General features: G+C 45.4%; 1 protein-coding gene across 1 annotated transcript; it reads right to left on the bottom strand.

Annotated features, from left to right (window-relative positions):
* Positions 1 to 90,008: 90,008 nt before the first annotated feature.
* KCNK13 (potassium two pore domain channel subfamily K member 13) lies at positions 90,009 to 226,314 on the bottom strand. Its single transcript, XM_030215051.1, has 3 exons — positions 225,978 to 226,314; positions 90,525 to 91,427; positions 90,009 to 90,081 (listed from the first exon to the last, which is right to left on the bottom strand). The coding sequence occupies exons 1-2, from the start codon at positions 226,312 to 226,314 to the stop codon at positions 90,535 to 90,537; spliced, it is 1,230 nt and encodes a 409-aa protein (XP_030070911.1). The 3' UTR covers positions 90,009 to 90,081; positions 90,525 to 90,534.
* Positions 226,315 to 288,358: the final 62,044 nt, after the last annotated feature.

The raw sequence follows: 288,358 nt of genomic DNA on the forward strand, positions 1-288,358 counted from the left end.
CTCCATGGTGCGACCGCACCTTGAGTATTGTGTTCAATTCTGGTCGCCGCATCTCAAGAAAGATATAGTAAAATTGGAAAAGGTGCAGCGAAGGGCGACTAAAATGATAGCGGGGATGGGACGACTTCCCTATGAAGAAAGACTAAGGAGGCTAGGGCTATACAGCTTGGAGAAGAGACGGCTGAGGGGAGACATGATAGAGGTATATAAAATAATGAGTGGAGTGGAACAGGTGGATGTGAAGCGTCTGTTCACGCTTTCCAAAAATACTAGGACTAGGGGGCATGCGATGAAACTACAGTGTAGTAAATTTAAAACAAATCGGAGAAAATTTTTCTTCACCCAACGTGTAATTAAACTCTGGAATTCGTAGCCGGAGAAAGTGGTGAAGGCGGTTAGCTTAGCAGAGTTTAAAAAGGGGTTGGATGGTTTCCTAAAGGACAAGTCCATAAACCGCTACTAAACGGACTTGGAAAACTCCAAATTCCAGGAATAACATGTATAGAATGTTTGTACGTTTGGGAAGCTTGCCAGGTGCCCTTGGCCTGGATTGGCCGCTGTCGTGGACAGGATGCTGGGCTCGATGGACCCTTGGTCTTTTCCCAGTATGGCATTACTTATGTACTTATGTACAGGGAAACGTGCCCTTTTAAGTCTGTGTTGGGAGTTTACTTCTGATTAGCTTGTGTTTTAAGTTGGGTGGCTGTCGGAAAGCAAGCACTGGTGGGGATGGGAATATCTCTTTCAGTAATTCATCCTCCTGGAGTAGAGGCTGAAGGTCTTTTATGATTTTTCTTAATTTTTCCAGCTCTGGGTTGTATGTCACTATAAGGGGGATTCTGTCTGTGGCTTTTTTTTTTCTTTGTACTGTAGCAAAAGAAACTGTTTTTCCAGCTACTGATGATTAGGCAAAAGAATATGAAAACAAGTCTGATGCCCAGAGAGATGCCAAGTTCTCCAGTTCCAGGCTGGAGACTTTTTGTCCAGTCCTGGGTTTGAACTTACATCCCAAGTCAGTGTGGGACAGGGGCGGAGTGACAGTGATCTGGGCCCCCAGGTGGTATAGGTGATTGGGCTCCCCACTGCCCTGCCTTCCCACCTGCTGCTGCCTGCCATTCCACCCCCCCTCCTCCGCCACTGCCCTTCCTCCCACTACAGCCCCCCCCCCGTTTGTTTCCAGCCCCCTCCCTCATACAGCCCCCTCCTGCACACTACAGCCCCTCCTTTGTTTCTAGCATCCCCATGCACACTACAGCCCCCCCCCCACCTTTGTTTCCAGCAACTCCCCTGCACACTACAGCCCCCCCAAGCCTCAGTGAGCCCTCCAAGGTCCCACCTTGAAGGGTCCTGATGGTCTAGTGGCTTCTTCAGGGCAGGAAATGACCCCATTGTTTCCTCTCTGCTGCCATGTTTTCAAAATGGCTGTTGAGACTTCCTGTGGTAATCTCATGGTTCTTGGCAGTCTTGAAAATGCTACGGGGCTGGGTAGAGCAGCAGCAGTGGGGGCTGTATGTCTGGGAGGGTAGAGAGCCTCTGGGCCCTCGAGCAATGCCCAGTTGCCCGCACGGTCAGTCTGCCCCTGGTATGGAATTTGTAGTGCCTGACCCTGCCCATTGAAATCAGTGCTGCAATTTCCATTATGCAACAGGATGGGGTGGTCAGAAATCCAGGACTGTCCCAAAATCTCCAGCCTAGAACTGGGAAACTTGGTATCTCTGCTCAAATCTCTTAAGCAGTGCACAAACTGTGTTCTTTTGTTGTGCATCATCTCAGCACAAGGGAATTAGGTTTAAGCAGCTTGCCCCTACAATCTCTTGCACAGGCATGACCCTGGTAAAGTTCACTTGTATAAACCAAACAGCTAGCTTTTCATGATAATAGGTATCTTGTTCAATAAATTCCATTTTATCAATGCTCATGTCAGCAGGGTTGGCATCTCTCTGGGCATCAGACTTGTTTTCAATGCTTGGCTGAATTCTGGTTCCCCTCCACCTAAGACAAGATTTAATCTGCACAGACATCACATGAAGATAGCCGGTGCCAGTCAGGTTCCCACTCCTGTGGGCCAACACTTTACAAGACCAGAACACTGCACCAGTGATTTCATAGTAAGAATCCTGAAAGGTAACTTTAAAACAATACAGGAACGTAAGACCTTTGAAGTCAGAATGATTGAATATTTTGACACCCAACAGACAGGACTTAACAAGGATCTGGGTTTTCTAGCCCATTATAAACCATAAAATTGTATTTCTCTGTTTATCACCCTCCTCTCACCTACCCACATCCATCCTGTTAGAATATCAATGAAATGCTTTGATGTCCCCATGTCCCCTACCCACCCCCAACCTCCCACCCTGTCAGACTGGCAAAGTAATGCTTGGATGTTTCACTTATATATACTATCTGCTACCACATTTGCTTATTTCCGATCTGACGAAGAAGGGCAACCTTCGAAAGCTAATCAAGAAATATATTAAGTTATGTCCAATAAAAAAGGTATCATCTTATTTTCTTTTCCATGTTTTATTTTGTTTGATCTCTATTGATAACCTTTAAGAGTGGACTAACACAGCTACCACACCTCTCTACCTGTATTGTAAATAAACTTCATTTGTACCTGAGAATAAGAATCTAACCCTTATATTCTGAGCACAGTTCCTTAAACATTATACAGTGCATGTTAATACAATTCCCCAAACATATATACCTTTACCCCATTACTTGCCTTCACTCCTTATCATCGGCTTCTTTTACAAAGCCACTCTAGAGATTCCCACACGGCAAATGAGAGGAAGCCCATAGGAATTGAATAAGCTTCCTCTCAATTTGCCGCACCGGGAATCGGTAGCATGGCTTTGTAAAAGAAGCCCCATATGAATAAAGTCTGGTGGTTTAGTAGGTTAAATAGCCAAATTTTATCCATATAATAAGTGAAAATTAATGGATAGGTCATTCATAGGCACCAACATTTCAGAATGATCGGCGGTGCCAAACACAATACAAATTACCTCTCCGTGGACACAGTGAAGGAGATTGCTTATACTTGGGGGTTCTCAGCACCCTCTGGCACCCAGAGAGCTGGCTCCTATAGACAGGTGAGTTATATGACCATCACCTGCTTTGAATATCAGCCCGTGGATTTTTAAATAATCTCGGTCTGAGATGATGCACCTAAACTGAAGCACTGACTGGTTGAGGATGGTTTGACCCCTCCAGGAATTGGTAAGACTCCTTGTTAAGGCATCATTATTTGTGTGCTTGTGTGCGTTGAGGGAGGCAGTTTGCATTTCAGAAATGAGGCATATATGAATATTTTTATTTATTTATTAGGATTTATGCACTGCCTTTTTAAAGGAAATCACTCAAGGCGGTGTACAGTAAGAATAAATCAACGTCCTTCCTTGCCGACTGCCTTGTGTGTGCTTTTTCAGCTCCCGCAGGTACTTTTCTATTGCTGATCCATTTACGTATGTGAGTTGAAGAAGGACTGGACAGATGCCAGAATGTGATGTAAAGAATGCTTCAAAAGGTTTTTAGATCCTGCAGTGTGCTGTCAGTGGATATGCTGATCCTCAGCCTTTTCAGATACCGTATCACTTCCTGCCACAGAAAAAATGTTTTCCTTTTTTTCTGCCACAATTTTTTAGAATAGTTTTTTCCACTGCTTTTGTTCACGCAGACTTCAAAGAGTGCGTGTTATGGATTGCGTGCGCAGGGATCAAACACTGCAGAGGGACAGTGGCAGAGAGGGGGCTGCTTGTGCAGACACTGAGCAAGCCAAAAGGTACGATTGGAAGAACAGAAATCTATGCTTTATTCAGATCACTTACTGATCAGCTCAGCTGGATTCCCCAAAGGTACTAACAACAAGCTCGGAAAGCACTAGAAAGCCCAGCTGTTTCCTGCATGTGGACATCAAATTGCCACTTACTTCCACTCCAGTAATTTCTGCAGAGCTAGTTTTCCTCAGTAGGTAAAACAGTAGCATAGCTACGGGTGGGCCTGGGTGGGCACAGGCCCACCCATTTTTGCCTCAGGCCTACCCAGTCTAGTGGCCCTCAAAGCACCTCATTGGCGGTACCTCACACCTCTCTCTCTCTCTCACCCTCATGGCAGCTGCCCATTTCTCTCTAAATTTCCCACCCCCGCCCCATCTACCTTTGAGCTATCGCCGGCAGCGATTCCTGTAATCAACCTGCGTCAGTTTTGCAGGCTTCCCTCTACCGCGTCCCGCCCTCAATGATATAATTTCCTGTTTCTTCACTGGCGGGAACATAGTAGAGGGAAGCCTGCAGGGCTGGTGCAGGCTGCTTACTGGAATCGCTGCCGGAGACGGCTTGGAAGTAGACCGGAGAGGGAGAGAGGAGCAGATGTCAGCTAGGGGAGGGGGAAGGAAAGAGAGGAATGGATGCTGGGGGAGGGGAAAGAGGACCGGATGCCGGTGGGGGAGAGAGGAACGGATGCCGGCCGGGGGAGGAAGAGGAACGGATTCCAGGGGGAGGGGGAAGAAGAGCAGATGCTAAGTGGGGGCAGGAGAAGCATGATGATAGCAGGGGCAGAGGGAAAGTTTAACAAAAAAAAATGGGTGGGGATGGGGGTAGGAAGGGCCCACCCGGGTTAACTCGGGGCCCACCCAAAATAACAGGTCTGGCTACGCTCCTGAGTAAAGCAGCACTAAGTATAGCCAATGGAAATTTTAAGGAACATGCCTGCCTCCTCTGTTCACTGTGCCTTTTGACATGTGCTTACTGGCAGAGACAGATCACAGGTTGGTGGGCCCCTGGGCAACTAACACATAGGGTCCCCCCTCCCACTTTCTGTCCGCAGCTGCCAAGTACATAGTTTTATTATCCATTACACAAAGAACACAACATACATTCAACAGTGTAAGTGTTTTAAATTTATCCAAGTACTTGTATAACATCAAGTTACTGTTAGTGTTATGGAATGCTGACATTAATAATTGGTAAACAGCAGGATTTCAGCAGAGTTTATAAATAGATTTATCAAGTTCCTGAAAAGCACAACCACTGGACTGTAAACATAGTAAACATAGTAGATGACGGCAGAAAAAGACCTGCACGGTCCATCCAGTCTGCCCAAGAAGATAAATTCATATGTGCTACTTTTTTATTTGTACTGTCCTCTTCAGTGCACAGACCGTATAAGTCTGGCCAGCCCTATCCCCGCCTCCCAACCACCAACCCCGCCTCCCAACCACCAGCTCTGACACAGACCGTATAAGTCTGCCCAGCACTATCCTCGCCTCCCAACTACCAGTCCTGCCTCCCACCACCAGCTCTGGCACAGACCCTATAAGTCTGCCCAGCACTATCCCTGCCTCCCAACTACCAGTCCCGCCTCCCACCACCAGCTCTGGCACAGTCCGTATAAGTCTGCCCAGCACTATCCCCGCCACCCAACCACCAGCCCCGGCACAGACCGTATAAGTCTGCCCAGCACTAGTCCCGCCTCCCAACCACCAGCCCCAGCACAGACCGTATAAGTCTGCCCAGCACTATCCCTGCCACCCAACCACCAGCCCCGGCACAGACCGTATAAGTCTGCCCAGCACTAGCCCCGCCTCCCAACCACCAGCTCTGCCACCCATTCTAGGCTAAGCTCCTGAGGATCCCTTCCTTCTGCACAGGATTCCTTTATGTTTATCCCATGCATGTTTGAATTCCGTTACCGTTTTCATCTCCACCACATCCCGCGGGAGGGCATTCCAAGTATCCACCACCCTCTCCGTGAAAAAATACTTCCTGACATTCTTCTTTGGCTGCTACCCAAAGCCCGTCTTGATATTGAGAAGGGCCTCCTCCCCAGACCTTTGAATCCCTAGGCTTGTGCAGGGATCTGTTTCTGCTCACTGGTACAGAGTTAGTGGTTAAGTATATCTTGAGAGCAGTGTTGTATAGTAACTAGTTACTGTACTTAAGTAAATGTTTTGTCATTTTTACTTGTAAAGAAGTACAGGAAACATTTTTTACTTTTACCAAAGTAATAATGTCACCGATTTTTATTACTTTTACTCAGTTACATCTGATGCTTGCAGTTAAAGTAAAAAACTAAAAGTGGAAACAAAGCGTAAATGATTGACTATGTTTTGGCGATGCCACATCCTATATAATAAAACTCACCCTCAATGTTCTGAGGACACTGACATCACTGTCAGTTCCTCCGGGCACTTCCTTCCGGTTTGAAGGGTTCGTGGTGGTGAAGCCACCGAAATCACTGTGTTGGGGCCCCACCCTCGCGTCAAACGTGATGACGCCGAGGGCGGAGCAATGGCGTCAGTGGCTTCACAACCAACGACTCAGCACATTGAAGGTGGCGTTGGCATGCGTTGACGAGGTCCGCAACAATGGCGGTCAGTGCCTTCACAACGCCGAAGGGGTGAGCAGGGAGGGGGGGTTCGGGAGGAAAACCTTGCTAGCGCCCGTTTCATTTGCGCCTGAAACAGGCAAGTTTTACTAGTAATATAGAAGTAATTTGTGGTCAGAGGCCATCTTTCCAGAAAAGGTCTTTTGGGTACCATAAGCACAATTTTAAACAGATTTTACTAGCGGGTTCACACACTCTGTCAGATTCCACTCTACTGATCCCTTGCTTTTTTTTTTTCAATGCTAGGGCTGTTTATTTATTTATTAGGATTTATTTACTGCCTTTTTGAAGGAATTCACTCAAGGCGGTGTACAGTAAGAATAGATCAAACATGAGCAGTAGGCAATTAGAGCAGTAAAAATATTCGAACAACAATACAAAGAACGGCAGAGTAACATGTTTGCAACAAGAGTGACCTACTTAGGAAATTTATTGGGGATTCTGACCCGGGTTTTAGCTTTTATCATAGAAACCTGGCTGACTGAGCACTCTACCCCTATAATTAAGAACTTGTGTCCTCCTGGTTATTCTAGTCTTTATTCTTCATGAGAGTCAAAGTGAGGGGAGGGTTGGCTGTTATTTTCAATCAATATCAGTTGTCAACACCTATATGTCTTCTGGGCTGGAACTTATGAATTGAGGTTGAAAGGGGGCAGACTCAGGAATAATGTCAAGAAGTGTTTTTTCACAGAGAGGGTGGTAGATACCTGGAATGCCCTCCCATGTGAGGTGGTGGAGATGAAAACCGAAATGGAATTCCAAAAAGCCTGGGATAAACATAAAGGAATCCTGTTTAGAAGGAATGGATCCAAAGAAGCTTAGCGGAGATCAGGAAGCAAAACTGGTAATTGGGAAGCAAAGCTAGTACTGGGCAGACTTCTACGGTCTGTGCTCTGATCGTGGTTAGACAGATTCAGCTTCAGAAGTTGGAGAACAAGGAAAGTGCTGGGAAGACTTCTACGGTCTATCAGGGGTGTAGCCAGACAACAGATTCTGGGTGGGCCTAGACAAGAAGTGGGTGGGCACCAAGTGTTCTTCACCACCACCACCACCATCACCCAAAAAATATCTCAGCTGGCGAGAAAACGCTTCTTTCCACCTTGGCTTCCCATCAAAGGGAAGTCTTCAGCTGATAGAGATTGGGATCTCCACCAGCTATCACTAAACGTATGCTACTGTTTGGTGGGCCTGAACCCTAAGTGGGTGGGCCCTGGCCCACCCAGGCCCACCTGTGGTTATGCCACTGCGGTCTATGCCCTGAAAATGGCAAGGACAAATCAAGACCAAGCATAACTATGAAGTATCAGATACCATATGTAATGAGTTTATCTTGTTGGGCAGACTGGATGGACCGTACAGGTCTTTGTCTGCCATCATCTACTATGCTACTATGTTATGCTTTGTCAATTGGCTACTTCCAACCCTGCAGACTCATTAGGATTTTTGCTAGTCCAGAGGATGCCAGGGGCCTGGTCTTCAGTCTCATCCATTTTGTATGAGCAGATCTTTGATGCCAAGGCTAGGTTCTCTAGGTTGATAATTTTAGGTGATTTTAACTTGCATTTTAATAACACTAACGATAGCTTTGTAAGTGATTTTTAAATCTTTTATTTGTTTGTTTGTTGCATTTGTATCCCATATTTTCCCACCTATCTGCAGGCTCAATGTGGCTTACATTATGCCGTAATGGCGATCGCCATTATCGGAATGAGAACTACAGAGTGGTATTGCATTAAAGTTCATAAGTGACAGAGTACTTTAAGCAGTCAGGTATAGAAAGTTCATTTCTGGAATGAGAAAGAAAGTGGTATTGCGTTAAAGTTCAATGGTGACAGAGTAAATTAAGCAATCGAGTATCGAGGGTTCAGTTTTGTCCAGTTCTGGTATAAGTTTCGTTATCTGGAATTTAGGATCGATCATTGTGGTATGCCTTTTTGAACAGATTGGTTTTTAGTGATCAGACTGTTATGACTGTTGGAAGGGGTTGGGGGAATGGGCAGGGGATAGGGAAGCCTTGTGGGGCCCTTTTCCAAGTATGCGCAGCTCCTTGAAGTCACCTAGCCAGCTTATAATCGAAACTTTTCGCCGGCGATCTTCCGACACAAATCGGGAGATCGCCGGCGATTTCACAAAAGCGGCTAAAAGCGTATAATCGAAAGCTGGCTTTTTAACAGCATTGCCGCTTTCCCATTGCCTCGCCGGCAAAAGTTCAAGGGGGCGTGTCACCGGTGAAGTGAAGGCGGGGCATGTGCGGACATGGGCGTGGCTACCAGATGGCCGGCTTTCGGTGATAATGGAAAAAAAAAAGTGGCGTTAAGTGGTATTTGGCCGGGTTTACTTGGTCCTTTTATTTTCACGATTAAGTCTCAAAAAGGTGCCCCAACTGACCAGATGACCACCGGACGGAATGGGGGATGACCTCCCCTTACTCCCCCAGTGGTCACCAACCCCCTCCCATACTACAAAAGTTAAAATGAAAACCTTTTTTGCCAGCCTGTATGCCAGCCTCAAATCCCGTACCCACCTCCATGACAGCAGAATGTGTTGTATCGTCTGACAGCCTTTCCCTGGTTGCGATGTGGCTCTTGGTTGAGTGTGACACCTTTTCTGTTAGGTGCCCTGCAGAGTCACATTAGCAATGCATTGTGGTGGGTGTAGAGTACTGGGCTCTACTCCCATGGTGCTTTTCCTCCCTGCTAACTGGGTCAGAGTGTGCCCTGTTTTGTTTCCAGTAGTCCATGAGGTAGTGGCCATTTTTGTAAGCCAGTTTTAGATCCCTTTCATGTGTTACCCACATTAGAAAACGTTATTACCTTGAATGTTGCTGAAAGAGGGCATTGTACAGCATTCTGCCAGCTCTGACCTACTGCTAATCTCAGTATCAGGGAGACTCTTTTGCCAGTGGGGCACAGCCTCTGATCTGCAGTTAACTGTGAGTAAACGTGCTTATTCAAATAAAGGACTTTTTCAAAGAGATTAGTCTTCAGGTGTCAACTGCTGTGCCAAGGTTATACAGCAGCAACAAGTCCTAGAGGCCTGAGTGTGTGCAGGTCCCTGGAGCACTTTTAGTGGGTACACATTTGTGGGTAGGGGGTTTGGGGGAGGGGGCTCAGCACCCACAGTAAGGGAGCTATGCATGTGGGAGCTGTTTCTGAAGTCCACCACACTGACCCCTAGGGTGCCCAGTTGGTGTCCTGGCATGTAAGTGCACTACAAATGCTGGCTCCTCCCACGACCAAATGCCTTGGATGTCGCCGGGTTGGAGATGGCCAGCATTTTTTTCCATTATCGCTGAAAAACAAAACTGGCCATCTCAAACCCGGCGACATCCAAGGCATTTGGCCGGTCTAAACCGTATTATCGAAAAACAAAAAGATGGCCGGCCATCTTTTTGATAATACGGTTCCGGCCAGCTGATGCGCCACCACCAAAATAGATCGCCGGCGAAATGTTCGATTATTCCCCTCCACGTGCACCAAAATTCAGCGACAGTATCCAAATAACTAAGCAGACATAGTTAAAACTACATTTTATGTGGTCCTTCTTGCCCAGCTGGTTATCTGGGTACCAGCATTAAACGTTTTATGGGTCATTTGCAATTTAGTATTCATCCGACAGTGCCTACTCATGAAAAAGACCATATACTTGATTTATTGATTGCCAATGATCCTTTACCACTGACTTTCTATAAATGGGAATCTGTAATATGGACAGATCATTACTGCTGTACTTTCACTTTGAATTTTGCCTCGTCCCAGTTAAAGCAAACTCCTTTTCAGGCCCGTGCCAAGGGTCTATGCCGCCCCCCCCCGCAGACGACCTGTTGGCGCCCCCCCCCACAGAAGAACAGTTGGCGCCCCCCCGCAGAAGAACAGTTGGTGCGCGTGCGCCCCTCTCCCCCCCCCGTGAAGATGATCGCTGCGCGTCCTGGGGGCCTTTAAATCTTTTACTTGCAGTCGCAGCAGCGTCTGTGAAAGCGGAGCGCTGCCGACGTCTCCCTTCCCTTCGCGCTCTTGGTTTCCTCAGTGTCCGCCTTCTTCTGACGTCAGAAGAAGGCGGGACACTGAGGGAACCAACGAGTGCAAGGGAAGGGAGACGTCGGCAGCGCTCCGTTTTCACAGACGCTGCTGCGACTGCAAGTAAAAGATTTAAAGGCCTCGGCGGCGCGGGGCGAGGGTAAGCACTGCGGCGGCGCCCTCCAGAGGTGGGCGTCCTCCTGCGGTGCTTACCTCGCTTACCGCATCGGCACGGCCCTGCTCCTTTTCACGGTACCAAGGCTGGGACAGGAAAAAATCGATAGTCTCCTACTGGTCCTTGGTTATTCCGTTATTGGATGTAACTGAAGTTGATCCAGGTCCCCTCTCTCTAACTGGAAGTTTTCTACTTTGAAAGGTTTAGATGCTGTTGCTCTTGAATGGATGATTAAATCGAACAAACATATAAACTTTCCATGGTTCTCTGCAGAGCTATTGGAGGCTAAGAGATGTTGTCGCTGATTAGAACATTGCTGGCATAAATCTAAAGAAAAGTCAGTTAGGAACAACTGGATATTGATGATACTTTGCTTCTAAAGTAAGTACTATTTACCGCTCATTTGATGGTAATTTGGTGACTATAATCATTTTGGTTGCATGATGGTTTTTGATAATATTTCAGCTGACAGAATATGGGCTACATTTAATCCTGTTCCTGCATCTACTTTGCTTCCTCTGATAAACAGATGATCTTGCTCAAAATGTCCTTTAGATAGAGTGCCCTTCTTTTTCTTGAAAGATCCTTGAGAACTATTGAATTGGTTGGTTTCCTTTGTTAATATTACGTTCGCTTTGGGCTGGTTCTCTCAGGCTATGGGCATCTTACATAAGTACATAAGTAATGCCATACTGGGAAAAGACCAAGGGTCCATCGAGCCCAGCATCCTGTCCACGACAGCGGCCAATCCAGGCCAAGGGCACCTGGCAAGCTTCCCAAATGTACAAACATTCTATACATGTTATTCCTGGAATTTTGGATTTTTCCAAGTCCATTTAGTAGCGGTTTATGGACTTGTCCTTTAGGAATCCGTCCAACCCCTTTTTAAACTCTGCTAAGCTAACCGCCTTCACCACTTTCTCCGGCAACGAATTCCAGAGTTTAATTACACGTTGGGTGAAGAAAATTTTCTCCGATTTGTTTTAAATTTACTATACTGTAGTTTCATCGCATGCCCCCTAGTCCTAGTATTTTTGGAAAGCGTGAACAGACGCTTCACATCCACCTGTTCCACTCCACTCATTATTTTATATACCTCTATCATGTCTCCCCTCAGCCGTCTCTTCTCCAAGCTGTATAGCCCTAGCCTCCTTAGTCTTTCTTCATAGGGAAGTCGTCCCATCCCTGCTATCATTTTAGTCGCCCTTCGCTGCACCTTTTCCAATTCTACTATATCTTTCTTGAGATGCGGCGACCAGAATTGAACACAATACTCAAGGTGCGGTCGCACCATGGAGCGATACAACGGCATTATAACATCCTCACACCTGTTTTCCATACCTTTCCTAATAATACCCAACATTCTATTTGCTTTCTTAGCCGCAGCAGCACACTGAGCAGAAGGTTTCAGTGTGTTAACGACGACGACACCCAGATCCCTTTCTTGGTCCGTAACTCCTAACGTGGAACCTTGCATGACGTAGCTATAATTCGGGTTCTTTTTTCCCACATGCATCACCTTGCACTTGCTCACATTAAACATCATCTGCCATTTAGCCGCCCAGTCTCCCAGTCTCGTAAGGTCCTCTTGTAATTTTTCACAATCCTGTCGCGATTTAACGACTTTGAATAACTTTGTGTCTTGTATTGACTCCAACCCCCAAACAGGTGGATGGTGGTTTGTTCCAGGTTTCTAAATTTACAGCTATTGCAAATATCCAGTTTCTTACTAAAGTGGTTGAATTTGTGGTTGGTTCGCAGTTTTCAGATTATATTGACAGATTTCATTTTCTTCATGGATCTCAACATGGGTTCCAGCCTTTCCACAGTACAGTATGTCAGGATGTCAGGAATCAGGACTCACAGAAACAGATCAGCGAATGTGCTGGAGACCGGCAAAGGTACCTGGCAGTGGCGGGGGAGGGTCGTCGTCGGTGGGTCGAAAGTGGTGGGGGGGGGGGGGGCTAAAATTTGCTCCCTCACCTTGGGCTCTGGTCCCCCCTCCCGCTGAGGTCTGGCTTTGCCCCTGCTATAATGGACGCTCATCTTTTGAGTACCCATTATAGAATAGCATTGAACACCAACATTTTTCAGTTCTAATTTTGGAGCACTATTTACTGACTCTGGAGCAAAGCGAGTCTCTTGTCCTGGGTAACACTGAGTGCCTCTTTCTCTTTCTTAGTCCCACTGCTTTCTTACTGGCCTGTTTGTTGCACCAGAGACAGTGGCGTAGCTAGGACGGAATAGGCCCTGGGTAGAAAAATTAAGATGAGCCCCTGTAACATTATCTCTCCCAAGGAAGCGGGGACTGGAGGGGGACCGTCAGAGCTCCCATAATAACCCAACCCAGCAAAACAACCATTCCAGAGCTATCTAGAAAACCTGTTGTAATAAAGCAGCACTAAAACTCAAGACACAAATTATAACAACTTCACTTTTAAAACGCAGCAGCCTAGAATACTGATATACTTCCTACAGGGCAAAAAACGAGACACACCCAATACTTAAAACCATTTAACCAGCCAGGAATGGCTTTGATTTCCAATTAAGAGAAACAATAGACTGGGGATCAGTGGGAGAGAGAAGACCAGAATCTGGATTTCATCAGCAAACGCAAACACAGTGAATGCAAAAGATTGTCTGAAAGAAAGTAGTGGGGGGCTAAAAAAACATTAAAGAGAAGGCCTAGATGGTCATAAGCCCTGTGCTGTTCCAAACAACACTCTAAAAAGAGCGCTGGAACACCACCAGGCTTTACCGCCCCTATGGAGCTAATAGCATGCAGATTTAAGCCAGTAGCGTAGCCAGCAATTCATTTTTGGGTGGGCCTGGAGGTGGACTGGGTGGGCACAGACCTCTTTCCTCTCCACCGTCCACCCCCCGCCTGCCCGCCGCCGCTACCACATTTTGTGTCCACCCGTGACCGCCCCGCCCACGACAGCCCCCTGCACTGACCTGAAGCGCGTTCTCCCTCCAATCCAGCACCGGCGATCATAGCCAGCCTTCAACCACGTCCAGCGCGCGTCGTCGGAGCTTCTTCTCAGGCGCATCCCGCCTACTCTGCAACTTCCTGCTGGATGTGGTAGAAGGCTGGCTATGATCGCCGGTGCTGGATTGGAGGGAGAACGCGCTTCAGGTCAATGCAGGGGGCTGTCGCGGGTGGGGCGGGCCTGTAGCAAAAGTGGGTGGGCCTGGGCCCATCCAGGCCCACCCGTGGCTACGCCCCTGATTTAAGCATGCTATTATCTCTGATCATAGGGTAAAAGTATGGGAGGAGTTTGCCTGAGCATGTATTCAGGACCAATCCTCTCACACTGTCAAAAGCCCGGACCTGTCAAACACAGGGGTTGGAGGTCTGTGGGACCCCCAGACCCCCCTCCATCTGCAGGCCCTGGTGGCCTAGTATCCCCGACCCCCTACCCCCACTCTAAGCCCCTTATATGGTAGTGAAGCCCTGCCAAGTGCATCCCAGGATGCACTGGGCAGGGCTGGGTGCACCATTTTCAAGGCGGTGCTGAAAGAGGAGGGAGTGTGCTACTTCTTCATCCACTGTTAAGGTACAAGGGGGCCGCTAGACCACCATGTGGGGGAGGGCTTGCGTTTGTGGCCCACTGGTCCACCAGGGCTTTTTTTTTTTTATGCAAAGGGGGGTTGGGAGGCTGGATCTTCAGCCTCCTGTGTCACTGGCTTGGAGTGGGGGGGGGGGGGGGTCGGGGTTCCTGCGGGGGGGGGGGGGGGGGGGTTGCTAGCATTCTCCCCCATTCCGCCCCAATGTTCCGCAAACCCTAACACCAGCTGTGAGCTGGCATAGGATCTGCCATGGGCATTGGTGCGCTGCCCACCGAGCAATGGTGAGGAATAATGAAATACCTGTTTAACATGCATTTGCATGTTATTTGCAGTCAGAGCCTACGAGCACGTTGCTTCACATGCTCGGGGGCTGTGATCATGGGGAGGTAGCAAAACATGGGTGCTAGAATGACGCTAATAACCTCTAGCGCCATTGTTTGCTTCTGATCATTGGCCCAAGGGAGGCTAACACAGAACCTTGAGGAACACTGCAACACGTGAATATTTGGCAGAGAAGGGCGACGAAAATGATAGAGAGGATGGGACGACTTCCCTGTGAGGAAAGGCTAAAGCGGCTAGGGCTCTTCAGCTTGGAGAAAAGGCGGCTGAGGGGAGATATGATAGAGGTCTATAAAATAACGGGTGGAGTGGAACGGGTAGATGTGAAGCGTCTGTTTACGCTTTCCAAAAATACTAGGACTAGGGGGCATGCGATGAAGCTACAATGTAGTAAATTTAAAACGAATCAGAGAAAATGTTTCTTCACTCAACGTGTAATTAAACTCTGGAATGCATTGCCAGAGAATGTGGTAAAGGCGGATAGCTTAGCGGAGTTTTAAAAAGGTTTGGACGGCTTCCTAAAGGAAAAGTCCGTAGACCATTATTAAATTGGACTTGGGGAAAATATTTCTGGGATAAGCAGCATACAATGTTTTATACTTTTGGGGGGATCTTGCCAGGTACTTGTGACCTGGGTTGGCCACTGTTGGAAACAGGATGCTAGGCTCGATGGACCTTTGGTCTGTCCCAGTGTGGCAATACTTATGTACTTATGGAAGGCGGAGGCTGTGTTCACGTCCGGCTCCTACAATTCAGGCTAAATAATACACTACTTGTTTATTTACTGCTCAAATGTTTGCATACTTCAGCTCAGTCTATGTTGGGGTAGTAGTCCTGAGTTTATTTTGAGTTTTCCTCCCTTCACTTAGTTAAATACTAGGACTAGGGGGCATGCGATGAAACTACAGTGTAGTAAATTTAAAACAAATCAGAGAAACTTTTTCTTCACCCAACGTGTAATTAAACTCTGGAATTCGTTGCCGGAGAAAGTGGTGAAGGCAGTTAGCTTAGCAGAGTTTAAAAAGGGGTTGGACGGTTTCCTAAAGGACAAGTCCATAAACCGCTACTAACGGACTTGAAAAACTCCAAAATTCCAGGAATAACATGTATAGAATGTTTGTACGTTTGGGAAGCTTGCCAGGTGCCCTTGGCCTGGATTGGCCGCTGTCGTGGACAAGATGCTGGGCTCGATGGACCCTTGGTCTTTTCCCAGTGTGGCATTACTTATGTACTTATGTCCTCTACTTGGCTCACTTTTATTACATAGAGCAGTGATTTATCCTATTGTGATGTCATAGTGGCTCATTCCACCAATAAGAGCCAACCTCATTAGTGATGTCACAATGGCTTGATTGTATAGAATGTTTGTACGTTTGGGAAGCTTGCCAGGTGCCCTTGGCCTGGATTGGCCGCTGTCGTGGACAGGATGCTGGGCTCGATGGACCCTTGGTCTTTTCCCAGTATGGCATTACTTATGTACTTATGTACTTATTGTTTTGTCTGGATAAAAGAAACTTTTTATTTCCCTGCACTTTACAAACAAGCAACTGTTCTCTTTCCTAGTGATCTGAGCTGGATCTACAAAAAAAAAAAAAAAAAAAAAGCTTCCAGTGATCTGCACCAATTGGATCATCGAACAACATCAGGATCAAAAACTGCAAAATGATGAAACCATAACTGCAGTTCCATGAGTTGAAGTTCATATTGTTAACTTATCTCATCTCTAAATGTCTGATATCCTGCTGAATCTCTCTCTGCATTAAACTTCCAAATAATTTCACAGGAGTGAAATACAGTCATTTGATCCATGTCTCTAGCGAACAAAAGTGCCTGTTAGATATTAGATCCTGGACTTTAAAAACTATTTTACCTTGTTTCAAGATTTAAAAGTACAAAATATAAATAGAATAGGCAGTTTCACTGTCTGACGACATATCAATCAGAAAATCTAAACTTTTCTAGGAAACAAACACTTCAAAGAGACTTTGACCCTGTCAAGCACTGTCTGCGTAATTAACACTCAACTGTTAATTGCTGCTTTTTATTATACTGAATATCTAGAGAGCTCTGTAAGCTTACTTACTGGCCTAGGCCTAGATGCACAAAACTCTAACCACCCTTTAATGACCCTCTAACGACAAAATTTGCGACCGTTGCATGCATTATAGGCCTTTTTCTGAAGCCGCTAGCAGATAACGAAAACGGAATGCAAACCAGAAACTACCATTGAAATGTGGACAATTCGCTATGCACTAACCATACCGACGATTCTAACGAATCATTTAACGTGACAAATTTAGCGAGCTCTCAGACCTGTCGTTCAGGCCTCAGCTGTCATCTCCCCGCTCCCTCCTGCACCTTAAAAATGCAAGCTGGCATGTAAAAAAAAAAAAGTTATATAAAAACGCAAACTGGTAGCTCCCCACTTCCCCCTGCACTAACCAAAACAAAAAAAAAAATTGAATAGATCGGGAGGGGGCAAAGGCGCTCGTCAGGAGCGTCCTGTATGGGCGCCCTTCCCCCCCCCTGAGATCGCCGCTGCTCCCCGCTTCAGCCGGTTTTAATAAAAACAAATCTCCAAATTTTCTCATCCCCGGTCCCCCTCCCTTCCTGTGTTTCTTGTCCCTTGCTCCAGGGCTCCACCTCCCACCATCCTCCGCCTCCGCCCCCATGCCCTGCCCCCCTTGGATCGTTGCTGCCGCTCCCACCCTCCACCGGACCCCCCCTCCGCATTACCATCCCACGCAGCGCCTGTCACCTGTATGTGGAGGCACTGCACAGGATAAAACATCTGATCGACAATTGCTTCTCCCTTCTCCGACGTCAGTCTGTTGTTCCTGGGCCCACCCTCCATTGACGTAAGTTACCTACGGAGGGCGGGCCCAGGAACAACAGACTGACGTCGGAGGAGGTAGAAGCAATTGGCGATCAGATGTTTTATCCTGTGCAGTGCCTCCACATACAGGTGACAGGCGCTGCGCAGGACGGTAATGTGGAGGGGGGGTCCGGTGGAGGGTGGGAGCGGTGGAGACTATCCCAGGGGGCGGGGCACGGGGGCGGAGGCGGAGGATGGCGGGAGGTGGAGCCCTGGAGCAAAGGACAGGAGACACAGGAAGGGAGGGGGAGCGGGGATGAGAAAATTTGGAGATTTGTTTTTATTAAAACCAGCTGAAGCGGGGAACAGCGGCGATCTCGGGAGGGGGGGGGGCAAGGGCGCCCATACAGGATGCTCCTGACTAGCGCCTTTGCCCCCTCCCGATCTATATGGATTTTTTTATGTTTTGGTTAGTGCAGGGGGAAGTGGGGAGCCACGTGTTTGTGTTGTGGTTTTTTTTGGACGTTTGTGGCATGCGCAGAGCAGCCAGCATAACACTTGACTGCTCTGCGCATGATTTAGGGGCCGATTAACGACGGGGTTACGATTCATTGATACATTGTACTTCTCGATGCCGCAACGAACATGTTTGACCTGTTTTTTTGGTGCATGCTTCGGTTTTTCAAAATCGTTAAAGACTTTAATGATTTAGATTTTTTTTTACGTTTGTTTGATGCATCTGGGCCCTAGTAAACCAAAGATCATCTGGGGAAGAAGAAACAAGAGACTCCCCCATCCACCTAGAGGACACAAACTCAACATTCAAAACTCTTTTCTACTTATACCCACACGAATACCTGCCTACCACCATCAAGTTGTTCTGTCCTCCGACAGCCTCGCACTAGTTTATAACGTGATCCTAAAATGTGTGTAATGCCTTTACTGTTATTCTCAGTCCCAAGGACTATCATTGCTGCAGTTTCCCACTGGAAAAATACATGAGCAATGCACTGTGGGTAATGTAGTTCACAGGCAGTGCAACCACACTTGTTTGGCTGTGTAAGAACTGCTATCACTGGTTGTGAGGCTGCTCAGACCTTCTCTCTCTCTCTCTCTGCCAAGCTTGGCTCTTTTGTCTTCCTGTTCAGTCTTACTATCTGTCCTCAGAGGTCAGCCAGGTATGACCTTTCCCTCCTATCTCTAGGAATACCCCTTGCTATCCGATAGCAGGCTCTGTCCCCATTGGTCTCTATCTGCTCCTCCCTGTGAGAAGCCCCACCACTTCTTTGTCCTTTCAGCCACGTGGGGCTTCTTCCTCCATTACAGCCAGGGACATGGAGCCAACACCATCTCGCTCCAGACAGCTCTGTCCTGCTGAAAATCCCTGTAACGAACCTGGATTTTTTACCCTGTAAATATCTTCTTCCAAATGAGATATCGCACATTGCAGTCACCCAGCTTTGGACTATTTCTACCTGTTCAACTACCTTCCCCTCCCCCTGCAATACAACTACCTCTCTTCAGATCTCCACCTCCCACAGCCTCCAGATTAAGAAGTCTCTGTATCCTGAACGTCTATCTGTGAGTAAATTATCTGTGATTTATTCAATAAAAGAGACTTTATAAAATAATAGAGACTTCAGGTGATTGCTACGCCAGGGTTATGCTCCATGATATTGGGGCTTCTAATTACCAAGCTCCAAGAGTCATGACACAAGTAACCCCTAAAATTACAACTACAACCACAACTAACAGACCAGTACTTGGGAACTTGGGCCTAGTAAATGCCAAATCAGCCCACAAAAAATTTCCTATGATCCATTCTGTCATCAGTGAATACCACTTAGACATCTTGGGAATAGCTGAGACTTGGCTGCATGAAAATGGACTTGGCTGAGCTATGCCCCACAGGATTCACTATCCTGCACCAACTAAGAGAAGGGAAGCGGGGTGGAGGGGGTGCGCAGCGGCGATCCGCCCAGGGTGGCAGTCGACCTAGGATCGCCACTGTGCACTTACACTATCGCAAGCCATTTTTCAGTGCACCTTAGTAAAAAGACCCCTATATATTTATTATTATTATTTATTGCACTTGTATCCCATATTTCCCCACCTATTTGCAGGCTCAATGTGGCTTACAAAGACCTGTTATGGCATCGCCATTCCAGGGTAAAAGATACAGTTGGTGTTACAAAGAGATCAAGGATAGCAGAGAAGAACTAAGCAGACAGTTATCCTAGGAAACACATTTAAGAACCCTTTTGGTTCTTTCTCACTTCACATTCACTTTCTCTGCCCCTTCCCCTTGCGTGCCGGCCAAAAATGGCCGTGTGGCAAAATAAAAATTGGCACACATCCATTTTGGGCCTGAGACCTTACCGGCACCCATTGACTTAGCGCTCAGGTCTCACGTGTTAACCGGGCGGTAATCGTCAGCGCACATACACCGCCGATGATCGCCCGGTTAGCGCCACGCGATAGGAAATAAAAAAAAATATATTTTCTGCCATACGTATTGGATGTGCATAAAAATTAGAATTATCACCTGGGGCATGCGATAGCTGGGCAGTAGTTCCAATTTCACGCACATTTTACGCGTTTAGGCCCCTACACATCTTAGTAAAAAGGGCCCGTAACCATCTATTGCTTCAGGTAAAACTCAGATTGTGAGCTCTGCAGAGACACAAAAATGCCTGCAATATCTGAATGTACACTGGGTTGATAGCCTTTGGGCAAAATATAAGAAATTAAATACATTTACTGCATGCAGGTAGTTGACAGAAAAATCTTTCCCAGGCGGAATTTTGATAAGTTGGCTGCCAGGCTGAAGGGCTGGATGTTGAATGACCGGAGAGAAGGTTTATAAATTACTGAAGAGCTGGACGTTAAGCTTCCATGAGATTAGGATGTCTGCCTGTTTGACTGGATGGGTGCAGGTTTTAGTGAGAGAAGGATGTTGGACAATGTGCATTAGATAAAAAGAGGATGCAATTTCCAGAGGGTAGAGAGGGAAAGAGAGACTGTGGACTGCTCTCCAGGTCCAATATGGAGGCTTCCTCCCTGCAGAGAGGGGGCAAGGAATACCCAAAAGGCTAGGGCATTGCGCAATTGACCACTAGGGTCAGATCACATCAGGGGCGTAGCCAGACTTTGGCAGGAGGGGGGTCCAGAGCCCCCAGAGGTCAGGGAGCACATTTTAGCTCCCCTGCCATTGCTGACCCCCCCCCCCGCCGCTGCCACCACCACCACCACCACCAACAACAACTTTGACCCCCCCCAGTCGACGACCCTCTCGACCCCCCCTCCCACCGCCAATTCTCCCCCGCGTTCACCTACCTTTGCTGGCGGGGGACCCCAACCCCCGCCAGCTGAGGTCCTCTTCTTCCTTCGTTCTGTTTCTGAGTCTGACATCCTGCAGGGGAGTCGAGGGCCAAATCTATGGGGGTCCAGGCCCCCGTGGCCCCACGTAGCTACACCCCTGAAGCACATACCTTGGGCTGAAGCCTGAATCCGTCAGGTCTCCAAGGGGCCCTTTTACTAAGCCACTTAGCCACCTACATGCACCTAACATGCCAATTTGCAGTTACCACCCGGCTACCGTGTGGCGATTGCAGTAATTTTATTTTTGGCGCGCTTCCGCTAAGCACGTCTGAAAAATAATTTTTATTTTCTGACACGCGTCAGCTACATGTGTCAAGTGGCCAGGGCCGCCGAGAGGGGGGGGGCAGGGGGGGACAAAATTCCCCAGGCCCGGGCCTCCAGAGGTGGCTCCGCGCTGGGGTCAGGCCGCCGGCGCTGCAGTCCCCAGTCATATGTGCCTGCCTTCGGCTCCATCCACCACCAGACCCCCTGCATTAAGATCGGCAGTGCCTCAGCTCCGTTTGGAAAGGCAGATCGCCTCCCTTTGGGCCCTCCCTGTGTCCCGCCCTCGTCTGATATAACTTCCGTTTTTCCGCGAGGGCGGGACACAGGGAGGGCCTGAAGGGAGGCGATCTGCCTTTCCAAACGGAGCTGAGGCGCTGCCGATCTTAATGCAGGGGGCCCGGTGGCGGACGGAGCTGAAGGCAGGCACGTGAGACCGGGGACTGCAGCGGAGGCGGGGGGGGGGGGGGGGCGGCGGCCTTGCCCCGGTCCCAGCTTAGTCTCTCGGCGGCCCTGCAAGTAACACTTGATGTACGTAGGTCATTACCGCCTGGTTAACGCGTGAGACCTTACTGCTAAGTCAATGGCTGGCGGTACGGTCTCCGACCCACAATGGATGCACGACAATTTTTATTTTGCTGCACGTTCATTTTCGGCAAAATTTTTTAAAAAAAGGCCTTTTATATTGCTGCGCTGAAAAATGGATCTGTGTCTACACTACCACAGGCCACTTTTCAGCACACCTTAGTAAAAGGACCCCCCCCCCCCCCCCCCCAGGGACTAGAGGAATTGAGCCACATGCAAAGTTTGATCTATGAGAACAGAGATTGCAAGCTGTAGGTGGAAGTTATTGCAAGCTTGACTTACGTGCTGCAACTCCAGATAGAAAATAAATAAAAACAACTTGCATACGCACCACGGGGGGCAGAACAATTACAGTTCAGACTATACACTGCAGTGTAAACCAAGGCTAGTAAGTCAGGGTTCTAGAAAATGCACAACTTAATAGAGCTAACTCTATAAATTCAGTCATCAAGATGAGCAAATCTGTGTGATTTATCTGCAGGCCTACAATTTCATCCTGAAGTGTTTGCCTGTGGAGAGGAATACGAATGGCCGATTTAATGAGATACAAAATGATGGCACTTTTTAGACTCATTTTTTGTAATTGCTTGAGTCGGACTGCTCTCCGATAACTGGAAAACCCATTGTGTTTATTTTCTTTCCTCAGATGTTAGTGCTTCTTGTGTTTTGAGAAATATTCAGCAAGGCCACTTCAGCCTGATGAGGTCTGGGGGACTTTATTATCGGCAGGTACAGCTGCTGCACACTCTGTGAACTGAAATTGAAGGTTGGCTTGATGGGCGGTGGGGCACACTGCTTTATTGGCTGGAAAAGAAAGCTGCTAGTCTGTTTAGAAGGACGGGAGCAGCTGCAGATCACATCTTGGTTTCTTCTCTGCTCATCCCTGGATTAAGGGGTGCTTTTACTAAGCTACAGCAAAAAGTGGCCCTTATCGCATCCTTGTGTAGATTTTTCTTACCCGTTGAGGCCATTTTTACTGCAGCAGTACATAAGTACATAAGCACTGCCACGCTGGGAAAAGACCAAAGGTCCATCAAGCCCAGCACTCTTGTCTCTGACAACGGCCAATCCAGGCCCCAAGAACATGGCAAAAACCCAAAATTTAATAACGATCCCCTTTAAACTCAGCAAGGCCAGCTGCCATCACTACCTTCTCCGGCAATGAGTTCCAGAGTCTAACTACGCGCTGAGTAAAGAAAAACTTTCTCCGGTTTGTTTTAAACCTACCACATTCTAATTTCATCTTGTGTCCCCTGGTTCTATTATTGTTAGAAAGCGTAAACAAACGCTTCACATCCGTCCGCTCTACCCCCACTCATTATTTTGTAGACCTCTATCATATCACCCCTCAGCCGCCTTTTCTCCAGGCTAAAGAGTCCTAGCAGTCTTAACCTCTCCTCATAGGGTCGTCATCCCATCCCTTTTATCATTTTCGTCGCCCTTCTCTGCACCTTCTCCAATTCCTTTATATCTTTTTTGATTTTCTAGTTTTCGCATTAGTGGCCATGTGCTAATGATAACACTTTATATGCAAGAATTAATTTGGGGGCCCTTTTATTAAGGCACGTTGGAAAATGGCCTGTGCTGGTGTAGGTCCATTTTTCTGCACGCCTGCAAAAAAGCTACGTCATGCAAGGTTTAGCGTTAGGAGTCACGGAATGAGAAAGGGACCTGGGAGTCATCATTGATGATACGTTGAAATCTTCTGCTCAGTGTCCTGCTGCGGCTAAGAAAGCAAATAGAATGTTAGGTATTATTAGGAAAGGGATGGAAAACAAAAATGAGGATATTATAATGCCACCGTATCGGTTCATGGTGCGACCGCACCTAGAGTATTGTGTTCAATTCTTGTCGCCGCACCTCAAAAAAGATATAGTGGAATTAGAAAAGGTGCAGAGAAGGGCGACAAAGATGATTAAGGGGATGGGATGACTTTCCTATGAGGAAAGGCTAAAGCGGCTGGGGCTCTTCACCTTGGAGAAAAGGCAGCTGATATGATAGAGGTATATAAAATAATGAGTGGAGTGGAAAAGATAGATATGGAGCGTCTGTTTACGCTTTCCAAAAATACTAGGACAAGGGGGCATGTGATGAAGCTGGAGTGCAGTAAGTTTAAAACAAATACGAGAACATTTTTCTTTAGTCAGCGCGTAATTCGACTCTGGAATTCGTTGCCGGAGAATGTGGTTAAGGCGGTGAGCTTAGCAGAGTTTAAGAAAGGTTTGGACAGCTTCCTGAAGGAAAAGGCCATAGAATGTTATTAAATGGACGTAGGGAAAAAATCCACTATTCCTGGGACAAGCAGTACAAAATGCTTTGCTCCGTGGATCTTGTCAGGTGATTGTGACCTAGATTGGCCACTGTCGGAGACAGGGTGCTGGGCAAGATGGACCTTTGGTCTGTCCCAGTTTGGCGATGCTTATGTCTTATGACTAAAGGCCTTTTTTTTTGTGGTTGAAAACGGATGGGCAGCAAAATTAAAATGAGTTAGCGTCCATTTTTGGCCTGAGAGCTTACCGCCACCCATTGACTTAGCAGTAAGGTCTCAAACGTTAACCGGGCGGTAATCGTCAGCGCGCGTACACTGCCGATTACCACCGGGTAAGCGCCACGCAGTAGAAACTTTCTACCACTTGTTTTGGACGCACATCAAAAATAGAATTAACCACCCAGGGTACATGGTAGCTGGGCAGTAGTTCCAATTTGACGCACGTTGGACCCGTGTAGGCGCCTATCGCGCCTTAGTAAAAGGGTCCCTGAATTGGTTATATGTAAGACAAATTTAAGGAGGAAAAAGACCTCAGATGCTCAATAAATGCTATGTTTAACTTGCAATATGTGAAATATTGCTTTTCCAATTGAGTGTCCTCTTCAATGCCTCCTATTTGTTAAACTTTTATTTTTGTATTATTTTTTTTTTCAATTTTTTAAATGTGTCATATTTCTTATCTTTCAAATGATCATGGTATTAGCCACACGTGTTATTTCTGCTGCTTTTCAGCAATACAGATTTCTCTACTTTTTTTCTTTTTAGAAATTAGGACTAAAATTCAACACTACTACTTATCATTTCTAAAGCGCTACTAGACATATGCAACGCTGTACACTTGAAAATGAAGAGACAGTCCCTGCTCGACAGAGCTTACAATCTAATTAGGACAGACAAACAGGACAAATAAGGGATAAGGACAAAGAGTAGCAAGATTCCGTGCAGAATCTCAAAGAGTAGCAAGATTCCGGAATCCCACTGTAGCAACATTCTGTGCAGAATCCCAAAGAGCAGCAAGATTCCGGAATCCCAAAGACTACTACTACTACTTATCATTTCTAAAGCGCTACTAGATGTACGCAGTGCTGTACACTTGAACATGAACAGGCAGTCCCTGCTCGACAGAGCTTACAATCTAATTAGGACAGACAAACAGGACAAATAAGGGATAAGGACAAAGAGTAGCAAGATTCTGTGCAGAATCCCAAAGAGCAGCAAGATTCCGGAATCCCAAAGACTACTATTACTACTTATTTCTAAAGCGCTACTAGACGTACGCAGCGCTGTACACTTGAACATGAAGAGACAGTCCCTGCTCGACAGAGCTTACAATCTAATTAGGACAGACAACAGGACAAATAAGGGATAAGGGAATATTAAGGTGAGGATGATAAAATAAGGGTTAGGAGTTAAAAGCAGCATCAAAAAGGTGGGCTTTTAGCTTAGATTTGAAGACGGCCAGAGATGGAGCTTGGCGTACAGGCTATGGAAGTCTATTCCAGGCATATGGTGCAGCAAGATAAAAGGAACGGAGTCTGGAGTTAGCGGTGGAGGAGAAGGTTGCAGATAAGAGAGATTTACCCAGTGAACGGAGTTCCCGGGGAGGAATGTAGGGAGAGATGAGAGTGGAGAGGTACTGAGGAGCTGCAGAGTGAATTCACTTATAGGTCTATAAGAGGAGTTTGAACTGTATGCATGTAAGTCACTTAACTGGCATATTGATTTTGCTTATTCGCTCAACAGAGTGCTGCTGTTTCGCAAGGGCTTTTTCAAGAGCGATGATCATATCTTTACCAGTTAGTCCTAAAAACAGATATCACATTATAAAGCACCAACAGCGGCCATTAAAAATAATTAGCACGTGCGCACTTATCTATGTTGTAGGCAGTAAGGGCTCATGTGGAGGGGCATAATCGAATGGGGCGCCCAAGTTTTCCTGAGGACGTCCTCGCAGGACGTCCCAGCGAAGGGGCGGGGAAACCCGTATTATCGAAACAAGATGGACACCCATCTTTCGTGTCGATAATACGGTCGGGGACGCCCAAATCGCGAAATTTAGGTCGACCTTAGAGATGGTTGTCCTTAGAGATGGTCGTCCCCGATTTTCGGAGATAATGGAAACTGAGGACGCCCATCTCAGAAACAACCAAATCCAAGACCTTTGGACATGGGAGGAGCCATCATTTGTAGTGCACTGGTCCCCCTGACATGCCAAGACACCAACTGGGCACCCTAGGGGGCACTCCAGTGGACTTCAGAAATTGCTCCCAGGTGCATAGCTCCCTTGCCTTGGGTGCTGAGCCCCCCAAACCCACTCCCCACAACTGTACACCACTACCATAGCCCTAAGGGGTGAAGGGGGGCACCTACATGTGAGTACAGTGGGTTTCTGGTGGGTTTTGAAGGGCTCACATTTACCACCACAAGTATAACAGGTGGGGGGGGGATGGGCCTGGGTCCACCTGACTGAAGTGCACTGCACCCACTAAAACTACTCCAGGGACCTGCATACTGCTGTCATGGAGCCAGCTGGGTATGACATTTGAGGCTGGCAAAAAATATTTTAAAAGTTTTTTTTAGGGTGGGAGGGGGTTGGTGACAACTGGGGGAGTAAGGGGAAGTCATCCTCGATTCCCTCCGGTGGTCATCTGGTCAGTTCGGGCACCTTTTTGAGGCTTGGTCGTAAGAAAAAAATAGACAAAGTAAAGTCGGCCAAGTGCTCGTCAGGGACGCCCTTCTTTTTTCCATTATCGGTCGAGGATGCCCATGTGTTAGGCACGCCCCAGTCCCGCCTTCACTACGCTTTCAACAAGCCCCCGTGAACTTTGGTCGTCCCTGCGACGGAAAGCAGTTGAGGGCACCCAAAATCAGCTTTCGATTATGCGATTTGGGCGACCCTGGGAGAAGGATGCCTATCTCCCGAATTGTGTCGAAAGATGGGCGCCCTTCTCTTTCGAAAATAAGCCAGATAGTAATCTTGTGCTAATGAGCGGTAATGTAGCTGCATTGAGTAACGCTGAAATGCCCACTATCCACCCCTAGACACGCCTCCTCCAACAAAAATTCAAAAATATTTTTTAGCGTAAGGTTAGCAAGCACCGTTCAAATGCAGATTTAGCCACTTTTTGGATGTTTTACTCTTTTGAAAATGAGCTCCCTTGTAAACTAGGGATAGGCTGTCATTTACAACAACCTAAGAAATGTCGACGCTATACACTCCATGCCATTTTGGAAATAGTACACACTATTTCAGAAGTATATGTACTGTTTCCTGATACTGGAACCAATATACATTTGCAAACTATTGCATATCCGCAAACTTGTACATCAATGCACAACCTATTTGGAAAAGGATGCACCCTCAGAAGCATAGCCAGGTTGAGGTGTTGGGGGGAATGGACTGCTGATAGCGCCTAAGGCACCGGTGTCTACTTTCTACACAACAGATCACATGAAAAATAGATGTCGTCACCATCGGAAATCTGCCTCTGTGCTCCCTCATTCTGAAACAGTGCACACTATTATTGGAAACTGAAAAAAAATGACAAGAAAAACTCAAATAAAATGAAAATTCTTATAAACAACATGAGAAACAACACAGAACAAACATTTTCTGGCTGCCCATCCCTTATATATTCTACGTTTGAGGAAAAGCATGAGCAGGATAAGAACATAAGAATAGCCATGCTGGGAATGGTCCATCTAGTCCAGTATCCTGCTTCCAGCAGTGGCCAGTCCAGGTCACAAGTACCTGGCAGAAACCCAATTACTTTATAACACCAAGGAAAATCAAAACGTATCAACATCCCATGTTACCACTCCCGGGGCAAGCAGTGGCTTCCCAATGTCTGGCTCAATAGCAGACTATGGGCTTTTCCTGCAGGAGCTTGTCCAAATCTTTTTTAAACCTGGATACGCTAACCGCTGTTACCTCATCCTCCGGCAACAAGTTCCAGAGCTTAACTATTCGTTGAATGAAAAAATATTTCCTCCGATTTGTTTTAAAAGTATTTTCATGTAACTTCATTGAGTATCCTCTAGTATTTCTACTTTGTGATTACCTGTTCTACATCACTCAGGATTTTGTAGACATCAATCATTTATTTTATTTATACTTTGCTCACACCTCTTTCAGTAGTAGCTCAAGGTGAGTTGCATTCAGGTACACTGGATATTTCTCTGTTCTAGGAGGGCTCACAATCTAAGTTTGTACCTGAGGCAATGGAGGGTTAAGTGACTTGCCCAAGATCACAAGGAGCAGCAGTGAAATTTGAACTTGCCACCTCTGGATATCAAGACCAGTGCTCTAACCACTAGGCCACTCCTCCACTCTTCTAAGAGCTACCCTCTGCCCTCATTTGTCAGGGCACGCCCCCCCCCCCCCCAAGGGCTCTTTTAAGAGCCACTCTGGGATCTGGTCCTTGTTGGGGCGTGACTCGTCTTCCACCAGCCAGGACCCACCTAGCCTTCAGGTTGCATAGGCAGTGTAAACCTTTTTGACTTTTGACTTGCTTTTGCCTGCTTTTAAATGCCTGTATGTATTTTTTATTTGGGGGGGGGGGGGATCACCAAATAAAGGTTGTTTTTTATTTAAATACTAGGAAAAAATGCCCGTTTCTGAGCGGAATGAAACAGGCACTAGCAAGGGGCCCCCTCCCTCCGTCCCTCGAAGCTACTTGCCTTGTTCGCTGTGGTCCGTTTCGGCCCTGGAGTGTCAATAGCTCCGCCCTCGACGTCATGACGATTTGACGCGTCATGACGTTTTGACGCGAGGGCGGTGCAGACACTCCAGGGCACACCGGATATCTCGGGCGCCTCAACTTCCGTGGAGGCTTCAGAACGTTTGGGTTGCCTTTTATATATATAGATATCTAATGGTCTACACATGCCTTTTTATTTCATATCCCCCTTCAGCTGTCTCTTTTCCAAGCTGCAGAGCCCTAACATGAGAGGAGTTCCATCCTTTATGTTGAATGTTTGTCCCGTGTGGATAACTATGGGGTTCTGTGATATATACTGGCTCAGTTTGCAGTTTGATATATTGCAAGGACTTGTGTCATTCTCTTCTTTTTTAGCTTCTGTTGGAAGCTTGCTTTTTCGATTCAGATTTGGTGGTTATTGGAAGGCCAGCATCGGTGGAACTGGGAATATCTTTTTCAGTAATCCATCTTCCTGGAGTAGTTGCTGTAGGTTTTTTTTAATGATTTTTCTCTGATTTTCCAACTCTGGATTATATGTCACTACAAGGAGGACTTTCTGGGAGATTTTCTCTGGGTGTGTTAACAGAAGAGGCAACCTTCCTGGAGATCATTTTGGGGTTGTAGCCTATTTGATGGATTCAGTAAGACTTTTGAGGTATTTATCTCTGTCTCTTGGGTCAGAGCACATACGACGGTATCATGTGGCTTGGTTGTATATAATGGACATATTTTTGTATCTGAAGGGTGGAAGCTGCATCTTATTATTATTATTATTAGCATTTGTATAGCGCTACCAGACGCACGCAGCACTGAACACCTGATACAAAGAGACAGTCCCTGCTCAAAAGAGCTTACAATCTTAATAATACAGACAGACGAGACAGTTACGGGTGAGGGAAGTAATGGGAGCTAAAAAGCAGCAGTGAAAAGGTGGGTTTTCAGCATAGATTTGAAAACAGGTAGAGATGGAGCTAGACGTACAGGCTCAGGAAGTCTATTCCAGGCGTAAGGTGCCGCGAGAGAAAGGGAGCGAAGGCTGGAGTTAGCGGTGGAGGAGAAGGGGGACGACAAGAGAGATTTGTCCAGTGAGCGGAGTTCACGGGGATGAATGTAGGGAGAGATGAGAGTGGAGAGGTAATGGGGGGCTGCAGAGTGGATGCATTTAAAGGTCAATACGAGAAGTTTAAATTGAATGCATCTGTCAGCAGGTTTCCTGTACCTAACTGTTCCAACTTCCAACCCCCACCCCAAATCACATCTTGTTTAAAATGCATACATTTCTCATCACCTGCATGATAAAGTGAATCATAAGTACTGCCTATGTATTTTTTTTTACCTATGTCATCATTTACATGTCGTTTGTACCTGATTTTTTTCTGCATCATTAAATTCCTCCTTGTTAACCTACATTTTTGCATATTTGCTGTTCAATGTTATGTGTTTTTTTTTTCTTTTTAGTATACTGTTATAATAAAACTCGGTAAAGATGATTTGAACTACAAAATTGCATAAATTCCAGCCATTCGGTGATTTGAACGACCAGCACTTCTGTGATTGCCATCTGCTGCAGACGGTATAAATGTTTTGGCATATCACCCCACAAGTGTCATCACACATTCCGTATTGAACATTCACAAATTTCAATAGAGGTGATGATCACTTTAATCTATAGTGAGAAATATGAGAGAAATAATTCAAAAGCAGAAGAATATGCTAATTTCACTTCTCCCAATGAATCATTTCAGAACCTTTATCCAGGATCTGGGCCATGACAGAGACCTGAACATCCTTTCTGTATCAATAATTCTTCTTCCAACTTAGCTCTTCTTGTTATAAATTAACCAGGGGGGAGATGAATGAATAAATCTGTCTAGCCACATATAAACCTAAGCACTGGAGTGGCTCTGAAGGCAAAACCCAATTGAAATGCCCTTTTTAAAGTTGGGAATTTGCTCCAAAAATTGGTATCAGTTGCTGGAACGCATTATGTTTGAAAGCTGATTTTGCTGTCCCAGGGCTGTACTTAACTGTGCTTAGGCGCTCGCTATGCAGAGTAAAAGCTCATATGTAGAAACAGGTCATGTTAGAAGGGACAATCTGAAAAAAACCGTTAATGTACTGCATTAACACAGGGCCGCCGAGAGACTGAGCTAGGCCCGGGGCAAGGCCTCCCCCCGACGGCGCCGCAGTCCCCGGTCTCACCCGCCCACCCCCGGCTGTGTCGACAGCCCCTCTCCGTCTGCCACTGGGCCCCCTGAAATTCAAATCGATTCGGTAGTGCCTCACCTCTGTGTGAAAGCGCAGTGGCAGATCACCTCCCTTTGGGCCTTCCCTCCTTGTGTCCCGCCCTAGCGGAAACAGGAAGTTACATCAGACGAGGATGGGACACAGGGAGTGAAGGCCCAAAGGGAGGTGATCTGCCGCTACGCTTTCACATGGAGGTGAGGCGCTGCCAAATCGATTTGAATGCAGGGGGCCCAGTGGCGGATGGAGAGGGGCTGTCGACAGAGCTTCGGGCGGGTGAGACCGGGGAGTGCAGCGCCAGGCCCCCCCTTGGAGGCCCGGGGAATTTTGTCCCCCCTGCCCCTCCTCTTGGCGGCCCTGCATTAACAGCTAATATTCCCTCTAAATTGCGTGGAATCCCTCATCCACATTGCCGCCACTGGTGGTGGGGGGTGGTGACTCAGTATTGGGTTTACAACGGGGTGCTGGCTCAGTATCATAGGTGTCTGTCTCTCATTGTTGAAACTGCAATGTTAAAGCCCCTCCCTACCAATATGAACATGAGCAGAGGACTCCAATGCACCAACAGCACGCATTAACACCTTAATTCTATATATGGCGCTCAAAATTGCATATGCAACTTTGGGCGTGCACCCAATTTGCACGTGCAATTTTAATTGATCAATGAGCCAATTAATGCCGATAATTGGGCGCTAATAATCATTGATCACTGCTAATTGGCATTGATTTAAATGTGCACACACATCTTTAAACACTGGAATCTGCAAATAAATTATACGCGTGGATCAGGAAAGGGGGCACAGCCATGGGAGGCGGCATGGGCAGATCAGGAGTATTCCTGGAACTTGTGCACAGTGTTACAAAATAAGGGAGATCTGCACCTAATTTAGGTGTGATAATTTACACTATCTGGTAAGCATGCGCCATTGAAAATCACATGTAAATTATAGGATTAAAAGGACCTCATATCTGTGGTGAACTATTTATTTATTTATTTATTACATTTGTATACCACGCTTTCCCGCTCAAAGCAGGTTCAATGTGGCTTACATAGTAATAGGGAATACAGCATATTATTAAAGAAAGTGTAAGTTAAGTATAGCAGAATAATAAAAGAGATGTGGGCAGAGATAGGCAACGGAGAAGAGAGTAAGGTGGGAGATATAGTCTGGGTCAATGTTGTTTTCGTTTGTATATGTGTTGGGTGAATGGGTTCAAGATCATAAGATTAGTCTGGGTCATTTGGATAGACTTGCTTGAATAGATGGGTTTTTAGTGCTTTCCGGAAGGGTAGATAGTCGCAGATTGATCGGATAGATCTGGGGAGGGCATTCCAGAGTTGGCTACCTAAGAAGGAGAAGTTGGATCCATAATAGGTTTTGTACTTGAGTCCTTTGCAATTGGGGTAATGTAGATTGAGGTAAGTTCGTGAAGCTTCAGACATGTTTCTGGTTGGAAGGTCAATCAGATTGAGCATATAGCCCGGCGATTCACCGTGGATAATCTTGTGGATTACTGTATGGACCTTGAAGTTAATTCGCTCTTTGATAGGGAGCCAGTGGAGTTTTTCACGAACAGGTGTTGCGCACTCAAAACGTGATTTGCCAACTATGATGGCAGCTTCAGAGGTTGGGAAGTAAGACCGACATCCAGGCAGCAATGTCAGATAAGCAGGCTGATACCTTAGCCTGGGTCTCAGCGGTGATGTCTGGTGTGGAGAGATACAACTGGGTGTCATCAGCATAGAGATGATACTGGAAACCGTGAGATGAGATCAGGGAGCCCAGGGAAGAGGTGTAGATTGAGAAGAGAAGGGGTCCAAGGACAGATCCCTGGGGAACACCAACAGATAGCGGGATGGGGGTGGAGGAGGATCCATGAGAGTGAACGCTGAAGGTGCGGTGGGAGAGATAGGAGGAGAACCAGGAGAGGACAGAGCCCTGGAACCCAAATGAGGATAGTGTGGCAAGAAGTAAATCATGATTGACAGTGTCAAAAGCGGCGGATAGATCGAGGAGGATGAGGATGGAGTAGTGGCCTCTGGATTTGGCAAGGAACAGGTCATTACAGACTTTAGAGAGTGCTTTTTCTGTCGAGTGTAGAGGGCGAAAACCAGATTGAAGTGGATCGAGGATTCAGATTCAACTCTGGCCACCTTGTTGGGCAGATTGGATGGACCGTGCAGGTCTTTATCTGCCTACATCTACTATGATACTATGACTATGATTTATGTGCAATCTATAACAATCTAGGCGCAAGCGTCTACACCAACTCAGATAACTGTTCACACCTAGATCACAGGCACCTAGTTGACCTGTTGAGCTAGAATTCTATAAAGAAATGTAGGCAGCTCCTTTTCTTATAGAATAGGCTTTAGATAGGTACATTCTTGGTACCTAAAAATACCCATTTATAGAATTACCTTCTTAATGTAGACATTCGTATTAGAAGGTCGGAACTGCACCTTATAACTAATGCAGATGTTGTTACTACAAAACAGCTTTTAATATAGCAGATAACTTGGAAAAGTTAACTATATATTCTATATATGGATTCTATATATGGCACTCAAAGTTGTATGTGCACGTGTCTAATTTCCACATGCAATTTAATTGAGTAATGAGGGAAAGGGAAAAGGGAAATGGGACTTGATATACCGCCTTTCTGAGGTTTTTGCAACTACATTCAAAGTGGTTTACATATATTCAGGTACTATTTGTACCAGGGGCAATGGAGGGTTAAGTGACTTGCCCAGAGTCACAAGGAGCTGCAGTGGGAACTGAACACAGTTCCCCAGGATCAAAGTTCATTGCACTAACCACTAGGCTACTCCTCCACCAATAAGAGCCAACCTCATCAGTGATGTCACAATGGCTTGATTGCCCGATACTTGGCTCACTTCTGATATTGTGATGTCATAAGGGAAAGGGGGAAAAGGAAACGGGACTTGATATACTGTCTTTCTGAGGTTTTTGCAACTACATTCAAAGCGGTTTACATATATTCAAGTACTTATTTTGTACCTGGGGCAATGGAGGGTTAAGTGACTTGCCCAGAGTCACAAGGAGCTGCAGTGGGAATTGAACCCAGTTCCCCAGGATCAAGGTGGTCCACTGCACTAACCACTAGGCTACTCCTCCACTAGCAACATTCCATGTAAAATCTTCAAATAGTAGCAACCACTAGGCTACTCCTCCACTCCTTTGGGATTCCGTTTTCTTGCTATTCTTTGGGGTTTTACACAGAATGTTGCTACTCTTTGAGATTGTGCATGGAAGGAATCTTGTTAATGGCACTTGATATACTGCCTTTCTGAGTTTTTTTGCAACTACATTCAAAGGGGTTTACATATATTCAGGTACTTATTTTGTACCTGGGGCAATGGAGGGTTAAGTGACTTGCCCAGAGTCACAGGGAGCTGCAGTGGGAATTGAACCCAGTTCCCCAGGATCAAAGTGCACTGCACTAACCACTAGGCTACTGAGCCAATTAGCATCAATAATTGGGCACTAGCAATCAATTATTGGCAATAATTGGCAACAATTTGGATTTACGCACATCTTGCTATTAAGATGCACATGTAAATCTTTTAGCACGCAGCAAAAAAAGGGAGCATAGTTTACCAGCGGTGGTCCTGCCCTGAGCGCATGCCATTTCTGGGTGAAAAAGAAACCCCCCCTGAAATGGTTAGTGTGGTGATAACCTGGCGGTAATTGGGCATCACCGTGCACTGCCCGGTTACCGCCAGGTTAGCATGGGAGCCCCTATCGTCATCCCAGTGGGTGGTGATAAGGGCCCCCTCGTCGCAAGGACACTTAGTTATTAATTTATTTATTAGGATTTATTTACCGCCTTTTTGAAGGAATTCAGTCAAGATGGTGTACAGTAAGACTAAATCAAACATGAGCAATAGCCAATTACAGCAGTAAAAATATTCAAATAATACAAAGTAGGGCTTGGTATACTACTTACAACGTCAACACAATACGTAACAGAACATTTTAATTGACAGTGTAGGGTATAAGCAAAGATGGAACATATAGATAGGTCAGAGAGTAGGAAGAGTTAGAAAGTAAGGTGACTAATTTAAAGAAAGGTGCACATGAGGTCAGAGAGATGGTTAAATATTATCTCAGCTAGGGTAGGAGTGGATAAACATGTCCTGTTGCAGTATGTGCCGTATATTCTTTTAACGCATGGCCATGTGTGTTGGGGACTTTTTTGCCCACTGTGGTAAAAAGGGCCCTGGTGCATGGGAAAAATGGACCCCGCTGCCAGGGCAGGGCCCTTTTCCCCACAGCTTGGTAAAAGAGTCTCAAAGCTTGCAGTTGTCTTTGGTAATGCATTTGTAACTATATGCAAAGACTGAGGCATGCTACCCCTTTCCGTCCCATAATCCTCTGGAATTCGTTGCCAGAGAATGTGGTAAAGGCGGTTAGCTTAGCGGAGTTTAAAAAAGGTTTGGACGGCTTCCTAAAGGAAAAGTCCATAGACCGTTATTAAATGGACTTGGGGAAAATCCACTATTTCTGGGATAAGCAGTATAAAATGTTTTGTACTTTTTTGGGATCTTGCCAGGTATTTGTGACCTGGATTGGCCACTGTTGGAAACAGGATGCTGGGCTTGATGGACCTTTGGTCTTTCCCAGTATGACAATACTTATGCACTTATGTCTTCGTACTTTTAAAATGCTGGCAGTAGAAGATGTATGTAACTCGTGATCATTAGACATTAATTTTAAAATATTTAATACTGTCTTGTATTTCAAATGCAAAGAGAACAAAATCAAGCTTTTTTTTTAAAAAATTTTTGCAAGTGGCAAGTGTTTCATTTGTCTTGGAAATTTTATTTAATGGCCTCTCAGAATACTGACGTACAGCAATCAGGAGAAGATGGAACCTGCAATCATCTCAATTTCAATCAGACATTTTCGTATTGGCGCAAGGCAGGCATTGAAAACTCATTTCTGCTGGCCATCATTTGATAATTTGCCTCTAAAGGTCACATCTCCAACAGGCAGGCAAAGACTACTGAAGTCCAAAGCAATGCATTCATAACCTTCCAGTGTGTCTTAAGTGGCAAATTTCACAGACATCTAATCCATAAACATCCATCAATTTGCCCGTGCTCTTTGAAAAGAAGAAATGTTTTCCGGTGTCTAGGACCAGAAGTCCAGAATGAAGGAGCCTTTCCAATTATCCTTCTCATTACGGAATAAGTGGCCTTGAATGGTCACGACTTCCAATGATAACGAACTAGACTAGAGCGCCTGAAACCGTGAGTCACCCGGTGACGAGCGATCTCTTGAAAAAGAGAAGAAAAAAGGTGAACAAAGAAAAACAAAATGGAAAAAAGGGCCTTAAGCAAGACATGGGACCCTGTTAGCTTAGGTACAAGAATCTAATTGATGAAATTGGTACCCTGTCAGCTGAGACTGGACTGCCAAAGTCAGTGTTTTAGATAGAGCAAAAAGCAGTGATTGTTCAAATGTGATTTATGTGACTTACTAAGCTGTCTATATTTGGTGAGAAATTATTCTTTTTTGTCTTCAACAAACCATTCATCGCTGCTCAAAAATTTGTGTGTAATAAGCACCCCTAGAAAAATCTAGATTTTGGCATGCATAGGCTTCTGCAAAGGGAGTGCTGTCATTTTTGTCATGATAATTTTTTTAGGGGGTGGGGTGGGATTTAGCTTACAGTTTATTAAATTGTAGATCCATTCGTTCAGGTACACTGTCCCCAGAAGACTTAGGGGTATGTTTACTAAGGCGTGTTAGCATTTTTAACGTGTCTATACAGTTAAGGCGCGTTAAATGCTAATGCGCCAATAATTCCTATAGGTGCATTAGCGAAACAACAACGTGCCTGTAGCGCGCCTTTGTAAACACAGGCGTGTTAGTATCTAAGGGCCGTTTTACTAAGCTGGGTTAGGCACTAATAAAGACGCACACAAACCGTGCACAAAAGAATTTTTACATTTTTTTTCCGTGGATGGTGAATGTCAGGGTTGGAGAGTGGGCATTTCTGGACTAATCCATTAGGGGTCCTTTTAATAGTGGCAAAAAGGGCCCTGTGCACGCTGAGACCCTTTTTATAACAACGGGTACAAAGGCCGAGAAATGAAAAGGCCACGTGGTAAGATTGAACTTACCGCGTGGCCGTTGAGGTAGCAGGAAGGGTTCCCAAGCCAGGGGTGTAGCCAGACTTCGGCAGGAGGGGAGTCCAGAGCCTGAGGTGAGGGGCCACATTTTAGCCCCCCCCCATGGTGCCGCCGACTCCCCCGCCATTGCCGACCCCCCCCTGCTGCCACCACCAATTTTGACGACCCCCTCCCACCGATGACCCTCTCGACCCCCCTCCCGCCACCAACCCTCCCCTGCCACCGATGCCGTTGTCATCTACCTTTGCTGGCGGGGACCCCAATCCCGCCAGACGAGGTCCTTCCCGCGCAAGGCTTCGTTCTATTTCTGACATTGTGCAGGACGTCAGATTCACAGAAACAGAACGAAGCCTTGCAGATCAGCCAGCGAGGTCCTCTTCTTCCGGCGCAAGGCTTTCTTCTGTTTCTGACGTTCTGCACGTTGTACATGCAGGACGTCAGACTCACAGAACAGAACGAAGCCTTGCAGAAACAGAACGAAGCCTTGCGCGGGAAGAAGAGGACCTCGGCTGGCGGGGATTGGGGTCCCCCGCCAGCAAAGGTAGCCCACGGCGACAGCGGGGGAGGGTTGGCGGCGGAAAGGGGGTCAAGAGGGTCGTTGGCAGGGGGTCCAGGGCCAAATCTATGGGGGCCCAGGCCCCCCTTGGCCCCACGTAGCTACGCCACTGTCCCACGCTAACCCAGAGGTAACCAAGCAGTGCACAACGCTGCCCGATTACCTCTGGGTAATGGCACACGTTGGGGATGGAAACTACCACCGGTGCCCGCATTGGACTGGTGATAGTTCCGGAATGGTGAGCTTGATTAGTAAAAGGTCCTCGTAGTGCATCTACGTTAGCGCATGCTAACTGATTAGTGCAGGATTAACGTATGAACCCTTACTACCTACAAAATGGTGGTGGTACGTGCTCGTGCCCTAATTTTTATTAATTAGTCAGAACGTTAGCGCATTGTCATTAATTGAGAAACTAGAAAGTCAGCCATTTTCCAGCTGCAGGACAAATGTCTTTAGCGAATGGGAAAAATCTGTGTAAGGGCAAGCTAAGGTCAACTTTTCCCTCATCTTGGTAAAAAAAACCCCTAAGTTTGTACCTGAGGCAATGAAGAGTTAAGGGACCCTTTTACTAAAGGGTTGGCACATGGTAGGGTTACCATATTTTGTCCTCTCAAAAAGAGGACACATGTCCTGCCCCCTGCCCCGCCCACCCCCGCCCCTTTCGCATCCTCGTACCGCCCCCTGTCACATATTCCCCTGCCTCCCGTCACCTCCCCTCCCCCGGCTCCCCTCCCCTCCCCTTATTTACTATCTACTGCCCTGGTGGTCTAGTGACCTCTCCGGGGCAGGAAAGAGCCCCCTCTTTGCTGCCCGGAGCTCTGTCCTTGCCCTGCATCCTGTTGCTGTGACAGTTTCGGGATTCAAAATGGCCGCCGAGAGATGAAGTCTAGGGGAGGCTAGGATAGGCCCGCCGCCCACCCACCCATTTGTCCAGAAATCCGGACAAACGGGCAGACTGGCAAAACTCGTCCGGACACATGTCCTCAAAAAGAGGACCTGTCCTGGTAAATCCGGACATATGATGGTAACCCTAACACATGGCCAACCCAGAACTACTGAAGAAAGCAAAAAGTGGGAGAGCGACCAAGGATGCCAGAATCTGGAGGATGTTCGTTAATAAAGAATTTTATTAAAAGTTTTGAAGACTCGACACAACGTTGTGTTTCGGCCGTCAGGCCTGCATCAGGAGTCTATAAAAACATACATTTATATATAATAAAAAGACAAAAAAAACAAATATAAATGCATACAAATAGTTTAAAAACAAATCAACTTGTGAACGCTAAAATATATATAGAGAGTAATTCTATAAAATGGTCTAAACATAATAGTAAAACACGCATACAATAAACATGACAAAAACTAAATAAAAAGTATATGGATATATAAAATGATAATACAATAATATAGTTTGCTAGAGAAAGCAAAAGCTCGTGCATATATGGATAAAAATTATAAATAAGCAATTGTGTCTACACATGTAAATTTAAACAATAAAAGCAGAGAAATATAAATATAAAAATATATAAAATGCACATGCATATAGGCAGTAGACAATAACCATTTGAGAATACAAATTATAAAGGGACAGAAGAAAGAAATCAAAAATTATGATAATATAGATAAATAATCTGGTGCTATAGTATATATACGCTATATACATACAACACCATGTGCATATACACAGTGATGTAATACATGCTGACGTATATAACCTGATATAGAAATATAAAAAATGTTTGAGTTCTCCGCTTGTCGGCGGATCTCCTCCCATATCAACCCAGAACTACTGCCAGGCTACCGCAACAGCCCGGCGGTACTTCCCACCCCCAGTGCACGAAACATTTCCAGCGCTACAAAAGTATTTTGTATTTTTGTAGTGCCAGGTTAGCGCAGGAGCCCTTGACATCACTTAAATAGAAATGGCCACTTGGCAAGTGGTTCACTTACCGCACAGCCACTTCTTTTCAGAACCCCCCCCCCCAGCCTTTTACCTGCTGTGGTAAAAGGGGGCCCCGGCACATGTCAAAAACACACACCAAACACCATCACAGGCTCCCTTATACCACATTTTGGTAAAAGGGGCCCAAAGATCATAGGGTCCCAAATTCGAGAAAGATTCAAGCAACAGATGAAACCATTGTGACTTTTTGACAAAAAGAAACTGATCTAAAAGTATTTGTTAAATGTTGCATTTTTTTCCCCATGAAATTTTATTGATTTTGCAAAAAGGAGAACAAACCAGAGCATTAGAAGTCAATACTGACAATATTAAAAAAAATTTGATGCTTACATGCGCAGGAGAATATATGCAGAACAATACATGTAGATGAACTTTAAAAAAGATATAAAAAAAATAAAAATGTGGGGTGAAAAATGTAGAGAAGCTTTCCCAACAAGAAAAAGATCACATGAGAGTCCACAAAATTAGTTAACGGAGACCAAATTTTACTCTTCTTAATTATAGGCCCTATGAGTTCGGCTGAAGCATGTTCATATTTATGGGGAAGCAAAACAAAAGTGGCAATTTTAACACTATGACAAGAGAGGTAAACAAGCATCATTTGTGGATATCTGAGATGTTTCCCATCACAAGCAGCAAAAATCAGGAAACCTGATGTTTATTGCTGTGTGCTGTGGAGCAGAGAATGAAGCAAACAGTGGTGGAGCAGATCCCATGCCGCTTACCATAATAACAAGACTTCTTTCATTATTACAGGTGGAAAATTGCCAGCCAAAGATGTGGCTGCTTTTAGTGCAGGCAGCTTTTTAAAGGCAAAAGTAAGTGCATAGTTTTGATTATTTAACACGTATGCATGCGCTTTCCTCCTCCAACCTAACCTTACTCCCGGATTGCCTCCTGAGCATAGAAAAATGTCTGAAAAATAGGTTTTGAAAAAACTGTGGAATGAAGAGCAGCTGGGAGGGGGCAGGGTAGAAGAACCTATGGATTGGCAATCAGGGAACGAGAGGGAGAAAGAGAGAGAGGAGAACCTGGAAGTGGAACCCATGGATATCTCAGCTCTTGCCAAAGATAAAGGTAGAGAGTTAAGAGGGCGGATGGCAGCCTGGTTCTCTGGCTTGATGCAGGGAGGCAAAAAGGTGGCTGCGTCTGAGGTGGGATTAAGGAAGGAATGTTTCAACCTGGGTCAAGTGGGAGGTTGTCAGGAGTTGGTGCTGACAGTGAAAGGGTGGGACCCTTACATTCCCCTGGCCTGGTAATAGGTGGATAGGGGAAGATAAGGTTGAAGCAAAGAGGGAACTGTTTAAATTGGGGTTTGTGCTGCAACACTGACTCGCTCCCTAATCAGGACAGTGGAAGGAACCTGAGGGAAAAAGGGGGGGGGGGGAGGGAGAAGGGAGCACACAGAGACTCTCCTTCCCTTCTGTAGGAAAGGGGAAGGGAGAGAGAGGGATTGTTTCAGAGGGAGTTTGGAGCTGAGTGGAGGAATTGGTGGTGGAATCCGGGAAGCGCTGAGGGGCCACACCCACCTAGGAGCCGTGGTCCCAAGCAGGGGACAACTAAGGGGGAAAACCTCCAGAATGTAAAGGCGAAGAGCTTGAGCGAGATAGCCCTGACTGTGGATTACCATATAGCAGGGGCATAGCCACGGGTGGGCCTGGATGGGCCCAGGCCCACCCACTTTTGCTACAGGCCGACCCCACCCGCGACAGTCCCCTGCACTGACCTGAAGCGCGTTCTCCCTCCAATCCAGCACCGGCGATCATAGCCAGCCTTCTACCACGTCCAGCAGGAAGTTGCAGAGTAGGCGCGGGACGCGCCTGAGAAGAAGCTCCGATGACGCGCGCTGGACGTGGCTGGCTATGATCGCCGGTGCCGGATTGGAGGGAGAACGCGCTTCAGGTCAGTGCAGGGGGCTGTCGCGGGTGGGGTGGTTGCGGGTGGACACAAAATGTGGTGGTGGCGGCGGCGGGCGGTGGCGGGCGGGGGGTGGACGGTGGAGAGGAAAGAGGTCTGTGCCCACCCAGTCCACCTCCAGGCCCACCCAAAAATTAATCGCTGGCTACGCTACTGCCATATAGCTCTCCCTGTGGGCCGGTGGGTTGCAAAGGACCTTGTGGAATTCCAAACCCCAGAACGCAGAGGGTAAAAAGAAAACTTCCAGACTGTAAAAGTTCAGAGATCGAGCAGGGCAGGACACAGGCTGTGGGGGCCTATCACGCTCCTCCGTGCCTGGGAGCTTTACAGCGTGCAGGAAGGACCTGTGTAAGGGCAGCTTAATAAAAGGACCCCTATGGGAGTCAGTCATGTGGGAGCTTTAAAAATGGCCGCTCTATCCCCCTTGTGGCGTCAGGTGGCTAGGATCAGGCTGAGAGCAAATCAAGTTTCTCTTTTACATTTTGAGCTTTGACTGGTATTATTCTGGCATTTGTAATTCCTTTTTAGTCCCCTCAAATCCACTCCTCTAAGCTGAGCGGGAGTCCTCCAACTGCATTGCTGCCACGTGTGTGTGTGTGGGGGGGGGGGGGGGGGGGGGGGGGGGGGGGGGAGGGGGGATAGTGCTTCAATATTGTGCTTTCAATCACTAGAGAAAGGCAGACTCCGTGGAGTCTTGCAGAGCCTGCCTGTCCATCGCCAGTTAAGAAAGTCTACCTTCTATATTTACCCAACTATCCTGATCCACCTAACTCTTTTCTTTTCTCCCCTTATCTAATCTTTGTACATCACCTACTGTATCTGATATCCTGTAATGACAATGCCATAACAGGACTTTTGTAAGCCACATTGAGCCTGCAGATAGGTGGGAAAACGTGGGATACAAATACAATAAATAACTATTATGGTTTACTACAGTGAAACAGCACCCCCCACTGGCAGGATTGTTAAGTGGAGGACTCCCACTCAGCTTAGAAGGAGCAGTGCTCACAGCCTCTGTCCAAGAAAGAAGGACTAAATCTCAGCAAGTCTTAACCTGGGAGTATTTGGGCATCAGAGATACAGGCTTGAAAATAAATCGGTTTTCACGAATACAGTAGAGCGGAGAGCAGCAGACCAAGAACCAGGGGACCCCAGTCAAATCCCACTACAGTTCCTTGGGATCTTGGGCAAGACACTTAGCCCTTCATTGCCTCAGGGACTGGGTAATAGCTGCTCCACCTGAATAAACACCGCTTTGATAGTTATTAAAATTCCAGGCTTAGGTTTCGCAGAGCAGCTTGTTTGGGAAATTTTGTGCTTGAGCCTGACTTCTTATTCAGCAGTTTGCATGTGCTCTGAAAGGTTTTTCAAACATTAGAGAAAACAGCTTCTTGTTGAACAACACTCTTGATACAGGTTGCCTGCCCTTAAACCATCATAATGCAAATTCCGCCATGTGATCTTACAGCAACAGTGTGAAATGTATTGTACTGGGACATTTGAGTTGTCAATTAAAACAAAATAATTATAATCTTCCTTTTTCATTCTGAATTGCAATTTATTCTTGGGTTATCTGCTTCTGTCATGAATCTATTTAAACTGAGGTGTTGCTCTGCTGTTTCTTATCCTGTTGTCATCTCACAGCTGCCTGAAAAAAGTGTGACTATTACACGCAGAGTTTAACACAGATGAAGAATTTTTAAAAGGGAGTAGAACATGGGGGAAAAAAAAAGTAGGCATTGGTCAAAACAGCGTAAAAATGAGAAGAATAAAATCTACTAGGAAAAGCAGGACAATTCTCCACGAGTAGCTCCGGAGAATTGAGCGGTTCAACCCTTCTCTTCGAGGTTTTTTTTTTTCCTCAGTAAACATTTCTTTTTTGAAATTAATATGCCGCATACGAAGAGGAAGGGTTTGGTTAGAGCCAAGACCCAACCAGCACTAACTTCGACACCGAACCAGCCCACTCTGGAGACCTACCTCATGCGCTCCTCACTTACAGCGGCAGGAGGTCCCACTGAGTTTCCGGATCAGGAAGAGTCTGAACTCTTGGGACAGGACGTTTCATTGTCCCCTCCACCGCATTACCTTCCGCCGCAGCCAGCAGAACCAGACAGCGGGGGTGCTTCTAATCCTCGCGAGAGCGAAGGAAGAAACACACGTGTGGGGCCTGCAGTCGGGACTTCTGCTGAGGTCCCTTTTTCATCTGGGACTTTTCATTCAACAATGCAGAACCCATGTAAGGGTTCCACTGCGTCGGTTACCCTTGAGGCAATTTGGGAGACGCTACAGTCTGTCCAGGCATCGACGGGCAAGATTGAAGGTTTGGTGAGCAATGTTCAGGATTTAACTGTTTCATTTGTATCGGTGAAAGGCGAATTAACTGATAAGATTAACCATTTAACAGCAGAAAATGCAAAATTGAAAGAAATTTCTACTAAGCTGATAAAAGATACAAATGCTATAAATAATAAATTGGAGAACTTTGAAAATTATAATAGGAGGTTAAACCTTCGTTTACTGAACTTTCCCTATACACCAGTGTACTCTCCATTGGAGATATTTAAGAAATACTTGGTGGAAAATTTGAAATTTTCTTCTGATAATATACCTCCTGTGAACAAAATCTATTACCTACCTACAAAAAAGAATACTGATATTCAACCACAAGGAGATCTGAATGTAACAGACTTACTAGATTCTTGTATTACATCGACAACGGAGAGAAAAACATTATTGGTATCTTTTATATTCCAACAAGATTTGGACTTGGTGAGAAAGATGGCCTTAAGAAACTTACAGACTCCCTTTTATGGAGGGAAAATCTGGGTATTTCCAGACGTAACAAAACAAACACAGGCCAGAAGAAAGGACTTTCTTGCAATGAGAGCTGATGTTTTGGCATTAGGCGCTGTCTTTAATTTAAACTACCCATGCAAATGTAATATAAAATATTTGGGTGTAAAATATGTTTTCTTTTTTCCTGAGCATCTAAAACAATTTATAGATCAAAAAAAGATATTGTAATGCCGGTTTATGTCATACAGACTGAGCACTTCTGAATGGGTAATTTATAGAATAGGCAAGTATGGAGTATAATTAGCTAAGTCTTTCTTTAAATAATATGTAAGAATCTTATCTTCCAAGTTAACAACGGCTCATGTCCCCCTAATTTGGTGGTCTAATTTAAGTCATTTATTTTACCTTTAAACTATTCTACTTTAAGAATTTCTGACTGTTTTTTTTTCTTACTCAAGTAGTAATTGCTTGTAAATTTTTGAAAATTGATAAATAAAAAATTTTAAAAAAGGAAAAGCAGAAACAAGCCAGCCGATATTCAAAGCTCCTGCCCACCTAAGTGATCAAATTCAGTAGTACTTAACCGGACAGTGCCACTGAATATCACCATAGACTGCCCAATAAAATAGTGTGGTCAGGGGCGGCACTGGGGTGGGGGTGGCATCAGGGGGAAGCCAGGGGTTATATGACTGCCACCAATATTTAGTGCCGGGACCCACAGAGCTAAACAGGTTAATTTAGAACAGCTCGAAGTGGTTATGATAATAGACCAGAAATTTTGAATAATAAAATGAATATTATTATAGATGATTAATATCGAGATTATTGTTTTTCCCAGACTCCTAAAGTTTTCCTCAGAAATATTTCCTCAATTATTACTTTAAAAGGAGTGAAGCCTGCGAAAACTGGGATTACTTTAATCAGTGGGATTTGAATTAGAGACTTAAGTATATGTATTGTCAAATAACTTCTGGTTTTTTTGAAAGAGAAAGAATGTGGTTAGATGTATTATTTCTAGCTAATGTTGGACAATAAGTATGTTTTCAATGAAATGATTTGACTATACACCGTATTGGCATTGAAGAAGCCAACCAGATGATCAATGTGGAATAATGAATTAGACGGGTAATATCTGGGGATAATCAGGTTAATACCACAATTTTTTTTTCTGTTTACTGTTTAATTGATCTCCTTATCTTGTTTCACTCTCCCTATTTAGTGGTCTAAAGAAGAGAATAGAATTACCTGACTGAAATAATTCCTACATATTACTTTCTCTGTATTTCCAGCAAGTTGTTTTATCGCTTGTAAAAATTTAAATGGTTATAAATAAAAAATTTAAAAAAAAAGAACAGCTCAAAAGTATAACTCTCTTTTACTTTTTAAAGTTCCCCTGATCCCCTCCTACTGCCTCCTCACAGCAGGCAGGCATCAAAGGTCTCCCCCCGCCCACAGGTAGGATCCTCTGGGCCTACCTGATGTCCAACATCTCACAGCAGCTCGTGGTACTGCACAAAGTCCCGTGAGCTACCGAGAAAGGTCATGGCAGCCGTTTTCAAAGGCTAGTCGCAAGGGGCAGGAGCAAGAGGGCTTCATTCTTGCCCCCAATGACTCCCACGGACCACCATGGACATCAGGTAGGTCTGAGAGGCCTACCTAGATCTCGGGGGTGTTGAGGTAGGGGTAGCTTGTCCAGGGGAGGAGGGGAGGGCCTTTGATGCCTGCAGGATGAGAAGAGGGGGTAAGAGAGAGAGGGGGCTATTTTGGAGGCCTGGGAGGGCTTTAAAGGCAAAAGAAAGTTGTGCATGTCATGGCTAATATTCAGCTTGTTTACTCTTTCCAAAAATACTAGGACTAGGGGGCACGCAATGAAACTACAAAGTAGTAAATTTAAAACGAATCGGAGAAAATACTTCTTCACTCAACGTGTAATTAAACTCTGGAATTCGTTGCCAGACAATGTGGTAAAAGCTGTTAGCTTAGCGGGGTTTTAAAAACGTTTGGCTAGCTTCCTAAAAGAAAAGTCCATAAGCCATTATTAAAATGGACTTGGAAAAATCTACTGCCTATTTCTGGGATAAGCAGCATAAAGTGTGTTGTACTGTTTTGGGATCTTGCCAGGTACTTGTAACCTGGATTGGCCACTGTTGGGAAACAGGATACTGGGCTTGATAGCCCCAGTATGGCAACACTTATGTACTTATGCACATAACTGTCTTATGCATGCCCCAGCTGAATATCGGCCAGGACCTGCAAAGGTTCCAGCAGCCATCCCCATCACATTTAGCCCCCAGTATTCAATGCTGGTGCCTGGACATGGTCCAGCACTGAATATGGGGGATAATTTAGCTAGCAATAATCAGTGTTAAAAAAACCGTTGACCGCCACTGGAAGATATAAATAAGAAGTGAAGTTATCAATGTGGGCTACCATTAACGACATGTTATTTTACTGTTAACCCCAGTTATTACTAAATAGATCTCATTGCATAAAATGGGACCTGTTCTAAAACAACACGAGTTAGTGGTTAAATAACATTTCGTAATGGTAACCCACATTGATAACTTTCCCTCTTAGTGTGAACAGTTTCAGTCTCTGCTAACCAGAGCTGCTATTGTGATGTCATAATGCCTCATTCCACCAATGCCTAAGAGCCAACCTCATCAATGATGTCACAATGGCTTGATTGTCCTATACTTGGCTCACTTTTATTACATATAGCAATGATTTCCATTTCTAAAGACATTTCTTTTTTCTTTAATTAAGGGGGGAAGTTATCAATGTGGGCTGCTGTTAAGATAATATTATCTTAATGTTTACCTCAGTAACTAGGTCTCATTGTATGAAATGAGATCTCTGCCAAAACAGCATGAGTTAGTGATAAAATAACACATTTTAATGGTAGCCCACATTGATAACTCCTCCCCCCTCCCTTAGTGTGAAGAGTTTCAGTCTCTGGTAACCAGAGATACTATTGTGATGTCATAGTGCCTCATTCCACCAATGCCTAACAGCCAACCTCATCAGTGATGTCACAATGGCTCGATTGTCCTATACTTGTCTCACTTTTAGTACATATCGCAGTGATTTCGATTTCTAAAGACATTTCTTTTTTCCTTAAGGGAGGAAGTTATCTACATGGGCTATCGTTAAGATAGGTAATTTTCCTTAACTCGGGTTATGTTAGTAACTAGGTCTCATTACATTAAATGGGACCTATGCTAAAATAGCATGAGTTAGTGGTAAAATAGCAAGTCTTAACAGTAGCCCATGTTATTGTAAGCCTATTTCATATGTATGATGTTTCACTATCATATTTCCTGTTAACTTGGGTTATATTAATAACCAGGGGCCATGTTTACTAAGGCGCATTAGTGTTTTTAACGCACCTACAATTAACGCGCGTGCTAACCGGGTAGGCGCCTTTAGGGATATTCTAGATTCTAGATGCGTACACGGTTAACGCGCGTTAAAAACGCTAACATGCCTATAACGTGGCTTAATAAACAGGGCCATAGGTATCATTGCATTAAATTGGACCTGTGCTAAATTAGCATGTTAGTGTTAAAATAACAAGTCTTAATGGTAGCCCATGTTGATAATTCCCCCCCCCCCTCCCCAAAAGATGGCTATGGCTATTGTAAGTCTATGATATAGATATATAGATTTACATACATACTAGTAAAAAAGGCTCGTTTCTCACACAAATGAAACGGGCGCTAGGAAGGTTATCATGTAATGGCGATTATGTTTTTAAGGGAACTGTTAGGAGAAATGTTCTGTCATGATAAGTAATAATTGGGAAGGGTGTATAATGAGTAATATGCTCCAGGGGCACGAGATACGGATTGTTTTATCTATGATTTTTTTTGTTTTAATCTTTCTTTATTTGTGATTTTTATTTATAGTATTTTTTAAAAGATAAAGAGTACGCAGACTCCATCCATGTCCAGCATTTCTCCTCTCTTCCCTCCCCTCCATCCAGGTGCATCTCCTTCCTGACTTCCCTCCCCTCCATCCATCCATGTCCAGCAACTCTCCATTCTCCCCTGCCCTCTTCTCCATCCACCCATATCCAGCAAATTTCCTCTCTCCCCTGCCCCCTCCACTCATCCATCCATGTTCAGCAATTCTCCTCTCTCCCCTCTCCTCCCCTCCATCCATGTCCAGGAATCTCCATTCTCCCCTGCCCTCTCCTCCATCCACCCATATCCAGCAAATTTCCTCTCTTCCCTGCCCCCATTCATCCATCCATGTCCAGAAATTTTCCTCTCTCCCCTGCCCTCCCCTCCATCCATCCATGTCCAGCAACTCTTCATTCTCCCCTGCCCTCTTCTCCATCCATCCATCCATATCCAGCAAATTTGCTCTCTCACCTGCCCACTCCATCCATCCATGTCCAGCAATTTTCCTCTCTCCCCTGCCCTTCTCTCCAATTCCAGCCATCTCGTCTCTCCCCCTGCCCTCCCATCCATGTCCAGCGATTCTCCCTGCCCCCCACGCGTTTAACCCTTTTACTTTCAGGCGCAGTGATGGCAGTGAAGAGGACAACACAGCTTCTCCCTTCCCTCACACAGTGTCCCGCCCTCGTGGAAACAGGAAATGCATCATTGCAGAAGGCGGGACACTGTGTGAGGGAAGAGAGAAGCTGGAGGCGAGCCCGCTGTGTTGTCCTGTTCACTGCTGTCGCTGCGCCTGAAAGTAAAAGGGTTAAACACGCGCAAGGGGGAGAGGAACGGAGAGGAGGGCTGTTGATCGGGGAGTGGAGGGACCATCTGAGAGCTGCCTGGCTGCAGCACCAGGCAGCCCTGCGTTTGGGGGGGGGGCAGCAGCCAGGCGAAGTTCACGATTGGGCTAGCCTCTTATAGGGGGCGCCTATGACTGTCCTCCCATCCCAATCATGTCCATCAATTCTCCTCTGCCCTGCCCTTCCTCCCTCCATCCCCTCAATGTCCCGCGTTTCTCTCCTGACATCATCTCGCCTCCAGCGCTCCCTTCCCCCTCATTGTTCCGCCCTCTGATGTCATTACATTTTGATGTGAGGGCGGGGCAATGAGTGGGAATGGATGTTATGAACCCAGGCATCCAGACGTAGAATGTTGGAGGTGCAAATTATTATATAGGATATATACTGTATATTGTAGAAGGCTAGTAGATTTTATTCTTAGCATTTTTACGCTGTTTTGACTAATTCTACTTTTTTTTTCATGCTCTACTCACTTTTAAAAATTCTTCATCCGAGTTAAATTCTGTGTGCATATAATAGGCTCCCAGCACTATTGCAATTCCATCTCAACTCAGTCCGAACTGCTATAATTAGATTGAGTAAAATAGGTGCATTTTTTCCATGCACCTGCTGTTTATGTGTTTACGCAGTTCTGAGATTTCACAAAGTTCCTTTTCTTTGAGTAAACAGGTTATATAGATGGAACAGTTTTATAAAATCACTCTGTAAGACAGCAATTTTTCAAGACCTTCTTACTGTGTGTAAATAAGGTTTTTACGCAGACAAAATGACTTGACTGAAAATTGCCCTCTTGAAATATGTTAGGAGAAGATATTCCCTAATAGCACAGATAACTGTGGGGTGCTGGACTCTCTCTTCCATATCTGATGGCCCTGTCTGCGAGTTCAGTCTTATTGGAAGAAGATACAAAAAGGGATCTGGAAAATAGCAGGAAAATTGTGCCTTTAGATCCCAGGCTTTATTTGCATGGCTTAGCGTGATAGACAGGTTACAAATGAAATGAAATGAATTGAAGCAAACCTACAATACCGTAACAATAAGTATCAGGACGCAATACCTATTGTACCTGAATGTACATCACTTTGATAGATATTAGGCATGCAGGTGGTATATAAGGAATGAAATAAATGAAATAAAATGGGAAAAGGATGAAGGTGCAGTCCTGACATTAATCAAGCAGCTTATAGAAGCAGCTAGATGGGAATTGGCTTTAGCCTGGAAACATAGCGAGGATCCCAGGAAGTCAGAGTGGCTGGTTAGGCTGGGAAATGTATATTTGATGAGAGCACTCACTGTCATGAGAAACGAGCAGTTTGGAAATGTGAAACCATGTGGACACCTTACAAGGAAAGAAAAGGAGAGTGGAAGATCTATGACAATTTAATATAATAGTAGTGGGGGGGGGGGGGGGTAGTGGGAGGAGGAGTAGGTGGATGAGTTCGATTCCCACTTCAGGCACAGGCAGCTCCTTGTGACTCTGGGCAAGTCACTTAACCCTCCATTGCCCCATGTAAGCCGCATTGAGCCTGCCATGAGTGGGAAAGCGCGGGGTACAAATGTAACAAAAATAAAATAGATACTATTGGAGATTCTACATGGAATGTTGCTACTATTGGAGATCCTAGATGGAATGTTGCTACTATTGAGATTCTGTTGCTACTATTGGAGATTCTACATGGAATGTTGCTATTCCACTAGCAACATTCCATGTAGAAGGCTGCGCAGGCTTCTGTTTCTGTGAGTCTCACGTCCTGCACGAACGTGCAGGATGTCAGACTCACAGAAGCAGAAGCCTGCGCAGCCACATTGGTGATCTGCAAGGGCCGACTTCTACATGGAATGTTGCTAGTGGAATAGCAACATTCCATGTAGAATCTCAAATAGTAGCAACAGTGGAGGAGTGGCCTAGTGGTTAGGGTGGTGGACTTTGGTCCTGGGGAACTGGGTTTGATTCCCACTTCAGGCACAGGCAGCTCCTTGTGACTCTGGGCAAGTCACTTAACCCTCCATTGCCCCATGTAAGCCAAATTGAGCCTGCCATGAGTGGGAAAGTGCAGGGTACAAATGTAACAAAAAAAAAAAAGTGTTGGGGTGGAGGAAGATGGAAGCATCATTGGTTAAATCACAGTAGGCCGGAGGGTATTCTCACCCTGGGAGATGCAAAAGTCCACTTTTCTCAAATAACGACCAGCAGTCACAGTAGGTAAACTTCAAACTTTCTTTTACTGGATCGCCTACAAACTAACAACAGTTCATAAACCAACCCTCATGTCTTCATTTTAAGTGTATAAGAGGCCAAAGTCACATCCAATCAATGTCCGTGATATGGCTCTCCCATCCTGGATTAGGGATCCTCTGGCTGGCAGGCAATGCCTAGCGGGAGTGGAACTCCTCCACACCCATGTCCCTCCTGCCTGGAGTGCCTTTTTCCACCAGGCACTCCTTCTTTCTCTCAATTCCCCTCGATGGGGACCCTCCCTGCAGAGGTTTCCAGCAACCAGCTACTCCAGAGTCTTCCTGTTCGGCTTCAGGACTCCCCAATGAGACTAAGGGTCTCAGCAGGGGTAAGGCAACCAAAGACCTGGATCCACTTTTCACAATCCCCTTCATCACTTCCCCACCTCGCCTCTGGAGGCTGGGCTCCCTCCATTTCCACCCACTGGGCCAACTTTACCAGCCCCCGTTGCCTTGTAGTGACCCACAGAAAATCCTCCCACATTCTGCCTGCAGCAGAGCCACTTTTCAGGGGGGGGGCCACATATACAAAAGACATATGCTCAAGCCTACTATATTGAAGAATGCAAGCTGTAGTGTGGCCACTAGATGGCAGTGTTCTGTTATAAAGCTTAACAAATTGGTGATTTTAGGAGGGTCAAACATGATTTACATGTGTAAACTTTTACATTGTTTAATTGTACTTTTCTGTACTGTAGTCTCCCCTACGGTTCTATGTAAGCCACATTGAGCCTACAACTAGTGGGAAAATGTGGGGTATAAATGTATTAAATAAATAAATAAATTATTTCTAGGCTTTAAGATTGAAATGGAGGAGTGGCCTAGTGGTTAGGGTGGTGGACTTTGGTCCTGAGGAACTGAGTTCAATTCCCATCACAGGCAGCTCCTTGTGACTCTGGGCAAGTCACTTAACCCTCCATTGCCTGCCGCATTGAGCCTGCCATGAGTGGGAAAGTGCAGGGTACAAAAATAACCAACTTTTGTAAATCTCTGAAGACATATCTTTTCAACAAGGCCTACAAAGAAAACCCATAATCTTCTGAACACTTCGCCAACCCAACCAATTAAGACAATTTACCTTCAATACTCACCCACCTTACTCTCTTCTATACCCTCACATTTCTTTACCCTCACTTAATACATCACTAATGATATCTAATATCCTGTAATGTTAATGTCATAACAAGACTATGTAAGCCACATTGAGCCTGCAAATAGGTGGGAAAATGTGGGATACAAATGCAATAAATAAATAAACACCTGATTTACATCTATAAATTTCCTTACATGTAAAAGTGATAATTTATTATTCCACCACTTAAATGTATATGACTACAGCATATTCAGTTTTGAAGGAAGCATACGTTGGGGATGTTTTGAACTGTTCTTCAAAATGTACATTAATTCCATATTTCAGAACACAATACACATGTATTTTGCAAAATATCTTAATTGAAATATACACCTGATTGGAGTCACAGGTTACTATTGGCTAACCTCATTTAGCCTGAGCATGACAAGAGAGTTTAAGGGGACTATGGTGCTCACCTCATAAGTACATAAGTATTGCCATACTGGGACAGGCGTAAGGTCCATCAAGCCCAGCATCCTGTTTCCAACAGTGGCCAATCCAGGTCACAAATACCTGGCAAGATCCCAAAAAAGCTCAATACATTTTATGCTGCTTATCCCAGAAATAAGCAGTGGATTTTCCACAAGTCAATTTAATAATGGTCTATGGACTTTTCCTTTAGGAAGCCGTCCAGACCTTTTTTAAACCCCGCTAAGCTAACTGCCTTTTTTTTTTAAAGTTTAAAGTAATTTTATTGATAACTCAAAGTTAAGCAACACAACACACAACATACTCAATAGCAAGCTGCTTTTCCTAGTGTACAAAGGTAATCGCGTAGTCTGTGGGCTGCCAAAAAGTTGTGGATTACTGGTACTGTTGGACTTCCTTGAATTAACATGGATAGCAACAGGAAGGTTCCTGAGACTTTGGAAATTGAGTGGTACAGGGGTTGGGATGGAGTGGATGGGAAGGGGAGGGGTGGGGGGGGGGGGGAAAGGGCGGTTTACAAGCTGTATGGTTCATGCATAGTATCTTATTGTTTGTAAGCTAACTGCCTTTATTACAGAGTTTTGTATCCTCCGCAAAGAGGCAAATCTTACCCAACAGCCCTTCCACAATATCACTCACAAAGATGTTAAAATGAGCCAGGTCAAGGACTGATCCCTGCAGTACACTACTGGTAACATCCTTTTCCTCTGAGTGAACTTCATTTACCACCACCCTCTGTCTTCTTCCACTTAACCAGTTTCTAACCTAGTTAGTGACTTGTTGGTCCAGACCAAGGACACTCAGTTAATCAGCTGCTTATGCAGAACTGTGTCAAAGGCTATACTGAATCTAGCACTCCCCCTAAATCCAACTGTTTGGTCTCCCAGTCAAAGAATGCTGCCTTGGGTCCTGCAATTCGTTTGATTCTAGAAGCCTATGTACCCTCAGTTTTAGAAGTGTTTCCATTAATTTACTCACCACAAAGGTAAGACTAACCGGCCCATAGTACCCAACCTGCTCCTTACTTCCGCTTTTGTGGAAAGGGACCATATCTGCCCTTCTCCAGTCTTCTGTGACCACTCCCAACTCTAGAGAAGCATTGAAAAGGTTAGACAACAGAGTCGCCAGAAATTCCCTAGTTTCCTTCAGTATCCTCAGATGTATCCCATCCGGCCCCATTGCTTTGTCTACCTTTAGTATAGGTAGCTCCTCACAAACACAGTCTTGAAATTTGGTCGAGGTCTGTCACACATCCTTTCTCATTAGCATTTGTCTTCTACTGTCTTACTCCTGGCCCTTCATTTGTGAACATTTGCCATTGGGGTCCGAAAAAGAAGGCACCCATATAGAATTGCTCTCGTGGATGGGCATAACCGAACGTCGTCGGCGATCTATTTTGGCAGCGGCGCAACAGCTGGCCGGAACCGTATTTTCGAAAAAGATGGCTGGCCATCTTTTTTTTCGATAATACGGTTTAGCCCGGCCAAATGCTAGAGTTCGCCGGGTTTGAGATTGTCAGTTTTGTTTTTCAGCGATAATGGAAAAAAATGCCGGCCATCTCAAACCCGGTGAACTCAAAGGCATTTGGTCATTGGAGAAGCCAGCATTTGTAGTGCACTGGCCCCCCTGACATGTCAGGACACCAACTGGGCACTCTAGGGGGCACTTCTAAAAATGTTTAAAAAATACAGAAATAGCTCCCAGGTGCATAGCTCCCTTACCTTGGGTGCTGAGCCCCCCCAAATCCCCTCCAAACCCACTCCCCACAACTCTACACCACTACCATAGCCCTTATGGGTGAAGGGGGGCACCTACATGTGGGTACAGTGGGTTTTGGGCGGGTTTGGAGGGCTCAACACTTAGCACCACATGTGTAACAGGTGGGGTGGGGGGGGGGGATGAACCTGGGTCTGCCTGCCTGGAGTGCACTGCACCCATTAAAAACTGCTCCAGGGACTTGCATACTGCTGTCAGGCAGCTGGGTATGACATTTGAGGCTGGCATAGAGGCTGGCAAAAAAAGTGTTTTATTTTAATTTTTTTCGTGTGGGAGGGGGTTGGTGACCACTGGGGGAGTATGGGGAGGTCATCCCCCATTCCCTCCGGTGGTCATCTGGTCAATTGGGGCACCTTTTTGAGGCTTGGTCATGAAAATTAAAGAACCAAGTAAACCCGGCGAAATACTGATGAACGCCGCTTTTTTTTTTCCGTTATCCGCAAAAGCCGGCCATCTGGTAGCCACGCCCATGCCCGCCCATGTCCCGCCTTTGCTTCGCTGCCGACACGCCCCCTTTAACTTTCGCTGGCGTGGCGACGGGAAAGCGGCGATGGTGTCAAAAACGCCGCTTTCGATTATAACGATTTCGCCGCTTTTGCGAGATCGCCGGCCATCTCCCGATTTATGTCTGAAGATGGCCGGCGATCACTTTCGAAAATAAGCCTGAGAGTCATCTATGTAGCATTTATAAAGCAGGGATAAAATAAGCACCTATGTAGACTTTTCACTTAGGTGCTTTGCTCTGAAATTACCTTTTTTTATGTACAATTCAGGTGTCAGGGCCAGTGCTAGGGTGTCTTGAGTCCCCTGAAACCTACAAATTGGTACCCTCTTTCCTCATTCTCTCCTCACTCCCCCCTCCCCCCAGGCACGGAGTCTTCCCCCTAGGAGGTGAGTTCTCATCATTTTGTTCCTCCTGCTAATGGCTGCTGCCTCCCCCTCCCCCACACATCAACGCTTGCTCTCTGAATTGCAGTCTTCTGCTTGCCATGGGACTAGGGCTTCCAAATCTTTGAAAGAGAAAAACCTGCCACTTGCAGCTGCCGCACCTGCTCCCAAAATAACTACAAAACATATATCAATAAAGGAAGACTTCAAAAGGTGTTTATGACTTTTATTAATGCAGATTTACAAGCCATGTGTCATAAAACAAAGCCGAAGGATATATGCTACATTATTTACCATAACATATGGGGTTTTAGAACATATTGCAGGATGTGATGTGTGCTGATATGTTTGTATTTATAACAGATTTGTTTCTAGTCAGGTTTAAATTATGGGATGCTGTCTCTAGAGTCATCATTAAATATAATTGAATTGTTTTCCTATATGGCTATATGGTTTAGAATGCTTGACTGCTCCTACAGGCTACCTAGAAATCCATGTCAGGTACACACTAAATCAATTTTTTGTCAATAAGAGTATAGCACAGTTCAGATCTGTATGCCTTGTGCCCACGCGTGTTAAACTTGGGTCTCAAAAAATCAGTTCTGGCTACGCTACTGAAAATAACTTGCCAAAAATTTAACAGAATAGGAGGAAAAAATACTAAACAAAACGCATCAAGATTAATAATCCAAATTGGGCCTGGGGTTGTAGAGAAAAGTGCCCCCTCCCCTCACCCCCCCCCAAATGGCCCCATGCATTCCAATGAGAGAAGGAGTTACAGCTTCTGTAGCATAGAAATGTACATACAACAATTAGGGAATTGCTCCTTTCAAACTGTCTCTCTGTTCTCTACTCTCCCAACTCCTTAAACTGCCCCACCCCAAACCCTCTTACAAATGTCCTATCACCCTGAAAACTGCCTCACCCACCAAAACTGCTCTCTTGTAACTTGTCTATCATGAGGCAAACTACCCCACCCCATAAATATACCTCTCCCCAAAAAACACTCATTGTGACTCCCTTGCTACCCCAGGAAATGTCCCACTCCCAAAACAAGACCCCCCAAAAAACTACTTGCAACTGTCCCACACTGCCTCATCTCAAAACCTTACCGCTGCAATTGCCCCACCACCCCATAAACTGCCCCACCCCAAATTACCACCCTAACTGCTCAGCGCCCCACAAACTGCCCCACCTCCAAGAACTACTCCCCTGAAAGTACTCCACCATTCTGAAAACTGCCCCCACTTTCCAAAGCAACCCCCGATGCAACTGCCCAAACACCTTGCAAACTGCTCCACCCATAAAATGTACCCCAACTGCCCCTCTCCTCACAACTAGCCCTCTGCAAGCTGCCCAAGATCCCCAAAGTAGGTGCTTTTGATAAGACCAAGTGCCAAACCGAGGTGATGAGAATAGAAGATGTCAAAAGCATGGAAATAAGCTACCTGGAGTGCCTGCTGTGTCAGAAGAAGAAGAAGAAGAGAGGACATGACGAACAATGAAAGCTGAGCAGCTTTCAGAAGTTGTACTGGTGATCAAAGCAGGAGAGAGCTTACATAAGTACATAAGTACATAAGTACATAAGTAGTGCCATACTGGGAAAGACCAAAGGTCCATCTAGCCCAGCATCCTGTCACCGACAGTGGCCAATCCAGGTCAAGGGCACCTGGCACGCTCCCCAAACGTAAAAACATTCCAGACAAGTTATATCTAAAAATGAGGAATTTTTCCAGTCCATTTAATAGCGGTCTATGGACTTGTCCTTTAGGAATCTATCTAACCCCTTTTTAAACTCCGTCAAGCTAACCGCCCGTACCACGTTCTCCGGCAATGAATTCCAGAGTCTAATTACACGTTGGGTGAAGAAAAATTTTCTCCGATTCGTTTTAAATTTACCACACTGTAGCTTCAACTCATGCCCTCTAGTCCTAGTATTTTTGGATAGCGTGAACAGTCGCTTCACATCCACCCGATCCATTCCACTCATTATTTTATACACTTCTATCATATCTCCCCTCAGCCGTCTCTTCTCCAAGCTGAAAAGCCCTAGCCTTCTCAGCCTCTCTTCATAGGAAAGTCGTCCCATCCCCACTATCATTTTCGTCACCCTTCGCTGTACCTTTTCCAATTCTACTATATCTTTTTTGAGATACGGAGACCAGTACTGAACACAATACTCCAGCTGCGGTCGCACCATGGAGCGATACAACGGCATTATAACATCCGCACACCTGGACTCCATACCCTTCCTAATAACACCCAACATTCTATTCGCTTTCCTAGCCGCAGCAGCACACTGAGCAGAAGGTTTCAGCGTATCATCGACGACGACACCCAGATCCCTTTCTTGATCCGTAACTCCTAACGCGGAACCTTGCAAGACGTAGCTATAATTCGGGTTCCTCTTACCCACATGCATCACTTTGCACTTGTCAACATTGAACTTCATCTGCCACTTGCACGCCCATTCTCCCAGTCTCGCAAGGTCCTCCTGTAATCGTTCACATTCCTCCTGCGACTTGACGACCCTGAATAATTTTGTGTCATCGGCGAATTTAATTACCTCACTAGTTATTCCCATCTCTAGGTCATTTATAAATACATTAAAAAGCAACGGACCCAGCACAGACCCCTGCGGGACCCCACTAACTACCCTCCTCCACTGAGAATACTGGCCACGCAATCCTACTCTCTGCTTCCTATCTTTCAACCAGTTCTTAATCCATAATAATACCCTACCTGACTGCAGATCCTGTCTCTTCACATTCCTTTTGGCTGTCCAATACCCTACCATTTTCCTCCTTTACTTTGGTGGTTCAGTTTCAGCCTGAAACTGGTATTTTCAGCCCTTTTCCCTTAGCAGGTCATTATCATCCAGGAGAAAGGAAAAGGTCAGTAGGTGAGCCACTGCCTGGAAGATCTTCACCAGAGGGCCTTTTGTGTGGCCAGAATAGTCTTCAGAAAATAGTTTTTAAAATTTTAGTTCTTTAAAAAATTCTGTACTTCACTATATGGTGGTTTTTAAAATCATGGTATGTATTTTGGTGGTGGTGGTGGTTATAGCTAAATTCAAATGTTTATTCTAGTCCTGTTCTACAGAAGACTTATTGGTGGTCTAGGTTCCTTTTTTAGAACATATGCTTAATTAACAGTTCTAATGTAATGCAGAAAAATATAGAGACAGTAATGAGCAAATGTTCAGGTCATTATGAACAAGTGACCAATTTCTTGAGCTTCTAGTTGCCTTGGAGATGATGTTTACCTACCTGTTTCTTTTTATTACTTACTTGCTGGATTGAAGTGCAATAAAGCCCTTTTGATCAAGGATTTAATTGCTGATACGTAAGTAGGCCTCACATTTATAGTAGGGACCTGGTTGAGGGTTGATTGTGCCCCATAGACTATAAGATTTTGCCCTGCCCTGGTCTACATAAAAGATGTGTTGGTTAATGATTCCAAGCCTGGAAGCTATGGTTTGCAATTCTCTATTAAATCATGTGGGTGTCCTATCGATTTATAGGCCTCAAGGGAACTGGGAACAAAGCCAAGAGGACCTTTCTGCATTTGTAATGCAGAAATGATTATTTTAGGTGATTTAAACCTTCATCTTGAAGATAGGACTAATCCTCAAGTATTCTAGGCATTAATGGACACCTTGGGGTCAATGTTCAAAGGGAGTTATCTGGGTAGGAACGACTGGTACACAGATACCTAATGCCGACCGGACTAAGCTCAGATATTTAGTGGCACATATCCAGATGGTGTTATTGGGGTAGTGCCAGGGCAGTCCAGGGACAGAGTCTGGGAGAAGCTGGAAATAACCAATATTCAGTCCTCTAACCAGGTAACTATCCAGAAAAACGTAGGCCAGCAAAAAAGCTGCTCCTAACTGTTCCCAGATAATGATCTGGTACCTGACTATTGCTGGTACTGGGTAAGTCCCCGGTGATAAACGATGAGCCAGATTCTGTATATGGTGCCAAAATAACCCCACACTTAGCGCTAGTCTATAAACCTCACCTAAAATTAGGCACGGTTTATAGAATACGCGTAGTGGCCGTCCCCACAACTAAAATGTAGATGCAGGCCATTTACGCCATCTAAAACCTGGAGTAAATGGCCATGTGTTATTTAGTTGCGGATCGGGCATATTCTATAAGACTGCATGAAAATTTCAGGAACGCCCATGGCCTACCCATGCCCCTCTCATGGCCACACCCCCTTATGTGATCTGCACATTAGGACTTACGCGGACCTCTTTACAGAATACGTTTTGACAGCTGTGCGTGTACATTCTAATTAGTGCCGACAATTCCTTGATAGTGGCCAATTATCAGCGCTGATTAGCTTGTTAAACAATTAAGTTGTACCTGCAAATCGGCTAGGCATGTTGATTTGCGTACGTAACTTTTGGCGCCTTATATAGAATCCGGGGTTATGTCCAAATATTCAGCGTAGCTATTAAGAGTATGGCCCGGTGTCAAACATCTGGATGTAAAAATTCCCCGGCAGCCAGTGTTTTAAATAACAGTGATTGCCGCAGCTGAATGTTGAACTGCTTGAATTTATGTTCTTTTAATTTACAATGCACTCCTGTAACAGGCCATCAATTGAATTTTTTGATGTCTACCTTACATCATTTCAGACTGAGTATTGTATCTACTTGTAAATCATAACCCAAGATTTGGTCTGATCATTGCTTGATAGATTTTTACCTTCTTATTTCAAGCAAAGGAACATCGGATGAGGCCTCAGCATAAGAAACACCTGTCCAGTGGAAAGATTAAAGATGAAGAGTTGCAGGGGTCAATATTCAACATGATTTAACTGGCCAGAAATGGTAAGACTCTCTTCTGCTTGCTTAAACTATGCTGGGTATCAACCCCTAAATAGATGGGGTGATAGAACTGAACCTTGTGAAAGCCTCAGCTTTTAATTTATAAATCCCTGAGGAGTATTCACCCATTACCACTCGCTGTAATTTCCTCTGTATAAGTAAGAAAGATAGACCGACGAATTTACTACTTGTTGTGCTTTTCCTGCTTATGTCTCTCCTGGTTGCAGTGCCGTAGCGAGGGCAGCTGACACCTGGGGCAGGTCGCCGCTGCACACCCCCCTCCCCCCGGAGCGCATTCTTACCAAAGGGGGCCGGCGGGAGGGCTGCTCTGCCCCGAGTGCACGTCGCTGGGAGCAGCGTCGGCTCCGCTGGTTCCCTGCTCTCTCTGCCCCGGAACAGGAAGTAACCTGTTCCGGGGCAGAGAGAGCAGTGAACCAGCGGAGCCGACACCCCCTCAGTGGTGTGCACCTGGGGCGGACTGCCCCACCGTCCACCCTTCCTAAGCCACTGCCTGGTTGTGCTTCTGTATCTCCTCATGTGTCTCCTGGTTGTGTTTGTGTGTCTCCTGCATATGTGTGTCTCCTGCATGTGCTTGTGTGTCTCCTGCATATGTGTGTCTCCTGGTTGTGTTCGTGTGTCTCCTGCATATGTGTGTCTCCTGGTTGTGCTTGTGTGTCTCCTGGTTGTGTTTGTGTGCCTCTTGCATATGTGTGTCTCCTGGTTGTGCTTGTGTGTCTCCTGCATATGTGTGTCTCCTGGTTGTGTTTGTGTGTCTCCTGCATATGTGTGTCTCCTGCATGTGCTTGTGTGTCTCCTGCATATGTGTGTCTCCTGGTTGTGTTCGTGTGCCTCTTGCATAAGTGTGTCTCCTGGTTGTGCTTGTGTGTCTCCTGCATATGTGTGTCTCCTGGTTGTGTTTGTGTGCCTCTTGCATAAGTGTGTCTCCTGGTTGTGCTTGTGTGTCTCCTGCATATGTGTGTCTCCTGGTTGTGCTTGTGTGTCTCCTGGTTGTGTTTGTGTGCCTCTTGCATATGTGTGTCTCCTGGTTGTGCTTGTGTGTCTCCTGCATATGTGTGTCTCCTGGTTGTGTTTGTGTGCCTCTTGCATATGTGTGTCTCCTGGTTGTGCTTGTGTGTCTCCTGCATATATGTGTCTTCTGGTTGTGTTTGTGTGCCTCTTGCATATGTGTGTCTCCTGGTTGTGCTTGTGTGTCTCCTGCATGTGTGTCTCCTGCATATGTGTGTCTCCTGGTTGTGTTTATGTGTCTCCTGCATGTGTGTGTCTCCTGGTTGTGTTTGTGTGTCTCCTGGTTGTGTTTGTGTGTCTCCTGCATATGTGTGTCTCCTGGTTGTGTTTGTGTGTCTCCCGCATGTGTGTGTTTCCTGGTTGTGTTTGTGTGTCTCCTCTTCTGTGTCCTCTGGTGGGCTTTCTCACATCTGTTTCATTAGTAATAAGAGGTGACCATGTTATGTTGCAAGTGATCCATCCTCACCTATTCAGAACATGAACAACTACTGAGGAAGTATGCAAACCAAGCCCTTCTGTTTTGTTTTGTCTTTCTTTTCATACAGAGTGATCCTTCCCTGCCCAAGCCATTGTTGGGAAGTGGCAGTGTTTTACAATTTCACTTTACCATATAACAGTGACCTAAATTCTGCTTGTGGTGCAGAGAGCACCAAGGAAGGAGAACAACCACTCGTAGCTGCTTCTGCATCTTCTGAAGTGGACTCCTGTTCATAACCTGAACGTCTGTCATTGCTTATTGGGCTGTATTGTTTCAGGGCAGGCAGTTATAGTCCTGTCACTGGCAACAGCACAGAGGAACATATCAAAGTATTTATTTCTCAGTCTTTTTAGATGATTGATGTCCCTGGGAGGAGCATTTCAAAAATGTCAGGCTTTTCAATACTAATAAGCATTTCTGTCCAGAAATTCATTGTATAACAATATGATCACACTTCAAGATACTAGTCACTAGAGAATGACACAGGGATGGCGACCCGCAGTAACCACGGGGATGGGGACGGGGACAGAGCTTGCGGGGATGGGATGGGGAGGGATCCCATGGGAACAGGGCGGGGACGGGAACAGATCCCACTTTGAATCCTGTTAATGAACTGGGCTTTTATTTATGTTTGAGTGATGCAGACAACGATATTTATATTTTTTGGGGAAAAATAAGCAAACATTCTGGCCACAGCTAGCAAAATTTGCATGGGGGGGGGGGGGGGGGGTCCTGGACATCCTGCTACCAGCACATCTTCTAAGAAGACATCTTCTATTGCAGGAAGGACTGTGGAAGACAGGAGAGCTAGACTGAATCCTGAGATTGTTGATGATTTATTATTCATCCACAGATTAAAAAATCGTAACATAGGCCATATTTCTCCACCACTAGGACATACAGAATGGGTTGTATTTTGTATCCCTGGACATTTTAACAGGGTGGATTAGGATTCCTTGGGGTAGTAGAAATCAGCTATTGTTGGGGTTGGAAGGGTAGAGGGTGGTGGTGAGGAGGGTTATTATAGCTGCTCCCTGTTATTATTGTTTTGTATTTGTAATTTATATTCAATAGTTGCACAGCGTATTGTTCCTATTTATACTTTATGATTTAAATATAAAATCATATATTGTTCGAGGCTTCTGCAGATGAGGACAGAGCCCATGGGGACAGGGACGGAACCTGCGGGAACAGAGACAGAACCTGCGGGGATGGAGTGGGGACAGACAGAACCCACGGGGATGGGGACGGGACGGGGTGGGGATAGGGACAAACTTTGCCCCTGTGTCATTCTCTACTAGTCACTTAAGAAATGTATTTAGCAGCCATGATTGTGTTTCACTACCTCTTTCTTTTTCTGGTGCTGATGCAGTAAGGACAGTAGACAGTTACTATGGCTGTAAGTTTATTATATTAAGACAATAAAAAGGCCACACACTTGATAATATCACTATATTTTTAATGAATAGAAAAATACTATTTTTTTACATATGTATAGCTACACAAATATATCTATATATATCTATATAAATATATATAGATATATATACAGACCATATTTAGTCATGAAATAACTGAGATACTTTCAGCCTGTGAGATACTTTCAATTGCCAGTAATGTTCATTACATTGAAGCTTCGGGAGTCTTTGACTAAAGTGTGTGAAGTTTTTGCATTGACCACGTTTTAAAAACTAAACGTAATGCACAGAAAGTGCAAAGGCTGCTATTTGTTGTGGGCTTATCCAGAATGTCCACAGCGATTACTACACTGAAAACTGCACTAGCACGCATAAACCTGGTTGCAATTAGCATGAATGCACTTACCCCGAATTCTGTAATGGAGCATAAAGTTAGGCATGCAATTGTGTGTCCAGTCATAGAATAGAGTCAGTTCCACGCATAGCATAATTAGCTAATTGGCCCTCGATGAGTAGTAGTTAAGCTCTGAAACTCATTACCAGAGGATGTGGTGACAGTGGTTAGCGTATGTGGGTTTAAAAAAGGTTTGTACAAGTTCCTGGAGGAAAAGTCCATAGTCTGTTATTGAGATGGGCATGAGGGAAGCCACTGCTTGCCTTGGGATCAGTAGCATGGAATGTTGCTATTATTTGGGATTCTGAATGGAATCTTGCTACTCTTTGGGGTTCTGCATGGAATGTTGCTATTATTTGGGGTTCTGAATGGAATCTTGCTACTCTTTGGGGTTCTACATGAAATTTATTTATTATTTATTTATTTGTAGCATTTGTATCCCACATTTTCCCACCAATTTGCAGGCTCAATGTGGCTTACATTTGCCGTAATGGCGGCTGCCATTTCCGGGTAACAGAATTACAAATGGTGTTGCGTTAAGGTGCATACATACATGGTAGCATAGATGGAACATAACATACATGGAACAGTTCATGGTATATATATATGTATACCATGTGCGTACATACATAGTAAAGAAGAATACATTATGGTATTGCATGAAGATTCCTGAGTGATAATTGGATTATAACATACATTAGGTCATCGACTATGGAGAGACCATTTTCGACATAAGGATTGAAGTGGTAGTGCTTGTTCACTAATAGCAAAGAGGTTAATCAGTCAAGTGATAAGATTTTGGTTGTGTCTAGGTCATGTACAGTCTTATTATATAGTATTTAAGATGGATGTTAGTGGTATGCCTTCTTAAACAAATCTGTTTTCAGTAGTCTTCGGAAGATAGTTAGGTCTTGCGTTGTTTTTATGGCCTTCGGTACACTCCTGCTATTTGGGTTTCTACCAGGTACTTGTGACCTGGATTGGCCACTCTTGAAAGCAGGATACTGGGCCAGATGGACCATTGGTCTGTCCCAGTATGGCTATTCTTATGTTCTTAAATTGGCACTTAATTGGAGAGGACCAAATATTGGTGTTATCAAGCACTAATTAGTAGTTGCACGCATAATATGCCCCTATTCTATAACCTGAGCGCCTAACTTCTCTCTCACCACAACTGCAAAGGGGGCATTAACATGGAAGGGGTACAGGGGTGTCAGGGGTGTTCTGACTATTGCTGGGCATACTTTATAGAATAATTACATTTACGTGCCCAACCCATGCTTTTAGGCGCCAGCCATAGACATGGAGTAAGTAGTCATGCCTAAAGTTTGACGTATAACTGTGGACTGATGCTAGTATTTTATAACAGATTTGGCAGCATCTCTGCCATTATAGAATTCTAGTTTGGTGCCTAGAGAATTCCCCCCCCCCCTTACCACCTCCTATTGAGGAGACAGGTGGTGAACCTGCGCTCAATGCAAAAGCAGTGGCATATGTAAGTACAGTACATTAATGGTAGTATGCCGTCCCCGCCTATTCCCTACCCTGGCCATGACCTTCCTCATTTCTGCCACTTAGCACAACATGCAGCTAACACAGAAATTAACACACTAACCGTCATGCCACCGCAGTTAACAGTTGCCCCACTTTTTCGGAAGCAGTTAACGTGTGCTAATTGTGCATTAAGGGCCAGATTCTATATATGGTACCTGAAAACTCCACGCGGCAAACATTTCCGTCCTAAGCGTATTCTATAAGCGGCACCTAAATTTAGACATGGTATATAGAATACACTTAATTGATATCCTAGCGCCTAAAACTATTTGCTTCCATTTACACCAATGAAAACATGGCAGAAATCCTGGTATATAAATTAAGGCGCAAAGAGCCATATTTACTTCTCACTGGTCTTCCGCTCAGCCATCTCTCTCCTCTCCAATCTGTCCAAAATTCTGCGGCATGACTTATTTTCCGCCAGAACCTTATACCCACACTAGCCCGCTCCTCAAGTCAGTTCACTGGCTCCCTGTCCGCTTCCACATTCATTTTAAACTTCTCGTACTGACCTTTAATTCAATCCACTCTGCAGCCCCCCCTTACCTCTCAGCTCTCATCTCTCCCTACATTCCTCCCACTGGACAAATTCCGCTCCCTACATTCCGCTCACTGGACAAATCTCTCTTGTCGTCCCCCTTCTCCTCCACTGCTAACTCCAGGCTTCGTTCCTTTTCTCTCGCGGCACCTTATGCCTGGAATAGACTTCCTGGACCTATACGTCTAGCTCCATCTCTACCTGTTTTCAAATCTATGCTGAAAACTCACCTTTTCACTGCTGCTTTTTAGCTCCTAGCCACTACTCAATTGCCCTCCCCTTGTCCCTTCCTTCCTTCTCACCCGTTACTTCCCTCACCCGTAACTGTCTTGTCTGTCTGTATTATTTAGATTGTAAGCACTTTTGAGCAGGGACTGTCTCTTTGTGTCAGGTTTTCAGCGCTGCGTGCGTCTAGTAGCGCTATTCAAATGCTAGTAATAATAATAATAATTCTATATAATAGTGTGCATACATTTTGGCACACCCATTTCCCCGCCCATAACTATGTCCCTTTTTGCCTGCGTGCGTTAAAATTTAGGAGCAGTGCATTGCAGAATACGCTTAGTGAGTTGTGTGCATAAATTCTAATTATTAAAAAGAAAAACACAAAAGGCAACAGTCTACTTGCTACATAAAAGTCTGTTATAAAAAGGAGACCGATAAACATATATAAAAACAAAGAAATAATTTATTCAAACCAAGATAATAGCAGTACCCGACGTGGCCACGTTTCGCCCTCAGGCTGCGTCAGGGGTAAAACTAAAAATCAGGGGTGATCAACATACCCCTTCAAAAAAAGCTGTGCTTGTTAACAGACACTGCTCTGGATCAAAGTGCAGCAGCATTCTAATTATTGCCAATTAGTGCTCATTATTGCTTGTTAAGTGCTGTTAACAACACTGATTGGCTTTTTAAGCCAATTAAGTTACATGCACCGTTATAGAATACACTTGGATTTTGGCGCAGAATGCTAGGCGCGCTATATAGGAATCTGGGAGTAACTGCTTAACACACTTTAGTAAACGGGCCCCTTTATAATCCAAACTGTAGCCTAGATTTCTTCTTATTGCTTTTCAGTGCAGCCTAGAAAAATGATTTTCTTTATTCTAAGATTTCAGGACGTACACCAGAAAACGGTTAAATAGAGGGGCATAATCGAACGGCGCATCTTCGGGGCCGGCTAAATCGATCGCCGGGTGTAGAGGAGATGGCCGGCTTCGTTTTTCAGCCATAATGGAAACCGGGCCCGGCCATCTCAAACCCAGCGAAATGCAAGGCATTTGGTCGTGGGAGGAGCCAGCATTTGTAGTGCACTGGCCCCCCTCACATGCCAGGACACCAACCGGGCACTCTAGGGGGCACTTCTAGAAATAATAGAAATAATAAAAGTAGCTCCCAGGTGCATAGCTCCCTTACCTTGGGTACTGAGCCCCCCAAATCCCCGCCAAACCCCACTCCCCACAACTCTACACCATTACCATAGCCCTAAGGGGTGACGGGGGGCACCTACATGTGGGTACAGTGGGTTTTGGGGGGCTCAATATTTATCACCAAAAGTGTAACAGGTGGGGGGGGGGGGATGGGCCTGGGTCCACCTGCCTGAAGTGCACTGCACCCACTAAATACTGCTACAGGGACCTGCATACTGCTGTCAGGGAGCTGGGTATGACATTTCAGGCTGGCATACAGGCTGACAAAAAAACTTAAAAAAAAATTGTTTGGGTGCGAGGGGCTTGGTGACCCCTGGGGGAGTAAGGGGAGGTCATCTCCGTTTCCCTCCGGTGGTCATCTGGTCAAGTGGGGCACTTTTTTTGTGACTTGGACCTAAAAATAAATGGACCAAGTGCAGCCGGCGAATTGCGTGCCTGAGCCGGCCATCTTTTTTCCATTATGGGGTGAAGCCGGCTATCTCGTAACCACGCCCCCCGTCCCGCCTTCTGTACCCTCCCTTGAAGGTTGGCCGGCTCCTCGACGAGAAGCAGTTGGGGCCGGCTAAAATTGGCTTTCGATTATACCGATTTGGCCGGGATCAGGAGATCGCCGGCCACCTCCCGATTTGTGTCGGAAGATGGCCGACAATCTCTTTCGAAAATAAGCTCAATAGCATACATAAATCCAAAACACCAGGGAGTTCCGTGTGTCAAGAGAAATGACCCTTGACCACTTTGCCCCAGAGTGGAATAAGGAAAGAAAGCTCTATAATTTAATTAAGGGGAGCCTCTATTAAAACACATGTTTAACAATCTGGGCCGATCACACGAAAGTGATTTAAACTTCATTTCTGCCTTTGTAATGTAGAATTTAAGAAAAACAAATTTCTGTCTAGTATCTCCGAGATCTGATACAACTTCAATCATTTTCGTGTTGATGCACTGACTTCATTATACACTTAAGAACTATTTCAGTATGGTGGCCCTTAGGTTTAATGAGGCGCCTGAGCAGATTCTAAGGTGGCGCCACTGCAGCTGTGATGGTAAATGGCAGGAGGGGCCAAAAGGTATCAGTGTCACACTTTATCTATTGAACCTAAAGGGCAACCTCAATCTTTTCTGAGGTATGTTTCTAAGCACTTTTCCATCATAATATTATTGACTAATATAAGTACATAAGTACATAATGCCACACTGGGAAAAGACCAAGGGTCCATCGAGCCCAGCATCCTGTCCACGACAGCGGCCAATCCAGGCCAAGGGTACCTGGCGAGCTTCCCAAACGTACAAACATTCTATACAATCAAGTCATTGTGACATCACTAATGAGGTTGGCTCTTATTGGTGGAATGAGCCACTATGACATCACAATAGGTTAAATCACTGCTCTATGTAATAAAAGTGAGCCAAGTACAGGACATAAGTACATAAGTAATGCCACACTGGGAAAAGACCAAGGGTCCATCGAGCCCAGCATCCTGTCCACGACAGCGGCCAATCCAGGCCAAGGGCACCTGGCAAGCTTCCCAAACGTACAAACATGCTATACAATCAAGCCATTGTGACATCACTAATGAGGTTGGCTCTTATTGGTGGAATGAGCCACTATGACATCACAATAGGTTAAATCACTGCTCTATGTAATAAAAGTGAGCCAAGTAGAGGACATAAGTACATAAGTAATGCCACACTGGGAAAAGACCAAGGGTCCATCGAGCCCAGCATCCTGTCCACGACAGCGGCCAATCCAGGCCAAGGGCACCTGGCAAGCTACATGTTATTCCTGGAATTGTGGATGTTTCCCAAGTCCATTTAGTAGCGGTTTATGGACTTGTCCTTTAGGAAACCGTCTAACCCCTTTTTAAACTCTGCCATGCTAACTGCCTTCACCACGATTTCATTGTTGGTTGTAGTGTGTGAAAACATGCGCTGATGTCATCAGCTGTACAGGAGACTTTGGGGGTCCTTTTACTCTAGCCACAGACCTGGCATAACTGTGGGTGCCTGTGTCCATGTATGGCAAGAGATTAGGTTGTACTGGAGAGGGGTTGAGATATAAGGCAGTGCTGAGCAAACTTCTACAGTCTGTGTCCCAAAAATGTCAAAGAAAGATCAGATCAAGTATTTGATGCTCAAGTATATCCCCCAAATATTCAAAATCATTTAGCCATCGAGGATCGGCACCTGGCTGGTTAAATGCCTCATAACTGGCTATCTGGCGATTATTCAGCGGGGGATTACCAGCTATATCCCGTTGAATATTGCTGGATAGCAGCTAGCAGATAGCCGGTTATATCGGCCCCCAGTGGCGTAGCAAGGGCGGGGCGGTCCGCCCCAGATGCATGCTGCTGGAGGGGTGCAGAGAGCAGCCGCGCACCTGTCTGTTCCACTGGTTTCCTGCTTCCTCTGCCCCAGAACAGGTTACTTCCTGTTCCGGGGCAGAGGGAGCCAGCTGAGCCGACAGCCACGCAGCTGCTCTCTGCAGCTACGAATGCACCCGGGGGGGGGGGGGGGGGGGGGGGTCATGCTGCACCATGAGGGGATGGACGCCGCTGCACCCGGGGGGGGGGGGGGGGGTGTGCAGCAGCAATCTGCCCTGGGTGGCAGCCGACCTAGGAACGCCACTGTCTGCCCCTGAGAAGATTACTACTACTACTACTACTATTTAGCATTTCTATAGCGCTACAAGGCATACGCAGCGCTGTACAAACATAGAAGAAAGACAGTCCCTGCTCAAAGAGCTTACAATCTAATAGACAAAAAATAAATAAAGTAATCAAATCAATTAATGTGAACGGGAAGGAAGAGAGGAGGGTAGGTGGAGGCGAGTGGTTACAAGTGGTTACGAGTCAAAAGCAATGTTAAAGAGGTGGGTTTTCAGTCTAGATTTAAAGGTGGCCAAGGATGGGGCAAGACGTAGGGGATCAGGAAGTTTATTCCAGGCGTAGGGTGCAGCGAGACAGAAGGCGCAAAGTCTGGAGTTGGCAGTAGTGGAGAAGGGAACAGATAAGAAGGATTTATCCATGGAGCGGATTGCTTCTGTGAGATCTGCCTGCCTCTGTGTATTTCCATCCGGCATGCCATTGCCAAAGGATCCGCCCACTGATGCCATCAACTGGGGCTCTTAAGCCTGCAAGTGACCTGATGGTGGCTTACGTCAGTGGCTCACTCAAGGCACGAGCAGAAGGCGAGCACTCCTTAGTGAGCCCCCTAGGACAGCAGCCACTGGAGAGTCACTGGTTTTTGAGGTTTCAAATTTTATTTTTGACTGTTAGGTTTGTTTTATCATGTGTTTTCAGTCTCATCTTAAAAGTGAGGTTGGTTTTATTCCATTTGTGACTGGTCAAGGGTGTTATGGTGCTCTGAGAATGGACCATAACATACCTCAAGAAAGGGTGGAATTCCAGTTTTTATGCTATTTAGGTTTTTATTTTTCCTTTATTTAAGTTCAAATAAAAAATGAATTGCACTAAATTAAACATGATATTTTAAAAAATCACTAAATGACAAGAAAATGTGAAGTTTACCAGTTGATTGATGCAGACGTTGATAACTGAGAATTCTTTTTAAAGCAAAGTAATTTTGGATAGTATTAATTGAATCCAGCAAACGGATATTGAAGCAGTGCTATTTGTTATTCTGAACATGAATAAAAATTCATTGTTTCCTTTTGTTGGAAGATCACTCCTACCTGCGCCTGAAAAGGTCAGTTCCAATTTAGATCTACCTGCGGCATTCTTTGCAAAACTCTGGGAAATGAGCACAAAACTCAAAGTTAAGCTCAACATAAAGTTGAATTGGTGAAAAGAAAAATGGGCAAGTTGTAATTCCTAATTTAGGGATGGTACTGCACTTTAAACAGACAGAACTGTACGGAATAAAAAGACGAATCTGGGTGGCGGAGCAGTTGGGGGGAAGAGGGGGTGGTGGTTGGGAGGCGAGGATAGGGGAGGGCAGACTTATACGGTCTGTACCAGAGCCGGTGATGGGAGGCGGGACTGGTGGTTGGGAGGCGGGAAATACTGCTGGGCAGACTTATATGGTCTGTGCCCTGAAAAGGACAGGTACAAATTCAAGGTAAGGTATACACATATGAGTTTGTATGGGCAGACTGGATGGACCATGCAGGTCTTTATCTGCCGTCATCTACTATGTTACTATGAATCGGCTAACAAGCTGTATTGCTATTGTCTTCTGCTAGCAGCCTGCAGAGGGCGCTTTACTGTTCCACTGTCAACACGAGAGAAGCTTATTTCATACTAGTAAAAAAGGCTCGTTTCTCACACAAATGAAACGGGCGCCAGCAAGGTTATCATGTAATGGCGATTATGTTTTTAAGGGAACCGTTAGGAGAAATGATCTGTCATGATAAGTAATAATTTGGAAAGGTGTATAATGAGTAATATGCTCCAGGGGTATGAGATAAGGATTGTTTTATCTATGGTTTTCTTTTGTTTGTTTTAATCTTTCTTTTTTTGTGATTTTTATTTATAGTATATTTTTTTTAAAGATAGAGTACACAGAAATTGTAAAATTTTTATTAGAAATATAATGGTTGTTTACATTTGCAAGATTTCTTTATAAACAATATTTTTAGTGAAAACTTTGTTACAATGAGGGAAAAGCTTTTCTTGTTCGGGACCATCTATGACTTTTACAATTGCATCAGAAGACTTTCGAACTCATGAAAATGCTACACACAGTTGGCCATGTGTAAACACTGGTTCTGGTAGGAAAATGCCAACTTTTTCAAATGTTTGTCCTTGTGACTTGTTAACTGTCATTGCAAAAGCCAATTTCACAGGAAATTGTTTTCTACGTAATGTAAATGGGAGGTCAGTGTTAGATGTTTCTAGTTCAATACGTGGTATAAAACCAGTACTCCCTGCAGTTGACCCAGTGATTACTTGACTAATAATGAGGTTAGGTTTCAAGTCTTTGACTATTAAGCGAGTTCCGTTACATAAACCTCTCCTGGTATTTAAATTCCTGAGTAGGATAATTATGGCTCCAATTTTTAAATGCAGTTTATGGCAAGGCATGCCAGTTGGAGTTTGTTCATGAAGGAACTCTATAGGGTATGGGTATAACTGATGTTCTTCATCATTGGAGTCATGAATGGAGTCCGAACTTAAATAAGTAACTGTCTTACCTTCTAAAATGTTTAGAACGGTCTCATTTATCTTGTCTACATGTGAATTTTTGGGACAAAGAATAGCCTTTTTAGCAAAGTTTAAAACAGTATCTGCGGTAATGTTTTGACCAAAAACGGCATTAACTATATCGCCGTCACAAATGTGCTGTGGGATTTCGATAATATCTTTAGTAGAGGAGTGTGGTAGCCGTGTTAGTCCACTCTTAAGGTTATCAATAGAAATCAAACAAAAAGCCTGACTGCATCCTTCAAACAGAAAGGCTACAACCCCAAAATAATCTCCAAGAATATTGCCTCCTCTCTCAAAACACCCAGGGAGAATCTGCTACAGTACAAGGAGAAAAAATCCACAGACAGAATCCCCCTTGTAGTGACATACAATCCAGAGCTGGAAAAACTGAGGAAAATCATAAGAGATCTACAACCTATACTCCAGGAGGATGAATTACTGAAAGATGCTTAAGACAAGATTCAATTTACATAGACATCACATGAACAATACTGGTGCCAGTAGGGCTCCCACACCTGTTGGTCAGCATTTTACAGGACCAGGACACTGTACCAGTGACTTCACAGTGAGAATCCTGAAAGGTAACTTTAAAACCGTACAAGAACGTAAGACCTTTGAAGTCAGAATGATTGAATATTTTAACACCCAACAGAAAGGACTTAACAAGGATCTGGGGTTCCTAGCCCATTATAAACCATAAAGCTGTATGTCTCTGTTGATCACCCCACCCCTCACCTATCCACACCCATCCTGTTAGAATATCAATGATATGCTTTGATGTCCCCATGCATACCTCCGACCCACCCCCATCCTCCCACCCTGTCAGACTGTCATAGTAATGCTTGAATGTTTTCACTTATATACACTGTCAGCTAGCACATTTGCTTATTTCCGATCTGACAAGGAAGGGCAACCTTCGAAAGCTAATCAAGAAATGTATTAAGTTATGTCCAATAAAAAAGGTATCATCTTATTTTCTTTTCCATGTTTTATTTTGTTTGATTTCTATTGATAATATCTTTGAAACCATCTGGACATGGAAGATTTCTGTCAGCTAAAGTAATAAGCCAGTTGTTGAAATCTGGGTCTACAGGGCGGACATTGTTGTTTAATTTTAGTATTTCAGATTTTTTCTGTAGTTGATTTAACTTAATGGTTGGTTCAATAATTTGAGCTCGATCACAGTGTGGTACCACTGGTACAGTTTGTCAAAAATCTCCACCAAGGAGAAGAACTTTCCCGCCAAATGGTTTCTGATTATTCATGGTGTCTTTGAGGAGTCTATCTACAGCAGTAAGTGCTATACTGGGTGCCATAGTTGATTCATCCCAAATAAGGATTTTTGCATCTCTAATGATGGAAGCATCGTTTGATGTTAATCTGATACTTGATGTTGACATTTCCAGTAGAGGAACAGGTAACTTAAACTGTGAATGATAAGTTCGTCCTCCTGGAAGGAGGTTTGCAGCAATTCCTGTAGAAGCAACAGGTAGTGCAATTCCTCCATCTCCTTGGATGTTGCCCAGGATAGTGTTATACGTATACGTTTTTCCACTTCCACCAGGACCGTCTAGGAAGGAGCACGTGTGGGTTATGTTTTTTGTATTGCAGGCAGAAAGTATAGTATGAAATGCTTCCCTTTGCTCATTATTTAAGTTTTCAAGCATTTGTTGAGCTTTACGGTTTTCATCTGCAACGTTGAAGGCAAGTTTAGGATCTTCTATTCTCTGGATGATTGTTGGTAAACCAAAGTGTTCAAGTTTTTTGCCATGTGTAGTCAGAACGTCCTGGATTTTCTGAAGGCACAATTGTTCACAAACAGAGCAATCAACTTGGCAACCATGGATGTGTTGAAAATCTTGTATCATAGTAAGTTTGTATTTGGAAAATTTGTAATGCATTTGATGTTACGGAAAAAACACAAATGTATGCAAAAAGGTGTCTGATTTCCTGAGGCATGCTGCATGTGACTGCATCGTCTAAGGTGTTCTCCCACAGAGCTTCATTGTCAATGAGCCCCATTTTCTTGGCTGCATCTCGAAATGTATTATAAAGAATACGTTCAACTGTGTTTAAGTCTTCAAATGACTTGGCCCCTGGTTGGTGTAGTAGAATTAGCCTTAAACAGTAACGCTCAGGGTCTACTGCAAAATTGACTGCATACATTCTCCCAATTGTTTTGTCATATCCTGCTTCTCTATGTTTCCACTTTCGTTCTGTTTTGTCAAAAGTATAGTACGTAGGAATATCTATGTACAAAACGGTCTTTGGAGGATTCTCTTCTGCATTAAGTTCAAACCACGCTGTTAAAGTGGTGTCCCTTGTTTTGGCTCTTTGTACTGCAGCCTCAGCTTCGTGAGGATGAAAAACAATGCTTTGCTGATCTGGTAAGTGTACTTCCAATCTCTGGATAGTATGTGATTGTTGATGCATTTCAAAGCCGTTTAATCGCCATGCAGCTTCGGGAGAACTAACACATCTAAGAGTCAGTAAACATTGTAATTTCATCATGTTGTAAAGTTTGGTGCTCTGTAATAACTACATTGGCACAATCGTGTCCTTTATAGACGTATTTAAAGAGGTACTTGACACTTTTAATAGATGCACATACTTCTACATTTATATGGGAATTGTACTTTAAAAGTAAGAAAGGGTTATAAGGGACTACCCAAGTGTTATTAATGAATTTTCCATTGAAGAGTGTACCTACGCCGTTATTCCTGCTGCGGTATTTAGGATATCCGTCACAGTTCTCAATAGTTTCATTTTGGAAGGGTTTTGGAGACTGTTTAGAGCACTTCCCATTAAGTATGCAGGGAAAATTTAAGTTATGGTCACTGGATGGGCCATGTATCATATGCTTAGCAACTATTGCATGCAGACGTGGAAAGTTGTTTATTTCAGGAATTTCAGCGCATACGATTTGGTCAATTATTTCCTTTCTTTTCGGCTTATGTTCCTCTTTCAAGATAATTAATATATGAGCGTGAGGTAAACCACGCTTTTGAAATTCAATGACATGAATTTTTGCAAGAGGCACACCAAGTATGTGTTTTTTTGCATATATCGTGTAGTAACTCTTTTAGTTTTAAATGAAACACCCTTGCCGATAAGTCAGGTCGAAACTCTGGTGCCTGCCCTTTTTTTAGATTTTGAGTAATTTCTTCCCATCTTGGGTTGTAGGTCATAGTAACGAACAGATCTGGCTTGCCATATTTGTGAACTATTGCCATTGCATCCTGATAATTTTGATACATATTTCTTGGGCTGCCGGCAAATGATGGTAAAATAAATGCCTGGCCAGGCGTCATTCCTCCATTTGCAGCTTCACTTGCAAGGTGGTCCATTAACCTGGAGTATTTTTCAACTCTTAAGAGTTTTTGATTTTGTCGAATATAATTTAGTCTGTTTGCCTCAGTTTTAATATATGCATCAACAAAATATTGTTGTGTTACTTTTCCTGCACTAAGAAAAGGATTGAATTCATCTCTTATTGCCAAACGGTACCCATAATACTGCATTTGAGTAACTCTTACTCTTGTTCTTTGCTTTGCGAAGCAGGTGCATTATACATTTTGGTTGTTTAGACAAAGGAATATGTATCCCTCAGCTCTGATCTCCATATGGAAAGAGTAATGGATATACCATTGGTTCTAGATTGGGGTCCATCATACTGATTATCTCAGTTGTGTTCTCTTCATTTGGCTTGTTTCGGCAGTGTATTAGATCTCTATGTAACGGTGGTTCCCCATCTGTATTTTGAAAAATGAAAGCCACCTCATTGGCTCTAGGGGCATTGTATCGTCTTGGATCGTTTTTGAGATCTTGAACAATGGCCATTGAAACTGTTGGAGGTTCTATTCTTCGTCAATGAGCTTCACATATGCATTCATTTTCTACTTCGTACAACATCTTGCATGCGTCTGCAAATGGATTTTCCCGTGCCATAAAATCGCTTAATTGTCTCATTAATGTATGATTGATGTGTGCATTCGGTGAGATTTGTAGTCTCTGAACAGCTGCTTCATCTGGATCAAGAATTTATAATTGTGCAAATTGTCTTTGATTGTCATTTGGAGGATGTAGTGCTGCTGTTCTATGGTAAATAGTACCATTAATTCGAAAACAATAAGGGCCATATCCGGGTGGTGGTGCAATGTTAGCTCCCATGGAGGCAAAAGCTAAGGAACTATTAATGGACCTAACGTTTTGTAAAAAATTGTTAGAATATTCTTGTTCCCCGGAGAGAAGCTGTTGTATTAACTCATTGTACCTAATTCCTGGAAGTTGTACTTTGCCCTTACTACAACATTGTGTAAATAGGTTGTCAGAAGGTGTTTCATTGTGAAAATGTGTTGCATTGCAAAATATATAGACTGCGTTCATTGGACCACAACTATAGTATTGAGTTTCGTTCTCATTGAGACAGTCTGTTGTTGCAATTCCTGTGTTTGTAGTTCTGTATTGTGCCGTAGCTGTTACATTTTGTGTAGTCGTTCTTCGTTACTTATCTGTCATTTGTGCAAGACTTTGTTGTTCTAAATCTTTTCTTCTTTGCCTGGTTGTTTGTCTCTGTTTCTCTGTCATTTGTTTAATTCTTTCCCTTTCTAAATATGCTCTCCTTTTTCTATTTGTCGCTCTTTGTTCATCTGTCATTTTCTTTCTAATCTTTTGCGTGTTTGTCTCTGTTCGTCCGTCATTTTAGCAATTCTGTGCCTTTGTAAATCGGCGTTTCTTTGTTACTTGCACTTTCTTCATCAGTCATCTTTTGCATCCTGGACCTCTTCCTTGCAGTGGCTTGTTGACTTTCATGTGCCTTTTCGTCTTCACTCGGAGCTGCACGCCTTTTCGTTGTGCCTCAGCTCTTTTCTGTTTAGCTTCAGCCTGCTCCTCAGCAGTTAGTGTTCTTCTCCTATGTCGTCTCCTTCTCTTGCCTCCCATGCCATCCATATCCTGCGATTTGCCTGTGTGAGAGAGAGTGTGTGTGTGTGAGAGTGTGAGTGTGTGTGTGAGAGAGAGAGTGTAAGCGTGTGTGAGAGAGAGTGTATGAATCCCTGTGAGACAGGGAGAGAGACGGAGTGGGTACAATAGAGTCCGTTCAGCGCAGGAGTCGAGACGTCAGCGGTGAGTTGTGTGGTGAGTACCGCGATCGCCCGCTTCCCGCCACTGTGCTGATTATGATGCAGTTGTACTGGCGCTGGACTGTTGACATCAACGGGCAGTTCTTTCCGCTAGTTGCTGCCTCGTGGCCATTCTGATTTTCACACGGCGCTGGGTGAGCAAGGTAAGCCTACGCCATGGCGTGTGCGCCCCCTCACCCTTATTTCGCTGGCTGTCTTGTTGTGTTGCTAACCTCCCCTGACGTCAGCTGGCTGCACAAATTGTACCTATGGGTTTGCTGTTTCCAAAATTGACATATCCCAATCACTAAATTGAAAATGAAATGATTTTTCTTCCTTTTGTTGTCAGACACGTTATCACTGTCTTCAGCACACCAACAAGGATTCGGGGAAAGACATTATTACTTCCCTGAGCACAGTGACAGGGAGCCCGAGAGAGACATTATCACTGCACAGGGACAGGGAGCCTTGGTAGAGTCATTATCACTTCCTCAAGCATAGAGACAGGTGAGCCTTGGAGAGATTTCTGTGCCCAAAGCACAGAGACAGTGAGCCTGGCAGAGACATTATCACTGTCTTCAACACAGAGATAGGAAACCTGTGAGAGACATTATTATTATTATTGCCCTGAGCATGATGATAAAAAGACATGTGTGCAGTAACTACTGTTTGTGATCTAAGGGTTCTTTTCATTTCTCCTCTTCCCTGGCCTGGCATCCGTCTCCCGCCATTCTCTCCTGTACTGTCCTCCCATCCCATCCATGTCCATCAATTACATAGTAACATAGTAACATAGTAGATGACGGCAGAAAAAGACCTGCACGGTCCATCCAGTCTGCCCAACAAGATAAACTCATATGTGCCACTTTTTGTGTATACCTTACCTTGATTTGTACCTGTCCTTTTCCGGGCACAGACCGTATAAATCTGCCCAGCACTATCCCCGCCTCCCAACCACCAGTCCCGCCTCCCACCACCGGCTCTGGCACAGACCGTATAAGTCTGCCCAGCACCATCTCCACCTCCCGCCACCGGCTCTGCCACCCAATCTCGATTCTTCTCTGCCCTGCCCTTCCCTTCATCCCTCTCTCACCTCGATGTCCCGCAATTCTCTCCTCCTGACATCATCACTCCTCCAGCGTTCCCTTCCCCCTCATTGTTCCGCCCTCTGATGTCATTATGTTTTGACGCGAGGGCGGGGCAATGAGTGGGAATGGATGTTACGAACCCAGGCATCCAGACGTAGAATGTTGGAGGTGCAAATTATTATATAGGATGACTTCATTGGTCGAAGCCTAAGAGGCGAGCTTGTAATCTGCAAAGTACACTCTGAATTCCCTTCATTAACGCAAATTCCCTTGAATTGAAATTAGTTACATCATTCTCTCCCCCCTCCTCCCCCCCCCACCTCGAATACTGTGTGCAGTTCTGGTCACTGAATCTCAAAAAAGATATAGCAGAATTAGAAAAGGTACAGAGAAGGGCGATAAAAGTGATAAAGGGGATGGGATAACTTTCCTATGAGGAAAGGCTAAAGTGTCTCTTCAGCTTGGAGAAGAGATAGCTGAGGGGAGATATGATAGAGCTCTATAAAATACTGAGTGGAATAGAACAAGTAGACCTGAATCGCTTATTTACTCTTTCCAAAAATACTAGGACTAGTGGGCATGCAATGAAGCTACAAAGTAGTAATTTAAAACAAATAGGAGAAAATATTTCTTCACTCAACATGTAATTAAACTCTCTGGAATTTGTTGCCAGAGAATGTGGTAAAAGCAGTTAGTTTAGTGGGGTTTAAAAAAAAAGGTTTGGATAACTTCCTAACAGAAAAGTCCATAAGCCATTATTAAGATGGACTTGGGGAAAATCCACTGCTTATTTCTAGTATTGTACTGTTTGGGGATCTTGCCAGGGACTTGTAACCTGGATTGGCCACTGTTGGAAACAGGATACAGGGCTGGATGGACCTAAGGTCTGTCCCAGTACGGCAATGCTTATGTTCTTATTTTACTGCCTTCTCGGCAATTAAAGAATTCTGTTTAAACAGATAAACCTTCACCTCATTTGAAATCTTAAGTCTGGGGTGGTAGGCACCAAACTGGTCTGCAAAGGACCCTGCAATTAGTAAGGCCAACCCTGGAACTCTTTGCTCAAAACCACTGTGACCTTTTTCATTGAAAGGAAATTTTAACCAGAACTTGCTTCAGCAGCCATAGAAGCCTGATGGAAATTTGTACAAAGATATTGCTCATCTCTTAAAATAAAGACTGATGGAACCTCAGCATGAAATAGGATGATGTGTGAGGCAGAGGTCGGAATGGTTTTTTCTTCAGGCTGTTAGTGACAGGAGTGTCCAGATAGCTATTGAAAAAGTCAGTTCAGCTTCTCTACTCTTGTAAGACGCACGTTGTAATAAATGCATGACTTCATTGCAGCATTTGTTATGTGTGCAGATAATTTGAGTGACTGCTTTGCAACAGCTTGATTCATGCTTTATGGAAAAATCCATAACCCTTTACCCTTCGTAGCAGCAGCTCAGAGATGAAGGAGGCCACCTTAACAGCATCAACCCATACAGCCAGAAAGGAGACAGCAATAGTGCTGAAGTCAGGGAGGAGTTTGAGCATAGGGGAGGGTGGTATGAAGAAGCAAGATTTGGGAGTTCTGTTGGGAAAGAGTGGGAAGAGGTCAAGTATGTTGGAACTACTACTACTACTACTATTTAGCATTTCTATAGCGCTACAAGGCGTACGCAGCGCTGCACAAACATAGAAGAAAGACAGTCCCTGCTCAAAGAGCTTACAATCTAATAGACAAAAAAAAGTAACACAGATTTAGTGGGGGGGGGGGGGGGGGGGAAGAGGCTTAAAGCCCACCTCTTTGCTACTGCTTACTCTCTTACTCACTTACTCTTACTCACTACCCTCACTTATGACCCCCACCACTGCAATTTCCCCACCCCTAGTTGTCTGTTCGTCTGTCCAATTCAGATTGTAAGCTCTGTTGAGCAGGGACTGTCTCTTCATGCTCATTTGTACAGGGCTGCGTAAATCTAGTAGCGCTATAGAAATGTTTAGTAGTAGTAGGAGGAGTCAGGGAAGGAGAAAGCTGAACGGTCCAGCAAAAGGAGAGACAACCTTGGGGGAGAGAAGATGAAGCCTAGGAAGAGGTTCAAGCCAAAGTGGGATGAAAGAACTAGAAAGGGTTGATCAAGAGTAAGTGGGGGGAGAGAGAAAGCAAGCAAGCACAGAGGGGATCGAACCAATAGAGAGATTGTGAGGAGGGTGGGAGGGCTGAAACTTATGATGAGGGAATGCTGCCCAAAAGTGAATACTAGTTGAGTACCAAGTTTATTGTTTTCCATTCTAAATGGATTATTATACTGTATGCAGAATTTTTAAATATTTTGTACATAGGTGGCAATTCTAAAAAGGGACAATTAGATGTAGGTGCCTCAATGCAATGCGGGAAATACCTAGTCAATAACCAGAGCTGCTATTGTGATGTCATAATGCCTCATTCCACCAATGACTAAGAGCCAACCTCATCAGTGATGTCACAATGGCTCGATTCTCCTATACTTGGCTCACTTTTGTTACACAGAGCAATGATTTTGATTTCTAGAGACATTTCTTTTTTCTTTAAGGGGGAGAAATTTTTATTGAGGGTACTGTTAAGATATGTTATTTTACTTTTAACCCGGGTTATTAGTAACAAGATTTCATTGCATTAAATGAGACCTGTGGTAAAACAGCATGAACTAGTTTCAGTCTCTGGTAACCAGAGCTGATATTGTGATGTCATAATGCCTCATTCCACCAATGCCTAAAAGTCAACCTGATCAGTGATGTCACAATGGCTTGATCGTCCTATACTTGGCTCACTTTTATTATATACAGCAGTGATATCCATTTCTAGAGACATTTCTTTTTTCTTGAATTAAGGCATACTTTATCAACGTGGGCTACTGTTAAGATGTGTTTTTTTTACTGCTAACCCCAGTTACTAGTAACCAGGTTTCATTGCATAAAATGCTAAAATAGATCAAGTTAGTGGTAAAATAGCACGTCTTAATGAAAGTCCATATTGATATTTATGCCCCTTAGGCACCTACATTTAGGGATACACATTATAGAATTACATCATTATGGCATTTGTGTACCGAGAGACGTTATTTACCAATCGCTACTCTAAGGCCTAAGAAGGAATAACTAAATAGGAACTTTGAAAGGCCACAGATGGGATGGAAGAGTTTGAAAGTTTTACTCTCTAGCAATACTCACTTACTCCTTCCCAATATTAAAAGCAATTTAACCGGCCAGACATGGCCGTTGACCGGTTAAATGGCATAACCGCGAATATTCAGTGGGAGATAACCAGTTATCTCCCACTAAATATCCATGGATACTAACTAGCTATATTGCACCCAACATAGTTAACTGGTTAGGGCTGAATATCGGCTTAACCAATTAACTTTTTAGCGGTTAAAAAAAACACCAGATATGCAGTGCTGGTGGCATTCAGTATCTGGGTTTAACGCCAGCAGCGGACAGCAAAAGCGCTGCCCACCACCAGCTGAATATTGGGCCCACTGAGAACTGTGAGCGCCCCTTTAGTAGCTCCCAGGTCTCCCCAAGGATGACAGACTGCTGAGAAGAGTGTCAATTTGCTGCCACTGAAACGTGGCAGCAGAAGGATGGGGTACATAAACATAAGAGTAGCCATACTGGGTCAGACCAATGGTCCATCTAGCCCAGTATCCTGTTTTCCAAACAGTGGCCAAGTCAGGTCACAAGTACCTGGCAAAAACCCAAATCGTGGCAACACCCCATACTACAAATCCCAGGGCAAGCAGTTGCTTCCCATGTCTGCCTCAATAGCAGACTATGGACTTTTCCTCCAGGAATCTGTCAAAACCTCTATTAAACCCAGATACGCTAACCGCTGTTACCACATCCGGCAAAGAGTTCCAGAGCTTAACTATTTGTTGAGTGAAAAAATATTGCTACCCCTCCTATCTGCAATGCAACTAAGCGGCTTACAGACTCAATAAACAAATTTGAACATAAAAATGAAAAGAAAAGGAAAGAAGACACAGCAAGCAGGGGAGGGGGAGAGCTACAATAATCAAGGTAGAAAAGCGGGGAAGGAAAAGAGAGCACTCGCAGAGGAAACAGTGGTGTGGAGGTTTAAGCTTGGGATAATAAAGGACAGTGGGAGGCCTCTAGGAAGAGGTGGGTCTTCAGGTCAGTCTTAAACCGCTGTAGGGAGGATTGAGGCCTAAGGTGTTCTGGAAGCTGGTCACACACCCTGAACAATTTCTCAGTATCTATTACTATTATTTATCATTTCTATAGTGCTACGAGATGTATGAAGTGCTACACACAAACACGTAAAAGACGGTCCCTGCTTCAGGGAGTTTATAATCTATTAAAGAAAGACAAACAGGACAAATAAGAGAAATAGGGGCCCTTTCAGTAAACTGTTAAGCACTATTGTGCATGTAATGTGGGGGAAAAAGGCTTACGACAAAACACATTAAAGCATTGTAACATAGTAACATAGTAACATAGTAGATGACGGCAGAAAAAGACCTGCATGGTCCATCCAGTCTGCCCATGACAAACTCATATGTGTATACCTTACCTTGAATTTGTACCTGTCCTTTTCAGGGCACAGACCATATAAGTCTGCCCAGCAGTATTTCCCGCCTCCCAACCACCAGTCCCGCCTCCCATCACCGGCTCTGGTACAGACCGTATAAGTCTGCCATCCCCTATCCTCGCCTCCCAACCACCACCCCCTCTTCCCCCCACCTGCTCCGCCACCCAATTTCAGCTAAGCTTCTGAGGATCCATTCCTTCTGCACAGGATTCCTCTATGCATATCCCACGCATGTTTGAACTCCGCTACCGTTTTCATCTCATAAGTACATAAGTAGTGCCATACTGGGAAAGACCAAAGGTCCATCTAGCCCAGCATCCTGTCACCGACAGTGGCCAATCCAGGTCAAGGGCACCTGGCACGCTCCCCAAACGTAAAAACATTCCAGACAAGTTATACCTAAAAATGCGGAATTTTTCCAAGTCCATTTAATAGCGGTCTATGGACTTGTCCTTTAGGAATCTATCTAACCCCTTTTTAAACTCCGTCAAGCTAACCGCCCGTACCACGTTCTCCGGCAACGAATTCCAGAGTCTAATTACACGTTGGGTGAAGAAAATGCCCGCGGGAGGGCATTCCAAGCGTCCACCAGGTGTTATTTATTTATTAAATATTTTTTTCAGGAAGGGCTAGTACTGGGCAGACTTCTACGGTCTGTGTCCTGAAAATGGTAGATACAAATCAAGGTCAGATATACATATAAAGTAGCGCATATGAGTTTATCTTGTTGGGCAGACTGGATGGACCGTACAGGTCTTTTTCTGCCGTCACCTACTATGTCACTATCCAGCTCATTTTCGAATGAGAAGGACGGCCATCTTCCGACACAAATTGGGAGATGGCCAGCAATCTCCTGAACCCGGCGAAATCGGTATTATCAAAAGCCGATTTTGGCCGGGTTCAACTGCTTTCAGTTGGGGAGCCGGCGAAACATCAAGGGGGCATGTTGGTAGGGTAGTGAAGGCAGGACGCGGGCGGGATGGGGGTGTGCTCACAAGATGGCCAGCTTTGCCTGATAATGGAAAAAAAAAGCCAGGCTTGACGAGCATTTCGCCGGCTTTACTTGGTCCCTTTTTTATCACGACCAAGCTTCAAAAAGGAGCCACAACTGACCAAATGACCACCGGAGGGAATTGGGGATCACCTCACCTTACTCCCCCAGTGGTCACCAACCCCCTCCCACCCAAAAACAAAACAAACAAAAAAATTTTTTGCCAGCCTCTATGCCAGCCTAAAATATCATACCCAGCTCCCTGATAGCAGTATGCAAATCCCTGGAGCAGTTTTTAGTGGGTGCAGTGCACTTCAGACAGGTGGACCCAGGCCCATCCCCCCCCTATCTGTTACACTTGTGGTGGTAAATGTTGAGCCCTCCAAAAAACCCCAAAACCCACTCTACCCACATGTAGGTGCCCCCCTTCACCCCTTAGCACTATGGTAATGGTGTAGAGTTGTGGGGAGTGGGTTTTGGAGGGGATTTAGGGGGGCTAAACAACGAAGGGAAGGGAGCTATGCACCTGGGAGCTATTTTTATTTTTAATTTTTAGAAGTGCCCCCTAGGGTGCCCGGTTGGTGTCCTGGCATGTCAGGGGGGCCAGTGCACTACAACTGCTGGGTCCTCCCATGACCAAATGCCTTGCATTTCGCCGGATTTGAGATCGCCGGCATTTTTTCCATTATGCCGGAAAACCGATGCCGGCCATCTCAAACCCGGCAAACTCTGACATTTGGCCGGGCCCAACCGTATTAGCGAAGAAAAAGATGGCCGGCCATCTTTTTCGAAAATATGGTTGGCTCCGCCCGCTTGCGGCGCCGGAGATGGCCGCCCATAGAGATGGCTGGCGCCGTTCGATTATGCCCCTCCACATTACTATGTACGAGTGTGACATGGGTGGAGAATAGATGTGGAAGCGTTATCCAACTAGCCCATTATGATTTGCCTGCACCAACTGGATATCGAGGACAATGAGGGAGCACTTACAGGTCCTTTTACTAAGGTGCGCTAAATGCCATGCAGCCCATTATATTCCTATGGGCTGCGTGGCATTTAGGGGGTCTTTTGCTAAGATGAGTTAGCATTTTTAGCTCGCATTAGAAATCACCTGGTGCTAAACATCGAGATGCCCCTTAAACAAGCTAAAAACGCTAGCGCACCTTAGTTAGAGACCCCCTTAGCATGTGCTAATTGTTAGCGCACACTAAATCCGTAAGCGTGCCTTAGTACATAAGTACATAAGCATCGTCATGCTGGGACAGACCAAGGGTCCATCGAGCCCAGCACCCTGTCACCGACAGCGGCCAAAAGAACAAGCAATTTGTCCCGCCCATCCTAGAAATACTGTATTATTCCCTCGTCCATTCAATAACATTCTATGGCCTTTTCCTCCAGGAAGCCGTCCAACCCTTTTTTGAAGTCCGCTAAGTTAACCGCCTTAACCACCTTTTTCCAGCTGCGAATTCCAGAGTTTAACTACGCGTTGAGTGAAGAAACATTTCCTCTGACTCGTTTTAAATTTACCACACTGCAGCTTCATTGCATGCCTCCTTGTCCTAGTATCTTGATATTTAGTTAATTGGGAATTGATTCATACCTAATTTGTGGTTATAAATAGAAATCTAAGCTAAAAGCCCACCTTTTTGATGTGGCTTTTAACTCCTAACCCTTACTCACTTGTTCAGAACCCTTATTTTATCATCCTCACTTTAATATTCCCTTATCTCTTGTTTGTCCTGTTTGTCTGTCCTAATTAGATTATAAGCTCTGTCGAGCAGAGACGGTCTCTTCATGTTCAAGTGTACAGCGCTGCTTACGTCTAGTAGTGCTACAGAAATGATAAGTAGTAGTAGTAATCTTTGGGATTTCAGAATCTTGCTACTCTTTGGGATTCTGTATAGAATCTTACGACTCTTTGGGATTCCGGAATCTTACTACTCTTTGTCCTTGTCCCTTATTTGCCTTATTTGTCTGTCTTGATTAGATTGTAAGCTCTGTCGAGCAGGGACTGTCTCTTCATGTTCAAGTGTACAGTGCTGCGTACGTCTAGTAGCGCTTTAGAAATGATAAGTAGTAGTAGTAGTATTTTTGGAAAGCGTAAACAGACGCTCCACATCGACCCGTTCCATTCCACTCATTATTAGTGACTCCTATTTTTTCTTTTGCAAGTGCCATGTGCTAATGGAAAAATTAACGTGGGGGCCTAGAAAAAACTAAGAAAAATTCTTAATGTATTGGCGTACTGCACAGGAAAGTACCATGTTAAACCCATTTCCTAGCGTGGCTTAGGAGTTGTGTTTATTAAGGAAATGATTAAAAATGAACTAGTGAATAAAGAGTTAAGATTTCAAAGCAGCCTCAAAAAGGTGAGCCTTTAACCTGGATTAGAATAGGGCAAGAAGGGAGCTTGATGTATCGACTCAGGAAGTCTATGCCAGGTGGAAAAAACGGAGTGTGGCTTTGGAGGTGGAGGAGAGGTGCACAGATGAGTGGCCTTCCGGAAGAACAGAGCTCCTGAAGAGTGGACAGGTAAGGAGAATTTCCAGTTTTCTAGCATTTCTCTTTGGTAATCAAGAGGTTATGTCTTTGGCTACATCGTTTGCAGGTGCTATACACACAAATCAGCAACAGGTATCTATTTTCCCAATCGTAACTGGATAGTAATTATATTAGTCCTCATTCTGCTTTGCCAAATGAAGCCAATGCTATTTTTGAAGACCTACGGTAAGTCTATGTGGAATTGTATTTCTATGAAATATATCAAGCTGGCCGTTTTGATTATTTTAAACAATAAGCAAATATTTCTAGTATGCTCTCACAGTAATTCTGTGCTGCTCTGACACAGGATTAGGTGAACTAACTTTCTGTCCTCGTGTGTTTAATGATGTGTGGCAAAGCCAACCTATAATTTTTCCTGTGTTCCCTTCGTTCCCTAATGCGCACTCAAGTAATTATACTTGATTAAATTATGAGTTAGGCATGTTATACCCTTGTAGTTATTATGTTAAGCCAGAATACAAACATAGACTGAGAACAAAAAAGTGTCATGAATGTTAAGTAGGGGAAAAAAAAAACATTCAACAAAGGTAAATAGGCAAGAATAGACTCTGTTGATTTAAAGGGACATCATTCGGAGGCCCTTTTGCTAATGTGAGATTTTGCACTAATTGCACTTTTAACAATAAAAATTGACACATAGCAACTACAAAAGTTCTTTTGGATGATTGTCCTGCTTGTTCTCTGTGGTTTACCGCTTGTTAAGACTGTTTTGCATTAAGGGCAGATGCTCTTAGGACTAAATTCAATATATGGTGCCTGTAAAATCGGCGCCAAAAAAACCCAAGCTTAGTGCTATTCTATAAACCTTGCCTAAAGTTAGGCGTGGTTTATAGAATACATATATACCCATGGATTCTATATAGCACACCTAGCATTCTGTACCAAAATTGAAGCTCCCCTCTCGCTGACCCCCCCTGCTATTGCCGACCCTGCCGCCGCCACCAACTTTACCCCCCCCCCCCCGCCGCCGACCCTCTCGACCCCCCTCCCGCTGTCGCCTACCTTTGCTGGCGGGGGACCCCCAACCCCGCCAGCCGAGGTCCGCTTCTTCCCGCAAAAGCCTTTTGCGAGAAGAAGAGGACCTTGGCTGGCGGGGGCTGGGGTCCCCCGCCAGCAAAGGCAGGCAACAGCGGGTTGGCAGCGGGAGGGGGGATTCGAGAGGGTCGTCGGCAGGGGGTCCAGGGCCAAATCTACGGGGGCCTAGGCCCCCACCCCTGGCCCCATGTAGCTACACCACTGGTATTCTATAACAATGCAAAGTGTGGTTAGCAGCACTTGAGCAATAATGAGCACCAATTGGCAATAATTAGAATTTACATGTACAGCTCGCTAAGTATATTCTGTAACACACTGCGCCTAAATTTTAATGCAGGCAGGCATAAAGGGGGTGATTATAGGCGGGCGTTTCGTGGGCGTTCCAAAATTTGTGCGCACTGTTACAGAAAACGGCCCTCTGTGCCTAAATCTACGCATTGGTGTAAATGAAGGTGCATAGTTTTAGGTGCTAGGATATCCCCTAAGCGTTTTCTATATACCATGCTTAAATCTAGGTACTGCTTATAGAATGCACTCAGGTGGAAATGTTTTATGCACAAATTTTTTTAGGTGCCCTATATAGAATCTGGCCCATACTGCCTGCCCCCACAACTAAAATTTAGGCCTGACCCATTTATGCCAACTAAAACCTGGTGGAAAATGCCCGCGCCTAACACAAGCATAATTTTTAGGAATGCAAATGATATGGCCACGCCCACCTTTTGAGATCCACGTATTAGAATTTACGGGCACCAATTTACAGAATATACTTAGAAAGTTGCAAGCATAAAGTCTAATTAGTGAAAGTGAGTGCTGATAATTGCTTGTTAGTGGCCATTATCGGCACCGATTGACTTGTTAAATAATTACATTGCTCGTGCACATTGGCTACCTGGCACAACTTTAGTCACCATATTAAGAATCCAGGGGTTAGGAGGTAATTCTATATAGACTGCCATAAGTTAGGCGCCCAATTGAAGGTGAGGAAAGAGATGGTAATGGTTGTTCAGTGCAAAAATGAGGATAAAATGGCAGGTATGCACATAGGCGCTATTCTATAAATGAATGGCTAATGTTTCCATGTTTAACTGTAAAGGGGATGTTTCCATGGAAGGCCCATAGGCGTTCCCACCATTCTTGCACACACTTTTTATAGAATATCCACATTTACCTACACAACTGCCACGTTTAGGCATGGTCATTTACACTAGCCATTGACGTGGCATAAGTGGTTGCACCTAATGGTTGTGCAACAGAGTGCATATGCTAATATTCTGTAACAGATTCGACACACAAAACGTGCCATTATACAATACTAACTGAACGCCCAAAATCTAGATGTCTAAGTTTTTAGCACCCTTTATAGAATTGCCTTCCACATGCTGCCTCCTAGGGTTACCATATGGCTCCAGAAAAAGGAGGACACCTTGATCCAGTCTGGGTTTTGCGTCCATTGAAAGCAATGGAAGTAAAACCCAGACTGGCTCAATCTGGAGCCATATGGTAACCCTCCTCCTGTGGAAGTGGTAAGTGCATCCACACTAACTACAAAAATCACAGCATACGGTAAGTTCTAGGGCCCTGTTATGAAGCAGCAGTATGCTCAATGTGGGCTTACCGCTCGGTAAAAGGAAAGTACCACTGGGCTACCGCAGTAGCCCAGTGGTAGATCCCTCCCCCAGTGCGTGCCATTTCCGTTGCTGCAAAAATATTTCAATTTTTGGAGCGCCGGTACGTAGCTGGTGGTAATCAGGCAGTGCCACGGGCTGCCCGGTTACCACCGGGTTAGCGTGGGAGCTCTTACCGCCACTTCAATGGGTGGTGGTAAGTGCCCCCCCTCCCACAAAATGGCCACATGACAAGTGCTTCACCTGCCACGTGGCAATTTCTTGAAAAAAACCCCCAAAGACCTGCCTTTTACCCACTGCAGTAAAAAGGGGGCCTCGGTGAGCATCAAAAACACGCTTCAATGCCAGCGCAGGCTCCCTTTTACCATAGCTTTGTAAAAGGACCCCTCTGTGTACTAACTGCAGTGTGAGATCCACATCTATTCTCTGCTCATAACCCGCTCATTTCCCACCCCAACACAACATGCAGGTGTCACGCAAATTAGCGCATGCGTTCATGCCACCACAGTAACCATTACCATGTTCATGTGGTTGCAGCACATTCTAATTTGCGTGTTCACTGTTTAATGTGCCATGTTACAAGGTCCCTTTTGTCCCCTAAATTTATTTTTTGATGGTTTACATGCCTCCCAGTGCAATTTTTTAAAATAACATTTTTAATTTTGAAATTTAATAAAAATGTGGCACCAAAGCCTCCATTCTCCTTGTAAAAGAACAAACTCCTGACACTGGCCCATGTAGTATAAAAGTCCATTGAAGGAAGCTACCCTTGATGTAGCTGTGATGACGGTAAGATGGCTCAGTCATAAACAGGCAAACCTCAGACCATCAGAGACGTAAACCAAGGCTCTGGTTTCTCTTCTGATTTTCGAACACAGGTAGGCAGATCTGTGCAGGACATATAAATTAAAAGAAAATAATTTTAAATGCTATTGAACAAAATTTAAAAAAACAAACAAAGAAAGAAACCTTTGCACAAATTAAACCCAATTGCAGTTTTTGGGAAAGTTAAATAATACTTTTGTGTGATGCTTTATCATTTCCAGATCCGACATTAGCAAAGTTCTAATAACAAAATGAGAAGCAGAGGAATGCAGCAATGGAGCTCTGAAATTACTGAAGGGTATGTCTGCTAGACTTGACCTGTCTCCCATGAATGACTGGTGGAGGGTAGGGGAGAGGAATGTAGAGTCTGGGAGTAACTGTTGCTAATTATCTGCCAAACACATATTGGGAAAGATCTTCCACTAGAGGGTCTCATTCAATGGGCAATACTCGTCTTCTATTTCCATCTCTGATTCATAGGGTTTTGCTGTTTGTTTGCTTTTTACCTTGCTCAGTTTATCTATCAACACTTGTCTCTGCCAGTCTGTTATTCATAATTGCTAGGGCACCCACTCCCCCCGAGAATCCATTGTGTCTGGACGATGAGCTCATTTGTCTGGGGTAGCCATTTGCAGTCTCTGATAGCTGTTTCTGCATGATTGCCAGTGAGACCTTGTTGGAGGCCAAGAAATCTTTTATGGAGATCATCTCCCCAGACATCCTGCGGCCATCAGTCTCACTTTCATTCACACCATCCGTTTCAATGGAGGTATTTCGTCTAGTTCGAATATTCCCTGGCATAACAACATTCCGCCTAGATCTTAAGAGTTTTCTTTGGCATTTCTGGCAGCACCGACAATCCATTTTCTTTAATATCCAGTTTACACATTGCTTTATGACAATGGAGATGACATTAAATAATGAATAGATGCAGCAAACTCCCATGAGGATGAAGACAAAGTTGCCAAATCGGTAGAGTCCTTGGCTTTCGTATTTGGCATTCTGGCTACTGACAAGGTCACCAAAACCAATGGTGCTGAAGGCCACAAAACAAAAATAAAGCGAGTCAAAGTAACTCCATTCCTCAATAGGCGTGTACATAGCTGAGGCACAACAGGAAATGATGATGGATGCGATGCATAAAATGAGCATTACGTAATACACCGAAGGCTTCCACCCTGCTAAGCTGTCCACCTCCGAGTGACCAGACCCCCGCCGACTGTCGTGAGGAACGTTGCCTTTTCGTTTCAGCTGCCTCTCATGAAAGGACTTCATGATGTAGGCTATGACTGTAATCAATCGTTCGAGGAACAGGTTGAAGAACAAGATGGTCCCTGCACATCCGATTAGGCCATAAAATATCAAAAATATTTTGCCTCCAACAGTTGCTGGTGTAGTCATGCCAAAACCTAGAAGAGAACCAGAAGAGGTAATTAAGAGATTTCAATTAGAAGTAGTGACAGCGATTAGGTAGGGTGGAACAAGAGGTGAACTGGGAGTCAAATTCTGCAACTGTATTGACATGCTAACATAACACTACATTCCTCATCTAATTGTCTTCACAATGTGTTATAAATCAGATAATAAAGCCTTTATCATCAGCGAGATTTTTAGGGCTCAGTTTTCTACAGTACACTGTTTTTTTTTCCCTTCTATTGCTACTTCTTGTTCACCACACAAAACATTTCACAATTTGAATGGGGGCAAAAGGTAAAGGCAAGAAATAAAAGAGAAAAAAGAGAAGGCGACTGGTAGTTGAGGTGTGGCCACACCTGAAGACTGTATGGACCTAAAGAGAAGAGGTGCCTCACCATAATGAGGAGAGCTCATATTCAACAAATCGCAAAAACCTGTCGCTTCTTTATCTTCAACATTAGCAAAAATTTGCCCCTTCCTTTCTGAACATGCCACTAAAACCCTTATCCACACCCTTGTTACTTCTCGCTTGGACTATTGTAATTTACTTCTCACTGGTCTTCCACTCAACCATCTCTCTCCTCTCCAATCTGTCCAGAATTCTGCACCATGACTTATCTTCTGCCAGAATCGTTATGCCCACACTAGCCCACTCCTCAAGTCACTGGCTCCCTGTCCGCTTCCGTATACAGTTCAAACTCCTCTTACTGACCTTTAAATGCATCCACTCTATGAGCCGTCATTACCTCTCCTCTCTTGTTTCTCCCCACATTCCTCCCCGTGAACTCCGCTCTCTGAACAAATCTCTCTTGTCGTCCCCCTTCTCCTCCATCGCTACCTCCAGACTTCGTTCCTCTTGTCTTGTAGCACCTTATGCCTGGAACCGTCTTCCCGAACCCATACGTCTAGCTCCATCTCTTCCTGATTTTAAATCTATGTTGAAAGCCCACCTTTTCACTACTGCCTTTGGCTCCTAACCACTACTCATTTGCCCTTCTCCTTTTTACCCATTAATTTCCTTGCCCGTAATGTCTTGTCTGTCTGTTCTACCTAGATTGTAAGCTCTATTGAGCAGGGACTCTCTCTCTATGTCAAGTGTTCAGTGCTGCGTGCTGGTAGCGCTATATAAATGCTATTAGTAGTAGTAGTAGAAGAAGAGCTAAAGAGGAGAGTGGAGGAGAATCCAAAAGCCAAAGAATCAACTTTAATTTCATGGTGTTTTCATCCACCTGAATTGAACTCTGTTTGCTTTTGTACTGGAGCAGTAAAAAGCCTTTTAATTTTAAACAGCCATTCAGATTAGACAGTTGCTCTTGTTTGATATCAAGTATACAAAGGGTCTAGAAGGCTTGTCTTCTCCTTTCCCAAAGCTTAGTGCAGCAGTTCCCAAACCGTGTGCGGAGGCACCCTGGTGCGCCGCAGCAAACTGTCAGGGGTGCCGTGATAAATCTTGGACTTCCTGCCGCCCACAATCCAGCATCGTTCCCTACTTTCCCCTCCTGTAGGTTTAGAATCGGCTGCTTCCTCCTTCTTCTGCCACTGCAGTACTAGCAGCTTACATTTTCAGGCCATCCACGATTCACACCGGCACTGCGGGAATTTCCCTCTGCTGCTTCCAGCCCTCGCAACGGATGCGGCAGAGGGAAGGCCCTGGAGTGCCTGTGTGAATCACAGACGGTCCGAAAATTTAAGCTGCAAGCACTGTGGTGGCAGCAGGGGAAGAAGGAGGAAGTGGCAGCGATTCTGGACCTGCGGGAAGGAAGGTAGTGAGCGATACTGGATTTGGGAAAGGCAGAGGTGTGCTTGACTTATGGGAGGAGGGGGGCTGTAGGGAAGGGGGAGATATCTGGGAGGAGACGGGTTGTAGGGAATGGTATGCTGGACTTTCTAGGAAGAGGAGAGCTGCAGGGACTGGAGAGGTGTGCTGGAGTGAGAGGAGGGGGATCCAGGGAAAGGGAGATCTATGTTGTGAGGTGTGTGAATACCTATGTGGCTGGGGGGGGGGGGGGGTGGAGACCTATGTGGCGGGGGGGGGGGGGGGGGCGGGGAGGCTGCTGCAAAAAATTGCTCGGCCACTTAGGGTGCTGTGAACCAAAAAGGTTTGGGAATCACTGGCTTAATGGATTGCCAGTCCCTGCCCGTACCATCAACCCTGGGCTCTACTCACACAGTACCCTAGCACAAATGATGAATAAGTGTCTTATTTTACTTAATTGTCACCCATCGTAAGATCGTTCTCAGTCTGCTTCTTGCTGTGATGCACGATTTTGTTGGTTAGTAAAGTCTGTTCCACTCAAATAGATCTTCGCATTCTACAGAATTGTCTTGATGTTATCGCACACTGTTTACAGAGTTCTGTCTGGCCATTAAAAAAAGTGGGTAGTAATTGTGGTCTAAGGAGGGGTAATTGAGACTGCTTTGTTTTAAATATGTTTGAATTATTTTTTCTGATTTTCTTTGTTACCTAGTATTCAATTGCCCTGTATTTCCTAAACAATTGGATACTTGTGATCAGTTTTATTTAAGGTTTAAATAAACATTGTTTTTTTGGTCAGAGGCTGTATGGGGGGAGGGGCTGAGAAAGAACCAGAAGTTACGCGGATGTCAGAAATATATAGTGCTAGTACTCGCACAGCCAAGCAGGCAAATTTGGCCACTTAGCTAGGGGTACTGAATATCATTCGGCACCTCCATAACTTTTAAAATGTTCCCCAGCCCCTCCATTCCTCCTTCCCTTCTTTTTTTTTTTTTATTACATTTGTACCCCGCACTTTCCCACTCATGGCAGGCTCAATGCAGCTTACATGGGACAATGGAGGGTTAAGTGACTTGCCCAGAGTCACAAGGAGCTGCCTGTGTCTGAAGTGGGAATCAAACTCAGTTCCCCAGGACCAGAGTCCACCCTACCACTAGGCCACTCCTCCACCACCCTAACCACTAGGCCCACTCCTCCACTGTTGCTACTATTTGAGATTCTACATGAATGTTGCTATTCCACTAGCAACATTCCATGTAGAAGTCGGCCCTTGCAGATCACCAATGTGGCCGCGCAGGCTTCTGCTTCTGTGAGTCTGACGTCAGACTCACAGAAACAGAAGCCTGCGCAGCCTTCTACATGGAATGTTGCTAGTTTAATAGCAACATTCCATGTAGAATCTCCAATAGTAGCAACAGAATCTCAGTAGTAGCAACATTCCATGTAGAATCTCCAATAGTAGCAACATTCCATGTAGAATCTCCAATAGTATCTATTTTATTTTTGTTACATTTGTACCCCGCGCTTTCCCACTCATGGCAGGCTCAATGCGGCTTACATGGGGGCAATGGAGGGTTAAGTGACTTTCCCAGAGTCACAAGGAGCTGCCTGTGCCTGAAGTGGGAATCAAACTCAGTTCCTCAGTTCCCCAGGACCAAAGTCCCCCACCCTAACCACTAGGCCACTCCTCCACTCCTCCTTCTGATCCCTCTCCCCCAAACAAGCAATACCCTCTACCCAACACCCCCCTCCTCTCCACCATCACCACCACCACCATCATGATACTACTTAACATCCCTGGTGGTCCAGTGGGGGCATTATCGAACCCCACTCGTTCTTGCCCCTAGTGGCTGGAAAAACTCTAATGAAATGAAAAAGGGATTTTTCATTACATCAACTTACAGCACTTAGACTTGTTTGATAAGGCAGTATTACATACGTTGATTAATGCACTTGCGATATCCAGAATGAATTATGGCAATGTAGTATGTCAGCGAGCAATCTAAAACATTCACAGACATTGGAGAATGCTGCTATTCGGTTGACTAAAGCATGTAAATTTGATCAGGTAATCCCAATCTTCATGCATTATCACTGGCAACCGGTACACTATAGGCCAGACTTTAAGTTACTAATCTTAGTTCAGGGAGCTTTGTATGAAGACATGCGAACTTACCTTGTCTCCATGGTAATACCATATACTCCTGGAAGGACATTTTTGGCCCGTAGATTGACACTGCCTTCGCTTTTGCAAGTCCGATGGGAGGCTACGCATGAGAAACGAGACAAGACTTTCTTTTTTTTTTGGCTAGTTCATGTGTTATGGAATCAGTTACCCACCATCATTCAAGTGGAAATTTCATTAGCTTTTGGGCTGGAAGTATCGGAGAATTAATTAGTAACTACTAAGTCTTAGGCATTTCGATGTGCTGGGCAACGTCTCCTAGGAAATAGAGTTTAAAAAATAATAATTGATATAGATGGCTTGATCAAGAGTGTTTGTGTCTTTCCTATAAAATAAATGTAGTTCTTTTCTATTAAATCTTTATTTTTATTGTAAACGTCTGTTTAAGCCTAGCAGTACAGAAAATTTTTCATAAACCATAAACCATTCTGCTACTTATATGAAAGAAAATTTGAAGAGAAGGGAAGGCGGTAGAACGAGAGGACATGAAATGAGATTGAAGGGGGGCAGACTCAAGAAAAATGTCAGGAAGTATTTTTTCACGGAGAGAGTGGTGGATGCTTGGAATGCCCTCCCGTGGGAGGTGGTGGAGAGAAAAACGGTAACGGAATTCAAACATGCGTGGGATAAACATAAAGGAATCCTGCTCAGAAGGAAGGGATCCCCAGAAGCTTAGCCGGCGGTGGGAGGCAGGGCTGGTGGTTGGGAGGTGGGGATAGTGCTGGGCAGACTTATAGGGTCTGTGCCAGAGCCGGTGGTGGGAGGCGGGGCGGGTGGTTGGGAGGCGGGGTAGGGTATACACGGGAAGTGACACGTGAGTTTGTCTTGTTGGGCGGACTGGGTGGACCGTGCAGGTCTTTTTCTGCCGTCATCTACTATGTTACTATGTTACGTGAGCAACCAAATCTTCCAGTGTAAATCAATCGCAGTTTCTCAAATATGTGAATAATTAGTCAGAACATACGCATGTCAGGCTGAGAGCTCAAAAAGACATAGACTTTACCTTGGCTACTGCGCCCGAATAGAAAATAACGAGAACTGTAAGTGCTTAAGACCCGAATACCTCTGCAAAGGCAACGCCTGAGTAGATGGAATCCCAGTCATAAGAACACTTAGATGGGTGGAGTTCGAGATGTATGCATACTAGGTTCCTAATGGAGCTGGAATTTGTCATCCCTTGCAGGGAATTTCACATTTCACTTTTCACAAAATCTGCACTTTGGATTTTTATTCACTCTCTAGTAATTTTGAACTTAGATTATTGCAAAGGTCTACTGTAGGGTGTCAAAGCCTCAGAACTGAGACGTTTGCAACTAGTGCAAAAGTCAGCAGTGAAACATCTGATAGGGCTCAAGAAAATGTGATCATGTAATCCCACTCACATGCGAAGAGCTCTTGCGCCCTATAACACTCTGGATCTCTTTTAAGATCTTCATTGTATACAACATGCAGTATTCAGGCTCTCCTACCTCTTGTGCCTACTAATCCCCTACATGACGTCTAGAACTCTGCACTCCTCCCAGTCAAATACTTTTATTTTTGTTACATTTGTACCCTGCGCTTTCCCACTCATGGCAGGCTCAATGCGGCAATGGAGGGTTAAGTGACTTGCCCAGAGTCACAAGGAGCTGCCTGTGCCTGAAGTGGGAATTGAACTCAGTTCCTCAGGACCAAAGTCCACCACCCTAACCACTAGGCCACTCCTCCACCCTAACCACTAGGCCACACCTCCACTGTTGCTACTATTTGAGATTCTACATGGAATGTTGCTATTCCACTAGCAACATTCCATGTAGAAGTCGGCCCTTGCAGATCACCAATGTGGCCACGCAGGCTTCTACATGGAATGTTGCTAGTGGAATAGCAACATTCCAAGTAGAATCTCCAATAGTAGCAACATTCCATGTAGAATCTCCAATAGTATCTATTTTATTTTTGTTACATTTGTACCCTGCGCTTTCCCACTCATGGCAGGCTCAATGCGGCTTACATGGGGCAATGGAGGGTTGTGACTTGCCCAGAGTCACAAGGAGCTGCCTGTGCCTGAACTGGGAATCGTACTCAGTTCCCCAGGACCAAAGTCCACCACCCTAACCACTCCTCCACTCCTTAAAAGTACCATTCTTTCATCACAATTGCTATGACCTTGTCAGACTAAAATATTTTGAACCCAGAGAAATGCCACTACGGTTCACACAAAAAGATCACTATAATACTTGCAAGTGAACTACTCGACTACAGACAATAGTGATATACAAAAAAATGGCAGGAGAAAAAGATCTCGGATGTCGCTAAGAATTCCTACCATCCCAGCTAATGGCAGACCACAGTATTTAGCTTTTTAAGTGAATGTAGTAATCATTGTTCAAAACATTCCTTACCAATTATCGTCTCTATGTCTGCATCAAAATATACTGTGCTCTGTTACTTTCCAATCATGTTGTGTATTCACATCTGGCAAACCTTTGAAGCAGTAATATTAACACCAAAACTATAATGCTGCATAATAGATGACACTTATCTTTTAACCCAGATCCTGACAGGCACCCATTTCACTACAGCTTCTTCTAAGGGATCCTTCTTAAGTCTCTTGCAGTCATAGTGACTGTGTGCCTTCATGTGCTAGCGTATGAGTCTTTACTACAGAGGATTCTGCCCACAGCATATATAATGTGACTACGCTGGCTCTCCCTGCCATCCTACTTTGTGGCATCTTCAAGTACCTTAACTTTGGCCTCAATGGCAGCCACTTCTGTCTCTTTCTGGAGCACCTCCAAGGCAATGTCGACTCTGCCTTCTTGCTTTCAGAGGTAGGAGCAATGCAGTGGTAGTGGCAGCATCGGCCGTTTCTTTCTTTCCCTCTTCTCCTAGTTTAAGTTTCTCAATTTTTATGGCTGCGTCTTTATGATTATAAAGGATTCATGATTTGGCAGTCTCTGCTTTTATTTGCAGTTTGATAGCAGTAGAGCCCATAGCAAACCTGCTGCAATGGTTTGTCCTGCGTGATTTTGAACTTCTTGAATGTCTAGAGATTCTAGAGCTATGCCTAGAGATGACAGAATACTGGGACTCATTCTCCCCTGCAGGATCTGTGAGGTTTTATGTCTTTAATTGCCTTTGTCACCATGGCCTAGTGTGTGAGATCTATAGCTTGTTGCCTCTCTCTCTCTCTCTGGGCTAAACTATCTACTATGCCTTTCCTGCTTAGTAACTGGTAATATTTTTCTGACTTCCACTGGTACTGCTTGTAGATTGACTGTAATTGTTCTATATAGAGGCTATCAGCTTTGCTTTTTTTGAAAACTCAAACATGTCTTTCTTCACATTAAACCAGAGCTTGTCCAAAAGAAGGAGGTATTTTTCTACTTTTGTTTCATATTTTTCTCTGGCCTTTTCTGTTAAGCTTGTGTGTTATTTTTAAACTAAAATACTGTCCATTCTTATCTATGTTCCGAGCATTATCTATCTTGGCTTGAACAATTTGTTCAGTTTGCTCATTTACTTCACTCTCTGACACAACAGAATCTGCCACTGCTTTCACTGGTAAATATAAACCTCCTTTTCACATTTTGTTTCCTTTTTACAGTAAAGCTGGCTATGCCACTGAAAACCAGTCAGGACACTGAAAGACCGGCAGTAAAAAGGTGCCAAAAAATAGACAATGAGGTATTCAAAAATAAAATCCTGAGTACTGTGCAGAATTATATTCCAGGTACTATAGCAATGTGATGTGGTGTCGATAGCTGCTAAAACCAGTGATAAAAGTTAAAAAATAAGAAAAAAAATTAAAAATGGCTGTGCCACTGTTATGCCATTTAAAAAGATCCATTAAAATCCAATGGTGGTTAATGAAAAAAAGCCGGTTACATCTAAGACTGTATAAAAGGATTGTCATAGAAACTGGTTCAATATGAAAACTGACAGGTACTTACTCGATCCAAGTAAAACCAATCAAGCAACACCATGGTCGGGTCCAAAGGAGAAAATGCATCATTGCATTACCCTATTTAAATCCTTCCAAATAGATATTCATAAGTCTAAAGTTGCAGTTTTCCTGTCGGCCGTGGGGTAGCATGACACCTATTTAAAACCAGCTTTGACTTGACCGGTTGGTACATCCAAAATAGACGGCTATGTGAACAAAACCAAGTATGTAAAAATGGGATCTGTGTTAGGGGGATGGGTGAAGTTATCAAAGTGAGGTAGAAGGTTGCTGAATCCCATGGTAAATGAAAAAGCAACGTTATTCCAGTGATCAAAGAGCATCGAGCAACAAAGTCACAAACCAATGCTCCCAGGTTGGCAAAGCAACCTCTCCCCTAGCTCAAGCCCCTCTCACCCCCAAAAGGCCTCAGACCCCTGAAAGCATCTACCATTTAGATCTTTGTTGGTTCAGGAGGTCTTCAGGCAGAAGTGATGCCCAGTTTGGCACCATCATCACAATGGTGTCCCGTATACGGAAGCAAGACCCTTAGTGGTAACTGTGCTATTTTGATGATGGCACTGGACTGGGCAAGAGCAACTAGGCATCTCTCCTGCCTGAAGACTTCTTGAACCAACAATGATCTAAATGGAAACTTGGGGGTCTGGAACCTTTTGTGGGGGGGGGGGGGGGGGGATGGAGAGGTCTGGAACCTTTGAGGGGTGGGGAAGGGGGGAACGTGCTGAGGGCAGTTGCTTTGCTGGTCCAGGAGCACTGGGCTGCATCTTTGTGGCCCGATGCTTCTGTGCAATAAAATAATTTATGTGGCATTATGCGACTTGCGGTGTGTACCTGGTGCACACCGCAAGTCACATTACAGTTTTTACATAGTAATGAGCTACTTTACATGTATTTGCACGCTTTGTATTTCATTACCCTGTAACCTGAGGTAAGTTGAATACTGCTGTACATAAGTAATGCCATACTGGGAAAAGACCAAAGGTCTATCAAGCCCAGCATCCTGTCCACGACAGCGGTCAATCCAGGCCAAGGGCACCTGGCGAGCTTCCCAAACGTACAAACATTCTATACATGTTATTCCTGGAATTGTGGATTTTTCCCAAGTCCATTTAGTAGCGGTTTATGGACTTGTCCTTTAGGAAACCATCTAACCCCTTTTTAAACTCTGCCAAGCTAACCGCCTTCACCACGTTCTCAGGCAATGAATTCCAGAGTTTAATTACGCATTGGATGAAGAAAACTTTTCTCCGATTTGTTTTAAATTTACTATACTGTAGTTTCATCGCATGCCCCCTAGTCCTAGTATTTTTGGAAAGCGTAAACAGACGCTTCACATCCACCTGTTCCACTGCACTCATTACTTTATATACCTCTATCATGTCTCCCCTCAGCCGTCTCTTTTCCAAGCTGAAAAGCCCTAGCCTCCTTAGTCTTTCTTCATAGGGAAGTCATCCCATCCCCGCTATCATTTTAGTCGCCCTTCGCTGCACCTTTTCCAATTCCAATGCAGATTAAAGCCCTAAAGCAGCTTGAACATTTCTCCCCTAATGATGAAAAATCCACCTTGCTTTTTTTTCTTTTAATAATCAAACCAGGGACCATTTACACGGAGATCTGGTGCATTGGAGTTTCAAAAGAATTAAACCAATTGTATACAGCTCACATAAGCACAATCTTGTGAGTTAGAAAATCATTGGTACGTGTTTAGTTTTTTGTCTGTCCTTTCGGTCGGCTTAGGAAAAGTAGTTTAACTCTAGAAAATACCAATGAGTCATTTATTAACTGTCAGAGGCCCACCCTCCTACTTCAGATAATGAGAATAATAAAGGCTTTAATAACACATTCGCAGGTTGTTGTGAACATCTGCTTTCTGTCCATGTGTCGGTAATGATAGACAAATTAAGAGACCGGTGTGTGGAGGACGGCATATGCCACCTCACTGTTTAAGTGCTTCAGAGCCCTTCGATGTTATCCTTAGGGGAATCAGAAGCCAGGAATGGGAGGCAGGGCTATTTTTCTGCCCACAACACAGTTACTGATATGTGATCACAGTTTTTCTAAATTTCACAAATTTTTTATATATGTATAAATCCTGATTGCGGTATAAAAAAAAAAAATCAAGGTTCTCAGCATCGGTGTCTGGATAGTGACCAGCATTAAATACTACTACTACTACTATTTAGCATTTCTATAGCGCTACAAAGCATACGCAGCGCTGCACAAACTGCACAAGCTGAGGTCACGTGATCCCATGTTCAGGAGCAGTTGCTAACTGCTCTGCTTCTGCCACTCCTTCATAAAACCCTCTATTTTTCAGGCACCTTGGATTGGGGTTCTCCTTAATTGGGGACTTTTTGAATCTGTCTAGCTTGCTGGTGTTCTGGCCATCTTTACTTTTCTTACATTTGTACCCCGCACTTTCCCACTCATAGCAGGTTCAATGCGGCTTACGTATTGTATACAGGTACTTATTTGTACCTGGGGCAATGGAGGGTTAAGTGACTTGCCTAGAGTCACAAGGAGCTGCCTGTGCCTGCAGTGGGAATCAAACCCAGTTCCCCAGGACCAAAGTCCACCACTCTAACCACTAGGCCACTCAATGTGGCCGCGCAGGCTTCTGTTTCTGTGAGTCTGACGTCCTGCACATACGTGCAGGACGTCAGACTCACAGAAACAGAAGCCTGCGCGGCCTCGTTGCTGATCTGCAAGGGCAGGCTTCTACATGGAATATTGCTAGTGGAATAGCAACATTAACATTCCATGTAGAATAGCAAATAGTAGCAACAGAATCTCAATAGTAGCAACATTCCATCTAGAATCTCCAATAGTGGCAACATTCCATGTTGCTGTTACATTTGTACCCCGCGCTTTCCCACTCATGGCAGGCTCAATACAGCTTACATATTATATACAGGTACTTATTTGTACCTGGGGCAATGGAGGGTTAAGTGACTTGCCCAGAGTCACAAGGAGCTGCCTGTGTCTGAAGTGGGAATCAAACTCAGTTCCTCAGTTCCCCAGGACCAAAGTCCACCACTCTAACCACTAGGCCACTCCTCCGCCTCTAAATCTATGACCTCTAAATCCCTGAGGAAAGACAGAGACAAGGCTAAGCTTACCGAGGACAAGATGGTGGCAGGCCCATCTATGGGCTTGGCGTGGGTGACGAAGGTCGTGGCTGAAGACAACCACCGCAATGGAATTGGTCTCGGACAACCGCCTGAGCCCCTTTGATACTAAATTAGAGTGGCTTCAAGAAAACATGGACAAGCCTGGCCAAGAGAGAGTTCTGCTTTCCGGCAATGAACCAGTGACTTGGAGGACAGGGCGACTGTGGTAGAAGATGTTCAATCCTAGTTGCAAAAAACATTACCGGCATATGAGGAGAAACCAGAGGACCTGGAAAACAAGTCCAGATCCAATAATCTACATTTTGCAGGCCTTTCTGAAACATTGGGGCACTAGGATCTGAAAGACTTTTTGTAACAATAGTTGCCTCAGTCTTTACACATTCCCGCCAGCATGGGCCTCCTAAGAATTCAGCAGTCTCATCGAGTGGGGCTCAAACAGCCTCAGAGCACCAGACCCCGGGTGGTAATCTGCCATCTTCTCAATTTATCCCATAAAACAACTGTTTTGCAAGCTATCGGAGGAGGCAAGGAACTTACCCATGAATACCAAGAAATCCTTTGCTTCCAGGATTATTCAGCCAAAGTGGCTGCCCTGCAGTGAGAGTTTGCTCCCATCTGCTCTCAGTTGGTAGCTCGGAGGATTCGTTTTGCACTGCCCTATCCTGTCAGGCTGAAGATCGCTTTTCAAGGGGTCTGCATCTAACAACTTTTCTGCAGCACTTCCTGACTATGGAGTCGTGTGGAAAGAGTCTAGAACACTGAGATCGCCCTGTGGCCTTTGAGGTTCTACTCTGCTTCCTAAAGTGGGCTACTCCTCCAAATTCTCCTATGATGAACTATGCTGCTTCCTGAATGGCTCCCTGTCCTTGTTCTGGGGCCACTTTGACTGCTATTGCTTATTTAAATGTGAATGTAATATTTAGCTTTTAAAGAAACATAGTCGGCATGGAGTTCTACTGTCTGACATGTCACATGTTTCGCCTACACGAGGCTTTATGAAATTGTGACTTATGAAATGAATTATGATAAATTTGACATAATGTTTGTCTCTTTTTAGGGGAGGTCGTCCTTGATAGAGCCTCGTGTAGGCGAAACATGTGACATCTCGGACAGTAGAACCTCATGCTGACTATGTTTATTTAAAAGCTAAGTATTACACTCACATTTAAATAATAACAAATTTGAGAAGTTTGAGCATTATTAATATGATTAAAATGTAAAAAACATATATATATATATATATATATATATATGTACATATATATATGGTACAATCATTAGTACTCAGTCACCTAGACTACTGCAACTCACTAAACGCTGGCTGCAAAGAGCAAATACTCAAAACTCCAAACAGCCCAGAACACAGCAGCCAGACTCATATTCGGCAAACCAAAATATGAAAGTGCAAAACCCCTACGAGCAGTGGTGTGCTGGAGCCGGCTCGCACCGGCTCACAAGAGCCGGTTGTTAACTTTTCAACCGACTTGTGAGCCGGTTGTTAAAACGCGCGAGCCGGCTCTCCTCCCTCCCTCCCTCCGGATCCCTCATGTTACCGACTCTTCGAATTCTCCAGCGCTGACTCTCCCCGCTGGCGCTGCCGGTTCGCGCTTTAAAAATGGCCACCGAGACTTCGGCGGCCATTTTGAAGTGCGAACCGGCAGCGCCAGCGAGGGAGAGTCAGCACTGGCAGTCTGTTGCTATCACTTGCATGCCTGTTGCCATCAGCTGGCAAGTGCTTCTTGATCCTTCTTCGGCAGGAATGGATGTGGAATATGGTGTACATCCCGCAGTGCTGTGGAAGAGCCTGGACATGTCTTTAAACAGGTGTGTGGAGGAGGTAGGGCAAGTATAGCTTTTCTGGCTCCATCAGAATTAAAATGAAAATCACAGAAAAAAGCTTGTTAATTTCATGTCTCAACAGCTTTTATATAATGTATTTTTAAAAACAGTCACCAGACAATAAAGGTAGAAAAAAATCATTTTATTTTCATTATAGTGTTTGGAATATGTCCACTTTGAGAATCAGGTGCTCAACATTAAAAGTTTATATTTATATTTATTTACTTATTTATGGCATTTTATCCCATATTAAACATGAATTAGATTGGAGAGAGTAATGCATTGCCCCCCCCCCGGCTATAGCCAGCTCTGGGAAGGCGCAGAGGTGGGTGGGTGGGGGGGCGCAGAGGTGGATGGGGGGGGGGGGGGGCGCAGTGGTGGATGGGGGGGGGGCGCTGAGGTGGACCAGGGAGAGAGCCTGTTGTTAAAAATTTACCAGCACACCACTGCCTATGAGAGAGACTACACTGGTTACCACTCAAAGAACGCATCACGTTTAAAGTATGTACCCTAGTACATAAAATCATCCACGGCGAAGCCCCAGCTTACATGTCTGACCTGATTGACCTACCACCCAGGAATGCCAAGAGATCATCTCGCACATTCCTTAATCTTCACTTCCCAAACTGCAAAGGCCTAAAATATAAACTAATGCACGCATCAACCTTTTCCTATATGAGCACGCAATTCTGGAACGCATTGCCACGTAACTTAAAGCGACCTATGAACTGACCAACTTCCGAAAACTGCTGAAGACCCATCTTTTCGACAAGACATACCACAATGACTAAAACATATGAAATTCCCACATATATCTAGCAAGCATTGTTAAAAGCGCCTCATATTATATCTTTATCATATTTTCCATTACCCAATATACTTCTGTTACACTAATATTAACTCTCCTCTCATTTTCACTATCCACTATATATTGTAAGCCACATTGAGCCTGCAAAGAGGTGGGATAATGTGGGATACAAATGCAATAACTAAATAAATAAATATAAATTGTAAAGATAGTCTCAGTGACCGGTGATGATTTTGGGTAAGTTCTGGACGGCATCGAATTCACTAGCCAAACAGACACCCTTGCTGAGGTCCTTTGAAACCTGAATAGAAAGAAATTGTAGAAGTTTCTGGATATACAAGTTCTCATGCTTTATGATCACTAACAGTTATCACAGCATTTGTGAAGGGTCATTTTAAGTTTAGCCATTTAACGGGACTTACGTTTAAAATAAGTACAGCATAAGACGGGGACACTGTGCCGAGAATTTCAAAAAGTAGTGTGTGCCTAAAGAAGAAAAGTGTCTAAAGGTAGTTTCTAAAAGTAGTGGCCTAGTGGTTAGGGTGGTGGACTCTGGTCCTTAGGAACTGAGTTCAATTCCCACTTCAGGCACAGGCAGCTCCTTGTGACTCTGGGCAAGTCACTTAACCCTTCATTGCCCCAGGTACAAATAAGTACCTGTACATGTAAGCCGCATTGAACCAGCCATGAGTGGGAAAGTGTGGGGTACAAATGTAACAAAACAAAAAAAAAAAAAATCAAAATTCTCAGCACGGGCAATATCACACATAGATATGCAGCCATGGCGAATGTGCTTTTAATCTTTAGGATGTATAGTCTCGTGATTGAAAGTTTTTTGAACAATATATTAGAAGTATCCTCTTTTCTTTTAGTGTTTAGATCATCATCTTTTCCTTTTCTTTTTTATGTACACAAATGTGCATACAATTGTTGTTTCTCCTCCAGGGAATTCACTTATCTGTCGTAATAGACGTATTTTTGAAAGTTTTTTTGTAAAATATCTTTTGTAGATGTTTTATTGTCATTTTTTGTCATTTACTGAGATGTTTACTCATAATTTTTTTTTATCATGGGTATTTTATAGACCAACTTACTAATTCAATTTGAAATGCTTCACGTCTAAAGAATTTGAGATCCTTTCGTGGAAAAGGTCAGTACGTCTTTATGTAATGATTTCCAATCAAATTTGATTATATTATCTATATTTGTGTTTATTGTTATAAAAATTTGTGTTTTTCATTTTTCATGCATTTCTGAAGCAACCATTTTTATTTCTTAAATGTATTTTTATTGATTAAGTTGTTCACACACATTTTATAATTTATTTATTTGTTACATTTGTATCCCACATTTTCCCACATATTTGCAGGCTCAATGTGGCTTACATAATACCGTAAAGGCATTCACCAAGTCCGGTAGGGGATAAGTACAAAAGATGTTATAGTGGGATGGGGAAGATAAGATTCAGTCACGTCGGGTTAGAGGTAGAAGGGTTTGTTAATGTCCAATGCGATCTTTGATAGTGAAGTGTTGCAGAGTTGAGGCATTTAAGTTGGGTCAGTCGGGTATGCCTTTCCGAATAGGTGAGTCTTTAATAATTTTCTGAATTTTAGGTGATTGTAAGTTGTTTTCACCACATGTGGCAGTGCGTTCCACAGACGCGTGCTTATGTAAGAGAAGTTGGACGCATGGGTAGCCTTGTATTTTAGTCCTTTGCAATTTGGGTAGTGGAGATTCAGGTAAGACCGTGATGAACTGGTACTATTTCTGATTGGGAGATTGATTAGGTCAATCATGTAACCTGGGACTTCACCGTAGATAATCTTATGGACCAAGGTGCAGATTTTGAAAGAGATACATTCTCTGATAGGAAGCCAGTGCAGTTTTTCACGGAGTGGTGTGGCGCTTTGGAATCGTGTTTTACCAAATATCAAACTGTTTTGGGCTGACTGGAGTTTCTTTATGAGTTGTTCTTTACATCCCGCATAGATTCCATTGCAGTAATCAATGTAGCTTAATACCATTGATTGAATTAAATTACGGAAAACATCCCTTGGGAAGAAAGGTTTTATACGCTTGAGTTTTCACATTGAATGAAACTTGTTCTTTACATCCCGCATAGATTCCATTGCAATAATCAATGTAGCTTAATACCATTGATTGAATTAAATTACGGAAAACATCCCTTGGGAAGAAAGGTTTTATACGCTTGAGTTTTCACATTGAATGAAACTTTTTCTTTACAGTGGAGTTGACTTGGGTCTCAAGTGTAAGATTGCAATCAATAGTAAAACCTAGTATTTTAAGACTATCAGAGATGGGGAGGGAATGATCTGAAGTGAATAAGGTTGGGGTTTGTAATTGTTGTACTGGGATGTGAGGATAAGGCAATGCGTTTTATCGGTGTTCAGCTTCAATTGAAATGAGTTTGCCCATGAATGCATGATGTTCAATCTACTCTTGTTATCATTGAAGATTTCTGATAAATCATGTCTAAAAGGGATGTAGATTGTAACATCATCAGCACAGATGAACGGGTGGAGACCTTGATATATATATATATATATATATATATATATATATATATAAGTTGATTTTATCCATTTATTGTATTATTTATTACATATATATTTGTTTTTAGACTCTTGATGCAGGCCTTTGGGCCGAAACACAACATTGTGTCGAGTCTTTGATCAATAAATCTTCTTAAACATTATTGTCTTTCTTGTCTCTGCAGCCTGCAGTCCTTTTCCCATTATCTTCCTCTCTTTTGTTCATTCCCGTGGGGCCATGGAGTTCTCCGTACAAGCGGATTTCTGCTGGATATCCCTACTATGTTTAAAGCAAATTATGAAGGCAATCTCCTCCTAATACTTCTGTCTGAACAACCATATACAATAATGAAGGAGATAGATAAAGACTCAACTGGCATTTAATCTGACCATACATTAGATTTATAGAGTGAAGAGGTGATGCCTCAAGAAGGCCCCGGCTGAATAACTCAAAAGCTCACAGGGGCTGGGCTGCTTCATCATTAGCAAACACCCCTACAAATAATTTTTCCCTCTTATTGCTTACTTTTTCTTTACTTAAAAGTTTAAATATACAAATTACTTAGCTTTCATTCCATCTAAGCTCACAGGACGCTGAATACGACCATGACCAACGGTGGCCAGCGTTTCGTCACCTGCCTCAGGGTCAAATGGTCTGCGTCAATCTTAGCTTAGGGAATACTCAGCTTCAACGAGCCAGCCGTAGTCTTTATCTATCTCCTTCATTATTGTACAGGTACAGTATATGGTTATCCTACAGGTTCTGACAAGGAAGTCTTTGTGCCTCAGTAAACATAAAGTAACATTAAGAACACAAATGAGTGATAGTGACACTTTTGCTTAGTATAATATGTTATTAAGCAGCTGATTTAATGGCAGAGCATATGAGATGTAGCCTTGAGACATAATAAACACAGATGTTCATTAATCTCAGATTATGCTGGAAAGAGCAGTGAGGAATAATAAGGAAAAAAATCAACATATCTTGCCTCTTAACATGCCAGGAAACCATACTAAATTTGTTGTGCAAGGCTATTGTCTAATACATTTAAACCCAGTTGCATTACCAGTGTAATTGTTTCTGCATAAAGAAAAAAAAAAACAATAGTGGGCTCCAGCAGTATGTTCATCGGAGGCCTTTTTCTTCTGTATAGAAAGCAGAAAGACACCTGAAAAAAGGTTACTAGGGCTTCCGAAATAAGCATCTTAGCAATGCGTTGGCTGATATCAGAGCTGATGTTGAGAACTGAATCATTATTCCACCGTGAAAGGCAGTGTGAAAGCACCCAGCTATGCAGAACTGTAGCACACAGGAAAACACATGGATTTTTATAAAGCAGGTTCGTTTGTCAAGGATTCGTCTAAAAGTAAGAATTACCTACTATTGTGCAGTGGCACATTTCAGAAATATTTAGGGGCAAGACTTCGGTCAATGTTGGATGGGTTCTGGAAGGCGCAGTCATTAAGAATAACATAAGAACATAAGAATAGCCGTACTGGGTCAGACCAATGGTCCATCTAACCCAGTATCCTGTTTCCAACAGTGGCCAATTCAGGTCATAAGTACCTGGCAGGAACCCAAATAGTGGTAACATTCCATGCTATCGATCCCAGGACAAGCAGTGGCTTTCCCATGTCTATCTCAATAGTAGACTATGGACTTTTCCATAGTCCAGGAACTTATCCAAACCTTTTTTTAAAACCCAGATACACTAACCACTGTTACCACATCCTCCAGCAATGAGTTCCAGAGATAAACTATTCTTTGAGTAGTGAAAAACTATTTCTTCCTATTTGTTTTTAAAGTATTTCCATGTAACTTCATTGGGCTTCCCCTGGTCTTTGTACTTTTTGGAAAAGTAAAAAAAATCGATTCACTTCTACTCATTCTACACCACTCAGGATTTTGTAGACCTCAATCATATCTCTCCTCATCTATCTCTTTTCCAAGCTGAAGACCCCTAACCTCTTTAGCCTTTTCTCATATGAGAGGCGTTCCATCCCCTTTATCATTCTGGTCACTCTTCTTTTAACCTTTTCTAATTGTGCTATATACCAAAACTGAGCACAGTAGTCAAGGTGAGGTCGCACCATGGAGTGATACAGAAGCATTATAGTATTCTTGGTCTTATTTACCATCCCTTGGTGAGCCTTGGCAAAGAAGTGTCATTGAGACAGCTGGACGGGAGAAGGAGAAGACAAAATAGGGGAAAAAAGTTTGGATAGGTTATGAATGAAGGCAATGTCTATAAAGGGGCACCTAGATGTAGGTGTCTTGATGGAGTGTGGGAAGCACCTTTTCTAGAACATTATTGTAAACCCATGTAATGCCCTGTGTACTGGTCAAACCCAAAAGATTTTGAATCGGTTCCAACTAATTCAGAATGCTGCAGCACGACTAACAGAAAGCTGCGAGCGGCGTGACCACATCACACCCTTTCTGCAAAAACTGCACTGGCTACCAGTACCTTACAGGGGCTAAATTTAAAACACTGTTTGATTTTCACAGGGCTTTTTTTGAGGAGGTACTTGGGGGTACTGAGTACCAGCACCTTTTCCATTGTCTGCTAAATTTGACCCATGGAGCCCAAGTTTTAATGATAGACCTCAGGCTCCACACACCAATTCTGTCGTCATAGATTCTGTGACTGGTTGCAGGGGGCCTGGCTATTATGGGGTGGGTCCCTCAGTGATCACATCACTCTTGAAGGGTAGCCTAGCATTTGAGTACCGGCACCTTTTTTGGTAGAAAAACACACTGGATTTTCAAGGCCCTCAGAAAAAATGGGCCAGAGTACTTAATAAGTTAGCCCTCTACACACCTTTGAGATCTCTAAGATCCTCTCAAGGATCATCACTATCTGTCCCCTCAGCAAAACAAATTGTACTATATGATACCCACCAGCGAGCCTTCTCAGGAGTGGTCCCCACCCTCTGGAACTTACTCCCAGAGGGGCTACCTATAACTCGAGACTACCTGTACTTCAGGAAGCAGGTGAAAGGCTGGCTCTTCTCCCAAGCCTTTAATACATAGGGTGACCGACTATACACCCATTCTGCACCTGGACTGGATTGCTACACACACTGTAACTTAGACCAGTTCCTTATATCTTGATTAACTGTACATAGAACTTGCTTTTAGTTTAGCCACCCATTTATTTATCCCAACCAACTCTGTACCACCCATCTGTATATCTGCACTTAGCCCCTCAGCTATCTGGTAAGCTGTATTGTAGAAAAGCATTAGTATCATAGCAATGTTATTTGAATGTTCTAATTGTGTGCTTATTTTTATTTGTTTGTTTGTTTGTTTGTTACATTTGTATCCCACATTTTCCCACCTATTTGTAGGCTCAATGTGCCTTACATAGTACCGGAGAGGTGTTACAGACTCCGGTGTAAACAAATAAAGTGATGTTGTGATAAGATAAAGTTCATGTGGCACAGCCACATTAGGAATCGTACAACGGAAGAGTTGTGTTATGTCCATTACGTACTTTAGTTTTGTTGTGTTGCAGAGATCAGGCATTTATGTTGGATCGGTAGGGTATGCCTTTTTAAACAGGTTCATTTTTAGTGTTTTCAGGAAGTTTAGGTGGTCACTCGTAGATATTCTATCACTATTATGCTTGCATCGTATTATATCTCTGTTATTTCCATTTCATTGCTGATAAATGTGTATATGTTTGATCCTGTAGTCTTATTATTAGGTTTCAATTTGCTGAATTTATACTTGTGCATTTTACTATTGTTATGCTGTTAACAAAACTGTATACCACCTTGGGTGAATCTCTTCATAAAGGCGGTTAATAAATCCAAATAAATAAATAAAATATTCACACACCTAAATCTAGACATGCATATCTACACCAGGTCAATGGCAGTCTTAAATGGGTGCCTAAGATCACTCAGTAATGCGCACAACTGACGGTATTCTATAAGTTGAGCATGTGGGTGGGAGGCACACCCATGTCCCACCCATATGAACATCCCCCCCTTGCTTTGAAACTCTATAGCACTTATACATTTATTTATTTATTTAATACATTTATACCCCACACTTTCTCACCAGTTGCAGGCTCAATGTGGCTTACACAAAACCGCAGGGTAGGCTACGGTTCAGAGAGTATAATTAAACATTGTAATAGTAGGTTATTAGCATATTGGTATCATTTAAAACAACAACTGATAAAAGATAATAGAAAAGTCCGTGGATTATGCTGAAAAACAGGTGGAAGTACATTAAGTTGAGTCAATAAGGTATGTCTTCAATAGTTTTCTGAAATTTAGATAGTTCTGGGTTGATTTTAGGGTTCTAGGCAGTGCATTCCACAGTTGTGTGCCTATGAAGGAGAAGTTGGATGCGTAGGTAGATTTGTACTTCAAGCCACTGCAATCTGGGTAATGTAAATTTAGGAAGGATCGAGAGGATTTGAAACTTTTTCTGGGTGGAAGATCCACCAGATCTAGCATATAATCGGGAACTTACATGCCCTTACAGAACAGGGTCTAGAATGCTTATGCATGTATATACCAACTTATGGAGTACATTGTGCATATTTCAGACAGGCAGTTATATAATTGCCCTGAGGTGCCTGAATGTAGCGAAGCCCAAAGGAGTAGAAGAAAAGTGTTGACCATTAATATATACTTGATTAATTGCCATCAATTCAAAATGTATAGACTAGGAATCTTCAAAAAACACATATAGTTAGATGTGTCTAGGTCAATATTTAGCCTCAGCAGTCAGCCGTTATTTTTAAACACCAGCCGCCATGCCAGTGCCAGTATGTGGATAGTGACTGGCGCTGACTATCTGGATTCAGAAGTCACTAGCCACACTATCTGGATAACAGTGATATTCGTTTCCCAAACTCACGTATTGTGAGAACAAAATGAGAGATGGTGAACTGCATGGCTGTCATTCTCTGAGAACCAGGATGAAGAACAAAACAACTGCTGATGAACTCATCTGGAGAAGTCCCAGAGGTGATGCCAGTGGGACCAGCAGCATGAAAGCAAGAGCTCCGAGGGTGGTAAGGGGAAGCAGTGGCATAGGAAGGGGGGGGCGGTGGGGCGGTCCACCCCGGGTGCACGCCGCGGGGGGGTGTTGGCTCCGCTGGTTCCCTGCTCCATCTGCCCTGGACAGGTTACTTCCTGTTCCGGGGCAGAGAGAGCAGGGAACCAGCGGAGCTGACGCAGCTCCCAGCGACGTGCACTCGGGGCGGATTGGCGTTCCCCGCCTGCCCCCCGCTTTCGTATGACAGTAAGAATGTGTGCCGAGGGGGGGGTGCGCCATGCTGCACCCGGGGGGGGGGGGGGCTGTGCAGCGGCGACCCGCCCCAGGTGTCGGCCACCCTCGGTATGGCACTGGGGGGAAGGTAATCTGGGGTCCCAAAAGTTTGGAGTCTTGGACTCAGACCCACACTGCATGTGCCTAGAGACAGCACTGACCACAGGTGCAATTCACCTACAGTTATGGGGTTGTCTACCCTTCCTTCACTAGGAAACTCCCCCATTTGTATAGAGGCAGGAAACTGGGTTGTTCCCTTGAGCTACAAGTCCCTGTAATCCTGTAGTTTCCCTGTAATAGTCTTTTTCTGAGCACATATCCAGTTCCCTGTGTCTTACGGGGCACTTTCTACTGACTTGCCTTGTTCTCTGTGCATGCTGGGCAAGTTGCCCCTGTCCTGTCCCCCCCCCCCCCCCCCACCCCTCCCGTTCTCTCTGCATCAGGTTTGTAAAAGTCTGCAGCATATCTTCTCTGTGAACTGAAACTGCCTATGCTGTATTCCGTTGTATGGTCCCTTCAAACTACTAGGTCTCTATCAAGATTTCACCAATATAAAGTATAAACAGTATTACTACTCAGAATGTTGCTGAAATTCTCCCAGTCTCTTTTGCATCAGAGAGAGCTGGTTGAGAACAGACTGCCAATTTGCAAGGTAAAACTCTTGTCCAGCACATCTGAACTGTTATTTTTCCTTGTTTAATTGCTGCATTAAAGCAGATTTTGGATCAAGAGTTCTGAGTTTTCTCACAGTGATCTTCTATATTCTGGTTTAAACATCTGTTAAGCATAGTGTTTGGAAGACTTTGCAAGGACACATTAGTTAACACTAAAATCTTTATGTTATTTATAGATTTTTTGTTACTGTTGAATAGCTCATTTTTATGTTTTTATTTGATATTTATTTCGTATTGAATACATCTCAGAAAAAAAGAAAAATAATACAGAAACTGGTAATAACTAATTAACATAGAATATTAATATGTGTCAAATAATATATGTTCTTCGTCCAAAATATCAGGTAATTAGGATCCAAAAACAGGAAAAAAACAAGGAAAAAATAAAAACTAACAACCTAGATTATTGCAACCCATAAGGCACTCCCCAGCCTATCACTACAGTGTGCAAATGGGACTTATACAGTGATATTTATCTCCTCTTTAGCCACAAGAAAATTGAAACTGTTGACCTCATTTTTTATGTTTTTATACTTTTATAATTTGTGTTTATTATATATTGCCTTAGTGGACCTTTGGCTCAAAGGGCGATCGAGCAAAGTTATGTAAAGAACTGAGGGGCATTGGGCTTACCGCTCGCTCTTCCGGGACTACTGCTGGCAATAGTTACGCCCTGAGCGTGTGCCATTTCTGGGGGAAAAAGACCCCCCCCCCCCCACAGAAATGGCTTGTGCAAGTGGCGTAGCCATGTGGGGCCACGGGGGCCTAGGCCCCCATAGATTTGGCCCTGGAACCTCCTACAGATGACCCTCTCGACCCCCCCTCCCATCGCCAAATCGCCGTCGTCTATCTTTGCTGTCAGGGGACCCCAACCCCCGCCAGCCGAGGGCCTCCTCTTCCCGCGCAAGGCTTCGTTCTGACTGTTTCTGACGTCCTGCACGTCCCCCCGCCAGCAAAGGTAGGCGATGGCGGCAGCGGGGGGGGGGGGGGGGTCAAAGTTGGTGGTGGTGGTGGCGGTGGGGGGGGGGTCGGCAATGGCAGGGGGGCTAAAATGTGCCCCCTCACCTCAGGCTCTGGACCCCCCTCCCGCAGAAGTCTGGCTATGCCCCTGGCTTGTGCAGAGATAACCCGGCGGTAACCAGGCATCACTACATGCTGCCCTGTTACTGCCGGGTTAACATAGGAGCCCTTACTGCCACCTCAATGGCTGGCGGTAAGGACTCCCCACCACATAGCCATGCGGTAAGTGTTCTCGTACTACATGTCATGTGTGTTTGGGGACTTTTTTTACCCACTGTGGTAAAAAGGGCCCTGGTGCACGGGGAAAAATGGCCCCCACCGCTAGCGCAGGGCCTTTTCCCCCGCAGCTCAGTAAAAGGACCCCTAAATAAGTTAACCAGAAACCCAAAAACTTCAGCACGCACGTACCTAAACCTCCACTACCCAAGCTGCAAAGGACTAAAATATAAATCAACATATGCATCCAGTTTCTCCTATATAAGCACACAACTATGGAATGCATTACCAAACGTCTTGAAATCAATACATGACATAACAATCTTTCGGAAATCACTAAAGACCAATTTATTCAAGAAGGCATACCATAACGATCCAACCTAAACACCCGAATCACGCAACACAACGAAACTTGCTACCAAACCAGGACACTTAAATTCTCCTCTTAACCACTTAATTCACTCTATAACTCACGTACTTTGAATCAATTACCACTCTGTATTTCTCATACCGGAATTGGCGATCGCCATCACGGTACTAAGTAAGCCACATTGAGCCTGCAAATAGGTGGGAAAATGTGGGATACAAATGCAACAAATAAGTAAAATACTATTACTGAAATTAGTAATTTATATAACACCTATTAGACAGATGTGGTTCGGACTCCAGAGATCTTCAAGGAACTTTTAAGCAAAGCTCATTAGGAACCTTGACGTTCCCATGACAAAATGTTCTCTCGTGAAATGCAAGTTCTTTCTGAAGAGTAGAATAGGAGTCAAGTGTTTTTTGTCAATCACTATTGAACAGGAAAAGGTCTGTAGTGTAAACCTCTCTCATTCGGTTCATTTACAAGCCCACAAATTGAATCTTTTGAGACTCACTCTCTGCTCTTTGATCTACTGTTTTAGTTTTCTGTCATTCAGCTCGGAGTTAGAAGTAGGGTGGTTACTCTGCTAGTCCACTTGAACGTGTGGAAACAAAAGGTCAACAAAATAAATACTAGGTGGTAGGTTTAGTCGGGCCAATAAATAGGTATCATCAATTTTTGTTGACCTTTAATTCGACATAGTTAATAAATATAATTTCACTGCCACTGAGAGCATCAAGCACAGTTACAACACCAGCAATACCCAACCAAGCTCTCCCTCAGAAAACCAGTGGAATTTCTGGTGTCCGAGTTGGGTTAGTGAAACGGAATATATGGGTCAATATTTAAAGGAAAGGGGAAAAGGATTTTGAGAGTAGCTCAGGCCTTTTTTTCCAGTAGTACCTGAAGGCGAGTTGCACTCAGTTATAGTAAGTATTTTCCTGCTGCCAGAGGTCACAGTCAAATATTCAGCCACTGCAGTCAGTGTATTTTTGTTGTTGTTTTTTTAACATACTGGCTACAGTGGTTAAACCAATTCTGGATATTCAGCATTGCTATGTGGATAGTGAGCAGTTCTGAATATCCACATAGAGCAGTGACTGCTAGCATTTTGGATAGTGGTGACATTCAGAGCCAGATGCAGCAACCAAACGTAAAAAAATCTAAATCGTTAAAGTCCCTAACGATTTTAAAATAACGAAGAATGCACCAAAAAAAAAAGTCACACATGCTGAGATCGGTATTGAAACGTACAATGTAGCAAAGAATCACAATACACATCGTTAATCTGCCCCCAAATCATGCGCAGAGCAGCCAAGCGTTATGTTAGCTGCTCTGCGCATGCCACAAACAGTCAAAACACAGTCAAAACACAAGCACATGGCTCCCAAATCAAAACAAAAAGGGTCGGGAGGGGGCAAAGGCGCTCGTCAGGAGCATCCTGTATGGCCGTCCTTGCCCCCCCCCCCACCCGTGGTCACCGTTCCCCCCTGCCCCACTTCCCCCTGCATTCTAAATTAAAAAGCAAGAAGAAAAGCAAACGTACCTTTAGCAGCCCCGGCCCCCCTCCCTTCCTCACTACTCTGTCTCCCCTCAGCTCCGCCTCCCGACATCCTCCGCCATGTGCCCCGCCCCCTCTTGGGGTCGTCGCCACCATTCCCCTCCTCCATCGGGCTCCCCTCCCTCTTACCGGGCCCGTGCAGCGCCTCTCTCCTCTGTCCAAAGGCGCTGCACGGGCAAGAAGAAAGCTGATGCCTGCCTTCACCCAGCTTCTGTCGCGCGTCTCTCTCCTCCTGGGCCCGCCCCTGTCTGACGTCGGTAATCTACGTGGAAAGCAATGGAAGTAAAACCCGGCTAGCTCAATCCGTCCTCCTTTTTCTGGAGCCATATGGTAACCCTGGATGCATGCAACGGATCAAATTTTCCTCGTTGGAGGGTCATTAAAGGCTCATTAAGCTTTAGTGCATCTGCCTCTTAGTCCAGTATGCAGATAAGTTACCCAGACAACAGACTGAACATCGCCGTTATCCGAATAATTCCTGGGACCACCATGCACTACTCGTGCTCCTAATAGGCTTTAAAACACATCTATTCTCTCTGACTTTTCCTATGGATACCTAATCACAGTCTCCCCTCCTCCCTTCCTTCCCCATATTCCTCACCCCTCTCACCAGCTCTACTAAATAAATAAATAAATAAATGATGGGTCGGTGGTTCTGCCGTTTTCTAATGTTTACTGGTAGTTTACTCCTAGGGGAGTGTTTTTCTGGGTCAGTTATGGAATGGCCTCCCCAGGGAAATTCAGGCTGGGTGCTTGTGAAGAAACAGTGTGTTTTAAGCCTGTAAAATGAATTGGATATTTTCATGTCTTAAGTATGTCTGAAGTGTATTTCTCCTGTTTGGCCAGCAGATGGTGCATGTTTATGCTTAAAGCTGTTACAGAGGACTGCCTTCTTTTTCTTATATTTGGCACACAGATAATAGGAAGTGCCTGAAGTGATGTAACCAGTTTTTATTTGAAACGTGACTGTTCTGGGCTCTGATTGACGTGGAGTTTTGAAATTACCCAGCAGCTGTCGCTGGTTGTTGCTTCAGTTTCAACATGGGGCAATGGAGGGTTAAGTGACTTGCCCAGAGTCACAAGGAGCTGCCTGTGCCTGAAGTGGGAATCGAACTCAGTTCCTCAGTTCCCCAGGACCAAAGTCCACCACCCTAACCACTAGGCCACTCCTCCACTCCAATTGCTGACTAACTCTAGGAAAATTGATCACATCACACTCCTACTACCCGCCGGCATCTGCTCCTTTCTCCCTCCTCGTTCTATCTCCAGGCCGCTGGTGGCAGCGATTCCAGTAAGCAGCCTGTGACAGCCCTGCAGGCTTCCCTCTACCATGTCCCTGCTAGTGAAGAAGGGCTGATGCAGGTTAATTACAGGAATCACTGCCTGTGATAGCTCAAAGGTAGACGGAGACGGGGTTCGGGAATTTAGAGAGAGACGGGCAGCTGTCAAGAGAGCGAGAGAGAAGCGTGAGGCACCGCCAATGAGGTGCTTTGGGTTCCACTAGACTGGGTGGGCCTGAGGCAAGAATGGGTGGACTTGTGCCCACCTAGACCCACCCGTAGATACGCCACTGAGTTGGACTCAGGTGTGCACAAGATCCCAGATTTAGAGAAGGTAAAGCCTTTTATAGTTGTCAGGTATTAAACAGTTGCTGTATTCTGATGTTCATCCGTAGACGTCAGCACTGTCACAAGATACAGCAGGGATGGAGGGAGCCTGTCGTCAATTATGTAACAGGCGAGAAAAGACAGCAAGGAAGAGCAAAGTATGCCACGTCAACTGTAATAATATCCTGCTTAATTGGCTGCTCGAGTCTCAGAAAGTGTGATACAAGCTAGCCCTAATCCACGGATACGCAGAGTCAATACATAGATTTTTTTTAAAACCTTTTAGTGGGACGATTTCTGACTTTCACCCTGCTCTGTTGCAAAGAACTATTTCAACTACTAAAAACAGATAGGAATGGATCTATCCTATTCCACCTGAAGAGGGTTCAGAAATAGCAGTGTGGCATAAAAACATCACTCAATACTGATTTCCTCTACCTTCAAAGCAGGGGCGTAGCCAGTATGGGGCCATGGGGGCCTGGGCCCCTGTAGATTTGCCCCTGGACCCCCCTGCCACCTATCTTTGCTGGTGGGGGACCCCAACCCCCGCCAGCCGAGCCGAGGTCCTCTTCTTCCCAATCCTGTACAACGTGCAGGATGTCAGACTAGAACGAAGCCTTGCGTGGGATTGGGAAGAAGAGGACCTCGGCTCGGCTGGCGGGGGTTGGGGTCCCCCACCAGCAAAGGTAGGAGATGGCGGGTTGGCGGCGGGAGGGGTGATCGAGAGGGTCGGCAATGGCAGGGGGGGGGTCAAATTTGATGGCGGGGGTGGTTTAGCAATGGCGGGGGGGGGATCGGTGGCGCCGGGGGGGGGGGCTAAAACATGCCCCCTCACCTCGGGCTCTGGACCCCCCTCCCGCCGAAGTCTGGCTACGCCCCTGCTTCAAAGAACTATTCCAATCAACAGAAACAGATAGAAACGGATGTTTCCTATTCTTTTCCACCTGGAGGGGGTCCCAGAAATAGCAGTGTGGTGCAAACCGATTTCTTGTAACTTCAACGAGCCATTCCAACCAATAAAAAGCTTGATGCTAGAAAAGCAGACATGGTGTAAAGGCGAAAAACATAAGAACAGCATTGATAATAAAGGGCTCAGTGCCAAGTGATTATTCCTACAATCATGTGGAGAGAGAAAAGAGACTCAAGGATCAAGAAGTGCAGTCGGAGACCAAGAAAATGCGGCCGGAAGATACAGAAATATCTCCCCTTTAATTTAGGAGCCACAGGCTTTACTAAAAGAAATTTTCAAGTACATGTTATATCTTATGAACTCTATAGCAAGCTCTCTTGAGCACGATGCAAGCACAAGAGTGAATGTTAGCAGTACATTTGAGAGACAGGGTTCATGCTCCACACACTGCCCCCTTGCTTAGGAGTGAGGTTTATTACTGTCATGGTATGAGCATAGTTAACCCATTTGGAGACAATGCCATGAAAACAGCCCCCTCCCCCCCCAACACCTAGGACGAAATTCTATATATGGTGACTAAAGTTGCACGTTCAGATTTGGCAGTGTGGCCGAACTGCATGTGCAGCTTAATTGATTAAAAAGGGAAATGGGACTTGATATACTGCCTTTCTGAGGGTTTTGCAACTACATTCAAAGCGGTTTACATATATTCAGGTACTTATTTTGTACCAGGGGCAATGGAGGGTTAAGTGACTTGCCCAGAGTCACAAGGAGCTGCAGTGGGAATTCAACCCAGTTCCCTGGGATCAAAGTCTGCTACACTAACCACTAGGCTACACTAGCAACATTCCACGTAGAATCTTCAAATAGTAGCAACATTCCAGAATCTCAAATAGTAGCAACAGCAACATTCCATGTAGAATCTCAAATAGGGAAAGGGAAATTGGACTTGATGAACCATCTTTCTGAGGTTTTTGCAACTACATTCAAAGCGGGTTTACATATATTCAGGTACTTATTTTGTACCAGGGGCAATGGAGGGTTAAGTGACTTGCCCAGAGTCACAAGGAGCTGCAGTGGGAATTCAACCCAGTTCCCTGGGATCAAAGTCTGCTACACTAACCACTAGGCTACACTAGCAACATTCCACGTAGAATCTTCAAATAGTAGCAACATTCCAGAATCTCAAATAGTAGCAACAGCAACATTCCATGTAGAATCTCAAATAGGGAAAGGGAAATTGGACTTGATGAACCATCTTTCTGAGGTTTTTGCAACTACATTCAAAGCGGGTTTACATATATTCAGGTACTTATTTTGTACCAGGGCAATGGAAGTGACTTGCCCAGAGTCACAGGGAGCTGCAGTGGGAATCGAACTCAGTTCCCCAGGATCAAAGTCCACTGCACTAACCACTAGGCTACTACTAAATTTAGTTGTGTGGATGGGTGCGCAGCGTATTCAATAATCCGCATGAAAATGTAGGCGTATTTTTAAAAAAAGACTAAGAATGCACCTCAGCATTCTGTGACATCTTAACACACTATTTGATGAATCTGTAATTACAATAAGACTCCTGAGGCAGGCACTTTGACCGAAACACGGTGCCATGTCAAGTTGACTAGTGGCTTTTTATAAATAAATCCTGTGTATGACATTCTTCGACTCCCTCATGTTTTTGGAAATGTCCTGTTGTCTACTCTACTCTCCTGCTTATTCCTTCACATTCTTAGTGTTTTTTGTTCTTCCACTTCAGTGGCTGACCTTCATTTTTGAATATTGGGCCATAAATTTACAATGTTTAAATGTTTAAATCCTGTTCAGAAGGAATGTATCCTTGGGAGCTTAGCCAAGTTTAGGTGGCAGAGCCGGTGGTGGGAGGCGGGGCTAGTGGTTGGGAGGCGGGGATAGTGCTGGGCAGACTTATACGGTCTGTGCCCTGAAGAGAACAGGTACAAATAAAAAGTAGCACATATGAATTTATCTTGTTGGGCAGACTGGATGGACCGTGCAGATCTTTTTCTGCCGTCATCTACTATGTTACTATGTTACTAAAAATAAAAGCCCTAATTATATATTAGTCCTTAAATTCCTAGCACCTGCTTTGAGCAAGGCACAGCTTGGCAATTTCCATTTTTATTGCGTCACCCTCTTCAAGGAAGTCCAGAGAAGAAAGGAGGAGGAGGAGCTGAGAATGATAAACATCTTTTGCAGACTTGGACAGCCACTGACTTAAGAAGAGAAGCTGCAACCAGATCTAAAGCTTTCTGAAATGGGCACATGCAAGCACCCACAGTCTTTAGGTATAGGTGAATCTCCAGATTTATCCAGCAGGGTTCATCCAGTCCAAGTTTTACCCCTTTTTAAGGCCTTTTGTTCCAGCTATTCCTCGTTTGGGGGTCCAGTACCCACCTCACACCCCCCCCCCCCCCGTCAACAACATTATCTTTTACACATCCCGTTCCCCTTCCAGAAACGCTAAACCACTGAAACCAGTGGCGTAGCTACGTGGGGCCTGAGGGGGCCGGGGCCCCCGCAAATTCGCCCCCGGACCCCCCTCCCGGCGAACCCGCCGCCGCCTACCTTTACTTTTGCTGGCGGGGGATCCCACTCCCCGCCAGTCGATGTCTTCTCAGTCCTTCCTGCTCTTCAATTTGTTTGCTGACGTTTTGCACGTTGTACGTGCAGGATGTCAGACTCAGAGAACAGTTCTGTTCTCTGAGTCTGACGTCCTGCATGTACAACGTGCAGGACGTCAGCAAACAAATTGAAGAGCTGGAAGCGACTGAGAAGAAGACGTCGGCTGGCGGGGAGTGGGATCCCCCACCAGCAAAAGTAAAGGTAGGCTGCAGCGGCGGCGGTTTTGCGGCGGGAGGGGGGGCGGCAATGTCATGGGGGGGGGCGGCGCCGGGGGGAGGGCTAAAATGTGCCCCTCCCCCCGGGCTCTGGACCCCTCCCCCACGGGAGGCTGGCTACGCCCCTGACTGAAACACATACAAGTATTGTCACTCTTCAGCTTATTATCTGTTCTTTTCTTCCCCATGCCTAACCTTCTGACCTATTAATCTTGTAAACTACTGTTACCTCTGCCCTTTTCCATCACCAGCTCTAATCTCTGCATTTTCTTTACCGCTGCACCATATGGCCATTCTTGCAATATGAGCTCCCAACATTTGCACAGCTCATGCTACAAGACTGGCCCCCCCAAAAAAGGGTGCAGCTGGCTCCCGGCAAGTAACATCTTGGATCGGAAAGAAGTGGAAACAACCCAGTGTTAGCGGGAGACCTCTAAGAACTTTGGGCCAGATGCACTAAATCTAACGAGCCAATAACGAGCAAGTAGTAAACCCTGGCATGCACTAAAAGCCATTTTACGACGATGGTAGCAGCTAACGGAATGCAGATGATTATAATGAGCTGCACAACCGTTTTCCGATTCCCCTTACCGTGGACAACCTAATGGAAGGTCTGCACCTCTCGTTAGGCTGGGGCTGCTGTGAACGGGACCCTAGAGACCGGTGAGCTTCAGAACTTCACACGTACATGAGCAGACATAAGCCAGGAATATATGCATCAACAAGGCTCTGCTCAGGAAGAGCGTGGACGATAGCCGGCCTCAACTGCAAAAAAAGTGAAGGAGAGTGCAGTTGAGGTCAGCCATCATCCACGTCTTCGATACCTGTCCATCTTCCGCCCCTAGGTCTCTCTCAGCCAATCACAGCACGTTTAGCTCAGCTGAGAGAGAGACCTGGAGGTCTCTCAGCCAATCACAGCGCGTTTAGGTGAACTAAACGCACTATGATTGACTGAAAGAGACCTAGGGGAGGAAGATGGACGGGTATCAAAGACGTGGATGATGGCCGGCCTCAACTGTGCTCTCCTTCACTTTTCTGGCAGTTGAGGCCGGCCACTGTCCAGAGCCTTGTTGATGCTGCATATATTCCTGGCTTATGTCTGCTCATGTACGTGTGAAGTTCTGAAGCTCAACCTGATTCTCTTTTCTCTGGAGGATTGTAGGTGGAGCGCAGGTAGACTGTTGGCAAGTACGGTATGAGCAAGTACATCTTCAGTGAAGGTGACATAACTTTAAAAAAAAAATTTGTAAAGATTTTGGCGGTTTCCACACCAGTCATTCCGATTTGACACTGTTTTTATTATTGCGGCGGGGGGGGGGGGGTGAGCGGCGCGGCGTCTTCACATGTTTGGCATGCGTAGAGCAGCCAGCGCACCGCTTTGCTGCTCTGTTTTACGATGGAAGAGAGAATGCAAGTGAGCTACGACGAGTAGCTCATTTGCATTCCATTTCCTTGATGCATAGCCGTTCCCTACCGATTCACTACGGAATTCGGTAGGGAACGGCTCTAACGTCGACTTTAGTGCATCTGGCCCTCTATCCCTGAGTCCTGCTTTCTGGACTGAGAATGTGAGCCAGGCTAAATTTGTTCACTATTATGTGATGAAGACTTTTAATTCTATGAACTGTTATTTATTTTGAGGTCGATGATCTTCTGCTTTGACTTTGGAACATAATCACACGTGCTGGGAACTGCAAAAACACCGTGTGGACTGTTTTGTGAAGCGGCAAATGAAATTGCATTGTCCTCACCTGTACTCAGCTGCTGGAAAGCCTGTCTGATACCACCTGAGAGCAAAAGGATTATGCTTAGAAAGCGATGTTTGAGCAAGGCGCCTGGCTGAGCAAACTTTCCATGGTAGTAAAGCCCCAGTGTGGTATTGCAGTCAACTTCTTTCCACTAGTTGCTAGTAGCAACAGGAAGTATGAATAAGTGTATGTGAGTCTGTGGGAAAAGGATCGTAGAGGAAAAAAAAAAATCTGATACAGAAACAGAAGAAGCAAAATCTCAGCAGCAGCAGCAGCAAACACCTCAGATCATCACAGCTGCCTGAGCCATTAGGCAGACCAGGCAGTCGCCTAGGGCAGCAGCTTTTGGGAGACAACAGAACCAGCACAGCCGGCTTAACCATTAGGCCAGACTATGCAGTCAGCTAGGACAGCAGCAAAGAGCTGCACAGCTGGCTTAACCTTTAGGCCAGACAAGAAAGTCCAGGGCCACCGAGAGACAAAGCTGGGTCCCATGGTAGGGCCGTCGGCCACTCTGGACCTCACTAGGGCCACTGCTTCTTCCTCCCCCCACCTCACTCGAGCCGCTGTCTCTACCCCCCCCCACCCCAATCGGGCTACCGCTACCCCCCCCCCCCCCATGTTACCATCCTGCATCTGTTCCTTCCTCAGTCTGTTGTTTTTACTGCTCCTATGTGCCGGGACACAGGTTATCACGTTAACGCAATCACCTGGGTCCCAGCACACAGAAGCAGTAGAGAGACAAACCAGGGGGGCAGAACCTTCTGCCTGCCTTCGGAAGCCTAGCTGGCGCCAGGCCCCCCTTGGAGGCCAGGCCTGGGGAATCTTGCCCCACCCCCACCCCTCCACGACCCTGAGGCCGTCGCCCAGGGCAGAAGCTTTTGGAGGAGCAGCTGCAGTCAAAGGAAAAGTATAGGTCCTGCCTGCTACACTGAGTAGGTTCCCACTTATTTCCAATGCAAGACATCAAATCAATGAGTCATTAGTTTGTACTTTTACCCGTATCCTTGTTTGTTTTAAAGTTTTCTTATTTTATTTATTAATTTTTTAAATCAAAACTAAAAATTGTTTAGGGGTCTTTTTTTTTTTTTTTTTTTTACTAAGGCACGCTAAAAGGTGGCAGTTTCCCATGTTCTGCAGCCACCTTTAGTGCGCCAGTAAAAAGGCTGTGTTGGTTTTTTTTTTGTCATGGCCACATGCTAATTTCCCCATTACCGCGTGGCCATTACCGCGGGATCCCGTAACTGCCACCTATTTAGGAGCCGGTAAGGGCTTCCGTTCTAATTGGGTAGCATGTAGTAATGTTCCTGTGCTACCTAATTAGCACCGCCGGGACATCTGCTTTCCGCCCATGGACACGCGTCCTGCGCCCTGCGCTGGAAAATAAAAAAACATTTTCCAGTGCAGGATTAGCAGATTCCGCGGTACTGCCCTTTTAGTGTGCAGTAGGCCTGCATTAGGCCCACTCAGGGCTGCCGAGAGGGGGGGGGACAGAGGGGACAAAATTCCCCGGGCCCGGGCCTCCGGGGTGGGGGGGCCCGGCGCTGCCGCCGCAGTCCAGCCCGCCTTCCCTCCGTCGCTCCCTGACATTGAACTTAAGCGACTCACCTTCGAAAGTGCAGCAAGCAGCGGCAGACCACTCCTTCCTTCTGTGTCCCGCCCTCGCCTGACGTAACTTCCGCGAGGGCGGGACAGGGAAGGAAGGAGTGGTCTGCCGCTGCTTGCTGCGCTTTCGAAGATGAGGCGCTTAAGGTCAGTGCAGAGGGCCCGGTGGCGGGTGTAGGGGGGCCCGGGGGCGGCCTTGTCCCAGGCCTGGCCCAGTCTCGGTGGCCCTGGGCCTACTGTTCCTTAGTAAAAAGACCCTGCTATTATTATTTTCGTGTCCCTTCCTATGTTCATTTTTGTTTCCAATGTGTTTATGTTATGTCTTCTTCAGCACTCATGGATTCCTGATGCAGGCGATATAGTGCCAAAACACAGCCCGTATTGAGACTGCATGTACTTAATCCAGGGGCGTAGCTAGACCTGACATTTCGGTGGGGGGCCCAGAGTTAACTGGGGCGGGGTACTAGGCATATAGGTGCGAGTAATGCTTGGTATACTCCTAAATAATGCCTTAGAGTGCACTTGATAACATATTTCTAAGTAAAACATCTGTCCTGCATCTTTATTACCACCCCCGCTTCATTCCTTGTAGCTTATACTTATGTTTCTTATCATGCTTTCTACTTTATTATGTATCTGTAATATTGAACCAGAGCTTTACGGTACTGTGTAAGCCACATTGAGCCTGCAACTAAGTGGGAAAATGTGGGATATAAATGTGTTAAATAAATAAATAAAACTAAAAAAAATGAAAAAAAAAACCATGCACACTTATGGAAACCTTGGAAGCACTGAGATTTTTTAATGACGCTGCATTATCCCATAACTTAAACATTACCGTTATAGTAGACTGGAGTCTGGTCAACCTCTCAACACACATCACAGTATTCTGGAAAATAATTACTGCAGTGGCACAGATCCCTCAACTTTACTTTATAAGAAACTAGTAAAAAAGGCCCGTTTCTGACACAAATGAAACGGGCGCTAGCAAGGTTTTCCTTGGAGTGTGTATGTTTGGGAGAGTGTATGTGAGAGTGACTGTTTGAGAGTCAGAGTGAAAGTGTGAGTGTGTGAGAGAGAGTGAGTCTGGGTGTGAGTGTGTTTGTGAGAGAGTGTGTGTGAGAATGAGAGTGTGTGCAAGTCTGTATGTGAGACACAGTGTGAGAGAGTGTGTGTGTGTGGGCAAGAGAGAGAGTGTGTGTGTGAGACACAGATTCTCTGTGAGAGTGAGTGTATGACACCAAGCGAGTGTGTGTGTGAGCCGTGCCCTCCCAATCCATGGCCATCTGTCCCCTGCCCCCTCCATTCATCCTTTTCCAGCAATTCCCCTCTGTCCCTGAGTCGTGCCCTCCCAATCCATGGCCATCCATGTTTGTCTGTCACCTGCCCCCTCCATTCATCCCTATCCAGCATTTCCCCTCTCTGCCTGAGGCCTGCCCTGCAATCCATATCCATCCATGCCCATCTGTGCCCTCCATTCATCCCTATGCAGCAATTCCCCTCTCCCTGAGTCCTGCCCTTCCAATCCATGCCCATCCATGCTCCTCTGTCACTTGGCCCCTCCATTTTTCCCTATCCAGCATTTCCCCTCTCTGCCTGAGGCCTGCTCTGCAATCCATATCCATCCATGCCCATCTGTCCCCTCCATTCATCCCTATCCAGCAATTCCCCTCTCCCTGAGTCCTGCCCTTCCAATCCATGCCCATCCATGCTCATCTGTCACCTGGCCCCTCCATTTTTTCCTATCCAGCATTTCCCCTCTCTGCCTGAGGCCTGCTGTGCAATCCATATCCATCCATGCCCATCTGTCCCCTCCATTCATCCCTATCCAGCAATTCCCCTCTCCCTGAGTCCTGCCCTTCCAATCCATGCCCATCCATGCTCCTCTGTCACCTGGCCCCTCCATTTTTCCCTATCCTGCATTTCCCCTCTATGCCTGAGGCCTGCTGTGCAATCCATATCCATCCATGCCCATCTGTCCCATCCATTCATCCCTATCCAGCAATTCCCCTCTCCCTGTGTCCTGCCCCTTCCAATCCATGCCCATCCATGCTCATCTGTCACCTGGCCCCTCCATTTTTCCCTATCCAGCAATTTCCCTCTCTCCCTGAGTCCTGCCCTCCCAATCCATGCCCCTCTTTCCCCTGCCCCCTCCATTCATCCATTTCTAGTAATTCCCCTCTCTCCCTGTGCCCTGCCCTCCTAATCCATACCCATCCATGCTCCTCTGTCCCCTGCCGCCTCCATTCATCCTTTTCCAGCAATTCCCCTCTGTCCCTGAGTCGTGCCCTCCCAATCCATGCCCATCCATGCTCCTCTGTCCCCTGCCGCCTCCATTCATCCTTTTCCAGCAAGTCCCCTCTTGCCCTTCCATGACCCCCCCCTCGCATCCATGCTACTCTCTCTCCCATGTCCCAGCCTGGCCCGCCCTCTTCTCCCCCCCCCCCACTTCGCATCCATGCCTCGCATCCATGCCCCCCCTTCGCATCCATGCATCCCCCCCCCCCCCCCCCCGTTCGCATCCATGCTTCCTTTTTTTTTTTTTCTTCTTCGTTTTAACTTTACCTCCGTGGCGGTTCGTGCAGCGAAGCGTCAGGGAAGGAGGCGGCGCTCCCGACGTCTAGCTTTACGTCGGGAGCGCCGCCTCCTTCCCTGACGCTTCGCTTCCCGATTTGTTTGGTTTGAGGCGAGGGCGGGGCAGAGACGGCTGGCTGGCTTGAAGGCTTCACTGGGAGTGACGTCAGATGGCTTCAAGGCTTCAAGGCTTCAGGGCTTCAGGGCTTCAGCTTGAAGCTTCCGGCTTCAAACTTCCGGCTTCACAGAACGTTGTCTTCAGAACGTTCACGGTGCGTTTTATTATATTAGACTAGTAAAAAAGGCCCGTTTCTGACACAAATGAAATGGGCGCTAGCAAGGTTTTCCTCGGAGTGTTTATGTTTGAGAGAGTGTATGTGAGAGTGACTGTGTGTGAGAGAGAGAGTGAATGTGTGAGTGTGTGTGTGTGTGTGTGTGTGAGAGAGAGAGAGAGAGAGTGAGTCTGGGTGCGAGTGTGTATGTGAGAATGAGAGTGTGTGCAAGTGCGTATGTGAGACAGTGTGAGAGAGAGAGAGTGTGTTTCACACACAGTGTGTGCGAGAGTGTGTGTGAGACACAGACTGTCTGTGAGACTGAGTGTATGAGACCAAGAGAGTGTGTGAGTGACTGTGTGACACATAGAGAGTGAATGTGATAAAGTGTGAGACATAGAGTGTGTGAGAGTGAGAGAAAGACATTGACTGTGAGAGAGAGAGAGAGAGAGAGAGAGAGAGAGAGTGTGACAGAGATACGTCCCCCCCTCTCTGGTGTCAGGCTTCCCTCCCTCCCTCTCTCTGTTGTCAGGCCCCCCACCCCCTCTCTGGTGTCTGAGCGTTACTGTGCAGGACGCTGAGCTCTGGCTGTGCTTCAAGGAACTGACCAATCCTATTTAATAGAATGCACCTCCAACATTCTGAAGCCGAGAAACCTCGTGTGGTTGGTCACTTCTGCTTGTGACGAACCGGAAGTACGTGATGTCAATTCAGGAGATGGATACAGAGAGCAGGAATGCCTCAGCCATGCAGTCAGTTTCAGAATGTTGGAGGTGCATTTTATTATATCTAATATAATAAAACGCACCGTGAACGTTCTAATGAGGACAACGTTCTGAAGTCACTAAAACACTCCCTGAAGGGTTCGTGGCGTTCGTGGTGTGAAGCCACCCAGCCGTCTCTGCCCCGCCCTCGCGTCAAACGTCATGACGTCAAGGGCGGAGCGGAAACAAGAACAAACAAATCCGGCAGCGCAGTGTCAGGGAAGGAGGCGGTGCTCCCGACGTCTCCAGCCTTCCCTTCGCTGAGATCCGCCTTCTTCTGACGTCAAATATGACGTCAGAAGAAGGCGGAACACAGCGAAGGAAAGGCTAGACGTCGGGAACGCCGCCTCCTTCCCTGACGCTACGCTGCCGGAACCACCACGGAGGTAAATTTAAAAAGAAGAAGAAAAAAAAAAAAAAAGGGAAAGAGAAGAGGATGGGCAGTAAAGAAGAACAATGGGAGCGGGAGGGCAGGGGAGAAACGACAGCATGGATGCGAAGGGGGAGGGCAAGGATGCGAAGGGGGGGGGGGGAGAAGAGGGCGGGCCAGGCTGGGACATGGGAGAAAGAGGAGCATGGATGCGAGGGGGGGTCATGGAAGGGAGAGAGGGGACTTGCAGGAAAAGGATGAATGGAGGCGACAGGGGACAGAGGAGCATGGATGGACATGGATTGGGAGGGCAGGGCTCAGGGAGAGGGGAATTGCTGGATAGGGATGAATGGAGGGGACAGATGAGCATGGATGGATATGGATTGCACAGCAGGGCTCAGGGAGAGAGGGGAATTGCTGAAAAGGGATGAATGGAGGGGGCAGGTGACAGAGGAGCACGGAAGGGCATGGATTGGGAGGGCAGGGCTCAGGGAGAGGGGAATTGCTGGATAGGGATGAATGGAGGGGACAGATGAGCATGGATGGATATGGATTGCACAGCAGGGCTCAGGGAGAGAGGGGAATTGCTGGATAGGGATGAATGGAGGGGGCAAGTGACAGAGGAGCATGGATGGCCATGTATTGGGAGGGCAGGGCTCAGGGAGAGGGGAATTGCTGGATAGGGATGAATGGAGGGGACAGATGGGCATGGATGGATATGGATTGCAGGGCAGGGCTCAGGGAGAGAGGGGAAATGCTGGATAGGGATGAATGGAGGGGGCAGGTGACAGAGGAGCATGGATGGATATGGATTGCAGGGCAGAGCTCTGGGAGAGAGGGGAATTGCTGGATAGGGATGAATGGAGGGGGCAGGTGACAGAGGAGCATGGATGGGCATGGATTGGGAGGGCAGGGCTCAGGGAGAGAGGGGAATTGCTGGATAGGGATGAACGGAGGGGACAGATGGGCATGGATGGATATGGATTGCAGGGCAGAGAGAAAGGGGAATTGCTGGATAGGGATGAATGGAGGGGACAGGTGACAGAGGAGCATGGATGGCCATGGATTGGGAGTGTTGGAATGTAATTGTATTTTACATGCATTGCCTGTCACCTTATTATTTCTCTGTGATTACTCTGTGACCTCTGATGTGAATTACTTAGAGAGGTCACACAGCTATGCAACTTCCTGTGGGGGGCAGATGCAGCACATGGAGCACATGGAGCTCATGATCTCTCCTAACCTGAGAGGATCTATGGTGGTGTGAGCATCCATTACCATCTAAGCACATGGAAGGAGCTGATAATACAAATGTATAGTAATATGTATATATAAGCCTGTCTGATTATAATCTAACTACAAACTGTGAGTAAACAGATGTTTTGTTACTTCAACTTTAAAGTGACTCAGCAGTGAATTATTCTGGGGTGAATGAGAGAGAGATGAAGAAAGAAATTAACATTTCTAAAGCTGAAGCTGTGTGTACTAAAATCTGCTAATTATTTACTACAAATAATCCAACAAAAGGGTTATGGGCCCAGGGCTCAGGAATTGAAAAAGAAGAGAAATATTACCAGGCAGAAAAAAAGGCCACATTTTTTCTCTTAAGTTTTAAAGGAAAGATTCAGTCTGTCTCTCTCTCCCCCACACAGCAGACAGAAGGCTAAGAAAATGGCTGAGGGAGGAAATTCACCATTTTTCTATTCTCTCAAGGTGCCTAAATTAACTGAGTTTAATTATCAGCAGTGGGAACTAAGATTCATATGTCTCCTTCGAGCAAAAGGATTACATATATGCTTAGACCAAGACAGAACAGCTGAAAATATGGCTGAATGGGACAATGCAAACTATTATGTGAAGTGCATGCTTTTGGAAGCTCTCTCAGAGAAACAAGCCATATTAGTGGAGGGAAAAGATACACCAAAGGACATTTTATATAAACTGAGAACTATGTATGCAACTACATATGCAAAGCAGCAACCAATTTGGCTGGCAGAGTTGAATGAAACCAAATTAAGGGATAAAAGTAAATGTAATGATCACATTATGCATCTTATGTCTTCATTTCAAAAGCTAGAACTTTCTGGAATTCCCATGTGTGATGCATTGAAAAGAGCATTTCTTTTTACCTCACTATCAAAGAAGTTTGATGTCTTTAGGTCTGTAAATGAGGCCATTGAAGGGCAATCTTTTGAACAGGCAACATCAAAACTAAGGCAGGAATGCATAATAAATGATTCTGAGGAGATGTGTTCTCAAAGTCAGTCAGAGAGAAATGAAACAAATTTCTTGGCAAAGAACAGAGGAAGGCGGAGCTATGGGAAAACTCCACCCAAGGGCAAGCTGATTTGCTACTCATGTGGAAAGGAGGGACATGTATCTAAATGGTGTAAGGAAACACAAAACACTCCCTCTAACTCACCTAAGCCAATGGAACTAAAGAATTTTCAAACCAGGAAATGTATGAAGGACAAAGATAAACACAAGGGCTTTCTAATGACAGAAAAATCTTTGACTATGGTAAATAATAATTCAAATGAAAGTACTTGGATTTTGGATTCGGGGAGCACATGCCATTTAACCAATTGTAAGGATTTCTTTCAGGAAATGTGTCCAGAGGAAGGTATTCTTAAAACTGCAAACGCAGGGACTGCTAAGATCCAAGCAAAAGGTATTGGATTCTTAAAATGCAAAGTGTCTAATGAAGTTAAAGAAATTCCTGTAAGTGATGTCTTGTATATTCCCCAAGCAGTTTGCAATATGCTTAGTGTATCTACATTAGATAAGAAGGGATTTGTGATTCATTTTGAAAACAGTAAGTGCACAATCTCTAAAAATGATGAAGTGTATGCTGAAGCTTTTATGCATAATGATGTTTATAAACTGAGCATTTCAGGTGAAGCCTCACATATGGCGCAAGTAAGGAAGAATGATGGTAAATGTAGTCTGGAAATCTGGCACCGCCGCCTGGGACATCGTGATTCTAAGGTGATCCAGGATCTTTACAGTAAGCAACTGGCCACCGGCATTCAGATAAGTGCAGATGCTGGTAAAATGGAGAAATGCATAGACTGTGTTACTCAAAAAGGTGTGAGACCCTCATTTCCTGCATACACAGGAAATAGGAGTAATAAAGTGCTGGACTTAATACACAGTGACTTATGTGGACCGTTTAATATCCCATCATTGGGAAATAACAGATTTGTGCTAATATTCTTGGATGATTTCTCTAGATATTGTGTGGCCTATTGCTGAAAGAGAAAAGTCAAGTCACAGACATGCTGAAGAAATACGTAGCCATGGTGAGCAATAAATTTGAAAGAAAACCAAAGGTTCTTCAGACCGACAATGGTGGTGAGTTCATTTCACAAAGCATGCGCACATTTCTAGAACAAGAAGGCATTCAGCATATCACAACAGTAGCTTATACACCAGAGCAAAATTCTGTTGCAGAGAGAAAATTTAGGTCACTTGTGGAAATGACCAGATGTATGCTGTCAGATAGCAATCTCCCTAAAAGACTATGGGGGGAAGCCATTCTCACAGCAATGTACCTACAAAACAGAATGCCAACTAAAGGCGCTGAGCGCACACCACATGAGACATGGCATGGTAGGAAGCCAAACCTGTCACACATAAGAACATTTGGAAGTACAGCATATGCTCATGTACCAAAGCAAAGAAGGCATAAGCTGGATTCCACAACAGAAAGGGGCATTTTAGTTGGCTATGCTCCAGGACACAAAGGATATAGAATTTTAAATCTGAAAACTGGCATTGTTGGCATAAGACATGTTACATATTTTGATGAAAACAAAAGGGTTGATAAAGGCTGGATTATCCCAGATGAGCCTTATCATCCAGAATATGAAACTAGAACCATAATAGACATGCCAGTGTATATAAATGCCATACCAAGGCAGATGTCTGAAAGCAACTCACCTGTATCTAACGAGGAACAGGCAGAGGAAGCAGACACAGAAAGGATCATTGAAGAAGACAGTACAGTTGGAGAAGGGGAATCAATTGGAGAAGAACTCTCAGATTTAGAGGATGCGGAAAGGTCAGACCAACCTGTTGTCAGACGCTCATCCAGGGAAAACAAAGGTGTTCCACCCCCAAGACTGTCTTACTTAACAAAGTCAGCAGAAGCTCAAGAGCCCTTAACATGGGATGAGATTGAGAAAATGCCAGCAGAAGAAGCTGCTGAATGGCATAAAGCTGCACAAGAAGAAATTGATGCATTGGATAAAAATAATACTTGGATTCTTACAAAATTACCTCCTGGCAAGAAAGCTATAGGATGCAAATGGGTATTCAAGTTAAAAAGGAATGCACAAGGAAAAGTGGAAAGGTATAAAGCCAGATTAGTCGCAAAGGGATATCTTCAAAAATATGGAGAAGATTTTGATGAAGTGTTTGCACCTGTAGTGAAACACACGACAATAAGAACACTTCTGAGCATTGCAGTCTCAAAAGGCATGCAAGTCAACCACATTGATGTGAAAACAGCATTTCTTCACGGAGATATAACTGAAGACTTGTACATGGAACAACCAACAGGTTTCATAAATACAAAACAAAGACAGCTAGTGTGTAAATTAAACAAAGGTCTTTATGGATTAAAGCAAAGTGAAAAATGTTGGAATGAAAAATTGCATGAAATATTGACAAATTTAGGATTTAAGCAAGGTGAAGCAGATAAATGCTTGTACACTAGGTGCAGAAATGGACAATATGCATACATTTTAGCTTTTGTTGATGATCTGCTCATTGCAAGCAAAAGTGAGCAAGAGTACAAGGACATTGTAAAGTGTTTAAACCACAATGTTGAGATAAAAGAACTTGGTAATGTGTCATACTATCTTGGTATAGAAATTGAGAAACAAAATGATGGTTCTTATCTTCTAAGCCAGAAGCAGAAAATAAATGAGCTTATTGAAAGTTTAGGTATGCAAGATGCCCAAGTTGTAAGCACTCCCATGATCACTGATTTTCTGAAGGATGAAACAGTAAGAGAACCTTTACCAGATAACATCCAATATAGATCAGCCATAGGTAAGCTTTTATATCTAACTACCACATACAGGGCTGATATAGCAAATGCAGTAGGAATTTTGAGCAGAAGGGTCAGCTCACCTACCAAATCAGATTGGACTGCAGTTAAAAGGATGGTAAGGTATTTAAAGGGTACCATTGATTGTAAATTAAAGATTTCAGCCAATAGTAATCCAAAACTAATATGTTACTGTGATTCAGATTGGGCAGGGGATCATTCTGATTATAAATCCACAAGTGGATATGTGTTTATGTATGGAAATGTACAAATTTCATGGGCCAGTCATAAACAAAGTATTGTGAGTCTGTCTTCTACAGAAGCTGAATATGTGGCCGTATCGGAAGCGTGCAGAGAACTGATGTGGATTGAAAAACTTATGCTGGATTTCGGAATAGCTGAAAAGAGACCAATCCAGATAATGGAAGATAATCAGAGCTGCATCCGACTGTCACAGAATGACAAGGTTCAGTCACGCACCAAGCACATCGCAACGAAATACCACAACGTGCGAGAGTTGGCAAAAGAAGGGGTCATCAGTCTACACTATTGTCACACCAGTGAGATGACAGCTGACATCATGACCAAACCGTTACCCAGAGAACATTTTGTGAATCTGCGTATAAAGCTTGGACTTTGTATGAATAAATAATTGCATGACAGTTATGCATGAGAAGGGGTTTGTTGGAATGTAATTGTATTTTACATGCATTGCCTGTCACCTTATTATTTCTCTGTGATTACTCTGTGACCTCTGATGTGAATTACTTAGAGAGGTCACACAGCTATGCAACTTCCTGTGGGGGGCAGATGCAGCACATGGAGCACATGGAGCTCATGATCTCTCCTAACCTGAGAGGATCTATGGTGGTGTGAGCATCCATTACCATCTAAGCACATGGAAGGAGCTGATAATACAAATGTATAGTAATATGTATATATAAGCCTGTCTGATTATAATCTAACTACAAACTGTGAGTAAACAGATGTTTTGTTACTTCAACTTTAAAGTGACTCAGCAGTGAATTATTCTGGGGTGAATGAGAGAGAGATGAAGAAAGAAATTAACATTTCTAAAGCTGAAGCTGTGTGTACTAAAATCTGCTAATTATTTACTACAAATAATCCAACAGGGAGGGCAGGGCTCAGGGAAAGAGGGGAATTGCTGGAAAAAGATGAATGGAGGGGGCAGGGGACAGATGGGCATGGATTGGGAGGGCACGGCTCACACACACACTCTCACAAACACACTCACACCCAGACTCACTCTCTCTCTCACGCACACACACTCACACTTTCACTCTGATTCTCAAACAGTCACTCTCACATACACTCTCCCAAACATACACACTCCGAGGAAAACCTTGCTAGCGCCCGTTTCATTTGTGTCAGAAACGGGCCTTTTTTACTAGTAGGATATGAAATACCTGTATTAATGAAATAAGTCTTCTTGGCCCTTCCTCTAGTTCTATTGCTCTCTCTCTCCTTTCTGAAGCTGACATGAACCAGTTCAAGTCTCTGGAGTACCTGACGGTTTCCTTTCACCCCCTTCTCCTTACGAAGGAGCAGACAAATAAAAGGATTGTCTGCCAAATTACTTTGCGAAGTATCACTAAATCCTGCAAAGAAGCTTCTCAGAGCCTAAGTAGCAAACTTAACAGCACCAATTCTGAACGCACAAATATCGGTAACTGTACCTTTAAAAAGGCAGCAGTGAATGTACAGAACTGCAATATGCTTCCTATTGGAAAAGCCAGACAAATCAGACTCCAATGGATCCATGCACAAATTACATGCCACAGAATCACTCACAGAACACAGACCAATCCTCACCAATTACTGAATAAAGGACCAAAATTAGAAAAGGAAACACTGAAAAGCACATTCTCTGTAAGCAGTACAGCACAGGAGAAATAAAAATAAAAAGGGATTATCTACAGTAGTGGCCTAGTGGTTAGGGTGGTGGACTTTGGTCCTGAGGAACTGAGTTGGATTCCCACTTCAGGCACAGGCAGCTCCTTGTGACTCTGGGCAAGTCACTTAACCCTCCATTGCCCCGTGTAAGCCGCATTGAGCCTGCCATGAGTGGGAAAGCGCAGGGTACAAATGTAACAAAAATAAAATAGATACTATTGGAGATTCTACATGGAATGTTGCTACTATTGGAGATTCTACATGGAATGTTGCTATTCCACTAGCAACATTCCATGTAGAAGCCTGCGCGGCCACAATGGTGATCTGCAAGGGCCGACTTCTACATGGAATGTTGCTAGTGGAATAGCAACATTCCATGTAGAATCTCAATAGTAGCAACATTCCATCTAGAATCTCAAATAGTAGCAACAGTGGAGGAGTGGCCTAGTGGTTAGGGTGGTGGACTTTGGTCCTGGGGAACTGAGTTCAATTCCCACTTTAGGCACAGGCAGCAACTTGTGACTCTGGGCAAGTCACTTAACCTTCTATTGCCCCAGGTACAAATAAGCACCTAAGCCGCATTGAGCCTGCCATGAGTGGGAAAGCGCGGGATACAAATGTAACAGAAAAAAATAGGGAGCAAAATACAAGATCACTTTCTACCCCAGAATAAAACCCACACAGAAATTATCTGGATACCCAAGAAAAGATAAAACTTGTAGGACAACAGTGAGCTGTATTTTCAGACAGAAAGTTACATATGTAACCTATGGAACTTTAAGTGCTTTGAAAATGAGCCCCAATGACTCCAGCCAACGTATTAGTGGAACATAACCACAGAGACATGGTATGGCTGCATTTTCAACATGGTAAATGCTAGAGCCCAGCTAAGGAACAGGTTATGTTGAGTTAGTCTTCACTGGACCAAACTTGCTTTCCTTGTGCCATCACCATTCAGCTGGATAGGCAGTGTCATAAAAGGTGGAGGATAAAGGATTTCTTTTTAACATTTATATCCCACTTTATCCCAAGCTTACATTTGAAAATACAGTGAGGCAGAATAACAGAATTCAGTTATATCATGAAAGCAAATAGATGGATATGTCTGAAATATTTAACAAAGTTGAAATTAGCATATATACCCAACTGTGCATTTAAAAGGCTGTCCTTTAATAATGCTGCATGTTCAGGAATCATAGACAGATATATAAACATACACACACCAGAACAGGCATCTATACACGCATTGCAAAAGTAGAAAACGGGCGAATGCCTCTACGGTACTATGTAAGCCACATTGAACCTGCAAATATGTGGGAAAATGTGGGATACAAATGCAATAAATAAATAAATAAATAAAAAAACAACTTCTACAGAGTACATCCAAAGCTTAATTTTAATTTTCTTATTTCCATCTTCCAAAATTCTAGACAGCAGATGTACAGCAAGACCCAAAGCAGTCCCAAACAAGTAGTCGGAAACAACACAGTTTATACCTAATTGTTCAACCACCCTTATGATTCACCTTTAGGTTTAAAAAGCAAAACCATGTGCACATAAGGACTGGATAAACATATTAAAACAAAGTTTAAAGCAAATGCCCTTAATATGTAACACTTGGTAGTAATAATAAAACAGTGATGGAATATTCACATAGCAAGCAGCCTGAGCCTAAAGTGAACCCTAACATCAGATAACTATGATTTGGATTATTCTTCCCAACGTGCATCACTTTCCATTTGTCCACGTTAAATTTCATCTGCCATTTGATGCCCAGTTTCCTAAATCTGCACTACCCAAGCTGCATCCAGTTTCTCCTACATAAGCACACAACTGTGGAACGCATTACCAAAAGCTTTGAAAACTATGTACGACCACCTAAACTTCCGGAAAAAACTAAAAACTAACCTGTTTAAAAAGGCATACCCTACCAATCCAACATCTCTGCAACACAACAAAACTGAAGTACGTATTTATTTATTTGTTGCATTTGTATCCCACATTTTCCCACCTCTTTGCAGGACATAACACAGTGCTTCCATTGTACGATTTCCTAGTGTGGCTGTGCCACATGAACTTTATCTTACCACAATATCACTCTTTATTTGTTTACACCGGAGTCTGCAAACGCCTCTCCGGTACTATGTAAGCCATATTGAGCCTACAAATAGGTGGGAAAATGTGGGATACAAATGTAACAAATAAATAAATAAAGTCTTCTTGCAATTTTTCACAGTCCGCATGTGTTTTGACAACTTTCCAGAAGGGAAGCTGCAGAAGCGGAAGACTGTAGCTGACTACGTATATAAGTACTCACAGAATGAGTAGCGTAGCCAGCAGGGCTCTTCCAAAAAAGCATCAGGAGGATGAGATAAAAGAACAGTATTAAGAATAAAAAGAAATATAATTAAAGAGCAAAAGAACGCACTTTTATACAGTTTGTCAACGTCTTTGAACTTATGTAGATAAAATACGCTGTCTGTTGAGAAGAGAAAGGAGCATATGAAAAGGAACATATATATATATATATAAAAAGAATGTGTAAACAAACGAGGGGGGGGGGAGCACATGAAAGAGATAATGCATATCTGTGGCTCAAGTTGTAAAGAACACCATGAGGAAAAGGGTGAGAGTACTGGGGCAAAATAAAGTGCAGAACAAGGATATCAGAGTAATATCTGAGAAGCAACTTTCAACAGTTTAGATAGCTTCCTAAAAGAAAAGTCCATAAGCCGTTATTAAAATGGACTTGGGAAAATCCACTGCTTGTTTCTGAGATAAGCAGCATAAAATGTATTGTACATTTTTGGGATCTTGCCAGGTATTTGTGACCTGGATTAGCCACTGTTGGAAACAGGATACTGGACTTGATGGACCTTCAGTCTGTCCCAGTATGGGAAGGGGAAGGGAAATGGGACTTGATATACCACCTTTCTGAGGTTTTTGCAACTACATTCAAAGAGGTTTACATATATTCAGGTACTTATTTTGTACCAGGGGCAATGGAGGGTTAAGTGACTTGCCCAGAGTCACAAGGAGCTGCAGTGGGAATTGAACCCAGTTCCCCAGGATCAAAGTCTGCTGCACTAACCACTAGGCTACTCCTCCACTAACAACATTCCATGTAGAAGCCTGCCCTTGCAGATCACCAGTGCGGCCGCACAGGCTTCTGTTTCTGTGAGTCTGACGTCCTGCACATCAGACTCACAGAAACAGAAGCCTGCGCGGCCGAGCAAGGGCAGGCTTCTACATGGAATGTTGCTAGTGGAATAGCAACATTCCATGTAGAATCTCAAATAGTAGCAACAGAATCTCAATAGTAGCAACATTCCATCTAGAATCTCCAATAGTAGCAACATTCCATGTAGAATCTCAAATAGGGAAAGGGAACTGGGACTTGATATACCGCATTTCTGAGGTTTTTGCAACTACATCCAAAGAAGTTTACATATATTCAGGTACTTATTTTGTACCAGGGGCAATGGAGGCTTAAGTGACTTGCCCAGAGTCATAAGGAGCTGCAGTGGGAATTGAACCCAATTCCCCAGGATCAAAGTCCACTGCACTAACCACTAGGCTACTCCTCCACTAGCAACATTCCATGTAGAATCTTCAAATAGTAGTAACATTCCAGAATCTCAAATAGTAGCAACAGCAACATTCCATGTAGAATCTCAAATAGGGAAAGGGAAATGGGACTTGATATACCACCTTTCTGAGGTTTTTGCAACTACATTCAAAGCGGTTTTACATGTATTCAGGTACTTATTTTGTACCAGGGGCAATGGAGGGTTAAGTGACTTGCCCAGAGTCACAAGGAGCTGCAGTGGGAATTGAATCCTCTTCCCCAGGATCAAAGTCCACTGCACTAACCACTAGGCTACTCCTCCAATATGGCAACACTTATGTACTTATATAAGTTCTGACTCTGACCCGGAACACCCACAAAGTAGCCAGTTTTGGCTTAGTTGCTAACCAGGCATTTTCAGCAGTTATAAGCGGTTTAAACAGCCAGGAGCCATTTGTGGCAATTTGAATATTGATCCCTGAATTCTTTGATTTGAATGTTAAGGTGATGTTCTGTTGCAGCCTTGTCCAGTAAAGGTCTAAGGTTGCCAGTTTCTTTCTCTAAATTATTTTTCTGCTGGGCCCAGATGGGATAAAAAAAGACAGAAACCGGAGGAAGCAAAATTTATTAAAGGATCTGACATGGCCTGTGTATCGGCCGATTGCCTGCATCAGGGGTCGTATTAATGATATTTTCTTCTTGCATATTCATGCATATTCTTCAATATACTCTTCTCATCGAGCTATTGAAGAATATGCATGAATATGCAAGAAGAAAATATCAGCTTATCTAAGGAAGCTACCATTAATACAACCCCTGATACAGCAATCAGGCGAAACATGGGCTGTGTTGGGTCCTTTAATCAACTTTGCTTCACATCTTAAATTATTTCTGCCAGATTTCTCTTTCAGTCTGTGAAGCCTAGTGGGAACTCACATTTCACAGCGCGGAAGGAGAATCATAACTAGATGGTGGAAAAATCAGAAAAGGGCACTGCGGCCATGCTGAATTTAGATCTCACCACGGCCACATTCTCTTTTCCACTGCTAATGGGGACCTTAGTTGAAGAACTGAATTACTGTTGCTTAAATGGTTGATCACCACTGTGTACCTCATTCAGATTGAATGCTGATGGCTTAAGGCTGGAGGGGTTACTGGGAATTTTTCTTTTTTTGTTCTAGCAGTCTCCTCCAGGTCTTTTGGGCCTACAGCTCTGCTAGAAAAGGGGCTTGGACCCTACTACTACTACTATTTAGCATTTCTATAGCGCTACAAGGCGTACGCAGCACTGCACAAACATAGAAGAAAGACAGTCCCTGCTCAAAGAGCTATGTAATAAAAGTGAGCCAAGTATAGGACAATCAAGCCATTGTGACATCACTGATGAGGTTGGCTCTTATTGGTGGCCTGAGGCATTATGACATCACAATATTAGCTCTGGTTACAAGAGACTACTACTACTACTATTTAGCATTTCTATAGCGCTACAAGGCGTACGCAGCGCTGCACAAACATAGAAGAAAGACAGTCCCTGCTCAAAGAGCTTACAATCTAATAGACAAAAAATAAATAAAGTAAGCAAATCAAATCAATTAATGTGGACGGGAAGGAAGAGAGGAGGGTAGGTGGAGGCGAGTGGTTACAAGTCAAAAGCAATGTTAAAGAGGTGGGCTTTCAGTCTAGATTTAAAGGTGGCCAAGGATGGGGCAAGACGTAGGGGCTCAGGAAGTTTATTCCAGGCGTAGGGTGCAGCGAGACAGAAGGCGCGAAGTCGGGAGTTGGCAGTAGTGGAGAAGGGAACAGATAAGAAGGATTTATCCATGGAGCGGAGTGCACGGGAAGGGGTGTAGGGAAGGACGAGTGTGGAGAGATACTGGGGAGCAGCAGAGTGAATACATTTATAGGTTAGTAGAAGAAGTTTGAACAGGATGCGAAAACGGATAGGGAGCCAGTGAAGGGTCTTGAGGAGAGGGGTAGTATGAGTAAAGCGACCCTGGCGGAAGATGAGACGGGCAGCAGAGTTTTGAACCGACTGGAGAGGGGAGAGGTGACTAAGTGGGAGGCCAGCAAGAAGCAGATTGCAGTAGTCTAAACGAGAGGTGACAAGGGTGTGGACGAGGGTTTTGGTAGAGTGCTCGGAAAGAAAGGGGCGGATTTTACGGATGTTGTAATGAAAGAAACGATAGGTCTTGGCAATATGCTGGATATGAGCAGAGAAGGAGAGAGAAGAGTCAAAGATGACCCCAAGGTTTCGAGCTGAGGAGACAGGGAGAATGAGAGAGCCATCAACAGAAATAGTGATAAGTGATAAGAGCCTTCATTCACAGCTACTTATGAATGTTTCTGATAATTTATATCCCATCCCCACTCATTTACCCAATCAGTCATCACAGCACCATGCTTCAGTGGGGAGCCATACACCAGGATTCCCTCTAGAACCCTGCAACCATGGGCCCAGATTCTGGCCACTATCAGGCTTATTTTCGAAAGAGAAAGACGCCCATATTTTGACCCAAATCGGGAGATGGGCGCCTTTCTCTCATGGGCGCCCAAATCGGTATAATCGAAAGCCGATTTTGGGCGCCTCCAACTGCAGTCTGTCGCGGTAACGGACAAAGTTGATGGGGGCGTGTCGGAGGCATGGTGAAGGCGGGACTGGGGCGTGTTTATCGGCCGAGGAGAGATGGGCGCGCTCGGCCGATAATGGAAAAAAGAAGGGCGCCAAAAGCAAGAATTTGGGTCACTTTTTCTGGACCCTTTTTTTTCACGAACAAGTCCCCAAAAAGTGCCCCAACTGCCAGGATGACCACCGGAAGGAATCAGGGATGTCCTCCCCTGACTCCCCCAGTGGTCACTAACCCCCTCCCACCCCAAAAAAACAACTTAAAAAACTTTTTTTGCCAGCCTGTATGCTAGCCTCAAATGTCATACCCAGCTCCATCACAGCAGTTGTATGCAGGTCCCTGGAGCAGTTGTTAGTGGGTGCAGTGGACTTCAGGCAGGTGGACCCAGGCCCATCCCCCCTACCTGTTATACTTGTGCTGGTAAATGGGAGCCCTCCAAACCGCCCCCAAAACCCACTGTACCCACATCTAGGTGCCCCCTTCAGCCAAAAGTGCTATGGTAATGGTGTAGAGTTCTGGGGAGTGGGTTTTGGGGGGGATTTGGGGGGCTCAGCACCCAAAGTAAGGGAGCTATGGACTTGGGAGGTATTTTAAAATTTTTTTAATTGTTACAAGTGCCCCCTAGGGTGCCCGGTTGGTGTCCTGGCATGTGAGGGGGACCAGTGCACTACGAATCCTGGCCCCTCCCACGACCAAATGCCTTGGATTTATTCATTTTTGAGCTGGGCGCCTTCGGTTTCCATTATTGCTGAAAACTGATACCGTCCAGCTCAAATCCGATGCATTTGCCCGGCACCAACCGTATTATCGAAACAAAAGATGGACGCCCATCTTTTCGAAAATACGGTCTGGCCCGCCCCTTCACAGACCCTTCCTCGGAGATAGACGCCCATGGAGATGGGCGTTTGCGGTCGATTATGCCCCTCTATGTGTCACTCTTGCTATTGACTAGGACTTACCCCCATAGGAATTTTGAATGGTGCCTCCACAGCCACCCCAGTCCCAACCAATCCAGGCATAACCACTTCTGAGCTAATGGACATCCAAGATAGTGGAGAAGGGTTCCCCACTGGAGGACATGGTTTTTGCCATAGATAGTCCCCCTTCCATGACGCAGCTCAATTATGGGTGCCTCTTTCGGATGATGCAGCCTGTATAGAGGGTGCCCATCAGATGGTACAGTGTAGTACTTCCCCCTGGCATGGTGCCTTGAGTCTTCCTACCTTGCCCATCCCTTCCAATGACCCTGTTCTAGGGAAGCAGGATCCTGGCACCCTACTTTAAGGCTTTATAAACAGTGGCTGCCTAATGCTGGTATTCCTTGTAACAAGTTGCAGATCACTGCCCTGCTTGGGAATACAAACTGAAAATGGCTATGCTGTTCAAAAGACATCTTCAAATTCCCTCCTGCCATTGTCAGAGTTCTTAGAAAAGAATTTCTCCCTGATCAGAGGCTTGTTCACCGCTTGGATCAGTACAAAGGAACTAGGGCTCTTTGAAAAATCGGTAATTTACACTATTATCCATGAATGACTCAAATGCAATGCACTTAGCTCTAGCTCTGCCCAGCCTTTTCCTTTCAGGCAGAAATGTAGGGCCTGAAGTATGCCGCACGATGCAGTCTTCCACCCTTGTCTAGCACGGATTTTGTGTTACTGCCTATTGGCTGTGGTCCTTCATAAAGCAGTTCATGACTTCACCTCATTTAGGCTTCACAACTAATCCTCTGTACGGGTAGTTCGTCCTAGCAGTGTTTACTGACTTCAGCGTATGTAGAATAGTATACTTGGCTTCCAGTTAGTCTGCAGGTACAGATCAAAGCTTTATTTTATTTTCAGGTATTTGAAAAAACAACAAGCCAAGAAATCTCTAGTTACAGAAAAAAAAGAAAAGAAGTATCGATAATTAACTAATGATAAGAAAAAGGGGGGGAAATCCCTAGAAGGGAAAATTGTCTCCTTCTTAAAGTCCACAGTTAAGGGAGGGAGACAAGACACAGTTCAATGAAACAACTGTTATACACAAAATCCAGACAGAAGCTAAACCTGAGCTAAATGCCCCATTATAGAGTAGACGTTACTGGCATATGGTTCAAAGAAAACATACTTAGTGGAATTTAACTTAAGCATACATTTTACATAGAATGTTCAACCAAAATAACTCCCCCCCCCCCCCTTGATCCCTTAGCCTAAGCTTTAGGAATTCATGTCTTCTGTTCTGCGTGGCATGAGCCATGTCAGGAAAAATTCTAATCTTATTGGTCAGAAACAAATTCATCTCTATGACGGAAAAATAATCTTAAGACCCAGTCACGATTAGGCTCCAATACAAAATTTACAATCAACGTTGCTGGTATAACACCCTTACTTTCATCTTCTAGAGTTTGAGTTAACACATAGGAAGAGACACCCAACTCCGCACAGCCACTGGTTGACCAAAGTCTTTCTTTACAGAATAATAAATCCATGAAACTGGTGGATATGATTCCTCTGGAGTCAAAAACAACAAGGCAGGCGGTCTGCCAAATCCAATATGAAAGGTAAAACAGCAAGGCAGACCTTGTAAGAAACACAGTCTTTATTGATAAATTAAAAGCACCCAGAATTTTAACATTAAATGCCCAACATGGCAATGTTTCACCAGTGCAAATGGCTGCGTCAGGGGCAGTAGGTCACCAGCTGATGTAGAACTCCAAAATCAGCCTGGCTGGTACAGTTGTCAAAACATAGCAAGCAAGATTCTGGGATCAATCTCTCATGAAAACTCTGTGAATACTGTGAAAAAATATATATTTTTTTGATGCTGGAGGTGTGTTTGGGGTGGAGAGTAGGCGTGCCCAGAGCCAATGGGTTAGCACAGCTGCATCACCACGCACTAACCGATTAGCATGTGGTTAGCGTGGGAGCCCTTACCGCCTAGTAAATAGGTGTCAACAAGGGCTAACATGTGTATATCATAAAGGCCATGAAAAGGTGCAAACCATACATATTTCTAGTTTTTATTTTAATATAGCTATTTTGCTTTTCTTGAGCTGGGAGCAGACTTAAGAGTTGCAAGAGAATTATAAATGTGCTTTTTCTGAAAAATACCTTTCTAAGGCTGTGGTCTGACATTTGATCTATGCTAACTTGTGATATGTTGCTGGACAGCAACTAAGAGCCACAGGCTCCTATGACTAAGGACATGTGCAATATCCAGATAAACAATCAAAAGGAGAAGTAAGTGGGTGTGGGTAAAACTGTAAGCTAAGCAAGAGGGTGGAGGGGGCTAGTATGATGACTGTGCATACCAAGGACATAGGTCAACCCATATCAAATGAAAACTTATGCTTATATACAAGACAGGCCCTAACTGCCAATATAATAAGGGAATAAATGATAGAATTTGATGGAATATGATTCATTACAGGAAACAGAATATTCTGGAAAGATGTGTATTTATTAGGTAGGAAGGGTAATTATAATTAAGATAATAAGAAAGGAAGAAAAAAGTATTTAAGAGGAAACAGAACTGAAGATGGCGAGCCTCAGTGTGTCCACTAGCAGGTGGAAATATTGACAGCTCCCAGGGAAAACTCTGTTTTTATTTGCTACTACTACTACTATTTAGCATTTCTAGAGTGCTACAAGGCGTACGCAGCGTTGCACAAACATAGACTACATATTATACTGTATTGGGAGTTTCTTTGTTACTATTTCAATAATTACTGATTGGCTTCTTTGACAATTTGAATAAACATTTATTATGTATAATATTTAGTAGCCAGAGTATTTCTTGCCTGGAATTCTGCCTGGGGGAGTAAAGATTTACTCGAGGCCAGGAGATCTTCAGAAGGTTACTTCTGTCTCTGAGGCAAGACAGAAAGTGAACACATGCTAATAGCCATGTGCTAATGGGGAAACAGGACTATTACATCCAGCTGACAAATTCTCTTGGCTCAAACCCTCGACATCTCTTTGCCACAATGAACTCTCTCCTCAAAGCACCTTCACCTCCAACTCCCCCTTCACTTTCCCCCCAGACTCTGGCTGAGTACTTTCATGATAAAGTTCACAAGATTAAACTTGAATTCTCAACCAGGTCACCTCCACCTCTCCTTCCCTTAGTCCATTCTCTCAACCCTCCAACCCCTGCCTCCTTTTCTTCCTTTTCTGAAATCACTGAAGAGGAAACTACACATCTTCTTTCCTCCTCGAAACTACCTGTTCCTCTGATCCTATTCCTACCCATCTACTTAACACTATCTCTCCTACTGTCATCCTGTTTATCTGTCATATCCTCAATCTTTCACTTTCCACTGTGACTGTTCCTGATGCCTTCAAACATGTCGTAGTCACACCACTCCTTAAAAAACCTTCATTGGACCCTACCTGTCCTTCCAACTATCGCCCCATCTCCCTCCTCCCTTTCCTATCCAAGATACTTGAACCGCCGTTGCCTTGACTTTCTTTCATATCAAGCTATTCTTGATCCACTTCAGTCTGGCTTTCGCCCCCTTCATTCAACTGAAACAGTGCTTGCTAAAGTCTCCAATGATCTGTTCCTGGCCAGATCCAAAGGTCTCTATTCTATCCTCATCCTTCTCGATCTATCTGCTGCTTTTGACACTGTTGATCACAGCCTACTCCTTGATACGCTGTCCTCACTTGGATTTCAGGGCTCTGTTCTTTCCTGGTTTTCTTCTTACCTCTCCCAGCGTACCTTTATTGTATACTCTAGTGGATCCTCCTATCCCACTGTCAGTCGGTGTACCTCAGGGATCTGTCCTGGGACCTCTTCTTTTCTCCATCAATACTTCTTCCCTTGGTACTCTGATCTCATCCCAAGGTTTTCAGTATCATCTTTACACTGATGACTCCCAGATCTACCTCTCCAAACCAGAAATCTCAGCTGAAATCCAGGCCAAAGGATCAGCCTGCCTGTCTGACATTGCTACCTGGATGTCTCAGCGCCATCTGAAACTAAACATGACCAAGACTGAGCTTCTTATCTTTCTCCCTAGACCAACCTCTCTTCCTCCCCCATACTCTATTTCTGTGGATAACACTCTCATCCTTCCTGATTCATCAGCTCGTAACCTTGGGGTCATCTTCAACTCCTCCCTCTCCTTCTCTGCACTTATTCAGCAGACTGCTAAAACCTGTCGTTTCTTTCTCTATAATATCAGCAAAATTTGCCCTTTCCTTTCTGAGCACACTACCAGAACCCTCATCCACGCTGTTATCACCTCTCGCTTAGACTATTGCAACTTGCTTCTCACAGGTCTCCCACTTAGCCATCTCTCTCCTCTTCAATCTGTTCAAAATTCTGCTACACGACTAATATTCCACCAGTGTCGTTATGCTCATATTAGCCCTCTCCTCAAGTCGCTTCACTGGCTTCCCATCCGTTTCCGCATACAGTTCAAATTCCTCTTACTGACCTATAAGTGCATTCACTCTGCAGCTCCTCAGTACCTCTCCACTCTCATCTCTCCCTACATTCGTCCCTGAGTAAATCTCTCTTATCTGCACCCTTCTCCTCCACTGCTAACTCCAGACTCCGTTCCTTTTATCTTGCTGCACCATACGCCTGGAATAGACTTCCTGAGCCGGTACGTCAAGCTCCATCTCTGGCCATCTTCAAATCTAGGCTAAAAGCCCACCTTTTTGATGCTGCTTTTAACTCCTAACCCTTATTCACTTGTTCAGAACCCTTATTTTATTTTATCATCCTCACTTTAATATTCCCTTATCTCTTGTTTGTCCTGTTTGTCTGTCCTATATAGATTGTAAGCTCTGTCGAGCAGGAACTGTCTCTTCATATTCAAGTGTACAGTGCTGCATTCTTTTCTGCTGCAACACTGCTCCACCAGCAGCCGTGTCTAATAGTACGCTGTCCACTGAAAAAGCTGCACTCAAAGGCATAGTAAAATCCGGTGACACTACGGACCATAGAGGACCAGCTTCAGGTCCTTCAACCACCTCACCAGAGGCAAAGGGGGCTTCCTGTATTTGGCCGTTGATTGCCAGCATTGACGGCGGACTCCGCAGGTCCGGGCGGAGGGTGATTTCTGCCTCAAGCAAGGGAGATGATTCTCCTTCCGTCGTTTGCCCCTGCAGCAAGGCCTCACACCCGGAATCATCTTGACAGCTCGATGTGACCATTGTCTTCTCAGTGGCTTTAGCTGGATAAGACCGCTGCTTACCTCTTCTCTTAATAATACAAAAAAACAAACCCTCAAGTGAGAGATAAACAATCCAAACACATAAAAAAGAATCACCCCGCTGAAAATGGGACTTATTAGCCTCCCCGGTATCTGCACCGCATTAATGCAAAGAAGAAAATTTATATCAATGAACTTTTTATATATATAATTTAATTTTATAAGGCGGAACAGGAGCCTTTAGTACAGGCTGACTTAAAAAGCTCTATATATCATTAAAATCTCCTTCCGTTGTTCCCCTCCAGTTACTTTATTTATACTAAATATATCAAAAGATTTTTTTTTCAAAAACCAGCAGGTCCATTAAGGATCGTTCAATTGCATCAATATCCGTTAGCTACAAAATGTGGTTTTTTTTTCTCTTTCAAAAACCAGTCATCGCGTGACCTAATGCAATAACTAGCACCCAGAACTTCAAAAAAAGCAGTCAGAAGCATAACTTATAACATAGTAACATAGTAGATGACGGCAGAAAAAGACCTGCATGGTCCATCCAGTCTCCCCAACAAGATAACTCATATGTGCTACTTTTTGTGTATACCCTACTTTGATTTGTACCTGTGCTCTTCAGGGAACAGACCGTATAAGTCTGCCCAGCACTATCCCCGCCTCCCAACCACCAGTCCCGCTTCCCACCACCGGCTCTGGCACAGACCGTATAAGTCTGCCCAGCACTATCCCCGCCTCCCAACCACCAGCCCCGCCTCCCAACCACCGGCTCTGGCACAGACTGTATAAGTCTGCCCAGCACTATCCTCGCCTCCCAACCACCAGCCCTGCCTCCCAACCACCGGCTCTGGCACAGACCGTATAAGTCTGCCCAGCCCTATCCCCGCCTCCCAACCACCAGCCCCGCCTCCCGATCTTGACTAAGCTCCTGAGGATCCATTCCTTCGGCACAGGATTCCTTTTAAGCTTATCCCACGCACGTTTGAATTCCGTTACCGTTTTCATTTCCACCACCTCCCGCGGGAGGGCATTCCAAGCATCCACTACTCTCTCCGTGAAAAAATACTTCCTGACATTTTTCTTGAGTCTGCCCCCCTTCAATCTCATTTCATGCCCTCTCGTTCTACCATCTTCTCATCTCCGGAAAAGGTTCGTTTGCGGATTAATACCTTTCAAATATTTATGTCAGTAGCTTTATAGCTCTTTCATAAACTGCTTCAAGACGCCCACCAGACCACTCCGTTTCAGAACTCCTTCATCAGGGACACCAGTGCTGTGTTACTCAGACGTAAGAAATCCGTTGCTCAGAGTATTAAAGGAGAATATTTCCATTGTAGTTCTAGAGGAAACGACTTGGTGCTCCTTTCAAACAGCCCTCTTATCCCCCCGGGTACTCAATTCAAAGTTCTATAACCAACATATGTAGGGAACCTTCCTTTGGTTTTCCCTTTTTCTTTTCAATCTGGTACTTTTTCTTTCAATCCTTTCTGCTCAGTTGGAAGCCCTGCTGGGATTCTGTTGCCATAGGCTTTTCATTCACAACCAGCTGGAGATTTTTCGGGACAGCCTTAATATAACCAAGTACTTATCTATATTCATGAGTCCACGGGGAGAGAGATTATGTATCATGGAGTCATGAATACAGATGAGTACTTGTTTTGATTGTTGATCTCATTTTTGGCTTTTTTCCCCATGCTTGTATTCATGATCTTTATTAGTTATTTATTGCAGTAACATTTTGGGGCGAGAAATTGGACTTTTTAAATCTTTTGCTAAGAAGAATATGGAGATTTTTTTTTTTTAGGCTGATGATGGTACTGGCCAGTGTAACATTACAAGCGTGAGGTGTTGGCCTCAGAGTTCTTCCCCCCCACTCCCACCCCATATTTCTAATTTGTAGTTATTAGTATAAACACCTCAAACCACACCCTTCCAATCTCAGACAGCCTGAAAATCCTCGGCGTTACTATTGACCGTAACCTTACACTTGAGAGCCAAGTTAACTCTACAACTAAGAAAATGTTCCACGCAATGTGGAAACTCAAACGAGTGAAACCCTTCTTCCCGAGGGAAACATTCCGCAACTTGATGCAATCAATGGTACTAAGCCATGCAGATTACTGCAACGGAATCTACGCGGGATGCAAAGAACAACTCATAAAGAAACTTCAGACTGCTCAAAACACAGCAGCCAGGCTTATATTTGGAAAAATGCGATTCGAAAGCGCCAAACCCCTTTGAGAAAAACTACACTGGCTGCCAAAGAGAATATTGCTTTCAAAATCTGCACCATGGTCCATAAAATTATCTACGGTGAAGCCCCGGCATACATGACAGACCTCATAGACCTACCAACAAGAAACACAATCGGATCATCATGAACATACCTAAATCTCCACTACCCAAGCTGCAAAGGACTCAAACACAAATCAATCTATGCATCCGGTTTCTCCTACATATTCACACAGCTGTGGAACGCACTACCAAAAGCTGTAAAAACAACGTACGACCATCTAAACTTCCGGAAATCATTAAAAACCAACCTGTTCAAAAAGGCACACCCCATCGACTCAACATAAGTGCCTAAACCCAGCAACACAACGATACCAAAGCTTGTAACGGACTATTCATAACTCTTCCTCTCTATGATTCCCAATGTGTCTCTAACACATGATCCTTATCCGACCACAGTAACTCCGTGTATTTGTTTCTATACCGGAGATGGCAGACGCCTCAACGGTACAATGTAAGCCACATTGAGCCTGCAAGTAGGTGGGAAAATGTGGGATACAAATGTAACAAATAAATAAAAAATAAAAATATATTGTATTATTGTTTTCTTAAGAAAAAAAGTTTGGTTGGTTATAGTACTGCAACAAAATTGTTCGGCAGATATTTAATACTTTGTGGTTTGCACTGCCAACTTTATGTTTTGAGAAAGATCCTTAATAAAACCACCCTCCCGCTGTTTCCGGTCTAATCAAGTTTCAAGTTTATTTCAATTTGATATCCTGCCCTTTAGAGCTCAGTCAGGGCGGTGTACAAAATATATAAATACATAAACAAGCAACTAAAAAGAAGACAAGAAATCCATAATCAACAGGACAGATAGCTAAACAGTATAAAATCACCAAAATACACACATAGCCAGACTCAGTTCTCTGTCCCTGGAGCAACTAGTGCTGGACACAAGGCAGCTATATCTTAATTACAGGCATCCTGGAAGAGAAGTTTTCAAGTCAGCGAAATTGAGGTGAGAGAGCATTCCGGAGTGAAGGACCAATCACACTGAAAATAGAACTGTGTACAAAGTCATAGCAGATATGTCTAAATGTCTAATAATTGCAGCAAAGGTGCCGAGGTCTGGCATCGTGCACCAGGGCTCCTACCAAAAAAACCCCAAACCACGGGCTCTAAATCTAGTTACTAGAAGTCATCCATCTACCATGAACTGTGAATGTGCCTCCAAACCATCCCCATATTCATCCAACCCTGATACAGAAGGCCAGAGAAGACCTTTCACATGGCAGCATGAAGTTACACCAATGAGCCAGCTCCATATTTGTCTCAAAGTTAAAAAGCCATTATTTTTCTAAGGCATTCAGTAATTTGGGGTGGAAGTTATCAAGATGTGGTAAAAGGCAAGCTTTTACCACACTTTGGTTTACTGCAGGATTCAGAAACCTGTGGGATCTCAGTACCGTAGGTTGCTGGATCCCATGGTAAAAGAATGACGCTGCTTGTAAGCATTACTCCAGCAGCCTGATATCATCAGGACGCAAAGCTGCGGCCTAATGCTCTCGGGCTGGAGACTGCTGTCTGAGCTTCTCCCCCCCCCCTTACTGAAATACATCCCCACCCTCCATAAAGCCCTCCATGTTCAATGCAATCCCCCACTCTCTGATGGAAGCCCCTGATCCAGTCCTCATCCTCCTGATGGAAGTTTCCCAGCCCCTCCCAATGAAGCCCCCAACTTCCATAATTTCCCCCCACCCCACTCCCGTGCCTGTACCTGTCCAGCCTGGTAGTCTAGTGGTCCTAGAGCAGGAATGATTCCCATTCGCTCCTGCCCTCCCAACTCTGGCTGTCAAAATGACGCCCCTAGCAGTAGCCTCTTTGCTCTTTTGGGATCTTGCCAAGTACTTGCGACCTAGATTGGCCACCGTTGGAAACAGGACACTGGGCTTGATGGACCTTCGGTCTGTCCAATTATGACAATGCTAATGTTCTCATGTTCTTAAATCTGGGCTTAGCGAGTGAGAAAGTCCACATTAGATCACACTAACCCCAGATCCCAGGGCACCTTAGTTAAAGGGCCCCTATGATTGTAAGCCTTCCAAGGACAGAAATATTAGGTTTCAATTTACTGTTTTCAAGTTTACCTCATTTATTGTATTTAATTTATTCTTGGTTATTTTACCATTGTTATGCCGTTAACAAAATTGTAAGTTTTATGTTAAACTGTACCTACTTGGGTGAATCTCTTCATAAAGGCAACTGATAAATCCCAATAATTAAATAAAATCTCTACTGTACCTGTATGTACATAAGTACATAAGTAATGCCACACTGGGAAAAGACCAAGGGTCTATCGAGCCCAGCACCCTGTCCCCGACAGCAGCCAATCCAGGCCAAGGGCACCTGGCAAGCTTCCCAAACGTACATTCTATACATGTTATTCTTGGAATTGTGGATTTTTCCTAAGTCCATTTAGTACTGGTTTATGGACTTGTCCTTTAGGAAACCGTCTAACCCCTTTTTAAACTCTGCCAAGCTAATCGCCTTCACCACTTTCTCCGGCAACAAATTCCAGAGTTTAATTATGCGTTGGGTGAAGAAACATTTTCTCCAATTTGTTTTAAATTTGCTACACTGTAGTTTCATCGCATGCCCCCTAGTTTTAGTATTTTTGGAAAGTGTGAACAGACGCTTCACATCCACCTGTTCCACTCCACTCATTATTTTATATACCTCTATCATGTCTCCCCTCAGCCGTCTCTTCTCCAAGCTGAAAAGCCCTAGCCTCCTTAGTCTTTCTTCATAGGGAAGTCGTCCCATCCCCACTATTATTTTAGTCGCCCTTCTCTGCACCTTTTCCAATTCTACTATATCTTTCTTGAGATGCGGTGACCAGAATTGAACACATACTCAAGGTGCGGTCGCACCATGGAGCGATACAACAGCATTATAACATCCTCACACCTGTTTTCCATACCTTTCCTAATAATACCCAACATTCTATTCGCTTTCCGAGCCGCAGCAGCACACTGAGCAGAAGGTTTCAGTGTATTATCGACGACGACACCCAGATCCCTTTCTTGGTCCGTAACTCCTAACGTGGAACCTTGCATGACGTAGCTATAATTCGGGTTCTTTTTTCCCATATGCATCACCTTGTACTTGCTCACATTAAACGTCATCTGCCATCTAGCTGCCCAGTCTCCCAGTCTCGTAAGGTCCTTCTGTAATTTTTCACAATCCTCTTATGTTCCAACTACTGGAGTTGCCCTCAAAGCCTATCTGAATCCGTCTTGTCATTTTTGGTACACAGGCCGTAAAAGTCTGCCCAGCACATTCCAAATTACTGGAGTTTCCATCAAAGCTCTCTTCAGCCCATCCTAAACCGGATTGCTGTATACAGCGCTCAGACCGTACAAGCCAGCCCCAGTGATTTCTAGGTTACTGGAAGCTGTACTCCAGTGGTCCCACAGTTCCCAGAAAGTACTCACACACTTAACACACAAACCACCATCAGTCCACACAAGCAGAATCAACAAACTGAAAATTGTTTATTGTCTTAAAAATATTGAACAATGAACAGAAAAAGTGCAATCAGCAAACAATAACAGGTAACTGAAATATGGATCAATTAAAAAACTATCTAAACATTTGTTTACTTTCTAAAAATAACTGGGGAGATCAGGAAATATGCTGCTCACAGATTACTATAACTGATCACAGGGCCTCAGCAAAGAGATCTGTCTGTCTCTTCTCCTGGTCTAAGACTGGGAATAAAGCCAGTATAATCCAAATGAAAATGAGTTACTGGGCTAATCAGAGCCCAAAACATCAATCTTTGAATGTATACTGCAGACTGCCTTTCCAAAAGGCTTAAACAAAGAAAATAGCCTTGGTTCTGCAGCAGCTTCAAAACATAAACATGCACCACCTGCTGGCCAAACTAGAGGAATACATTGCAGGGAAAATATCAAAATAATTACCACAGGCTTAAAACACACTGTTCTGTCACAATGGTCTTATATTATAGGGCAGGTTTAATATGGATTCCTGTTATTGTCTGCAGGGCCGGTTTTAGACATAGTGGGGCAGAGGGCAAAACAATAAGGAGGAGGCCTCTGTTCCCCTCTCAGCGGATCTCCTCACCTGCATTGCTACTATATGGTCTGGTCATCTCTTCCTCTTCTCCCCACCACAGTCCATCTCCCTTCCTTCCTTTCACCTTGCAGTCTTTAACATTTTTATTTCCCTTCTCAGAGGGGCACCAGCACAGCAACCATCTTCACAAGCTGCCTGTGACTGCCTCAAAGTTTTCCCTCTCTGCTGTGATCCTCTCAGGCGGAGACAGGAAATTGCATCAGAGGGGGATGGATTGCGGCAGAGAGGGAAAGCTTCAGGGTAGCCACAGGCAGCTTGTGAGAATGGCTGCTGCCAGGGCCCCTCTGAGAAGTAAAATACATTTTTAAAGAAGATCGGGAAGAGAGGAGAGATGGACTGTGGTAGGGAGAAGGGGAAAAGATGCCTAGACCGCAGGGCCCCCTGGAGCTGTAGGGCCCAGGGAAGCTGCCCTGTTTGCCCCCCCCCCCCCCCCCAATGCTGGCCCTGACTGTATGCAGGATATATCATCTGGAACTAAAAGGTCCTTTTAATGAGAGAGAACAGCCACAAAACGTGGAGGAATGCTCTATCCCTACGACAGTAGCACACACAGATCAAAGAGTAGGATGGGTAGGCTCTTCCAAAGGACACAAGGGAGACACAATGATTCTAACGTGTGATGTTTTATTGAGAATACACCAAAAGACTCAACACAGCGGCTGTGTTTGGGCACATAGGCACCTTCCTCGGGAGTCTGAGAGTACGGTGTATGCTAATGTATACTGTTCATCCAATCCTGCACAAGGGGAAATGGACAGAGTTGCGAAACAACTATGGACAAACCAAAGAAACAGCTTTGATTCTCAAGGAAAACACAAGAAATAACATTCAGACTATGTCGAGAGTTAAAACACTACACATTAGAATCATTGCGTCTCCCTTGTGTCCTTTGGAAGAGCCTACCCAGCCTACTCTTTGATCTACCTTAGCTTTAAGAGTACTGTAAAGAGAATATGAGGGTAACCCAACACTGGAAGGTAAGCCTACATGGCAGCAGCTCATCTGTCATTCGGTTGTTTACCTCCTGCACAGAACAACTAACGGTGATTATTCTAATATTTTTGTCATCCAATTTGAGGATGGCAGAAGTTACATCCGACCTCACCAGCGCACTGTAGCTATTATCTAATGGACTTCCATTTCAGCAAACATCAGTCCGGTTGCTCTAGTCTCCGGTTCATTCAGCAGAGCGGAATAGCATCAATTCCCAGGGGCTTCTTTTGTAATTGAGAAGCAAACAACCATTTACTGACCAATTTTGTACACAAGGAAAAGATCTCAGAATTACTCTGATTTTCTTTGGTCATGACACCAGCAGCAAACAAACACATACCAGAGTAAATAATTGGACTTTTGTATCTGAACAACCCAAAGGCTGGTTTACTGATAAACAAAATGGCTTACTTTTTTGTGCTTTTCGGCTGACCTTAACAAATCCTGTCAGAGCTGAGCTGCATTCCTCTCGGTGGGCTTTATATATTTGAAATACCTTATCATATAGATAACTTTCAATACTACAGAATAAGATTCAGTTTTATACAGAATGTAGAGACTGGAATTGAGACGTCCACGTCGGAACATGCTCTGTTCCAGACGGTATTTTAGAAAAAAACTCTGCCGACTCAGAACCTTTTCTGAAATATTTGCAGAGCTGTTTCTACAATACCTTTGGAACGGAGCATTTTCCGACCCGGACGTCTCAATTCCAATCTCTACTTTTCTGTGTAAACTTAAGTCTTATTCTACGATATATGAAGTTGTCTGTATGATCAGGTATGTGCAGCGTAGGCATCGCTATGGGGTGACACAGGATGGCAAGCGCTACCCCCCAAAATTACCTTGCCACCCCAAATGAGAACCAGCACCCTCCTTAGGCTGTAGAGATACCTGATCCTGCATATTCCCCCTCTCTCAGCCCCCCTCCCATGATCTCCTCTCTTCAGTTCCCCTACTCTCCTCCCCCCTCCACGGCTACCTTACACCTTGTTTTTCCCTCTAGCAGTAGTAGTAGCGAATTTAAAACAAATCGGAGAAAATTTTTCTCCACTCAACGTGCTTAGCGGAGTTTAAAGAAGGTTTGGACGGCTTCCTAAAGGAAAACTCCATAGACCATTACTAAATTGACTTGTGGAAAATCCACTGCTTATTTTTGGGATAAGCAGCATAAAATGTATTGAGCTTTTTTGGGATCTTGCCAGGTATTTGTGACCTGGATTGGCAACTGTTGGAAACAGGATGCTGGGCTTGATGGACCTTTGGTCTGTCCTAGTATGGCAATACTTATATACTTATGTAGTGAATCACATATCCTGCCTGAGACCTGCCATGCTCCTTCCATCTGCTACATCCTGCCCGCCATCCTCCCCTGGGACTTTCAACAAGGGGCTCTGCTTTATGACCCAATATACTTCGGCTGGCTGAATAATTGGATTCAAAAGGTCCAGTGCTGCTGGAGCAATCTTAGGCAATGGAAGACCCTTTAAATACAGGCATCCAGGGGGCCCGATGTCCTCTGGGGCAGCCTAGAGCTTCCTGTAACAATCCTGAAAGATATTGCATATGGTCATATCAGAGGTGACCCGTCTACCTGCGTCCGTTCTGAGCACCAAAACTCTTTTTGGACCTTCCCTATTAATGATCAGCTTGGCCAGAAGTCTGCCCCCCTTGTTACCGTACTTATAGAGTTGGTATTTATAAAAGGCCATTGATTTAGTCGCTCGCTGAAGTAACAGCCCATTCAGAGCAGTTTGGAGTTGAAGAACCCATTGCTTGTGGATTTCTAAATGGGTTCTGCCAACACGTTGACGTTCAATGCGAAGGCATTGTTCTTAATGTAAAATTTCTCTCTCTAGCCTTTCTAAAATAGCTAGCATAACTGAGGATCTCTCCCCTCCCTCCCTCCCTCCCTCCCTCCCTCCCAATAATCTAGGGGGGGTCATCTTCATATGCACTATTGTGGATTTTGTAGTCCCTTCAACATTGCAATACTTTCTCCTGTATACAGTGAAAGAGGGAATACCCAATGAGTCCTCTCACTTCCAGCCCCTTTAGGTCGCCAATCCACCCAAAGTCACGCATGGTCCGACACTGCATAAGGGATGATTTCCACCTTGGAGATGCCAGAAACCAACGTTGTGGAGAACAAAAGATAGTCAATATGGGACTATGTGAAGTGCACTCTAGATAGCCTGTTCAACAAGGCATACCACATTGATCCATCCTAATACCAGACAACTACTACTACTACTACTACTATTTAGCATTTCTATAGCGCTACAAGGCTCTATACTTGACTACCAAGGTCTACTCATGAACTTTAACGCAATACCACTTTATCCCTCATTCCGAATATGTACTCTTTATACTTGACTGCTTAATCTACTATGTCAATCATGATCTTTAATGTAATACCACTTGTATCTTTCACTCCGGAAATGGCGATCACCATGACGGAACAATCTAAGCCACATTGAGCCTGCAAATAGGTGGGAAAATGTGGGATACAAATACAACAAATAAATAAATAAATAGATAGGTCTAGTCTCTGTCTGTTGGGTGCAGTACCCTCGTTGCATCTACAAAGTCCAAGTGTTAGCACAAATTGGGCAATCCCCTAGCCAGATTAACAATCTCCTTTTTTTGAGTTGTGGGATCTGTCAAGCTCAGGGTCCCAAACAGCATTAAAGTCACCACCCACTACAAGGGGGCAGGTGCTATGAGCGATCAAAAGTGCAAGTATCTTTTTGTAGAAGGCCCTATCGAATTGATTAGGGGCATACAGACTGCACAATTATAAACAGCTGAGATAGTTCGCTTTTGAGTGGTATATGAAGATATGAATAAACTTGAAACTTGAATATTATCAGTTGTGCACGTTGATTGGCACAACTAGGTGTGCCAACTTACACCAGATGTTGACCTGGCATAAGTGATGATGTTTAACTTTTGGTGTGCCAAAGCGGGTCTGTGCTAGTATTCTATAATGATTTAGACACGCCTACCTGCCGTTATACAATTGGTGTTAAGAACGCCCCATTGTGGTGCCTACCATTGTTCCCTGTAAGCTGAGCAAGAGTCCTCCCACTGCATTGTTGCCAATAGGGGGCAGTGCTTCAATATTGTGTTTTCAATCGCGAGGGACAGGCAAGATCCCCGTAGTCCTGCAGAGTTTGCCTGTCCCTCACTATTGAAAATGTGATAGTGAAACAGCACCTCCCCAGTGGCTGAACTGTAGGTGGATAACTCCCGCTCAGCTTCGAGGGAACAGTGTCGCCTACTTCTTGGTGCCAAATTTATTGCTCCCACTGTGTGTAAGTTAGTAAAAATGCTTTAGGAATTATTTTTGTTTGATGAATTGTTTCCTAACCCCCACTAAACATCTTTCCACTTACACAGGCAACACCAAAACACTGACCAACGTTACAACCCTAGAACAGCAAAAGCAAAAAGCCAAAAGAATCACAAGGAGCCTTCAAAATGGAGAACATCTCAGCTCTATTTTATCCAGTGCATTTTTTTCTAGCAAAAAAGGTGCCGGTACTCAAATGTCAGGCTACCCCTCAGGGATGGGGTGATCACTGAGAGACCCACCCCATAATAGCCAGCCCCCTGCAACCAGTCACAGAATCTATGACGAGGCAGAATTGGTGTGTAGAGACTGAGCTCTTTCATTAAAACTTGGGGACCATGGGTGAATTTTAGCAGACAATGGAAAAGGTGCTGGTACTCAGTACCCCCAAGTACCCCCTCAAAAAAAGCCCTTATAGGTCAGACCCTACACGGTCCGCGCTTTGGCAACAGCTGCCTGCGCCAGGGGTCTATATGCTTTTACGTGATTGGCAGTGATTTATAGTGTGCAACATCCTACAAGGTTTCCATTCTGCAGTTCCCGTACTTTCTGGCGTCTCTCCAGTTAGTTATTAGTTAGGGTTACCATACATCCGGATTTACCCGGACATGTCCTCTTTTTGAGGACATGTCCGGGCGTCCGGATGGGTTTTGCCAGACAATCCAGATTTTTTGACAAACAGGCGGGCAGGCGGCAGGCCTATCCTAGCCTCCCCTCCCCTTCCCTTACTATCTACTACCCTGGTGGTCTAGTGACCTCTTCGGGGCAGGAAAGAGCCCCTTCTTTCCTGCCCGGAGCGCTGCCTTGCCCTGCATTCTGTTGCTGTGACGGTCTCGGGATTCAAAATGGCCACCGAGAGTTGAAGCGGCCTCGCGAGACTTCAACTCTTGGCAGCCATTTTGAATCCCGAGACCGTCACAGCAACAGGATGCAGGGCAAGGACAGAGCTCCGGGCAGGAAAGAGGGGGCTCTTTCCTGCCCCGAAGAGGTCACTAGACCACCAGGGCAGTAGATAGTAAGTAAGGGGAGGGGAGGTGATGGGGGGGCAGGGGAATACGTGGCAGGGGGCGGGGCGAGGATGTGAAAGGGGTGGGGCAAGGGGCGGGACACGTGTCCTCTTTTTCAGAGGACAAAATATGGTAACCCTATTATTAGTGGACCTGTTTTTTTCAAGACAAGTTGTGTTTTTCATCTTTGGATGACTTAACTCTCTTTACATCGCGCAGGCACCTGTTGCCGTAGCCCGGATCGTGTCAGGTCAGACCAATAACGTATAGCTGAGACGCTCTCCATTTTGAAGGCTCCTTGCTTTTTACTTTTGCTGTTCCGCTTTTGGATTCCCTCACCTTTGTATCCTCCAGTGTTGCAACCCTGCCGGGGTAACGTTTGTGATGTGCCTGATGGATATATGGTCTGTTTTGTAACTCATTTGTTTCACAGTAGCGTTGGCAGTCCTGCCTCTTCATCTAAGCAGCATTTGCACAGCACCAGGCGTATAAGGCCGCCCTGGAACATGAGATGCCCAGCTGCCGTGTGCCTGTCAGTGTGCTACCATTTTTAATAACAGCCTTAAAGCTTCATAGACTTCAAATCACAGCAACAAAGACAGCTGTAGCTTGTGCAACAAAAGCAGATCGGTTAAAAAAAATAATAATAACAGTGAGAGGGATGCATTTCTTTTGCTGTCATTGGATTAATTGTGATGGGGGTGGGGGTGGGGAGGAAGTGGTCCTGTAGTTCTTCATTTCTCCTTCAAGTTAATTACAACCTGGGCTGATGCCTGTGATGAGCCTCCATTCACAACTACATGTGGAATTTTGAATCAATCACTCGTTTGGTTAATTTTTGGACACTGAACGATCCATTTCCTGTGTTTCCATTATAGTCAAGGGGGCAAGCACTATTGTGGAGTTTTTCCATCCATTTTCCTTTCAGCTGCAGTTCAGGAGGAGTTTAATGGTTAGAGCGATGGACTGAGAACCAGGTACTTAGCTATGCAGCAAGATCCCTTTGAAAAGTGGTCTCTAGACAGCTACTTCATATTTCTAATAGAAACTGTTTTCCTCTCTGTGCATCTCTGCTGCTGGACCTGCACAATAGAAATGTGATTGCGGGAAAGAAAGTCTATTTATGTGACAAGGCGGCGGCCGTGGCCAGAAGGATGCTAGGCTGCGTAGAGAGGGGCATAACCAGCAGAAGAAAGGAGGTGTTGATGCCCCTCTACAAGTCGTTGGTGAGGCCCCACTTGGAGTATTGAGTTCAGTTTTGGAGGCCGCATCTGGCTAAAGATGTAAAAAGACTGGAAGAGGTGCAAAGAAAAGCTACGAAAATGGTATGGGATTTGCGTTGCAAACCGTACGAGGAGAGACTTGCTGACCTGAACATGTATACCTTAGAGGAAAGAAGAAACAGGGGTGACATGATAGAGACGTTCAAATATTTAAAAGGTATTAATCCGCAAACGAACCTTTTCCGGAGACGGGAAGGCGGTAGAACTAGAGGACATGAATTGAGGTTGAAGGGGGGCAGACTCAGGACTAATGTCAGGAAGTATTTTTTCACAGAGAGGTTGGTGGATATGTGGAATGCCCTCCCGTGGGAGGTGGTGGAGATGAAAACAGTAATGGAATTCAAACATGCGTGGGATAAACACAAAGGAATCCTGTTTAGAAGGAATGGTTCCGCGGAATCTTAGCGGAGATTGGGTGGCGACGCCAGTAATTGGGAAACAAAATGGGATCTGGGCAGACTTCTACGGTCTATGCCCTGATTGTGACTGAATAGATAGGGATGGCTGGAGTGTAAATTTTAAGGGGCTTTGACATTAGCTTCAGAACTTAGTATACATATAAAGTATCACATACCATGTAAATGAGTTAATTTTGTTGGGCAGACTGGATGGACCGTACAGGTCTTTATCTGCCGTCATTTACTATGTTATTTATTATCCAGTTTATATTTTGCTAATTTTTCATCAAACCTGAGGCAATTAAAGCAGCAAAATTATTAGATTACAGTTGTACGGTATAATCACATGTCCCACTGACCTCCCTCCCCCTCCTATGATACCTAAAACAATCCAGTTCTTGTCTACCACTAAAATAATTAAACAAAAAAGTAATATTATGTAGCATCTACAAATTAGCCCCATTCCAGATGTGCCCGAGGGTAAAACAAAAAACAAATTATAAACTTGCTTTAAGTAACTAAAAAAACTGAAGGTAGGTCTTACAGAGGCAAAACTATGAGACATCAAATTCCACCAGAAAGGTCTCTCTCTCTCTCTCTCTCTCTCTCTCTTTTACAGGGAGTAATCAACAAGCCCCTGTTTCGAATTGGTGGTAGGAATTTGTCTCCCTTTCTTCCAGTATTTTCAAATTCAGTATTTTGTGTTGGGAGAAACTAATTGGAAGGGTTTTCAGGCTCAAATGAAGCTGGAGGCAATATCTCTGGTTGGGGAGTGAGGGAAATAAGGGGTTGCTCTCTAGGCGTTATAAGTGTTTGGGTCAAATGGGGAGGGGGGGGGGGGTCAGATCCATCCTCACAGGGCTATCTGGAACAGGTGGTTGCCCTGTTTGTTACAAAAGGATGATTGGAAGGCTGTGAATCAAGGTATTGTGTAGTGCTCAACAGCCGTCGCCTCTACACAAACGATGATTAAGATCATTCAACGGGCTTATTCCACTCCGGTTGGGTGGGCAAAATCATTGGGAGGCTTGGGGCTGTGTTGGAGGTAGGGTTGTAGTGAATCAGGTAGGTTTTTCCATATGCGGTGGGAATGTCAGGTTGTTCAATCCTTCTGGCAGCGGCCAAAAAGCAAACAGAATGCTAGGAATTATTAGGAAAGGGATGGTAAATAAGATCGAAAATACTCTAATGCTTCTGTATCCCTCCATGGTGCGACCCCACCTTGAGTATTGCATTCAATTCTGGTTGCTGTATCTAAAGAAAGATGTAGCGGAATTAGAAAAGGTTCAAAGAAGAGCAACCAAAATGATAAAGGGGATGGAACTCCTCTCATATGAGGAAAGGCTGACGAGGTTAGGGCTCTTCAGCTTGGAAAAGAGACGGCTGAGGGGGGATATGATTGAGGTCCACAAAATCCTGAGTGGTGTAGAACAGGTAACACAGTAACTGACAGCAGAAAAAGACCTGTACGGTCCATCCAGTCTATCCAACAAGATAAACTCATATGTGCTACTTTATATGTATACCTGACCGTAAAAGTGAATTGATTTTTTACTCGTTCCAAAAGTACAAGACTAGAGGACACTCAATGAAGTTGCAAGGAAATATTTTTAAAACGAATAGGAGGAAATATTTTTTCACTCAACGAATAGTTAAGCTCTGGAACTCTTCGCTGGAGGATGTGGTAACAGCAGTTAGCGTATCTGGGTTTAAAAAAGGTTTGGACAATTCCTGGAGGAAAAGTCCATAGTCTGTTATTGAGACAGATATGGGGAAGCTACTGCTTGCCCCGGAATTGGTAGCATGGAATGTTGCCACTATTTGGGTTTCTGCCAGGTACTTGTAACCTGGATTGGCCACTGTTAGAAACAGGATACTACTGGGCTAGATGGACCATTGGTCTGAACCAGTATAGCTATTCTTATGTTCTAGTGCCTCTCTCGCGCTCCGCCCTCTCGTGGTTACGCCCTATCCTGTTCACGGATCATCAGGCATTGTACCACCCCTCCCCATATTATTTGAAGTTGATGGTAAAGGTTTATCATAACTTTGTGCGCTTTGCGATCTGAGAATGTTGGTTTGCTTACGGTTCCCGACTTTTGGTCATTTTCTTTAGAAGAAACCAGATGTAGAATCTTTTCTCTTGTTGCTCCATGAGAGAGGAATCAGAACAGATGGCAATGAAGCTGTTGAAGAACACGTCAGCATTCATGAAAGCATTGAAATGCCATCTATTTAGGGCAGCATACGGGACTGTACTTGTGAGTTTTTTTGTATTTGTTTAATTAGACTGTTTATGTTTTATGTATTAATTGTGTGTTGCTTTTGCTATTATACTTTTAACTATGCATGCTTTACTGTGCCCCATCTGGAGTAAAGACAGGATATACATAATCAAACATATAAACGGCAAGTGACCGACTCACCTGCAAATGCGCAGTAGAGTCAGAACACTGAGAGTGTAGAAGTACAAGCCCCGCCTCCACCAGCAGTACAGCCCAATAGGGAGGAGGGCGTGGAAATCGGAGGAGGAGGGAGCAGGGAGGGAAGGAGGGGGCGGAACTGAGGGAAACGGACGCTGGGGGGAGGGCAGGGGAGAGAGCAGGGTTGGTGGTGGGAAGGGGAGAAGGCCATAGGAAAACAAAAAACTAGCCCGTTGTTACGGGCTTAACGGCTAGTAAACCTATAACCTATAACTTACACATGCTTAGTCATAAAATTACCTTCTAATATAGTCTTACATCAAGCCACTGCACTTGCCAATAATTTTAATGATTAGCTTCTCAGAAGCAGTTCAATCCTCTTTTCCCGTGTTTTCCAAGGAATTTGAATGCACTAGGGGAATTAGAAACCACTTTTTTTTTTTTTTTTTTTGCAGAAATGTACATAGCCCAGATTTTCCACTGTATGCAGCTGAATAGGGGCATCACATCCTGTCCTGGAGGTACTTTCTTGCAAATGCTGCTCAGCTTGAATAGCAGTATCTTGTCTGATCTGCCCCCTTAAAGACACAGAACCAGGGGTGTGCTGATAAATTTTTAACAACGGGCTCTCTCTCCGGGCATAGCCGGCCCTGAAATTTTTGTTTTGGGGGGTGGGGGAATACATGCCTCTCTCTCCCCTCCCTTGTGCGGGCACGCTAGGCATACCTTTGCCGAGCCCCACCAGCCAATAAATGGACTGCCACCATTCTCTGCTGCTTGTTTCTGGCTCTGAGCAGCATGATGGAACCTTCTTGCGCTTGCATGAAAAGTCCCAGCCTGATGCTCAGAGTCAGAAACAAGGAGCAGGGAGCAGCAGCAGTCTATTTACTTGGCTGGTGGGGCCAGCATCACTGCCAGCAAAGTAAAAGATAATTCAGGAGGAGGCCCAAGCCCACATTTTGGGAATCAGTTGTTAAAGTAGCCATGGGGAGGCCTACTTTAACAACCGGCTCCCAAAATTCTTAAAAACTTAACAAACGGCTCTCGCGAGCCCGTGAGAGCCTGCTCCAGCACACCACTGCACAGAACTGTAAAATAGAATCACTGATTCTCCACCATGTGCCTTTGAGGAGGCCGGGGTGGCAGGACAGCACTGTAGAAGGAGGGGACAACCTCAAGAAATAACTTTGGAAGATGAAAGCATGGAAGATGGAACTGTTTGGGCTACTCCATTGGGTGAACAACATCTGATGCTTTTCTTCTGGGAGAAGGATGTGCTTTAACACTTCCATTAATCAGAACTGAGAACCAGACTCTTTCCTTTGCTGTGCAATTATTCTGTTTCCCCTGATTATCAGTCTTTGATTTAATAAAACACATCACTTAACCCTTGTACTGCAGACAGTGCTTTGCTAATTGCATGAGACTTCAAAGAGGGAGAGGAAAACATTTCAATCTCTTTTCAGCTATTCTTGTTTAAGGGTGGATTTCACTTTTGTGTGTCGTGGTGGTGGGGGGGGGGGGGGGAGGGATTATGCTTCTAAATTACCGCCCTTGATTATTTCTTCACCTAAGATTTAGAACTCGTTTTAAAATTAAAAATTGATGCCTCCGGCGTTTGCCGCCCCTTGGGGAGACATCATGCAACAGTGACACTTAGTGGTTGGAATTCGGGTCCATGATTGCAGGGTTCTGGAAGAAGCTCTGGTGAGTGTCACCCAGCTGAGGCTGACTCCCTGTGTTATGCAATTCTGGCAAAAATTAAAAAAAAAACATCCGACACAAATTCAAGAGTAACTTGCTTCTTAACTTTCAAAACAATTTTAATTGCAGAGCAATAAACACGAACTCACAGAGCCCTGGGTTTGTACAAGCGTGATGAGCCTTTCTCTGCGAGCTTGATTGATTGAATTCAGTATGAAAAGATAATGCTTTCTTGGAGTCTCAGGAAGACGTAGAGTCAGCTCGGAGCCCTCTGTCTGCAACGGAGACTTACTCTTCAGAGGAAACAACTTCTATGAGAAGCTCTTCTAGAGATTATCAATTGGGAAAAAGACTACATCCTGACTTAGGAAATGGACGCAGGGAGCATCCAAAGAATGGAAGGAAGTTAAACATAAACGAAATTCCTGACCTATTGGATCAAAGGTTATAGACAGAAGCTATCTGAGTCAACTAATACAAACGCGTGCCACAGGGTGGCAGTATAATAGAAACATACACTCCCGATATTCAAAACCATTTGGTGCCTGGCTGGTTAAATGGCACTTAACCGGCTATCCGGTGCTATAGCTGGTGAAATTTTGCTGAAAATTTATTTCGGGAGTGATTCCTGTTTACAAAGAGGCTGCATTCATTCGTTCTCTCTGTCTCTCTCCTATCCTTGGGCTCCTTGAAGCTGAAATACTGAAGAGCTTTTGTGTCTATGAGAAAAATGTTCAGTACAGTGCTGCCTCACACATTTCCACTTTCACATCCACTTATGTTTATACTAGTAAAAGAGGCCCGTTTCTGAGCAAATGAAACGGGCGCTAGCAAGGTTATCGTCGGCAACACCCCCCCCCCCCCAACCGGTTCATTGTTGTGGCATTGCTCCGCCCTCAACGTCATGATGTTTGACGCGAGGACGGGGCCCGTAGCGATTTCCCACCCCCCCCCCCCCCGCCTCCCTGTCTCCCTCCCTGCCAACCCCTTGGTTGTTCTGCCATTGCTCCGCCCTCGAGGGCGGGGCCCGGAGCGATTTTGGTGGCTTCACCACCACGAACCTTCGAACCTTTTTGAAGGAAGTCAGGGCTTGGCTTCACTGACGTCACTGTCTTCAGAACGTTGAGGGTGAGTTTTATATATATAGATTTTTAAGGTATATCTTAGAACAACCATACTGGGTCAGACCAATAGTCCATCTAGCCCAGTACCCTGCTTCCAACAGTGGCCAATCCAGGTCACAAGTACCGGGCAGCAACATTCCATATAGAACCCCAAAGAGTAGCAACATTCCATTCAGAATCTCAAACAGTAGCAACATTCCATGCTACCAATCCTGGGGCATGCAGTGGCTTCCCCATGTCTATCTCAGCAAGTTCCTCTAGGAACTTGTCCAAACCTTTTTTTTTTAAACCCAGATACACTAACTGCTGATATCACATCCTCTGGCAATGAATTCCACAGCTTAACTATTCATTGAGTGAAAAAATATTTCCTCCCGTTCATTTTAAACATAGTACAATGTAACTTCCTTGAGTGTCCCCTAGTCTTTGTACTTTTTGAAAGAATTAAAAAAAAAAAAAAGATTTACAATTACCCCAGTGGCATCACTAGACAAAAGGACTTGGGGGGGGGGGGGGGGGCACAGGGTAGACAATCCAGGTATTGGGGAAGGCAAGTCAAAGTGACATTTCTGCACATCACATCACATCCTTCCCTCTCTCGCCTAATTATCTATAAACGATACTATAAATCCCAAAGACCTTAGAAACCTCTTTATTCAGTTTCAGTCACACAGAGAACATGCAGTGGCATAGCTACGGGGGCCTGGGCCCCCCAAATTGGTTCCGGGACCCCCAGTTTGGCGGTAGGGGAAGCGTTTGTCCCGTGCAGGTCTCACCTCACTGCCTACCCTGGTCTTCTCAGTCGTGCTGTGGACACTCGTTTTAGTGAAACTGAGCATGTGCGACACTTCGGTGGTGGCAAAGTGGGCCAAAATGTGCTCCTCCACTTTGGGATCTGGCCCCCCCCTCTCCCGTCGAGGTCTGGCTTTGCCCCTGAGAAAATGTATTATGTAATAGCACCGTTCAATGAATTCTTCCATAGGGGAATGAAGTCCAGAGACTGTACAGCAATGGTTCTCAGGATAATTGCAATGCATATGCATGAGACTGATTTGCATAACAAGGGGGCAGTACATGCAAATTCTATCTCATGCATATTCATTGAGGATATACTGAAAATCTGACTAGGTATACGTGCACCTCGAGGACTGGGCTGAGAAGCACTGCTATACAGGGCTGCCGAGAGACTGCGCCTGCCGCCCTCGCCGTCCCGCCCCCTGAGGTTGCCACCGCCGCTCCCCCCTCCACCCCCCTCAGAGGTCGCCACCACTCCACTTCCCCGAGATTGCCGCAGCCACTGCTCCCCCTCCACCCCCCCCCCCCCGAGGTTGTCACCACCGCCACTCCCCCCCTCCGTCTGCCACCAGGCCGGGCCCTCTGCATTGAAATCGTAGTCTCACCTCTATGAAAGCAGCGCTGCAGGCAGCAGAGCGCCGCCCTTCGGCCCTCCTTCCCTCCTTGTGTCCCGCCCTCGCGGAAGTTACGTCAGACGAGGGCGGGTCACAGGGAGGGAAGGGCCAAAGGGAGGCGTTCTGCTGCCTGCAGCACTGTTTTCACAGAGGTGAGACTGCATTGTCAATGCAGGGGGCAGACAGTCAACGACGGAGGGCGGGTGGGACTGTGGCACTGGGCCCCCCCTTGGAGGCCCGGGGAAGTTTGTCCCCCCTGCCTCCCCTCTCGGCGGCTATGCTGCTATAGAGGATGGGACAGAATCTCAGTATAAACCCGTCACTCCCAGTTCTGTAATCCACTCCACAGTCCCCAATAATGAAGCTAATTCAGCACACAAAAATATATAAATATTAAAACTGTAGTATCATCTTGGGAACACATTCATCTTCCACTGGAAATAACTTTGGGGGTTCATTTTCAAAAGAGAAAAACGTCCAAAAAGTGGCATAAATCTGCATTTGGACAGTTTTTTCACAAAAACATCCAAATTGGTATTTTTCAAAACCAATTTTCAGACATTTTTCTATGAAGTCCATCAGAAGTGTGTTCAAATCATAAGGGGGGGGGGGTGTTAAGGATGGGATCTCGGTGTTCCTAACAACTGGACTTTTTTTCTGCCATAATGGAGTAAAACAAAAATAGATCCCACAAGACAATGCTTCAGCGAAGGTAAGTATAATACTAAAAATGAGCTGAAATAATCAAAACTAACTTAATCACCATAAATGTATTCGTTTACATGTGATACCAAGTTAGTAAAGTGGAGAAAAAGACCTCCGTAGTCACCGTGTGGCAGCAGAACAAATAATGTACTCAGTGCCCGCATTTCTATGACTCCGTTCTTATCATTGGTCAAAAAACTCCACTGTGAATGAATATAAGTAGGTTGTGACTGATTTTCAATATTACATAGAAATTGAGTGGTCTAAATAATGTTACTTAGCTTTAAATTTGCCCAATGGGCATAGGCGCCCGGTATAAGAGGCTTGGAGAGGCTAAGCCTCCCCTGAGGGGTTTAAATTGTTGATTTACCACCATCCTCTCAGCAGGAGCTGCAGTGAAAGCCCTTTAATTTGTTTACCTTACTGCTGGCAAAGCAGGGGGGGTTGGCTGGAGGTGTCCTGGGTTGCCAGGGAGATATTTAACGAGGATGACTTCCTGACCTGCACTGAGGACAGATAGCAGCAGAATCGGATACTGGGCCAACATGATCAGAAAAAGTCACCAGACAACAAAGGTAGAAAATATCATTTTATTTTCATTATAGTGTTTGGAATATGTCCACTTTGAGAATCAGGTGCTCAACATTAAAAGTTTATATTTATTTACTTATTTATGGCATTTTATCCCACATTAAACATGAATTAGGGTGTTTTGTGGCTCTACATGAGAATTGTGATATTATGATCCCTTGTTTCAATATTGTTGACGGTCTGCATTTTCCGTATGGGTGGTATATTGGTGTATTAGGTTCTGCCCAGTGTAATATTTATGGTACAGTAAGGTTCTGAGTGTGTTTTTGCACAAAAGTTGTGCATAGTGTTTTGCAGTTGAGCGATTGTGGTTAGTATGTGCTTTGAGCAACCACTTTATTCTTTGACATATGATACATATCTAATATCTAAATTTAATAAAAGGTATTAATTGTGGCTTTTATTTTTATTTATTTTTTCTGTGTTATCAGACAATTGTGGATTTAAGCTCCACCCCTGGCCCCACCCCTAACCCCGCCCCCTTTAGCCTCCCCAAACAGTTGAGCCACCGACCGCCTATGCCAACGGGGCTCACCGTTTCACTCTATGATTGAGCTTCCTCAGGGGGCCAAGTAACTTATGGCGAGTCACAATTGCCTTACAAAATGGCGTCCACTTCCCCCATGACACCAGCTGTCATGGGGGAAGTGGAGTCATAGAATGGAGTCATAGAAATGCAGGCACAGTGGAGTCATAGAATGGAGTCATAGAAATGCAGGCACAGTGGAGTCAGAACGGAGTCATAGAAATGCGGGCACCGAGTACATTATTTGTTCTGCTGCCATGCAGTGACTACTGAGGTCTTTTTCTCCACTTTACTAACTTGGTATCACATGTAAACCAGTGGCATAGGAAGGGGGGGGGGGGCGGTGGGGCGGTCCGCTGGTTCCCTGCTCCCTCTGCCCCAGAACAGGTTACTTCCTGTTCTGGGGCAGAGAGAGCAGGGAACCAGCGGAGCTGACCCAGCTCCCAGCGACATGCACTCGGGGCGGTTCGGCCCTCCCGCCCATCCCTCGCCGCTTTCCATCGTCGCTTTGCCTCGTAAGTACACGCTCCAGGGGGGGTGCCCTCCGGAGGGGGGAGGGTGCGCTGTGCTGCACCCGGGGGGGGGGGGGCGGGGGGCGCAGCAGCAACCCGCCCCGGGTGTCAGCTGCCCTCACTACGGCACTGATGTAAACAAATATATTTATGGTGATTAAGTTAGTTTTGATTATTTCAGCTCATTTTTAGTAAAAAACAAAAACATCCAGGGCTACAAGTTGGTTGTTTTGGTCTAGACCTCTTTTATTACTGAATAAACCACACAAAAGTGCCCTAAATCACCAGATGACCACTGGAGGGAATCAGGAATGATCTCCCTGTAACTCCCTCAGTGGTCACTAACCTCCTCAACCCCCCCCCCCCCCCCCGCCCCAAAAATGTAATTAAAGACATTACTTACCTTCTAGTTAATTTCCACTCTCTCTACTCATTGCCTACTCAGCCTCATCCCCTCACCAACCCCGTTCCTTCCCCGTCACTCATCTCCTCTCCACCTCCAATCTCTTATGTCTTATCCCTTTATACAGGCTCCCATTCCCACTTTTACTTCCCCATGTCCACCTTCTCTTGCCTCCTTCAGGGGTCCTTTTACGAAGGTGCGCTGAAAAATGGCTTGTGGTAGTGTAGGTGCAAGTTTTGAGCGTGCACCAATCCATTTTTCAGCATGCCTGTTAAAAAAAAAGGCCTTTTTAAAAAATTTTTGCCGAAGATGGACGTGTGGCAAAATCAAAATTGCCGTGCGTCCATTTTGGGTCAGAGACTTTACCGCCAGCCATTGACCTAGTGGTAAAGTCTCACGTGGTGACTGGGCGGTAATGACCTACGTGCGTCAAATGCCACTTGGTGCGTGTAGCGGATGCGCGCCCAGAAAATAAAAAAATATTTTGGGGGCGCACGTAGCAGACGCAACAAAAATAAAATTACCGCAAGGGCCATGTGGTAGCCATGCGGTAATTCCATTTTGGCACACATAGGGCATGCGTAGACGCTTTCACAGCTTAGTAAAAGGCAGGGGCGTAGCTATACCTCGGCAGGAGGGGAGGCCAGAGCCCGAGGTGTGGGGGGGGGCACTGTTTAGCCGCCTCCCCCGCCACCGACCCCCCCCCCACCACTTTGGACCTCCCCCCGCCACCGCAACCCCCCCACTGCCGCCCACTTGCCCCCACCCTGCCGCCACATCAGGTACCTTGTTTGCTGGCAGGGGTCCTCAATCCCCGCCAGCTGAAGGGTCTTCTTCAGCGCTGGTCGACTCCACCGCCTTTGTTGTGTGATCATTTGTTTCTGATGCCTTACGTCCTGCATGGGGCTACAGGCACATTGCAGGACATAAGGCTTCAGAAACAGATGATCACACAACGAAGGCGCCAGAGCCGACCGGCACTGAAGAAGACTCTTCGGCTGGCGGGGTTTGGGGACCCCCACCAGCAAACAAGGCGGTGGGGGGGGGGGGTCAAATGTAGAGGGGGCCAGGGCGTAATCTGTGGGGGCCCATGCCCCCGTGGCCCCATGTATCTACGCCCCAGGTAAAAGGGCCCCTCAAAGACTTGGCCCTTTCCTTTGATCGCACCCTCTTCATAGCCCTCTGCCTCTTTATCCCTTTTCCCCAACATCCATTGCTCTGCCTCTCCCTCATCTCTAACATCCACTCTCTTCCCCCCCCCCCACACCTTCTTCCCCAGCATTTGCCCACCTACCTCCTCCTCCAATATGATGATATTTATTAATGATCTGATGAATTGCCAAATCCTGGGAAATCCCATATCTAAGCGAGTTACGAAATTTGACAAATATATAAAAAGAAAAGAAAACGTCATTGAATGACAGGACAGATCCCAGGTACACCAGAAAACAGCCATACCCAAAACTAACTTTAGAAAGCAAACAGAGGAAAGCAGAGGCAACTTAAACTTTATAAATAAAAAGTGTGATTGCTGAAAAGTTCATCAGAGCTAAAAGATTAAAAGTCACAGCGAAAAGATGGGTCTTGAGTTCATATTTATTTACCCTGCCTTTTCCATTTGCCCCAGCATCTATCCCTCTGCTCCTCTGTCTCCACCTCACAGTTACAGTTATTTTTCTTATATTCCGCTAATTCCGTTTGCATAGTTCAAAGCGGGTCACAGAAAGACACTAGAACACGTGGAGGGGCCTATTCGAACGGGGACGACCATCTCTAAGGGCGCCCATCTCTAAGGACGTCCCAGCGAAGGGGCGGGGAAACCCGTATTATCGAAACAAGTTGGGCATCCATCTTTCGTTTCGATAATACAGTTGGGGACGCCCAGATCTCAACATTTAGGTCGACCTTAGAGATGGTCGACCTAAATGTTGAGATGGTGGACCTTAGAGATGGTCGTCCCCGGTTTTCGGCGATAATGGAAACTGAGGACGCCCATCTCAAAAACGACCAAAGCCAAGGCATTTGGTCATGGGAGGAGCCAGCATTCGTAGTGCACTGGTCCCCCTCACATGCCAGGACACCAACCGGGCACCCTAGGAGGCACTACAGTGGACTTCACAAATTGCTCCCAGGTGCATAGCTCCCTTCGGTGCTGAGCCCCCCAAACCCCACTCCCTACACCATTGCCATAGCCTTAAGGGATGAAGGGGGGCACCTACATGTGGGTACAGTGGGTTTCGGGTGCGTTTTGAAGGGCTCACATTTACCAGCACAAATATAACAGGGGTGATGGGCCTGGGTCCACCTGCCTGAAGTGCACTGCACCCACTAAAACTGCTCCAGGGACCTCCATACTGCTGTCATGGAGCTGGGTATGACATTTGAGGCAGGCATAGAGGCTGGCAAAAAAAAAAAAAAAAAAAATTATTTTAGGGTGGGAGGGGGTTAGTGACCACTGGGGGAGTAAGGGGAGGTCATCCCCGATTCCCTCCGGTGGTCATCTGGTCAGTTTGGGCACCTTTTTGAGGTTTGGTCATGAAAAGAAATGGACCAAGTAAAGTCGACCAAATGCTCATCAGGGATGCCCTTCCTTTTTCCATTATCGGCCGAGGACGTCCATCTCTAAAGCATGCCCCAGTCCTGCCTTCAGTATGCGTCTGACACGCCCCCGTGAACTTTGTCATCCCCACGATGGACTGCAGTTGATGGCGCCCAAAATCGGCTTTTGATTATGCCGATTTGGGCAACCCTGAGAGAAGGACGCCCATCTCCCGATTTGTGTCGGAAGATGGGCTCCCTTCTCTTTCGAAAATGCCCCTGAAAGGGGCCCTTTTATTAAGGCACGTAGGTGCCTACATGCGTCCAATGTGCGTCACATTGCCACTACTGGCCGGCTATCGCATGCCCCGGGCAGTAATTCCATTTTTGGCGTGCACCCAAAACACGCAGTATAAAATATTTTCTATTTTCTACCACATGGTACTTACCCGGTGGTAACTGTCAGTTTAAGCGTGTTGAATGCTTATCGCTTGGTTAGGACGTAAGTCAATGGGTGGTGGTAACAGGGGTGTCGCCAGACTTCGGCGGGAGGGGGGTCCAGAGCCCAGGTGAGGGGGCACATTTTATCCCCCCTGCTGCCGCCGACCCCCCCTGCCGCTGCCGTTGTCATCGCTTACCTTTGCTGGCGAGGGACCACAATCCCCACCAACCGAGGTCCTCTTGCTTCCGCGCAAGGCTTTGTTTTGTTTCTGACGTCCCACACGTTGTACATGCAGGATGTCAGACTCACAGAAACAGAATGACGCCTTGTGGATCAGCCAGCAACGGACGTCAGACTCACAGAAACAGAACAAAGCCTTGCGCGGGAAGCAAGAGTGTTTGGAATATGTCCACTTTGAGAATTTACATCTGCTATCTTATTTACTACTTGACTACTACTACTTGACATTTCTAAAGCGCTACTAGGGTTACGCAGCGCTGTACAATTTAACATAGAAGGACAGTCCCTGCTCAAAGGAGCTTACAATCTAAAGGACAAATGTACAGTCAGTCAAATAGGGGCAGTCTAGATTTCCTGAAAGGTATAAAGGTTAGGTGCCGAAAGCAACATTGAAGAGGTGGGCTTTGAGCAAGGATTTGAAGAGGACCTCGGCTGGCATGGATAGGGGTCCCTCGCCAGCAAAGGTAGCCCACGGTGATGGCGGGGGAGGGTTGGCGGTGGGAGGGGGGTCAAGAGGTTGTCGGCAGGGGGGCCCAGTCCCCCGTGGCCCCATGTAGCTACGCCCCTGGGTGGTAAGGTCTCAGGCCAATAACGGACGTGTGCTGGTTTTAATTTGGTCTGTTTTCCAGCAGAAAAAAATGCCTTTTCTCCAGGTGCACTGAGGAAATGGACCAGCGTGCTTTGAAAACATGCGCCTACACCAGCGCAGGCCACTTCTAGGTGCGCCTTAGTAAAAGGGACCCAAAGTGTCTAGGATGTAATATTTTGAAAGAATATAAAAAGGAGTCAACAGACTATTTCCTTTCCATGTATTGAGAAAACAGTAACGTCTTTGAGCCCTTCTTAAATGTATCATAAGATAATATAGACCGTCATTTTATAGGCAAAAATTTCCAAAACTTAGCAGCCTGATACGTGAACAAACATAGGAAACGTTTTTTTTTCCCCCAATGATGTCTTTAGGGTTCGGAAAATCCAACAGAAGAAAATTTCGAGTATTATATAGTTTTCTTCCTAATGCATAATGTACAATAGAACTTAAATATTGTGGAGCTAATCTATGAGCAATTTTCCATAACATAATCCTAATTTAAAGGATATCCAGGCCTCAACCGGGAGCCAATGCAATTTGCCATAATAGATTAGAGGAGTGTGGTAGCCGTGTTAGTCCACTCTTAAGGTTATCAATAGAAATCAAACAAAATAAAACATGGATAAGATGATACCTTTTTTATTGGACATAACTTAATACATTTCTTGGTTAGCTTTCGAAGGTTGCCCTTCTTCGTCAGATCGGAAATAAGCAAATGTGCTAGCTGACAGTGTATATAAGTGAAAACATTCAAGCATTACTATGACAGTCTGACAGGGTGGGAGGATGGGGGTGGGTAGGAGGTATGCATGGGGACATCAAAGCATATCATTGATATTCTAACAGGATGGGTGTGGATAGGTGAGGGGTGGGGTGATCAACAGAGACATACAGCTTTATGGTTTATGCATACCTCCTACCCACCCCCATCCTCCCACCCTGTCAGACTGTCATAGTAATGCTTGAATATTTTCACTTATATACACTGTCAGCTAGCACATATGCTTATTTCCGATCTGAGGAAGAAGGGCAACCTTCGAAAGCTAATCAAGAAATGTATTAAGTTATGTCCAATAAAAAAGGTATCATCTTATTTTCTTTTCCATGTTTTATTTTGTTTGATTTCTATAGATTCTACATGGAATGTTGCTATTCCACTAGCAACATTCCATGTAGAAGTCGGCCCTTGCAGATCACCAATGTGGCCACGCAGGCGTCTGCTTCTGTGAGTCTGACGTCCTGCACGTACGTGCAGGACGTCAGACTCACAGAAACAGAAGCCTGCGCAGCCTTCTACATGGAATGTTGCTAGTGGAATAGCAACATTCCATGTAGAATCTCCAATAGTAGCAACATTCCATGTAGAATCTCCAATGGTATCTATTTTACTGTCATAGTAATGCTTGAATGTTTTCACTTATATACACTGTCAGCTAGCACATTTGCTTATTTCCGATCTGAGGAAGAAGGGCAACCTTCGAAAGCTAATCAAGAAATGTATTAAGTTATGTCCAATAAAAAAGGTATCATCTTATTTTCTTTTCCATGTTTTATTTTGTTTGATTTCTATAGATTCTACATGGAATGTTGCTATTCCACTAGCAACATTCCATGTAGAAGTCGGCCCTTCTAGATCACCAATGTGGCCGCGCAGGCTTCTGCTTCTGTGAGTCAGACGTCCTGCACATACGTGCAGGACGTCAGACTCACAGCAACAGAAGCCTGCCCAGCCTTCTACATGGAATGTTGCTAGTGGAATAGCAACATTCCATGTAGAATCTCCAATAGTAGCAACATTCCATGTAGAATCTCCAATGGTATCTATTTTACTGTCATAGTAATGCTTGAATGTTTTCACTTATATACACTGTCAGCTAGCACATTTGCTTATTTCCGATCTGAGGAAGAAGGGCAACCTTCGAAAGCTAATCAAGAAATGTATTAAGTTATGTCCAATAAAAAAGGTATCATCTTATTTTCTTTTCCATGTTTTATTTTGTTTGATTTCTATAGATTCTACATGGAATGTTGCTATTCCACTAGCAACATTCCATGTAGAAGTCGGCCCTTGTAGATCACCAATGTGGCCGCGCAGGCTTCTGCTTCTGTGAGTCTGACGTCCTGCACGTACGTGCAGGACGTCAGACTCACAGAAACAGAAGCCTGCGCAGCCTTCTACATGGAATGTTGCTAGTGGAATAGCAACATTCCATGTAGAATCTCCAATAGTAGCAACATTCCATGTAGAATCTCCAATGGTATCTATTTTACTGTCATAGTAATGCTTGAATGTTTTCACTTATATACACTGTCAGCCAGCACATTTGCTTATTTCCGATCTGACGAAGAAGGGCAACCTTCGAAAGCTAATCAAGAAATGTATTAAGTTATGTCCAATAAAAAAGGTATCATCTTATTTTCTTTTCCACGTTTTATTTGGTTTGATTTCTATAGATTCTACATGGAATGTTGCTATTCCACTAGCAACATTCCATGTAGAAGTCGGCCCTTGTAGATCACCAATGTGGCCGCGCAGGCTTCTGCTCCTGTGAGTCTGACGTCCTGCACGTACGTGCAGGACGTCAGACTCACAGAAACAGAAGCCTGCGCAGCCTTCTACATGGAATGTTGCTAGTGGAATAGCAACATTCCATGTAGAATCTCCAATAGTAGCAACAGAATCTCCAATAGTAGCAACATTCCATCCAGAATCTCCAGTAGTAGCAACATTCCATGTAGAATCTCCAATGGTATCTATTTTACTGTCATAGTAATGCTTGAATGTTTTCACTTATATACACTGTCAGCTAGCACATTTGCTTATTTCCGAACTGACGAAGAAGGGCAACCTTCGAAAGCTAATCAAGAAATGTATTAAGTTATGTCCAATAAAAAAGGTATCATCTTATCCATGTTTTATTTTGTTTGATTTCTATTGATAACCATAATAGATTGTAATTCTATCTGATTTTCTAAGAGAATAGATCAAGCAAACTGCTACATTCTGAACCGTATGTAATTTTTTCAATAAGGATTTTGGTAAACCTAAATAAATGATGCTACAATAGTCCAGGCAAGTAAGAATTAGTGACTAAAACTAGTCTGAACTGATGAACCGATCAAAATGTACAAACAGCCCTTAGCTTTCTCATAATATGAAAAGCGTTCTTGACAATAGAAATTATCTGGGACTCCAAGGTCAAATTACTATCTAAATTAATACCCAGGATCTTTATAGTGAAACTTGCTCCATCAATGATCAAATTAGATTTAATTTCCTGAGTTTCTTTAGTTTTAATCAACAGAAATGTAGTTTTATTTGCTCTTTTTTCATCCCTGACGCACTGTCTGTCCTTTACTTCTTTCTCCTTCCCCCAGCATTAACCCTTTCTCTCACTGCCACCTGCCAGTATCTTCTTCCTTCTAGAATCCCTTGACGGCAGCGGGAGGGGGGGAGGGTCGAATGTAGCGGGGGAGGGTCATCGGTGGGGGGAGGGGGTGAAAGCAGGGGGGCCAGGGCTAAATCTGTGGGGGCCCATGCCCCCCGTGGTCCCACCTAGCTACGCCCCTGGGAGGCCCTAAGGGTCAGATTCTACGTAAGGCGCCCAGGTGGCAAACATTTCTGGCTAAGCGTATTCTATAAATGACACCTAGATTTAGGTGTAGTATATACCCTGTTTCCCCGAAAATAAGACCTAGTAGAGGTTTTGCTGAATTGCTAAATATAAGGCCTCCCCCAAAAGTAAGACCTAGCAAAGTTTTTGTTTGGCCCCGATGGGTGCCCACTCTCTCCCACCAGAAGCTCACTATTTGGCAACTAGCCACCCAGCCCAGTTCCCATTAGTGTGGAGGTAGTGATGGCGATATGGTACTGTGTTGTGGTTTATTAGGGGAGGTTGTTTGTTTTTTTGTGTCCTTGTGAGAGCCGGACGTCTATAACACAAAGCAACGCATTCTTTTCCTCGTTCTTCCTCTATCAGGGGCCATCGTTGGGATTTTTTTTTTGTATGTGTAATCGTTTGGTCCTCTAGTGTGGTGCATTTGGGTATGGCTTGTACCGTGTTTCGCCGAAAATAAGACATCCCCTGAAAATAAGACCTAGTGCATCTTTGGGAGCAAAAATTAATATAAGACACTGTCTTATTTTCGGGGAAACACGGTAGAATGTGCTTAGTTGATATCCCAGTGCATACAACTATGGACCTCTATTTACAAAAAACGTGGCATAAATCCCTGCGCATAGATTTACACGCACTGGGCCATATTCTGTAACTACATGTGTAAATATTGGAATGTTCACAAGACGCCCATTTCCCTGCCCATAACCACATCCCTTTTGAACTGCATGCATTAGAATTTAGGCGCAGCTCATTACAGAATATGCTTAGTGAGTTATGCACATAAATTCTAATTATTTAGAATTATTTAGAATGTATCTAATTATTTAGAACCAGGAACACAAAAAGGTCAGCACGAACATTCCTGAGCCTCCACCACCCTAGCTGCATAGGACTAAAATATAAATCAACATATTCATCCAGCTTCTCAAACATAAGCACGCAATTATGGAATGCACTACCAAACGCCATAAAAACAATGCACGACCTAACCAACTTCCGAAAATTACTAAAAACCAACCTGTTCAAAAAGGTGCAGACCTTAAAGGCAAAGCGTTCCTTAATGGGGAGCCAGTGCAGTTTTTCACGAAGGGGTTTGGCTGATTCGAATTTACATTTGCCAAAAATCAGTCTCGTTGCTGTGCTCTGGGTGGTCTGAAGTTTCCTATGAACCCTTCATATGTTTGCTGATTTTAGGGCTTGTTTGGTTGGTTGGTTGGTTGTTTGTTTGTTTTTTTAGAAAATCATGTTCGGGAAATAATCTTGCAGCTGAAGTGATTTTTTTTCATTACAATCAGCTGACTGGCAGAATGAGAATGTTATTGACAAAGTTGACATCTGCAAAGCATTTTCACTTGTCTGCGGAAAAACTTCATAAACATGTTTTCATTGCAAACCACCCAAAACATACATTTCCTCGTTTGAATCCTAATGGTGCAGAGGAAAAATCAGGCTCTTCAAGAAACAGACCGAGGACGTTCAATGTAGATATAACATTTATTAAAAGATGATTCAACATGGTATCGTGTTTCAGTACTAAAAGTGCTACTTTTGTTAATGTTTTCGGGGTCATAAGTACATAAGTGTTGCCATACTGGGACAGACCAAAGGTCCATCAAGCCCAGCATCCTGTTTCCAACAGTGGCCAATCCAGGTCACAAATACCTGGCAAGATCCCAAAAAAGTTCAATACATTTTATGCTGCCTATCCCAGAAATAAGCAGTGGATTTTCCCCAAGTCAATTTAATAATGGTCTATGGACTTTTCTTTTAGGAAGCCGTCCAGACCTTTTTTAAACCTCGCTAAGCTAACTGCCTTTCCCACATTCTCTGGCAACGAATTCCAGAGTTTAATTACACATTAAGTGAAGAAAACTTTTCTATGATTTGTATTAAATTTACTACTATGTAGCTTCATCGCATGCCCCCTAGTCCTAGTATTTTTGGAAAGAGTAAACAAATGATTGGCGTCTACCCGTTCCACTCCACTATTTTATAGGTGCACCGAAAAATGGCCTGCACTGGTGTAGATGAGTATATTGGACTTGCGCAGGTCCATTTTTCAGTGCACCGGCAAAAAAGGTCTTTGGGGGGGAGGGCTGAAAATGGACATGCAGCAAAATAAAATTGGCGTGTGTCCATTTTGGGCCTGAGACTTAACCGCCACCCATTCACTTAGCGGTAAAGCCTCACACGTTAACCGAGTGGTAAGGGTCTACACGCGTACAATGCTGATTACTGCCACATGCCGTAAAACGTCTGGCGCACTTAGTGGACGCGCGTAAAAAAGTAAAATTACTGCCCGGGCCACGCGGTAGCCGGGCGGCAGTTCAAAACTGATGCCCTAGGATGCGCGGACACGCCTGCACGGCTTAGTAAAATGGCCCCTTGAGTTGTACTCTAGATGTTTATACATGTCTCTCCCTGTATTTGTGCAGACTCCGGAACAGACTGATTCCGTTCCCATTCTTCTCCTGTTCCTTTTCGTGGGACAGTGAGGGGCATAATCAAATGTAAACGCCCATCTCCATGGGCGTCTATCTCCATGGACGGGTCCGCGAAGGGGCGGGCCAGACCGTATTTTCGAAAAAGATGGGCGTCCATCTTTTGTTTCGATAATACGGTTTGTGCCCGGCAAATGCATCGCATTTGGGTGGATTTGAGCTGGACGGTATCTGTTTTCAGTGATAACAGAAACCGAAGGCGCCCAGCTCAAAAACGAAGAAATCTAAGGCATTTGGTCATGGGAGGGGCCAGGATTCGTAGTGCACTGGTCCCCCTCACAAGCCAGGACACCAACTGGGCACTTGTAAAAAGTAAAAAAAAAAATTAAAATACCTCCCAAGTCCATAGCTCCCTTACCTTGGGTGCTGAGCCCCCCAAATCCCCCCCCCCCCCCACTGCCCACAACTCTACACCATTACCATAGTACTGAAGGGGAGCACCTAGATGTGGGTACAGTGGGTTTTGGGGGCGGTTTGGAGCGCTCCCATTTACCAGCACAAGTGTAACAGGTAGGGGGGATGAGCCTGGGTCCACCTGCCTGAAGTCCACTGTTCGTGAAAAAAAAAAGGGTCCAGAAAAAGTGACCCAAATTCAGTCTTCTGGCACCCTTCTTTTTTCCATTATCGGCCGAGCATGCCCATCTCTCCTTGGCCGATAAACACGCCCCAGTCCCACCTTCACCACGCCTCCAACACGCCCCCTTCAACTTTATTCGTTCCTGTGACAGACTGCAGTTGGAGACGCCCAAAATCGGCTTTCAATTATACCGATTTGGGCGCCCATGAGAGAAAGGCGCCCATCTCCCGATTTGGGTTGAAATATGGGCGTCTTTCTCTTTCGAAAATAAGCCTGAGTGTTGGTCTTTCCACTTCCAGAGGAAAGATCTGCATTTATTGTATACTAGTAAAAAAGCCCCGTTTCTGATGCAAATGAAATGGGGGCTAGCAATGTTTTCTTCTGTGTGCATGTGGGAGTGTGTGTGTCCCTGCCCTCTGGCCTCTCTCCCCTCCCCCCTCTGAGTCCTTCACTGTTACAGAGCCAGCGATTTGATTTCGTGCTCTGCTGTTTTCCTTCACTGACTGTGTTACAGAGAGGGCGGGGCAGACACTCATAGGGAAACCGGATATCTCGCCCCCTTCACACTTCCGGCTGGAGGCTTCATAGAACGTTGGTGTTGCTTTTTATATAGAGAGATGTAGGCTAAGCTCCTCAGTGGTCCCCAAACCTGGTCCTAGAGGCACCCTAACCAGTCAGGTTTTCAGGATATCCACAATGAATATTCATGAGAGAGATTTACTTGAGGTGGAGGCAGTGTATGTAAATCTCTTTCATGAATATTCATAATGGATATCCTGAAAACCTGATTGGCTGGGGTGCCTCCAGGACCAGGTTTGGAAACCACCGCTATATAGTATATAGCTACCCCATCTGCTCTAATGCCATCTTCTCAAATTATAGAAATATGCTGTCACTTGCTCTCAGTGAAATACAGGCCAAGGCAGTGGCGTAGCCACAGGTGGGCCTGGGTGGACCAGGGCCCACCCACTTAGGGCTCAGGCCCACCCAACAGTAGCACATGTTTAGTGGTAGCTGGTGGGGATCCCAAGCTCTGCCAGCTGAAGTTTTTCCCCTGATGGTAATGAAAACGCTACTCTCCATGATACTGGCACCTGCGCATGCTCAGTTTTCAGCTCATGCCTGCTGCAGACTGCCAAGGTGGAAAGAAGCATTTTCCTGCCAGATGAGGTATTTTTTTGGTGGTGGTGGTGGGGGGAGAACATTTGGTGCCCACCCACTTCTTGCCTAGGCCCACCCAAAATCTGTTGTCTGGCTACGCCCCTGGGCCAAGGAGGGCTCAGGCTAAGAGCTAGGCCTCTAAAACTGAAAGATCATCTCTGACATAGATACATTTCACTGCAGCAAATGTAAGCAACTGAGGGGGAATCAGCTCTATAAACAATAGCTAGACTGGCACTAGCAAGAGAGCCATGGGCAAAAATGTTTTGGCTAACAGCGGGTCACGCAGAAGCATCCAGGAAGGGCGAAGGGGGAAGCTAGGGAACACTAAGAATCATTGCTATCAACTGATAATATGAACTTGGGAGCATACGAGATCATTGCAATCAAAGATTGTTGACAGTTAGAAGGTACTGGCTGATAACATGCAAAGATGACCAGTGAGAAAGTAAGTGTCCATAGCAATGAATGGTACCAGAAATATATATATATTTTTTGTTACATTTGTACCCCGCACTTTCTCACTCATGGCAGGCTCAATGCGGCTTACATGGGGCAATGGAGAGTTAAGTGACTTGCCCAGAGTCACAAGGAGCTGCCTGTGCCTGAAGTGGGAATTGAACTCAGTTCCTCAGGACCAGGGTTCACCACCCTAACCACTAGGCCACTCCTCCACTGTTGCTACTATTTGAGATTCTACATGGAGTGTTGCTATTCCACTAGCAACATTCCATGTAGAAGTCGGCCCTTGCAGATCACCAAAGTGGCCGCGTAGGCTTCTACATGGAATGTTGCTAGTGGAATAGCAACATTCCATGTAGAATCTCCAATAGTATCTATTTTATTTTTGTTACATTTGTACCCTGCGCTTTCCCACTCGTGGCAGGCTCAATGCGGCTTACATGGGGCAATGGAGGGTTAAGTGACTTGCCCAGAGTCACAAGGAGCTGCCTGTGCCTGAAGTGGGAATCGAACTCAGTTCCTCAGTTCCCCAGGACCAAAGTCCACCACCCTAACCACTAGGCCACTCCTCCACTATGTAAGAAGGGTGTCAGCTAGGGCAGGGGGCAGAAGACAGATGAGAGAGGGCTGACTGCACCTGCTGTGTGTCACGAAAGCTGTTCCACCATATTCCTGATACGAATGCCTAATTACCTGTACTGCCTTTGGTGAGATACTAATAAAATATCTCCTTGTATCCCAGTGAGTCCTTCTGATTATGGAGTTTGTTAGTACCCAGACTGTTTAAAGCAGTCTGGGAAGATACGAGGTCAGAGTAATTAGTGGGAACACGCAATCAGGAACCTTCATGCAATACCAAAATGCATTCTTCTGTACCATGTATATATGCACATGGTATATATATATACCATGATCTGTACCATGTATGTTATGATCCATGTATGTTACCATGTATGTATGCACCCTAACGCAATACCATTTGTAATTCTGTTACCCGGAAATGGCATCCGCCATTACGGCAAATGTAAGCCACATTGAGCCTGCAAATTGGTGGGAAAATGTGGGATACAAATGCTACAAATAAATAAATAAAATTTACAAAATACACAAAAAAAATAAAGCAAACTACAGGCTACTCGGCTCATTGTCCCAAAATCTTTATCCGGCAAAACTGCCCCAGACATGCTTTTCATTTCAGTGAGTGTGTCACTAAATAGAGACCTTTTTTCATAGCGTGTGCTTTGGGGAAAAAACATCAGGAGTCATAACTCACTAAATTGAACATTAAACAAAGGATTTTTTTTCCCCTAAAGCAAAAATTTGGTGTAAGATACCATTTTTTAAAGACCTCAGAAATACTCAGAGCATCCACAAAAATGATTAGATTGTTAGCCAAGAGGGCGATAACTAAATGCTAAGAAAAAAAGAATGATACCTCAGTTTAAGAAATAAGATTGCAAAGGTTTACACCTTTGCTTTCAGAAGGGAGTTAAAGCTTGTTTTAATTTTGCCAGGCATGCGGAGGGGGTTAACGTGAGAGATCAGCATGCACTAGGGAGGCTAAAAAGAGGTTCAGTGAGAGAAGCGGGATTTGTACCTTAGCTTCTCTCCTTTCTGAACACGCTACCCGAACCCTCCTCATCCACACTCTCATCACCTCTCGCTTAGACTACTGCAACTTGCTTCTCTCAGGTCTTCCACTCAGCCATCTCTCTCCTCTTCAATCTGTTCAAAACTCTGCTGCACGATTAATATTTCACCAAAGTCACTATGCCCATATCAGCCCTCTTCTGAAGTCACTTCACTGGCTCCCTATCCGTTTCCGTATACAGTTCAAGCTCCTCTTATTAACCTATAAGTGCATTCACTCTGCTGCCCCTCACTACCTCTCCACCTTCATCTCTCCCTACACTCCTTCCCAGGAACTCCGTTCACTAGGCAAATCTCTCCTGACTGCACCCTTCTCCTCCATCGCTAACTCCAGACTCCGTTCCTTTTACCTCACCGCACCTTATGCCTGGAATAGGCTTCCTGAGCCATTACGTCAAGCTCCATCCCTGGCCGCCTTCAAATCTGGGCTAAAGGCCTACCTGTTTGATGCTGCTTTTAATTCCTAACTTGTCACCTGCTCGTAACCTTTATCTTGTCTTCCTCTCTTCAATAGTCCCTGTCCCTATGTGTCCTTCTGTCTGTCCTACCCTTATCCTTATTGGTCCTGTCTGTCTGTCCTGATTTACATTGTAAGCTCTTTTGAGCAGGGACTGTCTTTTCTTCATGTTCAATTGTGAAGCGCTGAGTATGACTGGTAGCGCTATAGAAATGATTTATAGTAGTAGTAGTAGTAGTAGTAGAAGCCTGCCCTTGCAGATCAGCAACGCGGCCGCGTAGGCTTCTGTTTCTGCGAGTCTGACGTCCTGCACGTACGTGCAGGACGTCAGACTCGCAGAAACAGAAGCCTGCGCGGCCGCGTTGCTGATCTGCAAGGGCAGACTTCTACATGGAATGCTGCTAGTGGAATAGCAACATTAACATTCCATATAGAATCTCCAATAGTAGCAACATTCCATTTAGAATCATTCCTATGTGTCCTTCTACCCTTATCCTTATTGGTCCTGTCTGTCTGTCCTGATTTACATTGTAAGCTCTTTTGAGCAGGGACTGTCTTTTCTTCATGTTCAATTGTGAAGCGCTGCGTACGACTGGTAGCGCTATAGAAATGATTTATAGTAGTAGTAGTAGTAGTAGTGGCTTCCCAGATTTACAACCCGCTTCTCCAGCCTCTAAACTATTCCTGAAGGTCTGACTACACATGACCATCCAAATATATTACTAGGGTGGACAATGGTTTGGCTGCGGCATAGCCAGACAACAGATTTTGGGTGAGCCTAGGCAAGAAGTGGGTGGGCACCAAGCGTCGCCCCCTCCACCCACCCACCCAAAAAATCTCAGCCTCTGGGAAAACGTTTCTTTTTTCCGCCTTGGCAGTCTGTAGCAGGCATGCGCTGAAAACTGAGCATGCGCAGATGCCGGTATCGCGGAGAGTAGCGTTTCGTTACCATCAGGGGGAAGTCTTCAGCTGGCGGCGCTTGGGATCCCCACCAGCTACCGCTAAATGTGTGCTACTGTTGGGCGGGCCTGAGACCTAAGTGGGCGGGCCTCGGCCCACCCAGGCCCACCTGTGGCTACGTCACTGGTTTGACAGCACTTCATTTAGGAGTCCTTTTAGTAAGCTGCGGTAAGGGCTAACCCACTGTAATTTTGGGATTGGCGCATGTTACCCATTTTTTAGCGCTGGGGTGGGTCTGGGGGCGGAGCGCTAATCGGTTAGCACAGCTGCATTGTGGGTGGTAGTAGGGGCTCACATGCTAGCGGCCCACTTGCTAATTGGAAAATTAGTGCATGGCCTTTAATAAGGGAAATAGGAAAGACGGCCATTTTACCTCTACGGAACAAATGACCTTAGCGCATGGGAATGACCTGCATAAGAGCACACTCAGGGTTCCAAAGAGTTTGGATAATTTCCATAAGCCATTAAGATGGGCAAATCCACTGCTTATTCCTAGGATAAACAGCATAAAATCTGTTTTACTGTTCTGGGATCTTGCCAGGTACTTGTGACTTCGATCGGCCAGTGTCGGAAAGAGGATACTAGGCTTGATGGAACTTTGGCCTGTCCCAGCAGTGGTGTAGCCAAGGGTGGGCTTGGGTGGGCCCAGGCCCACCCACTTTGAGCTCAGGCCCACCAGTAGCAGCACACCTACGATGTGGCCGGCAGAGATTCCCAAGCTGAAAACTCCCAACAACTGTCCCTCCTGCATACCTTATAAATAGCAGATCTTCGCCTGCAGGAAGCAACGACTGATACGTACTGCTTACACCGGCCCCACAGCCTTCCCTCTGACGTATTCCCGCCTATGCAGAAACAGGAAGCTGCATCAGTGGGAAAGATGTGGGGCCAACATGAGTACTGTCTATTAGTTGCTGCTTACTGCTGGTGAAAATCTGCTATTTAAAAGGTGTGCAGGAGAGGGGGGATACTTGAGAGACCATATGTCATGCAGGCGAGAGAAGGAAAGACCAAATCACCTGTGGGATGGGGTGGGGTTTTTCTGCCCACCCATCTTGGGCCCAGGCCCATCCAAAATTGGGTGTCTGGCTACGCCCCTGTGTCCCAGTATAGCAAGGCTTATGCTCTTATTGACGATGAAGATATCGTTGACAGGTTGAATACGCATGGCACAGTTAGAACAACTGTAATAATAACAGGTCCAGTTATTAGTATGGCTATATATCCTTGAAGATTATAGTAAGCTCGTTGATACTTTACAGGTACTCCAGGCCTTGGTACCAGTAAATATAAGATCAGTCAGTACACACAATCTATATTCCCTTCAGTCATGACTTAACAGAAATAACCAACGAAATCAATGACAGTCTGAACATCATGGACTCCTGGGCAAATTCATTCCAATTGAAACCGAACACTGAAAAAACACACTGCCTCATCTTCTCATCTCAACATAACAAGTACAAACCCACATCCATGAACACCCCAGAACACACCCTCCCTACCTCAGACAGCCTAAAATTACTCGGCGTCATAATCGACCGTAGCCTTACCCATGAGAGCCAAGTAAACTCCGTAAAAAAAGAAAATGTTTTACTCAATGTGGAAACTCAAACGAATAAAACCTTTCTTCCCACGGGAAATTTTTCGAAACCTAATACAATCAATGGTCCTCAGCCATACAGACTAGTGCAACGGAATCTATGCGGGATGTAAAGAACAACTGGCAAAAAAACTCCAGACCGTCCAAAACACAGCTGCCAGGCTGATATTGGGTAAAACACGCTTCGAAAGCGCTAAACCCCTCTGAGAAAAGCTACACTGGCTCCCAATCAAAGAACGGATCATCTTCAAAATCTGCACCTTGGTCCACAAAATCATCTACGGCGTAGTCCCAGGATACATGACAGACCTCATAGATCTACCAACCAGAAACAGAATGGGATCATCACGTTCATACCTAAACCTACATTACCCAAATTGCGAAGGACTGAAATACAAAACAATTTATGCATCCAGCTTCTCCTACCTAAGCGCACAACTATGGGATTTTTTTTTGGTTACATTTGTACCCCGCGCTTTCCCACTCATGGCAGGCTCAAATGGACTCCCTAAAGCTGTGAAAATAATCCATGACCATCTAAACTTCAGGAAATCACTAAAAACCACTCTCTTCAAAAAGGCCTACCCCACCGATCCAACGTAAATCCCCACACCCAGCAACACAACACAACCGATGATCGTACTGGACAATTCACAATCTTCATCCCTCCCTCCTCATGGTGCTTGATATACACCTACCTCAATTCGACCACAATATAACCTGTTCTTTCACCTGGAAGCGATTTTAACAGTACACACCAGCACACAGCCATAGTCCATGGAAAGGCTGAAGCAATTGTGTACTTTGCTAATTGGTCTTTCCTTGATATTAAGCATCAAATGTGTATTACACTTCAGAACTATTCCACAGCCTCTTGCATTTACACCTCCTAAAATAAATTGCATTTTTCTACTAGGCAAATTAAAGCGTCTCATGAAACCAGGAACTAATTTAATGCAATCACTGTTTTACTGTACTCTGTTCAATTCTTTGCACTTTGCAGGCACATCTGAGGCTCTCAACCCTGATTAACAATTCACTTTCAATTAGAAAGGTAATGTTCGCTCCAGCATGGCTGCATGGAAACAGGAGAGACGATTCTGCTTCAGTCCCAGCTAGAAAGGTTCCTCATTATTATCGTCTGATCCCTTGTGTGGTATTAAGCTCCAGGTCAGGCTGCAGCAGGCAGCCTCATCTGTCAGAGGTTCCTGTTGGAATTTTCTGCATTAGGAATGGTCTTTTTATCTGCAGCCCCCGCACTGATGGATGGGATGGAGGGTGGGGGAAGTGATACAGAGGGGCATAATCGAACGGCGCCGGCCAAATCGATGGCCGGTCATCATAGGGGCCGGCTCCACGAGGGGGCGGAGCCAAGCGTATTTTCGAAATCTGCTTGGCGCCGGCCAAATCGCTCGCCGGGTTTAGAGCAGGATCGCCGGGTTTACATGAGATGGCCGGCTTCGTTTTCCAGCCATAATGGAAACCGGGCCCGGCCATCTCAAACCTGGCGAAATGCAAGGCATTTGGTCTTGGGAGGAGCCAGCATTTCTAGTGCACTGGTCCCCCTGACATGCCAGGATACCAACCGGGCACCCTAGGGGGCACTTCTAGAAATTAAAAAAAAACCACAAAAAATAGCTGCCAGGTGCATGGCTTCCTTACCTTGGGTGCTGAGCCCCCCAAATCCCCCCCAAAACCCACTATCCACAACTCTATACCATTACCATAGCCCTAAGGGGTGAAGGGGGGCACCTATATGTGGGTACAGTGGGTTTGGGGGGGTTTGGAGGGCTCAATATTTATCACCACAAGTGTAACAGGTAGGGGAGGATGGGCCTGGGTCCACCTGCCTGAAGTGCACTGCACCCAGTGGTGTGCTGGAGCCGGCTCGCACTGGCTCGCAAGAGCTGCTTGTTAAATTTTGACAGCTCTTGCGAGCCGGTTGTTGTTGGGGGCGAGCCGGCTCCATTGCGGGAGGTAAGCATGGCAGGAGGGCGCCATCACTGGCCATGCTTACCTCCCCTGCCGCTCCGAAGCATGCACAACCATGTCCTTCGCCCCCCTCCGTCTTTTTTGAATTACCTCCGTCGAAGCGCCGCCATTTAAAGCCCTGCTGCCTGCTGGCTGGCCGTCTCCAGGCTTCCCCTGCTTGATTCGGATGATGTGATGTTCGTGCCTTAGTCCCGCCTTCATTCTGACGTCATTTCCTTTTTCGCGAAGGCGGGACTAAGGCACGAACATCATCCGAATCAAGCAGGGGAAGCCTGGAGACGGCCAGCCAGCACGCAGCAGGGCTTTAAATGGCGGTGCTTCGACGGAGGTAATTCAAAAAAGACGGAGGGGAGGGTGGGAGCGAAGGAGCGGCAGGGGAGGGAGGATAATCGCTGGATGGGTAGAGGGGGGCAGGGAAGAGACTTGCTGGGCATGGATGGGCAGAGGGGGCAGGGGAAAGAATTGCTGGCCATGGATGGGCAGAGGGAGGCAGGGAAGAGACTTGCTGGGCATGGATGGGCAGAGGGGGGCAGGGAAGAGACTTGCTGGGCATGGATGGGCAGAGGGGGGCAGGGGAAAGAATTGCTGGCCATGGATGGGCAGAGGGAGGCAGGGGAGAGATTTGCTGGCCATGGATGGGCAGAGGGGGGCAGGGGAGAGATTTGCTGGGCATGGATGGGCAGAGGGGGGCAGGGGAGAGATTTGCTGGCCATGGATGGGCAGAGGGGGGCAGGGGAGAGATTTGCTGGGCATGGATGGGTAGAGGGGGGCAGGGAAGAGACTTGCTGGCCATGGATGGGCAGAGGGGGGCAGGGGAGAGAACTGCTGGCCATGGATGGGCAGAAGGAGGCAGGGGAGAGATTTGCTGGCCATGGATGGGCAGAGGGGGGCAGGGGAGAGATTTGCTGGCCATGGATGGGCAGAGGGGGGCAGGGGAGAGATTTGCTGGGCATGGATGGGCAGAGGGGGGCAGGGGAAAGAATTGCTGGCCATGGATGGGCAGAGGGAGGCAGGGGAGAGATTTGCTGGCCATGGATGGGCAGAGGGGGGCAGGGGAGAGAACTGCTGGCCATGGATGGGCAGAAGGAGGCAGGGGAGAGATTTGCTGGCCATGGATGGGCAGAGGGAAGCAGGGGAGAGAATTGCTGGGCATGAATGGGCAGAGGAGAGAATTGCTGGGCAGAGGGGGCAGGGGAGAGAAGAGAATTGCTGGGTATGGATGGATAGAGAGGGGCAGGGGAGAGAGGAGAGTTTCAGGACATGGATGGCAGGGAGAGCAAGAGAAATTCTGGACATGGATGGAGGGGAGGGAAGGGAGAGAGAAGAAATGCTGGACATGGAGGGAAGATAGAGGAAGGAGATTAGATGAGGGAAAAGGAAGTGAGGAGAGAAACTGCACATGGATGGAGAAAATAGGCAGAAGCTGGATCCACTGTACAGTCAAGTATGCGGAGGACCAGAAATGAAGAAGAAAGGAGGAAAGAAAAGAAATAAATGGAAAGGAAGCCCTGGAAACGGAGTCAAGGGAACAGATAGAGAGCAGCAGAATCAGATACTGGACCAGCATGATCAGAGAAACAAAGTCACCAGACAACAAAGGTAGAAAAAAAATAATTTTATTTTCATTATAGTGTTTGGAATATGTCCACTTTGAGAATCAGGTGCTGAACGTTAAAAGTTTATGTTTATTTACTTATTTATGGCATTTTATCCCATATTAAACATGAATTAGATTGGAACCTGGGATCATTTAATTTTTTTTCCTGGAGAGAGTAATGTGTTGGCCGCTGCCCCCCCCCCCCCCCCCCCCGGGTATAGCCAGCTCTGCAATTGTTTTTTAAGGGGGCACAGAGGTGGACGGGGGGCGCCGAGGTGGACGGGGGGGGGGGGGGGGCGCCGAGGTGGACCGGGGAGAGAGCCTGTTGTTAAAAATTTACCAGCACACCACTGACTGCACCCACTAAATACTGCTCCAGGGACCTGCATACTGCTGTCAGGGAGCTGGGTATGACATTTCAGGCTGGCATACATGCTGGCACAAAAATTTTTTTTTGGCTGGGAGGGGGTTGGTGACCACTGGGGGAGTAAGGGGAGGTGTTCCCCGCTTCCCTCTGGTGGACATCTGGTTAATTTGGGCACTTTTTTGAGACTTGGTCCTAAAAATAAATGGACCAAGTCCAGCTGGCGAAATGCTCGTTCGAGCCGGCCATTTTTTTCCATTATAAGGCGAAGCCGGCCATCTCATAACCATGCCCCCACCCCGCCCTCGCTACCCTACCAACACGCCCCCTTGAAGGTTGGCCGGCGCCGCGATGAAAAAGCAGTTGGGACCGGCCAAAATCGGCTTGATAATACCGATTTGGCCGGGATCAGGAGATTGCCGGCGATCTCCCAATTTGTGTCGGAAGATTGTCGGCGATCTCTTTCGAAAATGAGCTGGACAGTATGATAGCTAGTTTTTTTTTAAGAGGGTTTACCAAAAATTGGGATGTAGAGAAAACCAGTAAACAATATATAAATAAAATAGGGTTTCTCCAAAGATTTCCAAAAGTGCACACAGCAAATTTTGGAGATGTGAAGTGGTCTCCGAGCCATGCACAGGTTTTCTAAACTTGATGCCTGTAATGTGGTTGACCCTGATGAAGCCGAATAAGCAGGCGAAGCGGGTGCCGTTGGAAAAGATTCATTATGAAGTGAAGTTTGGCATGTTCCTTACTATGGCTTAAACAGGCACTTTGAAGATTCATCAGAATTTGGGATCTGTTTTGTGAGCTCCATGATATATTTTTGGACATAATTTCTGATATTTTTTTATATTTCTTGAAGAATTTGAATAAACAATATTTGGAATAATTTTTTTAAGAGGGACCATGAGTTTCCTCCCACTTTTGTCTAGTCAGCGACATTCACAGGAACCCCAAATCTGACCACTGGGTGTTGCCATTAGACAATGGGTCAAATTCTATAAATGGCATCTGAAAATTCAGCACCGAAAAACCATGTGCTTAGTTCAAGTCTATAAACTACACCTAAAGTTAGGCGTAGTTTATAGAATATGCACATGTGCCATTCTTGCAACTAAAATTTAGGCACACGCATTTAGGCCACCTAAAACCAGGCCTAATACCTGCGCCTAACTTAGGTGCAGATCGGGTATATTGCATAAACTACGCCTAAAGTTAGGCGTAGTTTATAGAATATGCGCATGTGCCTAGTAGACCTGTACGGTGGCATCCACTAATATTCATACTGGGACAGCGACCAGAAGGTCTCAGAGAACATGAATGGCTTCTGACAAGGGGAGCCCTACAGGCAGCAAGAGTAAATCTGGCTCAGAGTTGGAAGTCGCCTTTAGTGCCATCACTGGTACGCTGGCTCACCAAGCTACGATATGTGTGTGAGATGGAGAGATTGACAGCAGTTAAATCTAAGGTCTTGCCTAAGTGGGAGAGAATATGGGTGCCATTCCTGAATTTCGGGTAGGGGGGAATGCCACTGGACCGAACCACAGGAAGGATTTTTACAGCATGGTACGGGGGGAGGGAGGGATTGAGGGGGGCTGTAGGGTGGGGGTGGGGGGGGGGGGGGGGTTAGGCCGGGAGGGGGTAGTTTCTGTATAAACTTGAAAAAAGTTGAAGTTATCTGAGGATCTCAGTTAGACTTGATACGAGTTAAGGTCATGGTTTACTTATGTATTACTACTTCTGTTATAATCTAGATATGTTTCATGATGTTTATACTTTGTTATGTATCAAAATAAGTACAATAAAGACTTCTAAAAATTAAAAAAAAAAGAATATGCGCATGTGCCATTCTTGCAACTAAAATTTAGGCACACGCATTTAGGCCACCTAAAACCAGGCCTAATACCGGCGCCTAACTTAGGCGCAAGATCAGGTATATTGCATAATAGTGCACATAGTTTTTTTTAGGTGCCCACAACCCACCCACCCCACGCCCATAGCCATGCACCCTTTTTAGCTGTGCATGTTAGAATTTATGCGCCAGGGCCACAGAGAGACTAGGCCGGGCCACCTCTGCCCCCCCACCATTGCCACCCCCGCCGCTGCAGTCTCCAGTCTCACCTGCCTGCCTCCACGGCTCCAGGCCCCCTGCATTCAAAGCAGCAGTCACAGATTGCCTCTCTTCTGGCCTTCCCTCCCTGTGTCCCGCCCTCGTCTGATGTAACTTCCAGTTTCCGCGAGGGCGGGACACAGGGAGGGATTAATAACAATTTTTTTTTCTATTCCTGCTCTGGAGTCATATCATTAGTTGCCTTTCCACCAATATGATTTTTCTGCATTTATTTTTACCTTTCAAGTGTTATCCCCCACCCCCACCCCTTTCAGTTCTCAAATATATTTTATGAGTACTAGGGTTCTTCTCTATAGGGAGTAAAGAAATACTCCAAAGACTTATAATAAACAATTCATTCATAATAATAACAACAATAATAGTAACATTATTTTGCATTTTGGGACTGCCTTTCCAATTTTATCTCAAGATGGTTTACGTCATTTTTATTGAGGTGTAGCAAGCCTCTACCCAAAAGAGTTTACAATGGGGAGAAGCTATAGCTTCAAGACCCGTAGGGTAGGACACAGGAACATATTTGGTGTGTCCTCACCTGAATCTTGTTGTTCCAAAACTGAACATTTAGGGGTGAATTCTATATATGATGCCCACCCTCACCCCCCCAAAAAAATCAATGCCGAAAAAAGTGCTACTCTATAAACCGCACTTAAAGTTAGGCGTAGTTGATAGAATAGCGCTTACACCTGGGAATCGTGACTAACTTTAGGCATGGCCATTTGCAGCCAAATTCGATGGGTATCTCCATTATTCTATAATTACCTGAGTAAAGGAGTAGTTGGTGCCCCTTAAGTGGCAACTGAGAAAGGAGACAGAGCTTCAGGTGGATGAGGGGAATCCACCCTGGAAGAAAGAACCAGCGCAGAGGAAGCCTGATCAAGGCTGGGGTACAGCCCTGCAAGGTGCATCACTGGAACAGCCTAAAGGGGGCTGTGCCTGAAAAGAGTTGGATTGTATTGGGACTAAACGGAGCAGCCTTGGATTTATTGCTGACACGACAGGATGGGAAAAGGACAGGAGCCTGTGTAAATATCTACAACCTGTAACTACTCAAAGAGTAAAGCGGAGTGGCTAAGATTACCACAAAATAGTCTTGGGTGGACAATGTGCATAAAGAGTTCTGAAGAACTTACTTGCTGGTTGCAGATGTTCAAGTAAAGTTATTTTGCATTAAATAAAACTCTTGGCGTGAGAGAAGGACGCTTGCTCCCGGACTGAGAAGGGAGTACCACTAGCAAGTCTCTCTTAAGCTCCCAATACCTTGGTTCTCTATTCTGGACCAGTGATCCACTCCCAAGCTTGACTGCAGGCGAATTGGGAATGGAGTGCGGTATGTGGCTGGTCCCCTGTGACACTGTGACCGGAGAGAAAGAGAGTGGGTTATCTCTGTGTCCCGGGTCGGCGGTTGGAGCTGAGCTAGCAGCAGTGAGACCCGGGTTACAGCAATAAATCCAAAGCACTTTTTAAGAAGGATTTGTGTAAGGATTTTGCTTTTATTAGGTGAAGCCTGAGAACACATACACCTTGCTGTGTCTGTGCCCCTGAAGCAGGCCACAGGTTGAAACCTGGCGCCAGGTTGGGTAATTTTTGCTGTTCACAATAAAGGAAGGAAGATGTATTGGTGTAGCTTGCTGTTTTGTTTCTTCTATTCATTGCGGATGTCCTAAACACTGAACTGGCCACGGGTCAACAGGACAGGGTCTAGACAGCTCTATGAACCCGAGATGTCATGGAGAAATTCTCATCTTAATGGCTCCAGTCCTCTCATGCCGATGACTAAAATTCTTTTCTATGCAACCCCCAGGCAGAAAGAACGGTAGACAAATTTGCACTGTGCACAGACTGGCACCATCAAATTCACCAGTTCTGGACAGGCTGACCGGTGTCTCACTAAAATGGTCAGAAGCTGCCCGGACAGATAAGGAATACCTGTTGAAAAAAGTCCAAACTGCTCAAAACACTGCAGCCAGGTTCAAATACAAACTCTCTCATTCTGGAAGTGCCTCTCTTTTACTAATCAAATTACACTGGCTTCCCATCAAAGTGAGAATCACCTTCAAATTATGTACCCTACTGCTCACTTGCCCTGTACCCTTTTATCCCCACCTCTTTAATTCCCTTACCTCTTAGTTGTTCTGTCTGTTTGTCTGTCCTATTTAGATTGTGAGCTCTTTGAGCAGGGACTGTCTTTTCATGTTTGGTGTACAGTGCTGCGTATGCCTTGTAGCGCTATAGAAGTGATAAGTAGTAGTAGTAGTAATGTAGAAGCCTGCCCTTGCAGATCAGCAACGAGGCTGCGCAGGCTTCTGTTTCTGTGAGTCTGACGTCCTGCACGTACGTGCAGGACGTCAGACTCACAGAAACAGAAGCCTGTGCGGCCGCGTTGCTGATCTACATGGAATGTTGCTAGTGGAGGAGTAGCCTAGTGGTTAGTGCAGCAGAACATGGAATGTTGTTACTATTTGAGATTCTGGAATGTTGCTATTACTTGAGATTCTACATGGAATGTTGCTACTATTAGAGATTCTGTTGATACTATTTGAGATTCTACATGGAATGTTGCTATTCCACTAGCAAAATTCCATATTTAGATTGTGAGCTCTTTGAGCAGGGACTGTCTTTTCATGTATGGTGTACAGCGCTGCGTTTGCCTTGTAGCGCTATAGAAGTGATAAGTAGTAGTAGTAGTAATGTAGAAGCCTGCCCTTGCAGATCAGCAACGAGGCCGCGCAGGCTTCTGTTTCTGTGAGTCTGACGTCCTGCACGTACGTGCAGGACGTCAGACTCACAGAAACAGAAGCCTGTGCGGCCGCGTTGCTGATCTACATGGAATGTTGCTAGTGGAGGAGTAGCCTAGTGGTTAGTGCAGTAGAACATGGAATGTTGTTACTATTTGAGATTCTGGAATGTTGCTATTACTTGAGATTCTACATGGAATGTTGCTATTATTAGAGATTCTGTTGATACTATTTGAGATTCTACATGGAATGTTGCTATTCCACTAGCAACATTCCATATTTAGATTGTGAGCTCTTTGAGCAGGGACTGTCTTTTCATGTATGGTGTACAGCGCTGCGTTTGCCTTGTAGCGCTATAGAAGTGATAAGTAGTAGTAGTAGTAGTAAATGGCACAGCTCCAGACTATATGGTACCATTAATAAATTTACCTCAAAGAAACAGTAAATATGAGGCAAGAAACTATCTCAGACTACACCTCCCAAATTGCAGACTTCACTTACCTAGGAACCAAATGGCGGAACTCCTTACCACCCAAAATAAGAAATATACAGGAATATACTCGATTCCGCAAAATCCTCAAATCGTTCCTATTCAAACAAACCCTCACAAAGAACAACCATATCTCAAACAATTAGCTATTACTCTATTTACCATTAACTTTTTCTTTGCTTCATTTACAATTTCTCATTCATAATAGATTTTCTAAATGTTAAACATCCATAGCTATCCCAGTATGTTTATGATACTGTATTGTAAAATTGGATTCTTACAACAAATTACTTTCTTATGCATTATTCTTTGTTATGTATCCTATACTGTTTATTGTAAGCCACAGTGAACTCAAACTTGTTTGGGATAATGTGGGATCTAAATGTCACAAATCCTATATAATAAAACGCACCTCCAACATTCTGAAGCTGACTGCATGGCTGAGGCATTCCTGCTCTCTGTATCCATCTCCTGAATTGACATCATGTACTTCCTGGTTCGTCACAAGCAGAAGTGACCAACCACAAGAGGTTTCTCGGCATCAGAATGTTGGCGGTGCATTCTATTAAATAGGATTGGTCAGTTCCTTGAAGCACAGCCAGAGCTCAGCGTCCTGCACAGTAACGCTCAGACACCAGAGGGGGGGGGGGGCTGACACCAGAGAGGGGGGGTATCTCTGTCACACTCTCTCTCTCTCTCTCTCTCTCTCACAGTCAATGTCTTTCTCTCTCACTCTCACACACTGTATGTCTCACACTGTATCACATTCACTCTCTATGTGTCACACAGTCACTCACACACTCTCTTGGTCTCATACACTCAGTCTCACAGAGAGTCTGTGTCTCACACACACTCTGTCTCTCGCACACACTATATCTGTGTGAAACACACTCTCACACTGTGTCTCACATACGCACTTGCACACACTCTCATTCTCACACACACACACTCTCTCTCTCACAGACACACTCACACCCAGACTCACCCTCTCTCTCACACACACACACACACACACACACTCGCACATTCACTCTCTCTCTCACACACAGTCACTCTCACATACACTCTCTCAAACATACACACTCCAAGGAAAACCTTGCTAGCGCCCGTTTCATTTGTGTCAGAAACGGGCCTTTTTTTACTAGTAAATAAATAAACGCAATCGTTCAATTCTCAGAGCCTCATCTCTGAATGAGTTTCAGCAGCCAGAAAATCAAAATAGGACATCTTTTACTTTTCAAAGCAGCATCCAGTGTGTCCTTGTTAATGTACATGGTGTATCTCTCAAATCAAATTATCCTTTGTTTTTGAAATATTGAAGCACTTTAACCCCTTTTTTCATGTATGTGTAACAATGAAGAAGCCCCTTCTGCAATAAAAAAGGAAATTTAGACAAACAGAACAAATCTCTTCCCTATGTACAAAGAGATATAAACCAGCACTCCAGTTCAGTGGAGTGTTTTCCAAATACTCTATATGAAATTACTGTAAGCCCAAAACTGCAAACAAAAACCATGAACTAGTTGGAACATATGCATTCTTTCATAAGGTAACACCATTGTGTTAAGTGCTAAGGTCTGGTTGCTGAAAACAACCTGAAAAATGGCATTTAATTTGTTTTCCTTTCATTTCATTTTTAAAATGGAAAGCTCTATTGACTCTTCAATGTAAAGTCAACAGATCTTTTCGTTTTAAAAATGAAATGAAAGAAAAACAAATTAAATGCCATTTTTCATTTTGTTTTCAGTATGTAGGAAAGCACTAATCAGGCAGCCCCTCCCCCCCCCCCAAAAAAAAATAATGACTTGAAAGTTTAAAACAAAGCCCAGAGGCCTCTGCTCCAGGGGCGTAGCCAGACTTCGGCGGAAGGGGGTGAGGGGGCACATTTTAGCCCCCCCTGGCGGCGCCGACCCCCCCACCATTGCCGACCCCCCCCCCCCCCACCAACTTTGACTCCCCCCCCTGCCGATGACCCTCTCGACCCCCTCCTGCCGCCGACCCCCCCAACCCCCGCCAGCCGAGGTCCTCTTCTTCCCAGGGCTTTGTTCTGAGTCTGACATCCTGCACATTGTACGCGCAGGACGTCAGACTCACAGAAACAGAATGAAACCTTGCGCCGGAAGAAGAGGACCTCGCTGGCTGATCTGCAAGGCTTCGTTCTGTTTCTGTGAGTCTGACGTCCATGCATCAGGCAGCATGTCTATAGGAGGCAAAATTGCGTGTATCTAAATGCAGGGCCACTGAGAGACTGGGCCGGGCCCGGGGCAAGGCCGCCTCTGCCCCCGGGGCCCCCCCCAAGGTCGCCGCCGCCACTCCCCCCCATCCCCACCACCCCGAGGTCGCCGCCTCTCCCGCCCCTCCACCCGCCCCCCTCCATCCGCCACCGGGCCGGGCCCCCTGCATTAAAATCACAGCACCTCTCACCTCCGTGTGAAAGCGCTGCAGGCAGCAGGGCAGCAGATCGCTTCCCTTCGGGCCTCCTTCCCTCCCTGTGTCCCGCCCTCGTGGAAGTTATGTCAGATGAGGGCAAGACACAGGGAGCGAAGGAGGCCCGAAGGGAAGCGATCTGCTGCCCTGCTGCCTGCAGCGCTTTCACACGGAGGTGAGAGGCGCTGTGATTTCAATGCAGGGGGTCCGGTCCAGTGGCAGATGGTCGACGACGGAGGGCGGGTGGGACTGCGACGCCGGGCCCCCCTTGGAGGCCCGGGCCCAGGGAATTTTGCCCCCCCCGCCCCCCCTCTCGGCGGCTATGCCTAAATGTAACAGTTTAGCGCATAACTATATGTTTCATGCATAACTTTTGGACACGTCCATAGGTCTCTCCCTGTGAACACACCCTTGTGTTTACCTTGCAGTACCAGTTAGCAGCCAGCTAGTAGTCACACGTGTAACTGTCACATGCTTAAGTGCAAGCATTCTATAACTTAAGTGCACATACTGGAGCCAAACTTCAGGTGAACTGTTACAGAAAGAGTGGGTAAACGCAGGAGAAGTAGCCTAATGGTTTGAGCAGCAGCCTGATCCTGCTGGCCTGGGTTCGATTCCCACTGAAATTACTTGGGCAACTCACTTAACCCTCCATTGCCCCAGGTACAAAAAAAAAACTTAGATTGTGAACCCTCTAGGGAGAGAGAAAGTACCTGCATATAATGTATGTAACAATGCATAAGTCTAGAAGCGTTATAGAAATGATTAGTAGTAGTAGTAACTGACTGTTTCAATTTATACGTGGATTTTCAAAGCCTGCTCTTATATGGACAGAGCCACTGAAAGTCCTGATACATGAAGCTACAAAGTAGTAAATTTAAAACGAATCGAAGAAAAATATTTCTTCACTCAACGTGTAATTAAACTCTGGAATTTTTTGCCAGAGAATGTAGTAAAAGCAGTTAGATTAGCGGGGTTTTAAAAGGTTTGGATGGCTACCTAAAGGAAAAGTCCATAGACCATTATTAAAATGGACTTGGGGAAAATCCACTGTATTTCTAGGAAAAGCAGCATAAATTGTATTGTACTTTTTGGGGATCTTGCCAGGTACTTGTGACCTGGATTGGCCACTGTTGGAAACAGGATGCTGGGCTTGTCTGTCCCAGTATGGCAATACTTATGTATGTACTTATGTACCCCAGGGGTTTGTGCAGTGCCAATCAGGCATGTACTTTTATACAACCCACATGGAGGCGTGTTCAGAGGCAGAGTCATGATTTACGCAGTTCTATGTAAAATGTACAAACACACACGCATGCTTAACACATGAATAATGTCTATGGCTTCAGTATAGGCAGAATTTCTGCCACTTTGCCCCTCACATTTTAGTTCAACCTCTCTATTAGCAAGGAAATTATAAACAATACAACTCCCTCCCCCCCCCCCCCAACAACCCAGGGTTATACAAACACATTACATTGACCCATATTACAAATAAGCTGAGATGTATACTCTGGAGGAAAGGAGAAACAGGGGTGATATGATACAGACGTTCAAATATTTGAAAGGTATTAATCTGCAAACGAACCTTTTCTGGAGATGCGAAGGCAGTAGAACAAGAGGCCATGAAATGAGATTGAAGGGGGGCAGACTCAAGAAAAATGTCAGGAAGTATTTTTTCACTGAGAGAGTGTGGAAACGAGAACGGTAACGGAATTCAAACATGCGTGGGATAAACATAAAGGAATCCTGTTCAGAAGGAATGGATCCTAAGGAGCTTAGCCGAGATTGGGTGGCAGAACCGGTGGCGGGAGGTGGAGATGGTGCTGGGCAGACTTATACGGTCTGTGCCAGAGCCGGTGGTGGGAGGCGGGACTGGTGGTTGGGAGGCGAGGATAGTGCTGGGCAGACTTATACGGTCTGTGCCCTGAAAAGGACAGGTACAAATCAAGGTAAGGTATACACAAAAAGTAGCACATATGAGTTTATCTTGTAGGGCAGACTGGATGGACCATGCAGGTCTTTTTCTGCCATCATCTACTATGTTACTATGTCATTCAAAATCACACCTTAGCATTTTGACAATACAAATCTAATGGAGATCAAACTTTTTTAAACAATGCGAAGCTCCACCTTTAAGTCACAGCAGCCTCCTGATAGTTTCTATTGAGACATACAACCTTCCACTAATCAATCATGGACAACGCAATATTATCCTTCCACTCAGATAGTATGGTCTGTATTGCTATGTAGGAGCAAAACAAGCACTATATATGTTCCTATATAACAAAGATTTATGAGAATATAATACATGGCACTATCCAGCATTAATAACCTGACTTAAAAAATGCAGACTCCAGCTTATTCTGTCTTTCAATGCAAAGACTATTAGTTGCTGAAGCTGCGACGTTGCATACAGATGAAGACTGTTGACAAGGGTCTCGATGTGCTAGAATAACAAGGTTGTTATCAGCATTGACGTCATGGCCAACAGTCAAGGACTCTTGGAATTACCCTTGGAGCTGGAGAGATGCTGTGACTGGAAAATTGCACATTGTTTATGAAACCCCATCTTCTTATCAAGGTGACCCCATCAAAGTGGAGCCAATGAGACAATGTTGGGGCCCCTGAAGTCATAATAATGGGGATAACAGTGTTATGGTGTGCATCACCCCCAAGGCCAGAATGTATGTCGTTAGCACAGCAACAGCCCGTGATTTCTGTAAAAAAAAAAAGGGGGGCAGTTATCTGAGGCAAAAGGCTGCTGTATTGATATTCCATCCAAGAAGCAGACATGCGCTGACTCTGACTGAACATCCAAGGAACAGGCTGCCACTGGCTAGAAGTCTGCATCACGTTGTATGTGTGCCATGTACTTTTGTATAAGTGCTGTGGGCTCAGTGTGACTCTTTTACTTAGGAGCCTAGTTAGGGATTTATGTGCATTTACTCTAAGCTGTATCTATGATAAGACTTCCTATGTCTTTATTCTTGCTTCTTTGCATATTATCTTTGCTACTATTGTAAATAAATGCACACTCTATTTTTATAATACTTGATTGTGGAATGAGCTCTTTCTGGGGCCCTTTTACAAAGCGTCAGTAAGCCCAACGTGGGCTTACCACACGCTAATCTGGAACTACAGCCGGCCAAATGCGGGCACTGGCGGTAGTTCCAGCCTCAGCACGCACCATTTGCCATGCTAGGGAAAATAGTAGGCCAATTTCTAGCATGGTGCTAGCCCAACATAAGTACATAAGTATTGCCATACTGGGAAAGAGCAAAGGTCCATCGAGCCCAGCATCCTGTTTCCAACAGTGGCCAATCCAGGTCACAGATACCCGGCAAGATCCCAAAAATGTACAAAACATTTTATACTGTTTATCCCAGAAATAGTGGATTTTCCCCAAGTCCATTTAATAACGGTCTATGGACATTTCCTTTAGGAAGCCGTCCAAACCTTTTTTAAACTCCGCCAAGCTAACCGCAAAGACTGTTAGTTGCAGTAATTGGGCATCGCTGCGCACTACCTAGTTACCACTGGGTTAGCCTGGGAGCTCTTACCACCACTTCAGTGGGTGGCAGTAAGTGCTCCCCCTCACATGGCCACACAGTAAGAACAATCTTACTGCATGGCCATGACTATTTTCAGGCATTTTTACCTGCTGCGTTAAAAAGAGCCTCGGCAAGCAGCAAAAACAGCCCCCCCCTCCCCCCCCGCTAATGCAGGGCCCTTTTGTACCGCAGCTTAGTAAAAGGACCCCTCTACTATTTACAGCTTAGTGAGCTTGAATCTAAGGATAAGAGGGAATACATTTGCTACTTATATTTCATTCACTAAGTCTGGATTACCAGAGACCTATTCCTGTTAGAATTTATGCTAAGTGTCAGGTACCCCAATAACACCCCAAAAAGGGTTGTATCTGTATGCGCTCACAGCTATAGCCATAAGTATACCAAACATTTTAGCCACTTCTTTACTTAATAGACGAGACAAATTTCCCCAATTGCAAAGGTCTAAAATACAAATTAACGCACGCATCAACCTTTTCCTATATGAGCACGCAATTCTGGAATGCTATTGCCACGCAACCTAAAAGCGACCTATGAACTGACCAACTTCCGTAAACTACTAAAGACCCATCTCTTCGACAAGATATGTCACAAAGATCAAAACATGTGAAACCCCCACTTATATCCAGCAATGATAATTATGCCTTCTGTCACATCACTACCGTGTATTATTCCACTACCATGCAACCCAAAATTCTTCTATAACACCAAATGTATACTTTCTTCTCATTTCCACTATCCAAGATACAGTATATTGTAAGCCACTTTGAGCCTGCAAAGAGGTGGGAAAATGTGGGATACAAATGCAATAAATAAAATAAAATAAATAAATAAATAAAGCAGCCGACCTCCACATAACTATTTTTATAACTCAAATTAGACTGAATTTCTAACACACTAGTAACCCGTGTCCACACTGGAATTCAAAACTCATTCAAATTCACACAAGTATACAACACGCGAGATAAAGTACCCACAAGATCGACATCTATTAGAGCCATTAGAGAGATGGAGCGATTTTCTTATTTATCTAAAGCCTGCTATCTGACCTTAATTTAAAGAGAGGGAGGGCAAGAGAAATCGGAGTATTCTTCAGTGCAGCTCATATTTCTACTTTAAGATAATACAACTAACAGCAAATATATAGAATGTATGCATATAGGCTATTGGGCATAGGAAATATTTAACTAGTACTTTAATTGCAAGATATAAACAGATATCATTTGTGTGCAGAAAAAGTTATGGTGAAAACTTTCCCCACTGGAGGGCTAAAACTAAAAGAATTTAGAATTTTGGCTTTCATTATTTATTTTAATGTAAACTGCTGAGCTGTTGTTGATTTAGTTGCAGTATATCAGATAAATATGAAATGCACTGACATTAAATTTGATAGAAACCTGGAAAGCCCTTGGACCATGTCTGTTCAGGGGAACATAGTAAACATAGTAGATGACGGCAGAAAAAGACCTGCACGGTCCATCCAGTCTGGCCAAGAAGATAAATTCATAGGTGCTACTTTTTTATTTGTACTGTCCTCTTCAGTGCACAGACCGTGTAAGTGTGGCCAGCCCTATCCCTGCCTCCCAACCACCAACCCCGCCTCACAACCACCAGCTCTGGCACAGACCCTATAAGTCTGCCCAGCACTATCCCCGCCTCCCACCACCAGCTCTGGCACAGACCGTATAAGTCTGCCCAGCACTATCCCTGCCTCCCACCACCGGCTCTGACACAGACCGTATAAGTCTGGCCAGCCCTATCCCCGCCTCCCAACCCCGCCTCCCACCACCAGCTCTGGCACAGATTGTATAAGTCTGCCCAGCACTATCCTCACCTCCCAACTACCAGTCCCGCCTCCCACCACCAGCTCTAGCACAGACCGTATAAGTCTGCCCAGCACTATCCCTGCCTCCCAACCACCAACCCCGCCTCCCAACCACCAGCTCTGGCACAGACCCTATAAGTCTGCTCAGCACTATCCCCGCCTCCCAACTACCAGTCCCGCCTCCCACCACCGGCTCTGGCACAGACCGTATAAGTGTGGCCAGCCCTATCCCCGCCTCCCAACCACCAACCCCACCTCCCAACCACCAGCTCTGGCACAGACCCTATAAGTCTGCCCAGCACTATCCCCGCCTCCCACCACCAGCTCTCGCACAGACCGTATAAGTCTGCCCAGCACTATCCCCGCCGCCCAACCACCAGCCCCGGCACAGACCGTATAAGTCTGCCCAGCACTAGTCCCGCCTCCCAACCACCAGCCCCAGCACAGACCGTATATGTCTGCCCAGCACTAGCCCCGCCTCCCAACCACCAGCTCTGCCACCCATTCTAGGCTAAGCTCCTGAGGATCCCTTCCTTCTGCACAGGATTCCTTTATGTTTATCCCACGCATGTTTGAATTCCGTTACCGTTTTCATCTCCACCACCTCCCGCGGGAGGGCATTACAAGCATCCACCACCCTCTCCATTAAAAAATACTTCCTTAGGCCGTAACCGGACTGACTATGGCAGGCGAGTTACTTGAGCTAGGCAGAGTACTAGGCAAGTCTTGGTGGTAAACATGGCAGGCAGGACTTGAACTGGAAACAAGGCAGGCAGGACTCAGCTGAAGACAGGGCTGGGCAAGACAAGGCAGACAAGGCTGGAACACAGCAAGGCAGGAGCTTGGAGTCAAAGCAAAGCACAGGTGGAACTTGAAGTCAAGGCAGGAACAAGAAGACAAGGCAAGGCTGGAACTCGGGGACAAGACAAGGGCGAAACCTAAAGACACAGGCAAGGCAAGGCTGGAACTTGGAAACAAGGTAGGCATAGGCGGTCAGTGGCCCAACTGTTTGGGGAGGCTAAAGGGGGCGGGGTTTAGCAAGGATGTGCTCCCGGCAGGGCAGCCACTTCCGCCCCTCATTCGTCTCCACTCCGAGGTCGCAATCTCCCTCCCTGCAGTCCCTATAATTAGCATCGCATCTCTATCCCTCTCACTCCCTCCAATGTGCTTTAGATTGCCCATCGCTGCCGGTAGCGGCACACTAACCTTATTACAGCTTGCTTCGGGGCTTCTCAGCCTGACGGAACGACGTGCCCCGCCTCCTCTGACCAGCCTTCCTGCTTCCACGAGGGCTGGACGTATCATAAGGAAGTCTGGTCAGAGGAGGCGGAGCACGTGGTTCCGTCAGGCTGAGAAGCCCCGAAGCAAGCTGTAGTAAGGTTAGTGTGCCGCTACCGGCAGCGATGGGCAATCTAAAGCACATTGGAGGGAGTGAGAGGGATAGAGATGCGATGCTAATTATAGGGACTGCAGGGAGGGAGATTGCGACCGATAAACAGTGCATCGGGGGCGTGGGGCCGGGTGGATGAGAGAGAGAGAGAGATCGGCTGGGGAGGCTTAGCCTCCCCAAGCCTCTTATACCGGGCGCCTATGAAGGTAGGGCTGGAATTCAGAGACAAGGCAAGGCTGGTACACACGCGAGGAGACCTGGAGACCTTTTGCGAAAGCACTGCAAAGGGGCCTGGGCCTTTCTTAAAAGCACCCAGGTCCGTGACATCACTCCCAGCGTACCCTCAGGAATTCCCGCTGCAAGCCCTATAAACTTAGGGCAGCAGGGGAAAGGTAGGTCGCCGTCCACCGGAGCACCGTCGGAGCAATAACTGCAACAGGGGGGGGGTCAGGGTAGAAGTCACGGCAGGGCCGCGACAGACCAGCCATGAAAAACAAGGGCCTACACAAACACTTGGCTAACATTTTAGACTTGCTTATGAAACTTAAACGTGTGTAAACATCACATGTTCCAGTCATAACTTTTTTGTAGACAACAGTTTGTCCAGGGGTGGGTCTTTTGCCGAAAGATCTTGATTTGCCTTTCCATGTTCAATCTACCTTCCCAACTGTATGGAGCAGTCTAGACAGAGAGGACAGGAGACCAGAGGGCAAGCAGGACTGCTAATTGCATTTACAGCTGTTAGTCCACAGCTGTTTTGTTTACAAAATTTAGTCTAGTTTAGCAAAGAGTCTGCCCTTCCTGCAAGATCTGGCAGTGTCATTTTCACTGGTTAAAAAAGAGAGGCAACTTTTCTTATAGGTACAATACAACCCTCTCATTTGTTATTTGATGGTAATGATACCTTTTATTCTTCATTGTAGATTATCTTTTGAAATGGTAACAACAATAAAGCGGCCGGTATTCAGCTGGCGGCAGTCGGCGTTTTTATGTCCGCTACCATCTGCATTCCCGGGTATCCAATGCCAGGCCATGTCCGGGCACTGCCATTAAATATCCATTTCCAGGTTGGCCTCTGACCCCCTAGCAGTTCTCGTGATTCTACCACTAGGGGTCAAGCTGCCAACTAAGGGGAAGTATGGAGAACCAAGCTGGTTTGGGTGGGGGTGGAGAGTGTGCTTGGAGAAGACTGGGAAGGGGGTAAAGTGTGCCTGAGAAGTGAAGGAAGGGAGAGTATGCCTGGGAGGAGGGGGGGAGATTGTTGGGGTTATGAAAAGTTGGTGGGATCTTGCCTAAGGAGAGAGAACTGAAGTGAAGAATGGGAAGAGTAATGTGGTTGGAGGAGAGGAAGAGGAGAAGGGGATAGTGCTGTGATCAGGAGGTGAGAGAGAAAGTGCAGGAGTACACACGCGTGTGTGTGTGTGTGTGTTTACTACTACTACTACTAATCAGTTCTAGAGCGCTACTAGATGTACGCAGTGCTGTACACATTATATACACGTACTTTCTCAACCCCTAGGGTTAACAATCTTTTGTACCTTGGGGCAATGGAGGGTTAAGTGACTTGCCCAAGGTCACAAGGAGCTATAGTGGGAATTGAACCCAGGGGCACCCGGTAAAAATAGCTCCGTCAAAATGGCCCCGACAAAAAAGCTCCTGACATAATAGCCCCTGACATAGCAGCCACTGTCAAAGCGACCTGCTCACAATATAACCCTTGACAAATTAGCACCCCCCCCCCCCCGAAAAAAGGGCCCGATCAGGCTGCCCAGATATATGGCACTACATTTTTTCCCTAATAATCTTACCTTGCCAATCAGGATAAGGTTGGTAAGACTATGAAAATGATAACAATATTGTTTTGTTTTTTTAATTAGCATGTTGGAAGAATAGTTTCCTTAAACAGCGGAATAGATCATGAATACCAGCTAGTAGCTACATACTTTGGTTTATTTATATATGCTTTATACAATGCAATGCTGGTAGAAGCCTTTATCAGTGAAGATTTCACTTGTAGTTTATCATGGTTTTTTGTGATGTTATTTTTTTCTAGGGAGCTATTTTGTCTAGGGTTATTTTGTGGGGGGGCCATTAAGTGCTATTTTGTTAGGGGGTGATTTGTAAATCGCTATTTTGTTACAAGGCTGTTTTGTCAGGGCTTTTTTTTTTTTCAGGGCTGTTATAACGGGGTGCTGAACCCAGGTTGCCAGGATCAAAGCCCACTGCACTAACCATTAGGCTGCTCCTCCCAGTGTTTGTGAGAGAGCTTGAGATGTTGCATGTTGTGTACTGTGTAAGAGTAACTTTTTCTTGGCCTTAGGTATCTTACTACCTGCTTATGGCTTCGGAGGTAGAGGGGGGAGGACTGCATGGGGGGGGGGGGGAGCGGAAGAGTACTTGCTAGTGTGATATTGAAGCAAGGGGCTTGATTCACCTTACTGAGAAAGAGAAAGAAAGAGAGACACAGACTGTTGGCGGTGCAGGAATTTCTCGGCCCTGGATTTTCACATTCAGAAAATTCCGATTGCTGGTGAACATTTAATCTGTGGCAAACCAGCTGTGCTTTCCCATCTGCAGCCCTGCACCTTTTTAAATCAGACAACTCTTTCCACAGCTCAAAGCCATATTAGGATGCTAAATTGAATTAAAAATCCAAACAAACCGTGCAAATACCAATCAAAAAAAGGAAAGCAGAAGTCGTTCACACGTCAAAATCCGAAAGTCAGGACTCACAGAGACAGTACTATAGATTCATCTCATCAGAGAGGCAGAGCTAGATTAACACTGTACTGCATCCTAGGTAAACAAATATTTGTGGGTCCTTTTCATAGATCCCTCATATCCTCTTCCCCCCACCCCCCCCCCCCCCCCCACTCCAATACACATTCACTTTTGCCTTGCCTTCATCCCTAATTCCAGGATCTTCATTCTATGGCCTTCAGAGCCATAGAACTGGATCAGGGACGTGCACTAGATGTAACCTACTTCGATTTTAGCAAAGCCTTTGACATGGTTCCTCATAGGAGAGAATGGTCGATACCTGGAATGCCCTCCAGAGGGAGGTGGTAGAGACAAAAACAGTGATGACATTCAACAAGGCGTGGGATGAACACAGTGGAACTCTATTTAGAAAATAGATGCTATAAAACAAAAATTTTAAAAAGTTTAGGCTGGAAAGGGTTTCAGTGGCAACAGTGGTTGGGCAGTGCTGGGCATTTTTTTACAAATGACAGGAGAAGGGAAGGAGTGGGAACAGAGTCAGGCTCTTCAAAACAGACCAGAAATGCTAGATATCAATCAGAATCTTTATTGGAAGATGGCTCAATAGAGTCTACCGTGTTCGGCACACACGGTGCCTTCCTCAGGAGTCACGGTGTCTGTGTGTGGCAGTATGGATCCTCAGTGTTGAGATTCTGAGTAATTGTGGTCTTTAAAAAGACCCTTGTGTAAATAAATATTCGTTGTGGTGAGTCATTCTCCAATAAAGATTCTGATTGATATCCAGCGTCTCTGGTCTGTTTTGAAGAGCCTGACTCTGTTCCCACTCCTTTCATTCTCCATGGGACAATTGTGTTCTTTCACTTGCTGTGGCTCCGATCGCTCCTGCAAATGACAAGACATATTCGGATAGGTTGGAGTGGGCTTTGACGGCAACTCCAGTAGGTGGAACACAAGGACAAAGCCGGGTGAGACTTCTACGGTCTATGTCCCAGAAACACCAAAGAAAGACTCATGATGAAGTATATAATATCACATTCATTGTTGACTTAATCATGAACTGATAATGAGTGTGACTGTTGAGCAGACTGGATGGACCATTCAGGTCTTTATCTGCCGTCACTTACTATGTTACTATGTTCACTACCCCCTCCCCCCCCAAACATACACACTCACATACATTTCACCTCTCCAGAAGTAATGTACGAAAAATTATAGGTCATGGTTCTGCATATGGCGTCAGTAGACATGTTGTGAGTGAGCATGGACACTGTACAAGCAGGGTCCAAGAAAACAGCAGGGTAATCAATCTGCAAACTCCAAGATGGAAACCAAAAGAAGCAGATATATGTGGAAAACAATATTTAATGGATACAAATCAATAAAATTAGCAAGCCCGACACAGGCCGTGTTTCGCCCCACTGGGCTGCATCAGGGGCTAATAAATATCTGTAGGATCATATAGTCTCCACTTGAGTATCTATCTGTTGAACTCGCAATTTGACAGGTGGCACTTCACGAAAACAAATCTTTCAGAAGCCGTGAACCGACATATGCCACCTGTCAAATTGCGAGTTCAACAGATAGATACTCAAGTGGAGACTATCCTGCTTATAATCGAACGAGAAAAACGCCCAAGTTCCGACCTAAATCGGGAGATGGACGTTTATCTCACAAAACGAATAAAGCGGTATAATCGAAAGCCGATTTTTGGACGTTTTCAACTGCACTCCGTCGCGGATGCGGACAAAGTTTATGGGGGCGTGTCAGAGGTGTGGCGAAGGCGGAACTGGGGCGTGGTTATCTGCCGAACAAAGATGGGCGCATTTCACTGATAATGGGAAAAAAGTATGCGTTTTTAGCTAGAATTTAGGACACTTTTCCTGGACCCTGTTTTTTTCACGAATAAGGCCCCAAAAAGTGCCCTAAATGACCAGATGACCACTGGAGGGAATCGGGGATGACCTCCCCTGACTCCCCCAGTGGTCACTAACCCCCTCCCACCACAAAAAAATGATGTTTCACAAATTTTTATTTTCACCCTCAAATGTCATACCCAGCTCCCTGGCAGCAGTATGCAGGTCACTGGAGGAGTTGTTAGGGGGTGCAGTGGACTTCAGGCAGGTGGACCCAGGCCCATCCCCCCTACCTGTTACAATTGTGCTGCTTAATGCTTATTAGTCGTCCAACCCCCCCAAACCCACTGTACCCACATGTAGGTGCCCCCCTTCACCCCTTAGGGCTATAGTAATGGTGTAGACTTGTGGGTGGTGGGTTTTGAGGGGGATTTGGGGGCCTCAACACACAAGGGAAGGGTGCTATGCACCTGGGAGCTCTTTTACCTGTTTTTTTTGTTTTGTAAAAGTGCCCCCTAGGGTGCCCGGTTGATGTCCTGGCATGTGAGGGGGACCAGTGCACTACGAATCCTGGCCCCTCCCACAAATAAATGTCTTGGATTTATTCGTTTTTGAGCTGGGCGCTTTCATTTTCCATTATCGCTGAAAAACAAAAACGCCCAGCTCACACATTGTTGAATAAAACATGGGCGTCTATTTTTTCCCAAAATACGGTTCGGTCCGCCCCTTCACGGACCCGTTCTCGGAGATAAACGCCCATGGAGATAGGCGTTTTCGTTCAATTATGCCCCTCCATATGATCCTACAGATATTTATTAGCCCCTGATGCAGCCCAGTGGGGCGAAACACCGCCTGTGTAGGGCTTGATAATTTTATTGATTTGTATCCATTAATTATTGTTTTCCACATATATCTGCTTCGTTTGGTTTCCATTTCCGACTGTACAAGCAGAGCAGGTCTTAGGCAAGGGCGACAGGGGTGCTCTCACAGGGCCTCACGCTCCTAGGGGCCCCGCATCTCTGGTATGTCTGTCCTCCTGTCTCGGAACACCTCCCTGCTCTGTACCTTAACGTGCATCAACATTTTAATAGAGAGCATCAGGCAGCGGCAGCGATTTTCATATCCTGTCATCTGCCGAGCCCAGAGCCTCCTTGCTGCTGCATACTGCCCTCTTTTGATGTCACTTCCTGCTTCCGCAAGGGCAGGATGCAGAAGCGAGGAGGCTCTGGGCTCAGCATCTGATAGGATATGAAAATTGCTGCTGCTCTCTACTGAAACATGGTAGATGCATATCAAGGTATGAGGTGAGGTGGGGTTCCAAGAGCTCTAAACCTCCTTTTAAACTGATAAATTATGACTTATGGTGGCAGGCACGGGTGGGGGAGCGGGCGCATGCGGGTGAGGGGATCATTGAACTGGCCTGCACAAGGCCCCGCAATTGCTAAAACCAGCCCTGTGTACAATCACATGCTTTGAGTGGAGAGGCCTAGAGGTTACAGCAGTGAACCGAAAATCAGAGAAGGTGGGCAAGTCATTTTCACTCTCCATTGCCTCTGGTACAAATCAAAGATACCCCAAAAAGTGAGATTTATAGATGATGTGTTTAAATTCAGAGGTCTTTATTCTATCCTTATCCTTCTTGACCTATCTGCTGCTTTCGACACTGTTGACCACGCCATACTCCTTGATACGCTATCCTCGATTGGATTCCAGGGCTCTGTTCTTTTCTGGTTCTCCTCTTACCTCTCACTTCACACTTTTAGTGTTCACTCTGGTGGTTCTTCTTCAACTTTCATCCCGCTTTCCGTTGGTGTCCCCCAGGGTTCTGTCCTTGGACCCCTCCTTTTCTCCATCTACACCTCTTCCCTTGGTGCCCTGATTTCATCTCATGGCTTCCAATACCATCGTTATGCAGATGACTCTCAAATCTACATCTCCACCCCTGAAATCTCAACAGTAATCCAGGACAAAATTTCATCCTGCTTATCTGACATTGCTGCTTGGATGTCTCAACGCCATCTGAAGCTAAACATGACTAAAACTGAACTTCTCGTTTTTCCCCCTAAATCCACCTCCCCTCTTCCCCCATTCTCTATCTCTGTTAATGGCTCTCACATCCTCCTTGTCTCCTCGGCTCATAACCTTGGAGTCATCTTTGATTCCTCTCTCTCCTTCTCTGCGCATATTCAACAAATCTCCAAAACCTGTCGTTTCTTTATCTACAATATTAACAAGATCCGCCCCTTCCTTTCTGAATACGCTACCAGAACCCTTATCCAAACCCTTGTCACCTCTCGTTTGGATTATTGCAATTTGCTTCTCACTGGTCTTCCGCTCAGCCATCTCTCTCCTCTCCAGTCTGTCCAAAATTCTGCGGCACGACTTATTTTCCGCCAAAATCGTTATACCCACACTAGCTCGCTCCTCAAGTCACTTCAGTTCAAACTTCTCTTACTCACCTTTAAATGCATCCATTCTGCAGTCCCCCATTACCTCTCCACTCTCATCTCTCCCTACATTCCTCCCTGTGAACCCCGCTCACTGGACAAATCTCTCTTGTCGTCCCCCTTCTCCTCCACTGCTAACTCCAGACTTTGTTCCTTTTCCCTCGCGGCACCCTATGCCTGGAATAAACTTCCTGAGCCTGTACGTCTAGCTCCATCTCTACCTGTTTTCAAATCTATGCTGAAAACCTACCTTTTCACCACTGCTTTTGGCTCCTAGCCTCTACTCAATTGCCCTCTCCTTGTTCCTTTCTCACCCAGTACTTCCCTTGCCCTTAATTGTCTTGTCTGTCTGTATTTTTAGATTGTAAGCTCTATAGAGCAGGGACTGTCTCTCTATGTCAAGTGTTCAGCGCAGGGGCGTAGCCAGACAACAGATTTTGGGTGAGCCTAGGCAAGAAGTGGGTGGGCACCAAGTGTTCTCCCCCACCACCAAAAAAATATCTCAGCTGGCTGGAAAATGCTTCTTTCTACTTTGGCAGTCTGCAGCAGGCATGATCTGAAAACTGAGCATGTGCAGGTGCCAGTATCGTGGAGAGTAGTGTTTTTGTTACCATCAGGGGGAAGTGTTCAGCTAGCAGAGCTTGGGATCCCCTCCAGCTACTGCTAAACATGCTACTGTTGGGTGGGCCTGATCTCTAAGTGGGTGGGCCCTGGCCCACCCAGGCCCACCTGTGGCTACGCCACTGGTTCAGCGCTGCATGCATCTGGTAGCGCTATACAAATGTTAATAATAATAATTTACAAAATTTTAAATTGTCAATAAAGCTTCACAAATAGAAAGAGCAAAAGAAACCATTTAGCTTTCTTTTGTGCTTTCAAAAGGATATATATAGATTGTAAGCAGTATTACGTTTTCAAATCCCTGGTTACTTACTTGGCTTCTTGAACTTATTGTAATTTGTGTTATAATCTGTACATTATTATGTTTTATTCACTTTATTGTTTGTTTGTAAGTCACATTGAACTTGAGTCTATTTCGGGCTAATGTGGGGTATAAATGTCATGAATGAATTTATTTTATTTATTGCATTTGTATCCCACATTTTCCCACCTTTTTGCGGGTTCAGTGTGGCTTACAATATGATTTGAATGTTGGAAATACAATTTGTTACAGATAGTTAGAGATTATATTATGCAGGGTTAAGCGAAGCAGTTGAATAAATAAATGAATAAATTTATTTATTTAGTTACTTATTTAGTTACTTACTTACTTATTACTTACTTATTTATTTACCTACTTACCCACCCAAGTAATTTAATAATTAGCTAAGTAAATTCCCCAGACTGAAAACTTCCCTTAGAATACATATGGGTACATCTGAACCAATGGACTTCTCCACTGCAGCCCAAATTTTTAAGAGTCATTCAAAACACAGCTATTAAGACTGATAGCTAAGATATGGAAATTCGATCATGTTACATTCTTTCTTAAAAATGCAGATTGGCTGCCTACAACTCACCATATTAGATTTAAGATTTTATTGCTCATATTCAAAACATTCTCTCCTTCAATGAACCTCCATATTTATTCCGACTGCTGCTTCCATACTACCCTAATAGAACATTAAGATCTGCCCAGCAAAATCTCCTTATCATTCCCAATTATCACATATTAGTACACGAAAATGTCAGAGACAAAGTAGTTTCCGTACAAGGACCATGTTTGTGGAATGCTCTCCCTCAACCCCTTAAGACTACAGTCCTCTATCTAAATTTCGATTGACCTTAAAAACGTACCTATTTGAAGACGCTTATAACTGATTATACTTCCGCCCAATCAGGAAAGGCTGTCAGCTAATTATTTAGTTATTATTTATTTATTAGGATTTATTTACCGCCTTTTTGAAGGAATTCATTCAAGGCGGTGTACAGTAAGAATAGATCAAACATGAGCAATAGGCAATTACAGCAGTAAAAATATTCAAATAACAATACAAAGTATGGCATAATATACTACTTCTAGCAAACAAATTCAAAACTGCATAGAGCAATATTAAATCAGAAACTTAAATACTATATAATTGCTCCAAATCACAAAGGGTTTAATAAGTCTTTGAACATATAAAATATCTTTACTCACAAGTAGCCTCATAAGCCCAGGGTACCTTTTTTATTATTAGGACACCTCTGACTGACTTTCATCATAGGCTACCCGACACCACAGAGAAAAACTCTCCTATCTACATTTTACATGAGAGAAAAGTCTGCAGTGTCTAGGTTCATGGAAAAAAAAACCCAGTTTTTTATAGGTTCACAGTTCAAATACTCATCAAATCCTAAATCACACCAATGAAACTCTACATTTGGTCTCAAATGACAAGAAGACAAAAATGTACTTCTAAATCAAATCCCAAAAATGCCAACCAGGTTGAAAAAATGTACATGTGTACTTAGCTTTGCCATCCCAGGCCTTTAAACTCAGTCACTGCTTGTATTTTTCTTTAAATCAATCCATGGCTGTCATCTACTGATATCCACGGTGTTACTCCCAATCTCTCTTATTTCTCGACAGAACTGGGACTCCCACTGTTTCGCTTACTTCCTCAGGAGAAAAAATAAGAAAGAAAGACAAATTTCTCTTCTTATCAGTGCGAACACAAAATCCAAAATGGCGAATGTTTTTATAGGACGCCTTGAGGGAGACTCCTTTACAAGTGACATCATCAAATTTCTCCACTACCAATGTCCAATCAGTAAAAGGCCACCCACTCCATCGGACCATTCAACCCTTTTGGATTGACAGCCTGCAATCGATAAATCCACCTCTGCTCTTTTTGATGTAAAACTCTTGAAATATCCCCCCGTCTTCCATTATTAATGACTTGCTCTATAATCATACATCTGAGTTGCTCGAAAGTGTGTTTCATCTCCATACAATGTTTAGCTAAGGGCATATGTACCTTACCAGCTTGAATACTATGTTTATGTTCACTCAATTGGACTTTAAACATGCGTTTTGTCTGTCCAATGTATCTATATCCAAACAAAATTGATAAATTCACTAAAGAACTATAGGCTGTGAAATATAAAAAACTTACACGAGATAAGAGTGATTATTCTGATGGTTTCATTTATTCATGGATGAAGACTCAGGATTCATCACAAGCTGAGGGTGACAGAAGAGGAGAATTATCCTCCAGTACATCAAGTGGAGAGGATGACTCTACTGAAAAATCGGAGGCATCAATTTTAAGAACAAGAGCGAGTGGAAGAGGGTCAAGACGAAACCGAGGGAGAGCAGCAGTATCGTTCGATCCAGGCAGAGGGAAAGGGAAACAGCGAAGGAGGGACGACTCCCTGTAATTAATCTTACAAATAAACAATTTTCAGACATTCAATTACAAGTGTTAGGCAAAGGTCTGACATTTGTTCCCTCTCTTAACCATGATCCGTTTCAGACGAGAGTCGATTTAGCTAAATTTATTAGATCTCTACAATTGCGTGTATTTTTTGAGGAGAAAGAATTTGAAAATAGGTCTTTTTCCAAGGTTTGCCAAAAAGTAAATGGTTGCCTCCGGGCCCTATGGAACCCTGTAATTGACACCTTTTATAGACATGTACTGAGGGATTTAGATATATTGTAACATGAGCAAAGTTTTCATCGACAGAATATAACCAAGCTTGAAAGAGAAGCAATTCAATCCCTTGCGAATGATTTGGACATCATAATACGGCGGGCAGAAAAAGGAGGAGCAGTGGTGATATGGAGTAAACAAGATTATTTAAAGGAAGCATATCGCCAATTACTGGATGAGGCGACATACTGTAAGCTGCAAACTGATCCCACTGAGGATCTGTTGTATAAAATCAGAACCGTTACTGAAGAAGGGTTACAGTATGGTTTTTTTGTCTAAAAATGAAAAGACCTATTTGTAGCATGTTAATGCAAAAATTCCTATTTTCTATCTACTCCCCAAAGTGCCCAAGTCCCTCATACAAACGCTGGGGAGACCGATAGTGTCAGCACGTGAATCTCTCCTAGAAAGGGTTTGTAAATATCTGGACTGTTTTTTTTAATCTCCGTTAGTTCCAGATATCAGTTTCTTACATTAACGATACCACTCACTCAGCTTTAGATCCGCAACTGACGAAGCTGTCTGAGCAATTAGCGGGAGTGGAATCCTTGTTAGGGCAGGCTTCTACATGGAATGCTGCTAGTGGAGGAGTAGCCAAGTGGTTAGTGCAGCGGAACATAGAATGTTGTTACTATTTGAGATTCTGGAATGTTGCTATTACTTGAGATTCTACATGGAACGTTGCTACTATTTGAGATTCTACATGGAATGTTGCTATTCCACTAGCAACATTCCATGTTTAGATTGTGAGCTCTTTGAGCAGGGACTGTCTTTACGTGTATGGTGTACAGCGCTGCACATGCCTTGTAGCACTATAGAAGTGTTAAGTAGTAGTAATATATTAGTAGTTTAATAGAATTTTAATCCATTAGGTTATTGTAATACTTAATAAAGGAATTTTGACATATGCACAGTTGTTAGCAGTATTGTGTATTAGAGGTAATACAACTACAGTGAAATACATTTACCCTGTGTGTGCAAGTTGTTAATAAAGTATATGTATTGAGATCTTAAAGTCTGTCCCCATATGCTTTATGACAAAGACCACTGACCATTTTAGTAGCCGCCCTCTGGACTGACTCCATCCCGAATTGTATCCTGTACTCTAAATGAGGTTTCGTCGAGACTTTTCCAGAAACACTATCACCTCCGTTTTCCCGCTACTGTTTCTTTCTCTATAATAACACTGTAATGAGCATTTTAATTCTGTCAGATATTCTGAAGAATGAAGTGAGTAAAGGGTCACCAAAATCAAGCTCTTTCTAAACACACTACCAAATCCTCTCAACACGACCCTCTTTGACAGCGGCAACCTCCTCCTCAGAAAGGGGGAACATGCCATAAAGTTCAATCTTGACAAAATCATGGATTAGCTTCAGCCAGGAATGAATAACTGCAGGAGACATACAGTTCATTTGAAGGCCAGTCGATACAGTGACAAGGTAATGATGCATTGTCTAGGAACAATCAATGAACAGCAGGAGAAGAAATTCTGAAACCAAAAGAAAGACATTGGTATACCTATCATACACAAAATAGCACCAAATGAGAACCATGGAGCTTAGAAAGCAAAGCACGGAGCAGTTCTCTACTATAGAATGAGACACGTGGAATTCAGGCAGCTGCGCGTAGGAATCTAATAGCTGAAACCCACTGCACAAGTTGGATCATCTCAAACATTGGGGCCCTTTTACTACGCCACGTAGGCGCCTAAATTGAAGTTACCGCCCGGTTACCGCGTGGCCCTTGCAGTAATTTCAATTTTGGCGCGCCTCCGCTATGCGTGTCTGAAAAATATTTTTTTATTTTCTGATGCATGGCAGCTACGCAGGCCAAGTGGCATTTGACGCGTGTAGGTCATTACCGCCTGGTTACCGCGTGAGACCTTACCGCTAGGTCAATGGTTTGCGGTAAGCTCTCAGACCCAAAATGGACGCGTGGCAATTTGCATTTTGCCGCACATCCATTTTCGGCAAAACTTTTTTTTTAAAAAGGCATTTTTTTGTAGGTGTGCTAAAGAAAAATAATTCTGCGCGCGCCCAAAACACGCGTCTACAGTACCGCAGGCCATTTTTCAGCGCACCTTAGTAAAAGGACCCCCATTAGTAATTCTTCGCCTATGTTACTGCTTATGTTTCAAACTTGGATTGATTCAACTATCTTTCTATACCATCCTATGGTGGCGCTAGGACTTAATGCACAGCCATTACCAAGGAAAGACCCTTATTAATGATCCACGAAGATATCCGAATCCGATGGCCCTTTTTCACAAGGGTGTGCTACATCTATGACTTCTGTATCTGAGGCAGCGGCGTAGCTATGTGGGGCCAGGGGGGTCTGGGCCCCCATAGATTTGGTCCTGGACCCCCCTGCTGACGGGGGACCCCAACCCCCACCAGCCGAGGTCCTCTTCTTCTCGCAAAAGGCTTCCTTCTGTTTCTGACATCCTACACGTACAACATGCAGGACGTCAGACTCATGCAACGAAGCCTTGCAGATCAGGTGATCTGCAAGGCTTCGTTCTGTGAGTCTGACGTCCTGCACGTACAACGTTCAGGATGTCAGAAACAGAAGGAAACCTTTTGCGAGAAGAAGAGGACCTCGGCTGGCGGGGGTTGGGGTCCCCCGCCAGCAAAGGTAGGTGACGGCGGGTTGGCAGCGGGAGGGGGGGCAAAGTCGGCAGTGGCATGGGGGGGTCGGCGGCACTGGGAGGGCGCTAAAATGTGCCCCCTCACCTCGGGCTCTGGACCCCCCTCCCGCTGAAGTCTGGCTATGCCCCTGAATCCGAGAAGGGACTGAGCAGCAACAGAAATATCAGAAGAGACAGCAAGAGAAGGGGAAAAGAAAGCAAACACAGGAAAACTTGAGGAATTTATACATTTTCACCCCATAACGAAGAGCTGGGGCCAGAGGAGTTAACATATAGGAAGTTCCAGATGAGTTAATGTAATGTTCACTAAACTGTGATCATATCAAAAAATTTCTTGCAAATTCAATAAAAAGATATAAACGAAGCACAATATAACGAATGCTCAGTTTTGACAGAAAATTCCAAAACTCTTTCAGGACAATTACTGAGCCTACAATGGAGAAAGAAAATGATTATTTCATTTTGCAACTCCAGGTACATGTTTCAATCAAATACAGCCTAGAATGGGTGGCAGAGCTGGTGGTTGGGAGGCGGGGCTAGTGCTGGGCAGACTTATACGGTCTGTGCCAGAGCTGGTGGTGGAAGGCGGGACTGGTAGTTGGAAGGCGGGGATAGTGCTGGGCAGACTTATAGGGTCTGTGCCAGAGCTGGTGGTTGGGAGGCGGGGATAGGGCTGGCCAGACTTATACGGTCTGTGCACTGAAGAGGACAGTACAAATAAAAAAGTAGCACATACGAATTTATCTTGTTGGGCAGACTGGATGGACCGTGCAGGTCTTTTTCTGCCGTCATCTACTATGTTACTATTAGGTTCACACAGTATTAATTATTACTACGGTATCATGACTTTACAATATGCAGATCGACAACATCGACGGTGGGAGAAAACAGCCATCTAATACTGATGGGGACAAGAGGCAGTGTGACCCACGGTCTTCTCTGAGCAATAATAATACAGTGTCACATTTTAAATCAACAGTACCAGGCAAGGTATTCAGAACTAATCACAGGAGCCCTCCTTTCTCAGACTCTGTAAAATTAGGTATCAAAACTAGCTGAGAACCTGCTGAATGACTTACTCAGGGGGAACTAATGAACTCCAATTGGAGATGGCATTTCACAGCAATCCAGACCCACACTACCTTCAAATGAGATTCAGCCTTCACACAGATCAGTGTCACTGCACCTGGCACAGGGCAGTGCAAGATTTTTAACAGAACAAAGCTGGAGGGAAATACACAGGGCTCTTCCGTTTAACTACAGGAACATCTGTAGGGCAATAAAACCAGAGGGATCAGCACGCCAATATTTCTTGTGGATATAACCGTTCATTTATGATTTCCTTATTGCTAATACTACATGAAGAAGAAATGATAAAGGCGAAAGGTCGTGTTGGTGCCCTGCCCCCATACAGCTCAGCAGGGGCGGTTGGGATATTCTGGTAACGTACAGTGCTGGACTTGGCTCCTCGGATTTAATATATCGCCAAGTGATTTCTTTACGGAGCTCCACTAAGCACTTTAACATGAGAATTTAACATCTGCTGACAGTCCAGTGGCTTGACAGCGTTGCACTAATTCCTGCCTTAACTTCCTAATGCGGAAGAGGACAGGGAATGGGTGAGGACAGTGCAACAGAGTTAGGTAATTTTATGAGGGGGGTGACTACTTTACATAGAGGGGCATAATCGAACAGAAACGCCTATCTCCATGGGCGTTTATCTCCGAGAACGGGTCCGTGAAGGGGCGGACCCAAGCGTATTTTCGAAAAAATTAGACGTCCATGTTTTATTTGCCAAGTTATGAGCTGGGCGTTTTTGCTTTTCAGCGATAATGGACAATGAAATCGCCCAGCTCAAAAACGAATAAATCCAAGGCATTTGTTCGTGGGAGGGGCCAGGAGTCGTAGTGCACTGGTCCCCCTAACATGCCAGGACACCAACCAGGCACCCTAGGGGGCACTTTTACAAAAACAGAACAAAAGGTAAAAGAGCTCCCAGGTGCATAGCACCCTTCCCTTGTGTGTAGAGCCCCCCAAATCCCCCTCAAAACCACTGCCCACAAGTCTACACCATTACTATAGCCCTAAGGAGTGAAGGGGGGCACCTACATGTGGGTACAGTGGGTTCGGGGGGGGGGGGGGGGTTGGACGACTAAGCATTAAGCAGCACAATTGTAACAGATAGGGGGGGGATGGGCCTGGGTCCACCTGCCTGAAGTCCACTGCACTCCCTAACAACTGCTCCAGGGACCTGCATACTGCTGCCAGGGAGGTGGGTATGACATTTGAGGGTCAAAATAAAAAGTTGTGAAACATCATTTTTTGAGGTGGGAGGGGGTTTATGACCACTGGGGGAGTCAGGGGAGGTCATCCCCGATTCCCTCCAGTGGTCATCTGGTCATTTAGGGCACTTTTTGGGGCCTTATTCGTGAAAAAACAGGGTCCAGGAAAAGTGCCCTAAATTCTAGCTAAAAACGCATACTTTTGTCCCATTATCTGTGAAATGCGCCCATCTCTGTTCGGCAGATAACCACGCCCCAGTTCCGCCTTCGCCACACCTCTGACACGCCCCCATCAACTTTGTCCGCATCTGCGACGGAGTGCAGTTGAAAACGTCCAAAATCGGCTTTCGATTATACCGCTTTATTCGTTTTTGTGAGATAAACGCCCATCTCCCGATTTAGGTCGGAACTTGGGCGTTTTTCTCGTTCGATTATAAGCTGGATAGTAAATTACACCCCCACTTTGGTGAGATTCTACTCATTGATGCATGGATGTGGCCACATATATATGTGAATGACCTCTTGACTAATACTGACAGGTGCAAAAGTGCATGCTTTGAAATGATGGCATGAATTTTGCCAGTGGGCATGCAAAGGGGTGGAGTTTGGGCAGATCATAGGCACAGCATGCAAGTAGGCACATTGATTATAAAATGTATTTGATAAATATTGGAGAAAAGACAGCTGAGGGGAGATATGATAGAGCTCTATAAAATAATGAGTGGAGTAGAACAGGTAGACATGAATCGTTTGTTTGCTCTTTCCAAAAATACTAGGACTAGGGGGCATGCGGTGAAGCTACAAAGCAGTAAATTTAATACAAATTGGAGAAACTTTTTCTTCACTCAACGTGTAATTAAACTCTGGAATTTGTTGCCAAAGAATGTGGTAAAGGCGGTTAGCTTAGCTGGGTTTTAAAAAAGGTCTGGACGGCTTCCCAAAGGAAAAGTCCATAGACCATTATTAAATGGACTTGGGGAAAATCCACTGCTATTTCTGGGATAAGCAGCATAAAATGTATTGAACTTTTTCCGAGATCTTGCCAGGTATTTGTGACCTGGTTCGGCCACTGTTGGAAACAGGATGCTGGGCTTGATGGACCTTTGGTGTCTGTCCCAGTGTGGCAATACTTACGTACGCCTGTTCTAGGGCAAACATAAAAATGTCTGTACCTGCCACTTACACTAGTATTTTCAAAAGACATGTAGAGGGGCATAATAGAACGAAAACGTCTATCTCCATGGGCGTTTATCTCCGAGAACGGGTCCGTGAAGGGGCGGACCGAACCGTATTTTGGGAAAAAATAGACGTCCATGTTTTATTCGACAATTTGTGAGCTGGGCGTTTTTGTTTTTCAGCGATAATGGAAAATGAAAGCGCCCAGCTCAAAAACGAATAAATCCAAGGCATTTGTTCGTGGGAGGGGCCAGGAGTCGTAGTGCACTGGTCCCCCTCACATGCCAGGACACCAACCGGGCACCCTAGGGGGCACTTTTACAAAAAAATCCAAAAAGGTAAAAGAGCTCCCAGGTGCATAGCACCCTTCCGTTGGGTGTTGAGCCCCCCAAATCCCCCTCAACACCCACCACCCACAAGTCTACACCATTACTATAGCCCTAAGGGGGGAAGGGGGGCACCTACATGTGGGTACAGTGGGTTTGGGGGGCGGTGTGGAGGGCTCCCATTTACCAGCACAAGTGTAACAGGTGGGGGGGGGGGATGGGCCTGGGTCTACCTGCCTGACGTCCACTGCACCCTCTAATAACTGCTCCAGTGACCTGCATACTGCTGCCAGGGAGGTGGGTATGACATTTGAGGGTGAACATAAAAAGTTGTGAAACGGCATATTTTTGTGGTGGGAGGGGGTTTGTGACCACTGGGGGAGTCAGGGGAGGTCATCCCCGACTCCCTCCAGTGGTCATCTGGTCATTTAGGGCACTTTTTGGGGCCCTATTTGTGGAAAAACAGGGTCCAGGAAAAGTGCCCTAAATTCTCGCTAAAAACGCATATTTTTTTCCCATTATCGGCGAAAGGCGCCCATCTCTGATCGCCCGATAACCACGCCCCAGTTCCGCCTTCACCACGCCCCCATCAACTTTGTCCGCATCCGCGACGGAGTGCAGTTGAAAACGTCCAAATTCGGCTTTCGATTATACCGCTTTATTCGTTTTTGTGAGATAAACGTCTATCTCCCGATTTGGGTCACAATATAGGCGTTTTTCTTTTTCAATTATAAGCTGGATAGACACCTTAACTAGGCACCCTTTGTAAAATTATCCTCCACCTACCATAACTGCGAAACCTCATCGCACTGTAATAAATAGGCCCCGAAATTAGAAATATTTCCAGCAGCAATAATAACTAGGGTAGTATACCTATTAGGTAACCCCCCCCCCCCCCCCCCACACACACACACATATGTGACTGAGGCTCCATTTTCACGGTAGCCAAGGGTGAACACTGGGCTCTGCATTTGCAGTGGCTTTCAGAGATGAGCACAGACCCAGACCGGCTAAGAGAAAAACAGTCACTAGACCTGACACCATGAAAGAAATGCATTTCCTGTCCTAGAACAATGCTCCCTAGTCCCTACATCAATTACTGGGCCAACTTGAAAGAGTTTCCAGCCAAAGGATTTTCCCAACAGCTGGTTTGGAGACTTTCTTCTTACATCTGCAAGGCGAGCAGGCTAACATGTGGGGGGGGGGGGGGGGGGGGACCAGGGCCTTTGTAGAGAGATGGGTCATTACCGAGCTTTGGGACTGGCCTAATTAGATCTAAGCTGTTTGTTTCCTGTTCGCAATCAGCAAGAAATCGCTGCAGTAACTTAATTCATCTCAAGCACGATTGCAGCACAGATAGCTGAAGAGTGACCTCAAAGGAAGAGGCTTTCAAAAAAAACAAAAACCCAAACAGCAACAGGAAAGACTGGTACAAATATAATAAATAACAGCTTTAGACCCAAAAAAAGGAAAACCAGGAATAAGATCAGGGAAGTGAAATGCTGCTGTCCAGCACGAGTACCGGAATCCACTTGTTCTTTCAGATCTGCCATTAGTGAGGTCAGATGGTTTACAAGTTCTCAACAGCTACTGAACGGGTCCCCAATTTATAAGTCTAATGGGGGGGGGGGGCATAGGAGCTGACTCTGTCGGTGCTTGAGCACCCCCAATATTGAGAAAATTCCTTGTCTGTGTCCAGGGAGGGGTCATTTCCATTGGGCTTAGCACCCCCAATAATTTTGAAAAGTTGGCTCCTATGAATGGGGGGGGGGGGGGGGTGGTGTCCTTGTCCAAATTCCCAGGCGATCCACTCTCGAGTGTCCAGAGCAGCCAGGGACCGGGGAGTGGGGGGCGTACATTCAAAAGGGTTCCAACATATCCGGATAAAACTAGCAACACGAGAAGATGAACGTATTTGGAGCGACTTACCTATGGTGGACACCACCGTGCCCACGAAATAAAAAGCTCCCGTGAAATCCCAGCGGGGTCTGATGTCGTCCACCCTGATGCCAGCCACGTTGGCCTCCTCGTAGTCGCGCAAAAAGCCGCGCAGCTCCGCCTTGCTCAGGTTGAATTTCTGGCTGAAGTTCTCAAACTTGAGCTCCCACCTCTCCTTCGCTTCCCTCTCCTTGGGCTGCTCGATGGCCGAGAAGATGGCAGCCCCGCACAGCATGTAAAGGACGATCAGCCCGGCCAGCAGCACGAAACGCCCGTTCTCCTCGTTCAGATGCCCCAAAGTGCAGCAGCAACAGCCCCTGCCCGCCATCCTCCGTCACCCCCCCACCCCCACCCCCGATCACCACACCCCGAGTGCCAGCAGCACCCCCGATCCGGCTGCCGTGTCCCTCCTGGCGTGCAGCCTCATTCTCCTGCTGGGAGCCGCTTCCCAGCTCCTTAAACGCCTGCGACCCAGTCCCGGTGCTGCTTTACGCATTTCCTCCACCTGGGAAATGTATACGTTTAATTAACTCTGCTCGTGTCTACGTCTCCCGCTCCTCGGCTGTCATCCTGAAAGCCACTTCTACGCTGATTGAGCTGCCCGAGGGGGGCCACCGAGAAGTGGGGCTTGCTTGCCGCACATCCGTGCAGAACTTTACACGCATATCATGCTTAAAGCCGTTTTCCCTGTCCTCTGATTCAACAGGTCTTTTCTCCGTCTTGACGACGTCGTCCAGTGTTGCTGAATAAAGCGGGGAAAGGGGGTTTTAAGCTGCGGGGGATCGTGTTCAGTTCCGAAGGCAAAACCCCATCACTTGCGGGTTTGCAAACTTGCCCCTGCTCCCTCCTCCGGATCACTGCCAGACTTCTTGTGTGCACGTGCCAATCCGGATCAAGCGGCCAGCGGTAAACCAGTGGGAGATGATGCCAAAGCCCAGTGTCCGGACTCCATCCTGCGCGGAGGTCGGTGGACCCCGAGGGATCCGGTGGTCAGTATATCCATTTAACTGGACAGACAGGGAAATTCTACTGGACCGGAGACGTTCGCCGAAACATATGCACTGAATTCGTATTAAAAAAATTAGATTCTTACATCAAAAACCGGTGCATACAAATTCTAATTCGACAGCTTTGGACCTATCATTTCGCATTTCGCTAAGAGTTGCAAGACTTGACAGCTCCCCTGCTCTCAGGAGAATTAAAACACTTGGTGCAAATTTTGCCAGGCGAGCCCGGTCCCCTGCCACAACGTCCTGGATCCGCCCTTGGCAAATCGTCCTTAACGAGCAACGTTTCCTTCGTCTGCTTTCCTCTTCTTCCCTTTGGTGACTCTGCCCATCACCTGCTGCTTCCCTCCCTCTGGGGGAGTCCAGGTTGCGCCTCCCCAGGCTCTGGACTCCTGGCTGTCCAGCTCTGGCCACCGAGCCAGCCTTCTGCAAGCCCAGGAAGGCTCCATCGCTTTTCTCTCCCTACTTAGCTTTTCACACTTGTCTCCTTCCCCTTCTTCAGATGCAAGGAATGGGGGGGGGGGGGGGGGGGGGGGACTGACATAACTATTTCGGGATTACTTTGGTAACACAGCGGTTAGAAGAATATCACTTTTCTCGACCTGCCTCTCACCATCTTTGCAAACACACAACTCTTTCTCTCTTCCCTCTTCTGCCCACGGGCCCCTTCTACTAAGATTCCCCTTTCAGAACACCCTTCTCTCCGCTTTTACTACCCCATTTCCCCCTGGTACCCCGCACCCTTCTGAATTTCTGCCTCCTCTACCTCCTGAGACACAGCACCTCTGCTGGAGGAACTGTGTTACTGCAGCCCCATCCTCGCCGGGTCAGGGGCAGGGACAGCGTTGCCCCGCCTCAGCCTGTGGTTCATTTCTTTATTTGAATTTTTATTGTTACTTTTACTACCTGTATGAAAGTATTCACCCAAGTGTAACTAGACATAAGCAATATACAATTATACTCACAGTATGAGCATAATAAAATGCTGAAATGTCAGCATAGTAGGACTTTAGAATAGCAAGGTAACCTGATTCGTAGTAATAACAATAATGTGATCTAGTGACAGTACATACAAGCACATAAGTATCGTCATACTGGGACAGACCAAAGGTCCGTCAAGCCCAATATCCTGTTTCCAAGTATCTGTTTCCACAAGTACCTGGCAAGATCCCCAAAAAGTACAAAACATTCTATACTGCTTATCCCAGAAATAGTGGATTTTCTCCAAGTCCATTTAATAACGGTCTATGGACTTTTCCTTTAGGAAGCCGTCCAAACCTTTTTAAAACTCCGCTAAGCTAACCGCCTTTACCACATTCTCTGGCAACAAATTCCAGAGTTTAATTACACGTTGAGTGAAGAAATATTTTCTCTGATTCGTTTTAAATTTACTAATTTGTAGCTTCATCGCATGCCCCCTAGTCCTAGTATTTTTTGAAACCGTGAACAGACGCTTCACATCTACCCGTTCAACTCCGCTCATTATTTTATAGACCTCTATCATATCTCCCCTCAGCTGCCTTTTCTCCAAGCTGAAGAGCCTTAGCCGCTTTAGCCTTTCCTTGTAGGGAAGTCGTCCCATCCCCTTTATCATTTTCGTCGCCCTTCTTTGTACCTTTTCTAATTCATTCAATAGTTGCCACACCGCGGTCAGGACCCCAAATGGAGTCACATCATCAGTTAGTGGAATGGCAGAAACAGAGCTGCTCCCCCTCCCCCTGGACCTCCACCGTGCCCAGCAGTGACAGTCACCCAAATAATAATTCACAATATTTTTGTAGATTCTCATAAATTATCTAATATAATAAAACGCACCCTCAACGTTCTGAGGACAACGTTCTGAAGCCATCTGACGTCACTCCCAGGCTGAAGGGTTCGTGGATTCGTAGTGTGAAGCCTTCAAGCCAGCCAGCCGTCTCTGCCCCGCCCTCGTGTCAAACGTCATGACATCGAGGGCGAGAAAAAAACAAACAATTCTGGCAGCGCAGCATCAGGGAAGGAGGCGGTGCTCCCGACGTCTCTAGCCTTCCCTTCGCTGTGCTCCGCCTTCTTCTGACGTCAAGGATGACATCAGAAGAAGGCGGAACACATCGAAGGGAAGGCTAGACGTCGGGAGCGCCGCCTCCTTCCCTGATGCTTCGCTGCCGGAACCGCCACGGAGGTAAATTTAAAAAGAAGAAAAAAAAAAAAAGAAGTTGGGGGGAGAGAAGAGGGTGGCCAGTAAAGTTGAACAATGGGAGCGGGAGGGCAGGGGAGAAACGACAGCATGGATGCGAAGGGGGGGGAGAAGAGGGCGGGCCAGGCTGGGACAAGGGAGAGAGAGGAGCATGGATGCGAGGGGGGTCATGGAAGGGAGAGAGGGGACTTGCTGGAAAAGGTTGAATGGAGGCGGCAGGGGACAGAGGAGCATGGATGGGCATGGATTGGGAGGGCAGGGCTCAGGGAGAGAGGGGAATTGCTGGAAAGAGATGAATGGAGGGGGCAGGGGACAGAGGAGCATGGATTGGGAGGGCAGGGCTCAGGGAGAGAGGGGAATTGCTGGATAGGGATGAATGGAGGGGGCAGGTGACAGAGGAGCATGGATGGGCATGGATTGGGAGGGCAGGGCTCAGGGAGAGAGGGGAATTGCTGGAAAGGGATGAATGGAGGGGGCAGGGGACAGAGGAGCATGGATGGGCATGGATTGGGAGGGCAGGGCTCAGGGAGAGGGGAATTGCTGGATAGGGATGAATGGAGGGGACAGATGGGCATGGATGGATATGGATTGCAGGGCAGGGCTCAGGGAGAGAGGGGAATTGCTGGATAGGGATGAATGGAGGGCACAGGGATGGATATGGATTGCAGGGCAGGGCTCAGGGAGAGAGGGGAATTGCTGGATAGGGATGAATGGAGGGGGCAGGTGACAGAGGAGCATGGATGGGCATGGATTGGGAGGGCAGGGCTCAGGGAGAGGGGAATTGCTGGATAGGGATGAATGGAGGGGACAGATGGGCATGGATGGATATGGATTGCAGGGCAGGGCTCAGGGAGAGAGGGGAATTGCTGGATAGGGATGAATGGAGGGGGCAGGGGACAGATGGGCATGGATTGGGAGGGCAGGGCTCACACTCTCTCTCTCATATACAATGTCTTTCTGACTCTCACACACTCTGTCTCACACTGTATCACATTCACTCTCTATGTGCCACACAGTCACTCACACACTCGCTTGGTCTCATACACTCACTCTCACAGAGAATCTGTGTCTCACACACACTCTCTCTCTCGCCCACACACACACACTCTCTCTCACACTGTGTCTCACATACACACTTGCACACACTCTCATTCTCACACACACACTCTCTCACAAACACACTCACACCCAGACTCACTCTCTCTCTCTCACACACACACACACACTCACACTTTCACTCTGACTCACAAACAGCCACTCTCACATACACTCTCCCAAACATACACACTCCGAGGAAAACCTTGCTAGCGCCCATTTCATTTGTGTCAGAAACGGGCCTTTTTTACTAGTTAATAATTAAATCTAGTTTGCTCATAAGCAAATGGAACAACCTTACATGGATCCTCAGTACGTCTGAGACATTCACCAGTGAGGAATTGGCAGCAACATTGAATTTACGTAATTGTGGGGTTTTCTGAAGGAGCAGTTGTGAAACTCGGCCCGCGTTGGGACTCCAGAAGATGTTCATTTGTTTATGGACATGCTTGTTGTTAGATTTACAAACTGCACAACAACAAAGAAAAAATTTTCAGCAATGACATGGTATGATATTATGAGTTCTGAACACGTGTATCAATTAAGTGTGCAAAGATTAACCATGTGTTTACAAAAAAAAACTCAATACAATACAATGAAGACATAAAAGATCAATTCAAAAAAGATCCATTTTGGTCTGTGGTCCTAGTTGGGTGCTTTTCAAAGCTTTTCATTCAGGGCATCATATCTATTCTCTGCAGTACTGACAGTCAGCATGGAGCCTGGAAGTCAGTGAACATCACAGGCCCTGCCCCCGCCTCTTGGGTCAGCTATGCTTCTTTTTATACTGGAAACCCAAGCAGCGTACTGGGATCTGTGATTACACATGGGCCGATGATCAGAAGTAAAAGCAGGTGCTAGAGGCTGTTAGCGTCATACTAGCGCCTGTGTTTGCTACTGCCCCATGATCAGAGCCCCTGGGCACGTGAAACAATGCACTGGTGGGCTCTGAATGCAACTAGCACGCAAATGCATGCTAAACCTATTCATCCCCAATGGTCAGAGACCAGCACGCCAAAGAATGGCTCTCTGGCTGCGGCAAACCCTACGCCAGCTTGGAGCTGGTGTCAGGGTTTGCAGACCATTCCCCTCAATGCAGCAGCCCCCGCAAGAACCCCGACCCGACCCCTCCCCCAGCGACAGGGAGCTGGAGGTCCGGTGGACCTCCAGTTCCCCTGACCCCCCCCCCCCCCCGACACAGGTGATCTGGTGGGTCTCCAGCCCTAACCCCTCCAGCATCCATCAGATGTCTCTGGTGGCCCCATGGGCCATGGGTCAATCCCCCCACCTGGTGGTCTAGCAGCCCTTCCCCACCCCCCTACTTTCAGTTGGAGGAGGGAGGGAGGAGGCATCCCTCCTCTTCCATCGGCGCCGCCTGGAAAATGCACTGGGCAGGGCTGGCCACCTCCCTCCCTCCTCCAACTGAAGGGAGGAGGTGGGGAAGGGTTGCTAGACCACCAGGTGGGGGGGGGGGATTGATCCGTAGCCCACTGGGCCACTAGGGACTTCTGATGGATTCTGGAGGGGTTAAGGGGGGCTGGATCTCCAGTGCCCACAAACCTGTGTCGGGGGGTTAGGGGGGCTGGACACCCCCCGGATCTCCAGCCCCCCATCCAAACTTGTGTCAGGGGGGTTGGAAGGACCAGAGGTGCGCTGGACCTCCAGCCCCCATTTCACTTGGCTCAGGGTGGGAGTAGTTGGGGTCTGGGGGTTCCATGGACCTCCTGCCCCTGTATTTGACAGGTCTGGGCTTTTGAATCCTCCCGTACTTCTACCCCATGATCAGAGAGAATTGCGCACATAAATTTGCATGCAATTATCTCTGATCATAGGGGTGCTAAAGCCCTGTGCTGTTCCAGTGCTATTTTTAGAGCGCATTTGGAACAGCGCAGGGCTTTTGATCATCGACCCAACAGTTAGGCACAGGGCTTTTGCCACCAGTGGGTCCCGCTGTGTATAGGTGGTGGGAAAGGAAAAAAGTGGATGGGGAGGGGGTGGAGTGGAGGGCTGCTATAATGCTTTCATTACCAACTGGAGGTCATAAGAATTTTAAAATTGGGCCATATTAGACAAAGGTTTGGGAAGCACTACATTAAAACAGTAAAACATTCACATAACAGAGGCCTGATACTCACAATGTCAATATAGGGTGTCATGGTAGCTGCTCATTTAAGCTGAAGTGAATTCACTTACTTAATAGTTAAGGGAATGCTTTTGGGGATCCTTATTTGGGTGACTGATTACCCCCAGATTCACTGCAGGTAATTGAGTGGCCCACCGAGGGGCCTTTGTACTAAGCTGCGGTAAAAGGAGCCCTGCGCTAGTGATGATGGCCGTTTTTGCCGCACGCTGAGGCCCTTTTTAGCCCTGAAAAAAGAAATGGCCCTGCGGTATGATTGCAGTTACTGCATGGCCATGCGGGGAGGGGGGGAGTACTTACCTCCACCCACTGAGGTGGCGGTAAGGGCTCCTGTGCTAAGCCAGTTGTAACTGGCCAGTGCATGAAGCTGCCCAATTACCACCGGGTAACTAGCACTGGAAATGCCCCATTCTGGGGGTGGAAGCCAGCAGTTCCAGATTGCCACGCGGATTGCCACAGTGGGTTTACTGCTGCTTAGTAAAAGGGCCTCTGAGTTATTATTAAAGTTGGCTATACGTAGCTACGGGTGGGCCTGGGTGGGCACAGGCCCACCCAATCTTGGCTCAGGTCCAGCCAGCTGCAGCGCCACACTGCTCTCTTCCCCCCTTTCCTCCGTGGCATCCCGGCATCTGTACTCCGGTCTCTAAACCCCTTCCTTCCCCGGTGTCAGTACAGGTGTCCTTGGCGCCTGCAGCGATTCATTCTCTCCACTTGCGTCGGCCCCGCAGGCTTCCTTCTGCCGCATTCCGCCAGACAGGAAACAGGCGATGATGTCAGCGAGGGTGGGACATGGCAGATGGAAGCCTGCGGGGCCGGCGCAAGCAGCGAGAATGAATCGCTGTAGGCGCCGAGGACACCTGTACTGACAGCAGGGAGGAGCGGAATTCAGAGACAGGAGCGCAGGTGCCGGGATGCAGCAGAGAAGGAGGAGAAAATGTGGGGGTAGGTGGAAAAAAAAGCCTTATGTTCTTAAAAAATATCTCTGGAATGATATTTGTGGTGTATGGTTGGGAGGGGGGGGGGGGGGGGGGGGAACGGGGCACGTGTGCGTGGAAGGGCCCATCCAAAATACCGAGTCTGGCTACGCCTCTGTCTTAGACGTATTTTGAGAAGAGATCATTTGCACACCTGTAACTGCGGAAATGTTTTTTTGCTAAAACGATAGAACATGTAATGCTAAAGGAAGTAACGGAGCGTTTTACTGCCAGCCAGATCCTCAGTCTGAGATAATTAGGTTACAGGAAAGCTACAGCTGGTGGCCCTCTTGAGGATTGTGAGACTAGTTCTGGACTGAGGTGGAAGTGGAATTGTAATGCTGTTTGATATGCTTTTGGTCTGGTGGATTATCTGTTATTATCAGTGTTAGCTCTAAGTGGTGTCATCGGGCACATTGCTGACTTGCTGAGTGATTGTCCGCAGATGATCAGATCTGGACTGTGACTTTGCCGCTGACTGGGGGCTACTCCAGAGCTCCCCTTTCTATCCCTCCTTATTTAATGGGTTTTTTTTTTGTGGGATTATTGGGAACTTTGGGAGGACCCACTATATACAGAATAGCGCTTAGAGCCAATTTCTGTGCCAAACTTTGGGTGTGAGGATTTCCGCCAAACACAGAAGAAAGCAGACCTCCGCAATGGAAAATCCAAGAGAAGGGCACAGCGAAGGCGACAAAATAGATGATGCCAATCAAACTTCTACTGGACTCAAGAAAAGTTCACAGCAAGAGTTTATTATTCAAAAAAATGGACTCGACCCGAATCGTGTTTCGGCAATTCTGGCCTGCCCCAGGAGTCCCTGTATAGCACAGGGCTGTTGATTCTTTAGGAAAAGTCTTCTCCCAATGTTGGGGTTTGCTTAACAAGACTCTGGAAAATGTTAAATCTTTCAGCTCCTTTATGAACGGCACTGCTCAAAACACGATTCGTGTCGAGTCCATTTTTTTGAATAATAAAGTCTTGTGTGAGGATTTACACCAACTGAAGCCTGGTGTAAATCCTGGAGCATAAGTTACGCATTAATTGACTCATTAGCCAATTTAATTGTATGCGCATCTCAGAATAGTCTGCAATTTTGCACACAGAAATCTGGGCACCGTAGATAGAATCTGGAGGTAAATCTGAATTCAGATAAGCCTGAATTGCTTTGGATAGATAAATCTTCACAGTTTCTGCCCAAGTGTACTTTAAACTTGGAGATAGTAAAATTAGGGCCACCGAGAGGGGGGGGCAGGATTCCCCAGGCCCGGCCTCCCAGGGAGGCCCGACCCCAGGGTCTCTGTCTCTCCTGCTCCTGTGTGGCGGGACTCGGGCGAATGTGTTAACCCGATAACCCAGGTTCCGGCACACAGGAGCAGTGAGAGTGACAGACCAAGGAAGGCGAAGAGAAGATGCAGGAAGTTAAGGGGTGGAGGGCAGCAGGTACCCCAGCAGAGGGGGGGGGGGGGGGGTGGGCAATGGCAACCTGAGTGGGGCGGGGCAGCACCAACTTCAGAGGGGCTCTGTCTCTCAGCAGCCCTTAGTTTAGTGCAGAAAGTTCACACATTGTGATTGACCTGAGACTTGACTTTAACCCTTTAAAATCAAATTACGATATCTCTGGCAATTTTGCCTTGTTATTTGGCAGTCAGAGCTTAGAATTACTATACATGCCACAAGCGTATTCTCATTTAGATTAATAGAGCTCTATGTTCAATAGCCTCCCAAAGAAAATGTCATGGTGGTTGCAGTTAATTCAGCCAGGATTATTATGAGAGATGAGATGAGTAAGACCTACCCCATTATTGACTGTCTCCTATATTGACTTTCAGTTAGATTAAGTGTTATGTTTAAGCTTTAGGGAGGTGATTTTATAAACATTTCTTTGCACATAAAATTATCTATCTAAATGTTCTAGCTTTGCTTACGTCCTATGCTGTCTATTAAAACGTTTTATTGTGTATTGTGTTGGCATTGTAATGTTGCATACTTTGTATTGTGGTTTGAATATTTTTACTGCTGCAATTGTTGCTTAAGTTTGCTGTACACCGACTTGTGTGAATTCCTTCAAAAAGGGGGTAAATAAATCTAAATAAATAAATAAAGGGCTAGATTCTATAATTGGCGCCTACAAAATCGGTGCAGAAAAATGCCCACCTACAAATGCACACAGTGCACAGTAACATAGTAAATGACGGGAGATAAAGACCTGTACGGTCCATCCAGTCAGCCCAACAAGATAAACTCATTTTACATGGTATGCGATACTTTATATGTATTCCTGAGTTTGATTTGTCCTTGCCTTTCCCAGGGACAGACCATAGAAGTCTGCCCAGTACTGTACTTATACTAAAAGTTCTGAAGATTCTGGAATCCTAAAGAGTTACAAGATTCCGGAATCCCAATTAGTAGCAACATTCCATGTAGAACCTCAAAGAGTAGCACAGTAACATAGTAAATGACGGGAGATAAAGACCTGAACGGTCCATGCAGTCTGCCCAACAAGATAAACTCATTTTACATGGCATGTGATACTTTATATGTATTCCTGAGTTTGATTTGTCCTTGCCTTTCTCAGGCCACAGACTGTAGAAGTTATGTCCAATAAAAAAGGTATTATCTTATTTTCTTTTCCATGTTTTATTTTATTTTTATTGATTACCTTTAAAAGTGGACTAACACGGCTACCACACCTCTCTACTCTAGATAATGTTAAAACCACTGACAAGAAAATAGGTTAGATCAGTTCTCACTTGATCGTACTTCGGGGCGTTAAAATCTGAATATTAGTGAGCTTTAAATGTTTCTTTATGATTTATTCTGTAGGAGACTACCTTGAAACAGCATCTAGCGAATCATGGATCTATGTCAGTGATATTGGGTCTCCACCATACATTACCTACTGTGGCTGAAAAGCTAAGTACTAATCTGGAATTTAAAGATAATAACAATTATGGAAAAACTACGACAAATGATATAAATGAATGTTATAATGAAAAAATAAGTAAAAATTTAAAAATTGGGATTGATGAGGATTGCGATACTGCCTCTTTACAAATGCTTGGCTCATAATAATTCTTAGCCATTGAGGAGGCTGGTACGCTGATCTGATGATCCTATGAAAGCGCCTCTATTGGTTTAGCTGTAATGAGGATATATTTGAGGTGAAGTTGAGCATATTGAAAGTAACGGACTACGCACTCCCTTCACTACTTGAATTGGATGTATGCCTATATATTACTGTATTAGATGGGGAACGGCATGGCTGCAAAGAAATTTGATGGCTACCTCTACACTGCACCTCCCTGGCTTTGGAAGATACTGGATGTGCAACCATTGGGCACAGTTTAGAGAGCGGTAATTTCTTACTTCAAGAAAGTGCTTCAGAAAGTCAGATATTTCCTGATGTGGCTAGAGCAATTCAGCTTCGGAAACAGACAGTTTTTGCAATTAAAGACTCATGTATTAGCTCTAGGGGGGTACTTTCTTTTTAAAATTTCCTTCAAAATGTCTTATTACTTTTCCCGATACCAACTATATTTTCTTTGAACCAGATCAGCTGGAAAGGCACGTGATGGACAAGGAAGCTAAGTCAATTGATCGGTAGTGAAATTATGTTTAGATCGCCTTAAGTAATAATCCAGGAGAAATTGTTGTTTAATTATATTTCTTTTGCTATTTCCTGTATCTTTTCTGCCTCCCAAGATATGGGGGCTAGATGATTTCTGTTTTGTGCTATTTTTGGAAATCTAGGGCTCCTTTTACTAAATGGCGACAAGCCCAACACGGGCTTACCGCTCGCCTGGTGGTACTTCCTACCCCTACCGTGTCGTCATTTCTGGCGCTATGTACATTTGTAGCGCCAGATACTACCTGGCGGTAATCAGGCTGCCCTGTTACCGCTGTGTTAGCGCGGGAGCCCTTACCGCCAAACTCCCGAAATGGCCGCACGGCAAGTGCTTTACTTGCCGCCCAGCCATTTCCTGAAGGAAAGCGAGACCGGCCCATGCACCAGCTGCGGTACAAGGGGACCTCGGTGCGCGTGTAAAACACACACCGACGCCAATGCAGGCTCCCTTTTGCTGCAGCTTGGTAAAAAGGGGGCCCTAGTTGGTGTGAATCTCCACATATAAATGGTCACTTTCTAAATACACCATTTACACATGTATGCAAGGTACACATGGAGGTGCCTCTAAAATGATGACCCAAACAGCAGTGTACTACTACTACTACTACTATTTATAATTTCTAAAGCGCTACAAGGCATACACAGCGCTGTAGACCAAACACAAAAAGACAGTCCCTACTCAAAGAGCTCACAATCTAAATATGGGATGTTGCTAGTGGAATAGCAGCATTCCGTGTAGAATTTCAAATAGTAGCAACATTCCATGTAGATTCTCAAGTAATAGCAACATTCCAGAATCTCAAATAGTAACAACATCCCATGTTCCACTGCACTAACCACTAGGCTAATCCTCCACTAGCAACATTCCATGTAGATCAGCAATGCGGCCGCGCAGGCTTCTGTTTCTGCACGTACGTGCAGGACGTCAGACTCAGAGAAACAGAAGCCTGCGCGGCCGCATTCCTGATCTGCAAGGGCAGGCTTCTACATTACTACTACTACTACTTATCACTTCTATAGTGCTACAAGGCATACGCAGCGCTGTACACCATACATGAAAAGACAGTCCCTGCTCAAAGAGCTCACAATCTAGATAAGACAGGTAAACAGACAGAACAATTAAGGGTAAGGGAATAATAGGAGAGGTTAAGGACAGGGGCAAGTGAGAAGTGGTTAGGAGTCGAGAGCAGTGGTAAAGAGGTGGGCTTTAAGTTTGGACTTGAAAACGGCCAAAGACGGGGCCAGACGTACAGGCTCGGGAAGTCTATTCCAGGCGTGGGGTGCAGCAAGACAAAAGGAACGGAGTCTGGAATTAGCAGCAGAGGAGAAGGGGACGGACAAGAGAGATTTATCTACCGAACGGAGTACCCGAGGGGGGGGGGCGTAGGGAGAGACGAGAGTGGAGAGGTACTGGGGAGCGGCAGAGTGAATGCACTTATAGGTCAGTAGGAGAAGTCTGAACTGAATACGGAAACGGATAGGGAGCCAGTGAAATGACTTAAGGAGAGGGCTAATGTGGGCATAGCGACTTTGGCGGAAAATGAGTCGCACAGCAGAGTTTTGGACTGATTGAAGAGGAGAGAGATGGCTAAGAGGGAGGCCAGTGAGAAGCAGGTATGTGTAATACACATTTAGATCAATTTATTTAAAATATTTATTAACTGCACAATCCTATAACACTTGGCTTATAATCGAACGAGAAAAACGCCCAAGAGCCGACCTAAATCGGGAGATGGACGTTAATCTCACAAAAACGAGTAAATCCATATAATCGAAAGCAATGTTTCAGTGCGTCCGTGTCGCTCGTACGTGGACGTAAAAACGCCCAAATAAGAGGCGTGTCGGGGGCGTGTTAGGGGCGGTGATACGACGTGGACGGGTACAACGTATAACGAATAGCGAAAGGGCTCTGGTTGAGCGGGAAGATGGGCGTAATATGATGGACCCGAAATAAAAGCGACCAGAGCAAGGGGGAAAGCGTTTTTAGACTCATTAGCGATTGTGTGTAGTTGGAGAGTGGCGATATTGTTGGTGGAAGAGCTGAAGTGGTGGTTGCAGAGAGAAAGCCGAGCGTGTTCAGTACCTGTGACGGTCGTCTGTGTGCCCTGCCTCTTTTTGTGTCTTACCCTTTCACCGTTCCTTACTCCTACTCCTTTGCTCTATCGCCCCTTCCCCTCCCTCTCCCCCTATCCCTCCCCATTCACTCTTCCCACGTGTATACTGTATTCCCTGACCTCCGTTTGTCTCTGTGTGCCTGTACTGTTTGGCGAGTGAGTGGCCAGAGGGGCGTAGTGCCTGGAAGTGACAGATCTGTGTGTGTTGCTGTTTGACTACTAGTCCTAATACTTGCACTGGTGGTGGGGATATGGATGCACTTAATGCACTTGTGGCATTCATGCTACACGAAGAGGCCACCCACCGCAGGAGGTATTCACGGCCCCGAGTGTTTAGGCCCCGCACCACCTTCCTACAACTCACTGACCAGCAGTGTCTAACAAGGTTCAGGTTTGATAGGGCCACCATTCGTCAGCTGTGTGAGCAGCTGAAACCCCTCCTTCAGCCCCAGACACGTAGGAATAACCCCATCCCTGCCCACCTCAAAATCACTTCCGCTCTCTCTGTCCTGGCCACTGGCAGTTTTCAATCCGTATTAGCTGCTAACACAGGCCTCACCCAGGCTTCTATTTCACACTGTCTCACCCAGTTCCTGGATGCCTTCATAACTCACACCTCACACTACATCACTTTCCCCACCACCCCCCAGGCTCTGCACAACAACATGGCCACCTTCTATGCTGTTGCTAGATTCCCCTCGGTCATCGGTGTGATAGACTGCACACACGTAGCCCTCAGACCCCCCCGGGCACACGAAGCCACCTACAGAAATAGGAAGGCATTTCATTCTATGAACATGCAAGTTGTATGTGATGCCCAGGGGGAGATATTAGACGTGTGTGCCAGGTACCCCGTCTCCAGCCACGATGCCTACATCCTACAGCACTCGGGCATCTTCCGCAGGTTCGAGCGAGGGGAGTTCATTGGTGGATGGCTACTAGGTAAGTGCAACATGCATGTACCACCCATACTAGACCTCCTCCACTGGGCAACCCTCCGCCCTGGCTTCCTCCACCACAACCCACTATCCAATTCCCCCCGTCCCCCCTGTACCTGCTCCAAGCGATACACACTCATCTATCTCATTCTGCTTTTCTGCAAAGGTGACCGAGGCTACCCGCAGAGGACATGGCTCATGACCCCCCTGATCCACCCACAACCAGGGCCAGAAGAAACCTACAACAGGAAACATCGCAGCACCCGGGGGATCATTGAGCGCACCTTTGGTTTATTGAAAAACTGCTTCCGCTGTCTGGACCGGTCTGGAGGAGAGCTGCTCTACAGTCCAGAAAAGGTGGCCAAGATCTTTGTGGCGTGCTGTATGTTACACAATTTGGCCCAGCGCAGAGGACAGCCTCTCCCAGAGGAGCCACAGCCACCACCAGAAGAGGCCCCAGATGAGCTGGAAGAGGAGCCCCCTCCACCCCCAGCCCACAGAGCAGAGCTCAATGCCTACCAGCTTGGCGTAAGAGCAAGACAAAGACTCATTGAAACAAGTTTTAGGTGAATGTAAGTGAGCATTTATTTTTTACATACAGTGCATATGTGTTTGGTCAACCCCACCACCACCACCCCCACCACCACCCCCCCCTCCCACACCCACCCCCCTCCCACCAACCCTCACCCTACAGCATGTCCCATCATTTTCCCCTTCCCTTCCCCCGTCCCCTCCTACCCCTCCCACGCCCTTCCTTTGCAGCTGGTGCTGCACGGGAAGTCTCTTCCCCCTCTTCGGAGCTGCTGCTCCCAGTGTCCTCCTCCCTATCCCCACGGCAGCCTGCGGCTTCGGCTGCACCGTGGAAATCGGGCCACCTTCTTGGTTGTAGTGGTCTGGCCACAGGACCCAGAATGGGAGCAGCAGGAGTGGGTGCAGAGGCTGAGGAGCGCAATGCCCACCTCTTAGCTGGTGGTGGTTGCTGGTGGTCAGTGGAGGAGGAGGTTGATGGCAGGGGCTGCTCCAGCAGCACGGGGGCTGGAGTAGGCGCGGTGCCCTGAGGGTGCAGGTGTTGGATGCTCTGCTCCAGCCGTCTCAGTTGCTGGAGCACCTCCTGGTGGCCTTCACGTTGCGCCTGGAGGAGTTCTTGGTGTGCTCGCTGCTGTGCCTCCAGTGCTTGGCGCTGCAGCTCCAGTTTCTGCTGGCGGTACTCCTCCAAGCGCACGTTGTGGCGGAGTAGTTCCGTGGCCAGCCGCAGGAGTTGCCTCCTTTGGGCGGATGGCCTCTGGCGGGGAGCTGGGCCCTCCTCCTCCTCACCAAAGTCCTCCGGTGCTGGAGGTGCGGCCTCTGCTGGTGCAGGTGGTGGTGGTGGTGGTGGCAGAGGCTGGACAGCCGGTGCAGGTGGTGGTGGTGGTGCTGGCAGAGGCTGGACAGCCGGTGCAGGTGGTGGTGGTGGTGCTGGCAGAGGCTGGACAGCTGGTGGTGGTAGAGGCTGGACAGCTGGTGCAGGTGGTGGTGGACGCGGAGGATGCACAGCTGGTGCAGGTGGTGGAGGCTGGACTGCAGGCTGTGGAGGTTGAGGCTGGACGGATGGTGTAGGGTGTTGGCCTTGCAGGCCACTAGGGCCAGCCTCCTCTGAGTCTTCACCTGTATAGCACAAGAGAGGAATAGTGTTGGTGCAAATAACCCACTTTTGTCTTTCAGCATTCATATACATTGGTATGTCCCCCAACCTGATGACCCAGCAAAGAGATGGTGAGGAGAAATGGAATTGACACGGGTACAAAAGAGAGAGGCCCGCAGGCAGCTGGGTAGAGGTGGTGGATGAGCAGCCACGAGAAGGACACCACTCACAACGCTGTGCACAAGCTGTTAGTTGTATAATTGTTAAATTGAACAACATTGCAGCATGTGTTGTGTTACTACTGACTTGCTAAACTGCATAGAACTGCTTTATGACCCCCATTACAGGCTCCTTCAGTTGAATGCATGTGTCCCTCACTCAGTAGAGCACAGAGGTCACAGGAGGAACTAGGCACAGTTTGGTAAAATGGGAAAATAGGAGGGAGTAGTAGGGAAGGACGGCCCCCAGAGTTCTGCCACAGTAGTAACCTACACACACCCATAGGAGCCAACTGGAAAGTAGTATTGGGGGTGCTAAGCCCAGTGACCAACACTCCTCCCTGCACAGCTACATGATCTTTCCTCAATATTGGGGGTGCTCACACACACACACAGCACCCACCCTGTCTGCTTGCTCCTATAACACACATGACCACTACCACTACTCAAATAGAGCTTACAATTAATTCTATAAATATGGGCACACAGGACAAGTAAGAGGAAACCCAATCACAATGGTAGGGATAGGGAGTAAGGGTAGAGAGCTAGTGAGTAGGGGTTACCAGGTCACAACAGCATCATAAAGGTGGCCTGTTAATATACAGAAAGACAGCCAGAGATACTCCCCCCCCCACCCCCACCTCCACCTACCTCCCTCCTCCTGCCCCCCACTCCTCACCTCCCTCCCCCTGACCCCAACTTCTATAACACAAGTGTACTGCAGCACAACAGATACCCCAACTGCATAATGAAACACCTACCCGAGTCCTCAGCCTGGCCCGAGGTGTCCATGGAGCCAATCCCGTGGATGCCCTCCTGGGGTAGGAGGGAGTACACCATCAGCTCGATGGGTGTAAGGTTGGCAGTATCATTGCCTGGGGGATTGGCCCCCGCCTTCCTCCGAACATCCCTCCTCAGCTTCCGCCACTTCCTCTTGCAGTCCTCCACGTCTCTCCCAGCATGGAAGACAGCATTCAGGCTGTCCCGTACTGCCTCCCATTCCCGCTGCTTTACTGTTGCTGCCAGCCTCTGCCCTGTGGGAGCAAACAGACTCCGGTGCCGCTGTACAATTTCTTGTACCAGGAGCTCCACCTCTGCCTCGAGAAAATTACCCTTCCGGGTCGGCGGCATGCGTGGTGGCATTGTACCAATGGTGTTTTCGAAAATACGGAGTGGGCGTTTATATAGGCGCCAAGAACGCCCATTGAGACGGGGGAATAGGCGTTTCTGATTTGGGCGCTACTTTTTCAATTATACACATAATTCCTAAGCGTGCCCAGCTCAGATAGCGATTAGGAACACATGGTTTCGATTATGAGTAGATAAGTATGGGCGTCTCCACCTGCCTTCCCTTTCTTCATTGCCATTTTACCTGCCATTTCCTGCACTGAGACCTTGCCCGATGTTCGTAATAATCAGTTACAGGGTTTTACCCTCACTTAGCATGCTTGGGTACACCTGTGTATTTAGGGGGGGGGGGAATTATTGTTGGCCCTCAGCCACCACGCCTTCCGTTTCCTGTCTTCCACATCGCCTGATGCTCCCTTCCTTTCTCCCATTCTCTCTGCCTGGTTGTAGCAGGCAGTGTGTGGGGGCCACGAATTTGCTACACTCACCCCAAATCAAGCACCCCTCGGTAAGGGTCATTTCAATCAGGGAGATGTGCAGCTAATGTTCCAGAAGATAAAAGGCGCACTACACAGTCTTGAAACAGACGTTCATGGTAAGCTCTCATTTGTCTGCCACCTCTTCTCTTTGTGCTCATAGTCAAGGAGTGTGCATTCACTGTATGTATGTAGTCTGGAGTCAGATGTTAGGTAGCTCTGTTTTCACCAGGTTCCTGTGCACTGTACTGTGGGGTTGGCAGGTCCTCAGTGGTGTGGTCCAGCGGTTGGAGGTGCTGTATTGGTTCCCGGTAGGTTCCATCTTCCTTGTTTATGTGGTGTACCCCAGTCCCCATTTATGAAGTGGCCACCCATTCTCAAGGTCCATAGGCGGGGGAGGGGAGAATGATTAATGCAATCGATGTGTATAGCACATTATGGACCACCTTCCTAAATTGCTCCATAGGTAGTAGTAGGGTAGGGAACATGCACATTACATTGTTTTTAATCGGTAGCCTGGACAAAATGATAGAGGTGGCTACAGGTAGTGCCACTGAGGCCTATGACGTGGTGGTGAGGGAAAGGGGTGTGTGTACAGGTACCAACCCAAAGTAACTGGTGGTGGCTAAAGCCTGATGGCTGCTGTGGCCTAGTGGTTAGAGCACCAGCCTTATAATCATAAGGTTGCTGGTTCAAATCCCACCTAAGGCAAGTCAGTTCAGCGACAAAGTTTGATACAAACCCTGAATACTTGAATGTAACACACCTTGATCGACTACTGGAGAAAGTGTGATCACACCTGCAAATAATGAGCACCATTTTTATTTGTGGCCTTCCCTAACACAAGTATTACATTGCAACTGTGATGAAGTAACCATCCATCTATTGGGTTTCCCATTGTTTCCCTTTTGCTCCTCAGCATTATATACCATAGCTGATGTATTCAATGTGAAAATATGAGCCAGCTGTTTGTATTGTAGGTCCTTCTTGCCCCCCCCCCCCCCACCCCACCAATGTGGCTTGTGGGTAAGGATATGTGTCCATCAGACAGCAAACACTTTGTATGTGGTACCTGGAGTTATGTGGAAGTGTGTACCTGGCAGATCACACGTGGTACACTATTAATCTCTTATTGATGGCACTCTGTATTGTGGGTCAGTATGGTGGAGGGGAGGGAGGGAGGAAGGGAGAGAGAGATGCTGGCTGGCCATTTTTATTAATGAACACAAATATCCATCCAGCCTCCCTGGCCCAACCCCCCTGCACATATGGGCCATGCAGGTTGGAATGAACAGGTGGCGTTCTGTCTGGCCAACATTCTCAGACATACATCACCTTCTCATTCACACAGCACATTTAATGCTGTGCATATTGCTGCCTCCTTCCTCTCAACTCAACAGCACCATTTGGTGATATGTAATGCACAAGGGAGACAAACACACACACACACCCTGATAGTTATATTATAACAAAAATTTATTTGGCCCCATCCCCACCCCCACCCCTACAAAATAACCCCAACAATGCCATCCTCCCCCCCACAACTCCCCACACACCCCAACAATTCCCTCCCCCACCCCCCACAGAACCCCCAACATTTCCCTCCCCCCACACACACAACCCCAACAATTCCCTCCCTCCCTCCCTCCACACACACAACACCAACAGGCCCCCCTATTTAAATTAAGGGCGGCCACGCCCTCTTAGTAAGGCCCTCTGTAGCAGGGCAATGAGCAGCCCCAGCAGTACCCTTAGTGGGCCCTGGAGCTGCTCATTGCCCTGCCGTAGGGCTGTCACCTCCTGCAGCAGCTGGTGCTGGCCAACTAGAAGTTGCTGCTGGCCAACTATAATTTGCTGCTGGCCATCTACCAGCTGCTGCAGGAGGCGCACCACAGTGGCAGGCCCAAAGGCTGGAGGTGGGCCAGGGGACACGGAAGAAGATGGCCCAGGGGATGGAGGTGGGCCAGGGGACACAGAAGCTGGCCCAGGGGATGGAGGTGGGCCAGGGGACACAGAAGCTGGCCCAGGGGATGGAGGTGGGCCAGGGGACACAGAAGCTGGCCCAGGGGATGGAGGTGGGCCAGGCGATGGTGCTGCAGGTGGGGAGGGGTCCTCATGCAGGTCTATAATGAGGACTCCCTCCTCCGAGTCCTCCTCCTCCTCTTCTTGCTGGTGGCCCGCCTCCTGGCCTGGCTCCTGCTCCTCCTCTTCCTCCATGTGCCCCTCCTCCTGCTCTTCCTCCTCCTCCTCCTCCTCCTCCTCCTGGGGGTGGTGGCCCTCCTCATCCTGGCGCTCACTTTCCTGCTGGTGGAGCCCTGTGTATGTAAAAGGAGTGTGATTGAGATCAGTGCATACACCATGGCTTGCATAGTGCAGTAGCTGGGTGGCATGGGGCAGGGTGTGGTAAGGCGTAGCCTATGCCCATGGGGAATGAGCTGCATCAGATGACATGAAACAGAACCCTGGACCCTCCTCTGACACACACCACGCAGGACATGTGGCCATACCAAATTCATTGCTGACCAGCATGTTTGCATTGTGAAATGCAACGAGGGGTTGATGGGCAGTTGTTGTAGGAGTTATTGGGGGGGGGGGGGCAGTGGGAAGGGTGTTGAGCACAATTCTTTTATGTGATTTAGGCCATAACATGCAGTAAAAGTAGGGCCTCAGGCAGCTGTACCAGGACACAGTAATCAGCCACCACAATAAGGGGAATAGTAAAGTGTGGCATATCATCTCATTCATCTCGGGAGGATGGTCGGACGTTGCAAGCATGCTCATGGGAGAACCCCTGCAACCTGCATCCTTGATCTGGGACAGATATGGTATTACTTACTAGGTGGCTATTAGGCACATGGGAAGTGATATTGTACAACACATTTGCTTTATTCATGAAATGTATGTAGTAATGTGTACAGGTGTCCTGTTTTTGAATACTTACGGCGAGCCCTGAGGTGCCTTCGCACCGCCCGGATGAGCTCAGGCCTCTCCCGCCTCACCCGCCGGAACCGCCTCCTTAAGGACTCGAGGTCCCGGTGGACTCCAAAGCGTCTGTAAGATATAAGTTTGTAGAGCAGGGGTCAGGGGTGTTGGTCCTTTTTGTCCTCTGCACACAATAATTTGCTATTCACATACCAGAGAGAGAGGGTCTACAGTGTTGGGGGGGGGGGCACCTCCATTGGTAGTGAATCATAGGAGCCACCTTTTTAACATTTTGGGGGGTGGAACCCCCAGTGGAGATGACCCCTCCCTCCATACATATTTGATATTGGGGGTGGGGTGGTGAAGCACCCACAGCAGCCACCGAGTTGGTTCCTATGCAGATGATGGCAGAGAGGTGGGCATGAGGCCAGACAGTACCGTTTGTATACATTCTAATGTATGCTTGTTAAACTACTTTATATGTGTTATCATGACCATGTTATAATAGTATGGTATAGGTTTCATTGGTCTCATGCTTGCACTATTTGGAGGCGTTGTAACCCATTGGCTGCAAAGAGGGGTTGGAAAATGTGGCCTTCACATAACTAACGAAATTTTCACATAACACTAATAGCATAGTGACGATAGTAACCTAACGAAATACATTCTTGTAGGGATGTGGGAATGGTGGTCGTTTAAATAACATACAAATTATTAGTGATTGTGCATGTTCCTATATTACTCATGATCCTTGCATGGACACTCCAGTTACTGCTGGTAACATTGATGACGGAGCTGTTATATGTGTAGGTACAGGAGGGGAGGGGGGTTGGGCCATAACCTTACCTTTCCAATCGTTCCCGGATGCGGGACCAGGCTCGCATGGCCTGCAGCCTGGGGGGCAGGTGGTGGTGCTGGATGAAAAGGCGATGGCGGTGCCTTAGGCAGAGCCGGACAAGCAGCAGGCTCTCCTCTTCTCCAAAATTTGGCTCCCTGCGTTGTGCCATTTTTCCACGTGTTGGAAAAGAGGTGCCTTATATAGACGACCTTGCGTGAGGGACGTCGTTTCATGCACAGCTCCATATATGGATGACCATTCCATATATGGCCGCTATCAGCACGTGGACGCCCTCGTAAGCATAGACGTCTTTGACGTGCACATGCCTGCAGGAGTGTGAAACGTGCCTTATATAGATGACGCACCCCACCCGACCCTTTTCACATATACACAATATGCATTTACTGCATGTTTAGTAGGTGTACAGTGCATGCAGATCCGGACATTCAGATGGGCACATATGATGGAAGATTTGGTGGAGCAGTAGGTGTACAGTGCATGCAGATCCGGATATTCAGATGGGCACATATGATGGAAGTATGGGTGGAGCAGCATGATATGTCTGTAGTTGACACATATATGCGTTCCTCATATATTTCCGTACCCAGATGGCATGAACAACATGTATTGTACTTACGATACACCTATGTACATTATTTTTCACACCACGTGATTTGGTCGTTTGCACCTGCAATAGTCGACCGTGTTAGGGCGCCCAATTTAGTCACGCTTATGCGCTCGTCATTTGATTGTTTTCTTACAGGGATAATCGATTGTCGAAAAACGCCCACACTATTTTTCCATTATACAGGTCTATTTTTGGACGTTATCGTAAGAACGCCCTAATTCGTACTTGGACGATCTTTCCATTTTGCCCCTCTTGGCATTGTATAAGTAAACAAGCAGCAAAGGGCTCAAATACAAATCCACCTATGCATCCAGCTTTTCCTTCCTAAGCGCACAACTATGGAACGCATTGCCAAAAGCAATAAAAACTACGTTCGACCACCTAAATTTTCGGAAAGCACTAAAGACAGACCTGTTCAGAAGAGCATACTCCACCGACCCAACATAAAAATACCTGGACACTTGCGACACAATGTAACCAAAGACCATAACGGACATTACCTGACTCTTCGTCCCCCTTTCCCTCCCTAAGTTCCCCCCAATTGTACCTACCATACATGTACCTCATTCTACCACAATATCACTTTGTATTCATTCATACCATGCATTTGTTCAGACTGTAATCGGCTAACGCCGTTAACGGTTATATGTAAGCCACATTGAGCCTGCAAAAGGTGGGAAAATGTGGGATACAAATGTAACAAATAAATAAATAAATCCCTAATAAAAATACAAAACAAATTAAATCTCTATAATTAACACACATAAAATACAACTAATAAAACAAGCTCAAAATTACTTCATGCCAATTCAGCCAACTTACACATTTATTCTAGTCATAAATATTCACAATTATAATATATTCAATGACATGCTGGCATCTTATAAGCGATTAGGTAAACTTGAAAATAGGCACATTAAATCCTAGTCGTATCACTAATGTACACCTTAAAACAGCATAATAGAGCATTCGTGTAACAGAGACATGATAAGAGCAGCAAAAAGACAGTGGGAAATGGGCCAATGACTCAAGAGACCAGGACAACAGACAAATATCTGAGGTGATTTATTGAAGACTCGACACAGATCTGTGTTTCGGCCACAGGCCTGCCTCAAGAGTCTCGGTAGCAAAGCGAATGGGTAAATCTCCAAAAGATGGTTACCTTAAGAAGTTGTAGTATATAGAGGGGCATAATCGAACAGAAACGCCTATCTCCATGGGCGTTTATCTCTGAGAACGGGTCCGTGAAGGGGCGGACCCAAGCGTATTTTCGAAACAATTAGACGTCCATGTTTTATTCGCCAAGTTGTGAGCTGGGCGTTTTTGCTTTTCAGCGATAATGGACAATGAAATCGCCCAGCTCAAAAACGAATAAATCCAAGGCATTTGTTCGTGGGAGGGGCCAGGAGTCGTAGTGCACTGGTCCCCCTAACATGCCAGGACACCAACCAGGCACCCTAGGGGGCACTTTTACAAAAACAGAACAAAAGGTAAAAGAGCTCCCAGGTGCATAGCACCCTTCCCTTGTGTGTAGAGCCCCCCAAATCCCCCTCAAAACCCACTGCCCACAAGTCTACACCATTACTATAGCCCTAAGGAGTGAAGGGGGGCACCTACATGTGGGTACAGTGGGTTCGGGGGGGGGGTTGGACGACTAAGCATTAAGCAGCACAATTGTAACAGGTAGGGGGGGGATGGGCCTGGGTCCACCTGCCTGAAGTCCACTGCACCCCCTAACAACTGCTCCAGGGACCTGCATACTGCTGCCAGGGAGGTGGGTATGACATTTGAGGGTCAAAATAAAAAGTTGTGAAACATCATTTTTTGTGGTGGGAGGGGGTTTATGACCACTGGGGGAGTCAGGGGAGGTCATCCCCGATTCCCTCCAGTGGTCATCTGGTCATTTAGGGCACTTTTTGGGGCCTTATTCGTGAAAAAACAGGGTCCAGGAAAAGTGCCCTAAATTCTAGCTAAAAACGCATACTTTTGTCCCATTATCTGTGAAATGCGCCCATCTCTGTTCGGCAGATAACCACGCCCCAGTTCCGCCTTCGCCACACCTCTGACACGCCCCCATCAACTTTGTCCGCATCCGCGACGGAGTGCAGTTGAAAACGTCCAAAATCGGCTTTCGATTATACCGCTTTAATCGTTTTTGTGAGATAAACGCCCATCTCCCGATTTAGGTCGGAACTTGGGCGTTTTTCTCGTTCGATTATAAGCTGGACAGTGGTCTTTAAAAAAAAGGACCTTTAATAAGAAACAACAAGGAGCTGAAACAGTGCATCCGCATTAAAGCTATGATAAACAGCACAATACAAATGATACACCATAACGGGCAACCTGATAGAATATTCATAAAATAAAGATATGACGCTCACAAATGACACATCTTAAAAGGCAACACTGGGCCTTCAAGAAAGAGACAATAACTTCCATTGTCTCTTTCTTGAAGGCCCAGTGTTGCTTTTTCTTGTTTATATTGTACGAGCCGTTGAGCCCATTAAAACGGGCAAGAAAGCGGTTGGAGCAACGCCAGGTGCAGCCGAGCCCCCGCCCAGGAAAGCCACCCCGGGGGATGGTGGCAGAGGAAAGCGCCCGGGTCACAGCGGCGGAGGCAGCAGCTGTTCGTACCTGTCGGAGACGGAGTGCGCCTCGGAGCTGCTGTCGGACGATCCCCGCCCGCCCGGTGCTCACTGGTCAACGTCGGAATTCGGAAGAGATTTGTGATGTGCCGCGCATGCGCAGAACTGCTGTGCTGTTCTGCGCATGCGCGGCACGTCGGTTGCTCTTCATTTATATAGTAGGACGCTTGTATTACTACTACTACTACTACTACTATTTAGCATTTCTATAGCACTACAAGGCATACGCAGCGCTGCACAAACATAGAAGAAAGACAGTCCCTGCTCAAAGAGCTTACAATCTAATAGACAAAAAATAAATAAAGTAAGCAAATCAAATCAATTAATGTGATCGGGAAGGAAGAGAGGAGGGTAGGTGGAGGCGAGTGGTTACGAGTCAAAAGCAATGTTAAAGAGGTGGGCTTTCAGTCTAGATTTAAAGGTGGCCAAGGATGGGGCAAGACGTAGGGGCTCAGGAAGTTTATTCCAGGCGTAGGGTGCAGCGAGACAGAAGGCGTGAAGTCTGGAGTTGGCAGTAGTGGAGAAGGGAACAGATAAGAAGGATTTATCCATGGAGCGGAGTGCACGGGAAGGGGTGTAGGGAAGGACGAGTGTGGAGAGATACTGGGGAGCAGCAGAGTGAATACATTTATAGGTTAGTAGAAGAAGTTTGAACAGGATGCGAAAATGGATAGGGAGCCAGTGAAGGGTCTTGAGGAGAGGGGTAGTATGAGTAAAGCGACCCTGGCGGAAGATGAGACGGGCAGCAGGGTTTTGAACCGACTGGAGAGGGGAGAGGTGACTAAGTGGGAGGCCAGCAAGAAGCAGATTGCAGTAGTCTAAACGAGAGGTGACAAGGGTGTGGATGAGGGTTTTGGTAGAGTGCTCGGAAAGAAAGGGGCGGATTTTACGGATGTTGTAAAGAAAGAAACGACAGGTCTTGGTGATCTGCTGGATATGAGCAGAGAAGGAGAGAGAAGAGTCAAAGATGACCCCAAGGTTTCGAGCTGAGGAGACAGGGAGAATGAGAGAGCCATCAACAGAAATAGAAAACGGGGGGAGCGGGGAGGTGGGTTTGGGGGGGAAAATGAGAAGCTCGGTTTTGGTCATATTTAATTTCAGGTGGCGTTGAGACATCCAGACAGCAATGTCAGACAAGCACGCTGAAACTTTGGTTTGGATGCAAGGTGAGATATCAGGGGTAGAAAGGTAGATTTGGGAGTCATCAGCATAGAGATGGTAGGAAAAGCCATGGGATGAGATTAATGAACCAAGGGAAGAAGTGTAGATAGAAAAGAGGAGGGGACCAAGAACAGAACCCTGAGGTACGCCGACAGGCAGAGCTTGTATGCTGTATTACCCTCTCTTTTGTGGTTACATCTTAAAAGGCACCACATGGGGTCACTATAATTTAACGGGAATACTCAATAAAGTTCAAAATGTCACAAAGAATAAGAGGCCCCAATATTTCAAAATAGAAAAGTCTAATTTTTCAGGGCCATCAGAAGACGGGCAACTCCAAACTGTACTTTACACAACCTGTGTATTACCACACCATTTGTCTTCATCGGTCCTTATTTTTTAATTTTTTAAAAATAAAAAGTCCAATAGCCGTATCATAATCTTCAATAACAAAGTCAAAAAGTACTTATCTTAAATTTTTTGTCCGTCACAGACTTAAATCCTTTATTTTGAGGTAACCACACGCCACAGAAATGCGTCTGACATAGTGCTACATTTCACTATTACAGTTGTGTCAGGGATAACTGGTTCTGTGAAGGTAATGTAACACATGAGTACTTCAGTTCTTAATGCCCAAAAGTATATTCAATTATACTCACTCTTCTCAAGGAAAGTTTTTGGCACATCTCATTCTAGCAAAGCAAACCTCAAAGATAGCGGCGGCGTTCTTTGAAGGCATTTAAATAAATTAATGAGTTCGTTTTGACTCACTAAATGGTCCTAAAAAATTCGACTTTTCTATTTTGAAATATTGGGATCTCTTAGGGGCTCTTTTACTAAGCCTGCGTGCCCAACGCACGCCAAAATGGAGTTACCGCCCGGCTACCGTGTGGATCTTGCGGTAATTTCATTTTTGGTGCGCATCCAATAGGCACGGCCCAAAAAAATAATTTTTATTTTCGGACATGCATATCGGATGCACGCAGAGTGGCATTTGGTGCACGCAGGTCATTACCGCCCGGTTACCACGTGAGTCTTTACCGCTAGGTCAATGGCTGGTGGAAAAGTCACAGACCCAAAATGGGCGCGTGGCAATTTTGATTTTGCTGCACGTTCATTTTCGGCAAAAATTTTTAAAAGGCCATTTTTACAGGCACGCTGAAAAATGGACCGGCGCGCACCCAAAACCCGCGCCTACACTACTGCAAGCTATTTTTCAGCACGCCTATTCTTTGTGACTTCTTAAAAACACAACACATTCTACTGAAGCGAACACTTTCGCCGTTGAAACCTGGTTTAGAATTTTGGGGGTGAAAGTGGACAGCCTTTTAACTTTTACTGCCCATGTAAAATCATTAATAAGAAACTGTCTTCCGGAAATTACTAAAAACCAACCTGTTCAAAAAGACATACCATAATGAGACATCATAAATGACCTAACATCAAAACTCTACCAGAACCAGATAAAACTGAATTCTTTACACCTGATTGCTTCAATCAATTTGCCACCAATGAACATTAATGTCCTACCCCCCTATCTCTCAGGCCTGAAATGAACTGTTTATCCAACTTACTTTATAATTTACTTCAACATTTATGAACTTTAATGTAATAATACGTTGTATTTCTCATTCCGGAAATGGCGATCGCCATTACGGCATACTGTAAGCCACATTGAGCCTGCAAATAGGTGGGAAAATGTGGGATACAAATGCAACAAATAAATAAATTCCTTTTACATGCTGAAAAAACTGAGGACAATTTGTAAGTACTTTGAACCAGCCAAGCTTAGACTATTGGTTCAGGCATTTGATCCTGTCCAAATTGGATTATTGCAATATTGTTTATATTGGTTGCTCAACGACTCTTATCAAGCGATTACAACTCATTCAGATCACGGTAGCATGGCTGATATTTTCGGCCTGCAGGTTTGAGAGGGTCTTTTACTAAGGCACGCTCATGTTTTTGGCGCTTGCTAAAATTGTGAGCGCGCTAAACGTTAGAGACGCCAATGCATTCCTATCGGCACCTCTAACGTTTACAATTCTCATCCTGAACATAGCAATTTTGAACCAGAAAAATGGGTATATTTTTGTTTTGAAAATCTTTATTATCGATACGTTTTTTGTGCTCAGTATGCATTTTTTAGGCAAAATTTAAAAAAAAAACATCATAGAGCAAAACGGACCAAAAGAGCAGAGCAGAGGGGCAGCCTCTGGTCAATGCAGTGGACTTCACATAAAGGGACTCAGGTGCAAATCCCATCTTAACACACTCATTTTGTATTGTGAGCCCTCCAGGAACACCTAAAAACCTACTGTACACCACTAGGAATTGGAGAAGGTGCAGAGAAGGGCGACGAAAATGATAAAAGGGATGGAACGACTTCCCTATGAGGAAAGGCTGAGAAGGTTAGGGCTCTTCAGCTTAAAGGCGGCTGAGGGAGTGATATGATAGAAGTCTACAAGATAATGAGCGGAGTAGAGTGGACAGATGTGAAGCATTTGTTGACACTTTCAAACAACAATAGAACCAGAGGACACAAGATGAAGCTAGAACATGGTAGATTTAAAACAAATAGGAGAAAGTTTTTCTTTACTCAGCGTGTAGTTAGACTCTGGAACTCATTGCCGGAGAATGTAGTGACAGCAGCTGGCCTTACGGAGTTTAAAGGGGGTTTGGACAGATTCCTGAGGGAAAAGTCCATTGAACATTATAAAAAATTTTAAAGGTTTTGCCGGGTTCTTGAAGTCTAGATTGGCCGCTGTCGGAGACAGGATGCTGGGCTCGATGGACCCTTGGTCTTTTCCCAGTGTGGCATTACTTCTGTACTTATGACTGGGTTGTGGCCCTCGAGGACCAAATTTGCCCACCCCTGATCTAACACTTCCTCTTGTGATGACAGCCTACACATTACACATACATAGGGGGGGGGGGCATTTTCTATATGATGTTCAAGTCCAGTTGTAGACATTTGAGTGAAAACATCTACTATTATCATCCTGAACATAGCAATTTTTGAACTGGAAAAAATGTCTGGTTTTTTTTTTTTTTTAAATCTCTAATTTCCAGATGTTTTTGTGCTCAGTACGCATTTTTGTTTAGATACCATTTTAAAAAAAAGTCTTAGAGAAAAACACACAAAAAGAAGCCATAGGGATGGTGGTGTGACAGCATTCCTAGTAAACTGGCCACACAGACATCCCGGCAGAGCAGAGGGGCAGCCTAGTGGTCAGTGCAGTGGGCTTCATATAAAGGGACTCAGGTGCAAATCCCACCTTAACACACTCATCTTGTATTGTGAGTCCTCCAGGAACACCTAAAAACCTATTGTACCTAACTGTACACCACGACAATAGCACTGCAGGTGTCTCCTACCTATAGGTACAGTTGGTATTTGTGGGTTTTGGAAGGCTCACAATTTCCAGCGCATGTGTGTTAGAATGGGATATGGACCTCGGTCCCTTTCTCTACGGTCCACTGCACTGACCACTAGCCTCCTCCTACTAATAGCATTTATATAGCGCTACCAGACGCATGCAGCGCTGTACATTTGACATAGAGAGACAGTCCCTGCTCAAAGAGCTTACAATCTAGGTAACACAAACAGACAAGACATTACGGGCAAGGAAATTACAGGGTAAAGAGGAACAGGGGAGAAGGGCAAATGAGTAGCGGTTAGGAGCCAAAGGCAGTAGTGAAAAGGAGAGCTTTCAGCTTGCTCCTGTAATAGGACTGCCATAATATCTGAAGCTGTCACAGAGACTGGTATGTACTGTCATGGTCACATCTTTGGGGGGGGGGGGAGGCGGAAGGGAGGCAGTGACCACTGGTAGATTAAAGGGGGTCATGCCTTAATCCCTGCTGTGGTAGGCTGGTCAGCTAGGGCACCTTTTTGTGACTTAGTGATGGTTGAAACAGGTCCAGATTAAAAAAAAAAACACATCCCAATTTTTGCCCCAGACATTTTAACTTATTCCATTATCCTGGGAAAATGTCCAAGTTCTGAGCCCAAAATATGCACCCTTGCGATTTAGATGAACAGCGGAGAAAACCATCTCAAATCTGAGTTTGGAAAATCGCAGCTTGGATCGATTTCCATGAAAAACGTCCATCTGGCGCTTTGTGCCGCTTTTGAAACATTTTTCTCTTCTGAAAACGAGCGCCATAGCTATTCGGATAAATTTCAAACCAAAAAAAAAAATGGATGTTCTAAATTTAGCCAGAGGGGTATCCAGAGAGCAGTGGTGCGGACCATTCTATACGCAAGCACTTTACATTCAGCATCATTTATCATTTATTAATGTCATATAACGCCTACCTCATGAGCAAATCGAGGTGGTTTACATATAACAAAATTCAGGAAATAGAAAAAGAATGCCATTGATAAAATAGGAAAGGACACGCACACAAAACATATACCCCGGTACTACAGGATTCTAAAACCTTTCATACCTCTTGTACAAAGCATAAAAGTTAAATCATCCAAACTCAAAAGCAATCTCCCACCACAGGAACAGACTTATCTTCAAATCCCAAAAGCAAGTTTTAAAAAGTAAACGTTCAAAGCTTTGCGGGAAGATAGATAAGAAGTGTCTAGCCAAAGTGACCTATGAACTGACCAACTTCCGTAAAGTACTAAAGACCCATCTCTTCGACAAGATATATCACAAAGATCAAAGTATGTGAAACTCATAATTATACCCAGTAATGTTATTAATGCATTCTATTATATTAATATCATGTATTCCATCACCAAGCAATCCAACATCCTTCTGTAACACCAAATGTATATTCTCTTCTCATTTCCATTATCCATGATGTTTTGTAAGCCACATTGCGCCTGCAAAGAGGTGGGAAATGTGGGATACAAGTGCAATAAATAAAATAAAAATAAATTGTGGAAGGGAATTCCACAGTTCAGGCACTGAAGATAAATGACTTATTTAACTGTTCTGGCTGGTGTTTTAAACAAACAAACCAACAAACAAACATGGTGATTGAATATTGAGCTGATAGTTGAGAACTGAGACATCATTTCTGGTTTAAAAGCATTTTTCTTCAGCCAGGCATTTCGCACCCAGAGGGTTTCAGAGACTGGACAGCTGGATACTTTTCCCCACCATGCTTGCTAACTATGCTGACTTTTTTTTTATTTCAAACTGCTGCCTGCATATTTGTATTTTTTAAAATTATTATTATTAGTGTTGTATGCTTTTGACAGACAATAGAGAAATTTGCAAATAAATCTAATGCATAGATTAGATTTTTAAATCTGTGTATTGTTTTCCAGTAACCCCCCCCCCCCCCCCCCCCAAAAAAAAAAAAAAAAATCTACGGGCAGAAGGAGTAGCTGCACAGCCCATGGGTCCTTTGTGGTTTTCAAAGGGACAGCTTGCGCTTAGTTTCCAATTGAATATTTGCACCACGTCCGTCAATACAAAGAATCCACAGGCAGAACAGTTTGAACATTTTCCCCTTAGGGGGTTAGTTCTCAAAATGTCACCTAAAGCTAGGTGCCAGGATGATGCACATAGGGATAGATTCTATATATGGAAGGAAGGAGTGGCCTGCCCTGCTGCTGCTTGCTCCGAACTTGCGAAGGAAGGTGAAAGGAGGTGTTTCAGGTACCGGTAGTTCCGGGAGCAATGGAGGGCGGGTGGAGGGGGGGCCCGGCGACCTCGGGGGCGGCGGCCTTTGTCCGGCTCTCAGCGGCCCTGCTTCAGGTAGGTCTTACTTTCGGGGGAGGCCTTATAATACAAATTTGCAGCAAAACCCCGGTATTTTCGGGGAAACACGGTAGCTGTGCACTACTTTTAATTTTACTGCAAGGTCATTTACTGCCCCATTTTAAAAAGCCTTTTTTTCCCCAGCCGTGCTAAAAAATGAAAGCCCACCTCTTTAACATTGCTTTTGACTCGTAACCACTTGTAACCACTCGCCTCCACCTACCCTCCTCTCTTCCTTCCCGTTCACATTAATTGATTTGATTTGCTTACTTTATTTATTTTTTGTCTATTAGATTGTAAGCTCTTTGAGCAGGGACTGTCTTTCTTCTATGTTTGTGCAGCGCTGCGTATGCCTTGTAGCGCTATAGAAGTGATAAATAGTAGTAGTAGTAGTCTCTTGTAACCAGAGCTAATATTGTGATGTCATAATGCCTCAGTCCACCAATAAGAGCCAACCTCATCAGTGATGTCACAATGGCTTGATTGTCCTATACTTGGCTCACTTTTATTACATAGCTCTTTGAGCAGGGACTGTCTTTCTTCTATGTTTGTGCAGCGCTGCGTACGCCTTGTAGCACTATAGAAATGCTAAATAGTAGTAGTAGTAGTAGCTCGCACCAATTTCACAAGTCCACGCTACCCAGGGGCGACTGAAGGGTGGTCTGGGCCCCTGCCTGCCGCCACAGCCAATTATCCCACTTCCCCGGTCCTACCTGAGGGGTCCTGGGGGTCCAGTGGCCTCTGCGGTGGGGGGGGGGGGGACATGTTCTGCTTCTTCCCCCAAATGCTCTACCCCACATTGTTTTCTCTATGAAAAACTCTGAATATCCCCTCTGATGCTCCATGATTCCCAGTGTAGCCTGGTTTGCTTCTAACCCTTCCTTCCTTAACACAGCATAACTTCCTGTTTCATAAGGAATCGTCCCCATAGATATTGTGCTTCATACTGCAAAACCAGACCCTTACAACAGAGAAAGATGTTGCTTTGTTATGTGCTGTAGTTCTAGCTAACCAGGAGGAGAGGCAGCAGACAGAGAAGATAAACCAGATTCTCTGCTGACAGTGTTGCCAGGGCTGCGGGTTTCTTGCCCAATTGGGCTCCTTTCCGCGAGCCGCTGCGGCTTTTTCACGCCACATGCGGGTTGCGGGATTTTGGGTGGGTTTTTTAAGCCCCGCCGGCGTTTTTTTCGCCCACCGCGCGGGTTTTTCCTGCGGCCACTGGCCGCGGGTTGGCTGGTTTTCCCACGGCCGCGGCCAGTAGAAGCTCCACGGAGGCGAGCTTAATGATGTCATTTGTATGCAAATGCAAATGGACTCATTAATATTTATTAATGATGTCATTCACATGCACATTGACTTTGTGCGGTTTTGGGCTGGCTTTGGGCGCAACAAATTTTTTCCATCTGGCAACACTGTCTGCTGTCTCTACTCTGTGGGCCAGCTCAGCTATGTGACATTACCTTCTCATGGGAGCAGTGGCTATAATGACTGGAGAACCAATATAGAAAACTTCCCGCATGGTTACCAGGGGTTTAACACTGTTTTACTATGGGATAGCAATGCAGTAAGGGTTTCAGAGTGAATATTAACTTGCCCGGAAACCCTAAAGGAATCCTGTTCAGAAGGAATGGATCCGCAGAAGCTTAGCGGAGATTGGGTGGCAGTGCCGGTGGTGGGAGGCGGAGCTAGAGGTTGGGAGGCGGGGCTAGTGCTGGGCAGACTTCTACAGTCTGTGCCCTGAAAATGGCAGATACAAATCAAGGTCAGGTATACACATAAAGTAGCACATATGAGTTTATCTTGTTGGGCAGACTGGATGGACCGTACAGGTCTTTCTCTGCCGTCATCTACTATGTTACTATATAACCGCGCACCACATTAAAATGAATGCAAATGAGGAGGATTTGCTATTCCACGGTATGCAAAAAAGAAACAAAGAATTTGATACTTGGCTACTGCAAGAAAATTGTTGCCAGGTCTGGGGCCCAACCTGACTACTCTGCATCGGCTCCCTGATGACCTGACCCCCTCCCCCCCCACACACACATGCACGCTCGCACAACACACAGTTCAAACCATTTTCCCTGGTAGACTAATGGCCCCCTCCTTCACCCTGATCCAGCTCCCCTTTCCCCTAAATTGAAAAAATGAAATCCCGTGTGTCTAGTGACACCCTCCACCCTGCTGACTGAACTCCCCCGTACCCCCCTGCTTAATAAAATTCCCTAGGGCTCACTTTTACCCCCTCCCCACAACTTTCAAAAATAATCCCTGGTATCTAGTGTTACCCCCATCCACCTGACCCCTCCCTAGGTTGCATTTTATGGATGGCAGGAGAAAGCACACCCACTTCTGCCTCCAGTGCTACCCTGGTGCATCCTGGATGCACAGGGCACGGTCAGTCTACTATATAAGGGAATGTTTCCCTTATTTGGTAATCTCTGCCCAACTACCCTGACATGGTAGACTGATCCTCATCTGGTGCATCCCAGGATACACTGGGCATGGCTGGGCACAGCCATTTTCCAAGATGGCAGAACTGGAGGCAGAAGTGAGTGGGCTTTGCTCCTGCTGTCCTTAAGGTATACCCTAGGAGGGTGGGGGGTTGGATGAACGGGGGTGCCACTAGACACCAGGGATTCTTTTTTAAAGTTGAGAGAAGGGGGGGGTGGGGTGCCCTAGACACCAGAAATTCTTTTTTTTTTATTAATCTGAGGAGCAGGGGAAGGTTAGGTTGATGGGGTAGGGATTGGAGGTTCACTGAGCTGACTCTACCATGAGGCTTTCTGCATCGGCCCCTGGGTTAGATATATTGGGAAGGGACATGAAATGGTGAAAACAAAAATCCTTGATAATAGCAAATGAATACTTTCTGTGGCAGATCCCAGTCGTGTTTCCAACTGAGTTGGAAATCCAAAGAGCTAAAGGAGTGGCCTAGTGGTTAGGGTGGAGGAGTGGCCTAGTGGTTAGGGTGGTGGACTTTGGTCCTGGGGAACTGAGGAACTGAGCTCAATTCCAATTCAGGCACAGGCAGCTCCTTGTGACTTTGGGCAAGTCACTTAACCCTCCATTGCCCCATGTAAGCCGCATTGAGCCTGCCATGAGTGGGAAAGCGCAGGGTACAAATGTAACAAAAATAAAATAGATACTATTGGAGATTCTACATGGAATGTTGCTACTATTGGAGATTCTACATGGAATGTTGCTATTCCACTAGCAACATTCCATGTAGAAGGCTGCGCAGGCTTCTGTTTCTGTGAGTCTGATGTCCTGCACGTACGTGCAGGACGTCAGACTCACAGAAGCAGAAGCCTGCGCGGCCACATTGGTGATCTGAAAGGGCCGACTTCTACATGGAATGTTGCTAGTGGAATAGCAACATTCCATGTAGAATCTCAAATAGTAGCAACAGTGGAGGAGTGGTCTAGTGGTTAGGGTGGTGGACTTTGGTCCTGGGGAACTGAGGAACTGAGTTTGATTCCCACTTCAGGCATAGGCAGCTCCTTGTGACTTTGGGCAAGTCACTTAACCCTCCATTGCCCCATGTAAGCCGCATTGAGCCTGCCATGAGTGGGAAAGCGTGGGGTACAAATGTAACAAAAATAACATAGATACTATTGGAGATTCTACATGGAATGTTGCTACTATTGGAGATTCTACATGGAATGTTGCTATTCCACTAGCAACATTCCATGTAGAAGGCTGCGCAGGCTTCTGTTTCTGCGAGTCTGACGTCCTGCTGTGCAGGACGTCAGACTCGCAGAAGCCTGCGCGGCCACATTGGTGATCTGCAAGGGCCAACTTCTACATGGAATGTTGCTAGTGGAATAGCAACATTCCATGTAGAATCTCAAATAGTAGCAACAGTGGAGGAGTGGCCTAGTGGTTAGGGTGGTGGACTCTGGTCCTGGGGAACTGAGGAACTGAGTTCGATTCCCACTTCAGGCACAGGCAGCTCCTTGTGACTCTGGGCAAGTCACTTAACCCTCCATTGCCCCATGTAAGCCGCATTGAGCCTGCCATGAGTGGGAAAATGCGGGGTACAAATGTAACAAAAATAAAATAGATACTATTGGAGATTCTACATGGAATGTTGCTACTATTGGAGATTCTACATGGAATGTTGCTATTCCACTAGCAACATTCCATGTAGAAGGCTGCGCAGGCTTCTGTTTCTGCGAGTCTGACGTCCTGCTGTGCAGGACGTCAGACTCGCAGAAGCCTGCGCGGCCACATTGGTGATCTGCAAGGGCCAACTTCTACATGGAATGTTGCTAGTGGAATAGCAACATTCCATGTAGAATCTCAAATAGTAGCAACAGTGGAGGAGTGGCCTAGTGGTTAGGGTGGTGGACTCTGGTCCTGGGGAACTGAGGAACTGAGTTCGATTCCCACTTCAGGCACAGGCAGCTCCTTGTGACTCTGGGCAAGTCACTTAACCCTCCATTGCCCCATGTAAGCCGCATTGAGCCTGCCATGAGTGGGAAAGCGCAGGGTACAAATGTAACAAAAATAAAACATACAATAAAATAAAAGGTTACTTGATCTAAAGTTCTGTGTAGCACAGACACAAGCAAAGCAGGAAGGAGAACTGTAAAGTTTCAGGCTCAATCGATCTCAAATTACATTCAGCCAGCTACATTAATCCAGGATTATTCGGTAATTACATAAACGGAGCGCAATCTCATTATTGACTCACCCCTAGCCTTTTAAATCAATTAGTAATCCAATGAGCAACCTTAAAGCAATTAATTAAAATGTTTCAAAGTACTAAGCGACTCCCTGCGCCTCGCTCTGCCTGGCGAAATGAGAAATTCAAGCCACAGAAAGAGATAAAACTACTCAGACTTTAGTCCAAACATTAACTGCATTGGGCAATTAAAATTCTATTCTGGTTTATATTGTTCTCCCTCAATTTAAATGTAAAAAAAAGGGGGGGGGGTGGGAGAAGCAAAAGATATTACAAGCAAGTTAGATCGTTTTTCAGGACAAATATTTACAAAAGTATTTCTGTGCAGAAAATCTCAAGATGACGTGGGTACTGTGCCGTAGGGCAGATCATTCTTATATACAGGACATACTATTACTACTACTCATTTCTATAATGCTACTAGACGTACACAGCGCTGTACACATTATATGCAGGTACTTTCTCAGTGGTGTACCAAGGGTGGGGCGGTGGGGGCGGCCCGCCCCGGGTGCACTCTGCAGGAAGGATGCAGGAAGCTGTCGGCTCCGCTGGGTCCCTGCTTCCTCTGCTATTGCTTCCTGTTCTGGGGCAGAGAGAGCAGGGAACCAGCGGAGCTGACAGCCGTGTGGCTGCCCCCAGCTGCCCAACAGGTAGGAAGAATGCACCTGGGGGGGGGGGACAACTTGGAGGTGATGCATGGGAAGGATGGTGATGCACCAGGGGGGACCATGCGCCGGGGGTGGACGCTGCACCTGGGGGGGAACGGATGACGTTGCACCCAGGGGGTGGGTGCGTAGCTGACCAAGAATCGCTACTGCCCTAGAGGGTTCACAATCTATGCCCTAATGTTAGAGACACCCGTAGACTATATGGGTGTCTTCAGTGTTATCGCACGCTAAAAACGTTATTGCACTTACAGTGTGGCTCAGTAAAATGAAGATGCATAGGGATAGATAGCAGGTATTCTCCAAGGACAGGAGATGGAAGAAACCTTTCAAAGCTCTGGAACCTTCCCAAACGTTCCGTCGCACGGGCCGACCCACCGCGCATGCGTGGGCAGCTTCCCACCTGCGACGCGAACGTGCAGCGATTAGTTCTTTTCCTTCCACGCCCTGTTTCCTTCTTTATTTGAAGCCGCTGGGAGTCTTCGATGACATGGGTGGGAAAATAAGGTCCGCAAAATGAAAAGGCTCGATTGTGCCAAATAACAAGGCACAAAAAGGGGAAAAAAGACACGGCCGAGCAGCCTAAGGGCAGCCGCAGCGAAAAAAGAAAGGAAACTTGAAAAAATGAGGAAAAACTAAAAAAATATGGGAAGGAACTTTTTTTTTTTTTTTACTTGAAAGAAGTTAAATAAAGAAGGGAAGAGGGCGCTAAAAACACGAAAAAAAGCGGTCTCCTGAGCAAAACACAAGGGAGTAGCGGTGAGCACAACTCTCTCGAGGCGCAGAAGGAAAAGAACTAATCGCTGCACATTCACATTGTGGGCGGGAAGCCGCCCACGCATGTGTGGTGGGTCGGCCCATGCGAAGGAACGTTCGGGAAGGTTCCAGAGCTATGAAAGGTTTCTTCCATCTCCTGGGCCGTCGCGGACGATGACCCACAGGTAAGAATTTGAGCCTCCTTGTCCTCGGAGAAACAAAGCTCACTAAAAAGGAAGTACAGCTGGGCTACCTCAGCAGCCCAGCAGTAGTCCCCACCTCCAGCACACCATCATATCCGGCGCTACAAAAATATTCTGATTCTTGTAGCACCAGTGTGTACCTGGTGGTAATCGGGCAATGCTGTGCACGACCCGGTTACCGCTAGTTTTGTGCGGGAGCCCTTGCCGCCACCTCAATGGGTGGCAGTAAGGGCTCCCCCCCCCCAAAAAAAATGGCCATGCATCAAGTGCTTCACTTGCCACACAGCCATTTCCTGAAGAAAAGAAAGACCTACCTTTTACCCGCTGCGATAAAAGGGGGCCTCGGCGCGCATCAAAAACACGCGCCGAAGCCAGCGCAGGCCCCCTTTTGCCACAGATTGGTAAAAGGGGCTTTATGTGACTTGCCCAAGGTCACAAGGAGCTGCAGTGGGAATCGAACCCAAGATCAAAGCAAGAGCTCTTGTAAAAAAAAAAAAATCCTAACCTTCATTTCTTTCCAAATTTTATAGTGTTTGAAAAGAGACTGGCACACAGTTTTTAAATTAAGAATTTGAACACTACTACTGGAAGGACATTACAGAAAAGTTCTGCTGTAGCATTTAATTCTCAAAGGAAAACTAGGACAAAATGAAGACATTAGATAGAAATAAAACCTATGAGGAGCAGCTGCAAAGATTAAAAGTTTACAAGCAGTGTGGCCGCTGTTTGAGATTACTGTCTTGGATGCAAAGACTAGATGTATTCCATGCATTAGAAAAGGTTAAAGAGTGACCAAATGAATGCCAGCATAGTTTAAAGGGCAAAATGAAACAGGTTATTAAAGATAAAAGAAAGGTTTTCAAAATATGGAAAACAGATCCAAGTGATGAAAGCAAAAGACAGCATTAAGCACTGGTGTTAAAGGCAGGTCAAAAAGAATTTGAAAAGATGCAGAGAGCCTGTGAGGGAGTTTGCTGGACCATTAAATGATAATAGTGATAACCGAGGCACTTAGGCAAGATAAGGCCATAGTAGAAAACCTACATTAATTCTTTCCTTCTGTCTTTACTGAGGAGATTGTTTGGAAGATGCCGGTGCCAGAAACAGTCTTTGATGGTGATGATTCAGAGGGATTTAAACAAATCATGGAGGACATGGAAGCTGTAATAGAACAAATTGACAGGTTAAAAGGTAGGGAAATCACCTGTGCTGGATGGCATGTACCCTAGGTTTTGATTTTAAAAAAAACCCTCAAATTAAATTGCAGACCTATTGGTGGCAGGCTGACCCTTGCTGGTAGTTCCACAAGAAAAATTACCATTTGGGGTCAGCACTACCATTTTGAATGCAGAGCCGGACAGAGTAGGAGAGGAAGTGGGTGAAAGTTTGTCTGGGAATGGACAAGGATGGACTTTATATAGTGGGAGGGGCTTGGTGGGGCTTTAGAGTATAGGGGCCTTGGTGAGAGCATCAGACTCTGATGGGGCACTAGACTGATTGAGGGCTTGGGGGGGGGTCTTCAGACTGCGTGATTGTGGGGTGGGGCATCAGACTTCTGAATGGGGGCTTTGGGGGCTGTGGGAACAGACTGTTGATCAGGGGGTGGGGAAGCACTGGACTTCTGATCTGTATTACAAGTATAGCTATGCTACCAGACTGCTGATAGCACAGTTTATTTATTTATTTATTTAGATTTTGCTCACACCTTTTTCAGTAGTAGCTTAAGGTGAGTTACATTCAGGTACTCTGGATAGTTCTCTGTCCCAGGAGGGCTCACAATCTAAGTTTGTACCTGAGGCAATGGAGGGTTAAGTGACTTGCCCAAGATCACAAGGAGCAGCAGTGGGATTTGAACCGGCCAACTCTGGATTACAAGACCAGTGATCTAACCACTAGGCCACTCCTCCACTGCCTCCTTTTGAGATGGTGGTAATTTCAGCTGTGCTATTGACAGTTGTGACAGCCAGCATGGGGTACAGACCTGTACACTAGCTGTCATAGCCAGCCACTCCTCCAGCGACCAATGCCATACTCAACTCTCGCCCAGCCCTGTTAGGCAGCTAATGTGCTGGCTACTTTTGAGTGCAGAAGACATTAGTGCAGGTCCAGATTAATCTCTACTGTACTACTACTACTACTACTACTACTTAACATTTCTAGAGCGCTACTAGGGTTACGCAGCGCTGTACAAATTAACGAATAAGGACGGTCCCTGCTCAGAAGAGCTTACAATCTAAAGGACGAAATGTCAAGTTGGGGTAGATGAGATTTCCTGAGAAGAGATGTAGTGATTAGGTGCCGAAGGCTTTGAGCAATGATTTGAAGATGGGTAGGGAGGGGGCCCGGTGTATGGGCTCAGGGAGTTTGTTCCAAGCATGGGGAGAGGCGAGGCAGAAGGGGCGAAGCCTAGAGTTGGCGGTGGTGGAGAAGGGTACTGAAAGGAGGGATTTGTCTTGAGAGCGGAGGTTACGGGTAGGGACGTAAGGGGAGATGAGGGTTGAGAGGTAAGGAGGGGCTGCAGATCGAGTGCATTTGTAGGTGAGTAGGAGAAGCTTGAACTGTATTCGGTATCTGATCGGAAGCCAGTGAAGTGACTTGAGGAGAGGGGTCATATGAGTATATCGGTTAAGGCGGAAGACAAGACGTGCGACAGAGTTCTGAATGGACTGAAGGGGGGATAGATGGCTAAGTGGGAGTAAATCCTGTGCAGTAAATCCTGCATTACATGATGCTAGGAGTCACCACCCAGGAAAAAGATCTAGGCCTTAACATAGGTGGCAATACATTGAAATCCTATGCTCAGTATGAGGCAGCCAAAAATGCAAACACAGACTATTAGGAAAGGGATGGAAAATAAAACCTTTAATATCATTATATTTCTGTATCGCACCTTGAGTATTGTGTGCAATATCTGTTTGCCACATCTCAAAAACCATATAATGGATTTAGGAAAAAGTTCAGAAAAAGGCATTAAAGTGGTTAAGGGGACGGGATAACTTTCATATGAAGACAGGCTAAACAGGTTAGGGCTCTTCAGCTTGGAGTGGGTGAGGGGAGATATGTTAGAAGACTATAAAATTCCCAAGTGGAGAGGAAAATATGAATGAGAATTGGTTGTTTACTCTCTCAAAAAGTACAAAGACTAGGGACGTGCCATGAAATTACTAAGTAGCATATTTATTTTATTTATTCAGTTACTTGGTATACTACCCTTTGACAGGTATATCATTGCGGTTTACAGTTAATTAAAAAAACTGTAAACACGTCTAAAACAAATGAAAAAAAGAGCAACAAGTCTAGTCGCAGAACTGTCTAGAAAAACTTAAGGAAGGGGAGACAGGTATGAGAACATCAACCTACAATTACAATAGGGCTTATTATAACAGAACGCAAGAGGGAAGAGAACCATACAGCTCTGGAAGCAATGAGGGAAAGCAAATCATAATGATTACTGGTTGGGGTAAGACAACATGAATAAACCGATGCGCTCCATCTTCAAGTCTAAAACAGTAAATTCCATAGTGTAGGGCAAGGAAATAGAATGACGTTTGATGAGTGGCCTCAGGTCTTACTCTAGAGCAGGGGTTCCTCAACCCAGTCCTTGGGACACACCTAGCCAGTCGGGTTTTCAGGATATCCACAATGAAGATACGCGAGATAGATTTGCATGACCTGCCTCCATTGTATGCGGATCTATTTCATGCATATACATTGTGATATCCTAAAAACCTAACTCGTTGGATGTATCCTGAGAACTGGGCTGTGAACCCCTGCTCTAGAGGGAGAAGGGAATCACAAAACAAATTGGCCTAGGATGATCTGAGTAGATGAGATGGACTATAGGAAATAAAGGAAGATGTCAAACAAGAAGGAATATCAGTATTGAAAGCTTGGACAGTCACAATCAAAATTTTAAATTGGAATCTGACCAAAACTGGGAGGAATAACATGATAGCATTATAGAGCAATTTCAGTACTGTGTTGTGTAGCAGTTGGGTCTGCTTCCTATTCATCTGTATCAAACCCGCAAGAAGAGAATTGCAGTAGTCAAGGCAATTCATGGGTAACACATGAACTAAAGTTTCAAAGTATTATAGTCAAGATATGGTCTGAGGGATGGAGTTTCCTGGGTGCAAAGAAGGATTTTGTGGTCAAGGAGGAAATACAGAGGCTAAAGGGTAGCTGATTATCAAATAAAACACGTGAGTGTTAAGATCTTGTTCTTAACAGCAGTCAAGGGTCTAGCTATGGACGGCTGAAATAGAGATGTGGACTTACTCCTAGTAAGCTGGATAACCTCTGACTATTTGAAGATTTAATTCCAGTCTTTGGTATTGAGGCAATGGAAATTCCTCCTCAAGCAGCAATCACAATTCTGTTGAATTTCTAGATCCCAGTGATCTTTGGCTATCAGTATTTGGACATCATACATGTAGATCAAGACACTAAAGCCCAGGCCTTGCACTAAGGTAGCTAATTTAGCAAGAACAATGCTAAACAAGGTATGGGCCAGTACCTGTGGGACTCCACAGGCTAAAAGATAAGCTGAAAATAACTCTGCCTCAGAAGTTTAATGCAATGAAAGGACTGGAACCATTTGTGAACAAGGTAGGTCAAGATAGTTTTTCCTACCTGGCCAAGAGAAGAGAATGGTAATACAATAAAATCAAGGTTACCATAGTCCAAGATGAATCGCAGTCTGTCAGGGGTAAACTAAAATAAGAACAAGGAAGATAGGACAGTGTGTACCTTGGATTTCGACCATCTGTCCAAGGATATAGTGAAAATATTGAGAAAACACTGGCATATAATTCAGAATATTGATGCATTTCATGATTATGGGACTTTTGATTGCATATAAGAAGCCTTATTTCAAAATATTCACGTGTGTTAACCCCGGTTCGATTAGAGTAAGGCTACATTAAGGAATATAGAAATTTGTAAGCTTTTATAAAACAAGCCTCAACCGTCCAAGGTGTAAATACAAACAATTAGTCACCTTCAATAGGTCTTTTCATCACAGGCTCTCTTGAGACTGGAAAAACAGCAGTGTAAAAACAACAACAAAAAAAATGACTGGAGAAAACCACTACGTCAAAAACCAATACTCAAGGACTATATCAAAAACCAATAATATAATATAACCATACTTCAAATCGAATCCCAAAATTTAGAAGAAAATCACAAAAAATACTTTGCAAACGCACATTCAAAAAACATAGGAGATGCCCCAGCACTTATCTTTAATGTAGCCCCTTTTGAAAACGGACTTCCTCCATGCAACAGCCCTCGATCCCCGGTGCGCAAATATCTCCCATCATCAAAATCTTCAACGCATCTTAGAATTTTATCCGCCTCATGTGAATATTTTGAAATACGAGTATAGTAGCGTTTTCTGTCCATTAAGGATTGATTATTGATATAAGAAAAAATGCAATTTGAAAGAGTCATTAGTTCCATCTGGACTTCCACTAATGAAGCCTATTGTAGAGAAGAAAGTATTTGGACATTATCCATGTGGAAGTTGCTCTGTCTTTTACCATCCCGAATGAAAAATAGGAATATAAGCACTTTTCAAACAGTAAAACAGAAAAAGTATCCTATCTAGCAGTGTGTCCCTGTAATTTGATTTATGTTGGTAAAACAAAAAAAAGCACTTAATAAAAGATTAATAGAACACAGGAGCGCTATTTAAAAAAAACAAAAAGTTATGGAGAAACCTTTAGCTGATTATTCTGTGGAAGCCAATTATAAATTTAAAGATTATAATGTCTTGGTGATCGTTAGACCTACCATTTCATGGAGAGGTGGAGATATAGACATAGTCCTATCACAAGCTGAACAGCGATTCATTTTTAAATAATACACTTTAATTCCAAGGGGTCTCAACCAAGAGATGGACCTTCCAGTTTTCGTATAAATTAGGAGAACCATCAGTTCAAGATTACTGTTTATGTGGGTAATAAATATGTATGTTTTTAAGTATTGTAATTCATTTATTCAAGCTTTTAGATGTATTTTTCTATGTAATATGATTTTATTATTTATGTTTTTTGGATGATTTTTTATATTGTTTATGATCATGTTATATCTTAAATATGTTTATTCATTGCTTTATTTATAATTTGTATTTGTTTCTGTACTTTTGATGTGCTCTATAATTACTAGTAAAAATGGCCCGTTTCTGGCGGCGATGAAACGGGCGCTAGCGGGCAGGGGACTCCCTTCCCCTCCCCTTACGCGTGTCTCCCTGGTGGTCTAGAGGTACCTGTTTGGTGGGGGCAGGAAAGAAAGAGCCCCCTCTTTCCTGCCCGTAGCGGTGGTGGTAGCATCCTTGCTACATCGTGTGGGAGTCCGTCTCTCGGCGTTTCAAAATGGCCACCGAGAGTTGAAGTCTCGCGATGCAGTTTGAAATCTCGGCGGCCATTTTGAAGCCGAGAGCAGGACTCCCACACAATGTAGCAAGGATGCTACCACCACCGCTACGGGCAGGAAAGAGGGGGCTCTTTCTTTCCTGCCCCCACCGAACAGGTACCTCTAGACCACCAGGGAGACAGGCGGAAGGGAAGGGGAGGGGAGGTAACAGGGGGGAAGGGACGTTGTTGAGGGTGAGTGTGGTACTGTGGGCGGGGCGGTAACTTCAAAGGGGCGGGGCTATGTGGGGAAAGGGGCCAGATCGATGTGGACGTCCTGGGCGGCTGGGATTTTTTGGAAGGGGAGGAGTAGGGAAACAAGCTCTGCGTGTTTCCCTACTGCTCCCCGTGCGTTAATAAGCCTTGTTTTCATGTTGCGCCCTCGACGTCATCACGTGTGACGCGAGGGCGGGGCATGAAGATGTTGTGTGGCTTCACCACCATGAAACCACGAACCAGTGTGTGAGTGACTTCAGTGACGTCAGTGTCCTCAGAATGTTGAGGCTGCGTTTTATTGCATGTTCCTCGTATCTGATTGCTGTCACTTCTTTCTTTTAAGGCTTTGATTGTATCAAGATCATTGACAACACGTATAGGGGCCCTTGTACTAAAGGGTTGGTATGTGGCAATAGGATTGCCCTGTGCCAATCCGGAACTACTGCTTACCACAGCTTAACATGGTGTACTTCGGAGTGCGCTGAGCCATCCTGTGGTACTTTTTGAATGTGTGCGTGCAAGCTATGTGCTAAAGTATTTACAAAATATTTTCATGGAGGGGGCATGTCTAGGGGGCAGAGAGGGGTATGTTTGCACAGCTACTTTGCCACACGCTAACTGATTAGCATGTGATCTCTTACTGCCTACAAAATAGCTGGTGGTAAAGGCTCACACACAAATCTTTTTTAATGGCCACACGCTAATGGGAAAATTAGCACGTAGTCATTAATACAAAAAAATGTAGCCATTTGAGGGGTCCTTTTACTAAGGCGCACTGAAATTTGGCCTATGCCAGTGTAGGTGCGTGTTTTGGGAGCGTGCAGATCCATTTTTCAGTGCACCTGTAAAAAAAAGCCCTTTTTCCCGAAAATGGACTGCGTCAAAATCAAAATTGCCGCGTGTCCATTTTGGGTCTGAGACCTTACCGCCAGCCGTTGAGCTAGCGGTAAAGAATTTGGGCAGTAATGACCTATGCGTGTCAGATGCCACTTGGCGCACATCCGCTACGTGCACCAGAAAATAAAAATATTTTTCAGACATGTGTATCGGGCGCGCACCAAAAATGAAATTACTGCAAAAGGCACACGGTAGTCAGGCAGTAACTCCATTTTAGCAAGCTTTGGGTGCGTATAGGCGCCTACGCGGCTTAGTTAAAGGGGCCCTGTGAGCATGTCACCTTCTACTCTTCTAATCAGTCAGCTGCTTCACACCTGTTTCCAAAAATTAATGGATTAAGAACAAGGTAGGAGGAACCACTGTAAGTCGCCCTTGAGCAAGCTTGAGGGGAAGGAGCCCAGGGATAATCAAAGATGACCTAGGCAGAAAGACAAGTAGAAAACTGGCATCCCTTCACGCTTCTAAGACACAGCAAACAAACTATTCTGGAAAATGGCAACTAAAAATTCAGAGGAAATAAATAGAGACTGTAGCTTTATTTTCTCAGGGAGGCACTGCTGCAATAGTTCCAAAATGTCTATTCCAGAACAGCATTTCCCCACAGGGATTTTGCTATTATAATAAATGCTAATTTAATTTAAATGAAAACAGTGTAATAAAACTAATATCCTAATTTTTAAGCCAAGAAAATTTAACTCGCTCCTAGCCTGGAGACTAATTAGACATTTTGGATCTATTTCTCTAAAATGTGTAAAGACATTTGTACAATTTAGTTTGCGGGTGTCTCCCAATCATCTATATATATAAAAGGCAACCCCAACGTTCTGAAGCCTCCACGGAAGTTGAGGCGCCCGAGATATCCGGTGTGCCCTGGAGTGTCTGCACCGCCCTCGCGTCAAAGCGTCATGACGCGTCAAAACGTTATGACGTCGAGGGCGGAGCTATTGACACTCCAGGGCCGAAACGGCCCACAGCGAACAAGGCAGCAAGTAGCTTCGAGGGACAGAGGGAGGGCGAACAAGGCAAGTAGCTTCGAGGGACGGAGGGAGGGAGCCCCTTGCTAGCACCCGTTTCATTCCGCTCAGAAACGGGCATTTTTTCCTAGTTAACAATTAAATCAATGGGAACTTCAAATCTCCTGATAGGGATAAATACAAATGTATTAAACAACCATTATCTATATAGGAGTCCGTTAATATCATCGGTTCCACTAAGGGGAAAAAAAGGAGAAAAACCAATCGTATGCAAAAACTCACTATAAGTGAGAAAAACTTATGATTTAAAAAAACCCTTGTTTTAATCCCTTAGTTTGTCACCTAGTGGGGGACACCAAACACCAAACTAACACACATTATATCTAATCCAACAAAACAGAAATGAAATATACAACATATAGCACAAACCACCCCAAATTCAAATTCTGGATCAGTCAATCCCTGTAATCAGCCTCATGGACCTTCAGCGTGTGTTCGATTGTACTTAGCTGTAAAGTATAGCGTAATAGATCCACAACATGCTGGATTGCTGTCTGTCAGTAAAGGGGTCGGTTGGCACAATTTCTGTGTTGGCAAAATTGAAGTGCATCCCTTCTCAAATTATTCATATTATTCCTTCGACAAGTGCGCCTTGTTTCGCCCATCCATGGGCTGCTTCAGGAAGGGTACTGGAACCACTCCAAAAATCAAAACCATGCAGGATACTAAATCTCTACCGTTGGTTACACAAAGATGGCGTAGAAGGAATCTGCAGTGTTCACCTTATTTAACGTCCTTGGGCGTCGTTAAAGGGCCAGATATTGAGGAAACTCCCCCCCATCAGAAACAGCCACACATTTAAAGGTGGTACGAGCTGAATCAGTAATAAGCATTCCACTTGATATTCTTAAGACCCTTAGGTTCGACTGTATTTAGTGTAAATATCCAGCGTTGTTCCTTTCGCCATAGAATATTTTTAATATCCCTCCCTCTCTTACCCATTATCACGCAGTCAATGACAATGCATTGTAACTGGTCGAAACGATGTTTGGCCTGAATGCAATGTTGCGTCATAGGTGCATCTACTTTTAGCTGTGTAACACAGTGTTGATGTTCTATTACTCTAGTTTTAAACTGGCGTGTGGTGTGACCCACTTACATCATATTGCAAGGACATCGGAAAAAGTATATTACATTTTTGGAATCACATGATGTATTGTGCCTTAAACTATACCTTCTGCCATTGGAGGACTCAAAACTGGAGCTTTCAACTGAAATCGAACATCTAGAGCAATGACCACATCTGCGATGGTGTCCTGTTGTATATTCACTAGAAGACCAAACATCAGCATAACTTAATTGATCCTGAAGATTCCGATTACGGGCAAAAGATAGCATCAAATGGTGATCACGAAATGTATTCTGAGTAAGCATGATGTTCCAATGTTTTCTAAGTATGGCGGAGATCTGTGGAGATCTGTCTGAGAATTTCAAGACACACGAAGTAACCTGGTTTTCACTCTTTGTTTTCTTGTGCAGGACGTCAGACTCACTGAAACAGAACAAAGCCTTGCACGGGAAGCAAGAGGACCTCGGCTGGCGGGGATTGGGGTCCCTTGCCAGCAAAGGTAGGCGACGACGGCGGCGGTGGGGGAAGGTTGGCGGCGGGAGGGGGGGTCGAGATGGTCAGCGGCGGGAGGGGGCAAAGTTGGTGGTGGTGGCGGCGGCGGCAGGGGGGGGGGTCGGCCGGCATTGGCGGGGGGGGTCGGTGGCACCAGGGGGGGCTAAAATGTGCCCCCTCACCTGGGCTCTGGACCCCCTCGCACCGAAGTCTGGCTACGCCCCTGCCATGCAGTAAGTGAAGCACTTGCCGCATGGACATTTCAGGGGGAGCACTTACTGTCACCCATTCAGGTGGTGGTAATGGCTCCCGCACTAACTCAGCGGTAACCAGGCAGTGCATGGCACTGCCCACCGGGTACATACCAGCGCCAGAAGCGGAGCTAGAATGAGGCAAGTTGATGGTGTGGGGGGAGCGAGAGCGGAGTTCCGCTGGTGCTGGCGCACATTTTCACTGCAAGAGGATGAAAAAATAGGTGCCAACGCTGGCAGAACTCCATTTGGAGGAGCGGCTGCTCCCCTGGCGCCCCACCTACCTACATCACTGACCAGCGCTACAAAAGCAAACATATTTTTGTAGCACCGGATATGACACACACTGGGGGTGGGAACTACTGCTGGGCTGCTGTGGTAACCCGGCAATATGTCCCTTTTAGCAAGCGGTAAACCTGCCTTGGGCTTGTGCAGCACTGCGTATGCCTTGTAGCGCTATAGAAATGCTAAATAGTAGTAGTACTTACTGCCACTTTGTAAAAGGATCCCTAATTGAGCACGCACAAATGCTAACGAAATCAATTAGCAGACAAAAGAGTCCAGCACACATAACCACAAGCCGTATAAAAACCTCAGCATCACAGTACTTTTTCAGCAGTCCTTCCACCCTTTATGGCTCATGCACACACATGGCACACACCAACCAATGCACGTGCATGAGAGAACTGAGTTGGTCTGAGCTGGTATCAGCACATAAAAGAAATGCACATTGCGTTCCAGCTACTTTGCATTTGGTTAGCGCAGTTCCACCGTGCATGCAATTCATATAACATTTTTTTTTAACATTGCTTCACTATTCTTTGGCTCTGCTCTTGCACTACAGGTGCATGTGTGTGTGTCTCTTGGGCACAGTGTTGTGCATCGGGGCCTGGGGCAGAGATTCATTTGTACCTGTTTGTAATGAGTTGCAAAGTGACTTGGTTCAGAGCAGTATCTAAATGTCAAAATAATAATGGGATAGAGATTTAAAAGAAAAACCTGTCTAGCAAAATCCCTCCGTATTGGGGCCTTAACCACAAAAAGAGCTAATGATGAAGGAGGAATGAGGACGTCTCATTTGCAAAGGCTAACTATCACAGAAGCAGTTGCCTTGGTAACATTCTTTGATCTCAGTGGATTTTGATTAAGAAAAGGAAAGGAAAAGGCATCTCATCAGTAAAATATTTGGTGCCTCTTCCCCTTTTATCTCTCTCCCCCCCCCCCCCCCCCCCCCCCACAAAAGCTGCAGAACACAACAATTCCCAGGAAAGAAAACAGAGGATCGCTTATAAAACTTGGGAACAGTTGCAGCCCAAGAAGCCCTTTTACTAAAGGGCTGCCGCGTGGCAACCCAGAACTACCGGCCGGCCCAACGCAGGTGCCGGCATTAGCTCCACCCCCAGCATGCACCGTTCACGGCGCTATAGAAAATCAGGTCTGATTTTCTAGCGCTGGGGTTATCCAGCGGTAATCGGGCAGGGCCACGCACTTGCCCAGTTCCCGTTGGGTTCGTGCAGGAGCCCTTACTGCCACCTCAATGGGTGTGTGTGAATTTACCGCACAGCCATTTCCTTTATTGGCCTTTCCACTTGCTACGGTACAAGGGGCCCTGGCACACAGCAAAAATGGCTGCAGCCGCCAGCACTGGGCCCCTTTAAGAATGGACTGGGAAGTTTCCTTCTGCTCCTTTGGGCTTCCAGTGCAATCTAAACTAGTCTTTCTTGGGCTATAGGATTATGGGGCCTCATGTGCAGCTACTCAGGTATTTTTTTCCCCTTGTTTACCCTTTCATTTCCACCCAGCCCAGGGGCGTAGGCAGACCTGCCATTTTGGGTAGGCCCAGAGTTAACCTGGGTGGGCCCTTCCCACCCCCACCCCTACCCCGTACATATATTCATTATACTGTTTTTTTTTATGACCCGACGTCTGCCCGTTGTTGTCTGAAACCCCTCCCCCAGTCCTACCTCAGAGAGCCAACGCCTGTTGCAATTCCTATAGACAATCTGCGCCGGCTCTGCAGGCTTCTCTACCGCATTCCCGCCAAAGAAACAAGACGTGACATCATTGAGAGCAGGACATGCTGACTGGGTGGGCCTGAGGCAAGACTGGGTGGGCCTTTGCCCACCCAGGCCCACCCTCAGCTACGCCAGCCACTGCAGTGACTGTCTTTGGCCTGGGAAACAGAGAATACAGCTGTCTGAATCCTATATGGTGGATCATACTATATTACTAAGACTACTAGATAATATGGGAATTTGTGGGGAGGTATACAAATGGTTTGAGGGATTTTTAAGAAAAAGATCTTACCAAGTAAAAATGAATGATGTTATATCAACTCCATGGATTTCAGAGTGGGGGGTACTGCAGGGATCCCCTATCTCCCCAATATTGTTGAATGTCATACTAGTACCATTAGGAAAGAAATTAAATAATATGGGCTTTAACCCTTTCATCTACCCAGATGACCTTACCATATATGGCCCTTTCATTAATGGCATTTCAGAGATATCAAACACATTATGGATAGGTCCGGATCTAATGGGTTATGACCTTCAAACTCAAATTAAATAGAAATAAAAAAAAAACGAATTTCCTGGTGCTGTCAAGTTCACACTCAATCACCTCTTATCCCAGCTTCACAACTGGCCAAACTATCTATCCTATAGAGGTAAAATTAAAAACCCTAGAGTTGGTTTTGACCAACATCTTTCCTAGCTACGTCTTGCAAGGTTCCGCGTTAGGAGTTACGGATCAAGAAAGGGATCTGGGTGTCGTCGTCGATGATACGCTGAAACCTTCTGCTCAGTGTGCTGCTGCGGCTAGGAAAGCGAATAGAATGTTGGGTGTTATTAGGAAGGGTATGGAGTCCAGGTGTGCGGATGTTATAATGCCGTTGTATCGCTCCATGGTGCGACCGCACCTGGAGTATTGTGTTCAGTACTGGTCTCCGTATCTCAAAAAAGATATAGTAGAATTGGAAAAGGTACAGCGAAGGGCGACGAAAATGATAGTGGGGATGGGATGACTTTCCTATGAAGAGAGGCTGAGAAGGCTAGGGCTTTTCAGCTTGGAGAAGAGACGGCTGAGGGGAGATATGATAGAAGTGTATAAAATAATGAGTGGAATGGATCGGGTGGATGTGAAGCGACTGTTCACGCTATCCAAAAATACTAGGACTAGAGGGCATGAGTTGAAGCTACAGTGTGGTAAATTTAAAACGAATCGGAGAAAATTTTTCTTCACCCAACGTGTAATTAGACTCTGGAATTCGTTGCCGGAGAACGTGGTACGGGCGGTTAGCTTGACGGAGTTTAAAAAGGGGTTAGATAGATTCCTAAAGGACAAGTCCATAGACCGCTATTAAATGGACTTGGAAAAATTCCGCATTTTTAGGTATAACTTGTCTGGAATGTTTTTACGTTTAGGGAGCGTGCCAGGTGCCCTTGACCTGGATTGGCCACTGTCGGTGACAGGATGCTGGGCTAGATGGACCTTTGGTCTTTCCCAGTATGGCACTACTTATGTACTTATGTACTTCAAAGACCAAGCTCATGCAGTAATTGCTAAGATGTTCAAGATAATATGGAGATTAAAAAGAGTTAGAACTTAACTTTAACAAGAACTCGTTCAGATTACTAGTTGAAACACTGACACTTTCACAATTGTAATGCAATATATGTAGGAAGCAAAGAATCCGTACTTAAATTGCATCAGACAAAATACAGCAGCAGGATTAATTTATTGGACACCAAAATTTAATAAGGCCACACCTTTACTTACTGCATTAAATTGGCTTCTAATCAGAGGTCAATTTATGTTTAAAACATGCAGATTAATATTCAGCTAGAAATGCAAAGCCAACATCAAGAGAATATTTGCTATTACATCTACCTAGTTGTAGAAATGTAACATACAAGACTGTTGACACAGCTGGATCTGGTCATCTGGGATCCAAATAGTGGAATCTCATTCCAAAAGAAATCAAAAGCATAAGCTCCTATCTTCTATTCTGAAAAGCTTAAAAAACTTATAATGTAGAAATCTCATTCCAGTATACGTACACTGTTAGGTTCATTGTTTTATTATACGCCACGTTGAACCGAAATTTGCTTTTAGGATAATGAATGAATGAATGAATGTGAGCCCTAAGGCTGGCTACTAGGTGTCACTGCCAGGAGTGCCACATACCAGACCCCTTTCATTTACATGCCAACAGATTCCCAAGCTTCCCAATATCTGCTGAGCAGCCAGCTGGGAAAGGGCAGACTTATGAGAGAGGGGATGTGCTGAAAACTATCCTTGTCTGTAGTGCTTCTTTTAGCCAGCAAAGGTCCTGGTCCCTGCTGTTCAATGGTTGTGATTCCGTCCCCCACAGCATCCTATGCAATGGTTGTGTTACCTCTGCAGCATCCTCACCCCTGACTACTACAAGGTGCAGAAGCCCAACTGCCAAACAACCCTGACTTTTTTTTTTTACAGCATTATAGAGCACTGCCATGGAGTCAGCCCTTGTTTTGAATTCTCACACTAATTTAATAATGTATTAAATAAACACATTATTGCAATCTTAAACTATCATTTATTTCCTTGCAAAAGGTACATTGATACTGACTTTTTCTATTCCAACTTCAGCAAGTATCTGGGCCTTGCTTCACACCCAGTTGTGCCATGTTTAATGTTAGTTACTGCTGCATCACTGGACAGAGGTCGGACAAACACACAACTTTCTACAGTTAAAGAAAACCCATAAGATCAATTATGGGTGGATAATACTGGCACTGCTGCAGTAGTGTCTATACCGTGTTTCCCCGAAAATAGGACATCCTCCGAAAGTAAGACCTAGTAGAGGTCTTGCTGCAATTTGAAAATATAAGGCCTCCCCCGAAAATAAGACCTAGCAGTGGAGGCCTTATTTTTCAGGGAAACATCGGGGTCACCCCCCACCCGAGATCGCCGGCTCCCCCCGCCCTCAGTCGCTCCCGGAACTAACCTCTTAACCGCTTCCTTTCACCTTCGCACTCGCCGCAAGCAGCAGGGCTGGCCACTCCTTCCTTCCATGTCCCGCCCTCGCCTGACGTTACGTTACGTCAGGCGAGGGCGGGACATGGAAGGAAGGAGTGGCCTGCCCTGCTGCTTGTGGCGAGTGTGAAGATGAATGGTGAAAGGAAGCGTTTAAGAGGTTAGTTCTGGGAGCGACTGAGGGCAGGGGGAGCCGCCGATCGAGGGGGGGAGCCGGCGATCATGGGTGGGGGGGTGACCCCGATGTTTCCCCGAAAAATAAGGCCTCCCCTGAAAATAAGACCTAGCAGGTCTTGGGGAGCAAAATTTAATATAAGACAGTGTCTTATTTTCGGGGAAACACGGTATATATATTTTTTTATGGTGAAGGGATGACTGGCAGGGGAGATATATACTCAATAAGAAGATAATTTAATTATTTTGCAGTGGGAGTCTTATAAAGACTTAGGAATTAAAATTAATGAAATTTTGAGGGTAATTAAATGAATTAACAAATTAATTAGCAAAAATGGGTAAACAAAATAAGAAGAGATTACTGGGAAGAGATGTTGAGATTTAGTAAGGCATCCAAAATTAGAGCAGAAAGAATGATGACTTCAAAGGATATGTACATTTCGGATTGCTTTTTTAAGGTTGGGGCAGGGCAACAGAGCACGAGAACGTCAGGAAAATTGGCAGGCAGCGGGCTGAGGAGAATTGATGGGCGGCAAGGAGGAAAGCTTTTTGAGGGAACCGAAGCAAGAAATTTCATCTCACCCAATCCCTCCCAAAATTTAGAAGAGTGAGGGCTGGGATTGGGATCTTGGGTAATCTTGTAGTTGGGATAGCGATGTTTAGGGGTGTTAAAAGGGGTAGTTTAAGTCACAGCTACAGTAATTTAATTGAGAATTTTTCAAGCAGCCTTCATTTAAGGACAATGAATTTACCGGCTATATGGATTTTACAGTGTAATTTGCTTGTGTGCGAAACCGCCAGAAGCAGAAGTGAAGCCTTGACGTCACCGCAGGTCTCACTTTACAAGGTGGTTCATGGAGTATTAATACATTTGATGGAATAAATATGTGTAGCTAGGTCGGCACTGACTAGCTTTATAAAAGGTAATAATAAAAGTGAAAGTTGCATTGAAATATTGATAACATTTTTATTTGTGTTGGTTATGAATTTCTGATTAGTTAATAAAGCTGCGGCCAAAATTATTTTTCCCATTTATAAGGTTGTCAAAGTATTCTTTGTTCATGTGTGTGTCAGGAACGGATGCGATGCGCCAATATTATGAGAGCAGAACTAATGCAGAAGCTGACTCAGAAAGCTACTGCGAGCCTAACTGCACAGTTACTATGGGTTTTATGAGCACATTAGTGGCTGCACAATGCAGGAAGGGGTTGAGCATGGGTGTCAACTCATGCAGAAGACATGGCCACATACTCCATTAAAAATTCAAAACTGCATAGAGTATTAAAAATTAGAAACTATCAATTAGAAATCAATACTCTGAAAATCAGTTGTAGATTTGGCACTTATATTTATATATATATATATATATATATATATATATATACAAAACTAGCCTCAAAAGCCCAGGGTACCTTTACAATAGGTCACCAACTGTAATGGCTAACATCATAGACTCCTCTTCCTTCCGAAAAAACCTACAGAATAAAAACTTCCATAAATTTTAAGTAATGGAAGAAAAAATCTGTAGTCAAAAAACGGAAGACGGGATAATCACTTTTATCAACTTCTTGATTAAAGTGCACAAATCTCAACTCCCTATATTAGTTTAGGACTTGAAAAACTCATATTAATAATGAAATATATTGTACAGTAATGAGCACATGAAAGTATTTTGTGCAATACAAAGATGAAAACAGTGACTTTTGACGCATACACAACGTGAGAATTGTTTTGCCAGGTCTGGGACAACACAGCAAGGTTAGCGGAAAGGATTTATGCCAGGTTTTGGCATCTTCTGCAACTGGAAAGAAATGTCTGCAAGTTTAAAAGACTGAAGGTAGGTAATAGATCATGTGCACATGTCCAAACAAGATCAATTTTCCCCTTTCTGAAGCTTTTGAGAAATCATTAGAATTTTTACGACTCTGTTTACAGACTACTAACAGCTGGATGAATGCTCATAGATTAAAACTGAATGTTTCTAAAATACAAGTTTTAGTCCTTTCTTATTCCTCTCAAACGCAGTTCTCCACTGATTTTAAAATAGGTGGGATTACTGTTCAAATTCAACAAGTGATCAAATACTAAAGATTTTTAAGTTGAAAATGTTATGAAGGCTGAAGGATTTTTTTTTTAACTAGCGATAATTTCAGAATAATTATACAGTCTTTGGTGACTCCTTTATTTGATTATCAAAATTCATTGTTTTGGGGTTTGCCCTCATATGAATCGAGATCTTTAGAGATTGCCCAAAATATTTCTAGGGTGTCTAGATATGAACATATCACTCCTGTATCACAAAATCTACATTGGTTACTGATGAAATAGAGAATACAGTTCAAGATTTTGGACCCTGTTTACCAAGCCTAACATTTTAGGACACGCTAAAAATTAGCGCGCACTAATGATAGAGACACCCATGTTCCTATGGGTGTCTCTAGCATTAGAGCGCGCTAAACTTTATTGCACGCTACAAAGTTTGCATGCCTACAGCACTGCTTCGTAAACAGGCCCCCTTGAGTTTGACTTATAGGTGTCCTTTTACTAAGCTGTGGGAAAAAGGGCCCTGCACTAGTGGCAGGGGCCGTTTTTCCCATGTGCCAGGGCCCTTTTTACTGCAGCGAGTAAAAATCCCCCATACACACATGGCCATGTGATAAGAGAACTCATAGCGAGTGGCCATGCAATGGGAAGCCCTTACTGCCACCCGTTGAGTTGGCGATAAGGGCTCCTGGGCTAACCTGGTGGTAACTGGGCAACACATGGTGTTGAGTTGTGAAAGGTTGAGAGTTATTTTGCTACTAATTCAATTTCTGCCAGGTACTTGTGACCTGGACTGGCCACTGTTGGAAGCAGGATACTGGGCTAGGTGGACCATTGGTCTGACCCAGTATGGCTAGTCTTATGTTAGAAAATTGCTTAAGGCTTATTTTTTTTTCAGGCATTCTGTTAATTGATGTTTATTTTTGATTGTTGATTATTTTGTTTATATTTTAAACTTGTGTTGTTTTTCTGTTGTCATATTACTGTATATGTACTGTTTTATTTTTGATTGATGATGGATATTATTGTATATATTGTTTTGTTTTTGAATGATTATGAATATTTTGTGTAAACCACCTAGAATTAGGGATAGAGTGGTCTTGAAGTTGTGTTATAAAAAAAAAGTGTGAGCACACATCAGCACCTATTCTGTGTATAAATATCAGCTTTGCAACAATTTTATATGGAAGAAATTTTTGTGAGGCTAATAATTATGAGCAGAAGAACAGCTGCTGATATTTTGTTTGGACATACGCACAAGAAGCCATGCTTACCGCTAAACCTTTGTGTGTATGTGCCCGGCTGGCTTTCCCTGATTAACATTATTATTAGTAGTAGTAGTAATTATTTACTGCCTTTTTGAAGGAATTCACTCAAGGCGGTGTACAGTAAGAATAAATCAAAGATGAGCAATAGGCAATTACAGCAGTAAAAGTATTAAAATATCAATACAAAGTATGGCTTGGAGGGGCATAATCGAACGAAAACGTCTATCTCCATGGGCGTTTATCTCCAAGAACGGGTCCGTGAAGGGGCGGACCGAACCGTATTTTGGGAAAAAATAGACGTCCATGTTTTATTCGACAATTTGTGAGCTGGGCGTTTTTGTTTTTCAGTGATAATGGAAAATGAAAGCGCCCAGCTCAAAAACGAATAAATCCAAGGCATTTGTTCATGGGAGGGGCCAGGAGTCGTAGTGCACTGGTCCCCCTCACATGCCAGGACACCAACCGGGCACCCTAGGGGGCACTTTTACAAAAAAAAAAAAAAGGTAAAAGAGCTCCCAGGTGCATAGCACCCTTCCCTTGTGTGTTGAGCCCCCCAAATCCCCCTCAAAACCCACCACCCACAAGTCTACACTATTACTATAGCCCTAAGGGGTGAAGGGGGGCACCTACATGTGGGTACAGTGGGTTTGGGGGGTGGTGTGGAGGGCTCCCATTTACCAGCACAAGTGTAACAGGTGGGGGGGATGGGCCTGGGTCTACCTGCCTGACGTCCACTGCACCCCCTAATAACTGCTCCAGTGACCTGCATACTGCTGCCAGGGAGGTGGGTATGACATTTGAGGGTGAACATAAAAAGTTGTGAAACGGCATATTTTTGTGGTGGGAGGGGGTTTGTGACCACTGGGGGAGTCAGGGGAGGTCATCCCCGACTCCCTCCAGTGGTCATCTCGTCATTTAGGGCACTTTTTGGGGCCCTATTCGTGGAAAAACAGGGTCCAGGAAAAGTGCCCTAAATTCTCGCTAAAAACGCATATTTGTCTTCCATTATCGGCGAAAGGCACCTATCTCTGATCGGCCGATAACCACGCCCCAGTTCTGCCTTCACCACGCCTTTGACACGCCCCCATCAACTTTGTCCGCATCCGCGACGGAGTGCAGTTGAAAACGTCCAAATTCAGCTTTCGATTATACCGCTTTATTCGTTTTTGTGAGATAAACGTCTATCTCCCGATTTGGGTCGCAATATAGGCGTTTTTCTTTTTCAATTATAAGCTGGATAGTATACTATATTACAGTGTCAACACAGTACGTAATAGAACATTTTAATAGACAGCATAGGGTATAAGTAAAGATAGAACATATAGATAGGTAAGAGAGTAAGAGGAGTTAGAAAATAAGGTGTAGTGGAGGAGTGGCCTAGTGGTTAGGGTGGTGGACTTTGGTCCTGGGGAACTGAGTTCAATTCCCACTTCAGGCACAGGCAGCTCCTTGTGACTCTGGGCAAGTCACTTAACCCTCCATTGCCCCATGTAAGCCGCATTGAGCCTGCCATGAGTGGGAAAGCGTTGGGTACAAATGTAACAAAAATAAAACAGATACTATTGGAGATTCTACCTGGAATGTTGCTATTCCACTAGCAACATTCCATGTAGAAGGCTGTGCAGGCTTCTGTTTCTGTGAGTCTGACGTACGTGCAGGACGTCAGACTCACAGAAGCAGAAGCCTGTGTGGCCACATTGGTGATCTGCAAGGGCTGACTTCTAGTGGAATAGCAACATTCCATGTAGAATCTCAAATAGTAGCAACAGTGGAGGAGTGGCCTAGTGGTTAGGGTGGTGGATTTTGGTCCTGAGGAACTGAGTTTGATTCCCACTTCAGGCACAGGCAGCTCCTTGTGACTCGGGGCAAGTCACTTAACCCTCCATTGCCCCATGTAAGCCGCATTGAGCCAAGCGCAGGGTACAAATGTAACAAAAATAAAATAGATACTATTGGACATTCTACATGGAATGTTGCTACTATTGGAGATTCTACGTGGAATGTTGGTATTCCACTAGCAACATTCCATGTAGAAGGCTGCGCAGGCTTCTGCTTCTGTGAGTCTGTCGTCCTGCACGTACGTGCAGGACGTCAGACTCACAGAAGCAGAAGCCTGCGCAGCCACATTGGTGATCTGCAAGGGCCGACTTCTACATGGAATGTTGCTAGTGGAATAGCAACATTCCATGTAGAATCTCCAATAGTAGCAACAGTGGAGGAGTGGCCTAGTGGTTAGGGTGGTGGACTTTGGTCCTGGGGAACTGAGGAACTGAGTTCAATTCCCACCTCAGGCACAGGCAGCTCCTTGTGACTCTGGGCAAGTCACTTAACCCTCCATTGCCCCATGTAAGCCGCATTGAGCCTGCCATGAGTGGGAAAGCGCGGGGTACAAATATAGCAAAAAAAAAAAAGGTGACTAATGTAAAGAAAGTTGCACATGAGGACAGCGAGGTTGTTAATATATTTATTTATTTAATACATTTATACCCCACGTTTTCCCACTTTGTTGCAGGCTCAATGTGGCTTATACGTATAAAGTAGGAGCATCAAGTAACAAAAGTAGGAAGGAACAGCGAAATAGGAGGGGAGGTGATAAAAGGGTAAAAACAGTCGCATTTAGCAGGACGTTAATTTGGCTCCGAAAGGTAGGCTTTCGTAAATAAGATGGTTTTCAATGATTATATAGATTAGTAAGAGAGTAAGAGGAGTTAGAAAGTAAGGTTACTAATTTAAAGAAAGGTGCGCACGTGTCAGTTCTGCACATTTTAAATTTGCACATCATTAGGTTCCTGCATGGTGCAGAACTGAAGGGGAGAAGCCATGCACAGCTCTACCTTGAGCCTTTCCGCATCAGCCTCCCAGTATTACAGCCTACAACACAGATTTCCATAGTGAGGCCCAAAATCCTACAGAGGAGATAGTGAGCTGTCCATGGTCCTGAGCGCAGAGAAACAGTAGTGAATGAACCTCATATTTTCTCTCTGGAAATAATCAGAGTCAGTTTTAACCGCATGTAAATTTCAACCAGTGAAACCTTCATCTGTGCTGCAGCTACTTCCTCTTGAACTTGCTTCTTTAGCCCTCTTGTCAACTGCTTGCAGCAGCGGCTAGAAACTACAGACTTAAAGCCACATTTGTTTGTCAGAACCATCAGTAGAACCTGCAGGAAATAGTCCTTGGGGCAAAGATGTATAGTTTATTTTAATGTTGAGCTGTACTGTATAAAACAGGACATTAAGCAGGGTGATCGGGAGGGGTTGTACATATAGTTGCATATTAAGGTTTTTAAAGATTTGTGTTCTCATATTAAAATAGTGGAGGAGTGGCCTAGTGGTTAGGGTGGTGGACTTTGGTCCTGAGGAACTGAGTTCAATTCCCACTTCAGGCACAGGCAGCTCCTTGTGACTCTGGGCAAGTCACTTAACCCTCCATTGCCCCATGTAAGCCGCATTGAGCCTGCCATGAGTGGGAAAGCGCAGGGTACAAATGTAACAAAAATAAAATAGATACTACTGGAGATTCTACATGGAATGTTGCTACTATTGGAGATTCTATATGGGATGTTGCTATTCCACTAGCAACATTCCATGTAGAAGGCTGCGCAGGCTTCTGTTTCTGTGAGTCTGACGTCCTGCACATACGTGCAGGACGTCAGACTCGCAGAAGCCTGCGCGGCCACATTGGTGATCTGCAAGGGCCAACGTCTACATGGAATGTTGCTACTATTGGAGATTCTACATGGAATGTTGCTATTCCACTAGCAACATTCCACGTAGAAGGCCGCGCAGGCTTCTGTTTCTGTGAGTCTGACATCCTGCACGTACGTGCAGGATGTCAGACTCACAGAAGCAGAAGCCTGCGCGGCCACATTGGTGATCTGCAAGGGCCGACTTCTACATGGAATGTTGCTAGTGGAATAGCAACATTCCATGTAGAATCTCCAATAGTAGCAACAGTGGAGGAGTGGCCTAGTGGTTAGGGTGGTGGACTTTGGTCCTGAGGAACTGAGTTCGATTCCCACTTCAGGCACAGGCAGCTCCTTGTGACTCTGGGCAAGTCACTTAACCCTCCATTGCCCCATGTAAGCCGCATTGAGCCTGCCATGAGTGGGAAAGCGCGGGGTACAAATGTAACAAAAAAAAAATAAAGCCATTTTCTGACTTTTATTGTGTGTCCAATTAATTGGTTACTTTTGAATGAAGGCATCTTGGTGATCAGTGCTGGGAAAGGAGGAGGGGGATTAAGGGAAGGCCATACATTGTTAACTGGTTCAATTACAGTGAGTCCTTGGGTTAGATGTTTGTGTTCCTGTGGCAGTTTGCTGGTTCTCATCACAAATTTTAACCAGATTATTATATAGTAAAAATTGTCTGACATTCAGATTGTGTCCATTTGATATGATCTCATTAATTTGTCACTACGAGAGTAATTCTATAAATGTGTGCCTGGTGGGAGTCTATTGTAAAGGAATATAGGCCTACAGACCTTGAAAAGATGTGTGTGTGGGGGGGGGGGGGGGTATTCGTTTTAAAATAGTAGTTTCTGAATGCATGTTATTTGTGGCTAATTTTGTTATCTGTGAAATGTATTGTCACCCTTTTGTCAATTTGTGTCATCAATAAAAATATTCAACTATAGAGATAACACAAAGATTCCAAATTTAATTAATGAATTTTAAACACCAATCTTAATACCTCTTTGTTAAATGATAAAATAGATATCATTAAAAAATTGATGGTCTGCCTTGACAATTTTTGCACCCTATCAGTGTGTTACGAGAGAAAAAAGTTGACAATCACTGTCCTCGATTGTAACATGAGTAATATTTTACTATGCTTGATCCTTCCTCACTGCTCTGCTTGCTTGTCACAACATATAGTAAAAAATAAGAAAAACATTCAATAAAAATACAAAACATTGGATGATACCTAAAACACTATCACCTCCTCCATTCATAAACATGGCCATGTCCTACCCATGAGCCAGTGCAAATTGGGCTTTTAACAGCTGAAAAATCTCAAGTAATCTGTTTAGACTTGCAGTGCCAATGGTCAAACATTCCACAATATGGAAGCAGAAAAAGAAAAGCAGAAATTCAAGCCGCACTTAGCCTCCCATCCTAGACAGCAGAGATAAAATCAAACACATCCCAGATGATCGTAAAGAATTCCAGGAAGAAATATCTCTTTTAAATAAAAAAAAAAGGGGGCCATTAATCAGGGCCTTAAATATTAACTGGCAGATCTTAGACTTTAAACAGCACTTCAGGTGTATGAGAATTAAATCAGTACTCGAAACACTATCACAACAAAATACAATTCTCTTAAATCTTGCACATAAAGAGCAACCACGTAAAGGAAGAAAAAAGCCTCAAAGAGCTCCAGACAAATAAATGTTTTAAGAGGAAAAAAATAAATCTCTTCATCATCAGCTCAAAAAAACCCTCCTTAAACAAATATGTAGCAGCATAAATTTGATCTATTTTTAAAAAGTTTTGCAATCTTTCAATATTGTAAACTTATCTTCAATGAGAAGTTATGCCCTCCTCAACCGGTGTACATAATGTAACTCCATGGCCGACGATGGCCAGCGTTTCATTCAGGCTGTTTCAGGGATTACATTGACATAGTGCGCTGCTCTGTATATCACAGCCAGGGCTTTTTTTGAGGGGGTACTTGGGGGTACTGAGTACTGGCACCTTTTCCATTGTCTGCTAAAATTGACCCATGGAACCCAAGTTTTAA

This window comes from Microcaecilia unicolor, chromosome 9, assembly GCF_901765095.1.
Source record: "Microcaecilia unicolor chromosome 9, aMicUni1.1, whole genome shotgun sequence".
Taxonomy (NCBI): domain Eukaryota; kingdom Metazoa; phylum Chordata; class Amphibia; order Gymnophiona; family Siphonopidae; genus Microcaecilia; species Microcaecilia unicolor.

Bases quoted from the DNA above. Each gene is read 5' to 3' on its own strand.
- KCNK13 (XM_030215051.1), bottom strand. From the start codon at position 226,314: ATGGCGGGCAGGGGCTGTTGCTGCTGCACTTTGGGGCATCTGAACGAG. The intron at 91,428-225,977 runs GTAAGTCGCTCC...GTTCTCTTCTAG, and splicing joins CACGGTGGTGTCCACCATAG to GTTTTGGCATGACTACACCA.